This window comes from Trachinotus anak, unplaced genomic scaffold (genome assembly GCF_046630095.1).
Source record: "Trachinotus anak isolate AG129_WGS33_773 ecotype Australia unplaced genomic scaffold, CSIRO_AGI_Tana_v1 ptg000007l, whole genome shotgun sequence".
Taxonomy (NCBI): Eukaryota; Metazoa; Chordata; class Actinopteri; order Carangiformes; family Carangidae; genus Trachinotus; species Trachinotus anak.
Window position 1 is genome coordinate 9,962,518 of NW_027273858.1, and position 288,358 is coordinate 10,250,875.

Consider the following 288,358-nt stretch of genomic DNA (forward strand, 5'->3'; position numbering starts at 1 on the left):
AAATCTTTTCCCACATTTTATTGCACCAGGTCAAAACAGAAAACACGTATTGTCTGGTTACTTCTGAAGGTCTCTTTATGGAAGACTTTTCCACATGTGCATGTGCAGAAACCATTTATTCCCCAACTGTAACTGAGGGGTTGTTGTTGTAACCATGGCAACAAAGGTCCCCTAATCCAAGTAATTACTTCATCGCAAAACATCCTTCTCCAACCTTCACCAAGTTGTTTTTGTGCCTAAACTCAACCTTAACTGTGAAGGAGCAGAAAATGTACATTCCCAATTATACAACAAAAAAAATGTTTTCCAGGACGACTGATAAGCTACTATCAGCCAGGAGCACAGAAGTACAAAAGATGTGCTTGAGGTTTGTCCATCATAGAGTCCGGACAAGTTCATGTTTCAACTGCAATTCTCAAATGTCAATGTCAATGTCGGCCTCAAAAAGTTTTCTGATATCAGCTCCCGTTCTTTCTGCCACCACCCCAATTCAGTGGAGGTGAATGTAATTTCATGTGCGGTGCTCATAGGATTAAAAAACTATCTACTGCTATTTCTCAACAAGTGTCTCTGTTGCTTTGGATGATTCACAGGGACTATTCTTTCCCTTTTCCGTAGTCAGAAATGACAGATAACATTAAAAAAAAGCACTTGATTTAGCTCTTATTTATTGTTTTACTTTACTACTAAGAATATGAATATTAAGAATAAGAAAACAGATGAAAAGTAGCCTCTGCTGCCTGCTGTGCGTCTTTCAGCACTACGGAGGCATGAAAAGTGGCGAGGAGAGAGAGACATGGTGCTTATTTCAGTAATAGCAGTAGTACATTTTATTGCGCTGCTCAGAGGGCATATCATAACCTCTTGTATTGTAAACGCAACAGTGGCTGAAGCTCATGGCAAGTCTAATAGGCCTAAACAGCTATTAATGCTAACGTCGATGTAGTAATAGTAAAATCGTACAAATAACTCCTCTAAAGTGACTGAAGTTTATGAAATTGAGCCGTCACACTTCGATGGTGATGGCAAGAAGAGCATGCGTGCCAGTATCTTCATAAAAATGAATTACTGATGAATCCCCCTCTTGCATGAATCATACATCAATAATAGCCTAATTTTCTGCATGATCCATGATCATGAAGGTACAGAAAAATAGAAATGCATGGCAAAAATAGCATATTGCCAAAAGTTCACAAATCGTGTTTTCAGTGGAGCTCATGTCTTATTAAGAGAAGCCAAGCTCCCCCTGGACCCCCCCTGTAGTTGGCCCCCTGCTTCCCACCTCGCTGCAGTGATGTTGCGACAGTCTGAGTTAATTTTTCAAAGTTACATTCCCTTTAGTAGCAAATTCCCATGTGGTGTTACTGTTCCTCTAGCACGGCTCAGTGAGGTAAACACAGTTCAGGGAAACACAAAAAGTGTTTCAGTGTTAATATGAGTACCTGACTATGTTTGTTAAGGCAGCCTTGAAAAAACAGGGATCTGTCCTTTAAGTTAGAATTTAGGGGTTTTCATTTCAACATAGACAACAAAAATAAAAGATATAAAGTTTGGGAATAAGGGCATAATATTAAACTTAAAAAGATATTTTTCAAAAGACCTTGTTCCCCCAAACTTTATTGCTCATGAATGGTCATGCTGTACCTTGTAGTATCAGAATATGTATCAGGCAGTCCAAAATTTACAGTATATATTCTTCTGAAATTCCAACCTTGAGATAAGTATGCATTTTACAAAAAATAAGACAATTCTGTCAATTTTATTTGTACAGCTCAAAGTCTCACAATCTGTACATCAGAGACATTCTTGCAAAAGAAATGACAGTCACCTGAATTGGGATGGCAACAAAAATGTCAGAGATGCATATCTTACATAAATGAAAAATAACTCAATAATAATAATGTGATTGACCATTTAATATGAATTAAGCGTGTGTGTGTGTGTGTGTGTGTGTCTGTGTGTGTGTGTGTGTTAGGGAAATGTAGAGCCATTACTCATAATCGCTGTCTGTAAGTATTGTGGCTTATTTGTGGGATCATATGTTCATTTATTATTTTTGAAAAAGTTCTCCAACATGTACAACTGTCTCAACTCTCTCTATATTCAATGCAGTCAAGTCTCGCTGAAGGGAAATAGGCCTACAGTAGGCTATGCTAGCGCTAGATATGAGGAGAATGAAATTGTATGAGAAATAGAGGCAATACTCATCTGTCCACAGATTGCAAGGCAGACTGACATTTTGATTTCGTTCCTGCAAGTTTGATGTTAATGATTTGGCTTTGGATGGGGGACCTTCATAGAGTCTGAGCCATATGAGTGCAATTTCCGTCCGGGGGATGAAAGCACATCGATTGCCCTCTGATGGTTTTTATGGGGGGCTGCTTTCATCCAGACTGAGACATTATTGAACTGCGTTCACCATTAATGCAGGACTGATTCTGTGTAACTATATCAGCAGGAGTCCAGCAAACATTCAATATGCTATACTTGTAGCTACTATACCTCTGCAAAAGAACCTCATTGTCTTTGAGCGAATATGCAAATATCAAAGTAAATTGGGATAATTTTATTTTCTTATAATGGAGCAGAAACCTCATATGATCCAGTGAATAAAGACTACAGGAAGTCAGCACGCCAGCCACCCATGGTAGGCATAAAAATGAGCTTTTTATTCTCTGTAATTGATTAATATTGCAATTAGACTTTGCAATCAGCAAACCCTTCTGCATTCACATTAGGGAATTTTAGCCCTGCTGGTGTGCAGTAGGGAGGATGCTGCTGGAAGCCTTTCTGCCTTTATGAATCCCTCTCTCAGTGTCTGCTTGGATTAAGGAATCATCCACAGCTGCTTCTACTGCACTGATGGGGTTTATGCTCGGGTTAAATGCTGAAATGTGTTCAAGTGATTCCCTTATAGTCCCAACCTTACTGAATTGACCCACAAAGACACAGAGGAATGCTACTGTCTAAATAAATACGTCTAGACAAAAGCTTCTCATGAAGCCATCACACACAAGCAGTGAAGCTGCTTTTGTTTCTATTGTTACAGCAGCTACCAAACAGATTTAAACCTGTTGTATTTCTTTGATATTATGTTTGTTTCTGTGAAGAGAAGCTTGGCAACAACATATTTTGTTGTGTTTGAAAATGATGCTTCACAATAAAATATTTAAAATGAAAAAAAAAAAATAATTAAAATGAGACTCACAAGGGAATTATGGCTTTTATAGTCGTTACTGAGCCACATGTGCTTGAGTGCTTGTACAATCATGATGTTCAGGAAAAGACAGTAAAATGTTTCCCTTTATAATTCGCAGCTTTCTGCACGAGAATAAGCCATTTGTAAAGCGTGACTAAATGCATGTCTCTGCTTCTGAAAGCACGAACAAACATACAGTCCATTTAATCAGTCATGGCGAATGGTTGAGTAATTACTTACAGTATGTCCTCAGTAACCTTTCATTTCTCTCTTTAAGCTGAAAATCTCCAGTTTGACCACAGTCTAAACCAGTAATAGGGACACCTGGTGATATTTAGTACCCAACACAAGACTGCAGAGGCTGCATATTTGCCAGGAGGGGAGGCATTGACCTTTGCTCTTTTTACTTAATTTACTGTCAAAATATAAATATGGAACATAGAGGACTCACCTTTGCACTCTAAATTAGCACAGCACGAGCTAAAGGGCAGGGGTGATTTTAGAAGTCATATTGTGTTTGCATTACTGTGGTATAAACATAAAGTCATATGCATGTCATGAGGTCCCATTAAGCACTTCATTACGATATGTGGCTGTATGCAAAATGGGCACAGCTGATCCAGAAGGTGTGACTTTTTCTTAAATAATGACCAGGAAGCAGAAGTCAACACTGTCCACAAACAATGCAGCGCATTATCCCCAGTGGTGTTTCCCCTGTTGATCTGAGAGCTGCTTATCCCTTCCCTCCTGCACCTAACAGTCTGGAGTTAAAGAAGCACGTCTGATTGTTGGTCCAACCTTAACAACACGTTACACAAAAGCCAACACACCCACAGGACACTTGCATCTCATCCAATCCAATTTGCAGTTTTGTTCTTTAGCCTGCTCATGCCGCTCCTCTTGTTTCTCTTTTTCTCTCTCAACTAAGACCCACAATCCCTTCAGATCTCAAGAGGCTTAATCAGTGTCTGTGTCAGACTACTTCACGGCAGCCTTTGGCCACAGCGGATATTATCCATCTTTTCCTTCTAACAAATCTGTCAATCCACTCACGGGAAATGAAACTTCTCCTTTTTGCAGACAAGCAAACTGTTTGTCTGCAGCAACACACTGACAAAAAGGATGAGAAAGCAGAGCAACGTGAATTCAACACTAAACACACGACGAGGAGAGCTGAGGTGATGTGAAAGTGGCACAGGCTTCACGAAAAAGGAATAAAATATTGGTCTCAAATTCACAGTGTATGCAAAGGGGTAACCAACCAAGGGAAAGCTTGCTTTGATTTGAGTCAATTTGCATAAACCCTCCCAACTATGCTTTTAATAAGTGATCTTCACCCAGGGAGTTGCCGGTGCATAACAGATTAGCATATTCCAAACAACATAACCACCGGTTGGTTCAGAAAAAAAAAAAAAAGAAAGAGAGAGAAAGAAAAAAAGAGAAAAAAGTGGTACGAGGGCGAATTGGAGGAATGGGAATGAGGGGAAAACGTACCAAACAGACCTGTTTGTTTTGAATTTCATTTTCAGTAACACAGAAATAAACAGTGGCTGCTGGAGAAATAACCACCCCTTATGACTCCCCTGCTAATTTGCTAATGGCTGGATTGTTTCATAGTGCCCCCTAGTGGTTTGAAAGAGTCCGTTTCTGTGACGCTGGAGGAATTGGATGATCAGAAAAGCACATGCAAATGCAACAGCAGAGTAAGACCAGCTGTTGAGGGCAGAAATTGACTGGGGAGGGGGATATGAGGAAAACATACTGCCGAGATACAATCTGAAATTAAAATGAGATTTTATTCCTGTTAAAAATGACTCCCTGTTGTCTTTAAAACATGTTACAAATGCTGCAATATTTGAATAATACACTGAAAATGTCTGCTGCATGTATGATGTATGAGGGCTGTGTCTTAAAAGGACCTTTGAGGCAGCAGTCTCCGTCTACGTGATCATTTCTTTACACACTAGAGGGGGCTAGATCACTGGGAGCAAGCCACATTAAATACAAGCTGATTATGATTACAAAGAATGCACATTTTCACATCTATAGTAAGACTCCCTCTCTCACTTTCCCTCCCCCTGTCCCCAACCCACACAGAGACAATGTTGTAATTTTCTTTGGTCACACATAACAGATAAACAGCTACATCAGTGTCAGCTGAATCAGATATTATGAGTTGAGTCAGGTTAATCCCCTCCCCATCATATTACCCTTGAGAATGAACTGACTTTGACTGGAGGATGAAATAATGACAAAATAAAAGATATAGTGCACACTTGAGTGCCTGGGATAAGCTGGAAAGTCAGTTAATTTGCAGCAACTTTAATTTGCATGTGTTTGAAAAGACAGAAACTAATTGGTATTAGATAGTTGTGTGTTGATAGAGGAGAACTGTCAGAATATTGGCAGGGACAAGAACACAGGGTCCATTGTTTAATTGCCTTCCAGAGGGAGCAAAATCTCATTAATTGACGTAGCAAACTTTGAGTTCATAATAAAACCCACCTATTTTCAGATTTTGAGTATATAGTTGGCAAAAGATTCAAAGCAAAGATTCAATTCCAGCATGAGAAACTGTAATCATGTTTATTGTGATGTGTTTACTCAGCTCACATTATTATGTGTTGCTGTTTATTTCGCGAATGTGAGTCCTCTGTGCCTGTGAACACACACTCACACACTCACACACCAGTCATGAATTATTCTATACTCACACTCTCGGCAATATCTTATCCCTGAAGTGACTGTTTAATGTGAGCAATATCACAGCTGCGACAATTTTTCAGTTGCATGGCGAATATTTCTCCAGATTTTAAACATTGTCCTTCTCGAACCTAACAGGTCATTTCATTGAGGTTTGTAATTTCTAAAACGCATGTTCAGGTGTCACGTGATCGTCCGACGTGTTGCACACCTCACCTAAATGAAAGTTGCTGCATCAGATTAAGAAAATTTTTCATGCGTGCAACAAATACTGAGAGTGAAGCAGGATGCTGGTGGTAGCTGCATGCATCTGTAAAAAAAATATCTCATTAAGTGTTGCTACACTTGATTTTATGTCCCCTTATTTAGCATTTATAAGAAGTATATAAACATGGCATAAATGATTTATAACACACTTATTTAATGTAGCTGTAAGCAGACTTAAGTTTATCAATGTATTTGTTTACATGGACACCCATGATGAAATGATTGTATAGTAATACAAAGCTGTAATATATAAAATATGTCTTCCGTTGACAAATACTATATGCATAAAATGTCCTCATATCTTCTCACAACTACATTTATAAACCCAAAACAGTGTGACCTGTTCTCACCTGGAGCCTTAAAAACAACTGTATTTTACTGTGTGCACAAATAAAAATGAATGGGAACTTGAAGCATCATACCAGTAAATAGAAAAGCACCAAATAAGGCAGAGGATGAAGATTGTCTCTCAAGGTCTCTATGTACCGTGTGTATCTGATTGTTTTGGTCAGCAGTTTGCTGTGAGCTTCCAAGGCCAAGACCAATTCTGACCAGTTTCCTTGACAACAGAGTGCAACATCTCATCCATTTTCTTATCTGTATCCTTGGTGATTAAGCCTAACTCTTATTAGTGTGATTTATGTGGAAAAAAGATAGGAAAAAAAAAACAACAAACAAACAAAAAAAAAAAAAATCAGTCCCATTTGCTTGCAGTTTGAAGGACAGAGACAATATTGTGTTTCTTTTTTTTTTTTTTCCCACTGACCTTCATTGTGCCTGCTTTGGGGCTACATCCTGGATCTTGTCAGTTGTTTCAAACAGATGCCTGTTGCTGATTTTGATGTATTTACCCCTCCTCCATCCATGTGCTCTAGAAGAGTCTACAGGGCCTGTGCTGGGGGGAGGGTGGATAGAGGGTGAGTGTATGTGTGTGGGTTTGCATGTGTGGAGATGATGTCAGCTTTACAGTGTGAGTAAAGACAGATGTGCTGAAGCCAGACTGTGTCAAGAGCACGGACACAGTCGAGATAAACACTGCACTGTGCTGCACAAAAGACAACTCGGTTTGCATTTACACACACGGTCTCTTTGAAATACACTTCAATTCTTAGTTTAGAGGATCTTAGTGTATTTATGTGATTGACTGAAATTGTGCACGCCGCCATTTCCTTCTGAATTCACTTCAAGAAATAGATGTCAGCAGCTTCGGTGATCAGATTTGATTGACAGCAGTCTGGCAAAAGAAGCAAACCACCCCACAGCTGTCGTCACATTTTAGCTCAAATATCACCACGTTATTTCGTTTTCTTCAGTATCATCACATTTTCATGAACATTTAATAATGAAATAATGAAATAAAGGTTAGTCTGTCTCAGAGGTTTTCAAACTGTAAGGGGCGAGGTGAGACATAGATGCTCTGTGTGGTGAAACCGACAGGTGCGTGTTGGTCTGCTTGTTGATTTGGCCAGCAATTGCATCAAACATGGGCACTCCCTGCAGAAATCATTACTCAGTTAACTTTGAACACAGACATGATACACATATTTTTAGATCAAGTGTGATTTGCACTTTCTAAGGACACTTCTGAGGACACACAACTCTGATGCCCAGCAGAAATAAATGTCAAAAAACCCACTTGGAAATTGTAGAAAAAAGACACTCCAGAACTTAGCCGAAAATCATCACATTTTAAAGTTTTCTTGCTAGTCTATTAGTAGCTAATTCCTCATACGTTTAATGGTGCCAATATGCCACAGTGCAAGTAAATATAGGCTAAAGAAAATGGGGTTGAAGTTGTAGCCCACGGCAAACTAACACTTCCTATACAAGGAGGGTGGGCTGGGGCGTAGTTTTCTCGAATTTGTTTGGAGGGGCGGGGGGTGTGACAGTGACTTTGAAAACTTGGGTTAATGTTGGTCTCAGGGGTCATGACCTTCCTCAGGAGACCAGCTGACTCTTTTCATGTCAGTAGAATTCCTCTGAGTACAAAACATGTTATGATGAGTTACCAGAAGACACTCAGATGCTCTGTACTCTAGAAGAGCCTTATTAGTGAAAGCCAAACAACCCACACAGGCGCTCATATTTCATCCAGTTTTTGGCCTGTCTTGTAAAGAGACGGGCATTGATCTGCAAAGCCCACCCTGATGGCAAAATCCTGATGACTGGCTGAAGAACAAGCAGTAAGAAGATAATTCGATAAGAGGAAATTTTTGAAAAATGTAACCAAGGTCACAGGAGACTTCATATGAGGTTTAGTTTTTTGCAGCGCGGTCATTTCTGGATAAAGACCAGATGTGAATAAACATACAAATATCTCCAGATTACTGGCAAGCTGAATCAACAACAATATGCAAAAAAAAAAAGTGCCTACAAGCATATGTTCATATGCAAGCAAGCGCACATGCTCCTGAAAGCTATCATGGTGAATGACAGCTGATACATTGGGTGTCTTTGAAGGGGGGGCGGGGGGGCATGCAGTGACAATGTGTAACTCCCATTGCTCAGCCAAGTATAAAGAGATTTGATGGAGCATCTGTTTGGAGAGCACAGAAACAACAGGCGGAACAAGAGTGGAAATCTGGACCAGACAGTCTGCACATTGTCATGCGGCTTCAAATTACAACCCGTAATAGAAACAACAATGGAAAATCAACGTTTACACAAACAGAAGACTTATAGAATTAAAATCAACACATCATGCAATATGAATACGCTTCCTTAATACATCTTATATTATTAACAAACACTAAAACGACACGCGACAGCTGTTAAGAATGTGTAGCTCTGTGCGCCGACAAAGGAGGGAGAGGAAGGTAAAGAGATGTGAGCTAATTTGTATCCAGTGGAGCCAAGCTGTCATTCAGTTATAACACGGCCTTCACCTTGTTGTCAACTTAATATGATTGTGAGACGCAGCCAATGACAGAGCATCTGTTTGTGACAGGGAGGAATCAATACTCGGGAGTGAAGCGTCGTTCATCTTGTTACGCAGCGACTTTGAAAATAAAAGCACTGCTTCATCCTGAATGTGGGGAAAAGGGTGATGATACAAGGAAGTGCTCATGTTAGCAGGATCTTGAATTGTGCACTGATATCTTAAATGTGGGTTGGTGCTGGGAAAAGGAGCATTCAAAATGCCATTTTTGATATGTTCATCTGAGCTGATACATCACATAATTACACACGATTATAAGATGTAATCTGAAATTTGGCATCATCTGAGGAGAAGAAATGAGAAAAAAAAAAATTGTGTGCGAATGCCATGTGAAAAAGTTGGAAGTGAGTAAGTGGACTTTGAGTTCCAGTAGCAGAAGAAGAAGTTCCTTTACTTGAGTACAACAATGTAAAAATCCTCCTTTACCAGTAAAAGTCCTGCGTTTATATCTCACCCTAAGGAAAAGTACAGAAAGTATCAAAGTATCAAAAGTTCTGCAGAAAAACGATTCCTATGACTGATATATACATACATGATACTTTTATCATTAATGTGTAGGCAGCATTTTACTATTGTAGCTGGCCCAGGAGGAGTTATTTTTAACTACATTATTTGTGATGTATCTTAGTTTAGTCGAGTTGTTCCAAACCTTCATTAGGGGTCACTGTGAGTTTATTAATGCAGCAGGAGAGTTAGAAAAACAAAGTTCTGCTAACTTTATTTCGATTTTTTTTTCTCTTAGCTTTTGTTATGAAATATTAGAAAATATTTCCTCTTTGGCCTTTGAGCAGTTATTGAAATAAAACCATGTGGGAAACATAGAGGGAAACCTTTGGAACTCTTAACAACTCACAGACATCTGAAATGTGCCAAGTTGACTCTGTTTTTTGTTGTTGATGCTGTTTTTGTGAGGGGTCACTGGTTCAGCCTTTAACAATGCATTTATGATAGATTATAACATTATAAATATTATGAATATTTAAAGTGAAATCTGAATCTGAAAAGTAACTACTGACACAAACTAGCAAATAAATTACGTGGAGTACACATATAAAGTAAAATGGAGATACTCAAGTAAAGTGCAAGTACCTCATTATAGTACTTAGGTACAGCACTTAAATAAATGGACTCAGTTACTCTCCAGTGCTCTCGAGTTGAGGTTGTTTTGTAAGCCTTTATATTCCAGGTCACAAAGCCATAGAGGAGCTCAGAGACATGTAACAACTGCGCAAACCTCATCTGCCGATAAGGACAGGATGATACGGTCAATGGCTCCAGGGCACAAGACAGCTCCAGAAAGCTCCAGGACAAGCAAGAAACATAAAGTGAGGTGGTTATTTTTCTTTCTGGCATCCTGTCAAAATTGATTTTGGACACTTCAGGCTTCGCTTGGTAAACAAATGTGAAAGACTTCTTTGTCAGAAGTGATAAAAAGCTTTTACAACATTCAAACCAATTATATCATCAATACCTCTGAGGGTAATGTGGAAATCCGTCATCCGCAGTGTTCAGGAGAATCATTTTGAGGACACAATGAGAGGATCTGCGGTGACTTTCCAGGGATGTTGACAGATTTTCTGGACGGGAACAGCAGATACATGTCCATTTTAGAGTATGTCCTCGATGACAACAATAAATGTTCTGAGCTCATAAAGTTAGTTTCCAATTCGATGTCCAGGCGTCTTTGCCAATAAGTTCCAGAAAGTGTGTGGAAAGTTTAAAGTTTGTATACGAGATGCCTTGTAAACCTGTCTGAGAGATGACATGGTTGTGCTCCTTGCTCCATTAGCCTCTCCTTCATGGCTCTCCCTCCACGCTCTGTCTTTCAGTGATTTATGTAGGAACGGAAAGATTGTAGTGTTGCACTTTGCGTCCTCTGCATAAGTCACTCCAGTGATCCAAGTATTTAATCTGTCAGTAAAATAAGACGCTAATGCTAATTTCTTTTTTTTAAAAGGCAGAGATCTGCGCAGCATGTTTACAGGATGTCAGTCCGCTTAGTTATGACATCAACCTTGCATCACTGGAATTTGATTCTTGACACATACAGCGTGGTGTGGATGTGTGTGAGTGGTGCAAAACAGCTGTTTGTGAAGCATCTGCATCTTTGTTTCTCCACAAATCCTTTTCCACACAAAGAGATACAAAGGACAATGATATTAATCTTATTGTAAATGTTTGCAAACGTTCAATGGAGTACTCATATCTTAGAGGAACTTCATAAAGGCATCGTGCTAAAAGCGACATGCAGATGTTTTGAGTCCTTGATTGCAGTTCATTTGTAATGATCAGACTGATGCCATAATGGAACATTTCAGATGCCTGCAGTTCTGGACACTAAAGACAGCCCTTAATATGGTTTCATAACAAAATGCTGAAAAACATCTAATTCTGTGACAAAAACCAAAACTTATGATAACAAATGGGCCACTGTTCTCATCACCATCATAAGTTATCACTCCGTAACTGGTATTAAGAACATCTCTGGCAAATAACTGGCCAAAACTATAAAAATAAAACTGCTTTTGTCATTTTTACAAGCCAATATATAAAGTTGAAAAGAGAAGGTCAATAATTCATAAGGCTTTCCAAGTTACATCTTGTTGCCAAACCTCTATGATTCTCACCAGATGGCATGGAATCAGAGTATTACCTCAAGAGAAATTACTTAAGACTCAGTGAATTTCTCATTACTGTGCTGTCTGGCACATCTTCAAGGTCTGTTAGGTTTCTCTTGGAAATTTCAAAGAAATTAAGAATTGTTGAGCACCATTTTAGCTAAACTGTGGTACATTTCTCTGCTGCTACCATCTCCTCCACTGGATATCACCTCTAAAGCCTAGGTTTTGGAAGTAGATGCTGAAATCTTCTCTGAGTTTCTGTCAAAATGATCAACTTTTAGGCAGACCAGAGCGGACCAGGCAGGGTTCAGGATTTAGTTTTTATGAGCACTTTCTGACAAAAGTATGACACATACATTTTTCTCTGGAATAAAGAGAAAAGAACATCTCACTCTCAGATTCTTTCATAGTCTCAGTCTCAACTTTTTCTTTCAGTTTTGGTGAAAATGCGTCTTTTAATGTACATGAGGGCCTGCCTTGTTTATTTCTGCATGAAATGGTGCTTTGTGGTGTTGCTGCAACTAAATACAGCTGCAATCATCACTATATGAAGCTGATTTGTGTCTGTTCAACTACATGTATGAATAATAATTTACAGATTATTTCATTATATGCAGATTATTTATTGGTTTTTGTTTTAAACTTAATTGCTTCTTTTGCACTATATTATAAACAATTCAAAGTATATTGTAAATAGTGATGTTAAGATTTCAGTGATGCCAATAACTGGTCTGTTATTTTTGATTATGAGTAATTATGGGTTTCATGTTTCAACTGTTTAAAAGTATAGTAAATGAAAGTGCACTTTCCATACAACGCTATATTTTCCTCTTGCACCTTTAGGCCAGTTTCCTCAGAGGAGGACATGTCAGTGCAGATCTCAGTCAACAACAGAAACAAAATGAGTTCTGCATACCTCTTGGCTCAAGTGTTCATGGGCTGATGTATTTATCCTGAAGTTCAGTTGTAAAATGTGCCACACTGTAACAGTGGTCTGATGTGCTGCTCATTTGGTTCAAAACTAAATTTGAACTTCGGTGTTTTGTTCATGCTGGGGTTGAAGAAAGGCCGTCAAAATCAGATTCAAACCTTCCTCTCACAACAGATCCGCACTGACACTTCTCCCTTCACAGCGGACACACTGGACACCCCGGGCCATGATTAAATATAAGAGAAAGGCTGTGAAGAAGGCTACATTTTCTTAATGCTGAGCTGCTGTAATTAGCTGCTAAATATTAAAAAAGGAAATTTACATTTCTAATATAGGTGTTCAGTAGGTTATCTGTGCATTTAGCAATTGCATTATGTAAGGTAAAAAAAAAATTAAAAGTAAATGTCAGGTACTGGCTTGCCTCTCCCTCATTCCCTTGTGTTGTGGCTATTTTCCCCTTTCCTCATGCTTCCTGTTTGTCCCCAGTCTGTGTGTGTGTGTGTGTGTGTGTGTGTGTGTGTGCCGCTGGGTGTGGCCTTCCAGACTCCTGCTCCCGCCAAACCACTTGCACACCTGTCTGTAGTCTGAGATCCAGTACCCAGCCATCCCAGCATTCGCTCCCGAGTCCAGCCCAGCTCTTCTCTCAGCTGGCTGTCCCTCTTTGCCAACTATCCTGGCCTCAAGCCTCCATTCCTAAGTTTAAAACTGTCTCAACCCTCTGTGTGAGTTCTACATTTGCGTCCAAAAAAAGTAAGCACTTAAAAGTATAATGTAAGAAGAACTAAATGCATGGGCACATACTATAAAATCAAAGTTAACATCAGTTTAAACCAATCTTCTCCTCCTTTTAAAATTTTGTTATTTGTTATTGAACACTGAACCTGACAGACCTTATCCAAAGATCATCTCTTTTCTGATTGGATGAAAGATGATCCAACCTTGTTATCACTTGCCTTTGCCTGTAGGGCATGTGCCATATAAAAGTAAAAAAAAAAAAAAACCTCACCGAACACATCAGATCCGGGGCCAGGGTAAACAGGCTCAACCAGACACTCTTTTTGCACTTCCATTGTCACCAACCCTGACTTCAAACCTTGTTTTTCGAGCATAAAGAAAATCAGATATACTCAATCAGCACAATCAGTGGTTTATAAATGTGCTCTGTCCCATAAAATAAAAAAATAAAATAAGTACCTTGTAATGTCATGGCATACACAAAATACTGGCCAAATGTCACAAAGGTGCATTTCATAGTATGGCATTCTCACCAGGCACAATAAAACTATATCTTTTCATAGAGCTATAAGTAAATATGACTTTGTGGCAAAGAAATCTGCAGCACAAAAATTACAAGAAGAGTTGAGATAAATATTTGACTACAAATCTGCATTATAAACAGTGCAATAATAAATCCTTTTGCAGTACCCCTTTAAATAAAATAGAGATCCAACAATGTGACACCACAGGACATTTTAGTGGGCTCTACCACCACCCTTGGGTCAAGTGTTTGCACACAATAAATCAACACATAATGGCTAATTTATTTTGAGTATTCATGATCCCCAGAGGACTAAACCTATTAGTATGATGATTCTCTACAAATCCAATGGGATGATTTAGGAAATTCATTGCGCACATTTATGCTAAGAGGATGAACCATGTTGCATTTGGTGACTCCATGTCTTCCTCTGAAACACCATTATTTCATATTGATGGGTGTATTGAACAAGGTCAAACTGAATCTCAGCATCATTCAACAGAGAATTCCACACTGAACTGCAGTTGCACGCCATCCAACAGTCCATATGCTTGTGTTTTAATAAAACACGCCCTGAGCAGCAGTATAAGATCAATATGTTAGGCAAATAGAGACAAACAGTGTTTGTGTTATGTCCTCTATTGTCATTACATCATTATGAATTTATGTAAAGAGCTTTAATTATGCATTAGGCCAAAGCTGGAGGGACCACCTTAAATATTTATTGATTATAAATGTCATATTTCATTATAAACCTGCTTTATTCATGGTTGGTTTACTCTTTGCTTCAGTTAGCATTCCAACATGTTTGCAGTCACACTCTGCTCCTGCAATGCTTTACAGGCTCTATATTAGTGAAGGTTTAAACAGTTTATAATACAGTGATAACAATGGTGGAAAGACTGTAAACAGCTGCACTGCACTACAGCATTTTCTTCATATTACAACAGGGCTTATACTTTCTGGGATTTCAAAGTAGATAATATGCACTTTAAAAATACAGTTTTGTGTCTTCCTATCCCACACTGGTCATATGACAACTCACCATCATTGCATAACCAAACCACAAGATTAAGTAAATGAAATAATGGGCTGTTAGACTGTACCTGGTCATGCTTTATTAGCACCTATTTAGCTCCTTCTCAGCTGAATAGATGCAGGTGCTGTTTGAAGAGAAAGAAAAAATGCTGCACTGAATTCATTTGATTTTCTGTGTTGCATCAAACGAACCACAAACTGGGTAGATGGGAACATCTGTGGAATGGATGGTGCTTGATTTCAACCACAGCTACTGGAGCGATCCCTGGATTTGAACACACAATGCCTTACAAAAAAAAAAAAAAAATCCTCAGAAGAATGTATGACTAATTAGTTATACCCCTCTGTTCTTCTGCACTGTCTTTTGAGCCCGTACATTATCTGTTACTGCAGTATTAGCTTGCCAGTTTAATATGCATGGATTTCTAGGTCAGTCTACATTACATTCTACAAGAAAATGATACCATTTTGTTCCTGAATTCTATCAAATGTGTATGAGAAACTGTGCTGAATTGCACAATGGATCTGTTATGAAAATCGTCCTGGTTCTGTAATTATGAGGATCTTTTTCCTCTAGCTTGGATTTTATCCCCTCTGGAGAAAGATCAATTGTAATCATCTGAACTATCCATAGTAATGAAAGGGTGGATAGAAGGCCTGCTATCAGATACTGTTTTAACAAGCTCTGATAAATGCACCATAACAATCATATCTGGTTATTGATAAGGGCATCACATGATGGCAAACATCTACAGTCCCAGAAAATGCACAATAATTCTGCAGACTTACTGTCTGCAGCTATTACAATACTTCTCATTACAAAACTGACTTATATGTAAGTGTTTCTTCTATAAACTCAAACATACTGTATAAAGAGTCCATCATTAGATGGGGGGATTTTCACTGTGGAATAACATATAACTCAAAAAAGAAAATTGTTTTAAAACATTTTAGATACCCAGGAGAGAATTTGATATGCTCTTTTAACACAGTGCACTGTTTTTGGATCCTGGAGACCCTGAGCTCAACAGCTTAAAAAACAATTAACAATCCTATATCTGTCAAGTTTTATAATACAAGCCTACTTTTCAACTGTAGTAGAGGTGGTGGTGTCGGCGCCATACGATCCAAAAATGTCAGAAACGTATAGCAGGCTGTGTAAAACAATCAGGACCACAACATTTTAGCAGCCAGAGAGACAAATTAAAAAAGGCATGGGCTGCACAAGGTCGATAGTGGAACCTTCCACTGAGCATAAATGCAGCATTCACAACTGGATACGTAGTTTACCATCTATACTGTATGCACAGAGATTTTAGAACTGCAGGCACAGCTGCATTTTCTCAGGATGAAATCTGTCATTTTCTCTCACCTGCAGTCAGAACTCCAGAGAAGTTTTGACTGATATGTGAGTCAGCCCCTGTCATCTCCCATACTGCTCATGTTAATGGGACCATCTTTTTAGACAGAGAAAGAAATGAGGGGAAAAAAGAACAAACATAAAATGCCTATCGATTTTCCAGAATACCTCATTATTTTCTTCGCTAACAGCACTCTGGTGATGTGGTCTGGTGCGACTGCTGGTGCCTTTAACAACAAAGCACATTCACTGAGGAAAATAGAGGGGATAATGACTGGACCCAAAGTGCAATTGTTTGGCTACAAACACCTGATTATGGTGCATGAGCTAGTTTGAGAAATGTGATAGACATTTCGTGGCTCCTCTAACTTCAGCAGTCTGGGAGAAGGCTGAGATGTAACTGTGGGGGCTAAGTCAGTGTGTGTCTGACAGTGAATTCAAACGTCACTGGAGTCTTTATTGACATGTGGGTGAGAGGAGAGTGGTGAATTTCTTTTTCTACAAAGCAAGCAACAATGCAGAATATGAATTACATTACATCATTCTACTAAAAAATGGTTGAGTTTTTTTTTTTGTTGTTGTTCGTTTTCTTGGGGGATGGGGGTAATTCAAGTCATTCAGGATAGATACTGTTCAAGTCTTAATAGTTTGACATGGTTGGTAAAATGTTATTCACTTTCTGGTGAAGTCAGATGAGAAGACAGCACTCCCATATCAGTTGAATAAATATGAGGTTATAGCCAGCAGCTGGTTCATGGGGTGCTGATTGTAAACTGGTGATTACTGAAATGAACAGCAACATTTCACCACATTTAGCTCCAAATAATGTTAAAAGAAGCGGTGTGAATTTCTTACACACTGGCATGTCATACTGGTTATCTTAGATTAGCACAAAGACTGGAAACAGGAGGGAAACAGCTACCCTGGTTCTGTGCAATGGTAACAAAATCTGCTTAGCAGAACACCTAAGGCTCACTAATAAACATGTTATATCTCATTTGTTTAATCTATACAGACGGGTTGTGAGCCGGATAATTTTCTTGGCTGAATCTGAGAGTCCCCGCTGCTTGCCAACCAATCAGAGACATACGAGCAGTATCAATCTTCTCATCTAACTCTACACTAAAAAGAGAATATGAAGATTTCCCAAAATGTCAAATTACTCCTTTAAGTCATTTGAGACACGTCCAAGTCAAGTCTAAGTCATTTGAATTCATATGCTGAATAATGATATATGCAAGATGTGTGTCTGTCATCGTCTTTTTAATTAATTCAGGATTTATGGCAAGTCAAGTCAATTTTACTTATATTGCCTAAAATCACAAATTACAAACGACAAACATGCTCCATTCTTTGACCTGTTCAGATAAGGGACAGAGGAAACTTCAGGAAGACTAACAGAGGACAGATCGCTCTTCCAGGATGAAAATGCATATAATAAATGTCATGTAGAGGAGAAAGAAAAAACTATAGTGACATTATTGGGAAAATAGAGTAAGACTGGGTTGCATGAGCTCCTTTCTACCATGAAGACACGCAAAGAGGACAGACTACACACCCACACAAGGTAATTTTGTGTGCCTCTGTCTATGAATAAATTGTATACGTATTTGACTTAACAATAAAACCTTACCCATTTAGGGCAAGTGTACGCAAAAGGCAAAAACGAGTGGGCACAAGCAGTGTACCACAAAAAAGGAGCAGTTCTCTTATAAACAGTATAAATAATACATTCACAGTTGTATTTATTACCAAAAATGATATACCTAATAATTTCATCTTGCCAGTCATATAAAATGAAGAAGTGTTCTTATGCAGACTTACCAAGTAAACAACAGTAACACAATGTTAACAATCAAATATATGTACTCTAAATATTTTGACGCCACTACCTACATCTACCCTGCGGTCGTGCCTCTCAGTTACCCTACATGGAAAACATTTGTCCTGATCCAGGAGTCAGTGTCAAGTTGTGCTGTTGGGTACGTTTATCCATCTTGGTCACATGTCAACAGCAGTTACCCTAAGAGGAAGGCATGACAACACTACTGTGAACCCCAGGCGATATGGTAAAAGTGTAGGGTTTTACAAGACTTAAAGCTGCTTTTAGGCCACTTAGCTTAGTTACTGAATGATTAAAGAAATGAATGAAAGTTGCACTGGTTTGTATTATAGGATACCGTGAGATGTTGACTTCCCGGTGAGTCAATCCATAGTCCCTCAGGTCTTTAAACACATCATCTCAGGGATGATCAGTTCCACAGTCTCTGGATCACTGCACACCACCGAACGCCAGGCTAAATAAAATTTAAACCAAGCTCGTAATGCTGTTATGTTCGTCTTGTTAGATCTACAAGCCTTAGCACAAAAACGGCTGAAGCCTCTGGACAATACTGTATCAGCAAGTGGGAAACGAGAAGAGGATCAGCAAGATGAAAACTTTACTGAACCCCAGTTATGGAACGCAGTAAAGTGGGATAATAAACTGTAACTTTTTGTATACTTATTTGCTTTGCTACAGCTGAATGTCTGTTTATTTATCTGCACATTTTGGCACTGCATGGCGGTACACTGAGAGCCCCTAACAACTGTTGACAAATTCTTGCTGCGAGCATACTTTGCCAATAAATAGACTGGATTCTTGTAATTTTAGATGAATGTTGTGAGTCCCCTCAAGCTACAGCGTGTGCCTGACAACAATCTCATGATCAATAAACTTTTTCTCTCTATGTTTCTCAAGTCACTGTCGCTTTTCAATGCTATGTGACAACTTGATTTCACCTCTGATGCGTGCCTGCTGGGTGGGGTTCCTTTTCTGTTGTCGCCCCCCTGTTGAGGATCATATGATGCTCTTGTGTTGCTTTGTAATGTTTTGCATATGGCTCCAGGGCGAGGGGCCAAACTCTGTGTTGAATGGTGTTTTTGTTCAACATGGATCATCCCCGAAGAGAGCGTGCACACGGCTGCCTGAAACAAGGCTGTCAAGATGTCTGCAGGGGCCCCACGCCAGCACACCCCACAAGGCAGCTGCTGCCTGCCAGGCGCCCATCTACAAATAATCTACTGTGGGAGGAGGTGTCAGTCTGTTCTGTCAGGGTATACAGTGTATATCCAGTCCTGAGTGACAGGTTCAAAGCTATTACATAAAGAATTAGGTAATAATCATTTGAAAAGTGCTGAGAATGTCTGAAAGTCCTGTTCTGTTACTTTTGTGCATGGATGAATTACTGACCAGTCCCACTGGGCACAGGCCCAGGGGCCCTTGACCCCTTGGGCTGTCGGACAAATGTGGAGCTTGTGTTTGAAGTGACTGTTCGCTTTTCTTGTTGGGAAGTCAATCAAAAGACCGCAAACTGTGTGACTGAAGAGGAGAAAAACTATTCCTGCTGCATCGGCCTGGGCTTCTTGTACTTATATGGTGTCCAAGACATGTCAGCTGAGATTTTCATCACAGGTAATAACACGAGATGATGCGCTGGTAGCATCTGCTTACTAGAAATGTGCGTACTGCATAGACTGTATGTGAAAATACTGTCAGAAATGTTTTGTTCTGTTGTAAAGAAATGTCAGGGAGCATCTGGGGCAAATTTAGGCAAAAATATTTAGCTTTTTGTGTTTTGTAATTGTTATTTTGTAATTGATAGATATTTGGCATCATTGGCGGCCCTCTGCTTTGACGTTACTGCAGGACACAGGGCATCATGATATATCATTTCACAGTGAACAATACTTCTCCTTGCATTACAGAACAGCCAGTCAGATTTTGACAGCCCAGTGATCAGGTGGCATGTCAAACTACATTAAGTGTGACTGTCATAGCCACAGGGTCCATGCCATAAATTCGTAAGTGCTCTGTTCACACTTTTGGCTTTGATATTTTTAGTTCATCTCAATTTCCTGTGACAAATAAAATCTGTTCACTGAAAATAACTACGTAAAATGCTGCATGAAAAACTCCAAGTCATATGGCTTTACCCTTGTTGCAAATTGCTTACAGACAGTCGAGCTGACCGCAATCAGTTTGTATAAACAGCATGAGAATATAGCTCATGCTACCGAGCCAATACAGAGTCTCACAGGCCTGGCTGCCGACACAAGTTATGTAAACGCTAAGGCGACAAGGCAGATCCTGAGAGGTGCCCGCTAGGGACGAGGGCCATCATTGCCAACTCTGACCCTCTGAAGTAAGACACTTCAGAGACGCCCTGACAAGTTGTTCCTTTACTTTAAAGGAAACGGCGAAGGACATAGAACTCTGTCTTTGAGGAAAAGTTATTACTTTTGATGGTAGATTACGCCATCACATCTGGCAGTTATTCGGGAATTGAAACTTTTGAAATGCTGCACTCAATGTTCTATGCAGGTTTTGTCACTTAAAAGAGAAAATGTGCTACAGACCAAAAATCAACCCTTACGAAATGGCAACAGAAGTTAATTTAGTACACAACCTTGCTGTTTGAGCCACATTTCTCAGCTCCAGTGGCATTTCTGTGTGATCATCTTTGCAACTCCACTGTCATAACACATCAGCATTTATCTTTCTGCAAGGTGCCAAGCAAATCTCGAAACACTACTCTTTTGAGTAAACATGGTGGCTTTAGATGAACGTAAACCAACAAACACTTAAACGTTCAGTGGTTGGAAGAAACACCCTGCAGTGTAACATCTTAACATCATCTGTCAGTTTCATTCATTTCCTCTAGACAGGACTTGAAGGGGGTTTCCGTGGGTTCCTGCCAGTGGGTTATAAATTTTAGATCCTGCTGCCAGGAGATTTTTTCTCAGTGCTTTTTTATTTTCCCTGTCTGCTGATTCAAATGATTCTGGGAATGCCTGAGTTTCTCCATGTGAATCTAATTGTAGACAACAGCAGTCTGCATTTTAAAAGTGAAAGAGAAAGAGGAGATCAAAAAGGGAATGGGGCAGTGAACAGGTTAGTCAACAGGTGGAGTGGAAATACCCAACACAACCTGTTTTATAAGTTCAGTAGGTAACTATAGAGACTGAAAAAAGTAAGGACAAAACAGGACTAATAAAAATGGGAAATTAACTTTTCAGCAGCACAGGCATATGTGAATCCCTAAAGAGGCATTAAATGTATATATTACAGGAAGATAAGTGTCCTCTAGGTGTCAATAGGAAAATAATGGGGATTTACAGCTTGTGCATACTCTCTGTGGTAGCTACAGCGTTAATATTTCTGGGAAGCTCCACCTCCACTGCCACCTTTTATGTTAATTTCAGCGTGATCTCTGCGTGGACTGGAGGGAGCCGCCGCGCGTTGTATCTGTTGGCCGCTGCCGCTTCACGTCGATGAGGCTGGAGCTTGAATCACCGTCGGGACTTTTTGGTGAACGGCGTCGCAAACGTGCGCACAATAATGTCGCCGCTGAGGAGGCGCAGCTGAATGTGAAGTAACTGTGGATCCAGCCGGCAATTACAGAAGAGGTGAACGCACCTTGCATCCAGCCATGGGAGGTCAGATCACCAGAAACAGCATCTACGGTAAGGACGGCTGGCATCGCGGAGTCTGCGTTGATTCTTTGCGGTTAATGAATAATATACCAGCCGATATAATCGAGCGGTGCCCATGCAGCCTCCAGCCTGTGTGCATGGAAACTGTAGGCGTCCTGGCTGCCTAAAATAAATGAGAAGTGAAAGTGGCTGCTTTGGCCAAGTTTTTTTTTACCACCTTCTGTAAGTCAGGACTGGCTCTGGATAAAATAGGATATGGACAGGAAGTCGTGTTTTGCCAAATTTGATAATCCCCACAGGATGACACTCCCCAGAGATGCAAGTTTCTCAGTCTTGCTCCACTTCCCTCTGACGCCTGTTTACAATATGAAAGCAACCAAACGGGTCAAACTGAATCAAGCTGACACCCGAGGCTCCACATAACTTTTTTTTTCCGACCTGAGTTGCGCTTGTGGTCAACAGTCGAAAGTGAGCCCACTCAGTATGCTGGCAAACTGTGTCTCAAGTTTATGTCCTTTGATGACTTTATCTTTCTACTCATAGGGCTATCAGGTGGTCATATGTAGGCCTACATGTCTGAAATGCTGGTAGTTAACAGGTGCATTGGACGTTTTTATTTACCCATTCTCACACCTCATTTCATATTATTGTTTCTTGCAATTTTCTGGCCAACTGATAGGCCTACAGTTTGGTGTATTCATTACAAACACAGTTATTGTAAAGCAAGAAACTAAGTCTTTTCCATTGCTATATGGAAAAATAATCAACAATTACAATTAAACTTATTCACTACATTGCGAATGAAACGTGCTGAACACTAGATAACTTTAATACAAAAGTTTCCACATGTTTTAAACAGTGGTGTATTGATTGTAGAGCTGCAACAATCAGTCGATTAGTTGTTTAGTTGATTGCCAGAAAATGTATCAGCAGGAATTTTGATAATCATTCCATCCTTTCAGTCATTTAAAAAAACAAAAACAAAAAAAAAAAACATTTTTGGGTTCCAACTTGTCAAATGTGAAGATTGTCTGCTTTATGTTACTGTAAATTGAATATAATGGGGTGAACAAAACAAGCAGTATTAAGATGTCATTTTGGGCTTCAGGAAATTGTATCAGGCAGCTTGGATTAGGTTCTGACATTTTGTAGACAAAAGATTAATTGATAAGTCAAGAATAATAACCGTCTGATTAATCAATGATGGAAATAATTAGTTGCAGCCCATTGGCAAAGATGTTCATTGATAACTAGATAATTTAATGTTACATGAGCTAATTTTGTTTGGCTGTGAAGCAGACACACACAGTGTGTAATGAAACTTTGGTTTTGAGTTGTTCTGATGATTGTACTTGATATACAGTAAATGACCAGGGCACAGTAAACATTTCTCATTTCCCAGATGGACAGATGGACACGGGCCAATACACAAGGTCCTTTTTCCCATTTCATTATGAGGGACCAGTGGGGAAATAACATTACCAACAATACAGGTGCGCGGCAGGGGTGCTCCTAGAAATTCTTGGCCCTCTGACAACAGCTCAGTCAGGGGCCCGAAAATGTAAATATCTATAATCCCTGTCATGTGTCTGGGCCCCTGTCCAGCTCAAGGGCTCATGAATCATTCAGCTGTCACCTCTCCACATTTGGCAAACCTACATGATTGTGTTGCTGACGTTTAGCCATCACAGTGGGGCCTTGGCAAAGAAGTTCAACCATTTTTCAAGAAAGGTGATTAAAACAAGCAGCAGTGATGATTCTACAGCTGCAATGATTAGTCAATTAATCAATTAGCAGACTGACATAAAATTAATCAGCAGCTATTCTGAAAATTCTTTGCTTCCAGCTCCTCAGAGTTTTTTGGTTTCCTTTGTCCTCGATGACAGAAATCTTTGGGTTCTGGTTCGTTAGTCAGACAAAACGACACATTTGAAGACGTCACCTTGAGCTTCAGGAAATGTTTTTTGTTTTTGTTTTTTTTTTTTACTATTTTCTAGAGAAAAACAACTATCGAGCTATCGTGAAATCATTGAAATAAATGAATCAAAAATTAGTTGGAGCACTAAAATTCCATTCCATTGAGATACACACACACACACACACACACACACACACACACACACACACACACACACACTTACATAGCATTGTTCAGTACTGACAGTGGAGGTAGCTGCTCCCTGGGGAGATTATCAAGCCCTCATGATCTTGTATACAACATCTTCTCTATTCTAGGATATTCTCATAATTCTTAGCATGTCACCAAATTAATCATTAACTGTTGCAGGACTGGTGCATGATGACACTTAAAACCTTAGAAGTGTTTGAGAATAAATGTTTACCTCTTATTGAAACCACACAAAGTATGACATATTTGCAAAAGCTAAAACGCTACACATGCCCTCTGGCTCCTTAGGCTGCTGCCTATGAGTGCTCGTCTCCTTGATACTAACGTCACACCACATTAGGGCGTCTGTTGAGGGGATATAACACAGAGGAGCGTAGGAGGCCAGGTGACACTGGCCAGGGCCACTCTTTGTCTCTGCACTGTTTGTCCTTTCCAATTAATGACAGCAGAGGCAGTCCCATTGTGTGCGGTGGTGCATTAAGTAACATTATCCTTCCTTAAGTTGCTCATCTGACGTTTGTCATGGCACCTCTCTTTTATCATGGCAGGGCTCTGGTCACTGTTTACCCTGACATCTCCGTCAGGTTGCATGACTTTTTAAACACACTCTAGCAGCCACTGTATCATCAGCACTTTTGGCTCTAACCAAGCTGTCATTTACAGTAAATCAAATGTGGTATTTTTATTTATCCATTTATTTACTTATTTGACTTAATTCATGGTTTATACAGCCCTCTGTGTGCTCTGAGGGTTGTAAACCCATCCCAACTTGCCTGGGAGTGAAAATGAAGCTGCTCTTAAAAAAAAAAAAAAAAAAAGTGGAGAATTCAATTTCACAGCAGCAGAAATTGTATTAAAGTTGCGAGAATGAGAGAAGATATTGGATTCTCTTGTTAGATGGTAAAGCAGGAGTGTTGCTACAGTGCCTGCAGAGGCCTGTGAGGTGTTGCTTCTGTTTTCAGACCTCTCAGGAAATACTCTATTCAGGCTCGGGCCTGGTTATTGATGGAGTACAATACAGTCCTGTTTTCTTTTCCTGAAGACATCACGTCTGACATGACATCATGGATGCAATGTGCTTGAAGGATTTGTTATGACTTCATTTAAGACCACTGTTGTGCACAGAGCACAATTCGGCATTGTTCTACAGCGACAAGAGCATGTGAAGATCTTAACAAATACACTGTACTGAGCCCAGAACACTTGGCAGAGCCTCTCTGATTGTGATTTAAAGGGCAAGACGCTGCAGTAATATGTGACAATGCTGCCCAATGGAGATTATGTCTAGTTTAATGCAAATGTCATGTCTTCACCCACAGCTCACACCTCTGTCTCTGCCCTGGACGGTGACCTTATAACAGACCTGGTGTCAGAAGTCATATGATCAGTCATTGCCAATCCTGACAGTCTTAATTGATTTGTCTCCAGGGTACTTTATAAACCTCTTGACCCTCCAAGGTCACTTAGTGGACAGCAAGAATAATGGCTGTATTTCAGCAAAGGCTCATACAGTCTACTGCTCTCGCAGGCAAACACGAGCAGCTTCCACAGTCTTCCAAATTTAGGTGTGAAAATACAGGCAGTTCTCAAGGACAAAGAAGTGTTAATTAGGCCTAAATTATTTATTTGGCTTCCAGGCTTAGCAGATTGGCTAGATTTTATGGTCCTGAAATGCCAGTGTAGAGAGGACAAAAGTACTGTAGGACAGAAAACTATAAAATCACTTGATGAGATGATATTGGTTCAATTCGAAAACAACCCTGCCTTACATTTAATGAGAACACAATGTCTGTGAGAAAATGCCTCCTCCACTAAACCACAGTGACCTTGGCGTTGTGCTTCAAAGAGAAATGTGGAAACAAAAATGGGGAGAGTTGGTCTCAATGAAGGGTAGTGAGTGTGAAATAAGGCTCAAGATGACTTCGAGCAGATTCTTTATCAGTCTAAAACCCAAAGCGACAGATGTGATGTGAAAAAAGATGTTTGGCTCTATTGTTCATTATGGTAAGTGGAAGCAGTTATGATTCACAGGGCTGCATGGGAAAAACTAAAAACTCAGCTACATGTTGAGTCAGATGTTCTCCTCTGGGTCGGCTGTTATTTTGCCACTTCCTCTCACCAACACAGCAACAACAAATATTGTTAAATCTCATTTAGTAGCATATTGTAGATACTAAATGTTTAATTTCTTTTTTTTTTCATTCTAATAAGGCAGGTAGTAGGTAATTGTGATTGATATGTTCTCATTCAAACATGAGTCACAACTGGACGTACGGCAACATGTAACAGCCATTCCTCACTATTATAAGAGTTGCTTTGTTTGCACTTTACATGTTAACTGATCATTTTGTTTTCTTCATCCTCCTCCTGCTTCCTTTACTACTTTCTACTTGCTATTGTACAAATGTGTTCCAGCACAGAATGAAACGAACCACAAATGAAAAACACACCAGTTTAAAATTTGGCAAAATATAGAATAACAAGATGGGTGTTACTGGAAATGACCATTTACTGAAATTAGAGCATTTTGTGTGAACTTCTCATAGGTGTATTGTTCTCCGTAATTGCTTAACCAAGGGAGCAATTCTGTCCTTGTGTTTTTTTTTCCATCCAAGGACATTTTTGCTTGTAATTTACCTTGAACATTGTACGTGTCTACGCAGTAAGTGTGTGGTTTCACTGTTCTACTGTGAGAAGCTGGAAACAGAACGCGTGTTAGATTATTTTAATGTGTTTTTACGTAATTAGATTGTTACAGCAGCAGAGAAGATACACAAGAGGAAATGACATGTGACATGATGTCAGTGTATTATAGCAAACAAAATCTTATCTAGTATTCAAAATTAGAAATTTGGGGATTTTCCGTAAATTGCGTCCCCATTTTTCACTAAGCAACCACTCTCCCTTCTCTGCACAGATTCTCTGAATGGGCCGTTTCCTGCAACATCCCACCGCTGCCACCACAAGCCCAAGCGCTGCCTGCCCATACAGCCATGTGGAGGCTTGTCCTCCATCCCTCTGCTCTTTCACCCCAGCACCAAGGGCTCACAGATCATCATGGACATGTCCCAGAGGACCGTCAAGAGACAGGCCAGCTTCTGTAATGCCATCACCTTCAGCAACAGACCTATCGCTGTGTATGAGCAAGTTCGACTTAAGGTAACAAGATGCAAGATGCTGCTGTAGGTAGTGGACTGTTTTGACCACGAGTTTTCTATCTAATACAGGATAAAAGTAACCCAGTATTGCATTGGTGCCATACTGACCCAAGTTGGTTCAGTTGTAATCCAGCAATTTTTAGTTTGTAATTAAAATCAAAAGAATTCTGAGGGACTGGTGTAAAAAATATTGCGAGAGGATGCCATGCGTAACAAAAATGTTATTTGTACTCACAAAAGAAAACATGAAACCATTTCCTCGTTCTCATTTTGACACGTTTCACTAATCAAAACCAACATCATACTTTACGCATGAGCGATAAGCAATAATAATTTGTGGACCATTATGTTACCACCAGGGATGCACCATGACCAACATTAGTCATCTCATTAGCTTCCATTAATTTCCTGCAAAAATCATTACTTTGTGCACCAATTTGTGCACTAATGCCAAGATACTGTAAGTATGTACAGTAGAGTAGTGAGAAATAAAGTCACTACTCGTGACTGTGATAAAAAGTGAAGTCCTAACTCTCTCTCTTTCGTTCTCTCTCAGTGTGTTTTTGTTTTTCTTCTCCCTCCCTCCCTCTCTCTCTCTCTTCATCCACCCTTCTTTGCTGCCCTGTTTTCATTTTCTCTCTTTTCTCTCTCTGCTCTTGTGTGGGCCAAAGCAGCAGCAGCTTAGAACAAGTTTCCACTTCACCTATCAGGCCATCTATGTCTCGAAAGTGAGAGAGCAGGGCAAGCATTGCCATGTGAGGAATACTGTTATCTTGCAGGGTAAATACAAAGTAAACAGAGGTTCGAAATAAGACAAAAATTGTTTGCAGGTGATAAACATACCAAGGTAGCTAGTTTTAGTGTGCTTAACAACAAATGTGTTGTCTTTAGCCACGCTAGCTGCTTGGCATTGTGGATGGTAATGTTGACCCAGACTGAAACGTCTCAGCAACTATTGGATTGCCTTGAAATTTGGCCCAGACATCATGTGCCCCTCAGGGTGAACTGTAATAAGTTGGGCGAGCCTTAATGTTTCATCAAGCACTATCATCAGTTCAGAATTTTAAACAGTCAAATTCTTTGCTTTATGACCAAATGCCTGCAAAATTAATGACATTTCCATCAGACTCAGCCGTGTTCAGTATGTATGTTCAGTGCTAATTAGCAAATGCTATCAGGCCAACTCTCTAAAATAGAGATACCCAGAGCGCTTCTTTGTACAGCCTCCCAGAGCTGCTAGGGTGATCTTTTTAACTTATAGTTCACACAACAAAGAGAAAACCAAATGTAAAGATTCACCTTCAGCTGATTATCTTCACTGATTAAAAATATGTGCTCTCCAGATTACTAAAAAGCAGTGCTGCTGGAGTGGTGCCCTGCGTCTTGGTTTCACATGTAAAGACCCATCGAGGATCAATCCCGACACCTTGCCCAAGTACGCCTGCCCTGACCTGGTCTCCCAGAGCGGCTTCTGGGCAAAGGCCCTGCCCGAGGAGCTCTCCAATGAGGGAAACATCATCTCCTTCTGGGTGGACAAGAAGGGCCGGGTGTTTTACCGAATCAACGACTCCAGTTCCATGCTGTTCTTCAGCGGGGTCCACGTCTCTGAGCCTCTGTGGGCTCTCATAGACGTCTACGGCCTCACCAGGGGGGTCCAGCTGCTAGGTGAGTAATGCGTTCAGAACCAGGTCCTTTCTGAGAAATGGTAGCTCTTTTTGAATTGCAAACTTAGCACTAGTGTTTGGCTTTTTATTTTTATAGGGGGATTTTTACTATCATGCTTTACCACTGGAAATTGTCTGCATGTCTTTTTTTACTGTGAATGGTTAGAGGTGATGTTACATTCAGCGGACCCTACTTTTCCCACACCCACAAAATAGCTCAATGGAAAAAGATTGTGGGAGATTAGACAGATTGTACAGTTACCACGGTCGTTAGTATCAAAGAAATTTCCCTTGAGGGAGAATTTCAGAATGTCTGAAATCCTTTTAGCAAGTTCTCCGTGCTGTTTAAAGGGTCATTACATCAAAGAAATTAGGAACAAACAGGTCCTCCACAGTCATTAACAGCAGTTTTGCACCACACTGAATAATCTGAAGAACAAGATGCATTTATTTAACACATCATGTGATCAAAACAGCTGTCTCCAATTTTTGACAACAGTACAAAACTATGCAAAATAGATAAATAGGAATCCTTGTGAACGAATACTTATTTATCACAATTTCCAAGACCTGTGCCGCCTCTGTCGAAAAGAATAGAAGCTGTCAGCAAGGTTAATAAAAATAGAAGAGGCTCCCGTATTGTGTAGATAGTGCCATTTAACCTCATTTCTCGCAGCGTGTTTGACAACGTGAAGCGTGCTATCTCATGATGGGCTGTTTGGTATCCAGCGCCAGAGTGCGACTATCTGGGGTTCACTGGCCTCGTGGTGCTGACCAGCACATAGCTCTTGTCGAAGAACAAGAGGAGTGTGTTGGCCATCCCAAGAGGACAGACAAGAAGAGGGATGATGTCAGGTAATGACATGTCTGGGGTGCTCTTTTCCAAGACAATCAAACCAGTGGAATGTCTCACTCTTTGGATCCAAGTCTGAATTTGACTTCATGTGACATGTGTTTGTCCTACAGTCACCCCTAAGATAGTTTCATGTGTTTGAATGAGAGTTATGTTCCGAAACTATGTGGTACAAAACGTGAATCTTTTCATTTTACAATTAAAAACAAGACTTTCTGCAGTTTGTAGTTGTACTTTATGCCTGTGAATGAGGCCAGCAGCTCTAAATCCCACTGTTTCTACTCGGGTTTTCCCACATTGATCACCTTCATCCCCACATTGATGGTTTAAACCTAAAAGCCTCGGCCCTCAGTCAGCTGAAGGATCACTTCGATATCAGCTTTCCTCTATAGCCCGAGAGCGTCACTACTTGAGAGCATGGTATATCTCAAAGGCTCTGTATTGTCTCAGCAGTTGGCTGCAGTTCAGCAGACACTTAGTCTCTGAAATATGGGCGGACACATCAAAGTCTGGTGTTGCAAACTGGCACATGTGCGTATTTTCCTTTAACAGAAGGGTGCATTTTGATTCTTAATGATGCTTACACAATGGTCTGAAATTAATGCTACACCAGCTGATAAATTGAGCCAAATTTCACCTGTTGTGGGCTTGTTATCACACAATCTGTCCAGGTGGGAATTACAGATCTGCTGTGGTTGTTTTTTTACACGAGACAAATGGAGCGTGGAGCTGTGAATAAGCCTTATCGAGTGTAGAGAATGGCTCGGTTAGGTGACCTTGATTTGGCTTTTGTGAAATGTGCACAACAGTAGAACTATAAGAGAAAAGGAGTCGTAATAAACCTGTTGACATAAGTAATATGAATTGCCAAGTCAGTGAGATAATGTGTTTTGCTTTGTTAGGCTTTATGTTTATTAAAGGAGCAGTCCGCCCTTTTACAGAGTGAGATCAGTTTACTTGTCAACAAGAGTATAGCTCAGCCTGTCAAACTGTTGTACAACATCTTCTGTGGCTCTAAAGGGAGCTTTAAAAAAAAAAAAAATCATCTTTTTAGTTCCAATGTTTCTTCGCCATTGGTGCCTACATTGCCCACAATGCACCTCAACTGCCAACAATTTGGATGGAGATTTGGATGTGTTTATGCTAGTTGTGGCTAATGTTTGATGTGTAAAATTGGTGGAGTTCCCCTTAGAAGTCAGAGAAAATATGAGGATAACCATGGTGTCATGAAGGTTGTCGCGACTTGGGCTTGAGACTGCATTAAAGGCTGCATTACAAACTGGAAATGTGGGGTGTGATAGATGTGGGCATTGAGTTGCATTATTGGAAGTGTGGGATCCAGCATTTCCAAAAATCAGGAAATCATGACCTCTGCCTCTTTTGAGTCCCCCAACTTAATAAAAGTAATTGCTATTTCCCATTTGAGCTTTTGTTGAGAAAATAAATATATGTGAATATTGACAGTATATTTGCACTTCCCCTGAACATTGTATCTGTAAGTTGAACCATTCTTGTGTTGCATGACCTCATTCCCCAGCCGACAGCTCAGCCCAACCAGCCTTCACTCTCTTATTTTAAGACCCAAGTTGTGAGCATAACTGTATCTGATCACATCCTTTCTGTGAATAGCTTCCCCGCCTTTAATATTTAATCGATTAATTATAAAAGCGTCCCTGCTCACATGTCAGCACATGTCAGCACACATCAGCGTAACTGTCAGAATGTTTGTGCGAAACGCCACCTGAGTATAAACGTCTACTGAAGACAGTGTTACAGCCACAGTGCATCATTGTTATTCTGACAAAATCTTTTTTGATTGTTTAGCTTGAACTAATGGTTTCTGTGATCCTTTCTAGGGTGAGCCTCTTAAATTCATTCTAAACCCGTAGTGATGTTGCATCATCGTCTTATTTTCTAAAACAGCTGATTTTTGAAGATGGTTTTTTTTTAAAATTTCATTCAGTAGCAATGGTCTGCTATGAAAGCAATGCATTTTAACATTGCCACAGTCGAAAGTTTGGGGTTTTTTTAGCCTGTGGATAAGCCGCATCATACACATGCACCACAGGATTCCTTTGTGTCTGTTTGATCTTTTATAACCTTACATGCTATATTAAGGAATTCATCAAAGCTGCTATTGTTTCACTTGCACTGTCTCTCAATGCAGCCTTTTGCCAAACAGTTTTCCTGCTATCAGGTCTTATTCTGATCTTTTCAAGAGGGGTGTTGTTTCCTCTCTAAGCTATTATCAAGGGAGTGCAGTTCAGCAGCTAGCCACCCATGCAAGGAGTCAAAGGTGAGCCTGAGATCAGTGAGACTGCTTGAAAGCTGAGATGGTGTTGCGTAAGAGAGGAAGCTAAATTAATCTGCTGAAATCAAACTGAGCCTCAGGGGTTGTCCAGACCAACAATGCTGCCTATGCAATTTAAGAAAGATCTGTTACATCACCGCACTTGTCCTACTCATGCAGCTATCAATAAAGACTAAAGTGCCTTGCTTGGGTTTTGTACAGAACGGCCTGTGCTGTTGAGCGTCTGCAGCCGAGACACATTAGCCCTTAGAGGGACTAACAAAAGGTTTCCTCAAGTGTATAATATGTCTCAAGCAGCATAACTGTTTTCAAAGCTCAATTTGTCAGCTGTATTTTCACAAATGTTTCTGTTTACTTACTTTCTTATATTTCTCCGAGCAGTGTTATAAGAAAACTGGCTTTTAATACTATTTTATGGCACAAAACACTATTTCCCAACTGCTATATTTTAAAAATGTCAAGTTTTTTTTTTTTTTTTGATAACTTTTAGAGTTTTATCTAGTTGTATGTTGTAGTAGTTGGAAATCAGGTCACAAATAACTTCCAAGTGTTTCCACTTGTACCATATTTCCCAGGAGTGAAACACATATGGGAATGGTATACCTCTCTGCAGTCAAAAAAGTAATGCTGCCCCCTTTACACATGTATGGCTGCAGTCTTAACAGAATGTGTTTGTTTATGGGACAAATCCCCAGAGACCACACAGCATCCACCGTTTTGTACAGGTATGATGGATTCCTTCCAAGTTAGATAAGCGGAGCGAGTCAAAGGCATCTTTTGATGGATGCAAGATGCTCTACTGGGGGTTTGTTTACTAGAGGTAGATGAGTCACTTAATCACTGACAGAATGGTAGTGATCCGTGAGACCGGCATCAGCTAACATCATCTGCAACCTGTCTCTCTAGTCATTAGAGAAGAATCCAAAATGGCTGCCAGACTGTCAAGAGGCTGCGTACCTCTCAGGTGATTAAGAGGAGGGTGTTGACATCAATCATCTCTGCGCGCGGCATTGCGATGCATTAGGCCTGTAGAGCATCATGGTGGGGAAAACCTCCTGGTGTATGCATTTTATGTTTTCTAACGTTGTGAGAGACATCACTAACATTTCCTGCTCTGGGGAACAGAGGGAACAGTTTTTAAAGAAGCTGCGATACCCGATGGTTTTGAAAACAGTTTGCAAAGTTGTAGACTTTAGCTGTTTCTTGCGTGGCTCTGTGGATTGCAGTGTCACTCCTGACAGTCTACCTCAACAAATGTGGGATGGATGTCAGTGAAACTTTTTACAGACATTCACGGTCTGACTTAACTGAGCCCCTGACTTTTCCTGTAGGGCCATCAAGAGGTGGATATTTTTGTGTTTTAGAGAAATGTCTCGAAACTATTGTATGGATTTCCATGACAACACAAACATTGAGGTTTTATCTATAGAGGCACTGAGGTATATATAGCAATATTGGCACCAAATTTTGTAGAGACATTCATTGTTTGCAGATTATGACTTTGTCATCTCCTGACTTTTCATATAGTGCTACCATGTGGTTATGTGTGAAATGTCTTGTCAGCTTTTTCCACGAAATAAGGTGAAAACATTGCGCATTGCAATATTAAGTTTACTATGCTTTCCTAAGCTGGAACTGATAAATATTTGGCATTTATACTTGAACTTGAACTATTAATCAAACATCAAAATAATTTTATGACTTGTATTATTTTAATAAGCATACTGACATTAGCATTCAGCTCTAAGCACTGCTTTCTCTTAGCACAGCTTCTCAGAGCATGGTTGTAGACTCTTATTTTTGTTTTAAAATCACAGGTGCGCATTTGCATTATTTCTTTTTACTTTGTACATTATTGTTATTATGTGAGCTTCACGTTACTCGAACTAAAACTGAAAGTATTTGTTAGCTGTTAAAGATCGCTCTCCCTTTGACTCATACCGCTGTTGTCAACAGATAAAGAGATAGCGTGGAAATTCTGAAAAGCTTTGTGCTGCCCAAACACGCTGGGTTGTCTGAAGTTGACTGTGCTGTACTTTCCTTTCTTTGTGTCTATTTTTGTCTGTGTTCACTCAGTGCACCTAACGCTCACGCTCACTTGCTACAGATCTCACTTATTGTTTCACTTGTCAACACAGATTATGTGGAGTTTCACAGTGTTTGATTTGTGGATGAAATGGTTTTAAATATAGAGAGGGCAGAGAGGTGCAGTCTGACAAGAGTTGCCCTCGTATACAGTGTAGGGTCAATCTGGTAACAATACTGGTAAAAATGGCTCAGTGAGACACAGTGAAGGACAGAATGTACCCTATAAACCATTGAGTACAAGTAAAACTTTCAATTTAGTTCTATACTCTATCTACATGTGTATATGTTTCTACAGGTCTGCATAAGGGAGCAGAACTAAACTCTTCTGTTAATTGTGATTGATGAAGACACATGATAGGCCTGAAGGGTCTGATTACCCCAAAGTACTGCAAATGGATGTTGTACTATTATGTGAATTTCTGGTCTGCTCCTTACAGCCAAATCTTCCAAAAACAATAAACTGAAAGTTCAGCATGGTAATAACAATATGCAAAGTCATCTGTCAGAAGTCCATTTCCAGCCAAAGGCAAACAGCAGACATTGAGGAAGAAAGGCAAAGGGAGATGCTAAATGTCTCCATATTATAAACATTTAGTAATTTCCTTGAGCTGAATTCTTTTGGCAGAATTAGACCAAAATCATGAATCATGCTATAGCTTCTCACCCTCTTTTTTTTCTCTCTTTCCTTCAACATTCCCACTCTGTGTTCTGATCACACTAATAAATCATATGAAAAGTGGTACTTTTTCAAGGGACTGGACATTTAAACCTGATTATAGTCACATTAAGATTTTGCAAGACTATGGACCCTGTCCCAAGTTCTCCTCTTTTGGAAATTACTGAAGCCTGCAGCTTATGTTCAGGTCAAGAGGACCAGTTAGGCCCATGTTGATACCTTTTTTGGGTAAAAATCGTACGGCAAGAGATAATTGTGGCCCAAGGCTGTGGTAACCTTGTCCATTTTTAAGTTGGTGCATTTTCCCGCTTAGCTTCATGCTTGTGAGTCTTACCAGTGCCATGTTTGCTGTCGAAGCTGTAACTATGCTCTTCAGTATTCATCCAGTCACAGCTTTATGTGCTAAATCTAATCATTTTTGTCTCCGTGTGTTGTACAGTCAAAATCATTCAGAAAAAAATTAAAGATTCCACCGTGCATGCTACCATCATCAGTCATTTTTTTTTTTTTTAAGGTTGGCATTAGTTGACGCTCATCTTCCACAATGCATTATGTAACAGAAATAGATGATTTTGATTCAGAATTTCTGGTGTTGGTTTCCTAATGTTTGAAATCTGCAGCTACAGATGCTTCCTACTGTACATGAATTATTAGATTAGTGGGTATAGTGTGGAATTGGGATGCAGATTTAACGCAGCTTAGCTGAATTCCAATGCAAAGGCTGTTAATCTTAAGCATACAATAGCTGATCTGTGAATGTCCTTGTGTTAGAATTTATTAATGGACTAACTTACTATGATACAAAGCTACAAGATGAGCACATATTTCAAAGATATAAACACATTTTGGAGGCAGAACGTCAGGTGGGAGCTAATACATCTTATGGATATGTGGTGCGTAATAATAAGCCTCCTTTATCTGCAGTACATTGGCTGTAATCAACAGGAGAAAAAGGTTAGATGAAGGCAACCATGGTAACGGTGCCTCTGAGGCTGGTGTGAGTCAACAGTAGAGCAAGACACCAAGACTTGAAAAAGTGAGGAGATTCACAAACTCATTGAAATACTGTCAGAAGTACTGTAAGTGTTTACCATGGCATTTTGTGTAGCATACAAGTGGCAGACAAGCTGGATTCACTGTCTTCAAGACACACGCTGAACCATTATTGTATGTCAGGGTATTACACAGCATTATGGCCACACTCTCCATTTCTTTTATGGTTTATATTTCCTTTCTTAAAGACACAGTGAAATAAAAAACAAGTTTTAACTCTAGGTTCTTGTGTTAATTGTTCATTTATCTCATGTTGAAATATTTTTTTGGTATTTTCACATCAAAATCCATCTTTTGGAATTTGTGAAATTGAAACCGATTTTTGATGAATCACCTTGAACATGTGGGTGCTTGCCTAAAAATATCCGATCAAATGTGATTTGGTGTGACTAGTTAATGTTGGCCATTATGTAAAATCGCACTTGACTGAGCAATCTTAGTAGGAGGTGTGCGTTAATTTCACCTTTATACTCCTCCACCCAATCTATCAAGGCCAGGGAGTTGTATATGTGGAAGCCAATAGTTTTCCACAGCTCTGTATCTCTCTGTAGCTCTGTATCACGTTATTTGCCAAGCCACACCCACTTTTGAGTTGATCTGTTCACACCTGTAGGATTTTATTTAAATCTCTCTCATAAGTAAACCCCACCCACATATTCAGATATGCTGTATGTCACATCACAGAAGATAAAGCTGCTGTTTTTTATTTATTTGGACTCATATGTCTGTCCACATGATGAGAGTAAGTTCAATATTAACTCTCCTTTCAGCTCTGGTTTTGGTCTCTACCAACTACCAATTGGCTCTTTAGCTGCTAAGTGCTTCATTATGTTCACCTGAAAGTAGCTAACTCTGTCTACAGTTTGGTGCTGAGCAAGTAGCATACAGTGTGTTTTTAGAGCTTTTTCATTGTAAACATGTAGCTGCCGTGGCAGAAAATGATGCTGATGAACATTGTAAGAATGAACCAAAACAGTCTGTTAAAAGATGCTATAAAGCTCTGTATAGCAGCAGAGGAGCTGCAGATGAATGATAATTCTCTGTGGGTTTGTGCCTGTACTCCTTACACACACACACACACACACACACACACACACGTATATATATATACACACACACACAGAATCATTTGATCTATTGCTCATATTAAGAATTTGATTGTACTCGCTTTATGTGTAACTCACTTTGCTCATTCCCCTTGGTTTTAATGCTATGACAAGACCAAAGCCTAACCAGGATCCTCATCCCCATTGCAGATGTTATAGTTGATATGTCATGCACATATCTGGCTGAGGATCTTGATTTTCCTTTTATTTCTCCTTTGGACCCTTATTATAACTAAAGTTAAGTCATTCTGTCAGACAGTTTGTTACAATGAAATGAGAGGCCTGGTATAAACTAAAATGTTGGAGGACTGTCCTTTGACCTAACATCTGCCAGCATGTACACATCAGGATTAGGGTCTATGTATTTATGAGAGCTCTGTTTCAAGTGATCTCACTGCTTGGAATTTATTTGATTTGTTGAACCAAAATAAATGCCGCTGGACAGACTATTGTGCCTCAGCTGGGATTTAATCGGCCCAGATGGAATCGAACAGACTTGCAGAGAAATCAAAATAGAAATCATAATGGAGCCTGTCAGGTCTGGATCCTGGGAGCTGGGCTGTACAGGGGGAAGCCTTCGGAGAGGCTAATCACTTTCAGATGAGCAGAGTCTAGTCCCAGTGAAGATGTGACTGTGTACTCTGGGTATTGTATGTGTGTTCTATGTGTGTTAGTGTCCAAATCTCTGTAGTTTTCACAGAGTTTTCATATCGCTTTGACCAAAACAATGAGATGAATCTATAATTGGTGAAATGTGTTTGAGATCAGTATTATCAGCAAAATGGACTTTGAGTATCAAATGTAAAATTACTAGTAAAATGTCCCCTACATGACTGATAATAATTATACACGACAGTATTAGATTGTTAGTGATGCATTAATGTATAAGTAGTGTTTAACTATTGTATAAAGTTACATAGTGTAGTCCAGTGTTTCCCGAGCTTGGAGTTGGGCACCATCCAGAGGGTCACAAGATAAATATGAGGAGTCATGAGAAGATTAACAGAAGAGGAAAAAAGAAACAATAAAAGGTCTGACCCACATCTGTTTTAGTTTTCAGACCTTTCTCAAATCTTCGCTGTTATTTGTGAAATTTACCTCCTCCAGTTGATTAAATTAAACCAACTAACCAAGTTTAGACAGGAAACCTCTTTGGTGGAACTGCTAATAACTCACATTTAGTACTCTACATTTTATTAACAGCAGCAGAGTCCCCAGAAGGTGGTTCAGATGTGTGGCGGGCGTACAAAGAGCTGAACTGTCACACCAGCAGTTAGGCAATAGTACTTTGCTTAAGGTCAAGGAAGCATGGTGGTTTTGGTTAAATTCAAAAACACTGTCTGAAGTCACTGTGAACTTATTCTGTATTAAACCAGATCACAGCTTCTTCTATAACCACCTTAACCAAGCGCTGCCAAAAATTCAATTCAATTCAATTCAGTTTTATTTGTATAGTGCCAAGTCATATAATACATTATCTCAAGGCACTTCACAGGGTAAGGTCAAGACCTTACTTCCCACAAAGAGCAAGCGCTTGGCGTCAGGGGGGAGGAAAAACTCCCTTTTAACAGGAAGAAACCTCCACCAGAACCGGGCTCAGGGTGGGTGGCCGTCTGCCTCGACCGGTTGGGTTTAAGAGGAGAAAAGAGAGAGAGAGAGACCAGAAGCAGCTGGTAATGTTGTTATAAATAATAATGACAGATAACTGTGGTTAACAGTAATGATGAGTAGTGGTATATCTGGATCCCGCTGCTCCAGAAACAGAGATACCTGCAGAATGTGGACTGAGAGAGGGAGAGAGAGGAGATACACAAAACTACGGGAGAGAAAAAAAATACAAAGTTAATGGCATAAAGTAGTCAAGAGAGAGAGAGAGCCCAATGCATCCTGGGAATCCCTCAGCAGACTAGCTCTATAGCAGCATAACTAAGGGATGGTTCAGGTCATAACCAAGCCAGCACTAACACTAAGCTTTATCAAAGAGGACAATTTTGATCCGAAAGGTAGAGAGGGTGTCTGCCTCCCGAACTGGGAGCTGGTTCCACAGGAGAGGAGCCTGAGAGCTGAAGGCTCTGCCCCCCATTCTGCTCTTAGAAACTCTGGGAACCACAAGTAGACCTGCGTTTCAACATAACCATAAAAAGCTTAATAATGCTGTGGTCACTATAAATAGATACCGTACTGCAAGATTGGGTATTTTGGTGGAAAAAAATTGTTAGTTTCTAATACTTTCAGTGTGAGCTTATTTGCAACTTGCCAAATAAGCAAATGAACATTTCCTCATTATATTAATAGAAAACACAATCTGGCCGCAATTGTGTTTCTTGCAAAACATACTTGCAGGTTCAAATGAGTTGTATATAAATGTAATTCCTAGGAGGCAGGGTTATGCAACTGCACTTTGAAAATACTCAGACATGTATTTGTTTAAAAAAGGGTGTTACCTTCAAAGCAGGGCTGTGTGACAGTGTGTGGTGTTGAATGCATGTAGAGACACTTCAGTCAAGTCAAGTTCAGAAGTGGCTTTTAACTGGCCTTGGAAACACTGCGCTTGTGAAATCCCTGAGGTGCTAGGCATCATTTTCACTGCTGCCATTTGTCACCTCAGCATGTCCCATTTTCTTTCCATGATCACGGTCCAAAAACTAAGAAACATCTGGCACTGAACCAGAGACTCAACTTGATCTTTCAAATACTCCACATATGTGGCTCCAATTGCACATGGCATCTCAGATACTCAAACTGTTGGGCTTCTCCTGTGTATCGATATCATAGCACCCTCTAGCCTTTTAGCTCTTGCTGCTTCACACTCATACTTGTGCTGTTATCTTGTCCGGGATACCGCTCCTTAAAAGCTCATCAGTGCAGATTTTCCTCTGGAGCCCGCTCCCTGTTTTTTTTTCTTTGATAAGCAAAGGCTCATCCCTCTCCTTTTTGGGGCAGACACACAACAACCCCCCTCCTCCCCCAACCTACTTTCTCCTGACAGATGACTTCACTCACTCATTCTAGACGGACCCCAGGATAGGCCCCCTAGGCATGCATAGTGAGGGCAAATCCCCAAACACACACATACACACACACACGCACACAACTGGTGCAGCTAACCTTGCATAGAGGTTGTAGCCTTAGTAAAACCCCCAAAAGCCTCCTAATCCTGTTCCACCACGCCAAGGAATAAACCGAACTCTCCTTTGTCTATTCAGTACCATACCATTGTCTGACTGAGAGTTGTACAAGACTAAAAAAGGAATAGGATACATAAAAAATCCTGAGTTGAATTGAATGATTAAGATCAAAACCATAGTGCTATAATACTGGCAGGTCTCTCCGAAATGCATTTTAAGATGAGGTGGGGCCAGGTTGTTTTCTTTCGGCAGTCTATTTTTATTAACAGCTTTTTAAGCGCAGTAAGTTAGTTGTCATTGTGGCATGTTTTCACGGTGAAACAGGATGCCAGCTTCTTGATATCCTCCTTTGCCAATATTAAGTCTCCTTTCCAGAACTGGTTTTTCCGGATTGCGTTAAGGGTTTCTGAACATTGCAACTTGTTTGCAAAGGTAAACCTGAAGAAGTTCCCGTGAATAGTTTTTTGTCTGCAGGTGTAGGTTTTGGCGTGGGTGTGTTCTTACTTCCACAAAGCCAAGAAATTCCTCCCTAATGTTCAGAAAGAGTTGAGTGAGTCTCATTTCTGATTTGTTTTTTTTCTCTCACAGCTGCATTGCTTACTAAAAAGCCAAAGCAAAGCCAAGAGGTCAGCCATTGACCCTTCTGAACAGTGTCAGTCTGGTATGTGTCCTTCTATTTAAATAGAGCTTTTCTCTTGGGATGCAGTCTCTGGAGCTGCTCAAAGACCACTTAATTTTACTAGGGGAGTTTCAGCCATGCAGTTAATCAAGTCTGTATTGTTTACGTGCCGGAAAAAAAGTGATTCAGGCTTTTCCCTGCTATTGAAAAGCTTCAAGGGCTTGAAGTTTGAACATTTGAAAGGAGAATATAATCACCGTTGTTTTCAGTGGATGCGATTGAAAAACCACTAGAGTGTCACCAAATGTTCAAACTCAAAAAAGAATGTTCAATGGCCATTATACATAATTTTCAAACATAATTCAGGACAAAAGACAAAACTGCACCTGCCTGTGTGTGAGTGACACTTTAATGAGTGAGAAGTTTGGAAGATTTTGCTCCTTAAGCAGCTACAAAAAGATAAGAAGATTATTTGCTGTCAAGTCAGTGGTTGTTTGTAATGTAAATGCAATATTTTTTCATACAATTAAATTGTCAGTGTTGGTGGTTTGATTAATTTGCATTGGAGTCACAGTTTCCCCATTACTTTCAGCTCCTTCAACCACACCCTTCATGTTTAGATCACTGTTTTAACTTCTGTGCTCACTTACTGACACAGCCTTGATCACAACCTGCCGTGTTGTGTAGCAGATTCTGCATGTGGATATATTTTATTTAATCAAATAGCAATTTCCATTTTTTTTTTCCCCAAATAAGTTGAGCTCACAATCTTTCCCTGTACCCCCTCTGGCAACTACAGTGGTACCCCCCCCCCCCCCCCCCCCCCCCCCCGGGGGCACTGTGGAATCACTGTTTTGAATGATACGGAAAGTGTGAACAGGTTGAACAGGACTTTCGGAGCCATGTGCCTGCTGTGTGTTTGTTGTGAGAACAGTTCTTTGCATGCACGCACAGGGGTAATTTCAAGCTGTGTGATCTCGTGACTCAACACTTTTTTTCATATTTGTCAGCTGTTCAATGTGTGAAGTTCTATCCCAGGATCCTTTGAGTCCAAACCCAAGAAGAGGTCATCCATATTTATTTGACTCACGTCTTTATCTTTCATGGTTTTGTCGTCTTTTATCCCTTCTATGTCTTTTTTTCCCTGCAAGAGATAGAAACTTCCTTGTAATGTTACTATTCTCCTCACAGCTAGTTTTGACTGCTGTGCCACTCTCAAAAACAGAAACTGTGAACCACAGGAAGCCATAATAGCAAGAATAGAAGTTATCTTGTGTCCTAAAGTCGGCTAACTTTGCCTTCTAGATGATAAGGCTGCTAATAATAAGAGCCTCATACTTGGTTGTGGACACTCTTGACTGAGGAAGTAATTAAGTTCAAGCAGTTTATCAGTGGCTGGCCGGAGATGTGCTGTCTTTGTGTGATAAAGAGGAGCTGGTGAGGTATGCCCTTTCTCTCAAGTGTCCACCCCACCCAATTTGACATCCTCTCCTCCTCTCCATCCACTTCCCATAGGGGAAGCCCAAAGCAGATGGAGGCTAAGAGCCACACAACTCAGCCATCATGTCACTCATCCTTTGGCCTGTCCCTCCCCACTCTCCTCAAATGTCCAATCAGGCTAATTTTAGCCCGTGTTAGAGGGCGGTGTTAAATTTGGCAGTGTGTCCCCTAAGCGTGCCATGATGCAGATCCATTTGTACCGACTGTGTGCATGGAAAGACACGCTCTCTTTCTGTTTTCATTTTTGCAGTGATGTTCCCATGTGGCTTCTATTTTACAGTGAGCAGAATTAGCATAGGAAGAGCTATTTGTGAGGAGGGGGCTACACGGCATGAGCAGACATGTGATACAGTTTTAAGGATGCCTTTCCTTTTCAATGATCGGAAAAAAAGCTGCTTTTAGCATCCAGACACATAACTGAGACTGTTAACAGTGGACAGAGGTAGAATACAGTATATTAAGTCGCTGCTGCTGAGGCAGTGTGTTGTGTAAACACCTACGACTCGTGGCGGCTCATTACAGCTATTTGAAACCCACTGTAAGATAGCCTTTGGGAAAATCCAATCTTTGAATTTAATAGCTTTGGAAAATGTCTGCATTTTCACACCATGGGCTCTCGATTTCAGTAACAGACCATGAAAATGAAGATAAGAGTAATAAGATAAGTAAGAAAATGTGGCTTATTATGAAAGGACTCCAAGCTAAAGACAGAGTGAGAGGCTAAAACACAGCTTAGCTTTATTGTCTTTCAGTGGCTTCATGTACATCTCTTATCTCTTCAGCATTACATAAAGTGTTCTGTAGCCACTGGCCTGCAGCTCCGATATGCCCCCACTTAAAGTCCTGACATGTTTCTGAACATGTAAACACTGACGTATTCGTCCATATTGTTGAACTACGAGCCTCAGTGCAGAGTACATTAGAATGAATAGGTTATAAAGCGGAGAAGCCAGAAGCCACCATTTGTTTACAGTGGCAAGTATGATGAATGAGCAGCGTGCAGACAGTGAATATAAAACAAACCAGTGTTATACATGGGAATAAGTAGAATACTAAGTGGGTGCATGAATTAATTTTGAATCTTTGGACACTTCTTCCCCACTTTCAAATACTGTAAATGGGACTGCATTATTCACTGTCCAAATAAGTTATGATGTTACCCACAGAAAAGAAGAAAAAAGACATTGTGTGTTGATTTAGATTGAAACACCACAAACACGTGATTACATAACATTCCTCTGTTTTTTTCACACAGACAGTGAGATGGTCCCTCTGGACTGCCTGCGTCCTCGTTCTTTTGCAGCCGCCCACCAGGCCTCTATTCAGCGAAACGGCGATGACCCTCGCCTGACCATCAGCCTGTGTGACCTGAGCCTGCAGCAGCAAGAGATGCATCTGGAGGAAGATGATGAGGAAGAGGAGCGGCTACAACCCTTAAGCTCCACCTCCTGCCATGTGCCCCAAAACTCTCAAAACTCACAGCAGTGTTCGCTGCTGCCCAGCCATTTGGACACTGATCTGCACTTCCACTCGGTGCACGGCATCCATGTTACTGCGCTGGACAAGCACACGGTTGCACGGCTGGATCATCGCGGTGACGAGAGGACCCTGGTGTTCACCAGTCGGCCGATGCGATGCTCAGAGACAGTGTTTGTGAAGGTGAAGGCAGGTGTCACACGGCCTGGTTCTCTTTCTTATGGTGTGACGTCCTGCGACCCAGCCGCCCTGAGGCCCAGCGACCTCCCATCCAACCCAGAGTCCCTGGTTGACCGCAAGGAATTCTGGGCCGTGTGTCGGCTGGCGGTGCCACTCCACAGTGGTGATATCTTGGGCTTTGTGGTGAACTCAGATGGGGAGGTCTTGATGAGCCATAATGGGATCAGTGCTGGGATGCAGCTGTGTGTCGATAACTCCAGGCCACTCTGGATGTTCTACGGTCTGCACGGCACCATCACACAACTCAGGATTTTAGGTATGTTCACGTGAATGCTTTTTTACATACAGCATGTTAAGATTATCTGTCAACTCCCTACAAACAGCTTTATAACCTTAAATAAGTTTGAAAATATTTAAAAAAAGGAGAAAGGAAAAAGGACTTTTCTCCGATTTTCTGACTCCGTTATTATTCCCTCAGAAAACAACTCAGAAATTTCTAACTTTCAATCATTTCCAGTCCCATTCTCTTATTCTTATTACCATTCAGATCATTGTGTGACCTTCCTTATGTTCTTGGACATGGTAGTAAAGGAAACCTACAACCAAGCCTAAGACAAAGATTTTAACCTAAGAATTTCTTGCAGTGAGGTGACAGGGACATCTAACCACTAACTCTTCTGTTTGGCAAATTAGATTTAAAACAAACAGTTTCTTATTAACGTTAGTTTCAGCAATAGCTCAAATATTTAATTAAACCATTGTTCCAGGAATTGAACCATGTTCCACAGATCTTTACAGGACGTCATTAGTAACTTTCCATTAACAACTTAATTCAGTCTGTGATCCTTCAATGACCTATGGTGGATGACTTCCCACTCAGCTGAGTCATGAAATAGTTTCCCCCTCCTTTGCTGTCTGGGCTGCTCTCTTGACTTTTTATCAACCCATATATCTCTTGGGAATTTACATTCTACCCCCACAGTTCAGTTTGCACATGAATGATAACTTTGTACCCTCAGTTGAGCAGAATTTCGGCTCAGTTTGATTCCAGCAGGTGATACATTAACTGAAAATATCCTGATATTGATCAAGTGTGATGTTGAGAATCTTGCTCTGTGGATTTGGGACCAGATGCACAATTAAGGTTGAAACACAAACATGCTGAAGACATGCTGTTGACAACGTGTGGGGAAACAGTTTTACTGGTTTGTCTTGCTGTGAAAATCTTGAGATCGTTTTATTGTTTAACTATTCAGGACACGTGATATGTGCCTGCAGTCTTTATAGTATGCTCTGGCCATTTTCACGTAGTTTGGAGAATTTCAAAATACACGGTTTAGGGTAGAAAACTGAGTCTGATATCACCGGTGGAGAGCATTTGACATTCTGCACACATCTTCAGCGAAGAGGTAAATGAGCTTCACTACATTTTGCGCAAATCCAATTTACACTTAAAATATTTATTATGACTCGCTGAGGTTTAAGAGTCCTGCACTTAAAGGATTTCAAATTGTCAATTTTTCTTAAGATTGAGCTGAAGTGTTGCTTGGACATAGCATATTATGATGTGAGTGTGAAATACTGCAGAGTGCAGCAAGCACAAATGTGAGTGCTTTCGATTTGTTTACAGTCGCCACAGCTAAAAACCCTCTTCTTTTCTGGAAAAACATCTCCCTCCAACATTGCATTCTGATTAAGCTGATGATTATTCTGTCAAAGATTATAGCAGGTTATAGTCCTTTTCACAGGAAATTCATAATTAGAGGTGGAGTTTTCTGAGAAACTTCAGATGGTAAAAATTCATTGGAATTTGTTTATTTCTCTAATTCTCTCCTATGATTCATTTCTGGATTACAGTTCCTCCTCTCCTCTCCTCTCTTTCATGTAGTCAGTCAGACCAGGGCTGCGGAGGTTATTTCTGTCTTGCGTGGGCTCCCAGCAGCCAGCATTATGTATCAGGAGGGGGCCCATGATAGCTCCTTATGATGCCCTCCATATGCATTATTAAAATGTAATTGCATGGAGGTTTGAGATGCTGGGTTTTCCACCCACAGCCCGTTCCCTTAACAGTGGTCTTCCAATCGTCTCTGTATGTCCTCTTTTCCTCATGCCCCCCTCCCCCCATCAATTCTTTGGGGTTTGAGCGTTCTTCGACTCATTACCCACTCCAGCTGTGGGGAGTGCAGTTGTGACGTCTCTGCTCACCCACTCGCTGCAGCCACACGCCATGAGTTACCATGGAAACATCTAGCCACTGAGGCAAGTGACAGTTTGTCATGGTGGGGTGTTGTCAAGCCTGTGAAGTGGAACAGATGGAAGTCTGCTACTCTCACGTGGTCATTTTGTCCGTGTTATATTAGAAAGTATGATTTTATCATTTCATCTATGATACTGAGAATCAATAATGGTTCACAGTATAGCCTCATTACAGGCGTCCTGCTCCTGGTTTACATATGTTTCTGCATGTGCTGAGCTGTTATCTTAAAGCTGCTATAATCAATCTTTTTATATTAAAAATTGATCAAATGTGTGTATGTGAAAGGGGTGACTCTTAGAGACAAACCTACAGAGAATTATCAGCAGGCTCAGCAGCTCTACGAAGCGTTCTAGCATCTTTCAGCTGTTTTTATTTTATGGTCTGCAACTTAAAGTTTTGGTTCAGTGTCATCATTGTCACAGTGTTGTTTTCAGCTGCATCAGGCAGCTGTGTTCAGTGAAATAGATAAATCACACTGTCCCTAATAATGGTGGTATAATAAAAAAAAATGAAACCTCTATATTGTAACCCTTCTTAAAATCTTTCCTTTAAAATACATTGTACTTTCTGACAAGTAATTGTTGTATTTACATCACTGCTACAAAGAGCAGTGTGCTTTATTTTTGGCTGATGTCTATTTATAGTGGGTTTTTAGGACGTTGTTGTTGTTTTCAGCCCTTAGAAATGCAAGCAGTCTGAGAGGCAAGACCAAGGGCAGCACTGCACCACATGCTGCTGCAACTTGAGCTCATTTCTTTGACCACATGATAATAACTGAAGACCACAGATGATTATATTAACATTTTTATTAACTCAGATCTTCTCTCACGTGGACAGTAAGACAATGTTCAGAGAGACTTCAGTAAGTCTTTTATCGGTTTAGTACCCGAACAAATAAAAGTAAGGAGGACTAAAATAGGATTTCGAAAAGTGAGGAGGACATGTGCCCCACACCCCCAGGGAAATTAAACTTGTACCCTGCAGAATGTTTAAGCTAGTAGCTAAAGAGCCAGGAGGTGGTGGAGACCAAAAACAGAGTTAAAAGGAGGGTGAATATGAAATTGACTGTATATTTGCCAGGTGGCTGTGTTTGATCTGTAAATAAACAGTTGTTTGCGTCCAACTTCACCATATCAACCTAGAAGGTGATATTATGTCTTTGTTGTGTTTACAGCTGGTTTCTATTAACCACAAGTGGCCAAAAAAAATCAGCTGATGCAGGTGTAAAAACCTGATTCTTTCACACACTAACAGAAAACTAAAAAGCCTGATGGGGTGCGGCAGAATTCTCTAGGTTTGATAAGCAAGTGTTGAAAGTCACCATACACATTCTATACCACAAATAAGTCTCCTGTGCTGCCTGCATAACTAAAGATATTCATATACTCATTCCTGGTGGCCCAGGCAGCAGTAAATTCATAATCCATGGGAAGATGAAAGGTACCCTTGATGAAAGGATACATGAATAGACATGAAGGTTACCCATTCTGCCTTATTAGAGCTGACCGAGACATTTGCTAACAGCCGGGCTGCCACATGGGTCACGTTAAGTAGGTAATGGAGGGGTGTATAAATGCTACTGTATGCATACTGTAGCATATATACAGAATAAATAGATGACTCTGAAAAAAAGTGTGTCTCAGCAAAGTGGTACAGTTACAAATCCCAGCACTAAACTGAAATGCAAACAAAGATTTTTGTATAAGTCCTGTGCTCAACTGTTGATTATCTAGCAGCAAACTGGTTGCTGCATGACTAAAAATCTACTATGGTTTGTTTATGTAGGCTGAAACTGAGACTGCAGTGGTTGAAGTGGTCCAGGGAGAAGGTATCAGAGTACTGAGTGATGGATCAGAGCACGTAGCTAGAGTTATGCAACTAACTGTATACATGTTTGTTCTAACAACAGACCACATAAATGTGTGTTTTTGTTTTTTTTTAACTTACATATTTCATTTTATCTGTGATTTCTCAACATCTGTGGTTCTTTTTTTTACCACTCCACAGTCATTTTAGGGAAGTTTGGATAAAACAATTGTGGGACAGGATGAGAACTACTATTAGATAATTTGACACATAGAAGGATGTGGTGCCAAGTGGCAAAATGGCCAGCCTGACAGTGTTGAAATATTTCTGCCATGGTCAGTTGAAGGACAATGTGTAAACAACAATGCAGTGTGCCTGCCAGGCAAACTAGATCAGAATTTGTCCGTGGAATCAGGGTCAGTATTCTCATCTGTTCGGAGACATGAGCCACCAATATGTGAACTGATGCCAGAGCCGGTGGTGCAGCTCAGGATGGATCATACAGGACAGACAACAGATAGTCTGTGGTAGAGTTTTGAACCCTACCCAGAGGGATCATGGGCTCATGAAGGAGGAGGGAGGAAAGGGTGGGGGGTGCCTGGTGTCTCTGACGAGACTACACCAACTCATAGGCTCTTGACTCACTCACACACACCCACACACAGACACTGTGGACTCACAAGTCATCTGCTTGGTGATAGAACAGATTTAATGTGTGTGTGTTTGTTGGAGAGAGAGTGACTGAGATACTGAGAGAGATGCAACAAGACATGCACTCTCCTCCATTTACTATTTACCAGCTTTGACTAACTTCTCAGAGATGCACAGTGTGACTGATGGAATTATTTGACTCCTTTTACTTTCATATATTATCTAAATCTGTGAATCTTTGGTTTGACCCAGATGTCTCTTCTGTACCATTAGGTTCATCTCTGCACCCAGACCTCCGAGGCCCGTCGGTCCCCGGCTCCCCTTCCTGTACACCCAACACTCCCACAATGCTTTGCAGTGGCAACTCAGAGCCCAACCTCAACACACCCTTGAACATCAACCTCAATTCAAGCCTCAACTCCAACTACCACACAGTCTTTTCTTCCTCCACAGGTTTGTCCATGTGGTCTAATTGATTCCTTTCTCTTTTCTTTCTTAATTCTCAAACTTTCCTTGTAGTGGGAGATAAGCCAAATTTTTATTTTGAGAAAAACCAGTTCAAGTATTTACATATGCATGTATGTGCATGTATTCCCTGTCCAGATTGTTGTGATTTTTTTCGTCTGTGTTTATCACTTTTTTTGTTTATGAAATGGAATAAGATGTAGACATGCAGGAGAGCAAAACAACAGCCAGCAGCACATAAGCACTGGCTAAACAGAACCAAGACATCGATTCATGATAGGCAAGTTAGAAGCAAACATGAAACAAATATTTACCACGGTGATGTGAAGCAGTGATACCCGACATCACTGCACTCCCAAGCTGCAGACAGCATGACAGGAAAACTCCTGGCAGATAATGGCAGTAGAAGGAGCGGGGGTTGCGGCGCAGACACAATTATTTCACCATAAAGTTGTCCTGACGCTTCATGAGTAGAGAAAAACAGTAGGCAGGGTATTGACAGCTTAAATAAAAGGTGCGTTGGACATATGTTGCAGCGAACAGAGCCTGTCAGACTGAGTTGTCTGCCTGAACTACCCTTAGGGTTTCTTCTATTTCTTGGCAATTTTTCATTTTGTTTTCTCTCTCACACTCATTCACACATCCCTAAAGTCCCTATTTTTTCTCATCTCCTCAGGTACAACCCCGAGCTCTCCATTCTCCAGCCACCCAGACTCCCCTACCTTCCCATCCTGCTCGGGCTCATGGAGTGACGAATGCACCATTTGCTACGAGAACGTGGTGGATACAGTCCTCTATGCCTGTGGGCACATGTGTCTCTGCTACACCTGTGGCCTCAAACTCAAGAAGATGGCCAATGCATGCTGCCCCATCTGTAGGAGGACAATCAAAGATATCATCAAGACGTACAGGAGCACGTAGGCTCGTGTTCAACAACGTGTCACATCATCAGGCTCAGCTCAAGGTTGTCAAAGCCATGTAAGACTTTGTAAAGACGGACACGGCACAAGTGAAAGCCCCGCTTGTTTGTGTGTGCAGTCTGGCTCAGGTACTCTTACAGCAGGACTTCAAACTCCATTATTATAACATTTTATCCATGTTATGTCTAATGCACACCATTTGAAAGCTCACACTTTCTCTTTCCTGTGAAGACCAATCAGTGAGATTCATCAGAGACCATCAAGAAATACAGTGTTGATCATCAGAAACAGCAGATTGGACCTTGACCTACTATATTGTCCAGTGACTCTGTAATTTGTGCATCTGTTGAGGAGGAAGAGTAATCTGAAGAGGCATCTGTCCGACTTCCTGCAGAGTGACCCTTCATTCTGCTTGCTATATATACCACTAAGGAACGAGTAGAAAGACAGAGAGAGAAAACTTTGCAGAATTTCTAAAATAAGCCATTTTTGAACGAGTAGAAAATGCTCCTCATGCAATAAAACACAATGAAATGCCTAAACCTAAAGGGTAAAGAAATCCTTAACTCAGTTGTATAATAAATGAAGTGTTTTGTTGGATATTTCATGACCTGCTGTGCTTCTGTGAACTTCAGGCGAGGCGAGATTGTGCGAAGGGTAAAAAAGTGTTGTCGCCATAGAAGGTCACGCTTGCGGTGAAATGAGGATGTAAATCAGTGAAGAGGGAAGCGAGGGAGGAGAGAGGGAACGTTGTAAGTTTGAGGTGCAGACGGTGGAGGAAGGGGCAAATTCGCAGTGTGTCTGCACATCGTGTCAGTGCAAAGATAGTGTTTGCTCACTCAGGCAAACCACATACATACAGAGTTTGTATAAAAGCCTGTAAAATGTGGGACTTGCATGGGTTGCATGTCCTGCTCCTTGGCAGCCATCCCCGCCACCTCTTGCTGCTCAGTAAGCCTGCTGGATGATGCAGTTGGACAAGTCATCTAAATAAACACTGGTGGGCAGTGACATATTTTTTAAATGTTGGAAGGGCACATAAGGATGCAAGAAACCCATTAAACACTAAGTTACAAATGGTTTTGCTTACTTCAGGTTACACACTCCTCTTTCATTATGTACATTAAAGTAAAACATGAATATTTGCATTCACTGATGATGTATTTCAGTGCGCTGTGTCTTCAAGTGGAGAAAAATTCACACGTGTGCAGTTAGTGACAGGGATGTAGCTTGTTATTGTGGGATGTTGTGAGAATTTCATTTGCATATCAGTTTCTGAGTGCTGCTCTCCATCGGTAAAAGCAAACTCCAAGGACATTTTCACTTGACTAATCTCATGCATTATGTACTGCTTTGAGTTGTTAAGAAATACAAGCTATTTTCAGGTGTTATTTTGGCCTTGCTGAAACATTACTCAGTAATCTGTAAAGTGGTAAGTGCTGATTTTTTTTTTTTTTTTTTTTTTTTTTCAACGTGTTGAAGCTCATCTCGCCGCTGTGGAGGGAAAACTAGCAGTTATGTTGTAAAAGGTTTGCGTCACAGTTAAGTTTTCTTGTGTGCCTTTAAAAAGAGAAGTCTGGACACACTTTGGTCTGTTAGGCTCCTCTCTCTAAAAAAAAAAAAAAACAGGAGGAATACTTGGGTTCATATTCATCTTAAAGTTACTATTACATGGTTGTGATGTCTCTGACATGAGCAGGTGTAACCACACAACCTACCTATACAAAGCTGTCATGTTTGACTTTGAAGCAAACATTTCAGTGCGGCTAATATCAGTGTGTGAATTTATTCACTGCCCAAGATGAAATGTTGAAATATCGCATTGTCCCCTCCGTCACTGCATTGCATAATACTGGAATTTTGTTGTGCTTTAGAGACGCCCAGCCTTTACATTTCTACCTTTTTTTGTTTCTCTTCCTGACCAAATATTACCTAGCAGAAATGAAATATTGTGAAACATTTTTGATAGAAAAATGGTATTGATGAGTGTAATATTAACTGTACATTATGAGGTTTATTTATTTTGTCAGTGCTACTATAAAGAATTATCACTGTTTATTTTATATGTATGGCTATAGTGTCCAAAATGTAATAATATTTCATTGTTGCATAGTCAGTTTATTCTCCTGAAAGATTCAGTGGTTGTGACAGCTGATTTTCATTTGAAGGAGCAGTGTTGATGTTTTGGGAAATACACTTATTCACTTTGTGGCAAAGAGTTCGACGAGAAGATCAATACCGCTCCTCAGTGGTGGAATGTAACAAAGTACATTTACTCAAATACAGTACTTAAGTACAGTTTTGGGTGGTTGTGCTTTACTTGAGTATTTCCAAATTATAGTACCTGATGTTATACTTATACCAAACTACATTTCAGAAGGAAACATTGCTTTTTACTACAGTTAGCTGAACACTGTAGTTACAAGTTACTTTGCAAATTAAGATTTTATATACAAAACATATTATTAGCTCATAAAATATGATATATTGTTATAGAAGTAAAGTAGCTAACACACCAGTGCACCAGGAATAGTTAATCTAATAATAACACTGATGGGACACTTTAGTACATTAAAGTACATTTAGTTAATAATACTTATGTACTTTAAGTAAATTTGTGGATGCAGTGGTTTCATTTGTGATGGAGTATTTTAACACTGCATATAATATAAATATATTTTTATAATAACAGTATATCAAATGATAATGTGACAATGTGAAAGGTGTTGCTTATAATGATGAAGGAGTTATCACAGAGTTATCGCCTGAATCTGCCGCTCACTTTAGCTTCACAGATTCATATCATCTTAGTTGTTTTTTTTTTTAATCATTTTTAGTTTTACATTTTACGTTTACGGATTTGGCAGATTCTTTTATCCAAAGCTACAAATAAAGAACAATAATAAAGCTACAGTGCAGTGGGAAACCTTTGTGTAAGTATTAGGTACAACATCTATTTAATAAGTGCTGGGAGATTTTATAAGGAAGTGCTAGTTAGACATGTTCAGGTTTTTAGGAAAGAAGGTGCTCTCGGAAGAGATGAGTTTTCAAAAGATTCAATTTTTAGCTTGTTGTTTAGCTATCCAACCTGCAGCTTCACTGTTTTGGTTCACTCTCACTGCTCTCATCGTGTCATCACAGCAGGCAGCTGCTGTCAGTGAAAATGCTCAGAAAACCCATGGCACACTACCTGCTCAGCACTAAACAGCAGAAACACACAGGAAGCAACAAGCTGAACAGCTAATGGAAAGGGAATATTACATTTGGAAACTCAACTTCAAATGGATAAAGTTGCTGCATTATTGTTTGCTTACTGGTGGATTTTGTTAACTTTGAACAGATTGTAGCTGTATCCCTTGTTTCCATGTCTTCATGGCTAACAACCTGCTAGTTAGAGTCATTCTTTCATATGTGAGAGTGGTATCAATTTATTAACCTAACTCTTGAATAAGCATATTTCCCAAAATGTCAAACATCTACTTTAATGTCATGTACTAAAATATGGTATTAGGAGGGAATGAAATGTGTAAAATTGCTGTTGGTTTCCTATTAGCTGGTAAAATAATGTTTTTCCATCTTGTGCATATTTAAATTCTATCTTGACTTTGTGTTTTAGTGAAGCAGGCGTGCATAGTTCTCCATGTGGTCATAATTCTGACAGCCTGTTTTTTTGAATGTGACCAAATATTTGAAGTCTAAACAAAACAAAACCAGCAAGTAGGTGAAGGTGGGCATTGTGCACTTTGGATAAGAAAATCAGCTCAAAACTTTGGTTTCCTGGACTTGGGATTTCTATTTGACGTAAAAAAATAAATAAATAAATAAAGGAGAAAAAAAAAGTTAAAGTGGTTTCTGAATTTGCTAATTATGTTCAGTTTGTTAAATAAAGTTTAAGTCTGAATCATTGGTTTTAAGCCTGTTATTATGTCTTACTTATTACACACAAAAAAAAAACATTTTAGCCCATGCAGCTTGTTTAGGTATGCAACAGAGCCTAACTGCTTAGATTCAGGCATTTGACTCAGATTGCAACAATAAGTTAGAACTGTCCATCTCCATTTCACAGCTACAGTCTTTATTATGTTTTATGAACAGCAGGAAACTGGCACAGAAGATGGGAAATGAGAGAGCGTTAGTGCCACTACCTTTTCCCAAAACGTACATTATACAAATGTTTGATGATGGATTAATCTCTTACGCAAAAAAAAAAAATTCAAAGTGGACAACAGTTAGAGAACAAAAAGGCAGCCATCTCTCAGATGCCTAACACCCAACACAATCACTCTCCACAGTAGTATACTTGACTAACATCCTGCCGTATACTATATGAATAACAAAGGCAAGGGCTTTTAGTAAACAGCCATAACTCAGAGAGAAACTGTTTAGAGTTGTGGTATGCAGACCTGGCCACAGTGAACATCATCTGTTATTTACTACCCTCATGCCTGGCTCTAATGCAGCACTGTTTTATGCTGCACTCCAATAGGCACCAATACAGCCTATGACGTCCGGACATGAAACAGGCAGCGGTGGCTGCCGTTCATGGCCAAGTGTTCTCAGAGGTGAGAGGGAAATACACAGGCAGTGTCTGTGAAAGTGACATGAATACAGTATATCTCACTGGTGTCTGTGTACACACAGACTTTCCACTCAGACCTCTCAGTGAACCTCACTACTGGCCTCCTGAAGGCTTAAGGGCTTGGTAGACTTGTTTGAGCTGTGTTGCAGTATCTCTATCTAGACAGCTGTTTGGTCAAAAAAACACATCATCTATTAAAGTATCAAATTTGTATTCCAAAAAAGCTCAACACTATTGATTCTGAATTTTAACTGGACATCAGACAGTCTGGGTTTGTGTTTCTTCCTCTGTTGTAGTTACGGCTTTAAGCTATTGGTGTTCAGTGTGATGTAAAATCCTTTCCTCAGTCAGATTTGCAGCGTCGAGGGACAAGCTGTGAGGAGACGTGCAATTATATTTGAAAGTGCAACCTTGTCGATAATCTAGAATATCAATTGAGTAATTTCACCCCTGCATTATCTAATTACAGTATTGATGAAGACAGAGGTGAAGGTGACTGCGATGCTGTGTCCAATCTGCATTGAGATGTTGAGTGCTGCTGCCCTCCAGTGGTCAGAAACAGTAACAACACCTTGTGCATGGTCAGAAAACCCCCCAGCAACAAACCCATCAGCAATGTGATGTTGACCTTACAAAATGTTAAAAGAAAATGTTAAAAAAAAAAAAAAAAAAAAAAAAGAAAAACAAAATGCACAGAAACTTTCAGAAAAGGTTAGACCCTACTATTTTTTATACTTTGTATTAGTCTTTCCTAACTTTTTTCCTTCTCTCTAACAACATAAATCAATTTGGCAAAATACTCAAGGTCTACTTCCTAATGTATTTTTTTTTTTCTTCAGAGCTTTAAATCACATCTGACAGTCTTTAATCATTTTTGCTCAGCTGTAAAACTACTATTTCTAAAGTCAAGGATGAACTTACACTCAATGTAGATTACATTCTCTGTTTTAATGTTCGCATATAACAACTTCTGACTGACACACACAACACCCATATTCGAACTTATGACTCCCGTGGTGTCTTTATCTCACCTGGACATCTGCACTTTTTCATCTTCTTACATCAATGATTACTTATTTGTAAAAGCACAAATAAAGAAACAGCCTATTCTATGAATAAGTACAACAAGCAAGGAAATACACACACAATTAAACACAGCCAGCAGCCAAACATGTTACAGTATAAAGATGATCAATAGGCCCCCATAACTTCGTTTCAAGCCAGTGAGTGCAGTATGAGTGTAGAGATCCCAATAGAGGAAACTGACAGGGGATGGACATATTTCAGATTAAACTCCTATGAACTGTAGATCTTATTACATTTCAGGCACCAAATCCAATATACCAGCAATATGCAGTGTCTGACACTGGAAAACTGCATCAGTGTTTTGATTTGGTGTTTCTCTGATTATAGTTGATGGGGACAACATAATAGGACAACTCCACATTGGTAACTTTAACTTTTGCTTTGTCAGTTGATGCTAAATTAAAAAGCCAAATGTGCAGGTTCTCCCAAAGCAGAAGCTGCCAGAGTTGAACTGCACCTCAACCTGGCTCAGTGCTATGGATAAGAAATGAAAGGGATGTCAGGCAACCAAGTGTGATCTAATTTATTTGCATAACAGCATCCAGCTGGCCAAACACTTCAGTTGTATTTAATATACACAGATACGGTTTATACTAGATATAAACACATCAATATTGAGATGTTTTACTTATTACAAAGCAGAAAGCTTTTAATGCAAGACAACAGAGATGGGAGTAAGTCACACATGTGGAAGTCACAAGCAAGTCTCAAGATTGGATTCAGTAACTCAGTCGTCACTGAAACAAGATGTTGCACTAGATCAGCGTCTCTAAACAAATGCTTCTTCGGACACAAACCCCCGCTCTATTCACGTTCTCAGTCTCAGTCTGCAAAGTGTTAAGAAGCCCAATGAGCGCAGGCACTAAACATAACAAGAAGCACAACTGGATAGTTACCCTGTGTACATGTGAACAAAAAAAAACAATCCAGCCTCAACCATTAGCCCTAGCTAGCTCTGCCATGATGGCAGTAAGCCAGCAAGCCATAGCAACATTTGCCAAACCAATTCACAATATGGGTAACGGCAAGTAAGCTAATGTTATCATGTCTTCTGTAGCCAGTCAGTAATGAAAACAGTCATGTAACATTATGTAGTCATCTACCTAATCCTAATCCTAACCCTAACCCTAAACCCCAAATCCTAGCTACAAAATGACAAATTAGAACAAGGCTACAAATGACCCAGTCTGAATGCGGACAAAGGGCTAGGGTCATAAGGGTAAGGGTTGGTTTGGGTTTACATTCTACAGAGCTACAAATTGACCAGTTACAATAGGGGCTTCAAATCGGCCAATCACAACCCAGCTACAAAATAACCAATCAGAATAAGGCTAGAAATCAACCAGTCAGAATCCAGACAAGGGGCTAGGGTGAGGATTATAAGGGTTAGGGTTGGCCAGTAGTATAACATAATTGTTTAAATATGTTTCTTGTGTGTTTTCTTATGGGTCTACACAGTATGAATGAATGGATGACAGCACCTCCTCACACAATCACTGCATTTATAGAATTCATCATTCATCATCAATGACACAGCGGCCACATGTTATCACACATAGATGATGTAGCTGTGCATTTGTCCAACATCTGAGAGGTAACAATTACATTGCTATAGATTTAAATCCCTGACCCCGCTCCATAAACAGAAATCTGTACCTGTAGAAGTTCTCCCACCGGGTCTCTCGCTTAGCAAAGTCAGTAACAACATTGCTCAAATTCCTCCTCTGCCATTCTATATTGAGAGTGTAGCCAATCCAGCAAATGTTGACCTCCGGCTGCAAGTCAACAATGCTAACATTTGATGAACTTGAAGCATGCTGAGTAAAACCTTTTTATCATCATTCAGAACTAAACTCTTCCTGTTCTCTTCTATACTTACTCTCTTGAGCGCCACTTGTTTGTTTGGGCTTGTTAAACAATATGCTGCAAACTGAATCATCCATTTGAAGAACTCATTTCTTGCTAAAAGTTTGAGAAAAAAAAACAGACATCCATTCAAATTATCAGAAATGACAGGGAGCAAGGTCATTGGTCAGATTAGGATTCCCCTTTAGGCCCTACTTTGTAACGTTTGAGAAGAAATTAACCAAATTAAATAATTGGTAGTGAGAAACAGGCCTAACATGTATTATTAATAAAACATGCCATTTTGGAAAATTTCAATAAGAACAATAAAAATATAAAATGACTCAAAATCCAAGTGTGATGGGCCCCTAACAGCTACTGGGCCCCAGTGTAGCACACTGCTTGTAACAATGGTGCTTGTGCTTTTATAACAAGATTTAATGCTCATATACAAATGATATAAAGTGAACAGCCACCCTAATGAGTTTATGGTCTCAATTGCTAGTTTAAAGTCCTCTTCAGTACAACATGATGGTTATTTTTTTGTCATAGGCCTTTAAGCTGAAAAACACGTTACATCATTGGAAGAACGTCTGGCAGGTGGCTTACACCTGAAGTCTATTGCACTGGCCAACTATATGTGGTCAGTCCCAGTGTAAATGCGGGGACAGCCAACAGGTTTAACAGGGAGGGCTTACAGTGCATGTACACGCACATGCACTAACATGCCTGCACCTACGGACCAGATACCAAAACAAAGAACAAAGAAGCTCAGTTTGCAGCCCATACAGAGGGGCTGTGACTTTCCTTGATGTGTAAGATTGTTTGGCCTGGGCAGTGGTATGTGCCATTCTAGTTATTACAACAAATCTCTATGTCATGTCTAGCATCTCTAGCCATGAATACTAAGTCTTGTATCAGTGTTAGTCAAGCAAGTCTCAAGTCTTCTAATTTGTGGGTATCTAAGTCTGAGCCAAGTCATATGACTCAAGTATCCCACCTCTGCAATACAATTAAGAGGCTGACTTACCAGTGGTTATGGCCTTTGATAGCTTCTCATTATAATGTTTATTATACCCCACTTTAATTTGCAGTTAATTCAGCAGATCCTTACTCCCTTCTCTCATAACTTCCATTAACAGTAGTGGCAACTGCCATACAACATGCCACATGTGGAGCATTGAAAATACTCTTACAACACTGATGAAATTAGGCTAATTTTGTTTTGGTGTAGCTGAAATAATAGATAAGATAATATAAGATGTACCTTTATTGATCCCCTATATAGAAAAAATTCATGTGTGCCAATGTGAAAATACAACTGATTATTTAATCTTTGGTTTTCATATTTCTGTATTTTGTAATGTAGGGTTACTATTTTAAAATTTAAAATGTTTATAATGGCTTTCCTGTCTGTTATTTTGATGACAGACTGTAGAGTAGAGTAGACAGAAAATGAGGATGGCAACAAATGTGCATGAACATACTATATGTATGCTTTTAAGGTGATGTTGTTGAATTTGATATTTATTCTGTGTGATGCATATCATTGTGTGCACAATGACTAACTACATCACAGAAATTGTAGAAAAATGTATGTAAGCAGATTTACAAAAGCTCAAGTGAATGTTGTTGTTATGTAGACTCACAAATGGGTTGAATAAAGCCAAGCATGTAGACTTTAAAATGATATGAAACATAAAACATTAATTTAAATATACTAAAAGTGAACTTTTAGAATTACACTATGATGGTGGTGGTACATGGTAAGCTGAACTAAAGTAAACTAAACTAACACAACTGAACTGAATAGAAAATGACACCCATAGGCTTGCGCAGCTACATCAGACGAGGTTGGGAACCACTATACCAGAGGAGCAAACCTGATATGTGGGCAAACACTAACTATGACTAATGCAAAAGAAAGTACTAAAAATTGTTCAAAAGTGCATTTATTTAATTAATTCTTTTGGCACTTCAGTTATCATCACTGGTCACACAGTTAACATAAAACAAAAGTGAGCATCCCAGGACTACTGCAGCTGAAGAGTTATGTCAAATTTACTGCCCAGCAGAAATTCAAAGTGTTATGATTAATGGAGCAGTTCTTAGAAATGTTTAAGCCATTATGATTTTTTTAAATCAGTAAAAAAAATAATAAAAATAATAATAATGTGATATTTAAGTAATGAATAAATATAATTTTCACTGACATGAGGGAAGTTTAATTTTGGATAATTAGCCTCTTAAGTTAATACAAAAAACATATTAAGGCTATAAGTTTCAGGTGAGATCATCAGGGATTGTTTTCTGATTTAAGGGTAAAAAATACTGTTATTATCAGAGATGCTCACAAATTGTTTCATTAGGACAATATTATACAATTAGATGGATAAAATATTTCACATAAAAGGTGACATACAGTATAAAGAGATATTACAAAAAACATGCAAACACAGAGCACCAAAATGAGACTAACACAAAGCAGCTTTGGCAACAACTGAGATTTTCTGTAAAGAAAGGAGGAGAAAAAGGTTTAATTTCAACAGCTCAAGGCATCGTCAGTATAATGAATCATTTCAAACATGCAGTAAGCTTTAAATGCTTAAAAAGGTTTTAAAAAATACATTATAAACTTACAGAAAAGGGTTCAAGGAGTGGACACAAAATGACATATTATTTCAAGTTAAAGGTAACCACTGAAGAATAGCACTAAATCATTCTTCTGCTTTCTGGTGTTCTCTTTGTCTGTGTCACTATGTCCTAATATATTGCCTCTGATGCAACGTCTCAGGCACTGTATCATGTAGACTCATTTTACCAGATGTCTAATTTCATTTCAAAGTCACAATTTGATCTGGCCGCGCTCATTTTGGCAAAGGTACCGGGTAAGATTTTCAAACATCCTTACAGAACGTCTTTGGGTTAGCCTTTTTCACAAAATAAATGCATCCGTTTGAGTAGTCTTTACACGCATGTTAAGAGTTCTGCCAGCTCCACACATGAGTGCTAGTGCTTTTTCTCGAGGTAATTTGAGGGAACCCATCCTTTCCTTGGTCTGCCATTGTCCAGAACCTTGCAGTACCACCACCCATTGGGGTTTCTTTCCAGGACCTCAAGACTCGTCCCCTCAGGAAATCCCATGGTCTCCTCATCACCATGATAATCTGCTATGGAGACATACACCTCTCTGAGGTTGTTATGAATGATGTGGGGTTTCGGCCTCACTGTTGATACAGGGAGGGCATTCTTCTGTGAGCTGAGGCCAAGGGATTCAGAGCTACCGGTGCCAGATCTGTCTTTATTAGGTAGTGCTATGTTGTTTGACACCAAACTGCGTGGCACAGTGCCGAAGGACGCATTGCGTCGCACTGTGGGGCTGGCACGAGGGTGGTCTGTGGAGTTGAGGGACTCATTTCTCCTGAGAGAGCCAGCAGGTCTGGGGCTATCCCTGATTGGGGCTGATATGAAGACAGATTGAGGTCTGACAACCTGCTGCTGTTTGGTGTTATTCTGTTTCCGTGAACCGAACAAGCCGGTAGGTTTGGAGAGACCACCTGGAGGCTTGGAGGGGATGGGTGGGGTGACCTTCTTTAGATTTTGGTTGATATTGTTCAATGCCTGCACCCGTTGTTCATTCTTCTCCAGGCTGTTGGACTTGCTGAGGCTTCCAGGTTTAGTCGGGGTGCCATCAGATTCTGACCCTGCAATGTCATCTTGTGGCCTGATGGGCTCCAGGTAGTAAGTTGGAGCCCAACCCTCTGAATCTCCCCAGCGGACATACCACCAGCCACTCTCCTGTTTCTCCAGCACTTCTACCTCCACTCCAGCAGGGAAACTGAGCTCAGACTCTTGGACTTTCTCATAGGGATCTGTGGTGCGATACAGGCTGCAGCCTTCCAGGTCAGAGTCTCCCCTGCTGCCTTTAGAATAGATGGAGGAGAGATCGGATGTGCTCTGAGATGAGAAGGAGTCCTCAGAGGAGATGACTGAAGCTGTCTCAGAATCCTCACCTTTAGTTTTTGTGCCGTTCTTCAACTGCCCTGTTGGCCGCAGCTGTCTTCTCAAGGTGCTGATGTCCATCTTTTCAGCACTGGAGGCCTTGGCTAGTTGTGGTTTAGGCCTCACCACTGGCTTTAGTTTAGAGGAAGACTTGGTGGGAGAGGATACTTTGCTTTCCTCTTGGTCTTTTTTAGGTCTGGACAGATCTGGGGTGGACTCAGTGGAGGCAGATTTAGGACTGGATGCCTCCTCAGCTTTAGTTGAAAATGGGCTCCCATTCAAGTCGATCTTTAGTTTGTTCCCTGCAGATCTCCATCCACCTGAAATTGGGTTTGCAGTCTTGCCAATTTCTGACAAGACACTTGTCTTGGAGGAATTTGAGTCCCTGCTGCACTGCCTCTCTGGGGTCTCTTTGAAGGGCCGGAAGCCGTCATTCTCATAGATACACTCTTCCTCTCCCTCCCCCTCTGCCTCGTGGCCATCTTCAAATGACTCACCAATTTTGAAAGAGGCACTGTGGAGTGATGAAGCCGGAGAGGGCTTGGAAGATAGATGAGATCCCTTCTCGGAGGAAGTGTCCTCATTCTTTGTGTCCACCAAGGAACCTTCTCCTCTCAGAAACTCAAACTCAGACTCAAGGTCCAAATCGCCAATGGCAGGAACATCATATTCTGGCTCCTCATAGACTGGCCTACCAGGAGAGACAGGAGACTCTGGAGCTTCAGACCCAGGGCTGCTAGGAGGTGCAGTCTCCACTGAGTCTTGTTTTTTGACAGGTGGAGCTGGAGGTGGAACTTTAGGGCGGCACAGAGTGCTTGTTCTGCGATTCAGATTAGGCTTTTTACGTTTATCAATGTAGGAGCAGGGTGCCCAGCCCTCCTTCTCTCCTATCTGGACATACCACCAACCACCTGAGTTCTTCTCAATGACCTAAAATACAAGTTTAAGAAAGGGTTCAGTCTATATATAAAGACATTTCAGACATGTTTATGATTGATTCAGACTTTCTCTTGGCTAAGTTATTACTTAGCTATGATGAATAAATTGATACATCAAGAGATATATGATTGCTACCCAAGTTTAAGATTGTCTTACCACTGAGGTTTACTTTAAAAAAGAGCACTTACATCTGCTTTCTGTCCTCCACTGAAACTGATACCATCAGATATACAGGACTGGAAATCTGCAATGGTGTAATACTCTGCTTCAACTGTGGGGGGCTCTGGTGGGGAGGGCAACTGAAATCCCTGGGAAGAAATGAAATTGACTATGTTAGACTTATTGTTTGTGGTAGAAAGTAAATAAGTACATTTGGTCAAGAACTGTACTGTACTTAAGACTAGTTCAAGGCAACAAAAAACAACCAAACAAAAAAACACATGATTATCCTACAAAAATCCTACAAAATACCGTTAAGTGGAAACCTTTCTGACTTGTGACTCCCTACAAAAAAGGCAGTGTATGAGTGTCACATGTTTGATGACTAAGAGTTGTTAGCAGTTCCACCAAAGAGACATTTCCCCTCTACACTCCTCAGATGGTTCAAGGCAATGTGAGGTAAAGTTATTTATTATTTCTCTTAAAAGCAAAGATTAGAGAAGAGGCCAAAAGAGCAAATATAACATTTTCTAGCATTTTCTTCTTTTCTACCCCACTAATCATCCTCCCCCTGCAACAGCTAAAGCATGGATCAGTATTCACAATTATTAGAATTTTTACTTAACGGTCTAAATACTTTTTCCTCCACTTCTTAATATTTGCTGCTATTTGTCTGTGTGAAGGAACAGCCACAGAAGTCCTGTGCAGGTCTATTAATCAGAGATAATATCAGTAAAGACAGTATGCTTTTGATTTATTTGTATTATACATTTGTCAGTTTGTTCTTCAAGAACAAAAATAAGGCCTGCACCCTGCCATTTAAAATTGCTCACAAGGGGTATACATTTATCAGCACCCATTTGTAGAGGCTTTTCAAGAATAGAAACATAAATAAATTACTGGTTGGCAAGAAACATGGATAAAATATCAAACGCTCTTACCAAGGTTGCATCTCTTCGAGGAGGAGGTTTTTGCCTGAGAACTGGGGAGCCTGCGAAACAATCACAGACAAATAAAGACAAAAAAAAAAGAACACGATTGGTTACATTTAAGAATTTCAAGTTATGTCAGACACTGAATCATTCACAGTGACACAACTAACCAATTTCCACCCGATGAGGGGCAATGCGGGCTATCGCTGGTGAAGCAGGCTCTGCTTTGCTTCCATCCTGTGGGGAATTAACAGGGCTAGAGTCAGCACAGGGGATTGGCAAGCTGATCTCCTTCCTGGCCACCTGGGGGCTCTCTGGGACACCTTCAGTCTGCACGTCCTTCTCACTCAAGGCTTTCTTGTTAAGCAGGTTACTAATCTCCATGATGTTTCCAATTATCTCCACTGGGCCTGTAACAGTCTTCTTGCGAGGAGAGAAGTCATCCTTCATTTTCTTTAGGTAAGAGGCCGGGGCCCAGCCCTCTTTATCCTGGTACCTGTGAAGTAAGAGAGTTGTAAGAGAAAACTGATCAAAAATACCATCATTTTGTAATGAAAGAAATAACAAATGTCTGAAGCAAGTGAGGCTTGCCTGATAAACCACCAGCCTTCAAGGTTCTTCTGAATCACCTCCACAGTAACGCCTTTCTCAAAAGCAATTTCATCCTTGCCTTGGCTGGAATATGGCTGCACTGTTATGTACTTCTCTTCTGCCAAAGCCAGAGAAGAGAATGACAACAAAGCTAAGAATGTGAGGGCTGTAAAATCTCTGAAAAGAAGATAATCATTGGAAAGAAGAGAAAAAGAGGAAGAAGTGTATATTCTATGATTTTTCTTTGTAGACACATCACTTGTATGATTTATGACTTAGATTTATATGATCATACTGCAGTAGTAACAGATGAAGGTTAACAGAGCAGAGGTGTATTCTTTCTTTAATACAGACAGGAACTGTTCTGCTTTCTGGCAGTTCATTCAGCTGCCAGATGCGCATGTGGATTTGCTCTGTGGGTGTGTGTGCGTGTGTTAAATGTTCTTTGGCACATGAGATTAATCTCTAATGTTTTTTATGAGACGGAGAGAACTTTATAATGCAGTGAATAACAACAGGACATAATCAGTTCCTCTATTAATAAAAAAAACATCATGGAAGTATGTATTTCTCTGAAGTTACACGCATAGCATGTAGTATTTCACATTAGATAGTTTTTTAGAAATATATGATTTATATGACTTGAAGTGTTAGCATCATTATCATGGGCAACATTGTGACAGGATTGTATTATGAGTTACAGTACAATACCCAACACAAATAAGGAGAACTGGGGCACCCTGGTGGCCTAGGATATGTTCACAGTTTTAAAAATAATATTCACGCCCATTCATACATTGAATCGAAAGCACTGTTGGTATTTAATTGTACCTCCTGTTAATGCTGGCCACAATAATATCCCCTCTTAAAGAAATTTCGTTGTCAGTGAGGGAGGTCAAAACTCATTTCCCATGTTCTATTTCTGTGCAAAAATGTATTCCAAACTTTAGCCAAAGCTTCTGAAAGGTTCCAGCAGTCTGAGTTGGACAAATCAAACAGACATCTTACATTACAGTATTTTTCATACAGAATTCCCTCTTTTTGTTACTGTCCCTCCATCCAAGCTGAACGAGCAAACGCTGTCTGTGGAAACACAAAGAGGAAATTTGGAACATGAGTGACTGTAACTTGATTTGACTGCCTCAGACTGCTTTAACCTCATTGCATTTTGTATGAAACTAACACTGCGAATTTTGTCACCCAGCACTTAGACTGAAAACACTTCAAGAAAGGATCTGTGTGCAGTCAGTATGGATAGGACACTTACAACAATCAATTATGCTTTCAATGTGCATATCAGCAGATGGGTGTTGTTTTGACAGACTTGAAAATATTACAGCTTGGGACAAACCTGAAGACCAGCTGAAGGACCACATCTAAAGTTGTTGTTAGTTTTTGCCATTCAGGAAGAGGCATAAACCTTATGACTGGGTAAATACACTATACTACATCCTGAACAACTAGTGAGTGGGAGGTAATCTGGAGGTAAACCAATCTGTGAATCCTGCAAGAGCCCCAATTGTGGCATGTTTTTTTTACTAAAACAAACACTGATTGGAATAGTTAGCAGCTTGCAATATTTACATGCAGTGCAAATTGCACTTTAAAGGCCAAAAAAGGGAGGAAAAAAGCTCAGAGTTTTGGTGAGATCTCCAATGGAGAGATGTGGGCAACACGGCCCATACAGCCTACAGAGGGAACATGAGGGGAGTGAAAACATCAATTTCTGATAAAGCTATACATTTACAGGTATGTCTCCCTTAAGAAACACACATGGTGTCTTTGGTTGCCAATGTCAGTCGCAAATGTCATACATATTTAATCTTCATTAGAACAACTGAAGATTAAAATCTTTACATATGACACATATGACTTTATCTGCCAGCTGTCTACACCAACTGACCCACACTACAAACCCAGTCCTGCATTGTCTGATCCATCATCACACCCAGATCATATTCATAATGGGCTCAACAGTCTGACTGTATGTCCCTGCCTTAAGGCACTGACCATGAAAAGCAACATTCCATCTCCCTCTCCCCTCATTTCCTGCCATCTCTCTACAATCAGCTGTCCAATTAAGGTGCAAAATGCACTTAAAAAACTATGTACTCCTCAAAATGTGATTATATGAAGTGCACCACAATATTAACCATTCTAACATCAATTAATTACTTGCATTTACAAAGGGTATTGACCAGGGCGAACTGCAGCACATGGGGCAAGTTAGTGTCCTAACAGTGTCCTTGGCTTTGTGACAGCAAGCATCTCCTAACTCAGCACATAATAGAGAGCAGAGGCTCCATGCTGATTTATGCATTCCCATGAGGCCAAGGGCAAGAGCAAAGACCTCATTTCCTGTCATTATGGCAATTCCTGTCTAAACACACACGGCAGAAGTCGAAGAGGTGTGTTCAAAAAGGAGAGGAGCACATAAAGGAGCGCTGTACTCTCCACTGTCCTTCAAGCTGGTACACAGGATTCAACATTCTGGTGAGACATTATTCCATTTTCCTTTTCTCCACCCATTTCCAAGGTTGTGTAGGAGCTGAATGGGTGTGGGATAGTAATTCCCTTTATTTGCAAAAACTAAAGTAGGATCCTGGTTAGGGGATATTTCTGTACGCTTTATTTTCCTTTTGCCTCGTTCTTCCGGCCTCTTTGTGTTGGGGCTGGTTTAACGTTTTCCTCTCACCAACCTCCTTCAAACAATATCCAGCAGTGCAATGAAGGGAAACTCTGAATCAGATGTTATGTTAACCACAACATGCATCGCCTGCATCAGTGTTATAAATTATTCTTGTGGAGTCAGCAAAATATCTGTCTCTTTTTTTCTTTTTCTTTTTTTTTAACACAAAGCAGGATTTCAGTCCTGGGGTGGAAACAACTCTCTCTCTACTCCAGAGAGCAGCATCCACTGCCAAGTGCAAAATTTGGGCTGAACTCAATAGCCTATCCTCACTCCTCTGTCAGCAATCCAAATGCATCTCCTGTGAAAAAAAAAAAAAAACTTTGGCCTTGGTCAGAAAAACATGTGTAAGTGTGTGAGAGTGAATGTGATTTTCTTGCTAACCATGTGAGAGATTAATAAGGCTCTTTGTTTATCTGTCAATATTGGTTGCTATCTGCACCACAGCAGGATAAATGTCTGTTTCTTCAACACTTTGGTGGAACACACACTCATTACAAAACTACATACATGCCTCGTTTGCTCATAAAAAAGCAAAATATGGCTCTAAAATGCAGCATAAGGCATTCCAGAGCCTATTATGCAACTACTTTCAGATGAGTGGGTAGTGTGATTCTGAGAAGATTGCTTTTGGCACACAGTGTTTAATTATAATGAAAATGCTTACATGGAGCAATTTTGTAACATAATTTGAGCTTAGCATCAATAATTGGTGTATATAAAGTCGCTGATTTCACCTTTGCTTTCCAAGCTCATTTCATATTAACGTCAGTTAGTGGTTAGTCGTGGCAGATTGTGGCTCATGATAAATGCATTTGCTGGAAGACAACACAGGATGCAAGACTGAGCAAATATGTGCATGTGGAGAGGGACGAGCCCAGCCACATGACCATGTGATAAGAAGCAATAAATAAGACGGAGTGAGAGGAACAATAACAAAGGGAGGGAGGGAGAAGGAGGGAGGGAGGGAGGTGATGCAGCATCTGTCTCAGTTCACCTCGGCTCTGCTGCCTGCTGATGACACCCCCCAACGTCCATCTCCGGTCCAGCCTCTTCAGATGAGCCTTATGTCGCTTAGTAACTGACAGACACACATGGTGACCAGACAAGGACAAACAAACAAACATTGGAGACATGAAGAGCAAGCGCAAATGTTACACAAACACACGGCACACAAATGACATGGGTCCAACCAAAAAGAGCCCCATTATTAGCTACATGGAGGACATAAAAACAAGACCACAAAGCAAAACATGATGGACGGTTAGAGTGGATGGATGGAGGTTACAGAGGAAGTGTTAAACCAAGACATCTTCTCTGTGGCTTGTAATTAGGATGTTGTTAGCATGGTTTTCCCATCCTGTCGTGTTAGAGCATCTGGGACACACATTGCTGCTGCAGGAATGCCATCCAATTAATAGAACAGCTGACGGTGCCGCTGGAAGGAGTAGAGCACAGGTCTGTAACTGGCAGCTCATATCAGCTGCAACGTTTCATTTAGCTGACAGATATGCGAGTGGTATTAATCTTCTCTTTTAACAAATCCTTTAAGTAATGTGTTTATTTTTGTATAAAATATAACCAAAAGAAGGAAGAGGAGGCTCTGTGTTCACTTCCATCAATGGGCAGAGTTGCATGTCAACATGTCTATTTTTTGGCTTCTTGAGAGAAAACTGTCATGAATTTCGTATTCCAGTTTTGGAGAACTATGTGCTTCAATGTGGTGGCACAGACTGCTGAAGACCACCAGACTGACAAAGAGATTCTTTATGAGTTTCATGCCATTCCCATGACTGACTAGTCACATAAACACTAATTACACTGACAGATTGTCCTCCCGAAACCCCCTGGCAGCAAACTCCAGCTATCTTTGACTGAGTAGATAGGAGTGTTGGGTGTGGACGCCTGCATTTAGGTCTCTCTGTGTGTGTGTGTGTGTGTGTGTGTGTGTGTGTGTGTGTGTGTGTGTGTGTGTGTGTGTGTGTGTGTGTGTGTGTGTGTGTGTATTTGTATTCGTGTGTGATACAGTACAGTGTGTTGAAGACTTCTGATAAATATGTTTTCTGTAAATCTAAACTAAGAGAAAGGGGCATTTTAACATATTGCATATATTGCGAACCCCCCCCCCCCCCCCCCCCCCCCGAATCTTTGAGTCATAAGATATACAACACCAAGGGGATCCTGCGTTCCATTGTTATAAAGCACACCAATTGTACAGCAAAAGATGTGCTGGCCAGAGTGCTGGAAAATCTTGATGTTTGTTTGGAAGTGTAATACGCATCTTAATTATTTCCGTGCCTCCAGTTTGTTGGGTTTTCTCTAACACAGTGCTGCATAAATCTTAACAAATATGCTGCAGTGGCTGCACTACCTGTCAAAACTATCAAAATCTGAGTGTGTGACACTAATTGAGCCCTAGTGCCTTGAGATTAAAATGTTTCCTTATACTGAAGAGTGAGACAGCTTGAGCTGCTCTTGGATGGCTTGATAACCGCATCTGACACGGCTGTCAAGATGATCGCATGGTTGGACTCAATCTTCAGTTGCACTTGTCGGTATTACAACCTGACAAATCAAACTCTACATAGGTGTGTTTCCAATCAGGGTTTTGGAGCCCTCTCTGACTCCTGTAAGCACATGAAACTTAACATCTACACTTGTCTACTGTACTGTAACTTTTCAGCAATCCACAATGATAAGCAGACATTGCATGAAATAGCATAATTCATATCAGAGCTCGCTTTAATTAACAATAACCATAATATAAAGAGCACAACTGATGAAATATTCAAATGTGAAATTATCCCTTACTGCTGATGGAAACACATGCCTCTTTCATGAGCTCACTCCACGGAGGTCATATCACTTCATATTGCTCTGGATCTCTACTGTACAGTGCATTACTGTGCAGCACATCACTTCAGTGGTTGTGGTCTGGTCCGTCCTGGCATGCCTCGCTGCTGTTTCACCAGTACTGAATCTCCACTCTGTTCAAGCATGCTTATGATGGCAGGCAGACAGAGAGAGGTGTTCACACCAGCCTGGCGTCAGACGTTAGCGTAGGCCGGCAGCGGTGAAGTAGGAGCAAGTTTGCTCCATTTTGTCACAGATCAAAGACTGAGGATTGAGGGCAGAGGTGGTGTCTGTGTGTGGGTATTTAACAGAGTGTCCATGGTTGTTTTTGTGCGTGTGTATGTGGGTCGGCGGGCAGAGGCAGGAGGGTTAGCAGTGACTTACCTTCCCCAGCTTTGGAGGCGCCCACCTCCAAGTCATCCCGTGTGCCACTGTGGGAGTTGAGATAGGTAGCAGGGACCCAACCCTGCTCCTCTGCAGTGCTCACAAACCACCAACCTGTGGAAACATTCAGAGGCTGAAAATCACCAGGACTGTGAAGGTATACCAAAGTAATCAGGTGCAGAGTGTGCACGATGTAAAGAATTAAAAAGTAATCTGAAGTCTATAAGATCTGTTGATGTTTTACTGATGAGTTTGGATCTGCCTTTCAGCCTCAGAAAGTACACATAATAAACCGACAAAAATGATCACAGATGTCATCTTCTAATCTAACCATGGATCTACTAGTCTGGCTTACATCTCATGTTAAACACATGTATCTGTTTTTATCACTGAGTCCTGATGTGATAAAATATCTCAAATCATACGGTTGATTACAAATGAACATGAACATGGGGAACTTGATTGTGTTGCCAACAGAATCTATAACCGCGATCAGGGCCAGAAACATCAGAGGGAACACCGCCTGGCTGACGCTCAATTCACGACAAAGTGTTGTTCAACCTGCGTTTCATCAGGCTCGGTCATGATTTCAGTGGGCAGGACTTTACTGAAGTACTGCTACAAGCCAAAATATCCATTTCCTGGGTTGCATTTGATTTGATTGGGTTCCTTTGGGTATGACAACATTTCTTTGACAACTGCTTTATGACAAATGCCTCAGCTGGAGAGGAGCACATACAAAGAAATGTCTTACTTTATAATCTGATCCTAATAAAGTGAGTGGAATAAAGGGATCCCTTGTGCTAGATAAGGTGTGCTGTATAAGGCCATGTGGCAAATGTAAAGAACATATGTGCATTAATCATAACATTTTAAACTTACACAAACTGCATGTGTGAGATGGTGTCAGCTCCCTGCAAGAGACCTAAGTGACAAAGCTGGCACAAAAACTGTCCTATATGTGGTATGCCACATGTACGCTATTTGTTGTGGTAATGGGAATACAATATGGCTGACAGCTGTCTGAATAGCCCATAAAGAGGAAAGGAGTGTTCCATCACTCTTTCACAGCTGGTCCAAACCTTCGGTGTACATTTTCCTACAGAAATGGTGTGTTCTTTGTACAAAGAAGCAGAATATAGAACAATAGACGGGAACAGAAACAACTTGTACTACTTTATTAATGCTATGATGAAGGATGAGGCAGAAATGTAGGATTCAAATATGCAAATGGCAGTAAAAAGATTGTAAATGCCTATATTTGACAATTGTGATACATCTGTATTTAGTGAAATATGTTGTAATTGTGTTCTTAATTTACAATTAGATTAAAAGAGGCATTGGAGGTAGACGAGGTGGTATTTTTCATCAGTGTTAAAGACTTTTTTCATGCCATTATGTTGGATCTGCTTCATGCAGAGAGATTTTGAAAAATGACAATAAACAAAGTTCCACCCCTGCTGGATAATGGTATCTTATCTCTCGGCAAAACAAACCAGAGTGGAGATCCAAACCTCTGCCAACACTGAACTATTCCTCAACCTGCTGTTGTAATCAAAGACATCATGATTTTGCTACAATTTATTGATTGCTGCAAGGATGCCCTAAGGATTTGGTATCAGATCACTTCTTCAGGCAGTTTCATGCCGTGATTATGGTAATAAAACCTTAAAAATTTTGTAATGTTTGCAATCCCAAACTGTGATGACTAACATAACTGAATCAAATTGTTCCCTGGTTGAATCTATCCACAAATTTATCTGGGATTTAGAGGAACTAGAGATATCCTGCTGACAGCCTAAATGGCTGACTTTGTCGATGAAGGCAATAACAGAGAAAACATTTCCAGGCCTTTTTTCTAACCTCAAAGTGCAATCTCTGTGATTCATGCGAAGAAAGATTTGTTTAATTGATGAACTTACTAAAGCTACACGGCATAAATTAATCATCAGCTGTATGGTGGGGCTATTTTGCATAGAGCTGGGGTTGGGTTCAGATAGGAGGATGCTGTTAGTATCTGGCTCTGAGCACCATGTTGGCTCAGGCTCAGGGATGAAACAAGCCATGTAATGTGCTCAGTCTTTGCACCAAAGCTGTGGCTTGAACAAAAGCCCATGTTGGTAAATCAGACACCAAGCACCAAGCTACAAAACTAACATTCAGAACCAAAGGATTCAAAACATGAACTTTTTAATCTGTACTAATTTGACATTAATTACACTGACATCCTCATTTTTAAAAAGTTAATTATACCAAAATGTTGCCATACTTCATTATGTCCCTGAAAACATTTAAGCCAGACGTGTCATGTTTAATGACCATCAAAGAACACCATCAACTACATTACTGCTACGTGAAATTAAATTGACCATTATAGAGAGGTCGCTTTGACATGAATGGAAAGACCTGCATCAACTCAAAAAAGAAAAAAAAATCCTTACATTGGAAATTCCCATTTTCACATGTGTCAGCTGGGAGGGGTTAATATCATTTTCACCTCAGCAAACTGACACTTATAGAAATGTAAGCAAATATAAGAAAAAGGTGTAGGAATGTAATTTAGTTGAGAGCCTTTGGCTGCAAGTCTAAATATACATACACAGCAAAGACGCACTGTCACTAGAAAAGGCCTGAGTAAATATATGCTGTTATTGATGGCTTGGGCTGCCTTGCCTGTATTTTTCAACCATCCTCCCATATGGCAGGTGCTTAGGCTGAGTTCGCTGAACCTCAGAAGAAGCAATAAAAGTACTTATAAAAACCCACACACATTACACAAGTGCTCATTTCCTGGTCATTGCAGGTTTCTGTCAGACAAGTTGCAATTATGTGAAATGTAGAAAAAGAAAAGCACTTGTGAATGTGAGACCTGCTTCATGCCTTTCATCGCATGCATTAATTCACAGAGTAATTCAATTTTGAAAAAAAAAAACCAAAAAAACAAACAGCTCGATAATGCATCTATATGGGCAACACAAAATGACAATGTGGTGGACTTTAACTAATACAATCAACATGAAATTATGTTTAGGGCCTCAAGATTCCCACCTATTATTTTCACATACTGTTCTTTATGTAGTGGAATATTTCTACATGAGGGCTGGGAGGGGAATGTGATTTTTAATTTTTTGGATAATTTCAACTTCATATTTGACAGCGTTATCATTTGCACATTTATAATGATAATACAGACCTTCAGCTGAGGTCATTACAAAAGAAACAGCTGTTTTGTGGCTCTCCTGCTGCCAAGACAGCAAGTTTACAGAATTGCATAATGCCTAACATTTTGATGAATCACATCAGTAAGGTTTCATGGTTTTTCTGACATTAGTTCATCTTCATTTTACCACTGTATGATTACAAGGGCTTCATCCTACTGTTGCGTATTAAAATCTCTCTAGTTAGACATGAGGGATTGACTGTAACATCACAAACAAAGAAATCCAGTAGTGGAAAAGTCGCAGTAAAGCTCCTGTGAGGTGAGTGAATGAAGTTGTGGATTCAGCGGCTGAAATGAGAAATGGCACATAATGGAAATAAGATTAGGGGAGGAACGTGTTCTCTCCTCCTTGCTTCCCGATGGCAGGGATTAGCTGTACAGATGTGTGAGGAGCGAAGGTGAAGGAAGCATACCTTATGTCTGGAAATATGTGTGCACTTGAGCACATGCGTATCTGTGCATTTGTTTGATTCTTCCCACAGCAGAGAGCGTAGACATAGAATGCAAAATCACACCTGTAACTTTACTCTCAACATGTCTCCCTGCCTCATCCACGTAAGGAAAAGTAAAAAATCTTGGAAAGTTGCTGCTGAGTTTCAACCACAGAGGAAAAAAAGAACACAGCCAAATGCTGACTGGCAATACACTTTGCTAAACATTATTCAATATTACGATTATAGCTACTTAGTCAACATCCTGAGTAAATCAAAAAGATTTTAAAAGTTTAGTTTTGTAACCCCCACAGTTTCAGGGTTAGTGGTTGCATAAGACAATAGCTAAACTCACAAGCCTCTGTTGGAGATGTCATATAACACCATCACACTGAAGGATCATGACTACAGACATCAACCTCAAATGTTACAGCCTTGGAAAGGAAGAAGCCAAATGGTTTGTCTTGACAACATCAATGTATTGCACTACAAGGACATCATGAAAAACTGGATGTTTTAGGCAGAGCAGAGCAAGTTGTAACTAAGTTTATTCCTCAGTAGCCTGACGTGAGGCATGAAACTCTGGTAAAATCGAGCCAAAATGATGATGTCAGCCTAATTTAGGCACCATGAAATATACAGATCCAGATTTAAAGCAAATGTTTGACACTCTGGGAAATACACTTATTTGCTTTCTGCCGGAAAGATAGATGTGAAGTTGCTAATGTAACATATTATCTAATATCTGCCCATTACATATCAGGATACAGCCAGCAGTCGGTTAAGTCAGCCTAGAGCAAAGACTGGAAACAGTGGAAAACAGCTAGCCTGCTCTATCAAACACTAAAAAAAATCTGCCAAACATGTCATACAATTCTTTGAACTAACTATGAGCAGTCCCTCTCATAAACCAGTTGCTTGTAAAATGTAGAAAAATCAATGATGGTTATGTAAGCTGAATGTTTTGCAGCAATGTGGAAATGCATGATGGGAAAAAAAAGCTACTGAGATAGATATTTCTGCAAAAAGAAGAATATAAGACATGTGAACAGATGGTCTCTCCAGACTTTCATGGTGCTCTCCTCATAGTCTCACTTAACCTACAATTGCAGACACAGTAGACAGACATATAGTGCAAGCGAGCAACATCTCTAAGCTCTATCTGCCTCATACGGTATCTGCCATCTGGAAACTCTATCAGCTTTAAGAGCCGTGCTTCATTTTTACTGTAATCAACAACAGATCCTCAGCTGCAACAAGAGACGAGATTTATGCCATTTTGGGTCTCTCCTAAGGTGTCTGTATAACCTATAAAACAAAACTGCAATCTGCGTATGTAATCAATCAAGTATGATACGTAAGAAACTGCATATATATATCACAGTGATTGCAATGCTCCTTTATGTTCTACTCATCCCTATAAATTTATCATTGAGACATAAACCTGAAACGGTACTGACATTCTAAGTCAACATTGTTTTGAGCTTTGCGGTAACTGTGATACTCACAAAAGATTTCTACATATCTAGCATAAATATGAGAACCACAGATTCAGCAGCACAAAGAGGCTTTTTTTCACGACCTGAAATGATGAGGAATGCAGTGGCTCAGCAGTCCTGCAGATATCTGACACCACTGTTGAGTAGAGCAGGAGAAAACCCCATTCATTTCCAGCTTCTGTATTTATTAACAGTAGATCCAGAATCAAAGCACAAGGGGGAAGGTATCCAGCCCAATGCACACACTTCCAGTTTTCATAAAACACTGGGTTTCAATTACCTGGGAGGCGCTGGTACGAGGGGGAGGAGGCGAAAACTGCACAAAACGACTTTCAAGAGCTAATGTTGACCTAAGGAACGACCTTCAGCCCCCCCACCCCCCACCTCTGAAAGGATCCCCTCATGGTCTGAACGAAGCTATAGCCCACAGCTTGTGCGCTTTCTAGGCTCCACTGATTTGGAGACACAGCAGTCCTTGAGTGTCTGAAAGCCCCCCCCCCCGGTAGCTGGTTTAGCTCAATGGTCAATTCTTGAGTGAGAAAGAGGCACCTTTTTGACTCCACAGACTGATTTCTGTACACTATTATTCATGCTATTTGTGCTTTTAAATCCTGCTATTGCCCCTGTTCTTCATCAAGTGTGTGTCAAGATGAAAGAAAATGAAGCAGAAGTCTGCAGTATCTTGAAAGCCAGTTACACAGCTCCCATCTGAGTTTCCATATCTAAAAATACAGGATAAGGTTAATTTCTTGAGATGGTCATTAGGACTTCCTATGGTGAGCTGAAAGAATGTGGAGGACAGGGATTACTGTGAGTGGATAATGTGTCTTCCATCTGCTCTGAGACATTTAACACTTGGCAAGTTTTCTGTATCATGTCTTTGGTGGTTCACTGACAAGAATTATAGGATTTTTCCTCTTTTACACACGGAAACATGTTCGTGCTGAAACTGCACATACCAAATCGAGGAACTGAAGCTCTGAGCACCAGCAGCACTAGAGGTTCAGCACAAACCTTTGCTTATAACCATCCGGCATACCAGAGATAGAAAAACTGGAACAGCCAGTATACATGATGCTGTCCCATCTGAAGGAACTGCTGATGCTAAAACCTGCACAGAAACTGCAGCTTTCTTAGTATTATGGCAACTCTCCTATTAGTGTTTTTATATAAGTACAGAAAAAAAAGTCAGCTGTCATTGTAATGAATTTGTGCAAGACTTTTTTTTTTTTTTTTTTTTTGTCTGTACAAGGTCTACAGCCATGCTAGCAGCTCTGCTAGGCCACATCCAGGCACAGTGGTGCTTTGAGCTGAGGGATCACCACACTGACTTATCCTGAAAGGGAACATGAATGTCTGTACCAAATTCCATGGCAATCCATCAAAAGTTGTTGAGAAATTTAAGTGTGGACCAAAGCAGCTTGACCAACTAACAAACAGACCAAAATAGCCATCCCTAGAGCTGTGCTGCTAGCGTGAGTTAAAACAATAAAAATAAGTAGATATATCTGAGTGTCCAAAAAATAAACTGACTGAACTCTAGTAGTTATCTGGATCTGGGTTTGTTGCCATTACAATTACTGTCTGAATAACCTGTTAGAGAGTAACAGTAAGTCTGTGCTCTTGGATGACTCAAAGATTCCCTGAACATATAGCTCCTGCTGAGCTCTGAGATCATCTTGCCTACAGCCTGAAGATGGAGAGACATCATTGTATTTGTACATTTTTTCCATATGAAGCATGGCATGATGGATGCACATCATGCCATGCTTCAGTGCTGAGGGCCAGACCTGCTTGATCTGCCAGGATTTAACTCAGGCAGCGTGTACGGGCTTTGAGCCAGGCAGGATGCCCTTGTTACCTTCCAGCCTCTCTATTACCTAGATTTGTCAGGCTTACAATCAATAGTGTTCATGAAGAAATAAGAAATAAGGACAGTTTTACGCAGATAACTCTATTGTCTTGATAAGTGACCATTAAAGCTCTTCCCTGCTTTAGTAAGCTGGGTGGAGCAGTAGAGATACAATATATACTCTACATGGGTGGTGCCAGGGGGGTCTTGGGGTGAGGTGGAAGGACTGATGGATGTAAGTGGGCCTCTCCAAAACAGACAGGCATTCTTGGTGTTCATCTGGCAAACTGTAATTAATAGAAACTGATCTAGACTGGAATGGAGAAATGTTAAACCCTGACTGGTCCACAGAGAGAGATTTTCTACACTGGACTGGGCATAACATGTCTAACACTGCCCTTGAGGTGTAAGCAAGCCGGCTAGAGTAAGTGCAACATTTCCAGAAGCGACTGCAAATTATTTTTTCCCTTCCTATACACTACTCTATTAAAGGACAACATTTAAACCACTGAAGGCAGAGCATTTGAACTGAATAACGAGGTTACTAGCTTAGCTTTGGCTAACATCTCTCCAATATAGTGTAAACTGAGGAGGCATCCTGGAGGATCCATTAAGCCATTATAATGAACCAACCTCTCTGAACCACTAACTTTGGCAGGAAATGGCTTTTTCCATTTTCTCTTTGAGTTTCTCCCTGCACTACTCTCTCCTCCCGAGCCAGCATCCCCCCCTGGCAAACTCTTATAAAATAGACAAATAAAATAGCGGCAGAAGGGGGTGAGGACAGAATTGATCATTAGAAAACTTTTAATTACCAGCACAGTTTGGGACAATTGCTAGTTTAGAATAAGCATTTACTTTCATGTTACTTTTCATAGTAACTTCTGTGTTTCAAGAGTATTGTTCCAGGGAAACTGAATGCTACAGCAAAACATCGAGCAGTCACTGATCTACCCCATTGATTTCCCAAATACTACACCTATTTCAAACCCACCAAACCAGCAATCAATATAAACTACTGTACCAACTCAAACAAAGGACACAACACAAACTGTATCGTCAGCCAGCGCAACGGAAAATACTGCCTTGGCTCAGGAGAGCAGGCTGGAAAAGTGGAGAAAGCTGAGCTCACTTATAGGTCTGACCTAGATTCACTGCCCTGTCATAGGCATATATTATCTAATCCAAGGTAAGGAGAAGTCGATAACTGCACTGGGCACCAGTCAAAGACACAGTCTGTGGTACAGTAGTGTTAACGGCAGGACTTCTGTTGAAGGGCTAGGGTGAATGTCAGAAATAATAAGGAGCTGCAGTTTTCCATTTCTAGATCTGCCACCGTAACAATCTCATACACTCACACCTTCTGAAAAAAAATCTCAAACAAAACCAGTCAGATACACGATGCTGAAAAAAAAAAATTTGGTGGTAATATGATAGATATTTTCCACTCTTCTGAAGACCCATGCTGGTTTAAATGTGCATGGCTTCAAAGGGAAATATGTGACTATAGCTTGAGGCTCAATAAAAATCATATCATAACAAAAGTAACAGACACCTTTTACTACCTCTAACTCAGCGTATTTGCCACTTAACTTCATAACACACAGATCAATCTGTCAGAAACCATTAAAGGGTTTGTACTTATCCTGCAAGGGAATGGATGCTAAGTCAAATGAGCTCTGAAATCTTCTTAGCACACACCTGGTCTTGTTAGTATTGGCAAAGGGATGTGGAGTGATGTCAACCAGCCAAATGGAGCAGCTTTAGCCGACTTCCATTGCAGGAGGTGTTGAGATTTCAGTTAAATGCTGCCGTGCTGCTGGAAACAGTCTCCATAGCAAGATGTAGGGGTGGATGTATTTACTTCAGATCTCTGAGAAAGTGTCCGTTAGTGTATAATAAAACTGTCAAATAGCCTTAGGATGTGTTTTAAAAAGCCTGGAGTCTACTGTTTTACTCTCTAGAAACTCATGAGAAATCCAACCAAACCAGAGATGAATGAATGAGCTGAACCGATGGCGGCAACAACACATCAACATGCATCAGAGAAAAGGATGAAACAAAACAATACTAACATGAAACCTAAGCTAGAGTAATAACATGGAAGTCTGGAAATCATAAATCACATTCTGCAGGGATCATCAGCATGCGGACCAACCAATATAACTTTGCACCGTGGTCAGCTGAAATACAAAAGTGAAGGGGCCTCTACTTAAAAGCACAGGACCATGCAGTTGAAGTTAATGGAGGAAAGCTCTCATATAAGGCCCCCGGTAAAAGGACTTCAAGGTGTTGGAATATCCGCCTCACTGTGGCTCCCCATTGGGTTGAAATCCTACTGGAGCAGGGAGTGAAAACAAATACATGAACCCAAAGGCAGGACACGAGACACTTCAAAGGGATCCAATCTACAGACTCTGTTCCTTAAGGCCAGGGTGGCATGGTGTTTCATTCACACCCATCATGAAACCCAAGTCCAATTGCCTTCCTGGTCACAGTTTCTTCCTCCATCTCTCTTTCCCCATCCTCCCTCTGAAGAACACATGAGTCCCATTACTGTTTTACTGTCTCGGCACACCATTAAAGCAGAATGTCAGACCCTGTTACCAGGCCTATACCTCTCCACTCATTCTTGTGCTTCATATGACAAATTCCCTTTAAAATAAAGGTGATTCAGGCAGGTGCTTAGACCTGGGTGTTGAAAGTTTTTGCATATTTACCCAAGACACATGATTTGGTACTAATGATATTAATGACAAATAATATGCAACTACAGTAGAGGCACCTTTTCTGGTGTCCTCGTGTCATAAAATCTACAATAGTATCTAACCAGTTTTCATTTTAAGAAATTTAAAACATAGGTATTATATATTTTTTTCAGTTAATTCATATACATATGCTGGAAAAATAAAGATGGCCTTTTGTATCTTCTTCAACCCACAATAGATTCAAGAAGTATTACAGCATGTTCCAAGAATAAGATGAAGTTAAGCTTAACACATACTGATCATTAAGCACTCATTATAGTCAAGCTGAATCACATATACCCTAAACACGATTTTGGCCCTGTCTGCTAAGTCTTTCCAGAGGTTAAACAGCTGACTAAGGACTCTGCAGCTGCTGTTTGTAAATCCGGCATGTCTTGCCGGCTTTCCATTAAAATGAGGTGGAATAATTAATACGAGTCTGGAAGACATTCCTCTTGCTAGAGGCAACATTCTGGCCTCCAGCCTAAACCAACAGTGGGGAAAAAACAGGGCTGACTGCAGGCCAAAGTGAGCCTCCAGATGGGGATAAGTATCAGCTAGCAAGCTGTGGACAAAGGGGGTGAGAGGGTTGAGATAGGGAAAAGGGCAGAATGTTTGAGGAACTATGGACTGACTCATGGGAGTGTCTGTTTGTGTCTGACATATGCAAAACATGCATGCTGCCTATATCTGCTCAACATGTCTTTGTTGTATTTGTTTTGATTACTCACCACTCTCACTCTTTTCAATGACGTCGACCACCTCGCCCGCTTGAAGGCTGATTTCTGCCGGCTCTTGCTTCTCGTAACTGGCCACCACCACATACTGTTCCAGGAGCATGGGGTCCGAAGCATCCAGACCTGGGGTTGATGGGAAAAAACATGCTGTCAGCCAGCTGCCAGCCATAGGTCCGCGAGAACGACTGTTGGGCACTCGTTGTGCCATAGGCCACTTTGTCTGTAGAGCTTAGCCAATCACAATATTCACAGGGTTCAGTGCATCTTCCTGAGAGTCTAGCCATAGAGCTGCATCCCCCTCCAGCCCAACATCCAGGGCAATGGAGAAGCTGAAAGTCTAGGAAAAGAATCCCCCTCCAAAAGGTGAAGAATTAAGAAGTCAACTGCAGAAACTCCATTCTGTGTTACAGAGGGGGCCTCATCCTTAATGTCCACCAAAGCTGAGACCGGGTCAGTAGATGCAAGTAGACACATTAACACAGTGGAAAGAGGAGCAGCAAGGAGAAAGCAGAAGGAGCTGTGGTAGTGATAGAAAAGTGAGTTAAAGCCAGCTGAGGACAGGACAGTAGAGTGGGAGAAAGAAATGGTTTCCCTTGGAAAATAAACCATCTGCTAAAAAGCCTCCTTCTCCTCAGTTGGGGCTGGAGCTGGAGGAAGGGTAGGGGGTTGCGTACGCCAATCATAAGAGTCGGCACTAGAGGCCTTAAATAGAACCAGATGAAGGGGCTGGAGCTGTGCTCAGAGGGATGGCCCTCTGTCTCCATGAAACACTAGAGCTCTGACTACAGCGTGTGGCCCAGCCAATGGAAATCTTCCTTTCTCTACTTCGCTCAGTTAACCATATAAGCACCAGCAGTGACTTAGTTTTTTCACGGTTTGTGCTTGCATCAAAACTCAATCACATCCAGTACCTAACCAGTTTGGATCACTCCCACTAACTCCAAGAATAACTTCTTAAGACAAAAATATGTTTTCATCTGTAAAGAGGTGCAAAGAACATACACTGGCCGAAACATCCACAAAATTTTTTTCCCTCAACGTGAGTAAAGCAACATTAACTGAGCCTGGCTGCAGCCTAAGTCTTGAAAAATCCTTAAAACAAGCATAGCTAAATCAACTAAAGCAGATCTAACAAGCGTCAGCTGGAATCCAGACCTCACTCCAGCTTACATTCAGTTCACACATTAACAAGAGCGTCTTCTGACCACTGAGTTCAAAGCTCCTCACAGAAGGAAGCTGCTGTCTGCAAACACTTAAGATTATATCTGTTTATCCTCATTATGTTGCTACAACAGATACACAATGTACTTTTATGGTGTGTTTGAATGACAGAAAGATATCCACAAACACAGTAAGAATCACAATGTCTGTTTATGGTCACACTGCTCCCACACTGGTTTTACTAACTGCCATCCGTTACTGCAGTTTGTGAGAAGAACAATTAAATATGTGAGTGTGACTCACATAATCAACAAATATTTATAACATGTGGTAAAATCTGCTTCTGCAAAGAGGAAGTCAGCTTTCTCCTGAGGATGGAAAATAAGAACAAGTCAGTCCAAGAGAGGGAAGGTCTGAGGCTTAGATAAAGAATGATTAAGACAACTTGGATTAAGCTGCCATTTCTCCAAAGAGCAGACCTGGCAACAGTCCTCCAGACTAGAGATTAGCATTTCTCTAAATCAGGATAATATTTTGCATTCAATTCTGGAACTAAATCTAAAACGTCAAGGGGACAATAAGTTATGAAGATGAACTCAGCACCATTAGCATCTCAAATGCTAAGACTGCCAAAGAGTCTGACACTAGTTTACTGTGGTTGGGTCGTGGTTTATGAAGCGTCACGTTATTTCTGCAAGATGTTTTGTCAAACCACAAAGTTGGGTGCAGAAACACTAGAACGAGCATATTAAAATTCTGGGTATTGCCTTCTTGGTCTTTAAAGTATAATATGACAGCAATAACTTAAGTTACTGCAAACAGTGATATTTCTTTTGACATTATGGTTTGAAATGTGTGGTTGAGTGGTTTGTTTTAACTCACAGATCAATTAACTTTGATCACTAATAATGTGGGATTAATAAGGACACAAGATGACTGACTCAAACATTGTTTAGCTGTTACGTTCACAGAATGTTTGGCAGTTAAAAAAATTATTAATTCATATTTTCAATTTTACTTTTATTTACAGCATGACTGCTTTTATGCAAGTTTTACACCATATTATGTGTTCAAAGCTATCAGATATCACAAATTTTAAAGGCTGCAGGGACGATTGAGGTATGGGACAAAGTGGGTGAATCTGAGGGTGTGTAAATCAAATTCCCAGCCATCACCTATGGTCTCGGCTTGTCTAGATTTACAGATTTATTAGTATGCAGCACATTTCCTGTGTGCATTTTAAATGAGCTACTCTTTACTTTTTCATGATCAGTAAATTTCCCTACATTCAACTGACCATCTACAACAAACAGAAAACCAGTGGATTTATTCTGTAAATTTGCTTAATGCTGAATTCAAAATTGTAACAAAATAACGAACTGTCAGGAACCAAACTTCAAATGAATACGATATCTTGGACATTGTCTTATCAAAAAAGGAACGACAGCGATATATTTTCAACACAGATGGAAGTAAAACTCAGCAGATCATGATCTCAAAACCATGATCTATGTTAAATGGTGTTTAGAAAACACACAGTTAACTACTCTGTGAATGAACAGTAAATCCGAGACCTGAGGTGAGTGAGTAAAGACTCTGTCAGCAAAGTCAATAGGCCTGAAAAACAAAAGCTAATATTTCAGCCTCATTCAGGAAATGAAATGTTTTGCAACAGCAGGAAAACAGAGCCAGAACAAGGAGAACATGTGTGAGAAAAATGGTATAACAGCCTTGGGCAGGACAGGTCTAATTTCAAATGTGATATATGTAAAGAGAGCGGTGACAATTGTTTGGCTCTTGACAAACAGTTTAATCCAGTTTAAAGGCTCCTATATAAATAACATTTAATAATGCATTAGACCTATATGTGACTACTACTGTGCTAGAGAAAATTAGCTATATATGCTATTGTGTACAAATCAAGGTTTCAATGAAATGCATCAATCCAAAAAAGTTACAGTACATCAATCACTCTCTGCAAAAGATCATTTGACATGGTATGGAAGAGTTATAGAGGGTGATTTCCAACCTACTTCTGGGGGTACGTGCAAAGACTGTGAGCTCAGCTAATTTGAAGACATATGAATTACGATTTCATTAAAAACAAATAGAGTAAATGGCCACATACAGTCAGTTAAAACAAAAAGTGCATGAAAACTGTTAGCAAGCAAGCGGAGAAGTTGAAATCGTCAGCTTAGGTGGACATTAAGAATGAGGCCCCCTCTGTAACACAACTATAAGCTAAATGTAATGGATGAATGGCTGTATCGCTAAAAGTTATGGCTAGTAGAAATCGTTATTTAAAGCTGGTGGATAAAAGGTTGAAATAGCCACAAGAAATTGATTAATTGCTTAAACATGCAAATGTACGGTTCAGATAGCAAAAAAGTAATTGCTAAATGGTTAAAATGGATAAAAGCAATAGTTAATTTGTTAGCTAAAAGTAGTAGCTAAATGTTTGAAATAGCTAAAAGCAATGAACAAATGGTTGAAAAGTGCAAAAAAAGGTGAAAAGGTTGAAAAGTGTGACCTCAAGTGGCAACTGTGCGAATGCAAACTCAACTTTAACATTCAGTGAACAGTCAGTTCAAATGTATAAACCAGATGTGATTTTTTCTTTTTTTAATTTATGGCCTTCAAAAACTGTGAAAATATTATTTTTTATATTGGTCATGGTCAATGGTGTCAGTGAAGGAGCACTTGAGTTCATCTATTAGGGCTGTGAGGTACATCAAAAAAGGCTGGGAACCGTCACAGAGTGTGCCTGAGCTTACATATGTGTTTATATGGGCATCATAGAGTATGTGTGTGCACAATGTAAATCTAAAGCATTTATGAAAAAGAAAAGTTTTTTTTTTCCAGCTTGCCATCAGATAGCCCTATTAGCCACTCTCTGTGTTTATATCTCTCCTCACTCAGATTTATACATGTGCTTCCTGCTCCCACCCTTGCACTCCCAGGCGTCCGAACTCCATCCAACCCCCACCCCCACCCCCACTCACCCATCATCAGCTCCATCCAAAGATGATGACAGTTGGGAACTTTGCAATAATTCATCACCAAGAGGAGGAAACTAGGGAGTGTAGTCTACCCATTTATACCAAGGAATGGGAATTTTTCTTCGTGAGAGACTTTTCAGGATCAAGCTTTTTGGTTGATAGCATAGTTGGCACTGGCCTCTGTGTCTTAGTGCCATATTTTGAACCCTGGGGTAACTTTATGAGAGCAGAACTGGGTTGAGAGGAGTAAAATTTGGCAAAGTGCAATGCCTTTGTTTGGCTCATCAGCAGCAGATGTGCAGTTGGATTAGAAGGGGACACAGGACTGCTGTTCAATGTAGTACAGATGTACTCATGTCATTGAATCAGTATGTGGCCCTAAGGGAGAAGGGGCAGACCACAAACAAATAGTGCAAAAACCTTCCTCAAAATCGTCTTACAGTAAGACAGCCTTCACAAACTGTTGAACTGTTTCATTATCTTCACTTGATCTGCTTATCCTTTCAGTATTTTAGCTCTCTTTTTTTCAAATATGTAAAGTTACTCTGTGGAGTTTCTTCTTTGTAAACAAATGACTTTCACTGTTCCTCACTAAAACACATTGTGTGCCTCCTTCCTTGTAAAACAATAGCACAGCCAATGTTTTGAAGAATTTGAAATCTACATTGTTTACATCCATGTTTGCCTCCATGCAGTCTTCCTGCTTGCCTTTGCCAGTGCATTGCTACATTTGTTGGAACATTGCCATCAATAGCGGTCAATCAATGGAATACATTAAACCTCTGAAGGACTGTGTATCATGTAACCTGTGTGTAAGAAGGTACGAAACTCCACAGGGTACCTTTAGCTTCAGTAGTTAGCGTTGCGCTAGATGTTGATCATACGAGGGGTTTCCGAAAAGTGTCAGATCAGAGGCAAACTGCTAACTTAACAAGGGAAATCAAACCAGCCCTCCATTTGATCAAGCTTTTCAGCAGAAACTCTGACGTCTCCAACACTTGACAACTAGCATGAAGGAAAACCAAGTGCATCAAAGAACAACATGACTTTACTGACATTCTATGCAAAATTACAAAACTATAAATTTAAAAAAAGATATATTCATGACCTCATTCATTAGAGAACATTTTCTGGCTTGTGAGCATGAAACTTAAGTGCTGCCTCTAGGGTATGAGTCCACTTTGACAAATGGCCACTTATCAGAAACAGAGCAGCCTGTATTAGATCTGCTGTATGCAGTAGAGGGGTGGGGTGTGGGGGCTTCAACCCCACCAAACTGTTCTATTCTGCATGAAATGAACAGCAATATTTATCACTTTTAACGTGTGAATGCCCAGTAAAACAAACAAACAAAATAAAAGCAATATGTGATTTAAACCCACATAATCAATCTTTCAGGTACTGTGAGTGCACTGTGAGTCTAGAAAGGGGTGAATCTGTAAAAGCTCAGTATTCAATAGCTGTTCATTGAGAAATAGGCTGCTGAAACAGTGTAGGGTTGTTAAAGTGATTTGGACGTGCTCATTTGCCTTAATGATTTCCTATGCCAGTTTAAAATCTTATCCATCTGCAAATACAAACAAACACACAGTCCTCTCGACCCACCCACCATCTAACTCATGAACAGATTAACCCTTTTCCTCCCAACAAGCATACATCCACACATGCATACCCACATACAGTATGGTAGACGCCCACATAGACACAACCTCATGCACACATGCACACCCTACAGGCCCCCGGAGACCTGCAGCTCAAATAAAGACAGCAAGTCTGCACATATAAACACACTCCCTCAGTCCGTGTGCAACACTGAAATGGTTTCCACTTGCCACGTAAACCTTCTCTCCTCTCCAGCTGCTTTTCACATGCACTACACCCCCGAGCGCTCCGTTTCTTTTTCTCTCCTGCTCAATTTCTGACTGTCTTCTGCTCATCTCACTTTCTTTTTGAATGCAGATTATCACTACTGCTGCGAGGGTGATAGGAAGCGCCTGAACCTCAACATCCTGAAAAGCAGCTGATCCTAAAATCAGACTGTTTTCATTTATAGATGGAACAGTTCCCCTTGTCTTTCTCTCCCGTGTATAGAAAAAGTATTAAAATAATTACCAAGTATTTCATCACCATAGTATCTTGTCAAAACATGTTTCCTTTAGGGTTTGGCCATGACAGCATCAGTCACAGTGATTTATGCTGACAAGCTCAGTATCAGCAGTCACCCCTGACAACTCCATTATATGTTAGATATCTTTCCTTGAACCTTACATTGATAGTAGCATGGCTATGATGCTGAGTCAATAATGTAGACTGCTTCAACCTCAGACTGAAGAGCTCTTGAAGTGGGAGTCATAGAAAATGACTGTGCCAGAATCGTACTGAATACAGATGAGAGATGAAATCCCTAAGTATATAACACTGCTCCCCTTTAAAACACTTCTCTTCAGTGGTCCCTATCATCTTATATCAGCCCGAATAAAAAAAAGACAAATGAGCAATGGAGTGCAGTGAAGACAATGAAGAGTTACGAGACAAAGAAGGACAAACAATCATGATGCAAATTAAAACAATGACGAAATCGTCATGAAGACAAAGATGATAATGAGACCAGAGATGAGTGATCATGTGTGTAAAGCTAAGATGTTCCTCTGATTTCTTCTGCTCTCCAGGTAAACAGAGTTCCTACTCGAACCTCTTACGGTATGCAGTTTTGTGGTGAAGGGCAACATTCTCCTGTTTAGGGCAGGGGCTCAGTAAACTCTTATGGGAGACCTGCACCATGTAATTATGGAAACCATAAGCTGCAGCTACAGCACAAATTCACCACACACTCACTGCACTTTATCTGCGGTCCTGCTTTAAAAGAGAAAGATCAATCTTTCAGCTGCGTTAACCGCTAATGTCCAGTATGGGGAGTATGGTGAAAGTTTAGAGATTAAGTATGGAGGGCTTGTTCACTATGTGCTCCGTGTTGACTCTGAATAGTAAATTATCATGAGCACCCGACAAGGTATATCTTAGCAACTCCATAGCTGATAACATATTTAATATCAAATCAAACCCTTCAGAATAAAACAGCCGAAACTGTGTATGCAAACAGAAGCCACTATATGACAAAATTTCCAGGCAGCCGATATGAATATAACTGGAAACCAATTTAATATCTTGCACAGACTGAATGTAGGCTACTCCACACACACACACACACACACACACACACACACACACACACACACACAGACACACACAGACACACACACACACAGCTGAAATAAGACAATTTTTCCATTTGACAATGCAGCTGGAATTCCCTGTTACGTAAAGCCTCAATACCATGGAACACATAACAAAATTAGGTTGGGGTCTTATTTCGTTTGGTGGCAACTCTGGCACAGCTTTTCCTCAGAGTGGATCGCCCACAGAAAATGAACTTGCAGCTCATTTGCTAAGACTTTCATTGCCCAGCTATGCCATACATAACTGTGGCAGATTGCAGGAAGGATGGCCACAGCAACGTTGCATCTGATTGCAGCACTAACATGTAATTTAGTAATGCATGTGGGTATTCTGAGACTGCATGCATGCCAGTGCACACACAAACACACACACACAAATACGCAACACTTGCCCAGCTGTTCACTAAACTCCTCTCATAGTTTTCCTGCCGCCTACTACGCCTGTATCCCCATGCTCAGCTGAGTCACTTGCACTCACTCACACACATACACACACCAAACATAAATCCAACAGCCAACCCTGGCAGTGTAAATACAGAGCACAGAGGCACAAACAGGTGGTCTCTCTCACCTAACACTGTGTTTCTTAAACATTTCATCATAATACAGAAGTGTCAGATCGCCAAGCGCCAGTACTCCACCGATTCAGCGTTACACTCCTTTAGGATTGTTGGGGTCAGGATGGTTTAAAATTAATCTGACAATTCTGTTCTCATTTAATTGATTAATTGTGTAGTTTATCATTTTTTTCTCACAGCCCATGGTGACATCTTCATATTGCTTGTGTTGTCAGAACAACAGCCAGAAAGATATTCAATTTACTGTCATATGTGCCAAAGACAAGCAGCAAATTTGTGAAGCTGGAACCGGAGAATATTTGGCATTTTGCTGAAAATAAGAGAATAATAATCATTTATTGACTGAATTGATTGATCAAAATAGCTGCCAATAGTCAAATACTGTAGTTGTTAATTTTCTGTCAATTGACTAAAAGATTGATAGACTAATCCTTGCTGCTCTATTACAAACACTCTTCTTCCTTGTCAAAACCTGGTGCCTTCACAACCCACAATGCAACTTGACCTCCGAAGCCTCCGTCAGAAGTCCGGGTGTGTTATGTTATTAGAAGCTGTAGCCCCGAGCTGCTAGCCTCAAGCAGAGGTGGTGAGCAGGTTACAGAGGTTAGATAAACTCCACACCACAAGATTTTTTTAATTTTCAAATTGGTAGTCTTTAGAGAGAGAGAGAGAGAGAGAGAGAGAGAGAGAGAGAGAGAGAGAGAGAGAGAGAGAGAGAGAGACCAGAAAATCATAATATAATTCAAGTAAGTAGTAAGTACAATAAAGACACAATACACATGAATAGAGCATAGAATGACTTTCACAGAGTCAACTGGCCAAGGTAAAAAGATTTGAGATCCTTACCTGATTTACGTTTGCCAGAGCCTCCACAGTCTCTGGAAAGGAAGCAACACCAGAGAAGCATGGTCAGTGTGAGTGTGAATGAAAGCGTGGTAAGAGCATTAATACCACTTGATCAATCCGGTAACTGGTTACAGTTGAATCTCTGCCCGGGACTATCCAACTGCAGTTTGGCACACAAGTACCAGCCAAACCCTCGCTGAGAATGCATGCAGAACTTGACCCACTACCAGAGGGAGGGAGACAGGGTGGGACACATACTGTACGGGCATGTGGAGGACTATAGTAAGTGTGTCAAGGACAGTAAGAAAGCAAATCATCAGATCTTTTAGCAAATATGCTGCCATGGTGGACATGGTGTATACAAGGGCGATGCAGCTGCCTCTGTTTAACAGAACAGCATTTATTTACTTGACAACAGTATCACATCCCCTTGATAAGTCCCATTCATACTTAGATGTGAAAGAGTCTTTCAGTTCCAAAGCCTGGACTGTAGCAAAACACTAAATGGATGAGTGTTAGTGTCAATGAACCCGCTCTGTGCTCTGATGCTCATCAGGGTCACTATGTGCACATTTACTGTACACGTCTGTGCACTTGTGCTGCTGCTGAAAACACTGACCTTCATGTGAAAAATAAGGGGAAATATAGGTTTATTCCTTACAAATATGCACAACTGAAAGAAAGCATTGAAATGGAGCAAGTTTCCACTGCTGTTCAGACAGAGCATATATACAGAGCTTATTTTAGTTTGACAGAAATTTGTCCTTTAGAAGCAAACAAAACAAACGATAAACACAGGACAAATACATTTAAATTCATAATTCTTTAAAGTGTTGTCAGTTCAATTTGAGTGCTCATGCTTCATGTGCTGTAATGCAGGTACATAATGATGATACTTCACATAATTATTTAATCCAGTTGACAAGAATTTGTGATACAATGGAAATGCACAAACTTTTCAAGCAGACCAGTGTGTCTATGCCTCTGTATGCGTACATATAGTTTGTAGCTTGGTGCACCTTTTAGGAAGCAGTGGGTGACTGCTTGCGGTCATTAAAATAACTGAGCTTCAGGAAGAGCACACCGAGGAGACGCTGAGGTTTGATGCAGATGGGAACAGACACCTGGCTCCCTGGAGGGGCCAGCAGCAGCACTGGAGCCACGGCCAGTAATGGATATGAGTACATGTTTGGATAAATCTTGTCCAACATTTGCTAGGCTACAGCCTGTTCATCAACTCTATGTTTCATTGATTCCAGGTAACAAGAACAGGATAATTTTAACAATTTCTGGAATAAATTACTTTACAAAGAAGTAGTACAAAGCAGCTGTCTCTGGTTTTGCTTTTAGAGGACAATAACAAATACAAAACCAAGGTACGGTAAGTAAAGCAACACTTCTTGCTTAATGAAAACATTTTTTACCAATAACTGTATCCCTCTGTTACTTAAGATAAAGTCATTTTTGGCACAAAGCTTCTCTGTTTCCAGATGCTGGAACAAACATGAGACAGATCAGTTATGAGACATTTCCAATCAAACACATAATAGCTTACAGCTCAGTTCAGCTTCATTAAAAACATAAATTATATACGAACTTTGATGTAAAACAACAAATTTCAACCGTGAATACACTATTAAATTGGATGACACAGTAAAAACAATGTTTATATTGGATCTTCAAGCAATGTTCATACTGTGGAAAAACAACTGCAAACTGGCTGAGATATGAATTTCATAACTTTCTATATGATGTGATGGGCAGAAAACAAAACAATGTTAAACATTTATGCTGAGCCAACATAAATAGGGTTGCAGTTTATTAAAAAAGAAGCATAATCTAAGCAGACGACGTAGATCACTTGAGACAGCTTTAGGAGAGGAACTGTTATGGGTATTTAAATCAAAACAACACACACTTCATATGCAGTGGGTTCCTTTTCAGGATGGAAAAGTGAGCAAGGTGAGCAGTGGAAGCATTTCTTTAGGTAATGCTAGCATAAACTTGCAGATAAGTTATAGCATGTTTACGGCGATGTTTTCAGGTAGTTTACATCAAGAGGCGAATTCATCGTCTTAGATGTTAAACATTTCTGAAGTATTATATGATGAATTATGTGTTTATTTGGCCAAAGTCTGGTGGGGCGGAGATGAAACTGAGGGAAGCACTATAGAGAGTTGGGAAGAAATGATGGGGATAAAGTAGATGCTTGACCAGCCCTGCAAGCTTATGACCCATATCTCAGAGCGGGAATAATATTCTTCCCAAGAGGAGACTGAGCACACAGCTCTGGCTCTGCGCACTTTCCTCCATTCACCAGTAAAATCGAATAGAACCGCAAAAATGCATCCAAACACTGTTCACTGTTTAATAATTGTGTTTTCAGGGGTTAATTCTACAGTTTAGTTGAGAGTCACAGAAGTTACATGAGAGTCTTTACAACTCATACAGGTCCGGTGTCATGAGGTACACGCCCATGCCAGGAGATGCACGTACAGTACATGCGTGCATAGACTGCATGGGCTGAACACATCATTAAAAATCCAAGCCCGAGAGAGTCCATCCTAAGCTCGAGCTGAGAATAACCATCTGCTAACACATAACTGCGCCACACTCTTTGTAGGTGGGCCTATTAGAAGAGGAATGTGTGAGATATTAGTCCTTTACTCACATTTCTCAGCCAAGCCAGAGGACTGAAGTGTCTGCCCTGCTCCATGTATACATTATACAGACTCCCCTGCCTGACCTCAGATTAACCTCTGCAGGAGTAACCTCCAACTCAGGGGTCAGTGGGTCGACGTTACTGAACAGGAAATCATTATAATAGAGCAAAGGTCTGGTTTGCATGCAGAATGGCTGCAGCAGAAGCTTTTGTGTGAATATCCTTCAGAAAGGTAATGACGCTGCTTATTCAAATTCTCACAGAAACACACCCCAGCACAGTAAACTCATGCATACTGGTCCAAATCTCCAGCAAAGTTTGGTCATGATTACACAATGATGTCAGAGGAAAACTATGCTACTCTGACCATGTATCAACCACAAATAACTTAACAACTTCCCTTGTAGTGAAACACTAATGTAGAATTAAGCTTAAGGCTGTAAAGAAGACTTTAAAGCAACTATATTGTCTCTCATATAATTTAAAATGCATAGATGTGCAGATGTATGAATCACTTTGTGTTTACACATTAACAATGTGGAGGACTCACTTCCCATTTGGGGACAAAAAACAGGTTCCCACAGGGTCAATCATTAAATCCTGCATATGATTCTGTGGTTTCAATAAAAGCTACAGAGTTGTGTGCAACTTGTTTTCATCACTGATGATGCCGTTGTTTTTTCTTCTTTTTCTTTAGCTGCAGAGCCTTTTTTCATCTTGGATCCTTAATGCCAATATCACAATCTTGTTTCAAATTCTTGTTTGCTTAATTCAGCTTGTTCTCAACAAGTGGTGCAGTTAACAAGGAATCCAATAATGAGATATAAAGGCATATAAAAGTAAGTACCTTTAATTTATAATTATATTATATATTATATATATTATAATTTATACTCTTTTAACCAAAACTATGGTGTACAAGAAATGCTGCTTGTACAGCTTTGATTTGACCTGACATCATTAGTCTGAGTGAATTTGGAGTTCAAATATAATACAGAAAATAACAAAAATAAAACACATATATCAGATACAAAACCAGATCATCATCACCACAGCTTACCAATTTAATGAGAGGTTTTTCCAGATTTTACAATTTTTACATATATTATTATATTTCACTATAGCAGATCATTCAGTTCAGTAGTTGATTCACTGACTCCAACGGCTGCCTTGGGGTCTTTATGCATGTCTCTGCCCAGTATTATTCTCTGTTGCACTCAACAGTGTAACATCACCTACTGCAGGCTGTAATAGTACCCCCTCTACTATTACCATGACTGACACATCTCCTTGCCCACTTCTCATATGAGTGATGGATTGCTTTGCTTTAAAAAGACACGTTTTGGCATCTAAGCTCATTCTGAATCATTCTCTCTTTAGTTCTCTCACAGTACAGCGCTGGTCAGATGACATGCTGTTGACAGCTGTATTGTAAATTTTCTAATTTGTTTCAGGTCCTCTTATAATACTATACGCACACTGCTAAATTTGTTTGATGTTTTCTGACAACAGCACTTGAAGCTTGCATAGTGCAACGTTTACACTTTTGTAACATTTTTGAAAATGAAATTTCCCCACAAACAGAGGGGAACTAGTTGCCTTATATGGTCATTTTAAGAGTGTTAGTTATGCAAATGATCAAATCACCGGAACCTCTTCGTGAACAGGTAGCATTCATCAGGCTGAAAAAAGTGATTTACGATGAGTTTGTGCAAAAAACTAAGAAAGGTTTAGGATGGGAATATAAAAATGTAAATTAACTGGATGTATGTACACAAAGTGCAGTCCAAGAAGGACTCATAGTTTCAGGAGAGGTACATTTTCCTCTGTGGGTGAAGGTTTTACACATTGATTTTTTTTTGTATGTTGAGTCAGTTTTCTCCCCGCTGGGTCCCATATGCTCAGATTCTGAAGTCTAGATTTAGAGCTTATGTCTGTTATACTGCAGCACAACTGAACTAACCACGCAGCAAAACTTCAGAGTAAGGGACTGAAAAGTAGGGCCGAAATACACGAGGAGGCCCATCAACATGTCAACAAAACATAAATATAAATCTAAATATAATATGAATAAATAAAAATGAGCTGGTTTGGGGTAACTTTGATTTGACTATGAAATGTGAAATATTATTTATAATGAAGACGATAGATATATGCATTAGTTTATTGGAATTATTCATACTCATATCATTGCCCTTGACCCAGTTGCTGGCCTCAGAGCTGGAGATGGTCTCCAGGCACTGCGCTGTGGCTGCACACAGCTCCTAAACACTTAGGATGGATAAAATGCAGAGGACAAATTTCCCCATGAGGATTAATAAAGCTGAACTTACTTCTCAGCACTCTAAAAATATAGTACAAAGCAAAGTCACATTGTAGATAGGGCAGTAAGAGATGCATTCTAGTGACTAAGCAAAAACATGGGCCAGTATTATCTCAGTAAAACACCTTGAAGTCAACTGATGTCAAAGCCACAAACAAAATTGCCTTACCTTGTTGCAAACAACCCAAAATCTGCATAATTGTCACCACTAACACTGCAGTGTTGACAGAATGAGTAAAACCTTTTCATTTTATTTTATATCTGGCCAGCAGCATTCATATATCATACAGGGAATCTAAACTCTACAATTAAATATGCTCCTCATGTACTCGATCATAAATAATATAATAACAGAATTCAAGGTGCTGATCAGGACCTGTTGATGTATGATGATAGTGTATAAAAGTATATAAAAAACATTATCTTAATTCTATTATAATGTCTATTTTTCATAATTTGTTTTAAAGTTTATTGTGAAATATCCAATAGCTTTCAACCTTCATACCTCTGAAACTACTTCAAAAGAGGACATAATCGTTTGTATGAACTGCTCAACAGTCAAAAAGATTTAAAACCACTCACAGCAACATGTTATTTAAACTGCATATTTGTACAATTTCAGTTGATGACTTCAAACAGTGAGATGTCCGACAAATATTTAGTTACCTCCTTTTGATAAAGACGTTTCATCATTTGAGGGATCACAAGAAAAGACACGTTTCACTACCTCCTACCTAAGAGCTTCCCACATAGCTGCAGAGCAGTGCAGTTTTATATACAGTACCTTTCTTGTAAAAAAGCAAACAATAGAAATCTATTCATCAAAATCAATCTGATAAAGACAATCAAGACATTAAAAAGAGAGCTAATGACTGCTTGCATGCGCTTTGTGCACGTCTGTCTACATTATTATGATAAACAACAAATCGGCCATTTGTGGTTTCTGTGAAAAAGTGCACAAACACACAACTTCTGCCTCATATTAATGTGATGTGGTCTTTCATTCACCAATTCAAGAGAAATGTCTTACACCTCTCAAGCCTTTCGCATGGCTCCCTCTTGTGATGGGCCAACATCACGTCCATTTATTTTTGAATATTTTTTATAAATGTGTGCAATAACATCTTTTGACCATTAGATGTCAGTAGCAGATGAAGGCTTGGCAAACACGATAGTGGCTGACAACTGATCAGTAACATCAGTAAAATAGATCTGGATCAGCTTTCATGTCAGAGAAAATGTCGTTTTCATGTGGCTGGCCCTAATAATTAATCACTGTAATAGAGCAAATGTGATGAAATAGTTCTCCAATTTAGCAGAAACACAACTTTGTGATTGTAAACAGTCATTTCCTCAAACCATTTTAAACAGTTTAACGGTAAATGTTTCTCCACCTTACCTCACAATGTGTAATTTTATGCATCAAAGGATTACTTTTTCTGTGTTTAGGAGGTTGTGAGATGAAATAACGCTGTAAAAGTCATTTTGAAATGGTCCAGATCACACGGTAGTGAACTGAGCACTTGGGTGGCTTGGCTTTTAGACCTCACCATATCAATTTAAGCTGCACTGGACTGTCTACGAGTCTGGAGGAGGATCTCACTTTGAAGTGGGATTAGTATGTATGGGTATTGAGGGTTAAAGGTGGTGGTCCTGGTGGTTGTGGAGAGACCACTCAAGAGGATACTCCACCACATTTTTTCTCCTTCAGTGCGTTGGGAAGTGTACGATCAACATTTGATGAGTTTCAATTCATATTTTAGGGAGAAAAATACTATAAGAGACGCATAAATCAAACGGAAAGAACAGAATTTCAACAAAATTGGCAGCCAGTCTGTAATTACTCCCACTCTGACTTTGAACTGAGTATGACAAATGACTAGTCTGAGAGCCTCATCTGCTCTGAGACATGAACTCAGCCGCACTCTCATGACACCACTGATCCTTATGCATTCGTTCTGGGATCAGGTGTCACCTCCCAGAAATCATTATTAATAAAACACAGTGCCTCTCAACCAGTATCAATCGATCATGACTGAGACACAGCAGAGCCCCTGGATTAAGATGGGTCAGCGTGGATGGGTTGAAGGGCGTCTCTCCCAGCTGCTGTAGCCTGTGTTTACAACCCACCAGAGGGCAATGTTTGGTATCTAACGGTTCATATAACAGAGATTACACTAATGCTCAGTCTAGGATTTCTGAAGCATACAGTGATAGTTACTCACTCTGTAGGAGGGTTGAGGTCCTCTGACTTGGTCTCAAAGAACTTCAGGACTTCCTCACTTTGGGAAATGTGGGAGGGAAGCTTCATCAGAGCCTGTGGGAGAGCGAGGGAGAAAGCTACTGTTTGCAACAAAAACACATTCAAAAGGCTGGATGTGAGTTTCTTTTAAAGCGCTATTGGTTGGTTTAAATGGCAATGAGCAACCACTTTTTAACACTTAGTCACTGCACAGTCAATTGCATTAGTAGACTAGGCGGAGATGGGGAGGGTCTGGAGGGGAAGGAAGAAGGCTCTGAGCTAAGAGTGAGGGCTAAAACAAAGGAAAACACACAGAGGTGATATACTAAAATGACTGCCTGGCTCAGCTGCATAGACATTTCACCCTACTTAAATACATTATTATATAAACAATATGAAGAAGAACTCTAGTTCTGGTGTCTTTAAGCTTCTTGCCTTAACAGCAAATGTCATTCAGTTCTTCTAGATGAAAACTGCTGCCACACTTGGCAACGCACCTGCCCCACATTCCCTTCTCTGACCTAATGAATGTAAGAGGGTCAGGTAGCCATCTGCACTCCCTGCTACACTTCAAGCCTGCTGATTCATTCTTATTCTTTGGATTCTGTTTTACCCCTGTGTGCCCCCATTTCCCTTGTTTCCTTTATAGGCTGCCTATTTACATTGGTGACAGGAAATGACCAGCGCAGATAGAGCAGTTGCTTTCCTGTTGAGGCTGGTGGAGGAGATAAATGTTGAGACTTGCCTTGAAAATACTGCAGCAAATGTTCAGGGAGTAGAGCAGCGAGATGCATAAAGTGCTCTTCCAACCACATACACACCAAAAATATGTGGTCAAAAGTGCTAAAAGTGCTCATATAATGGATTCAAATTTGTGAGAAAAGTACAGTTCTGAGGACATTATGAGACATGCAGCCTTTCTCTTACCTTGCAGTAATTATCCAGGTGCTTCAGTCTTCTCACGGCTACGTCTCTGATGTGACTTCGGCGAAACAAGACTTTACCTGAGGAAAAACAGAGCACTGTCAGTTGTACATACGGTACATCTCTAAAAGGTTAAAAATAGAATAATTAAAATGTAATTTACTCCCTCAAAACCCACATCTTTTAAGTTTTTTTATTTATCTGTTTTCTTTTGACCCTTTTATTTGGTCCTTTTGTCCTTTTTTCTTTGTGTGTTAGTCTCTGTGTTTACCTTTTTGTACCGGTTTTCCCTCACCTATCTGCCTATACACCGTATTTGCATGTACTTCTATGTGCACATATATAGCACTATGTGCTATATATATCAATTGGTCGCATTGAAAGACACATAATGTTTAGACTACAGAGGATGTATCTTTACCAAATAATGAATTCACATGTTGTCAATGTGAAATCCATCAGTAGAAAGTAAGTATGTTTCCCTTAGTTTGACATGAAATACTAACGAAAAACTAGCATACACTGAATACATGTTAAATGTTTAATGATGCAGGAGAGATTCTAAAAACAGGAAAAACCCCAAAGGGCTTTCAAATCCATAAATAAATGAAAAACCTTTCCCCTCTGTTAATCCTCACTTTATGACTCTTAGGAGACTGACTACTAATATCAGTGTCTAAATGCACAAAATCCACTAACAGTAAAATAGTGCAGAAACCAAAACAGCACTGGCCAGACTACAGCAGTACAGCTCGTCTAACAAAGGATCTCTTCACTGCTCTCCTCTGCCCACAGTAACTTTATCAGATTAGACAAATCCCTCTTTGCTAGCCTCCTCCTGACATGGCAGACCACAAATTGATTTGGCCTGGGTGGAGTATGGCCACGTGGTAGGCCATGCTCTGGAGTACATAGGAGTACTAACAAACATCAGCTGGGCATGAAAATCTCTGAAGGTCTCTCTTTTGCTCTCTTCGTTAAATCTAAAATTGATGTGATAATGATATCAGAGTGTCGTGCATGGTATGCCACATTGTGTTTATCACCTGGCAAAAAAGGAATAATCCTCTTTTTGGGGTCCTTCTGTCCTCCTTCAATTGGGAATTTGTCGAGGATTCGCATCTACAAAAGTGAAGGGGAAAGTGAAAAGTGACAAAAGCATGAATTGTGCAGCAAAAGTCAAAACATGCCTTTTTGATTGTCACAAAAAAGATAGAAGTCAATATAAATGGCAAGCAATCATTATCCTCCAACTGTTCTTCTAACTGCTGTCTTTCATCTACCACAAGTCTATCAGATAAAAGTTGAAAGTGGAGGAATCTGGGATGAGAATAGAAACAAAAGAAAAGGGGGTTGTAAATCCTGGAACAGTCGACCTCCTTGTTACAGTGCATGAGTTCAGCTCAGGGTGTAATTACATCTGGTCTGAAAAGCTACTGTGTCATGAAGCTGCCTCACTTTGATCACTAAGGCAGCAGACAAGGTTACATCACACACACTTATCTGGAAAAAAAAAAGAAAAAAGAAAAAAGAAAAGCAAGTTGCACTTAAGTATCTTAAAAAGCCATCAGAGGAGCTTAATTAACACTTTGATGTTAACATTTGACACATCTGTCCATTTACAGGATCTATTGAGAGATACAGTCCAGGGCTTAATAGACAGAGGAAATAGATATAAAGCAAGCTGTGTCAAGTCTTTTATAATGGCAGCATGCAACTATTTCCTTCAAGTGTAGCAGTTTATAACTGCCTCAGCATGCACTTACTTATATATGTGTGCTTTTGTCCTGTGCTGTATATTAGGTATGAGCATGTTTTGCTGAGTTCTGAAAAAAACATGCAATGCAAATGTGTTAAGTATGTGTCTGTATTCAATCAAAGACAAGAGTTTCTAGTTTCCTCTTTGAATAAATTACAGCAATACAAAAAAGGCACGTGAGAGCATCCTACAGTAACAGCATGCTCATAGATGCAGCACTGCCTTCATTCGTTCTGCTTTGCCTTGTTCCAGATGTGCTCTGCTAAACAGCAAAGACTGCGAGCGTCAAGCTGAAGCACACTCAACTGGGAGGAGCAGACCAGGAGACTAGCCCCAGTCTAGACTGAGCCAAAAAGAACCAGGTGGACAAACAGAATCGAGCTTAGAGGGTAAAGTTGGATCCACTGTGTCTGGGCCTGTAGGAGTTGTTTGTAGGAACTCTCCAGTAAGAGGTGGTTTGGTTTCTCTTCTTGTGGTTCTTTCTTTTCTGCACTCATTTGCTGCCTCCCCCCCCCCCCCCCACCCCCCACCCCCCCCCCCGGTCCTCTGAAATGCAGAAAGCTAACGAGACATGATTCCTTTTGAGGAGAACAGCCATCATTATTCTGTTTTAAGGGTAAAGTAAAATGGCTGAGTTTAAAGAGCAGCTGTGGTTAACCACACCTGCACACAAACATATCATGGTAAGATTTCTGCTCTTACTAAAATCAGAGTTTTACGCTGCTTAAACTTAAAAGGTAAGACATCAAATATATACAATATAGGGGTGTTGAGATATACAGTAAAATTGAATATTTATATTGTGTTAATGTACATGTAATGTAACTGTTGTTTTTGTGTGCTTTTGTACAGTTATGGTAACAGACTCTCTCTCTCCACCTCCCTGCAATTGTATTTTGAGTGTAATTCAAAAGAGACAAAACACAAAATAAACAAAGTTTAAAATGCTTTTTTTTTCATTTCCTTAATTTTTTACACATATTGCGATAATATCGGTATTGTGAATTTTCTAGGCCATGATAATCATGTTGTCGTGACAGCCCTAATACAAACCAGACTGCTTTTCTTTAGAATACTGTGAAAATATGACAGTTTTTGCTATAGCACATTGGCAACTGTATTGTTTGTCTGACACACCAAGCTGCACATTCATCATGTTATCAGCCTCCCAGCTGGACACAGCCAGATCCACCCTCTAAGATGGGAATATTCACTCAACATCTTCAGAAACCGCCTTGACTGACAGAGAGACCTCTGGTCCAGCAGCCATGCTGACATCACCCCTGGCGACCTGCCTGGATACACTCACAGCTCCAGCAGACAGGTGTGAAAGCTGCTGTTTCTACAGCAACAGCCCAACAACTTGGAGCTAAATTCTGACGGAAAACATTTCTCACATTTCACATATATATGCTGTTTTTACTCTGTGCCGCTCTCCTAAACTCTGCACAGGATTAAGCTGCAGTGTCAGCCAACTGTTCCCACTGGGAAAATGAATGTGTCCATGTAGCAACAGGTGCTATGACGTAATCACATTCCCCTGTCTCTTTCTACACACACTGGATAATCAGGGTTGTGAATAAATGCCTGAGAAAGAGAGTGCAATAAACACTCAGTCATCACACATATCTCTATTTTGGCATTATGACATGGTGGACATGAATTATGGTGACAAGAGAAACCAAAGCAGCTTCTGTAAGCTGTAATGATAATCATCTGAAGCATTTAAACTAAATTGCACTCGCAGGAGTGAGGAGGGAGGAACAGACAAAGAGACACTGCACTGTGCGACAGACAAAGAAACTGTTTGGAGAGGAATCTCAGACAGGGGGAGTTTGGAGGAATGTTTGAGTGGGAAAACAATCTGATTCCATCCCTGGGTTTTGTTTTGACATCTACTTGACAGTTGTTTACTGCAGAGAGATTATAGCGAAACAGCCCACTTGGTCAGATACTTACTTTACTTGGAGAGAATCACATTTTATTGTGCATGTTGGTACAGAAGCTGCATTGTCATCATTATCGGAAAAGTCACATAAACGCACATTTTGTGCCTTATCTGCTCCGAAACTGAAAAGTGTTCAAGTCTTTGGACTGTTCATCTCTGCAACCCCTGGGCTCAATTGACTATCATCAGTTTATTCATTATTCATCTATATGTTAAAAAAAACAGCTGTATAAAGCCTTTTGTGGCTCCAGAGGGAGCTGCACTGATACTGATATATGTTTTAAAGGTCCCATATTGTGTTAAGTGAGATTTCCATGTCCTTTTTGGTTATAAAGCAGGTCTAGATGCTATTCTAATACTGTATAGATATCAAAGTGCTCAGTCAATGGAGAAACGCACACAGCCCATATGTGCCTTAGAATGAGCGGTAAGGACTTCTGTAACTTCGTGATGTCACAGAGAAACAGTCATCACCCACAGCTAAGCCCCTGGCCCACCTCGATCCACCATCCAACCTTGCAGGATTTGGTTTCTCTGAGTGTTTACCTGAAATCTGCTATGTTTTTATACCATCACTCAGCAAATAGTCAGCCAATCAGAAGAGAGGCTCAGAGCCTCCTTTCTGATGGCTCACCAACCGGTTGATGCTAGAGCTCCAGAGAGAGGCCTGAGAAAGGAGAGAGATGTTTTTGGTACTTAAAACCACAATATACATATATCTTCTTATGGATATCAAAACTTCAAATAAAACACAGGAGAAATGTAAAGTATGAGATGAGATATGAATTAGTCGATCGAAAGAAAAGTAATCTACAACTATTTTGATTATTGATTATCCAATTTTCAAGCAAAAATGCCAAACATTTGTTGATTTCAGGTTCTAAAATGTGAGAATTCACCACTTCTTTGGTCTATATGATACTGAATTTAATATTTTGGGGTTTTTGTAGGTCAAACAAAACAACCTTTATCGATGTCACCTTGTTCTCCAAGATATTTTGATGGGCAATTTTCTGTGTTCTTATGTTTCATTGAGAATATAATCAGATTAATCAGTAATGAAAATAACTGTTAGCTGCCAACAGTCTGACAATGTTATACTGAAGCAGTGCAATGCTAAATCGATGGCGTGAAATAATCTTTAACTTCAGTCTACTCTCAGCCATGTGTTTTTCTTGCAAAGGATCTCATGTTCAACAACAGTTTTTTGAGAAAAATATCTTTGTTAAAGGCCCATCTTATATCAGGAATGTAGGCTAGACAAATTACAATGTGGACAGGGTAGAGCTGATCTTGGTCCAATTCCCCAATCCAAAAATATTGACTACAGGATTTTTGGAGAGGTTTCTGTCCAAAAGGAAACCAGGCCAGCTTGCACACTCCTCAATCCCCCTGTGGAATGCTATGGCCCATGTGCTCTGTCCGCTGTGGTTAAAGGGTGTGGAGGGGGAGGCCTCTCTCTGATGGTAAACTCTGTTTGAGACACTGACCAATTCTGCTCACATCAAACGTGTGCAGGTCAAAAATATTTCCCTTTGACACCAGAAACAGTGTTCGATGGAACTCAGGCTCAGCAGTATTCAGCATGAAAACAAATGTGTCAAGAAATCAATGTGCTTAACTCTGCACATGCATTAAAAAAGAGCACACCTCACTTCAAGTCAGCAGAAAAGACCAAGAGAGAAGGAATCAGATAAAAAGGAGAAGGAATCCTGATAATTTATGATAATTGCTTCCCGGTGGAGCAGTTATGAGATATGTTTAGTGCACTGGAGAGGCTTGAAGCATTAGCAGTGAGTGCACTTTTGGACATCCACTTGGCAATGAAAATGGTTTCATCTTTAAAAGTCAAATAGCAAGGTGGCCTATTGTTGACGAAGAGTTTAACATGAGCGGCTGTACATTGCTGACTGATGTTCGATATGAACGACTGGCCACTGCTTAAAAGGCGTTTCTTGTTTTGTGACCTTATTTAGCATTCTATTCTGAATTAATGGTTATCAGATGAGATCATGGTCACATTTGTCAGGCCAAGGGTGTAAAATGCAATTTTCTTTCTCTGTCAGCCCCTAGTGAACATTAAAAACGCAACTGTGCTACAAAAACATAGAGCTGTACTGAGTTTGGAAAAACACACACTAAAGCCTCAGTTACTGCCTGGAAAACAGACAAATGGTTTAAAACATATGTTAGACAAGTGGGACTATAAGTAATGTTGCATCATTGCAAAACAATATTGGAAGCTAAAGAAGAGGCAGTGAAACAACAGTCTTATCTAAACTCACAACAGAAAGCATCTTCCTTTCAGCCTTTAAATACAAAACTCCAAAACTGTTCATGACCCAACCCCCAACTCTTTCCTGACCACAACTTCCTCCTTATTTCATTGAGTGCATTCGGGAATTGGTCCTTGCATTGCCTAAACAACATCCTCCCACTGTGGGAAGCTTACAGCAAATCCCACTCTCTGAATTGATTTCCACAAAAATATTTCTCAAGCACATGTTTACCTGTTCTTGTCTTATCTAGTAGTGAGAAGATGCCTTTGTCGTTTTTGCACACCTGCTCAATCCAATACTACTCATACATTTTCTGCAGCTGTCAGCGTGCTTCACTCCAGACACTCCATCTTTCACCTATATGACTTTGTTCATGTATGGACAAATAAAACACACTGTCCACGCCCGTTTTGTTTAGACAGCTGCAGACTGTGGTTCTTCGTGGATTACCATGGCCGAACAAGCACACCCCGGCAGCAGGGATCTATGGACAAGACTAATGTTTACAGAGACAGGAGAGAAGCGAGAGAAGTTTCCATCAAACAGACCAGGGCAGATTTTTCCTGGCTATCCTGGCAAGAGACCTGAGAACAAAGGGTTTCCTCTGTTGCCTTCAACATGTCCAGCCCACCAGAGCCGCAGTGCTGTAAAGTGCAGTCTGGCTGAGGGGGTTATCAGAGAAGAGCCAGAGACAGTCTTTTACAAGAAAATGCTTGATAAGGTATACACTCATTTAGGTTTAAACTCCTCACTGTTGTTTAAACAACAGTGAGGAGCCTAATCAGGCTGCTCAAATGTCTGGATCTGCTATTCCTGTAACAAATAAGCTATAGAATAGACAGTTAACCTCTGAGTGGTTAAAATGTAAACTTGAGTCACTGTCACAAATGTAGAAATTTCACTGAAGGCTATTGGATGCCTTAAAAATTCCTGAGGCATATCTTTACCGCATGCTGTATTCTGCATTCTGACTGAGCTGATGTTTTCTTCCTGCATCTGCTGACTGGATTTCCCCCATTTCCCTATTTACAAGCTGGCTGCAGCAGTCTTAAATGAGACCATTCACGAAGCTGCCTTCCAGCAGCTGAACAGAAAGACCAAAGGGTCAAACTGACCTCACAGAGTTTCATGTGAAGAAGATATTTTCAGGCCATACTTAACATACAATTTAAAGCTTTTTGGCAACCGTGAATTAAAGCTGTGAAAGTGTTGTTGTTATTTTGCCTGTGTAATGTACCTGTAGGTCAAAGAATTTGCTGTATCTCCTGTAGATGACATGGGAAGTGGAGTCGGAGTAAGTGACGTTGATGAGGTACACCTAGTGAGAGAAGCACAAACAAAAGGGGCTCATTAGGAACAACGTTACTTTCTCAAAGACACCACGGCACCATTTTAGCTTGACCTGTCCTAATGACACAAAGTGCATTCCCTCCTGACTGAACGTCAAAAGGTCAACAAGGGTCAAATAAACTCATTAAGTTCATCTGTTTCAGCCACACACTGGAAAGCCATCAGGGGTCAACAGCAAGGCCAATAGATTTCAAGTATTTTGTCATTTATTATAACTATTCATAATGAATAGTAAGTGTACTTTGAGCGCAGCTGATTCAATTTGAGTGGTTGAAAAAAAAAAAATACGCCTGAATTAATTTTTAATACAACAGGTTAAACAACAGGAAGGTGTAAGGCTCTGGTAAAGTTGCATTTTGTATTTTACTTTTACAAGGTCCACCTGAGTCCTCTGTCTGAAGAAATACATGATGCTCCCATTATGTCAACAACTTCCAGCACTGTCTATCTATAACAAGGAATAATGACAGGGAAGAAGTGTTTACCCACACAGAAGCTGTAATGGGAATTTCACTTCCTTGGCAGACATCAGTCATTTACAGAACAAAACCCTCTGTCCATAAGTTTTCCCAAAATAAATTCTCCATTTGCCTCGACAATAAAGGGCCAACAAACAATTTTGCATGTCCCGAGGTTCGGAAACAGATGGCTGCACCTCATGCATTTCCATCTTAATGCATGGCACGCAGTATTTAGAAAAGCAGTATTTACACATATGGTGGCAATCTGCAAGGACTTCAGTTACTAGTTGGAAATGCAGTCTTCATTCTGCATACAGTTTATTACAGAAAGAGTATGCAGCGAGGCGGAACAAAGTTCTCCAGCAGCTTGCTAATTAGATACAGACAGCATGACCAAACACTCAGAATGTAGACAACAGCGTGGCTCAGAGTGAGGGTGTGTGAGGTCACGATTCATCCCAAAAAGAACCATGAACCACATTTGTGTTTGAACATGACAATATAACTTATTCAAAAGGAAAAAAAAATGTTAGCACATTGTTATGAGTTAATTAATGTTTAATCTTTTAGTAACATTTCAAGTCAGAAATTCACTGTGATGGACTCAAAAGAATTATACAGTTAACAGTGGATTAAAAACAAGGAAACACCACAGATAATTGCACATTTATGACTCTGTGTGGGCGTAGATTTCCATGAATGGTGATCATATACAGCTGACAGATTTAAGTCTGCATTTAACAATGGTGTTCCCGCAGTCAACAGCACAAACTGAAGACTAACCACTGAATCTCATCTCTTTTGAAATTATCTCCCCGTGACAATGTGTGTTAACAAGGATTAGTTGCCATGCACCCTCTGGCTTCAATGCCATGAGTCCCTGGGAGGAAGTCACACTTGAACAGTGAGGACAAAAGACAAAGGGTTGCTTCTTTCCTCTCTGAAACCGGATAAGCATTTTCAGTTGCTTAGATCATAGATAATGAGATTTTATTTTTTTCTTCCTCTTCCCTTGTGGAAACTTCCCAGTCAGCTGTCACCTCCGGCTTCCATCCCAAGGGAAAGTCTATACCCTGTGTTCAGTGGCCTCTGGGAGTCCCAAGCAGCAGGAGACGGATGATGCAATTGATCCCAATCCTCAGGTTGATTAATCCAATTGGACCTGATGGACTGATTGATTTTTGCAGTACCGCTAAAACATGTCTTGTGGCTCATCAAATCTAATTACTTAGGTCAGTAAGATCATGACAAAACCAGACTATGCAGTCATACAAGCCTACAGCTCTGTGATGTACTTGGGCACAGTGATACTGTGTGCTAAATGCCAACGTGCTCACAATGACACTGCTAACATGCAAAGTGCTGATCAAAAATTAGATATTTTTATGCTTTAAATATTCATGGTCCCAACCCCAGAGGATGAATCCTATTGACTTGACATGACCAGATACCTTTGTTTCTCAGACAACAAATGGTCAGAGATTAAGAACACAGAACCCCATACAGGGTTACTCCCGTTTGCTCACAAAACATCCATTACTTATCAGCCAGAAAACATGACTACCTTTTCTCGGAAAAGCTATAGTGATGCAAGGCCAACCTGAGTTAGCAGCTGTCCCCGAGTCATACACTTAAACGCTAAGCAACGCTAAGTCTGACAAACAATCATGTGATTAGTAATAGTCGCTGACAAACTGTTGCTCTTCCCCCATCTGATAAGATATTTGCTTCTAGATGTTTTATTACAGAAAGTGTTTGAAATCAATGACCAAAATAGTCATATATTGCATCATTGTGTTACTTATGGATGGAATTATAGTAAAAATTAATTATTCCCCTTTTTGCCGGAACACAGCTGTTAATGCAATGTTGGCTATGTAATAGCAAAACGGACAAGTAGCTCTGTTAACAGTTTGGACCAAACAGCTGTACGATCCAACCATCATCACTGTGTTGATAAAAAAATATGCACTGTTAAAATTACAAAAGAAAAACATACACGTGAAAATAATATCAACATAAAGAGTACGTTTTGTCATACAGAGAAAAAGGGTGAGGCACATCCTGTTTGTACAGATATTCCAGTAATTTTATCTAATGACTTATTGTCATGATTTGTCAGCCTTTGACTGACAGGTTAACACAACTTTAACCATAGCAAAGAAAGAAAGTACATCCATATTATCTTTAAAAATACTAAGCTCCTCAACAGTGTGAAATTGGCTCAGTAACTGTGTTTTGTGCAGATGTTAATGATGACTATAGGTTAATTTACCTAAATCCCAGTACTTTGAATGATAATTAATCTTCAATATATAATTAAATGCCTGACTTAGATGTGTTGATGAGAAAATTCTTGTATTCATTTCACTGCAGAAATTGAAGGGAGAGAATCATCAGAGCCAGGGCTGCCTTGCTGTTGAGAGCTCTTCTTGTAGCTGTTTATCTCTATAAAGATTTTAATGGCCACAAGATCATCCTCCTCTGAGAGGATGTGAGAAAGAATGGCAGTCAAACAAAGCCTCTCCCCAAAAACAGATCTTATTTATGTTAACAAAATCTGTCTGCTGCCAATATTTCAGGCTTCAGCTCTTTTCCTCCTGAGATTAAAGACATGTTCTGGTATCGTCACTGTTGCCATTTCCCCATGCTACTGGAGATCCCTGAAAACTGTGGAGGGGCTGATGGATCTCAAGACATCTTCCTTCTGCTGGTCATTAAAAGCTCCCCTGTTAACTACGAGCGTCAAGAGGTGCTGTGCAAAACCTGGGGTAAAGAGAGGTTATACCATGGTATGTGAATTCAAAGGATCTTCATCTTAGGAAAGATGGGTGTTGGTTTTGAGAAGGAGAAACTAAACAAATTACTCAAACTGGAGCAACAGCAGTAAAACGACACTCTCAAGTGGGACTTCAGCGATTCCTTTCAAAACCTCACCTTGAAACAGACTGAATGGATGGTAAGAAACTGTCTGCGTGTTCACTTCCTGCTAAATGGTGATGATGACGTGTTTGCCAACACAGACAACATGGTTGACTATCTCCAAAGTCTCAAAGACAATGATGGAAGCAAGCACCTCTTTACTGGCTTTCTAATGGGTGGGGGTCCCATTAGAGATTCATGGAGGAAGTATTATGTTCCAGTTGAGATGTACAAGTCAGACTCTCTACTGCAGTGGTGGGGGCTTCCTCCTGTCTGCCTACACAGCTTTGGTCAAACACAAGTTGTCCCAGTCCATTCCTCTTATTCCCATCGATGATGTTTACATGGGGATGTGTCTGGCCAAAGCTAAACTCCAGCCTCGTCATCATATGGGTGTAATGACGTTAGGATGGAAAATTCCCTCCATCAAATTAGATTAGTATGACCCTTGCTTTTTTTAAAGAAGTGTTACTGGTACACAGATTCTTTTCATTTGAGATGTACGTTGTATGACAAAGAATACATGAACCCAACCTGAAATGTGTCACGTCAAAGTAATTGCTTTAGGAGATCCAAACTTTAACTTTAACAGGTGGTAAAAGAGCTTTGTTGATTGCACTTGATTTTAGGTTGTGAGAGCATGGCCTTCTGAATTCTTCCAGTCCATTTTTTTTTTTTTAATCTCCATATCATTTTTGTGTGTAAACAGTCTGCAAGGGTGTAGGTGTGGTTTTTTCTCTTTGGTGGGGACATTTTTTGTCAGGTGGCCAAAATAATATGCACACTCGTTCTTTGTCTATCTTCTCTGATTCATACCTGTGCACACATTAAGAGCCTGACTCTTTAGAAACAACTAAATATGTTTGCTGATGTAGCTTGAAACTGGACTTGATATTAATAGACATCTTTCAATGATAGATTTTCAAGAAAATAAACGTATAAACCCCCGTGGGTGGTGTGCTCTTCCGTTTGAGCAAACTATCTGGTGTGAGCCATTTTCAAATCTCACCTGAGATTATGTGCCTCTTGAGCTTATGTAAAGATCTTAAACTAGGACATCAGAGCTCTCCTGATTGCCTGCAGCTCACCAGTCAGTGTCTGTGTTGCAGGATTTTCAGAATAAAATGACACCTGACATTTTCAAACAAATCACTTGGACCAGCTGTGGTTAATTTACTTTATAAATATAATTCATGTCTTAATGACACATGGGAAAGATCTGTGCTGTCGGTCAACTCGTAGAAAGGAGGAGGGAGGCATCAAATAGTAAACATTTCTCTAATTTTAAAGAAGATAAATGTTTGGATTGATTAGCAAAGATTCCTATTAGCTGAGCTCGGCTATTACAATGGCAAAAGCCAGATGTTAGAAGACATTTCTCTCCAGTGTAAAAGGGCCTTAATTCACCTTGGGACGAATTTTCACCTCACAAATGACCTAATCCTAAACCACTAATTCAAATATATTAATTGATGTTATTTTGTCCATTGAAGATGTTTTCAATTCTGTGAAACTTGAAAACTTCAAATAATATAAATACTTCACATTCACCACCGCTCATCACCAAATTCACCACTGCTACTGCCGGGCTGCAGCGTAATGCAGTTTGAAGTTGAGGTTTGCCAGATCACAGTCGAGTATCCCCATATCCCAGTCTTTCATTCTTTATCATAATAACCAAAATTTTGCAAAATGCAGAGGGTAGTTAAAATGGCAAGATCGTCTGAGTTTGGTAAAAAAAAAAAAAATATTGGTAGGGACAATTCAACAATACCTTGACATTGGTAGGGACATGTCCCTACTATCCATACGCAAATGTAAGCACATGACAGTCAGTCAGAAAGACATTGGCACTGAAGCAGTGAGTGACACAACCCTTTGACCTGGTAAATGGAAGTTTCTGTACAGCACCTGATGACGGTCACAGACAGCATCAGTGTAAGAATATGTGTGTGTGACTTTTCCTGTAATGTTTAAGGAATGGAGTGAGGGAGAGTATTTGTTGTGTATAATAATGCTGTCAGCTTGATGTTGCTGGTAATCTGCAATACTTTCTCACAATCTCAACAAGATTTAAAGCCTAACTGAAATGAAATTACAGGGTGGGTTTTTTTTTTTTTCTGATACAGCATACACATGTGATGTAAACACATGTACTGGAATTTCCTGCAACAGCATTTTCACAAGTATCTGCAATTATCACTTTAGTCCATTTAGATGCTATATACAAGTCATTCGGGTTCATCCTCTGGAGACCACCAATTTCACGGCAAATCCATGCAACCTTTGGATATTTCACTCTGGACCACAGCGGTGGTCGCGCTACAACTGCAATACACAGGGTATGCAGCGTGAAGCTTACATTTGTAAAACTTAGAGCTACTTCCACGACAGGATATGAGACGCACTGAATAAAGAGACAACTTACATAGTGTTTGGAGGGATTCCTTCTCTTCTGCACATCCACAACATTAACGTCCAGGACCGTACGAAGCTGCATCTTGACCAAATAGAAGTTGCACAAGGAACTACTACAAAGAGCACAAAAGAAGATGTTTACCCATGAAAACGATATTGGGCATCAAACACCATAAGGTAACTCCCTTGTGAGGACACTAAGGAAAGGCCAAAAGTTTGGAAGAAGCGGTGTTTTCAGGGGGGGGTCCTCCGTGCTCAAGCCTCGGGTGCATCCGTGAGGTGATGGTGTCTGGCGGTCTGGGAGCTTCTGGACTCCTAATGCAACATGACAACGCAGTAAAACTGGTGTTTTGTCAGCCTTCTCCTCCCTCCAGAGGGGCTGGACTGGACAGCCGCAACAAAGTAAGGAAGAGGGGCAGTGCAAGTGTATATGTAGGGGGCGGCCCCGCCTCTGCTGGCCGGACACCACTGCACGGAAACCTCTGTGGAAATGGAGTTAGACAGTTTGGGGTCTGTGTCTTGTTTCTCACGGGTAACATTGCACTAAACTCCGAAGGTGAAATCCACATTTTGGAAAGCCCACATGTCGAAAGGCGGATTTTCTTAGCGTAAAAGGTGGATAGAAAACAGAATAGTATTGCTGCCTTCAAGTGTTCCTTCTACTACCCGCTATTGGTGTAAAATAAATAAATAATTTAAAAAAAAATTTTTTTTTAAACACCGTTTTTGGGAGGTAGATTTGATTTAAAACCTAGGTGCATAGCAGCGGAAAAGCACAAGTAGAGATGCAAAATTGTCCGAGGTTTTTGACCGGCTACATCTTTGTAACATTGAACTCTTAAAAGCCCACTGTATGGAGATGTTGTATTTATAACTTCAAGAAAACAGCTTGCATGCCTAAACACGCAACAACAAAATGCGTGACAGCTGCACATGCTGTATACTTAGCTGACCATCACGTTAAATATCACGTATACCGTCCACTCTGACGCTGCTTTCAAAGGAGCACGGAGATTTCCGACAGCCCTCAAACTTACACGGTGGAGGAGCCTGAACATGGAGGTGAAGCAGTGAATAACATTTAGTTAATCTTGCCACACGGGGGCACTGACAACACAAACCTTAACTCTTCTCCTTCACCTACAATGTGAGCAAAAGGTGCATTTTATGGTTTGCTCTGTGTTCTCTGTAGTAGCCTGTTGTATTTAAGTAAGCCAACAACTCTTGGGTTCTTTGCTTGAGTATTTCCTGCCTACACTTCTACTCCACTTTATTACAAAAGAGAAATATTGTAATTCTTACTTCACTACATTTATTTGACAGGTACAGTTTTAGATTCAGATTTTTGACACAGTATGTGATCTGCTCATATAATGTGATAATTTGTTACCCCCTCTCTCCTCTCTCCTCGGTTTCTTTCCCATCAACCCAACCAGTCAAGGCAGATGGCTGCTCACCCCAAATCTGGGTCTGTTGGAGGCTTCTGCCTGTTAAAAGAAGAGTTTTCCCTCTCCACTGTCACCAAGTGCTTGCTCATTGTGGGAACTGTTATGTTTCTCTTTATAATATTCTAAGGTCTTGACATTATCCTGCAAAGTGCCTTGAGATTATGTATGTTTTAATTTGGTCCCATACAAATTAAATCCACTGTTCATTGACCTCCACTGGCTACCCATGCCCACCCAAATCAAATTCAGGTCACTCTCGCTTTTGCCTACAGAGTAACTTATGAGTCTGCACTCATCTGATTGGACTCAAGCATACAGACTTATGCTCTATCTCTGCCACTGTGTTCTTCAAAGGAATGTCATCTGGCATTGCCATCCCTGCACACTTGCATTTCAGACTGTTCTCATCTGCGGTTCCTCAATGGTGGAACAAGCTACCAAATGCCATCAGAGCAGGGGCGACCCATTTCTATCTTCAGTAATCCTTCTGAAGATGCATCTCTTCTAATACCCAAGGATGCTACCTAGCACTCACTGTGCCCTTTCAGTGCACTTCTTCACCTGATGTTCTTGCACTTCGTCTTACTGAATAGCTTTAGTACTTAGTATTTAAAAGTCCTTTACTGCACTGAAGCTTTAGTGTTGCCCCTCCCTTGTAACAAGCTTTGAATAAAAGCATCTTCTAAAAGCATCTTCCAAATGAGTAAATGTAAATGTAAGTGTAACTGCTCGAACAGCAGACAGCAGACAGACACAGTTAGCAACCAGATATTTCCCACAGGGGTTGTTGAGTTAGTGAAGACCATAATAGAGCTAAAAAGAGATTGAATATTGGATGAACTGTTGTTAAAAGGACAAAAACACAAATCTGAATGAATTTTTTTTTTCCTGTCTGCTCGGTGTGTTGGTGATAACACAGCATGTCACTGTTGGTTTACAGGTATTTGCTCTGCCCCCAAGTTGCAAACCAATTAAAGGTAGAGTAAGCAAATGTAATCTAATAAACTTCCTGTGAAATTTAGTGAATATCTCCTCATGGTCTGCTAGCTGTCCATGCTGTGTGTGTGTCCATAGTGTTACCCAAATGAACAAAATACTAGTTAACCAAAACTAACTATGCTACACAAGAAAATTATATAAATAAATTAATGACTAACAAAAGTAATTAAAGTAAACCAAACTCAGAAGAAATTAATAAATAATAGAAAAACCAGGAAACAACCTAGTAAATACCTCCTACAGGTACACTGGTCAACCGATGTGGTGGCCTCCTAGACACCGTCCAACTAGGGTGGAGAGACCTCTGAGAGTTGAAAGGCATGAAGATGGATGCAGAGGTTGCTCTGTTTCTGCTTGACAGGTGGGCAACATGAGCTTCGCTATGTCTGAGTAGGTCAGTTTTGTGTTGGTCTGTTTGCGACAGCTAATCCCAACTGGTTACTTAGCAAGTAGGTACCAGTGTCACATTTCTTTCCCACAGACTTTCGACTTACTGTCTCGTTTGTGATTATCGCTGTCTAGAATTTGTGCGCTGGTTATGAGAAAACCATCTCTCTGCATGTTATCTTTGCAGTAGAAACTGCAGTGACCGTTTGCTGTTTCGTTGTTTGCTCTGTTTCATGTGATTTGTTCTTGCAAAAGTTTTATAGCCTCAAAGACCTATAAAACAGTTGATTTCTTTAGTTGGATCTATAATCCAAAATTCTACGCCAAGTAACACTACCTTCCTTGCTAGCTTAACTACAAATCTCTGGTCTTCGATTCTGTCACTGCAGTTTTGTAAAAACAATCTAAACAACTACTTCTCTCTAGATTTCACTCTGCCGTGTTTATGATGCTGTGTTTGTGAGCTTGAGAGTATACACCACCGTGTATTTGTTGTGCTGTATCAACAAATATCAACAGTCTTACAGCAGTTAGCACTGCCTACTATATCTGTAATACTACTTCAAAGAATTTTGTCATAGGTTAAACCTGATGTTGACTGTATTTTTCCATGTCTGAACAAACTTATGATCAGGTCACTGTGCGTGATAAGAATTTTTCGAATCAACAAAAAGAGTCTGATAACATGGCAAACAAAATGGCATCAGACAATGCACACAAACATCCAATGACATCCAAGAACAAAATAGCTGTAATAATGAAGTAATATCCATCAAGGTTATGTTATTGTACTTTAAGTAGTATTTGCTTTGGCCTCATTTATTTCAGCCTATATTGTGATACACCTGTTTTTGACAATTACAATGAGATTGTTGAGGAGATCAATAGCGGGAAAATAAAGGAAAAAAATGACCTCTGTTCCCTCATTTTTTTTAAAGCTCAAATGTCCTTTGTTGTACTGTTATATTTGCACATATAGTGAGTAAATATCTTTTAGCACACATTGACAAAATTTGTTCACAGACACCTGCCAAAGGATGCAAAACTGTCTCTGTGGTAGTATTGCCTTTTTGCCTTTTTGCTAGGGACCCCCAGGAGCCCCTTCAAGGACCCCTGGGAAAACCAGTGCTCTAGGTCCACATGTCACACAGATTCATAGACTCACAAGGTGAACAAAAAAAACAAAAAAACAACAACAACCCTGCTGTCATGGCTGATAATAAGAGACCAAGTTCCTTAAATGTATAAAGTACAGCACATTGAGTGAATCTCATAGTTACATACTATCACTGATAACTGCTCAGTTACTGTGAAGAAACTGAACTCGTTAGTAGCCTAAATAATATGACTCCTTAAAACACAATGTGTGTCTAAATGGTACTAAAACGTGAAAAAAAATCCAAAAAAAAACTTCTACCATTTTTCCCCCTCCTCATGACATGTAGCATGCGTGGTAGCGGCGAGGGGCTGGGCCGCTGAGCAGAGCACGTCCTGCAGAAATCCAGGAAACAGATGCCGTCAACCAACCGCGTCAAGCTGACTACTGAAAAACCAGCCGACAGCGGAAACAGCAATGTTTAGTGTCCGACGTAAAAGCATCGATCCTGTTTATTTTTTTTTATGTATTTAGGTTTTCTTTCAGTTATTTTGCATTTGGGCCATATAACGATGAGACATGCCTTGGGGCTGCGTTTTCATTCAGTTAAACAAAATGCAAAATGACAGAACATTGCGGTTGCTCGAAGCTGTTATTTACTTTCTCAGTTAAAACTCTCAGAATAGCACAAATAACCCTTAATAACACGCAATTCATCTCCCTGTTTCGGTGAGATGTGTTTCTCTTTTTCTCTTTTCCAATTTCAGTGGCTTAAAAGTCTCTTGCGCGACGGTTCATCAGTAAACGGTTTTATTTTGAAAGTTGTGGTGGCGGAAGTTGAACGAGTTACGTCGTTTAGCTTGACGCTGGTCCGCTAACTTCTGCGCGGCCAGCCAAACGAAGCATGAGGTGTTTTGACTGTCCGTTTTTCTTCGGTGGCGTTAAATAACCAACATGTCGTGTCGTGTGTGATGATATGGTTGGTATTGCTGTTTTGTTTCGTACCAGTCGTTCAAAGCGGAAACGACGGCGAACTCTTTTCTGTATCCTCCACCTCCTCGACCAGCGTCCTGTGAGCACCGCTAGCTATGATGTGACTGAGTAACTGCCGACGAGGGGAGTTATAATTGGCATTATCATAGCTGAATGGCTACAACACTAGCTTGTCTGCCTTTATTTAAAGCGTGAATGCTGTTATTTCGATAGACATTTGAGCTTCGGGAGGAACCGCTATATTTTTCGTGGCGGAAATAACCGGAGAGACCGCATCCACAGCGCTGCAGCTCATATCCGAGAGAAAGATGTCCTTCTTCAATTTTCGGAAGATATTCAAGTTGGGGCCCGATAAGAAGAAGAAGCAGTATGAACATGTACACAGAGACGTTAACCCGGAGGAAATTTGGGAGATTATTGGGGAACTGGGCGATGGGGCGTTTGGCAAAGTGTACAAGGTAATGTATTACATCCGCCTCGGGGTTTTCTAGCCCATTTCTTAAGACAGTCGCTTCCACTGTGTTTCATGTTGTTGCATGTAAGTGATAAGATAGGACGTTAAAATGACAGCAGCGGTCTTCATTCACGCCACATCCTCTAGGCCACTAGCCTGTCAGTTATGTAAATTTTCGTTTCGGATGCAAGCTGTGACAGTTCACTCATACTATTGACAGCACCTTAACTAACCCATCCTGCCTACTTAGCTAAGTCTTCCTGTTGAGGGAGTGAAAACAAACGGGAGCTAGGGCTGTGTTTAGTCACAGCTTAAACCCATCACGTAACTGTGTCAGGGGCATTTCCCCTTTTGGAGGTTTTAAGGTAGGCCCTGTGACAATGTAAGGGTATAAATATGACTTTGCCATGTCATTGAGTTGCACTTGGCCTCAGTCAAACTGGTGTAGGTGTGGTTCACTACCACAGAATAATCATGGCCCCAGAAAATGCCAATCTGGATCGTTGAGGGTTTCTCTGAGAAATCTCAGACACACAGTTAAATAAGAACTCATGAGAGCAGGTACTGTTAAAAAAACAAACTTGTCATTCCCAGACATGTAGAATTGGCCGTTTATCAATAAAAGACTTTGTTGATAAAAGACAAGAGAAAGTTAATACCACACAGTGTAACAGGTGTGTATGTAGATTTAGTGTATTCTTTACTTTTCATGCTCAGTGTACTTGTTGAGAGTTTGTCACTTAGGCTTGATGGTCTGTTTGTTTCACTAAGACATAGTGTGCATTAAAAATTAGCTGGACACAACACTCATGACACTAGTACAGTATGTTGCAATGTAATGAAATAGCCTCAAAACAAATGCTACGGTTATGAAGCTCTTAAGATGCAGATTTTGCTGGTTAAGTCAGATAGCCAGAGAGGGGTTATTTCCTCCTTCTGAGGCTGTATTTTACTGTGTAGGATTGCTCTACATTGCAAACTGTTCATGGTTTTGTGTCCACCACCTCGAATCTCTTCTGACTAATGTTACTCTCAAGGCTATCTTTGTGGAGTTTGTCTGGGAAGAAAAGAACAATTTGAAATAGTTAGCAAAATGAGAAGCATTCAGCTTTTTTAATATACATGTATTTGTTTTTTGAACATTATTTTGTTCATTGAACAACCTTCAAAAAGGATTGAAGTATATAATACAAACTTAACAAACAATTATCAGATGAGAAATGTGGGTATTTTAGTCATTTAGCGGAAATTAGTTTCACAGGAAGCTTAATCTCTTTATTAATTTAAGACTGCTTGATTTCACTGATCCCTGTTGAACGTATTTCTCTCTCTCTGTGTGACTTATGTGTTCCCTTCCTGGATCTCTTGCGGTCAGATAATGCAGTTAATGGCTGAGAAATCTTAATTTGTCTGTTTCCAAGTCTTATGAGCTGATTAACTAACTGTGGTGGAAGCCAGAGAACTTTCACATGCTCTCAGGCTAAAGGTGTAGATAAATATACACTTTGCAAATACTGACCCCTTGTTCCCACACACATCGGAGTTGAGAAGAGTTGCCTTCATCAGGTCACATTACTATCAACACACGCTATGCATTTCATCAGTTATTTCACAGGCTTTTGATGTTTGCCTCATTTGGGCGTGGTGACAAAGTGTGAATCAGCTGTGAAAGAGAGTGAAAAGTGAAGAGTCCAGACCTCTCACACACGGGTGCAGTACAATCATCACAGGTTGTACTGGGCCTTTTTAAGTAGCAAAGAGGTGTGTCATTGACATTCGTCAGGAGCAAACACAAAATCATTACATAACCATGTTTACGCAGCCAGCCAGTTCACATTGTTACACTACTGTACTATCTTATACTATGAGAGACACAAGTTGAGTCGTCCTGCCATGTGGTCATGAGATTTATCATCATTATAGTCTATACACTATCAAACAGGTCGAATTATTTGCTAGTCTTGAAAGGTTATTTAGCAACATGCAGGATTTACTTGGTTATTTTTAAAGAACAAATTGTTTTAATCTAATTTAAATATTATTATGACACTCACAAACTCTCTCATTTCATCCCTCAAAACAGACCAGCATGTAGAGTTAAGAAAAGCGTAAAATATGATGTACTTAATGACCAAAAGCCAGAAACACTACTTGAATAACTCAGTGATGGGCAAATTATCTCTGGGCTCTCCATCATGAAGCTAATACTGAATGTGCATATGTATTAGTGATGGCCTGTGCTAGACAGGCGTTGGCCAGTACAAAGGAAAAGAGACAGGGAGTGTGTCAGGTCAGAACTGTGTAAATATAGGATCTGACACACTCTGCAGTAGTTGCTCCTAACAACTCCCTCCCATTTCTTTTTCCTTAACTCCCTGAGATTGTGTCTGTATCCATAAACACTAAGTCCAAAGCTGGCCTTAAAATAACTTCTCATCTACTTGTTTGACGGGGTGTGGGCGTGGTCATTTTTTTAATTTGTTTTTTGAGTGCAGCCCAATCGGGAGTAAATATTTTGAGGCATGTGTTATTGATAAAAATTCATAAGCCATTTCCCTAATCAGAAACCTCTTAAATCATAGATTTATTTGGTGTAATCTTTAAAAACTGCTACTCTGACTTCACATTTCATCTTCTTACAGCAGGTGTTTCAAAGTGAAAGGAAACAAAGAAAAGGGTAGAAAAAAAAGGAGGAGGAAGTAAGCAGGTTTCACAAGATGAGTTTTTGGTAGAGTAGGCTAAAGGACGATAGTTTTTTGTATTGTAAATATTTTTGACTTCAGATGGGTGCTGCGTTTTTGTTCCTCCAGTAATTCTGCTTTTCAGTATATAACAGCATGTTGTCATAAATGCTCAAAGAGACTGCCTTCAGCTACACAAGCCATAAAACTTTCCTCTGTTTATTGTTCTAGCTCCACAATGTCTTTTGTCTTAAATGAAATTGTTAATGTTGATGGATGTTCTTCCACAGTAGCTACCCTACAGTACCAGCAATACCATAAATATATCAGCTCACACACTCATTTGCTACAGTCTTTAGCTTTGTTCTGTGTCCTTAAAATTTATTTATCTTGTGTTCTAAGAATATACAATACTAATAATTTTCTATTTTTGTGTTTTCAATGTTGCTCCTAGGCTCAGAACAAGCAGAATGGGACCCTTGCCGCTGCCAAGGTTATTGACACAAAGACAGAGGATGAATTGGAGGATTACATGGTGGAGATTGACATTCTGGCCTCTTGCAACCACCATCACATTGTCAAATTGCTGGATGCCTTTTATTTTGAAGACAAACTTTGGGTAAGTAAGCGAGCACCTGACTGAGAGAACTGTTTTGTGTGTGTGTGTGTGTGTGTGTGTGTGTGTGTGTGTGTGTGTGTGTGTGTGTGTGTGTGTGTGTGTGTTGCTGTTGATTTGAAGCCAAGGAGACAAAGAGGCAGTGAACTAGTCGCATATGAGGACACAAATTCATAACAAGCCATTATTTGTTATGCCGTTTCTCAAAGAACTTACATCGTTCGATTAAAGGATAACAGCTCTGTATTCTTCCCTGTCACTTTCAATTGAAGAGTTTAAAACCAAGCATTTGACACATTTAGAGGCTGGTATGAGGCTTGGAGTGCATGCTCTGCCACAGGATTGCCTGACCTCCTGGATGTCACAGGTCATATTCTAGAAAAAATGCATATTATCATCATCTCATGTTAAGAATCAAATTATTTTAATAAGTGAAGCAGTAGGTTAAAGAATTTTCTGATAACAATTGGAACCTATGACTTCCATTTTTTTTTACTTTACTCTTGTTCTTCCACAAGTGGTCAGCAGTAACTATAGTCTCTTTATTGTGAAAAAAGAGTCAAATTCTCTGAACCCATTTTCGAATGAGTCCTGTGTCTGCGTCCTTATCAAGCTATTTTACTGTGAGCAGAGAATTAAGTCACAGTGCAGTTTTCATACATGTTCAGTAGATCTCACTCTGTGTGCAGTAAGAGGCCCCACAGCAATTAGGTCCTGGCAGGTGGTGTCATGTGACCATCCCTTGTGGACTGGCCGCATCTATGGGAAGATAATGGAGTGGTTTTGGTGGCTGGAGAAAGTGCCTGTGAATAATTCAAAGCTTCATGCAGGTCGTCCCTTCCAGCCCCCATGTTTAAGCAGCATGATGAATGTGTCACTGCCTCTGCTTTGCATGTGTTGGGCATTGAGTTAATGTGTGATATGTTACTTTTTTCTACTAAAGATTAATCAAGGAAAATATTTTGCTTAAAAAAAAAAGAAAGATTTATTTTTCCATGTATGACGTCAATTTAAGCTGAGAGTACTAACACCTATCAGAGTCACAGTTATGCACAACGGGAATAACCACTTAGTTTCTTCCCATTGTTTGAGTCCCTGAATAGAGGGTGGTGCTCGGTTGTAGCTCTGATTGATTTTTTTCTATTATCTGATACTACGAACTGTCAAGTAGCTGGCAAAGCCAATATAGATGAAGTGATGGTCGAGTACATTACATCAGCTATTAGAGCTGAGGTCAGAGGCTGGGCAGTTTTACATCTCAGTAACAGTAATAGGGAACAGTGTCATGCTTATCTAATGCACTGTGGCTTCTTATAGTAAACTTAAATGTCTCTTTGTATTATTATACAGCAGTTTAAACTTTCAGTTTTAAGTGGCATACTATATAACCTTACATTTGACAAATGTATGATGATATCACTGGCCTGCTTCTTCAGAATATTCCTTCTTGAATGTTACTTTAGTACAGATAATGTGTTTAGATACAGTATGAGTGGATAGAACAATTGTTTGTGGCAGTAATTTAACTATCTGTACTCAAAAAATGAAATTGTCTCGACTGAATATGACATGTTGTCTTTAAGGACAGTGTTGGCTTAAGTCTTTATCTCCTAGAAATACTGTAACGGTTACCAAAATGAGGAAATGATTTTTCATCAGAATCTATGATGAAATATCCTGGATGTGAGTCATATGTAGATATTCAAAAAAAGCATTTACACTGTAAAGAATATAAATGTACAAGAAACCATGAGGAGAGCCTCCCAGTCACTTTCTCTTGCTTGTACCTAGAATCTGTTTTGATCCAACAAACATAAAGATTGTACTGAAGTGAAAAAGAGAAGATATAAGGGTGGTCAGTATGGATGTTTAGCATCTGATTGATTGGCTTCTTGGAATGGCTCCACAACTTAATCAATAAAATAGAACAGGAATGCTGATGTCTGTCCTATAAAGGTCACGTTGTTCACCTACTGTGGATAACAGCTCCTCTTTTAAGCAAATAATGTGCTATAGATGTAGTGAAATCAGGGCTTAATTCTATTACAGTCTATATTACTTATTGTTCCACTTTTTTGTTTTATCGTTGCAGATTCTGATTGAGTTCTGCGCAGGTGGTGCAGTGGATGCCATCATGCTGGGTAAGTCCCTCATTCATTGAAGGAAACAGAAAAACACTATAAAGTTCTGGTGCTTTTTCTCTACTCCAGTCTCAAATGCCAACTCTTTTTATTCCACCCAGAAGCCTCTGTGGGATTTTTTTCCCTTTCCCCAGTTGGAGACAACGTTCCAACTGTGTAATTATTGTAGCTCAGATTCCAAGGAGTGGTTAGTCCACTTCTAATGCCTGCAGTTTCTCTCTTATTTTGAAGCTTAAAGAAACACCTCTCCACTCTTTCTTACATGTGAATTACCGTGACAAAGAGGTTACCAATTAATTCACTCCACTGTTGGATGTAGATGCATTCTGCTCTGTGGTCTGACTCACCTAAAACAAATATCTTCCCCCAGATTTGTCAAGTCATATATGCTGTCTGGTTTAAGGGTGCTATTGAATATGATCCAACCATGACATTTGATGTTAATTTATTCAAATGGCCCGGTGTGTGTTTGTAACAGTGCATCACAAAAATCACAATAACAACATATGATCTGGAAAAAATGCAGCTTATGAATTATCCATGTGCATGTTTATCCACAGAACTGGAGAGGCCCCTGACCGAACCCCAGATCCGTGTGGTGTGTAAGCAGACCTTGGACGCCTTGTCTTACCTCCATGAGAACAAGGTCATCCACAGAGACTTGAAAGCCGGGAACATTCTCCTCTCCTTGGATGGAGATGTGAAACTGGGTAAAAATAATTTTTTGCTGCTGCGTTTGCCATCATAATATTTCACTACAAGTGAAGGATTATTTAGCAAGGAAAGATCACTTATGTTCCAGCTCAGGACACGTAAAGATACTTACTTAAGCATACTCCACAGAACACTAGATGAGTCATTTTGTGATTTCTCTCTCAGATGAATGTCCTTGGTGACCACTCAGAACCCTCCTGCAGGGCCAACACTAATAGGCTTAAAAAGCTAATTACTTAAGTCAGTTGTGAATCCCTTTGCCATCAGTGCAGTGGCAGCCAGCTGAGCAAAGTGATTTTGGGGATAATGTTGACAAGTGCACAGTTTAAAAAGTTACCAAATTAAGTGATATGTTTTCTGTCACCCTAAAGCAGAGAACTGTATTTTTTATACAACATTTATGTATTGGAGTTGGTGATGCGCTGAATTGGTTACATAATATTTAAGAAGTTAAAGTATTCATGTTGCTGCTGTAGCATCCATAGCTGCTGACTCCCTGATGATTCATGTTCTGTAGGCAGAGGGTCATGACGGAGCCTGGCAAACAATAATTATCAAGCAGTCACCAGGGACTTAATGATAGATCTCTCTTTCCCTGTAACGTGTACACACTGTAAGTGATGCGAGAAAAAGAGAGCATGCTGAAATAGTTGCACAGGTAATAGAGGTGCTGGCAGTGATGGTGTACTCTAAGAGCATTACGAAATGGAGATTGAGGCTTTTCTGCCCATTTATGGGGTCCGTATTTGTAAAGCTGAAAGCAGGTTAGTTAAGAAAGAATTTGGCTATAACTGTTTGCTCTAGTAGAAATGTTCTCAATGTTATTCTAGGTCTTCTGTTCTAATGGATTCTCAGTGTCATTATACAATTTAATTTCTCTCATGAAAAGAATCATAATTAATTTCTACTTTCAGCTGACTTTGGGGTGTCTGCTAAAAATACCAAGACATTACAGAGAAGAGATTCTTTCATCGGCACTCCATATTGGTGAGTCATTCAGCCTGGAGTCATTCAGCCCAGCATTCACCCCTGTCCATCATTTCATTGTCTTACTGTGTCCCACAGTTTGGGGTGATGAATTTTCTATGCAGTTTCACAAAACCTGTCATAGAATGTGTGATAACAGAAAGCAATTTAGATGCACTTGAGTGTTAGAAGACCTCAGCTTTAAATATTGTGTTGGCTTCCAATCTTTTGAATTCCAGTCCAAAATGCACATACTATTTTCATTTCTTTGAAATGTAAAGAAAATGTATCTTTAGGAATCAGAAAGATATCAGGCAACATGTCTAAAAACACTTATTCACTTTAATTTGCCGTCCCAAATTAATGCTTAATGCTGACTTCTGATTTTGCAGGATGGCCCCAGAGGTGGTAATGTGCGAAACGTCCAAGGACCGTCCGTACGACTACAAGGCCGATATCTGGTCCCTCGGGGTAACCCTGATAGAGCTGGCGCAAATTGAGCCACCCAACCACGAGATGAATCCCATGAGAGTGCTGCTGAAAATAGCCAAGTCCGAGCCTCCTACACTCATGCACCCCTCTCGCTGGTGAGATGATGCACTGGTGATTACTAGAGAGGTGGCACTGGAATGTTTCCGGATTGGAGATAAGGATATGTTGACTGTTAAATGTGTGAAAGTGTGGTAAATTGTTAATGCTTAACTGAATAGCCACAGGGGGAAGAATGGTATTAATTTGGTTCCACAAAGCAGGGCCCAGGGACACTTACTGTGTTATGTGTCCAACAACTGATTCCTTGTTATTTATTCTTGAAAGGTCGCCAGAATTCAATGACTTTCTGCGGAAAGCACTTGATAAGAATGTGGACAATAGGTGGAGCACAGCACAGCTTCTACAGGTGAGCTGCCTTGTTTCATTCACACCCTACTGTTATCTCTCAGTATGCAACCACCTACACAGCCTAGAATATAACCCGAAGAAAGAATACACACTAATGCAAAGAATCTGAATGTGTCATATTTTAAAGCAGCAATTAAAATTCAGAGGTCCAGTTGTAAATGGCTTCTCTAATAATAATTATATGTTCTTATATCATTTCAAAGAAAATAAAGGCTTTAATAAGTACATGACAGAGAAATGTGTATCTTAAAATAAAGTGCTTAATTTAAAAAAATTAAATAAAAAGTGTAGCTTGACTTTTCCATTTTTCCTCTGTTTTTGTTAACTCCATTTCAGTCTTGTTAACTCAATTTCATATTTTAAAAGTCTCAACCATTTTCATAGTAAACAATTTCAACGCACCTTTACAACTGAACAGCTTTAATACCTCCTTTTCTCTTTCTTTCCCTCTTACATCCCACTTTCCCCACTTATTTCTCTGACATTGTCTATCATCTCATCTCTCCTGTGTATGTATCTCAACACTGACTCGAGTTGCAATGATTGCCTGAGTAGCATCACATGACCAGTGCTGTAAAGACTAGAAAAGCTGCGCTGGTTAAAACAGAAACAATTTAATTATTCTCAGGTTATAGGTATACTGGGGTTTAGCTTTTAGTCACCTTTGATTTAAAGGGTGTTATTTTCAGTTTTTCCTCTTTGTGCTTGTGTTTGATTGAGTCTGACAGTTTGTGAAGGACAAAGATCTCTAATTCATTTTGATGTCTTGTGTCCCTGTCCATCTGTGTAGCATCCCTTTGTCACCAGTGTAACTGATAGCAAACCTCTCAGAGAGCTCATAGCCGAGGCCAAAGCTGAAGTCACAGAGGAGATTGAGGACAGCAAAGAGGAGGAGGAGGAAGACGAGCCTGATACACCTCTGGTATGTACTTTATTAGTATATGTGTATACAGTAACAAGCATAATAGCACCCAACCAAATATTTTTTTTAATGATGTATGAGCTCGAACAGTTATTGTTAATATCTTTGTGAAATACAATGCTGTGACCTTTTCTATGACTTAGTGATGACATATTTTGATTATCATATTTTTCTTACTGTTGACTCAGGCTGTTCCTGGGCACAAGCGAGCACCATCAGATGCCAGTGTGGCCAGCTCAGAGGATGACAAAGTCCCACCAACTCCCTCCACACTGGAATCTGTTACAGAAAAGGCGGAGGCAGAGCCTGCTGAGGACCGGACCAGTGATAAGCTCTCTGATGAAGGACTTGGAACAAGTGAAGTTGATAAGAATGAGGAGGAGAAACTCAATGAGGTGTCTGAAGTCAGTAATGAAGACCTGGCCTCTGGGATAATAGAGCCCACAAAGGACTTTGTCTCACAAGATCCCACAGAGGCTAAACCAGAAGATAGTCAAGGTGAAGAGATTCCTGCTGAGCCTGTAGTATCACAGCCAGAAGAACCTGTAGATACCCAGCTTGTTACAGATGGTCATGAAACCAAGGAGGAACAGAAGGAGACACCAGAAGAGAAAATGGAGGATGAACCTAATCAAATAACAGAAGAAGAAAGAAAGCCTGAGGATGTGAAAGAAGAGGAAGAAAAAGAAGCAGGTACAGAAGAATCCAGTGAACCACAAGAGCAACCTGAAGATACACCAGAGGACCCAGAATCTGTATCAGGAGAAGTAGCACAGGCAGAAGAAGAAAACAAAGAAAGAGGTGAGGAGATGCCTCAACACAAAGTGACAGAGGACAGAATAGAAGACACAGTTAATAGCACAGATGTAAATGTAGACACAGAGAAAATAGAATCAAATGTAATGGACACAAACATGAATGGAGACACAGACAAAAAGTCAACTGTGGACGAGTCCTCCACTAACATCTTGTTGGAGAAGGAGACCATAGAAAGTCAGATAGAGGAAAAGCCTGAGGATCAGGCAGAGGCAGAGCAGCCTGAACAAGAGAATCGGATCAGAAAGGAGGCTGAACTGGAGAAACAGGCACCAACTGAATCCACAAATGGAGTCAGTGATGAAGTCAAAGACACCTCTGAGGATTCAGAAAAAGTGGTGCCATCTGAAGACATCCCTGCAAAGGAAGATGAGGAGAAAGCTACCCTTGCCGATGAGAGCACTTCTCAAGATGCGGTCTCTGTCCCGGAGAGTGAAACAGATTCTGAAACCAAGATGGAGCAAGGAAGCCCTGCTGTGATCAAGCCAGATGTGGAGAAGGACTCTGACTCTGGAAGCAGCTCTGCTGCTGATAGCAATAGCCTTGACCTCAATCTATCCATCTCTAGCTTCCTGTCCAAGAGCAAAGAAGGGGGCTCTATTTCTATGCAGGTAACATGATCTGTGCCTCACTTGCAACCTCAGTTGTTAAATTATCAACACTATCTTAATAATTCTTCATCTTAATCTTTATAATGATAATAATTTCTGCTTCCACAACATCCTTGTCTGATTTGTAGGAGTCAAAACGTCAGAAGAAGACTCTAAAGAAGACACGCAAGTTTATGGTGGATGGTGTGGAGGTCAGTGTGACGACATCAAAGATAGTGACAGATAACGACACCAAGAGTGAGGAGATGAGGTTCCTGAGGTATGTCTGTACCCAATCTGCTTGCCATACTGTTGCTCTAAATATGGGACACGACCTATTAAACATGCCTGCCTGAAATAGTTCTCGTTCATTTCACAGCTCCCACAGCTTTTTACAAATGCCAGATGGGTTATCTCCCATGATGAATTCTGCATTATGTTACTGTCATCTCCCATGTTGCCTTTTAAAGAAATGAAACGTGCTGTTCTGACTGTTTATACAAGTGCTGTCTGACTATTTATCGTGGGGTTCCTGACCTTAAAGGTAGAGTAAGCAGTGTTGTCCACAATGTTGGACTCCATGGGTGGATGTGTATGACTTGTCCATGGGGAAATGGGGACACCGGTACCTGCTTGCTAACTAACCAGTTGAGATTAGCTATAACAAACATTAGAAAACAGAACAAAACAGACCAACACAAACTGACCTACTGGCTTTCTTAAACATGGCCAAGCTAATGTTACCCTCCTGCCAAGGAGAAACAGAGCAGTCTCTGCATCCGTCTACATGCCTTTCAACTCTCGGAGGTCCCTCCACCATAGTTTGACGGTGTGAACTAGGCTGCCACATCAGACGGCTGGCGTCCCATCAAAACATCTATAAATTTTTATAAGTTTTTACCGGTCATGTCAGTCTCTGACCCGGCCCTGTCTGTGTGCCTGTCAATTGGGGTGCGGGCCAGTCACAGGAGGCAAGTCCAGGTCTGAATCTCTGAATTCAGTCCAACTGCACAGTCCCCACTGTTAGAAAGCCAGAATCCTCAAAGCAATAGAAGAATGTTATAATGAATCTTTTTATTACATATTAGAAAAAACTATGCATCAATAAAATCCTCTCAGAAATTAAAAATAAAAGTTTTGTGTGGAAAAAATAACAAACTATTGAATTTGAGATGAGTAAATATGGTGACATTGCACTGTTGGTGTGGTTTCAGGCGGCAGGAGTTGAGAGAGCTGCGCCTCCTGCAGAAAGAGGAGCAGAGGGCCCAGCAGCAGCTGAGCAACAAGCTGCAGCAGCAGAGAGAGCAGATCTACCGGCGCTTTGAACAGGAAACTACTGTGAGTCAATTTGTTCATACCACAGTGGTGTGATGTTTTTTTGACTTGGCAACTCCTAAGAAACAAGCCGCTTTATCTCAAAGTTCATCTAAATCTAACGGAGTGACTTGCACGAAGCTAAACACTTGTCTATATCACTGATAATTTAGTATTTCCACTGTGAAGCTCAGTACTTAAATCAGTGTAGGTCACAATATTAAAAACTAAAAGTTTGTCTTATATCCAGGTTAAAATTACACCAAATACAGTTAATTTCCCCCCTCTCTCCTAAGTAATAAAGCCCTGAAACAAATTTTAGGTTGTATAAGTGTGTTCATCTTGTGATATTGTAAACACTTCCAGTCATCTTGTCAGTGTCTGTTGATTCTGTCTGTGCAGGCTAAGAAACGTCAATATGACCAAGAAGTGGAAAATCTTGAGAAGAAGCAGAAGCAGACCATTGAGCGACTGGAACAGGATCACACCAGCCGGCTCCGAGACGAAGCCAAACGCATCAAATCGGATCAAGACAAAGAGCTATCCAAGTTCCAGAACATGCTGAAGAACCGCAAGAAAGAGGTATGGTCCTGCAAGACTGTTTCTGCATGGAAGTGCCTTCAATGGGCTGATCAGCTCTTAACAGCGGGAGCCCTTGCATGTCATAAATACAAGCTGTTTAATAGTGCATGTGTTTAACAAGTTAGCCGGTAGCTTACTTGGCTGTGTCATATTAATCCTATAGGAGTGGTGTCTCTTGCTGTTCTGCCTGCTACTGTATGTGTGCAAATGATGGCAACAGGCAGACTGTGCCATCGTTCTCGTAGATGCTTCAAGCTTCATGTTGTATCCATTATTCATCTGCCCCTAGGCTTCTGGTTGCGTCTGTAGCAATACTGCGCTACTGTGCTATTTGTTATTTTTAGACAACCATTTAATAAGGTTCAGACTAAGGCTAAGCTCATCATGATGATGTACTGGGCTTATTATACATACATGCTAAATCTTTATTAGTCTTTTCTGACTCTTTCTCTGCATCCTTAAATGCATTGTTGGTTTTTTGGGTGTGCTGGCAGTTTGTGTTTTTCGCTTTATTCTGCTTTTTTATGGCAGTTGTACCGTTAAGCATCAATTGTGCATTATGATGCCCTCGGTGGTGGTCGTGCTTGTGCTGCTCTCAATTTGCTTTGTGGGCCACTAAGAGTATACTTCAAGTGTACTGAAAAATATGACGTTATTGCAGGTTGGCTTAAAGTGGTTGTCGTTGTATAGCAGCAAAAATATAAGCTATTGCCTACTGATAAAATGTATATTTTTGTACTTTTTCATTTTTGCAATGTTGTACTCTTAATTGAAAATGTCCTGTTACTGTGTATTTTAACTAACCATGTCTCTTGTATGAGTGTGTGGGGTGGCTTTGGTCTTGTGACGGCCAATTGTTGAAGATTTTTCCAAGTGGTGTTGGGCTTATTTGGTGAAATAATAAAAGCCTTACATCAGAGTAACTGATATGGAATAGTCTTTAATAGAACTGCAACATTTAATCAATGAATTAATCAACAGGTTTTTTTGATAATCGGTTCAATGTTTCAATAACTTCTCAAGCAAAAATGTTAAATGCAAGATTGTTCCAGCTTCTCAAATGTAAGGATTTGCTGCATTTCTTTGTCTTGTGATAGTAAAGTTATTATCTTTGGGTTCTGGACTGTTGATCGGACAAAAAACCCAACGTGAAGATGCTACATTGAGCTTTAGGAAATTATGATGGCAATTGTCTGTTTTTTTTTGTTTTTTGTTTTTTTTTTTCACTGACCAAAGATTTAATTGATTAATTGAGAAAATTATTGACAGTCACATTGATAATGAAAATAATTACTAATTGCAGTCTTAGTCTTGAATAAGTAGTGATATTTAAGCATTTTATGATTAATATTTAATTTTAACAGCATTCAGTTATAAAGTGAGAGCTTGGGAGCTGTTAAATATCCAAGGTCGTAGTTATGATGATGATGATTCCAACTCAGTTACTCTGGTTTCTTAATTTCAATTTCAAGACTCAAAATAATCATCCTGATGGCTGTGGGAAACAAAATAGTACAAGGAGAGCGGTTTTTTAGACTAACATCTTCTGCCAAATAGCAGTCAAATCTTTCTTTTGACTTTGTCTTGACATGACTCTAACTTGTACAGTTCAAACTGACAGTTGTGACATGCTCTGAAAAGCTACTAATCAAAGACTGACTGACTAATCACATTGATCAGTTGGTGGCTGGACGCAGTATCTCTCCTCTCAAAGTGGGCCGTGCATGTCTTCTACTCTTGTTGGCCAGCTTTGTTAGATTTTCAGGATATACATCTACCAGTTTCTGCACATACACTGTAGGTCAAACAGGAAGTCGGACAGTCACCCAAACACATGAGAAAAGAGCTCATGAAACGCTTAAAGGAGGACCTATCGCTCCTTAAGACTGCAGAGGTAAACTATCACCTTCTGTCTCTAACTCTGTGAAAGAGTAAGAGGTTACTTTTTCATCTCTCTTTCTCTTTTTTCTTCTCTCCTCATCGCCTGATTCATTCAGTTAAGGTTTTCATATGCACACAAACACAAAAAATTGCTGTGTCTGTAATCGCTCCTTATTTTCCAACTGGTGCACTGTAATACCTGTCCGACGTTTTAATTGAGTGTGTGAATTTTAGGTATGGCTGAGCAACACAACAGTACAAATAAGTCGTTCTCAGCCATCCAAGATTTTACCATACTGTTTACAGTGAGAGTTAGCTTTCCCTTTAATATATGTGGTGGTATTAAGCCATTATGGGCAAAGACATAAATCAATGAGCACAACAGCTTCATGGCCATAACAGATTGACAGAATTGTAGCGTCAGTGTGATGAAGTACTTTGATCTGTTGTGTATTTAATTCACTCCTATCAGGTTATTTTGTTTGCAAGCGGTTTCTCAAATGAGTTTCCAGAAAATGCAATACATCATGATAAACTCTCGGCCTCCCATATATTGCACCTGTAGAGTCTAATGTAATCCATTACAACTGTTGTGTTGACACTGTCATAGAAGTGTTAATTCTATTAAATGTTATAGCATTGAGGTCATAGGTCATAGTGGTGATGTTGCACTGGACTGCATCCCACAGTGCAAACCTCTGCATCTGAGATTACACCTGCGATAATTACAGTTAGTTACATGTGTCAGTGGTGATGCAGCTGATAATAATAATGATGAAGTGTCTGCTCTCAATTTGCAACTAACCACAGAGAACCCTAGAGTGTTAATCACGCAGGAAACGGTGAATTAATGAACGAGGGAGCAATTGCAGACACAGCTGTTGTTTCCTCAGAAGACATCTGCACTAAAAGCTTTTTCCAGACTTTGTTTTCCTGTGCATCTTTTATGAATTAGATGTATGTCATGTGGACAAAGGCCTTCTTTTCTATAAAAGGTAACTCTCTGATTATTAACACTCCATGAGCCAGTAGCATGGAAAGTAACAAAATTGCCGTTTTTGCAAGCTGGATTAAACTGAAATGCTGGATTTATGAGAAGAGTATTAATAACTAATGAATGAATAACAAATGACTTGCTCCTAACATTTATGCAGAACTGTGCCGCGTGCCTTAAACTCACTGATATTCCCAAAGTGGAAAGGGCCATCTCTTACATAACTTAGGAAGAATCAGTGTGTGTGTGTGTGTGTTGGTGTCTGTGTGTGAGAGTGAGAGATCCTCAGCCTGCTGTGTGCTGTCTGTGCCTGATCAGGGCGAGTGCGCTGTGTGCTCTCCTCCGCAGGCAGTGGCCCAGGTTATGATACAGTCTTTTCAGTTGTCCTCATGCGCACTCTTCAACGCTCAGATGCAGGATGTAAGTCCCCCCACCCCAACTCCCGTCCTGCTTCTCACCATCTCTGGCCCATACTTAGATGTGTGCAAAATTTAGTGACAGGGTAGTTTTTGATGGTTCAGTTTCACTTTAAGAATGACACATGTAAGCATGGGCGTTTTTTATTTTATTTTATTTTTTATATTTTATATTTTTTGAGTGTTGTTATCACTGTGTTTGTGCAGTGGTTCTCTCTCCCTCTTCCTCTCCTGCTCAGTATTTTTCCTCCACCAATTCACAAATGTTCTGCATCTAGTCTGTGTATTATATATGGTTTTATTCATATTTGCATTAAACTAGATTGAGTCTGGGAGTGAACATGTACGGTGCTCTGTCCCAGAGATGTTGTAGTTGTTGATCCCTTTCTGTCTGGATCCATGTTTGTCTCTTGTCAGCCAAGGTCCATATACCCACTGACTGCCCAGGATGGATGTAAAAGTCACTGTTATTGTGCGTAATTTGGTTATGGTATGGATTCAGTAGTATAATGATAATGCTACCTAGGTTTACTACTGATGAAGTGAATTCTGTGTGATTATAGGATCAGTTATGCCTAATCATAGTTAAGTAATAGCAGCACATAACCTACAATTTGCCACCAGCTAGGTATTAGAAATCTATGGTTAAAGATAGAAAAGAAAATTGGTTGTTATGTAAGGAGTTAGTGTAGTTAGTGAATGTAGGCTGGGCTCTGGACAATGTGAATGTCACTATAGATGTTGTCTTACATAAAACTGTGAATCTGAATCTCTACTGAACTGTTAACTTTTCTTTCTTTCTCTCTTCACCTCCATTGTGGATCGTTGCCATCCATGATCTCTGAGTGTCTCTTCTACTGATTCCAGTTGATGATGTGACATCTTAGTGCTCTGTGTTGTGCTGAACTTGAAGTTGATGACTTGACTAGGCATTGTGACATTTTATTCTGCCTCCTCTCTCTGCTCTTGGCTGTCCCTCTGTGTGATCCCTATGGCTTCCTCTGGCTGTTTCTCACTGCTCCCCTTCTCTGTGGCTCCTCAGGAGCAGGAGTTCCTACAGAAGCAGCAGCAAGACCTGGACGGAGCTCTAAAGAAAATCATCCAGCAGCATAAACTGGAGATCGCCACTATTGAGAGAGACTGCCTCAACCACAAGCAGCAGCTGATGAGAGGTAGAAGCTTGAGAAAGCACTACTTTTACTACTTAACTACACTACTTAACATTACAGCTTACTGTTTTTCAAAGCATACCTTTTTTTTTAAAATTTACTGCTTAAGCTACAACCTTCTATTTATTTTAGTATGCGGTGCAAATCAGATCATAGACACTTGAAACTTGCTCGAGATATGCAACCTTTCCCAGTGAATATCACATTTGTCAACTGATTTGAGGTTGCGTTCATGTTCTGGTGAGAAACATGGTAACACTTCTGGTTCTGATGTCTTTAGCTTGAAGGCGCCAAATCAGCAGACTGTTATCAGTCCATTCTTAGACTATGTTATCATGAAATGTGACAAGAAAAGAGGTGACATGATGTGATGATTACCTCCCAAGCAATCAACTCAACTTAAGCATCTAAGTTTCAAGTCTCTGAAAGTTCATTCTCATAATGAGAGACCATGAAACCAACTGCAGCCAGAAAGGAAAAAAAAAATTACCTTTTTTAAAACTTTGACTCACGCTCTGTATATCAGCGACATGTCAAGTCAAGTCAAATTTTATTTATATAGCGCCAAATCACAACAGAAGTTATCTCAAGGCAATTTCCAAATGGAGGAGGTCTAGACCTTCTTTTTAAAGTAGCGGCCAGGAAAAACTTCCTTTAAGAGGCAGAAACCTCAGGAAGAACCGGGATCAAGGAGGGCAGCCATCTGCCTCAACCAGTTGGGTTTGAGACACCTTTTTTTTCGCAGTGGAGCAGTGTGTAAATACTGACTTTGACATCCAGACAGATGAGAATACATACGTGCTGTTTGGGAGGACATGTTACAGCTTGTCCAACTTTCTGACGGTGTTGCCTGTTTGTTTTTGTTGTCACCAGCATGCATGTACATGTCTGATAACTCACACTTGCGAAGCCTCTCGTGATGTTTTTGTGTGTCTGCACATATGTGTTTTGTAGCTCGAGAGGCAGCCATGTGGGAGTTGGAGGAGCGCCACCTGCAGGAGAAGCACCAGCAGCTGAAGCAGCAGCTGAAAGACCAGTACTTCCTGCAGAGACACCAGCTGCTGAAGAGGCATGAGAAGGTAAGAGCTCCGAGCGAGATCTGCACTGGGAAATGTACGGTGTTGTGTAAGCAACCCTGCTAAACTCAAAGCTGTGTGCATCTGTGTATTTTCTAGGAGATGGAGCAGATGCAGCGCTACAACCAGCGGCTGATAGAGGAGATGAAGAACAAACAGACTCAGGAGAGGGTTCGTCTGCCCAAGATCCAACGCAGCGAGGCCAAGACCCGCATGGCCATGTTCAAGAAGAGTCTCCGCATCAATGCCACAGTATCTGTCACCCCAGAGCAAGAGAGAGAACGGATAAAACAGGTACAGACACTGAGTGTGGACTCCTGCTGCTGCTGTTTTACAGTTTGTACTTGTCACAGTGAAGGAGTAGTGACTGAACATTCATGGTCTACTTTTAGCAACACTATGTCACTCTGGCATACAGTCACACCTAGGATCTGCCCAATACAAACAGTGGTCTGGATCTCAAACCGGTAACTTTCCAGTTACCATTTCACAAGTTTCCCTGGCTCTGTCATCCTCATGGTGGTTTCAGTCCAGTTTAGTTCAGATAAAACCAGCGTAGCAAAAAGAGGCAGTTAAAAACTTGATTAAAAAAGGCCATTGCCTGACACTTTGAAGTGTGCATACAAAACAGAGATACTGAAAATATTTTTTTGATTAGTCATTGTTTGAAATGGATCGCTCCATGGCCATGTCCCTCACTTGTCCTTCCGCATAATCACCACTCTATCATTCTACCACGCGTGCTTGCGCTGCCCATAGTTTGAGCAGAACACTTATCAAAATACGACCTTTCTGCCAAAAAGACAGATCGCGTAATAGTTCTGTGTGGTACTGTGGTATATAGAGTTTGAGGGATGTGCCATTAACAGTTGTCTGTTGTATTTTGTGTGTGTGGTCCAGTTTGCTTCTCAGGAAGAAAAGAGGCAGAAGAACGAGAGGCTCCATCAACACCAGAAACACGAGAACCAGATGAGAGATCTGCAGCTGCAGTGTGACTCAAACATCAGGGAGCTGCAGCAGCTACAGGTGGAGCTACAACACACACACACACACACACACACACATTTTTTATGTGTTTTTGTTTTGGCCAACATTTTGTGGATGCAATAGGAGAACAAGCTGCAATACCTAGATTATAAAGAGTGGACTGTTATTACAGAAGGATAATGAGAAAAACACTTGAGCAAACAACTTCTGATGAAGACCTAAAGACCCAATGCTGATTTTTTTTTTTTTTTGTTTATAAAAATCGAAATAAATAACAACAAAGAGACATACGTGTATTCCAGTATATTCATTTATCCAGGACATTGACCCTGTGTTTTCCCACATCTCTTTTCAGAATGAGAAATGCCACCTTCTGATTGAACATGAGACCCAAAAGCTGAAGGAGCTGGATGAGGAGCACAGCCAAGAGATAAAGGAGTGGAGAGAGAAGCTCAGACCCAGGAAGAAGGTAGATTTAATATCCTTAACTTAAGAATTTATGTCTCTTACAAACTTTCTCTGCACTCCTACTATCTTCAGTATCAAGCCCCTGCAACTCAAATTTTTTTTGTCATGTAACTGTCAAGGCCTTGACTCAGTTGTTTGTATCTGCTGCCCCCTGCAGGCATTAGAGGAGGAGTTCACACGGAAGCTCCAGGAGCAGGAGGTCTTCTTCAAGATGAGTGGTGAATCCGAATGCCTTAACCCCACCACCCAGAGTCGAGTGTCCAAATTTTACCCCATCCCAAACCTGCACAACTCTGGTTTATAGCCTCATGTGTGTCTGTGCTGTAAAACACACTCCTTGGTGGAGCGACATTTCTCTGACCGTTACTGATAAACATGAAAATGTCTTCACCGCTTCGATTCCACCATAAGTGAGCATCACGTGCCTACACACGCATTTAATCTGTTTTTCTCAGCTTGACGAGAAATTGTCCGATGGATAATATGCACTTTTTTGAGCATGTTCAAAATTTAAAAGTCTGCAGTTGGTAGCTAAGGCCAATCATGCTTATCAGATTATTGTAAGCACAGCCTGCTACAGTATGAATGATCTCCAGTGCCTCATATATTACTTTTTCTGCATTTAGGCACTTCCCTGTGTTTTCTACAGCTCGCAGTAAATACAGTGCCCCCTGAATGTGTTGCACTTAAATAGCTGGTTATCATTTCCACCCATAACCAAAAGATGTAGAGATTATTTCATCATTTCACATGAGGTGGTGAGTAAACCAACTCTGAGATCTTGTTTTCAAAGGGAGATGCACTGATGAGTCAGTGGACTCTGTTATGGCTGTGTAGTCTTACGTGCGCACTGTCTGTTGTTGCCATGAGAGTCAAAAATAGCGCCATGTTGGGATCATAAGGCTGTGAGTTACAATGAAAAGGAATGTACTGTGTTGTAAATGAGTGAAATGTTACATGTCTGTACCTAAATATGAAGTTTAATCCAATCCAGTGCTTACCATGAGGTTTTTACAGTTTAGAGAAATGAATGAACAAAAATATAATTATTGCTTTAGCACATCATTTCATATCAGTGCTGTACTCTCAAACACACATTTGTCTGTTTAGTTCAACATAGGTGACCTGTTTCTTCCTGGATAATGATGAAATCCTTTTTTTATGTATATAAAAGAAATTACTTTACCTTCTGGGGGTTATATTGAGCAGTGTAGTGAGGTGTGAACACAAATGGTTACTAAAGGAATGTAAAGCTGTTGATTTGCACTGTTTTGCCACATGAGCTGAAGGAAAAAATATGCAGTTGTAAACTGTCAATGTATTCTTGATAGCGAGTCATCTTTGTCTCACCCAAGCCTATTCAAACTCCAAACTGACTGATTTTTTTGGGAAATTTTTTGCCTGCTTTTTTTTTTTTTCTTTTCTTTTCTTTTTTTTTTAAAATATAATTTTACCTTGTTTTTCAAATATGCCCTTAGTATTTTATGACCACAACTAGTTTTCTAAACACATACACCTGGTATATTGATCCTCTGATCGCTCTTTATGGTGAGCTTTTGCTCTTGTTCATAACGGCGTTGTATGAGAGATAAAATGCTGTATCTGTAACTGTATGAATTTCAATGTGTGAGGGGACATCTTTTGCTGTATTTTACAAGTATTAATGGTTCATAAAAAGAGACCTATTTCAAGATAAAGATCCTTATTAGTTTATTTTGCCACTGCATATCGTCAATGCATGTTAATTTCTGTAAGCTGACATTAGCATTGACCAGTGTTTTGTCATGAATGCTGGATTTTTATTGGGGTTATTGGAGACTGTGTCTTGTGAATTACACCATACACCCCATAGATTTCAAATATTTTTTTATTTTGTTAAGTTACAGCATTTTAATGTGTCGCTGTCATTCTATCACAATGGATATTCTTAGTATATGCATTTTTGATGTCAGATCAAATGTATTTAAAGTGTCTTTACAAATGGACATTTTTTTTTTGTTGTAAATAAAATATTGACTGTTTATTTGACATTTTAACTGTATTGAAACACCTTTCAGATCAGTTAAGTCATACAGATATCAAAACTCACAAGTCCAAAAATAGATTTATTTGTGTGTCTTTCAAATGTAATGATCAAATGTCAAGAAGTTCAATCATATCAAACATAATCTGGGAACATTTTATAATTTAATCTTTCCAACAAACAAAAGAAAATAAAATTTCAGTGTGCTCTCATACAAAAATATACAATCCAATCAGTCATCTCGAAGAGATTATGAGTCCTTGTCTTTCAACCATGTGAACAATATGATTTTTTTTTTTTTTTTTTAAACAAACCTTTCGAGTACATCAACCCAGACCAACCCACCCACCCTACCCGTACTGCACAAATGGCCCTCACTCTGACTGGGACTGTCAGCTTCTGATGATGATGCATAGCTTTATAAATTTAAAAATGTAAGTCATACGGGGTGAATAGATAACTGCCAGGGGTCTTAAAGGCTGGAGTTTGGCTTGACTTATGTGGATAATATGAAAATATTGTAGTCTTTTATCTTGATACAACATTCAACACTTATATAGTCCTCAATACAATATAATCCTTAAAAGACAATGAATAGAATAAAAAGTACACCAGACGCTCAAGTCACTCAAGCAGTGAAAAAAGATGCAAAGTGCAATTAAACTATCAGCAACTGCAAGTTATCGCTTAAAAATAGATATTCTCTTAAAGCTGCCCCCAGAAAAATGTTTGAACACAAGCTTCTAACTAAATAAAGTAAACATTGTACACCCACATGTCAAAAAATGAAGTCTGTGTCACCACAGCACTGACCAGCAGCTAAATCCATACCTCTACTAAAGCTGTTTTAAAGAGACTGACGCATTTTTTCGCTGCTTTTATTTTCTCAAATTGTTCTCTGACGTTTCTACAAATGGCAAAAATAAGGAGCATTATTGACTACTTGCATTGCTACAGTTGAACATCTAAAAAAAAAAAAAAAAAGATTAGTAAAATGGAAATGAAATCTGACATGATCCAGTAGTATGTTAGCACTTTAGCCACCGTTGACCTGACGGCGATGCCGCTGACGATGACCAGCCACTTTATTACCTGTCGTGGATGAAAAAAGCAGTGTAGTGATGAGTTGTTGCATGTATGTTACACTGGATAGGTTTTACGTGGTCTGAAAACATTTTGATGATTTTTTACCTGTATCCCTCTTCTGCACTCTGTGTGGAATCTGGACAGTGTATGCCCCTGGTAATCCTGCTAAACCTGGTTGTCCAGGATCACCTGTAAACAAACAAAAACTCTCAGACTGCTTGTCTCAGTCACTCATTACTCAAGCATTACTCCAGAAAATCAGCACTATTTAAATGTACCCTTCTCTCCTCTGGGTCCTGGGTACCCTCTTTCTCCCTTCGGTCCAGGGCCTCCTGGAGGGCCGGGGATGGTGCCATGGGCTGCGCAAGAGCAAAAGCAAAAGCACAGATTCAGTCGTGATGAAGTAACATTTTCCAGCTACACTTACATAAGTCTGGACCATTTTCCATTGCTGTAATATTTAACCCGATACAGTATGTGGAAAGTCATAACTCTCTATCCTTACTTCTGAAGAATTCCATGAGGTCAGCTGTGACATTGCCGTAGGACCCGATGACACGGCTGTAACCAGGTGGTCCAGGAGGGCCAGGTGGACCAGGGGGACCTTGAATCGCTCTTACATTCGTCCTCGAAGGACCCTCAACCAGATAGCCTTGTAGCAGGCCTTGATCTGCAGGAGGGTTGTTAGAAAACAATACTTTCATCATCGTTGGCGACAGGTGGAAGAAATATTCAGATCCTTTTGGTAAGTCAGGTGTTTTCAAATTCTGACACAGTGGGCCCACCTTCAGACAAATTGAGCCCAAGCCCCATAAAACCACTTAGAAATCAGAAAAAAAAGATGCTCCTCATATCTACAGAACTTAAAGCTTGGCAGCTGTAATTGACTCACTCTTGATGTAGTCTGTAACTTTCAAGGCAACACTGGAGTAGTCCAGTGTCTCAGTGAGCTTGCTGATATCGATTTCCCTGCGCCCCGAGCCATGGCGGGAGTCACCCTGCGAGTAACTCTGGCTCTGCGTGTAGCTTTGGATGTAACCCGGCTCGCCACGTTCTCCTTTCTGACCCCTTGGTCCCGGAGGTCCTGGAGGTCCAGTGATGAAACTACGGACACTGTCACCTGAAAAATAAAGTTCACCTGTAATATCTGGAATCATCTGTGCGGTTAGGTTTTATACATATGTACTGTATAGACAGCAAGCATGGGACTTATGCACACAGCAGAAGCAGTTTTATGAAGGATAAAGGGGGGGTCACGTCTTGTCTGTTATGAGATGTTGGGAGCTTACTTGTCAGATAATCCTGAACTTCAGAACGAATGGCGTCCCGAGGGAAGTTTCCACTGATGGAAACTGATCGAGTGAAAGTGCCCGGTGGACCCTGTGGACCTGGAGGACCAGGAGGGCCAGGAAGACCTCTGAACCCAGAACCTGAGAAAGATTCAATTCAAAGTTATTGCCATTCCAATTTGTACAAGTGCAGAAACCAGGCCTGCTCGACATCGTCCAGCTATGGTGGAGAGAGCTTGACAGGTGGATAACATTAGCTTTGCTTTGTTTCAATAGGTCAGTTTTGTGTTGGTTTGCTTTGTCCCACCTGCTATAATGTGTGTGACCAGTACAAGTGTGACATTTCTGTGTTATTCGGCTTACTGTCTAGTTTGCCAAGAAATGTTGCTGGTGTGATGTTAGCTATAGTAGCAGGAGAGTTGTGAGTATCGCCGTCTGCAACTTGTGTGCTGGATATGAGAACCCATCTCTCTGCTTGTTATCTTTGCAGCAGCAGCAACTGTAGCAACAGTTTGCTGTCTCATTGTTTGATCTGTATTGTACTGTCCATACAACAGTTTGATAGCCTGAAAGATCTAAAAACACAAGTTTGCTAGCACAGTGCTTTTATTTAGTAAGTAACATTACCTTCCTTGCTAGTTTAGCTACAAACCTACAGTCCTCTATTCTGTCTCAGTAGTTTTGTAAAAACAATCTAAATAATTAACTCTAATATTTACGCTGCTGTGTTTATGGTGCTGTGTTTGTATGTGTGTCATTTGTTTGAGGATGTTTCATATTATTGTTGTTTTGCTTCAGCTATGAGGAAGACGCTCTGGTGGCCACCACTGTGTCTGCTTTGGCAATGTGCGTCCATGAATTTGGGGGTGCTGAGCTTCTGACGGAGCACTGAAGGGAGGGGTGTATTTGTTCTGCTTTCTCCAGCTCTGCTTACTCTACTTTTAACAGTGACAGATGGCAGACTGTAAAAAATAAACAACCATAAAAACAACCACAGAGTTTAATTAACAATTAAATGTAGGCTTGAATGCACATTAAAGAGGAACTTAACACCCCCTGAAAATCATGTTTTTGCTCATGTTCAGTGGTTCAGCTTCTCACCTAGTAGTGATGTATAAGTGTACTCAGGGGTGTGTCAGTGCACTGTGACATCACTGTTGGGGGTGGGATTAGGAGATATTTTCTTTTAATATACTGTACTAATATGAGGAAGTTAGACTTGAAGCCATTTTTGTAGTGTCTACTGAATTATATTTGTTCTCAAGATTGTATTGTAATTTTTTTTTGAAGAATTAGAAATTTAATTAATGGGTAGATGTATTAAGTTCAAATGAGAAGGACTTTGGGATTAGTTTTTTGACTTATTTGTTAATGTTAAGAGATGGCGGTGATTTGAAACTTTTGAAAGATTACCTACTTAACATGAAGGAGACTGTGTTTGGCAAGGAATTTTATAATGTTATATTCTGTATTTGTAGTCACTGATCTTTCTCTTGCAATTTTTTTATCAGCTAATAGTGATATAGTGTTAGATTATTATATGATATTTTGTATGAAACAATTAATTGTATATAAGGAAACAATAAGTAGCCTCAGATATCAAAACCATTTACCACACAAAAACATATAACTTAGAAATACATGCAAACACACTGCCTTTGGTTTATGTTTACAAGAAATGTATTTTGCTATGTATGCATAAATCTCCCAGGGAGGTGGTTATGATGAGATTTGACTTCTTTTTTCATCTTCTAAGTATAAATAATGCTATCATTTCATTTGCGGTACTACAGATAATATTAGTCTTTCTAAATATAATGTATTTGTTTTATTTCTGAACTACAGTATACTGTACACAGTGTAATAATACTGATTCTGTTTCAGTGGTTCTTACATGAAATGGTGCAAACACTAAATGCAAAGAGCATATTTAACCTGATGGTTTCCTTTGTTGTCAAATTCAACATAGGCATCCATTCACTTGAAATGTGAATCTAGGACATTGCATTAGTTGTTATTGTATTATTGAGTATTATCAGTGATTTTTTATTTGTTAGACATAATTTTGGGTAAAATGACCACAGCTTGCCAGTAAAAAACGTGTGTATTCAGAGCAGTCAGTGCACCTCTGTTTATACAATACATTATGTTCAGTCTGTCTGTCACACTCACCCTGCAGGTACCGCTGAATCTCCTCCAAGCTGTAGCCACGACCTCCTGCCCCATACACGGTGGCAGTGGAGACTCCCGGAGGCCCCTGAGGGCCAGGAGGGCCAGGTAGCCCTGGGACACCTGGAGGACCAGGGGGACCATGTTGTATGGCAGAGCTGATCCATGAGCGGAAGTCTGAATCTGGGTAAGTGGATGAGGATACAATGGAGATGGTGAATGATTGAATGAGTTGGTTAAATTTTCATTATTCTCAGAGAGTGATGATGTTTAATTAATGAGCAAAACAACAAAACGAGTAGATTTAAATCTAGTTTAAATTCTGGTTCATTTATCACTCTGCAGGTGAAACAAGGTCAGTGTCTGTCAATGGGCAAAGCTAATAAAATGATCTTACTTCTTATAAGTGCAGAATAATCAATTGTAGCCGTACTGAAGCCAGTGCCTCCTGCACCAGGAGGCCCAGGAGGACCAGGTGGCCCGGGTGGACCTCTAGCAATCCCTCTGTCTGAAAATGACAAGAAATGCAGTGCAATGTTTGATTGTTTGGTTAAACCCAGGTACCAGTTCCAGGGTTACTGTTTTCTGTTAGTGCAAGCTGTGCTTACCATTCATGATTTTGAAGACATATGTTGCTATCTGCTCTACAGTGTAACTGCTTACAACTGCGTTTGATGTTCCTGGTGGTCCATATTCTCCTAGTCCTGACAAATATCTCCTCACATCGTCTCCTAGACAGATCACAGCAGATACATAGTTTAGCCTGGTGCATCCCCTGAAAGTCCTCTAGTGTGTCTTCACAGTCACATACGATGATGCTGAAGAGGGAACAGACACCTGTAAGATGTGCATAAGATGTCAGATTTATCTGATACTATATGTTTTGTACTTACTCTGAAGCACAGCAATAATATCACTGACTGAGTTGAATCCAGAACCAGGTCCAGGAGGACCAGCTGGTCCTGGAGCACCAATGATGAGGCCTGAGCCTGAACCTGAAATTGCACAACACAGGTAAAGGTGGTTCCATTCTCTAGATAGACCTAATTCACACACCACCATTTAGTAATATGAATTCAGGGGAACACAGACTTACTTCTTAGATAGGCAATGATACGGGCAGCAATGTCCTCTATGGAGCCTGAGAAGGTTCCAGGGATACCTGGAGGCCCAGGTGGCCCTGGAGGTCCGGGGATACCAGCCTGTCTGCTTCTACCTGCATTAATCAAATTAAGCATGTTAATACTCTGTCCCCCTGACAGCCTGTGACCTTGTGACCTTGCCTCAGAACAACTCTTACTTAGATAGTCAGTGATGTACTGGCGCATCTCACTAGAAGAAGCAAAGGAGCCCGGCTGGCCTTGGGGGCCAGGAGGACCTGGAGGACCAGGAGGGCCAGAAGTGACTGAGATGGAGCCTGAGGAAAAAAATGATGGTAAAGACCCTGAAGAGAACATGTGGTGCCAAACTTTAAAGCCACTGTGAACTATTGTAAAGAGAACTTAGGACAATAATTGTGTTTCTCTCTACCTCTTGAAGAGCCAGGAATACCAGGAGCTCCGGTGTCCCCTTGGAAATGAGAAACAACAACAAAAGCATTTTCAGGCAGATACAGCATTTGCTCTGAAAACAGACAATAAAACATTGACAACATTCGCAGATTTCAGTGTGATGTTAGGTTTACCTTTGATTCCTTGTGGTCCTGGAAGTCCAGGTGGCCCTGGTGGACCTGGTGGTCCAGGAATAATGTGTCCACCAGCATAAGTCGACACTGTAAGAAATAGATATACAGTATCTGTATATCACATTGCTCCACAAACATCCTTTACACTCAGCGCCCTTCAATTTAAATTTTATTGATTATTTCTGATTTGTATTAGTTGGAAAAGGGCTGACCTCCTGGGGAGCCGGGCACACCTGGCTGTCCTGTTTCACCTGAGACACAAATAAACAGTAACAATTATTGGTGCTGGAAAGGTCTATTCACAGGGAGGCTCAGAACTATTAGTCTCAATAGTTAGTACAAATATTACAGTGAAAAAGTGATTTAAATAGGATCCACAAAAAAGGTACAAAGAAAATCACCTTGGTAGCCCCTTGGTCCAGGAGAACCTAAAATAATGATAGAGAGGTCATGATAAAGTGCTTATACAACTAAAGGAGGTTGTTTAAAATGAAAAAAAGAGGTCAGATCGCTTTACAAAATCTGATCACCTGTTGAGCCTTTAGGCCCAGCAGGCCCAGGTGGTCCTGGTGGTCCAGTGTAAAATGTTCCTGTAGGAAGAGCAGTGTTGAATTAGTGGTGTCACTGTTCTGTAAGGTTTTCTGTTACTGTTACTTAAATGTGCAACCCATACAAGGCAGAACACAAATCTATATTTTGGATCATACCAGAGCTGGATACAAAGCCAGACTCTCCTTTGTCTCCTTTAGGTCCTGGTCTTCCATAACCTAAAAGGTAAAAATGATTATTTAAGTTTCCCTTGAAGAATGGATGAACTTCACAAAATACCAGCCACACTGTATGATCCACTTGCCTTTTTATCCATATTTGAAACAGTATACTTTTTGAACTGAAATACTTGCCTGGTTGACCTGGAGGCCCAGGTGGTCCTGGAGGTCCTTGTCTTGAATCTCCTAATGAAAATGTTTTGTTTTGAAAAAAAAAAAAAAGTCAGTAACACAATTTGACGAATATTGGAAGAAGACACTGCAGGAGCAGAAGGTGGTCATTCTCAGATGGCGTCAAACGAAATTCTACAAAATAATTAAGGATGGCCTTTTTAATGATTATTGTTGTTGTTTTTTAACTTGCTCTCATTCATTCATGTATTCATATATAGAGAGCCGGGGCAGATGTATTTCATTGCATTTGAATGTACAACTGTACTTTTAATATGAACGTGACTGAAAAAAAAAAAAAAACTTGAACTTGAACTTAATGCTGCAACAAAGTATGTTGTGTCCTATTTACCTGGACGTCCAGGAGGCCCAGGTGGACCAGGTGGGCCGGGTAGGCCATGTAGTGCTGAGCCTCCACGAGAACTAAAGTGACCTAAAGTGAAAACAAAAACACATAATTTTAGTCAACGAACAATACTTTGGTCTGAGGAAAAAGATAAACCAGGGTAAATAACAATAAATTACAATTTTTCCCTTGTAGAACTTACATTAGCCTTTGCTGAACAGCAGCCAGTTTGGGCACAAGTGAAAATTTCAGGATACTATGGTAAATGGTAAACTGTAGCACGAGGAGGGAAGAATGTGTAGACAGCAAACAAACTGAGAAATGTCAGTTAAAGTAATATCTAAAGTTTGCTAACATTAGCTCACATTCGCCACCATAAACTTCTGGGACTAGTTTGACAAATATATTTTAGACAGGCCTGTTTGTCTGTTTTAAACTATGTGAAAAATACTCTGCTATGAGTATTAATTCATTAATTCATTCAACTTTGTTTAACATGATTTCCCACATAAAAAGTGAAAAAAAACCCTGCCCGCTACTGCTGCTTGTGCAATGTTGACAGGTGAAAGAGCAGTGCTGGCAAGATGGTGAGCAAAGAAAACATCGGAGAGACTCAGCCACATGTTTGAGCCTCAGTCTGACTCACACTCATTTTTTGGAGGAGTGAGGAGTTTGTTCTGCACGAAAATTGGAAACTAGAAGTTGTATCAGAACGTTAAGCATATGTGTTCATGATAAGTCCAAGCAGCAATCTCCGATGCTGAAAAATGAAGCCAACATGGAAGTGCCAAAAGGTGCACTTCTTCGAATGGCCACTTGAGGCTGGCTCCAAAAGTGAGTCAATCCTCATGGACTCCCAGGTTAAAATGCCCAGTTTTACAGCAGAAATAAACATGTTCACAGCCTGGTACAAAAAATGGTTTTGGTCTCTATAGCTAATTTCCCTCTTCATGACAACTGTATTGGGGGGTATATTATTTATATAACTCATCTTTTCAAATTCCAGAAGGCAAATAATTTCTGCTGGAGTGAGCGGAGCTGAGGGGTGTACTCAGCCTCCATGGCAATCTAATCCTAGTTTAGATAGTCAAGAATTGCACAGCTTCGTGCAATGGATGGGTTTAGATAGCTATCTGAAGTCATCCATGGGCTGTAGCATTATTGCTGAACTAATTTTATTGCTTATAAATTCAACTTGTAATAAATTTAACTTAATTTGCAAGATCAAGATTGTGTTGTTCAATTACCTCTTAAAACTGACATAGTCTTGCTTTGAGTGCAGATAATATTACACGACTGGTGTGACAAGTTATTTTTCACCTATAAACACTGTATGTCTTAAAGCAAACCATCAAAAAATACTTACTGTCAGTTGAGGTTGAACTTATAGTTTCAGTCGTTCTCACTGATATTCCTGCTTCTCCCTGTTCTCCCTTATATCCCCTTTCACCTTTAGGACCTGTGAGGACAAACAAAACAGAGCATCTGTTAGACTCTGAGGGCTACATAGCCAATCTAGAAAGCTTCCTATGGGAGAAAAAAAACATAATGACCTACCAGGCTGGCCAGGCAGACCAGCAGGGCCAATGGGACCTGAGGATGGAAATCAACACAACGGATAATGAATTGAAACAAATACATAAGTAAGCATTGTGGCTACTGTCATGGCACTATCATTCAGGGCTAAGGTGCAAGATATGCACAATGCCACGGACATAATCTGGCTACTTTTTGGGATGTCAAGGGTCAGACCTGACAATCCGGGAGGTCCTGCAGGGCCGGGAGGACCAGCGGGCCCAGGTGGTCCTGGGATGCCAACAGATGTGGAACCAGCTGGAAAATAAAACTGATGCTCAGATATCCTCGAACTATAGTCTAATCAATAACGTGTGTTAAAGTCTCATTTTTATCATGTTGAGTTACCTGCATTGATGATTCTTCCTGCTTCACCAGTGTCACCTAAGAACATACAGGCAAATGCTATGTCAGATACAGAGTTTTACAATGAATAGTATAAAACACTATTTTAGAAAGCTGCAGAAGGCCCACAAGACTGGAAATGAAGTTGACAGCAGCTGTACCTTTGGCGCCAGGTTGTCCTGGATTCCCTGGTATCCCTAAAAGCAAGATAAAAGTACATTTTTAGTGTTGAGAGAATTAAAAGCAAAGAGTGTAGAACAAGCTGTTGGTGAGAACTGCTACTCCACAAAAATTTTATAAAACTACAATGTGTGTTGTATTAATAATAGAGTCATACCTGGTGGTCCTTGAAGCCCAGGTGCTCCTACAGAGGGGTGGGTGTGAGTGGAAGGTGTGGAGGGGGAATATATCACATCATGTTATCCACTGCTGATATTGTATACATAGCCAAATATCATGTTTCATAAGAGCAACTAAATGTTCACTTTACCTGGAATTCCAGCATCACCGGGAGGCCCAGCAGGACCCCTGAGTCCAGGAGGCCCGGCAGGCCCTTGGTCACCTGAGGGCCAAAAATAAAATCAATGTTTTTAGCCTGACCCTAATTCATTACCCTCATTCAGTATCACATCCTAGTGCATATTCAAATAATACAGAACAGATATTAACAATATTCAAATCTGTAATGCTTATGTAGTGACTAATTTACCTCTTGATCCTTTTGCACCATCATGTCCAGACAATCCTGATGACAGAAAGAGAAAAAATATATATATTATATTGGGTGTTGAGGGGTGGTGCGGACTCCTCTCTGGTGCCCCCTCCTGGTAAATCTCATTACTGCCCACTTGAACTCAGTTGCAATGATTTCACAGAACATAAGAATTTCAGAGGCGACTTTGGGAAATTACCACTTCTAGCCATGAAACAGTCTGACACATAACTGTGGTGGTTTGTAAAATGCAAACTACCACAGTCATATTTACCAAATGTCAAACTGTTGTCATACAGAAGCATCATACAATAATCTGAGAGTCTGAGAATCAATCATCTGAGTCTGGAGGTCCTCTGACTCACCCGTTGCCCCTTGGGATCCTTTCTCTCCAGCTGGCCCAGGAGGACCTGGTAAACCAGTATCACCTGAGGAGTGGATCGGCTGTATTAGAAAACTCATGGACTGTACAAGGTATATAATGTGCCAATTTAACTTCTACAGATATAGAGTTCATTTACAAAGGTGTACTGACCTTGCAGACCTCTAAGACCTTTGTCACCAGTTTCACCTAAAATAAACAATTAAATTAAACTGTGGTTAGAAACACTGACCACACAACTCCTAACAAAACCTGATGTAGTTACAACAAACCTTTAAGTCCTTGAAATCCAGTAAGCCCTCTGTCACCTGAAAAGTGAGAAGACAGAGTAATATGAGTAATATTATAATATTTCAAATAAAGTAAGCAAACTGTGCAATTCACTTTTTTTAGCAAATGAACAATGTTCATGTAACTTACCTTTAGGCCCAGGTAACCCTGACTCGCCACGGAAACCCTGAGGTCCCGGTTGTCCTGTAGCAAAACAGTTCATGTAAAATGTCAGGGATTGAGTCAAGGCACTGCGAACAGTGTTTTATAGTTGGTGCTGGTAAATTCAATAACATTCATCTCAGGAATCACTGTGATGGTCTACATGAAAGATAACAGGGAGGAACTGACCTGGTGGCCCAGAAAGCCCAGGAGCTCCAGCCGCGCCTGGAGCAAAGAGGAATAATTTTTAGAGTTAAGAACAAACACTGTATAACAAGGACATTATTATAACAGCCTTTGGACATCTTGATAATCTCACTAAAATACACAGTGCTAATGTGAAACTAACACTGGAATGAATAATTAACAGACAGTAGTTTAGAAACTGGGAATACTCTTATGTGTAAAGGTTTTACAAGTTTTTTCAAGTAAAACTTACAAATGAGTAATTGTCAGAGAAAACTGCATTGAACACACCCCACGTGTTCAAAGTCACTGATATGGTGTTTTCTTAGAAGCAGAAGCAGCTTGAATTTTATAAAAAAATATATTTTATTTTTCATCATTTGGTGCATTTTAGTCTTGAATACCGTACATCTCCACATCATGGTACAGATCTTGTTTGGTTTTATTTAATATTGATGCGAATGAGGCTGCATTTGTAACTGACTGACAAATGCTGCCACCTGGTGCTGTTTGTGAGACAGATGCTCCTTTTTAAATAATTTTGTGTGTCATTTATTTAAACATGAAAACAAAAGGGACAAGGATTTATGTTCAGTGATCTCACCTTTTGGTCCTATTGGCCCAGGAGGTCCCACAGACCCAGGAACCCCAGGATCTCCCGGAGCACCTACATAAACCAAACACATGAGTTCCTCAAGTGATGCATTGTTTCTATAATAATGAGCACAAAACTCTGCTGCTGCTGTTAATCTGAGACATACCTCTGTCACCTTTCACTGCAAAGCCTGCAGGTCCTGGCTCACCTCTGGGGCCAACTTGACCCTCACGACCCCTAATACCTGGTGGCCCCTCCAGCCCATGTTCACCTGATCACACATTTTACATACAGATACACTCACTTGAAATAAACTAAACCATTTACTTGCATCATGTAATTTGACAGGAAGTGATATCTGTACCTTGGCTTCCTTTCTGTCCTTTAGGACCCTCAGGGCCTGGATGTCCAATCACACCTGGAGGACATGAGGGCAAAGGCCGCAGTAAGAAAAATGACAACATGATACCACAAAATAAATCTACAAAAATGTAAAACACTGGTTTGGAACTGAGGTAAGTGTTAGTCATCATTGCTCACCTGGAATTCCAGGGAAACCAGTATCACCTGTGACAAGTGACACACACATTTAAATATGATGAAAGACCACAAATAAACATCCAACAACAGAACAACAGAAAAAGAGCCGAAAAATCTGAAAAAAGAATTTCTTGTAGTAAGTGTTTTTGCTTGCCAACCTTTAGATCCAGGTTCACCTGAAAACAATAAATAAAATAAATATAAATGTATATAAATTAAACACCACTTTCTAAATTTTGGCAAGAAATAATATTTTAATATTTCACCTTTAGGTCCAGGCATCCCTCTCTCTCCCTGCACTGAGGATGTTAGAAAATCTGAAACAGAAAACAACAGTTCAGTGAACATGAATGTTGTGTGTGAGTGTGTGTTTGTGTAAGTGTATTGATGTAGTCACTAAGTGCAGTACCTCTGAATGTCTTTGACTGCGTTTCAGTTCTGATCATGCGCTGGATCATCATCTGAAAAGAAGAACTCTCGGTGTGTCCTGAGCCTCCACCTCCAGCCGATCCCGTGCTGTTAGTGTGAGTAGTACCTCCACCACCCACATTGGAGTAGATATCATTGGAAGAACCTGACATCTGACGAGCACTGGTGGCTGAAGACTTAGCCTTCAGGTCAGCCACTTCAGCCTTCAGCTTTCTCACATCCTCAGCTGAGAAAAGGGCATTGACATTTGTTATGAAATACATAGACAGAGTCCACATTTAGTCAGTGATAGTAAAACATTCTCAATCTGTAATTTGACGAACATACTGTATAGAATAAAGTGTATATGTACATATAATACAGTGGTTTCCACAGACTATGCCTATCTTATTTTACAGCTTAAATGTAAATAAAATATGGATACTGCTTATCCATATTTTATTGTAAAGTACCTTGTGTGGACTGTTATTATTATTATTATTATTATTATTGTTGTTGTTGAGCAGAAAGAGATAATGAATTAACTGACAGAACTGACAGATAAATACTCCGGAGCTGTTTTGACAACTGATTAACTGTTTAAGTTATTTTTGTAATAACTTGACTTCCTTTCCTGTAAGGCATTCTCCACATGGCTATCTACTATGTTTAAACATAGTTTGGGTCTTGTGAACTCCCCCTGCACTACAAATGCCACTAGGCTGCAGGTCAACCCCACTCTGTTATCCCCACCACCTAAAAATACCCCAGTGTCTGAGACTACATAGTCTACCTATTCTTAGTCTTGTTTAGGCTTTAAGGAATTGGAGAGGCTTAGGTGTCCTTCACTTAAAAATTAGGAGCATTCTTCAGCATGAAAAACTGGACCAGCTGGATGATTATGACCTTTTTAAAATGCATAGAAACTCAAGGGGAGGCAGCGTGGCTGTTTACACAAGAGCTTTTTTTACCTTCACCGTCACAGTTGAAACATGTTTCGAATTTTCCTGTCTTCCTGTCTGATCTTTAGGAAAGTGACATTAATGATACTGCTAAATCCCTGATGTTGACTTAGCTCTTGACCACTTTCATAAATCAATGTCAGCGATGAACATCCCCCCTTTAAAAAACATAGGGTGCAGAATAGGTGAAGTCCCTGGTTCTCAGATGAAAGCTCAACCTTGCTGAAAGAGAGAACTGAAGCCTGGGCTCTTGCCAGGTGTACGGGCAAGCCCAGTCACTGGCTTACTTTCAGGTGCCTTAGAAACAAATGCACAGCCGCAATAAGGAAAGCTAAAGCTAATTATTTGCTTTTAACTCCCAATTTATATTCAAAGCCATTAAAATTCTGAAAACAATTTCAACTTCGGATAATAAGAAAGACCATTCAAGAGCATTTGATACAGTTGATGATGCATCTTAAACAGAAACTTAACTAAATTGGTTTTGATGGAGGTGCCGATAATTGTTTTCAAAGTTATGTCATGGACAGACAGCACTGTGTCCCACAAGGCTTATTCCTAGGACCTGATCTGTTTACTCTGCAAGCGAGATTGTTTCTGTTGCAACTGGTTGTAATATTCATCTTCGCAGAAAACCCCTTGGTAAGGGAATTTTTTTTAATTTGTTTTTTATCGGTTTTAGATTATGGTGACACCTTGTACAGGCTTGTTTCAGCTCCAACTCAAAAGCCCCCTTGATGCTGTCAATTGTTCTGCCTAATGACAGGTTTACACTTTATGCCCCACAAGTTCATACTGAGCTTGGAAGAGCTGCTCTGGCTTCTGCAACATGGAACTCACTACAAAACACTTCAATTCAATGGTACCCCTTGGTCATTTTAAAGCCATAATCTCTAACCTTTTAACTTTTGTTTGTACCTGCTTTAGTTGATTTTGTTTTTAGCATTATTTACACTGACAGATGAACGCTGTGTACTGTTTGACAATAATACAAAGCTAAACCTGAAGACAGTAAATATAGCTACTGTATGTACTGTAACTGGATCAGATGACTTTACCATATGTGCTAATCAGTCAGTAACTTCTCAACAGGTTTTGATGTGCATACATTTACATTCAATCAGAGGCTGCAAATGTTATCCCATCTTCTTTTTCTGTCACATTCTATCAGGATAATCTCATATCAACAACTCTCCTGTAGCAAGAAAACAAAGTGAAGTCTCTGATGTCATCAAGCAACAATTTCTGGAGCTGCTCCACTGACAATGAATGCCAGACCGACTTTATGGCAGTGGGACAGTACCCAGAGATCAAATTTCCAGGGAGAGGAGTACATTTACAGCTCTTAGCAGCACTGTGAAATAATGCTCACTAGCCTGTAAAAGCTGAAACACACATTTTATTGGTTCAAAAACAGTCTCTCCCAGGCGCTTCATTGCAGAGCAGCTCCAGAGAGAATCTCATGACTCCTAAGGTTTTATCTTTGGGGACATTTTTATTTTTCCCTTGTAAATCTCTTGTGTTATGTAAGTGAAACTCACCCAGTGCGATGAGGCCAAACAGGAGTCCCAGCAGGAGAAGGGAGAGGAGGAGAAGACCCAGCAGCCATTTCCACCAGGAGCAACAAGAATCAGAGCAGCAGCAAAATCCTCCACCTCCGAAGATGCCGCTGTCCCTGTGAATCTCTGAAGACAGAGTAAAGAACAAACTCCTCACTTTCAAACACTAAAATATTCATCATCATATACAAATCAACATATCGGCAATCAAAAATACCTGCATAGGTGGCTTTGTCTTTCATTACAACTCCAGATGATCCATCTGATGAAGGAATAAATAAACATCACCAATTTATCTTCATAATCAAGGTAATCTCCTTGTTCTTAGAGATGTTTTTGTGACCACTCACAGTAAGAGTTGCCTGACTCTGTCTTCAGTGGGGCTGTCTCACTGTAGCTTGAAATTAGCTTCTCTTTCTTTATTGAATCTCCTGATAGCGAACCTGTATAATTAGAAATGCCTTCATAAGTGAGACAAACAAACACTATTAAAATATAAGAGACAATACCTATGGTAAAGTACAACACAAAAAGTGCTTTAACCCACAACAACAAGGAGAGAATAGAAATAAAAATAAAAGTAAATATGTGATTAAGCAAATTGACCGAATTGACAATTGCAGGAAAATTAGCTCTCAACAACTTTGATAACTAATTAATCATTTAAGTCCTTTTTTAAGCATCAGCTTCTCAGATGTGGATATTTGCTAGTAACTCAGTTTTTTATGATAATATACTAAGCATCTTTGGGTTTTTAACTATTGGTCTGACAACAACAAAAAAAAACATATATATAAATATGTAAAATTGAGCTTCAAGGAATAATGATGGGAATTTTTCCATAATTTTCTGGCATTTTATTGACTAAACAATCAATCAGTTATTCCAAAAAAAAAAAATCGTCAGATGTATTGATAGTGAAAATAATTGTTGTTTGCAGCTTTGCAGTACTCCTGTGATGGATAAAATTACCTTGCAAAGGGGTTTCTGTGTGTTTATATGTTGAAATAAAGCAAATGTAGAAGCAATTTGATAAAACACTTTATAACAATGAGCTCAATATAAACTAAAAGTCTTAAAGGCAGATGTTGACAGTCTTTCTACAAGACCAGGGCCACAAGACAGAGGTTACAGGACCATATGTTGTTGGTATTCTAACTCAGTGGTGCAAATTTCCAACACATTTGCAACCAATCAGATTATGAAGATCCAAATGATATGACACGTTTGGAGCCCCTAGGGGTCTGGAACCCTCAGCCAGCTGCCATCTTTGACCAATTAGCAATCCAGCCTTGGTTCATGGGAATTTTGGGAACCACAATTGGGTCCAGAAAAAGTTAAGAAACCCTGTTAAAGTGAAAGAAAATTCATTGTTTCTCCAGAAGGGAGACATGAATATCTGACTCACCTCCTCCTAAATGAACACCGCTGCTGCTGGTGAACTGCTTCCCGCTGTCTTTAGCCAAAATGAGCGTCTCTGTCCTGGCTGGAACGTTCTCCTTGTCAGAGATCAAGAACTTATAGTCTTTCTTATATGCTTCATCAGTTTGGGATCTAGTGGCTGACAATAACAAGAAAGACAGGAATTATTATAATCTTTAGAATCTGATAATGATTTTGTCAGTGATAACTTCTTTTCAGATAAGAGCGTATTTCAACTGTGGACTTACTTGTAGAGACTCCAGTGCTGATGACACCAACACTATTTGACACGTTCTTCTGAACCCCATAACCTGTAACATGCACACAGATAAAGACTCATGTAAGGCAGCTTTTCTTTTGTATATTTACTGAGTACAAAATATTTGATAGTGTCAAAATATTGTGGAAACTGTCAGAAAACTTGCTGCCGTACCTCCCAGGTTAGCATTTACGTTGGCTCCACTGGTGGTGAGCACACTGCCAGAGGTGGGTGCCAGATTATTCTGAAAGCCATAAACTGTAAACAGAGATGCACAATTTGATTTTATTAAATAACATGAATCTAAAATAATGCACATATAAATTATTCACAAAACAAGAAAAAAAGCTAAACAAAAAACATGGTTTCGTTCTCACACTGGACATGACAAAAAGACAAAAAATAAAATAAATCAAACTATAAAAAGTTAATGCAACACAAATAAGGTGCACTACATTAAATTGTGAAATGGCACAGGATTAAAACACTGTAAGTGAATATAAGTTATTTACAAATTCTTCATTAAGTCTATAAATGTTGCAAGATAGTAAAAATTGTGACTTCTAATTATTATTTTTTGTCTGGGAAAAAAAGTCCAACTTCCAAAGATATTCAGTTTACAGTGATGAAACAGGGAAAACCATACAGTCCTCATATTTTAGAAGCTGGACCTGCACCATTTTGTCTAGCAAGGAGATATAAATTATACAGAGCTGTAAAAACAAGCAATGATGATTTATATTTTTTTCTATTTATTGATTGATTTTTTGGTTAATTTCAACCCCATTGGAAATTGTATCTAAGACTTACGAATATGGATCTTTAGGACTGACATTATGAGCTTTATGATAACCCTCAGTGTAAGAAAACTATCACTTTTGTTATTTTTGAAAAAAAAAACACAGTCAGAACTGAAGAGTCTACATTTAGGTGTGGTGGTCATAATCTGTTGTTTTCATAGAAGAGATACACAGACACAGGTGCTTTATATATTCTAACATCCAAGGGCCACTGGTCTCACCTGACAAGGACGAGGGTGTGGCAGGGGTGATTGGCACGGTTCCTCCTGACATGTTGTTGCTGACCTGGTACGTGTAGCTGCTGGTGTTGCCAGTGACCACCGTGGTGGCGGCGGAGGGCAGCGTGGAGGTGGACCAAGAGAAAGATGGAAGTGTAGCGTCCAGTGTGTCGTACTGGCCTGATCTCATGGTGTCATACTGGCCTGATCTCATGGTGTCATACTGGCCTGATCTCATGGTGTCATACTGGCCTGATCTCACACTGGTATCGTACTGTCCTGATTTCAGAGTGACATCATACTGGCCAGATTTTACACCAGTATCAAACTGTCCTGACTTCAGAGTGACATCATACTGGCCAGATTTTACACCAGTATCAAACTGTCCTGATTTCAGACTGGTTTCATATTGGCCTGATTTCACACCAGTGTCATATTGGGTTGATATCAGAGTGACATCATACTGGCCTGATTTTACGCCAGTATCAATCTGCCCAGATGCCAGACTTGTATCATACAGGCCTGATGCATCAATGGTGTTGAATCCAGTTGATTTCACACCAGGGCCAAATGAAGTTGAAACTGCAGGGAAAAAAAGACACAGACAAAAATCAAGACATAAAAAAAAAAATCTGTCATCTGTCAAAAACACAAGAGGGCACCCAACATCATTTCACACAGTTTTCAAAGTGTTTCAAGGAATCAAACGCGACAGATCTCCTTGCTCAATTTATTAAACATTAACCAAAATTAAAATTGTATCCTCTATTAAATATATTTATGTTTATTGATGTAATTTTATATTATTTTATACTTCATAACACATCAGTATTTTCCTCATGTTGTCCAAACTGAGCAAAGACATAACTGTATGTATGATTTTAATTGACAAAATATTTGTGATCCAGATCAATAAGAAGTGTTGTTAAACGTCTACAAAACATCACAAAAGATTTATCTGCCATGAGAAGTACAAACTGAGACCATGTTGAGCCATAAATCTTTGGGAGGACGGGAGACAGAGTGTCTGTGCATGTGACTCTGGTGAGGGTATATACCCGACTGTGTGGCCACAGAGACGGTCTTGGTTGCCACGCTGGCCTTTTTAGGGACAGGCAGGGTGATGGAGGTGTTGGAGGAGCGAGTGGGGCTGACGCTGCTGGAACGTCCCTTCAGCAGCTTCTTCACGTCGTCCAGCTCCGTCCCTGCAGAACCACAGAGGCACAAACAAATGTGATACTGCCGTATGTCTGAGAAATTCATTTTAGTATATGAGTTTAATCTAAAAGAATCTGAATACACTTACTCAAGTGCTGTACTTCAGTAAAACTTTAAAACTAGGTACTTCTAATTTCTAATTTCATGCTATTGCTACTCATTTATTCGACAGATTTGACACGTTTTAAGGGTGAATGACAAACTGTATGAAATTGATTTTAACAAAAATGGGGAATGTGAGCAGCAAATACCAACAAAATGTTCCTTCCTTATAAATTTTGAACAGATTGTTAAAGAAAATTATCTTCATTTTGATTATTTACAGTCCATATAGCATACATCGCTCTTGTTCTAGGTGGCTTTCTGTCTGAGTACAACTGATATTTATATTAAAATCAGCATAAAACATTAAATAACAATTTAACAACAGTACTTGAGTAAAAGTGCGTCATTACATTTCACTTTTGGTTTTTACACTGTTGGGTTTTACTTCAGTAATGAGAACTAAGAAGTTTTTCCACCACTGCTGAAAGAGAACAGAAAACTGCAACACTGTAATCTGAGACCACGCTGAGGTGGGGTTAAGGTGGCACAGAATGACTAACCATTAAAAAATGTGGATTAAATAACAGCAGTTATACACTTTAATCAGCAGGGGGAGCAATCAGCGTCTGTAAAAGTCTGACTCTCCATTGTTAAGCTCCAAACTTAAGGTGCTGTAAACAGTGACTCATGTGTGCCATTGTTGCCGCCACAGTTCTGCCCCTTCACTTTTTCCCCACGTGAGCAAACCACAATGCAAACAAACCCCGTTCAAATCTCAGCCTTTTCTTTGCCTGATGTATACCTTCTGTCTGGGGAGCTGCACATGTGTTACTAATTGAAATTTCATGGCTGTAAACGTACATGTGGGAAGTGGGAGAGAAGGAATGTCCTAGGCATGATATACTGAATACTTGCACAGTGCTCTAAAGTGACCCTGCAGTAAAAATCTGTCACTATCCACCAAGCGGTTCTCTGAATGAACAATCTCAAATAAAGATGCTTTGTTGCTTTCTGAGGAATTGCATAACCGACAGCGAATGGATCCAAGTGGTCTTACATCTGCAGGCGGTTGGAGAGGCACTTTGTAATCTGGCTCTGATCTCGCTCTCTGGAAAAAAATCACACCACACAATGGACAAAGGAATCCTGAGTTAATCAAATATAAGCCAAGACAATTCAAGAGAGTCAGATGGTGCAGAAATAATGAGGAGAGGGAGTGGCAGAAACTTATATTGAATACCTCTGCTTTCGCTTCTCCCTCTTGTGGTGCTGGAGCCTGAAAAGAAAAAAAGAAAAAAAAAACAACTTGAAAACACACAGACATATCTTGAGGATAAAGCTGGAAAAATACTGTGCAGCCATGAAGTATATAAATCTATACAGCTGTCACTCTCACTTACAGTAGTTTCCATAATCTTTGCGTGTAAATTCTGGGGAGGAATTACCACTAGAACTTCCTAGAAGAAAAAACACAATAGTTCAGCAGAAATAAAAACAGCACCCTGGTGCCCAACAGTTTCCTTCTCTTTATTAAGCCTCTGTTTCAGTGCCCCTGATGCCAACTGTGCTGCGCCTGTGTTATTAACAGGATCTCACCGTCATAACCCCCTGAGCGGCTTGATATGTTCTTCCTCTCCCGGAAAGCTGGCGACAGGCCTCCTGATGAGCCAGCAGTCTGCGCTCTCCTGGCACCACTCGACGAGCTGGACCTGACCTTTGACACCGAGCTTACGAAATAACTGCCTCCGCCTCCTCCTCTTCCTCCTCCTCCACTTCCGAACCCCTCAATGTCCATGAAGCTCCCCCCTCCATCGCCTCCCCCTGAAGAGTCTCCTCCTAGGTAAACTCCTGAGGAAGAGCTGTAGCTGCTGGTGTTCACACCTACAGAGGCTGGAGGGATGATACATCAAAGTTAATTTAGGATTGCCAGTAACTGTGTCATCTCTTCAGCATGAACACACAAACAGTAATATGCCTGACTCACATGAAAGTCCCCTGGATGCAAGAGTAGAATGTAGCGAAGTACTTTTACTCAAGTACAAAGCTGGGTTACTTGTACTTCACATGAGTATTTTGTGATCAGTGGTGGTGGAAGTACTGTGAGGCGGCATTTAGGTAATAGTACCAATACCACACTAAAAATACTCTGTTGCAAATAAAAGTCCTGCATTAAAAATGGTACTTCGGTATAAACTGTACTTTAAGAATCAAAAGTAAGAGTACTTGACCCCTGGGACAGATTATCATATCTGACATTATAGGATTGTTAAAACTGATGCATTGATGTGGAAGCAGCATATGACTGTAGTAGCTGCTTTTTTATATACAATTTCTTTTTGTTTTGTCGAGTGGTTCCCAACCTAGGAGTCCAGCCCCGCCAAAGGGTCTCAAGATGAATCGGGTCATTTTTACTTTTTGGACTTTTGTCTAATCTTAGTTTTTGTGAAATATTTGCCAATTTGAACCTTGAACAGTTACTTACATGAAAGCATGTGAATGGATAACAACTGTCCACAACTTGTAGACATCTGAAGTTATACTCTTTGTATTTATATTGCATTTTATAAGCTCATATATACATGTTTTATGAAGTCTAGTCTTACCTTACAGTCTTACTTTTATAAGTATAAAGTAGCAGAAAATGGAAATACTTAAGTAAAGTACAAGAACCTTAAAACTTTACTTAAGGACAGTACTCAGGTAAATATACTTACTTTTCACCACTGCCATTTAATGCGACTTTATACTACATTTCAGAGGGAAATATTGCACTTTTTACTGTACTACATTTATCTAACAGCTGTAGTTATTTTACCGAGATTTTTCATACCTAACATATGATGAGAATATTATACATTAACTAACCAACAAGTAGTTCAAATTTGTGGTAAAGCTAATTCTATAAATTTCCCGGGAAGATCTGCAACTTAAGTACAGATTGCAGAAAGGGTATAAACCCTGTTCTGAGAGTTATGTACGTTTAATTAGTTGTGTCAGGTTTTTAAACAGTCATGGATTTGCGGAGGTATTCTTGTTGGTTTATTATTGGAAACTCTACTCTCCATAAACAGTATGATGGACTGCATGCTTAGCTGCTGAAAGTTTCATGTTTGCATGTTCAGCTGACTGGCTGTGCAGTGCCTACAGGACTTTCATCTGCAGCAGGCTACGCTAGCAGTTCACTGGAATTCATTAACTGGGCGTGTACCAATCCAATGCTGTGTATCGTTTATAATCAGTGACAAATGACCTAGTGCTTCCCAGGAAAATTCAGATGAATTTAAGTCACACATCTAGTACTAGTACTACTACCAAACTGTAAAAATGCTCCATTACAAGTACATAGTGAGAAATGCCTATAAGAGCTCAAAGAGACATCTTCAGATGTTTTGTTTTGTCTGAATGACTGACAGTCCAAACCTCAACATTTTTCAGTTTACTGCCATTTCATTTCAGGGAAAACCAAAAACTGTCATATTTAAAGAGCTGGGATCATGAAATTTTTTGCATGAAAAATTACTTAAATGACCACCTAATTAAGCTGAAGAAAATTGTATATATTGTTAAGGAAGTTCCACCTCTGCAAAGTAAATTATCTCCACCTCAATCAGCTTCCACTTTCATGAGTAATAAAAGTGTATAGTATATTATTGTGTAACACTCACATTGTCCATTTTTCTGCATTGTAGTGCTTTTACTTTTGATTCTTCAAGAGTATTTGGTTCATAACATGTACTTTTACTTCAGCAACTTTTTCAATTAGGGACTTTTACCTGGCAGGTCTGAAAAACTGTAAGCTAGGGGACACAAACCCAGACATCAAAAGTACTTTTAGTTTCTTTCTTTCCACTGGGGGTTAAAAATGTATCTTATGTATGTATTCTAAATCTCATCCAAAGACAAAGGCACAACTTCCTAATTTTGGCTCATGAGCGGAAATTTGCTCTCACATGAAGAGAAATAAGTTCCACTGCTGTTCTGGGTTAAGACATTCTTCTCCAGGCCCAGCCCTCCAGCACCGCTGGACATATTCCTGTGATTTGATCCGCTGGTTCCCTCTAGCAACGAGAAGACACACAGCAAAACAAGGAGAAGCTGTTACTCATCGGGTGCTTCCTTCAGAGACGCTCGGCTATAATTATTGTATTATGATTTTAGTTTACTGTCAATAATTAAAGTGAGCAGGACTGGAGATAAGAGACACTTACTTGGTGGTAGAGAAGCCAGTCTGGTTGTCGTGGTTACAGTTTCTTTCACAACTGATGAAAAGACAGGAAATTATCACTCTGCATACACCGTGCAATTTGAGTTTGAGTCCTGCATGTCATTCAAACTTCTGTATGTTAATCCCAGTTGGCAGGTCCTGACTGAACTGTTGAGTGACTAGCATGGTGATGATTTTTACACTTCCAGAGCTGAATTAATGTGACTGTGATTGATAGACAGTGTTAATAATGCTTTATATATCAGTTATAAGCCATTAATGAGAACAACCATTGTCGGGTTGTAAATCCTCCTCCAACAGGTTGGTTGCTTTGTCTTTGTAGCTCTTTAGTTCATCAGGGAAACCCTCAAATTACCTGTTAACAGCTTATAAACATTTGTGATGAATGACAATATAGTAAAATAGTTGTAAAATAAAAAAACATGTTTTCATAGGAGGCGTTAAAGTTGTTGACAAATGCTACACATTAACAAACACTTCAAAAAAACTTCAAAATGTCCTTCTACCTGCGTACAGCTACATTATAGTGAGTTATAAAGCATTTTATAAATGTTTACACTGCTTATAAATGCTAAATTAGAAGACTTAAATTACATGTTACTTCCCTTATTAATGGCCCATGTTAACAAGCTTTTAATAAATATAATAAATGATCACTTGACGATTAATGATATTTCACAGCTACAATTTTTATAGTCTAAAAGTTGTTCTTATTAGTGGCTTATAAATGATAAATGAAGCATTAGTAAATGATTTTGTGTTAAACTTCTGAGTGCTAAACGTGTGTTTGTTTAGTCTGTAAAAAATAGTTCAAGTTTATTTGGAAAATGTATAAACAATATACAATAATAAAAAAAATCACATTAACAAATCACATTAAAAACTCGGAATGTGCAAAACAAAATAAACTACATTATCAAAACAACAAGTATGTCTGACATGTCAGTCTTTTCTGGCGGTGTCGCAGTTTTGATTCTTCTTAGCACAAGACACACTTCCTGCAATTTCCCAGAGCTTTCAGCCAGATCTGGAGGCCTTCATCTGCGGACAGAGTTTTCTCGGTTGTCATGGAGATGGTTTTGTTGGTATCATGAAACTTAAATGTGGAACAACGCCTAAACCATCTCCATGAATGCTCTGGAAGACTTCCAGTAAGTGGATCTTTGTGGTAAGATTTTTTCTGTAGCATTACTGTTGCTAAGGTCAATAAGAAACCTTAAAGCGCAACTCAGTTTTTCACTTTTTTTGGAATTAACCCTTGACATTTGTGTTGTTGACAACTTTAACAGAGAAAAACAGCAAGCCTCTCGTCTCATGATGCACATAATTGGTTGAACGCTGTCTGAAATAGTACCATTCAGGGGGAAATTAATGAGATGAAAGGTTGTGTAAATCCAGTCATTAATCATGAACTGGACAGATAATTAAGATTTATTTGACGCTCTCCCTCCACTAAGAGGAGTCTTGTGCTCCAGCAGCAAGCTGTTAAGGTTTCCTGGATTCAGTTATAGATAATGTAAATTCCATTTCAATTTCATTCTGCCTCAACGCTCCTGTCTTCCACCTCCTCCTTCCTTTTAGGGACTTCTGCGTGTTGCAGGGCCAAGGCTAAACACTAACACTGATCATGCTTTGGCTGCCGATGCTCTGTGACTTTGGAAGAAGGAAGGAAAAGCCAAATCAGTGCATAAAAAGCACCTTAAAACTTTGTTTATTGTGCCCAAACCACGTCATCTTGTCTGTCTCTCGTTTTTTCTCTCTTTATTGTCTCTTGTCTGTAAAGCACTTTGTACCCTCTGGTTGGAAAAGTGCTACATAAATAAAGCAAACTAACTTTCTTTTAGTATAAAACAAGAGGACAGGATGGCTGATTATATGTTTCTCTCGGTTAGCATCAAGCATATAATCAGGCGTTCCTTGACCTCTCCATCCTTCTCCCTGCGTGTCAAAAGTTGTTAGCTGTCTGTTTATATTCAGTTATGACTACTGGAGGAAAACCCGGAGGATGACTTACTCCCTGAGAAATGGGACCTGAGAGCAGTGAAGGCATGCCGTGATGTTAGTGATAGAAAGCCCCCAAGAAAGACAGACAGAAGCGTCACCACAGAAAAGGATGCTATGGAATCTAAAAGTGTTTGAGCTCTTTAAACACAGATTTCCTCTACACCAGTCTGCCATTAAGCTTTCCAATGAGAAATCATATTTCTATATCTCCTGCCACAATGAGGTCTGTGGGATCGGACATTGTTTTTGGGAGAGACAAAACGCTTTGAGCACCATAAATGAAAGTCATCTCCAAGTATCTGTGGACATCTACAGTTAAAAGTGTTGTTTTGTGAATTGGGTGAACTGGCCCTTTAACTCTTGCTCTTATAGTGGCTTTGGTTATTGCTAGTTTGAAAACCTCATAAATAAATTCAGAAATCTCACCCCTTTCTCCTGACAAGCCTCCCGAGAAGTCCATCTGTCCTGTTAACTCGTCCATCCCATCTTATCTGGTGAGATGATGATAAAACGTTGACCATGGTCGTGCATGTATACTGCGCCAACTGTTGTTAAAAGTCAGCTTATGCGCTGGCTCGTGGTTAAAATCGCATTTCAACAAACATTTGATGGGAAAAGGGCAAAAATGTCAGAAGTGATGTCAAGACTGATTCGGGTTAAAGACCAAACCGCTTTTATCTGATGTTTACAGCATCAGTTTGAAGTTTTATGCCCCTGGAGACAGGAAAATGTAATCAAATCAGTCTCATGACTTTAAAAACCACAATCTAATACTTCAGTAGAACAACCTGCTTTTAATCATCTCGATAAAGAAGCTTCTGCAGCAGGCCTGATCACATTCAGACCTCTGTACAGTATTTAAAAACTTTCCAGAGGCATTTAAATCTCATGTGAACAGTCAATAGCACAAGAAAGGCCTTAATAACTATAAAGCATCATCTATGGATTTCAATAGGCTTTGTATTTACTTTGGGTCTTTGAGGACCAAACTAACAAAGGAACAAAAGACGCCAGTGGATCACTGCACAGCTCTGAAAGACCATCCACTCACCACACCCTGCCAGCCAAAGATATTTAACTGCACGTGCTTCATGTACAGCACATTTTAATGCACTTTTTAAACTAAAAAACTAAAAAAAAGCTGATATAAGAAAACATAAACACTCTCAAAGATGACATTTTTTCACTTCACTTATAACCTTGGATGCTGAAATCACAATTTCCAGTCTATAAAATGCAACAATCATTAAAGTGTTCCAGTTTCTTCATATTTCCCAGTAAATCCACTGCTTGAACACACAAAGCCCACTGCTAGAGTCTGTGACTTATCTTGACAGCAATGTCACATAAAGTAGCTAAAGCTAGGCCAGGTCCTTGAATATATTTAGAGGGATGTAAATAGCACAGCAAAAATACCTGTAAAACTATCCTGAGATCGCTGTAACAGACTATAGATAACACCAGAAGAAAAATGATCCCAAAACCCCCCCCTACTGAGTTTTACAGACAAGCTCAGAAGTTGCCCACTTGTAATGTGTTATAGGTATTGTCTAGAGTTTGGTGGACTTTGCACACATCCATCCTATTAAGCCAACAAATAGAGCTTGACAGCCCATCACCAAACTCCCAGAGCGCAGTTGTTAGTGCTGAGATGCACCAGCCAAGTGGGAAGAAACACCAGCAACATCCAGCATAAACAACTTTCAAGCTAAATAAATAAGCCAATACATAAATAAAGTTTCCAGGCTATTCCAAAGCACTACAATCCGTACCTTTAGCCAGCTCGGAAAACAATCAAGCAAATCCCCGATTCCTCTGAAGACCCACCGACCGATCACGTCCACGGGAGGAATCACGCGTTTAAGAGGACGCGCAGTGGTGGGATGTTCTTCTTAAAGCCCTCCGTCCTTTTGTGCCTTTTCGCTCAACTTTCCCAGGCAAGTCAAAACAGAGATTTGGGCACTGGTCCCAGCCACACCCATTAGCGCTGGAGCTTGGCAAGCAGGTGTAGTAGACGGCACGGAAAGCTGAATTTGAAAAAGAAGAAGAAGAAGAAAAAAAAAAAAAAAACAGCGCCTGAGGGAATCAATTATCTTGTCAGAGACAGATAGTCGACTGTGTAAAAGTAAAGTGATGAGCTCCTCCTTCACCACCACCACCTCCTGCTGCTGCTGCTGCTGCTGCTGCTTTAATCACCACTTTTCCAAACTGGCAAACTTTTGGAAGGGGGTGGTAAAGGAGTGTTTTGGGAGGTGGGATAGTTTCTTTTTGTTCTTTTTTTTCTTCTTCTTCTTTTAGGATTGTAGGAGTGGAACTATTTCAGGATCTGCTGATCTGTTGTGTGCAGTAAATCCGTCCTGTTGCAGCTGGGGCACATCTGGTGCACACATTGGTAGAAAGTAGAAACGGAACATTTAGCCTATATGGTTTCAGCCTCAGTGTTATTACATAAGCAAACAGTATTTTGCTGCATATCCAGCAGCCTGCAAGTCTCATACACTTGACAAAGTAACTTTAACTGACTGTGATCTTTGCACAAAAGGCTGTTCAGCATGTTTGTGCAGCTGTTGAAGGATCCCTCTCTGTTTTTCCTGTATACTACTGAGATAGGAATTATGATTATGATTAACTTTACAAGATGCAGAATCAGACTGTTTCCATCACAAACGTGCTCCCATATGAGAGAATATAAGAGCTGTTTTTAACTGTATGATCATAATAAAAGTTCCCCATCCATTCATTTGCATTTATGCAATTTGAGACAAATTAGATGCTTTATTTCTCCACTGGCAGCCGCAAGCGCCAGTAGGATCCCTCACCCACCACACCCTGTGTAGACATCCACCCACCCTGCATGACTCACAGTGAGCATGACTCCAATCTGCTCAAATGATGGAAAACAAATGGCCCCAAGGATAGCGAAACAGAGGAGGAGCTGCTGAACTCACATCTATGTGCAAGATTGAATAATGCCAAACCTAACGGAAAGGGGCTGGTTTAAAACACCACATGCCTGCAGGGTGAAAAAAACAAAAAGGAGTTAACCGACTTGTGCAGCGTCTTTGGATAAAACACACTCCTGTTTGTGTTGAGTAGAACAGCTTTCCAGATAAAGGGTCAGTACTTCTCTGGAACAAGGGAGCAGCAGACTCAAGAGTGACCAAATTAGGTGTATACAGCAAGCTCAAACAGGGGGTACTTAAATAGCAAAGGACTTAATCATTTGAGGTTTGTCAAGATAATGTGAGATTTACACATTAATGAGTCACTGTGAAAGCGACTCTTGACAGTCAAGTGTTGTGAAGAATCAGGTGGACCACACAACTGATGGAATAGAGGCTATATTGTTTTGCCACATACCTGTGGGCTATATAGGAATCCCTTCACTTACATAGCTTCATCATAGTGTCTCCTGAAATCTCCTGCATGCATATTTCTGTCCAATCAGGCAACATTTGTTTTTTGTTAACTATGAAAGACAAATTAGAGGAAAACCCCACAGAGTAGCTGGACTTTGAACGGTCATGTTTGATGTTTTTACAGTGTTAAAGCTGAGGTTCACCTTTTCATGGATGTCACGCTTTGTTGTAAGTTAAGCTGCTAAACCTCGTAAATCTCTTCTCAGAAAAAATAAAATAAATTCCAGGAGGGCAGTTTGCCAGACAAAGGGTGGGGGCAGCCTCATACCTCACTGGTATCTGTGTATTTATATACCTGGGTATTTGGCTTTTCAGTGATGGAAAGTGATAAAGGCAAATTTTAAAAGGCAGTGTACTGACTCTATATTAAAAGAGTCAAGTACAAACTTCAAAGCTCCATAAAGATTTGCATAGTGATATGATTTTTCTTTTCATTGTCTGGCTTACAGTTTACCAGTTTAATTATTTGAACTTAGTCCATTCTGACAATGAATTACTTTAACAAGAAAAAACATCAAACATTTCTCTATTACAGCTTCTAAACTATGAGGGTTTGCTGCTTTTCTTTGTTTTAACAACTGCAAACTCATCTTTAGGTTTCTGGTTTTCTCATTACCCCATTAAATGTGTTATTTCTGAAAGGAATGTAAGTTTTGATTTAAGTGGTCAACACGCAGTATTTCATAATTACTTTACTCTTTGACCCTGAAAGAAAACACGTCTCTCATCCAGGGGGATATTGAGAAATGATGCGCAAGAACAGTAACAGTCATCCAACCAGCACAATAATCAGCGGGCTACAGGTCAAACTGCCATTTCCAAAGCACTTTATGTTTCACATTTTGATATGTCACGCTGTGAAAAAGGCCGACTACAACCAGCACTGAGAAACAATATTAACTACGGCAGGACCTTTATTTTGCTGTCATTTAGAAACCATGTTATGTAAACCTGGAAGATAAGGAAGCGCATGAAAACGAGACACTGTTACCACATAAAAGGGAACGCTCCAAAATAGAGATATAGATAAGATGTAGTATCAACTGGAAAACAAAATAACCTACTAACACAAAACACTCTCACTCACAAAATTGAGTGACACCACTGCAGTCAGCCACATCTCCAAGATTCTGTTGTTTATAATACTGAATTTAACACACCCAGTGCCTCTTCCTCACAACATGTTCATCAACTACATGAGATAACCATATTACATTAAAGGCTACAATAGTGTGTTACCACTGAGCCATAGTGTATGTGCATCTTGAGAGGAATTAATAGCCTGCGCACTCATGACCTGAGGCTGTATGAGTGCCCACCATCCACACCTGCATCTGAGGAAATCTGATACCCTCATTCGCAGACTCACATAGTCTCTAGATTCAATAAACCCAAACCACGTACGATGCTGAGGAACAAGCACAGCCTTTCATGTCAACTATTTATAAGTTCAAAAAAACACAAAAACAGCCTCCTCATCTCAGCTCAACTCATCTCAACCCTCAGCCCTGCAAAATTCATCCATATAAAATGTAAAAAAAAAAAAAAATTCCCCTATACCCTGGGGTGTGTAATATCAGACTGCCAAGTATTGGTGTTCAAGCCTAGGCAGGATCACGTTTTAATTCACACCTTTTTCCTCGCAGCCACAAAAAGACATAGTTAAAAAAAAAAAAAAAAAGTAGAATATTGGCACAAGTCTCAAAACAATCTTAACCTAACAATGAACGCATTGCTCAGTAAGAGTCCTTTAATAGAGGTGAATCAACTCTAGCTGAATCACAATATGACTCGACCCTAGTAACGAGGGTAACCAAGTAACACTCCTTCAACACTGGACATGTTCACAAGCCCACAAAAAAGTCACTTCTACTTGTTTACTTCCTTTGAGTGCTAAATTTTGTGAAACAGCACAGCTGGATCAGTGTTTCTCCTCTTAATCCCAGTGGAACCAGTGGTGGACAGTAACAAAGTACATTTACTTGAGTACTGTACTTAAGTATATTTTTCTAGTATCTGTACTTTACCTGAGCATTATTTTTTGGAAACCACTACACTTAAAAGACAAATATTGTACTTTTGTCTCGACTACATTTCTATGAAGTACTTCTTACTGTGAAGCAGAGCTTTTAGTCAGTGGAATGAATTCTCTTTTGTTTTGAAAAATGCGACAGACCGTATGCTGTGTTGCTCATGGGAGAAACATCACAGCCAATTCCTACACTGTCAGTCATGTTTGAACAGCTCAGATTGGACTTGGCAGTGTCCTAATGATGGCTACGTTGGATAAAGATGAGGCAGAAAAAGAGATGGCCTTATCTTGAGAGTGATGTTTGAAAATGAAGAAATAAAGAAAGACTCCTTTTGTTTTAAACGTTTGTTGTTTACCCCAAACGAACTCCATCACTATCAAAACGACGATGGCTCCTTTTGTTGATTTAATTGTGTTTTTATGGCCATCTCGACGGGCTTTGTATCATATTCTACAGGTTCTACAGTCAGTCAGTTCATTCAGTAGGTTGTTTCTGAGTCACTGTGTTCTGTGAGTACACTGTGGAACAATGTGTTGACATAAAAAATGTACTTTTGATTACTTAAGTATTTTTAACAACAAGTACTCCAGTACTTTAACTCTCGTAAAAATCTGGCTGAACAATTTTCATTTGTATTGTAATATTTGACCAGAAGTATCCACTTTGACTCAGGTAATGGAGCTGTGTACTTTGTTCACCTCTGACTAGAACAATCCCCTCTGAGACTGCTCTGTTCTCTAAAAATGATTTATGTAATTCTTATTTTGATCTAATAAGATATATAGCCTAATCATTTTACTAAGTTGCATTGTTATAAGCAAATTATTTGTACCTGTGGTTCTTGAACCTTTGAAATATGTTCAGAAGAAATAGTTCCATCACTAAATTAATTTTGTATGCTTAACTCCACTAAAACACTAAATAAAAGATCATGATTGAGTGATTACGTTTTAGATACGAGGAATTACATGAAAATATTTAGTTTTAAGTTGTTGTTATGTGCTGTAACCGATCCAGCTGAAACAACTACTGTTCCCAGCATCCCTTTCGGGTGACGCGTCATTTACTTCTGTCCAATCGTTGCTTTTGGAGGTAAAAAAATACGGAAAAACTGAAAAATCTCGCATTTCATTCACAGTTTTATATTTTTGACAGTGTTTTGTGGGGGGAAAAAAGCTGGTTCACTGGTAAATGCGTTTTTCATTCGTGGTAGTTTTGGTATTTCGAAGGTGTTTGCTGAGAAGTTATGTGACCGCTGTGGCTAATACTCGACAATAAGTGAACTTCGTAACTTCAACGATGGAGATCACCCCCAAAGCAACGAAAGTAAAATCGGTGTATTCTTCACCTTGTCATTCAGTGGAGTCAAGTCCCTGTGAATACAAAGAGGAAAAGGTAAGTGAAGTACTTATATGTACCCGTGTTAAGCCTGATAGGTACCTGGAAGTTCATGTCAGGGTCTCTGCAGGTCTAAAAAGGCTCTTTAAACCACAGATCCCCCTGAAGGCATTAAAGTCTTACATTTCATGTACCGGTTCCCTGAACGTCGGTCTCTGGGCCTGTGCAACATAGACCTTTTCAGTAATCTATGGGTCCAGGTAACATTAATTATCAATTATTTTACTAAAAGTTATTGATATTTACAGCACTAAAGTAATTTGGCACAAATGTCAATAAATTAAATGAATTACTTAATAAATAATTGTAGACCTTAATGTTTGCTTGCAGTCATTCTTTGACTGGTATGGCCATAAACGAAGTATTGAGTTACATTCTGTGTAGAAACTGTGACTATAGCCGTATATAACATCCCATAAAACATCTGGACACCATGTACGTATCACGGCTGAGTTTGTGTATACTCTTACATTCATTATCATCATCTGTTTGTACACTGTGTGTCCTGTATTTCATCATTGTCATCTCCACAGCCTCATCAAAAGCTGAGTTCCTCACTGAAGGAGAGGCTGAAGAGATCAAGGCGGTCCTTCACCTCACCCCTCTCCGTGGCCAAACGACTTTGTGTCGATGACTTGGAGGAGGGTGGCCAACAAGTTTCAGCAGATTCCCGGGAGAACGTTATTAGTCCTCCACTTATCACTCACAATGTTGATGTAAACAGAAATGATGTGTGGTCAGGGAGTGAAAGGTTTTCTGAACCCATTCCCAAACCAACACATCTTTCTCCAAAAGACTTAACACAACAACAGGACCAACTCAGGAAGGAGGTTAAGGACAAAATTGAGACTCTGCGCAGACTCAAGATGGTTAAAATGTACCGAAGCAAGGTATCAGCTACATTTAAATTGTCTGGGTTGCTTCTAACATAAAAATAATGGCATTTATTTTGTTTAATAGACTGAAAGTAGTCATTTTATATGTCTGTCTCTCTCTCCCTAGAATGATTTAACACAGCTCCAGACCTTGATTGACAAGTGGCGGAGTTGTGCTCAGGCTGCGCTGTGTGAGCTCCAGTCAGATGTCCTGGTAGAGGAACGAAGGGCCAGTCTGTCTGAGCTTATTGACCTCTTTGGTCTGGATGACGGCATCCTGCACTTTGACCGAACAGAGGAGGACTTCACTACCTAATAATATGTTCTGAAACACACAATATTTGCATCATCAGTATACAAAAATACTACTGAGGAACAATCACATTTCAAATATCCAGAGTCATTTAATTTTTTATATGTTGCTGCTACAATTTTTATTCACAGCTTGAGTTGTAAATTTCATGTTCAGTTTACTTGTTAAGAGAAGTGTAAATAAAACCCTGTTAAGTGTTGAAGAGAAGGCTTTGCTCAGTTGTGTTTCAGCTGATCTAGTGAAGGAAAGTTCTTCATCCTCAGACGCTCAAGTTCGGCCCAGAGGAAAGCCAGATCTTCCGCCTGTGCTCTGGCAAGGTCCTCCAAGTTCTTCTTCTGAACGATTTCCTGGTGGCGCTCCTCTGTTTTAGCTTCCTGGTTTTCCTCTGAAGCTAAACACCCAACAAGCAACATTATCAATCAGGGAGGCTCTAAAATCTTCATTTGTAATGTGTTTAATTAGCTGAAATTAATGTTTTATTACCTATTGCTTCATAAATGTGTCTCCTCTCTGCCACAGTCACCTGCACATTAGGTAGTTGCTGGTCTAAAATTGTGCTCTTCTCAGCTTTCATTGCTGCCTGCCTCTTAAGCTGTTCAATTTTTTTTATGCGATGCTGGATACTCTGTTGATGAGTCTGAAAATAGAGCATAATATGCATATTAACTTAAAAGGTGTGCAAAACCTGATTGATGAGATCATATTGTTACATTTCTGTTACCTTTTCCTGGAAAGCTATTGTTTTCTCCAGAATGGAAACTTGCTTGGACACGCGACTGTCTTGATTTGTCTTGTTGAGATACTGAAAGAAAAGGGAATAATTGACATTTATAAGCCAGAGTTAAAAAAAAAAAAAAGAAAGAAAGAAACACAAGGAGCAACAGCATGAAATGTCTCTACAATGTTTTCTCTCAGGTTACTGTACTCTAGCTCTTTTGATGAAAGATCCCACAACAATCGCAGCAAAATGCTTAATTGTAAAATGTTCAGGATGGATTTGTTTATATTCAAAGCTTTTCTCTCCAATGGTTTCTATGGCCTAAACAATGACAGGAAGCTGCATGCCACGCCACAGCAGACACTACCTGAGGAAACTGGCATGCAGGCACGGAAACATGTTTTGTGTGTGCCATGCTCATCGACTTGTTGAAAATATGATGATGGGTGACTCACCTTTATATAATATTTCATTGCTCAACCATAGAGTTTGTGTTATTGTTTAAATAGCATTTAATCACAAAATATATTGTGTTTTTAATGTGTATGAAGAGGTTAATGGACTACAACCAGGACCAAAGTATTTTCCTGTCGGCTTTTGTGGTCCATTTGATTGAACTGCCTCTTCACACCCTGGACCTAAACGTGCAGCACAAAAGCTTTTCTGATTCCTACAATTTTGAATCGTTGCATAAGCATTACTGATGTGTTATAGGCATAAACAAAGCAAAGAAAGTTTACATATAGTTTTTAAACCAGTCTTTACCTATTACATTTAAGTTTTAAAAGATGCAAAAAAAAAAAAAAAAAAGGAAGGGGTGTGGAGCTTGTGTGAACACGGTGTGTCTGATAACAAAAGCTCATCCATCTGTACTCAGGGATGGTAACAATTTTCTTCTTGCAAAACACCTTATGCTGCCAAAGCCAAAATATCTGCCTTGATATCACTGACTGAGGTTTGGCCAGAAATGCTAACAGGATTAGTGTTTCACCCCAACAGCAGAGGATTCCTTTCCATTCGAGACAGATGCTGAATATTTCAAAAACTTTGACGTATAATTACAATATCAAAAATATGTACAGGGTAAAATCTATTCACTGTGCAGTAGCATTGTTGCTCAGAAAGTGTTTAGTGCTTGTTTCCACATTGAGGCCAAGTCAGCATTTGATTGAGGATAAAAGCTGCCCAGGTCCCTGAGAAAAGCTTAAAATACACTCACATCTTGTTGTTCCTCAGAGAGACGTAACATCTGGATGTCCCTCGCCTTGTTGTTGAGGTCTTCCATCTGCATCTTCATCATCTTGTGCTCCCACTCCAGCTGGATGATGCCCTTACGGAAGTCTTTGCACTCCACCATGGAGGCTATCTTCTGCTCTCCAAGCATCTGATCATAAACATTATCATCATCTGACAGACGCACACATTTTCAAAACCAATGTATTTGACCACCACTTGAAATTGGCTCATTTGGGCACCGTTTATCAAAAAGAAAATAATTTGTTAGCTTTGTATTTAGATTGTAATTTAATAAGTAAGTACGATGTGTATACGCCTGAATGCCCTTTGTGTCTTCTTGCATATAGAGCCATCATAGGAATATACAGCATATCCTAGTTTTCAAGAGTCTCTGTTTTGTAATAAGTAAAGGCTGACCCTGATGGTCCTGTTGAGGTCCTCCACCACACTCCTGTGGAGAAGTACAGAGTCAGTGTAGTCAGCTGTCAGGTCTGTGGTAGAGATCTCCACCTGGCCCTGTTTGAGCAGGACCTGGACCATGATATCTGTCAGGAAATGGTTCTTCTGCTTATGTAGACTAGAAGAAAGCAGGAGAACAAAAAATACCAGTGGATCATTCTTTCAAAGAAATACAATAAAAAATTGATGCTATCTACCTTTTACTATATCACCTTTATAATTTAGCTTTTTTTTAGCATCTGCTTATGGTCAAAGGATACAGGGTATGAGACAATTTGAAGAACAAATGTAAGATCAAGTGTCATTGTCTCAGGTTGCCCCTACTGGATTTTTATTCAGAATGAATAACAACACCACAATAATACCTTTCAAGTTCATCAGAGAGATTTTTAATTTCCTGTTGAACAGCCTTATCCTCATCTCTCCTCTTCTGCAGGAATGCCTGCATCTCAGCAAGAGTCAAAGCTTTTACTTTTACCTGTACGACAGTGAATCACAAATAAAAACACAGATATATTATGCCAACTGCATATTTGTAGTGTGAAATGCAACCCTATGTTTTTTTGTTGGATTATTTATTGTATTTCCAATCTTTAAACTGTGTTCTTATATTACCTTTTGCTCACTCTCTACTTTTGTTCTGCGGACAAGACAAAACCTCTCCCAGATGGATGGGTTCAAGCCTTCTGGTATATTTTCTGGAGCATCCAGCTCCTCCATGGCCTTAAGCATTTTGCCAAGTGCATCGGGAGCCAGAGAACCACACAGACGCTGCTCTTTAAACGGGTTAGAGTTGTTGTCGGTCTGAGTCCTCATCTTTTGAACCCTGAAGCATTCAAAACTGATAACAGTGCAGCTCTGCCTGCAGGCTTTCTATATATGAAGCTATGAGTCAGCACAAATGCATTCACGTTTGCAATTACGTTGTCAGTATTACAAACCTTGGTCTACGCTTGAACAGCTTATACAAGTGATCAACTATGTGGGTTGGTACATCAAAGAACTCCTTCCTGAATTCTTTGTCAAGAACCTTTGGAGAAATGGATTTTATTACATTATGTGCACAGACATTTACAACCAAAATGATTTCAGTATTTTCCTAGCTGGCTCACTTTGTCCTCAGCTATGATGCTGTCATAGGTCTCATGAAACAATTCTACTTCTTCTTCATGTCTCTTCACCTCCTCCCCAATTTCATCCTGTCAGAAAAATACATCAATACAATGAGAGCAGCACATACGGGAAATAGTGACTGGCAGTAATAAAGCCTAACAAATGAGGACATGTTAGCTCTTGAAAAACACGCCTCAGTGATGGGAGGATGCTATACTTGAATTTGGACGAACACAACATGAGCTTCATACAGGTATCTCACGAATAACAGAATCTGAAGCTGGCGGTCATAAATTCCTTCAGCATTACTGTGTAAAAGTTTTCTGACCTTGTATGCCAACGCTTTTTCATGTTTGAGCTTGAGCTCTAGCTCTCGATTTCTCATCTCCTCTTCTATGATTACTGAATAAACAAGATAAGTGATCTTGAGCTCTTCCTGTAAAATGAATCAAAAACAACATAAAACAGGAATGTTTTAAAGATGTCACATACACAAGGTATCGTTTCTCATAATTAACTCAAAGAGGGAAACAGTGAGAAGATGGGACCATTAATCCTGCGTGGGGAAAATAAGGGAAAAGGAAACAAAAGGAAGTAACAATGATTCAGACGTATCGTAAGTGCTATATATATCTGTCCATGTGTCACATACATGATCTGCGGGTGTGTTTGTGTGTGTGTTGAGTCACCTGGTGTATAGCCATTTCACATTTTATTTTCTTCTCAATCAGCTTTGTCAAAGTTTCATCAAACCTTGTAGTTGCATCTTTGGTGGATGCCTGAAGTTTTTTCACTTCAGTTTCCAGTAACTGCAATTACAGTGTTCACAGATGATTTCCATTGATCACTGATAAGAAGTTATCATTTTTCTTTATATAGTAAAGATATAGATTATAGTAAAACAGAAATGTGAATGGATCTACTATAATACCTTTCTGTATTTCTCTTTCTCCTCACTCAGGTCTTTGGTTTTCTTCTCATACACTTTGTAGACCTTTTTCTCCTCCTCATTCCAGTGAATGTCAGGTTTGTTCAAAACAAACTCAGGCGGAGGTATTTCCTGTGGAGTAAATTCAAAAGAAACTATGTGCCCTTCATGCTGATCTAACTGGCACTGCCTAGAAAAGAATTCAAGTTAAAAAAAAAAAAAAAAACTAGGACAACATTTGCCTAATAGGAAGAATTAATGTTTTCCCATTACTTGCTTCATTTTAGCTGCAAGAAGATGTATCATTTTATATGCATCATAAGAAATTACTGCAGGAAGTAAGGGTGGGTTTTTCTTCTGTTTTTTTTTTCTCTTTCTCTTTCAGACATTCAAAATTTTTTGGGTCTTGTTTTAGTTAGTTTGTAATCATATATGGGAAAAAAAAATCATTGAATCTTCTAATTTGAGAGGCTTAAACCAGAACGATTGTCACTTTTGCTTGACTAAACTTAAATGACCAAAACAATTAATCAATTATCAAAAAAGCTGCAGATTCATTTTTGTCAATTGACTAATTGATTAATTGACTTATCATTGTAGCTCTAATATACATTTAGTATTTCATTTGTGTACTTCAAGTTATTTCTAAATTAATTGATCATACAAGTGAGTAGATAATATATCTCAGGAACCAATATGTCTGGCATAGCATATTATGTATATGTAGTATATTATTTTATATGAAGTAATATATCTGGAATGAATCCATTGCATGATTAATGCTTTAACAAAAACTAAAATATTTTTACCCACCATTTTCAAGATGTCCTCTTTTTTGACCTCAAGCACTCCATCCATCATATCATTGAGAGCCCTTTCTCTGCAATTATCCCCCTGCAATAGAAAGACAAAAACCTTATCAGTATGACGAAACTGAGCACATACAGTCAGTTGTATATTCTATGAATCACTAAGTAACAAGAGATTAATATATGTCTTTTCTTATCTTTCTTTTCCTACTGCAGTTAATAATAAGCTTAGATGCAGTAATTGTATATGGAAGTATTTGAGGAATTTAGCAACAAACAAAAGTTGAAAAACATTTATTGTGGCAGCAAACCTTGGCAGCCAGACGTCTTTGCTCTTCCAACTTCTTCCTCTCCTCCTCTTTTTTCTGCTCTGGGGTGAGGTACTTTTCTGCTTTTATCTAGAATGGAACAAAGACACATATCTCTTTGGAAAACTGTGAGAAGTAATGACAAACATGCACCATTTCCCATTCTGGTAAAAAAAAAAAGTATTTCAACATGTTTGCTTTGTTTGTAGAACTTTATGTGAACTTTGTCAACTGTTTAGATGTTTCAGGAGGAGTTGAGTAACCTCAGAGTCGTCAACAGTGAGCAGCCTCTCTGGCCACTCGCTGTTGGTCAGGCTGGGCTCCCACAGCTTCTCCTTCATGTCCAGCTCCACCATGATCTCCCTGATGCGTCTGTTCCTGTCCCTCACACGGTTTAGCTCCTGCATCTTCTGTCTGTGCAAAGCCTCAAATTCTGTGTTGAAAGCTGTCTTGATGCAATAAATCAGATCCTGCATTTTGGGTTGAGTAAAAATATATTAAGACCAACCAGTCAGTCAGTTTTTATAAATCTTTTTATCTGTGTTCTATGTGTTTTAATGTGTTCTTTATTTCACTTCTTTATTTGAGTGTGCGTGTGTTTAGTGTGTGTGTTTAAACTGTATGTTTTGGGCACTATTAAGTCATTATTAAACTTGTGTTGAGATATAACAGTTTTTGGAACAGGTTCCCACCTGTAGTAGAATTATCTGGTTGATCCTCTGTTCTGTGGTTTTCAGGCTGAACTGATCATAGATATAAGGATTTGAGTATCCTAACCCAGCGGAGAAACTTCCTGTTACAGCAACACTCTCTGCCATGTGGTCTTCCTCCCCCTGCTCTTCCTTCTTCGTGCTGGTTGGGTTGGAACTTTTCTTTAGGCTGCTCTGCTGTAAAATGTGGAGAAAAATACTTTGAATGAGAGGGCTGAAATAAACGTTGAGGACTGAACCTGTGGCCGTATGATTATAAACTTTATCCCAAGAATATTGCAGTGAAGAGGACTATCGTAACACTTGCTTTTGGCCACACAGTCATAAATCTAGAGAGATTTCAACACTGTGGATTGGCACATATTCAAGCAGTGTTGCAGCAGTGAAAGTTCAGATGAAAGTATGAAATTATTTTCCTGCAGTAAACTCCTTTTGACTTGACTGGTTTTGCCATAAAATGTATTTCCAGAGAGTAAACAACCAGCACACTGAAGAGGTTGTATTGTCACAGCTTTTAGAAAATGTAAAACTTTTGATAAGTCCTTTTCTGTGAGTTTGCATGATGCATTTCTGTTTTACATTAAAACATGCCTATCATCTAATCCATTCTAACTCATCACATGTGCTTTTCTATGTGGTGTTGATCAGAATCTAAACCAGACTGTTCAGGCCTGAGCATTGCTTACGGTGCAGGCAGCCTTTTCAAACTTCCTGTTACTCTGAACCCTGCGAAGTTCCTCCACCTCTTTCTCTGTTCGCTGTTTCAGAGGGTAGTTCTTCACCTCATGTTCAGAGTGAAATGCCTGTGGTAGAAAGTATTCAAAAGCTGTTATATATGGATTACAGCATACTCTGATCATTAATAATGTAAAACTTGTTTGGCATTTAAATGTTTTTGTTCCTGATCTTACCTTAATGGCCCTTCCATTGACCTTCATTGAATCCCAGCACTCTCTCTTTAGGACATCACGGAGGTAAAATTTTGCTAAAATCTTCCACTCAATTTCTTCTCTCACCTACAATGTGACTGCATTAAGAATCACTACCATCATGACCTCAAAGCAAAGTTTATTAATTCACTGGATTTATGTTCATGTGTGTACCTTACCCTAGTAACCTCCTGCTCCACCATGGCCTCTAGTCTCCTTTGCTCTTCAACATTGAGGTTGAACTCATGTTGTTTCAGACGCTCGATATCTGAGAGGTTCTCATTTTCCTGCATCATTTCCTGGACCTGACAATTAAAATAAAGACTTTTTTGTAATTGTGCACCCAGCCTTAATATTGAGTACCTTAGCTACATTGTTAAAATATTATCACAAATGTAAATTGTTTGTTGTTGTTGTATTTTTCATGATGTGTTTCACTGTGTTTTATGTGCTAGAAACCAATAAAAGTGAAAAAAAAAAAACGTTCTATAGACAGACTGAGCCCATTGGATAAGCATGGCTTCAAAAGTTTGTTTATATATATTTTATATAAAATAATTAATTTATTCATGTATCTTTTATCAAAATTACACATGCCCTTAGTTTTTAGCTCTATGACGAACAGTTTTTTGTGTTTTTTCATCTAATTTCTTGTGTCTATGTGTGCGGCTGCCGGTAGCGTGCTGCTATATATAATTACAGGGATAAGTCTTATTGAATTGAAAAGGGCTTACCAAACATACTGTATTTAATGACACAGTATTTGTGCTTACATGCACTGTGGGATATTGTTTTGTCAGCAAGTTTTGTGTCTGTTGTGATATGTGTAATAAAACTTACTTACAGCATCACGCAACTCTTTGATTGTTTTCCTCCAGTTTTTCTTTATCTCAGAATATTGCTCAGTCTCTTCTTTTAGAACCTGTTCAATATGTACAGATTGAAAACATGTGAGAGATTTTGACTGACCTACAGAGTACCAGTTGGTGTCAAACTGTCCTTATGTCAACTTTGCAGCACCCACTCAAGCCACAGCAAGTACGCCAACATGACTTGGAAGCAAACGGCATTTCTAATGATCAATTAGAAAACACCGCAAAAAAAAAAACTAAATTATAAGCTATCCAACACATCATCACTCAACATGATGCAGCTTGACTTAAAATGAGATCCTCACAGAACATGTGAGTCAGATTAGAAAGCATGTTGTAGCATAAAGATGGCAAAGGGTGGAAAATGGCTCTGTCCATATCCCATGTGTGATTTTGAATGAGGTGTGAAACCCATAACTCAAAGACTGCCACACCTTCAGTATCAATTTATTGTTATCAAGAAGTTTTGTCAGATGAAAAAATATTGAACACTTTTATTATCAATGCTTATCTGCTTTATTGCACTCAACCACTTGCTAATTGGTTGATTTTCTCACATTAAAACATTAAAAGTCAGAATAAATCAAGCTGTTGTGTGCCAAAAGTAACATAGCTGCTCTCTGAACAAGATATCATACACAGGTGCAAAGGGTAGTTATGTGATCCTCCATCTACAACATTGTAGAGACACAAGAGAAGTACCTAAACATAGTTACCATTATCCCCATGGTACACCACCACAAATATCACAGCTTGTTAGTCACTGACCGCGTCCCGCCTGCTTTCCAGCCAGGTGGGGTGTGAAGATGGAGAAGACAGCAGGTTGGTATATCTCTCATCCTGCTCTGTCACATCCACAGTCTCTGCTCCACCGCTGACCTACAGAGTGTTAACAACACTCATTTGGTTCAGTAATGTACTAGACCTTTAATTTAATTTAACATTTAATATCTACTACATTGTGTAATATTACCAGATTTATACCACAGTGCCTTGAATAAGAACAAATAGCTGATCGAGCTCAAAAACAAACGGTTTCCTACAAACAATTCATATTTACCATTATATTCTTCAAAGTTACTGTGATGCCTGATGCTTTTATCACATACAACAGCTACATAACTGTCCAGTTCAGATGGACCACCTTGTCATTATAAGTCTGTAAAACAATGTTTAAGTTACAACAGTTTGAGAGAGTGATTTAATTATATGATCACTTTGGAGATTGTAGTTTGAGGTGCTGTTGAACTGTGTTGAATTATACTGAGAGGAGTACCTAATATTTTTACCTTCATATTTATAGCAATGAGGGAATGCTACTTCCACAACACCTTTAAGTATAACTGGAACATTTAATTGAACACTATAACTTTCATAAAGGTAGAATCTACTGTAGATCTTTTGTATTAGACTGCTTTAGATTAAGGTAGGTATACCTAAAAAACCAAGTGAATCTTCTGCAATTGCAGTGTGCTGTTTGGTGTGGTCAGTGTTTCAATAGCCACAAAACAGTAATGCAGTTTATAGTAGTACAAATTTACAACTAGAACAAAATACAATAGATTATTGTTTACCTCATTTTCCTCTGGTTTTTCAGTGCCACCACAGGACCCTTGGCTCCACTTAGGGAGGTCAATGAGGACAAGGTTTTCTGTCTTGAATGTGTTCTTCAAGAAACGAGCCATAGACCTGCTATGCTGAGTAGCTTTGTTCACTTCAGCGTCCATACCTTTAATTCTGTATGAAGCCATGGAAAACACATAACATCACATAAAAAGAGAGCGGATTTATGAAGATACTATGAACTATGAATGATCACTTTACACTATGTGACAAAGTGTCTACACAAGTGTAGACAAAGAGTAAAATTACCTTAAGGGATGAGGTTGGCAATATTCTACATTTTTATTATCGTCAGCAACTCCCATGAAAAGTATAAAACAGACGGACCAACAGTGTGTTAGTCCGTATCTCTGTAATTTCCAATTTCTCTACCCTGTCTGTGCTACTCAGCCCCAAGTCCATTTGTCCCCACTGAAGACAAAAGTCTTCGAAGCATTTAAAAAAATCACAATAATTAAAGTTTTTTCCTAATGCAGCTGAGTGTGGTGACAAACACTACTCAAACAGGAATAAACAGAGTATTTGCTGGAGACCTCACCTGGATGGTGTATATGGGACTGACTCAAAATAAACTACAGTGCTTTTGTTGATCATAATAAAGGAAATTGTCGTCCAGTGAAATGGTGTGACTCACTGATGTGTCTCTGATAGTTTTTAGACAGCAATGGAGCGCTATTACTCAGAGTAATAAGCTATATCAGCCTTCTTGGATGTTTGGTTTTGGTCTTTTAATGGGAATTGTTGGCAATAAAAAAAATACACCAGACCTGTCTTTTAAATTCCCATATTATCATCTGTTTACGCAGCCAATGGATTAGAGACAGATGAACCAACGATAGATGAAAAAAAGTCCTGGAACAGTACAAAATTTGATTTAACATAACAAAAGTGATAAAAGCTAACGAAAGAGAAGAAAAGATATTTGAATTACAAAATAAAAGCGGGCAGGAGCAAACACAGGAGGCAGATGTGGAGTGTGAGTGGGATGTGATTCAGTGGGGAGATTCTGTTGTGAAGTTTATTGGATCTTTCCTGTAGATTATGGCCATGATCGCCCTGGACTCTCCACTTCACTTGTGTTTATTTACTATAGTCACTCACTGCCAGCAGTATGAGAGGAAAAGTACTTTTTGATGTACACAATATCTGCGTGAGAGTGACATCACTACTGTGAGCAACAGTTCCCTCTACTGTTCACAACTGTGCATTATGTAAGCGTGACAGACTTGCTGCCTTACCTGAGATTAGTGCACACTAGAGAGCCATCTTTAAAGCCAGCAGTGAGGAGTGTTTGGCTGTCTGCGGAGAAGGTCAGATTACGAATTCCACCAAGGCGGCATGAATGACACTGTAGCTCACTGTATCGCTCCTATAGGTGCAGCAACAAAATCGTAATAATACACACTACAGATAGTGAAAATATGATTCAAATGGTCACAAGAGTAAGCTCCTACCATGGAGGCAGTTTCTCTAATGCATAGCAGGCCATCTCGGCCTATAGAACCCAGCCATAAATGATGTGGAGACAGTACGAGACAGGCAGGGCCCAGTGGATGACCCTTCACCTCCTCCTTCACCTCCAGCTGGACCACCTGTTGACTGGAGAGACTATCTGTGTCCTGAGAGGAAGATTTGAGAATGATAGTGTCATATTTCTAGTTTAAACAGATTAGGAACACATAAACTAACTTGGGATACTGTTTATATGAAAATTAATGTTGTAAAAGATAGATTCAGTGAGATGATGACAGAGGATCATCAGTTTATTAGGCAACATCAAACCTGGGGAAGCTGAAATCTCTGAAGAGTTTTCCTTCTGTGGCAGTAAGCAAAGACCTCACTGATTCCCAGAACACAGGATTTAAGTGGATGAGGCACTTCATATCCACACACTTTGAGGATGTGAGTAGACAGACAACCATGTTGGTCTACACAGTCAGGACCTGCAGGTCAGCAGAGACACATCATAAATGTAATAAGAAGCAAACTAATAAATAAGTGATTAGAAAATTAAATTTCTGTAACTATCACATTGACAACATGTTAACGTTACGTTAGTCATTCTTTAGTTATTTAACCTGTGTGTTCTCTCAGAAGTGTTGCCACACCCTAGACTTAATCTTTGCACTCATAGTCTCTCTTGTTCAACATATGCTGCTGTATAAACAAAGGGTGTGTTTTTGTAAACCGCTTAGTCATTGTGCTGTCTTTTTAACAGCGTTAATGATAACATCCCTAAACATTTGGATAAAAATGTCTTGTTAAGTACTATTAATCGGTGATGCGCATGTGTCTGAATATGCTTCTTTTGAAACTGAACCGAAGTCCACTGTCAAAGTATTGCCTTGGATAAATGATGAGATTTCAAGCCTTAAAACAACAAAAAGGAAAGACAAGTGGAAGTCTAAGGAGCTCACGGATTTATTTAACTTATGTAACCTTGACTTACTGGCCATGAGTCAACTTGTAAACCTCTCCTCAACTAGACAAGATAACTCATCAGCTGCAAAAGAAATTCTTATGTTCTACGTGTTTCGACGTCATTCCACCCATGTCTGCATTGGACCTCCCTTACTGCTGTCTGAATTCATTGACCGCTTTAGGTCAGTATCACCACATGATCTTATGAATAATGTGGTGCTTATGAGACCCTCATCTTGTCTCTCTGACTCATCCCTAGCAGACTGTTCAGAGAGGTAATGGGAGCCACTGGCCCTAATCTGTTCTCTTTTGTTAATAGCTCTCTCTCCAAACAATGTGCCAAATAATTTTAAGATGGCTTCTGTTCAAACAGTGCTAATGTAAAAAAAACCCATTTCTGATGAATTTCCAAAAGCATAAGTAGTGAATCAGTCTACTGAATCAGTGTTGTACCTGCAAGGTCCTTTGCAGGCAGAGAGAGCAGTGTGAGCAGGCTGCCTTCATGTTTTTTGCCCTCCTGTCCAGTGCACAGTGCAAGAACTTTCACCTGTTCACAGTCTCTGATGCACTGAGTGGAAAGTGATAAAATGCGTCCAGGAACAACTAGAAAAGAAAACCAAATGACAAAAGGATGCAGGTAAGCTTGAGTGTTCTATCTTTAAATATCAAAAATAAAATTAACAACTACATTGTTCTTTTCAAGATAAAGTGTTGCAGTAATAACTTATTGGTAATAGTTTTCTATATATCTAGATATCAATTCTATTTGTAAAGATCACCTACCTGTGTATCCTATGACTGAAAACTTCTTTGATGGTTTTGCATCTAGTACGTAGATATGTGAATCCGAGGCACCAGTGAGAAGGTAGTGACCCTCTTGATCAAAACTGTAAAAGCACACACACATACACACGTACACGTACACAAACATACAATATATGAGCGCACAATAAGAAAGCATGAAACCATTAAATGTGACATTTTAATTACTTGTTCTGTCCAGAAATGGAAGGGCATCTATCCTCTCAAGGTTTTATGGGTTGAGAGAACTCGTGCCTCTTTGACTTTGTAAATGTGTGATGAGATACTCTGTCACAAGTAGTGTTAAACTGAAACTCTGTGTTATCACGGGAATGGAGGATACTTGCACTAGGTGATCCACAGGAGTGTGGTAGAGCTGAACCTGGTGCACCAGGCGAGGCTGCTGCTCCCTGTTCAGGTCAACGAAGAGGATATTTCCTGAAGTTGTTCCGACAGCTGCATATTGTGCAATAGGACAGCAGGCCAGAGTTGTCACCTAAACAAACACAGATTAGAAGTTTATATCTGTTCTGATGCATTCAGTTAGAAGTCTGTTTCACATGCTTACAGGACAAGTGCATTAATGTGGCTCAACTGATGTGTTCTGAATGTTCATATGTAGTGAATCTGACCTCAGCTTCAAGAGACAGGGAACTGAGGCAAATGCCATCTACGGACCACAGCTGCAGTTCTCCAGAATCCCTCACCGACTGTGGCCAGCGGTAAAAACACAAACATCATCACTCACTTAAGGGACATTGACCTAATTTACACATGCCATCACGGGATACTATAATTCTTGAGCAACACAAATGTTTTACCACACAAATGTTCTTGTCAGTGTGTGACAAAGCTGCTGCCACAAAGTTTCCATAGAGGACATCCAAGACCTTCACAATCTTGTCTGACAGGGTTGGGTTCAATACATAGATCTGCCCCTGAAGAACAAGAAGCCTGTCATGTTTTCAGATTTTGTTTTCAATATATCTTTTCTCTCAAGTAGTCATTGGATGGAATATCATGTGTTTTTATGTATGATAGACCACACTATGGTATATTTGAATACTTACTGTATCAGAAGATAGAAGTAATGTTTCATAGTCAGGGGAGAACTTCACAGTTGTGACAGGTTGTTGTAGCTGCCATGTTTGTGTGATGTCAGTCTGAGTCCCTTTAATTTGCAGACAGCGCACCACGCCGTCCTGTGAAACATAAGCATTGCAGAGTACTTTTAAAATGGAGGAACTGAGAATTCCTGATGCCTGAGATAGCAAATAAGACCACCAGTTTGAATCTTGAAGATGTCATATTCAGTGGACTCGTACCTTCCCTGCAGCAATCAAACCATTCTTGTTGAGAGTTAAACCTTGAAAGCTGATCTGTCTGAGACCAGGAATGGCATCAAGATCTAAACAAAAATGAAACACAAAGGTTAAAGAATAGAAATACTCCCAATCACTTTTTATCTATCTACCAAGTCCCAGAGTCCCACTTTGTGTATTTGCTTACTTGTGGGGTTGAAGAGGACTAAGACAGAGAGACCCTCTGGGTCAATGAGGAGTAGAAATCCTTCTGCACAGCCCACATAGAGCTCTGATGTGGCTGTCCAGCAGATGGCAGTAGGAGTTAATCTGGCTTTGGTGCAGAGTTTAGTCTGTGTAAACACAGGTGGTGTGGGTAACAGTTTACATTTTGTATTTGTTTGTATATTTGATATCAAAATTGTTTTAAATGGATAAATTGATTAATAGATCTAAAAATCAAAGCTGCATCATGAAAACAAACATATTACTTGGTGAAAGTGTATTCATTAAGTTAATATTGATATTTAAGTGACAGTGGGAAAATACCACAATGCTTTCTGCCTTGTCTCCCTTGAGCCCTGAGATGGCTGATGGAGGCATTTCTGGACCATAATAGGGCAGTTTGTCACTGACAGTATGGGAGGTGGGCACCAATCCCCCAGCAAGGGAACCATCAGTTGCTGGAACCTCTATCACACTGTAACACAACAAATATGACATACACAAACATAATATTGCTTGAACCTGTGTTATCTAGGTTCTGCATATGTTATTCAGTTCCCACTGCATTTACTTCTTATTGAACATAAAAGATAAAGATGGGCAGTGTAGTTTCAATTATAACAGAAATTTAGGTTTTAACTACATACTGGTACTGCCAAGTCTGCTTTACCGTGGTTTCAGGACATGAAAGCTGGCACTCTTCTCAATGCTCCAGACAGTGATGGATGTAGTGCCCAAAGCACAAAGCTGGAGCCAATTCTGAGGGTTGAACACCAAAGAAATGACATCCTGCCCAGCTTGTGGTTGGGTACAAATTGGCTCAGCATTTTCCCAGTTCCTGCATCACACAGTCACAGTTACAGTAACAGAGCTGCTCAGCCTAAATAAACATAACTGAAAAAATATCACACAGTATAAGGTAGTGTCCTGCTTTCATTGGCTTACCACACTGTTAAGGTGTGGTCTGGTAGAGAGGAACAACAGCCCAAATAAGGACCACCATCACTTAACGTCAGAGATGTGTAGTCCAGTTGTGCTGTTCCTTGAAAAGGAATCAATATTTAGGATTTGTGTGAGAGAAAATACATGTAGGAGGCATGCATGCAAACAAACATTTATAACACGATACATCTTGCTGGAAAATAGATACAAATCATAGATACAAACAACACCTAGCAGTTGGAATATTATGGCAATTGCATAGATTTAGATGATAATGGCAGGTGGATGAATCCCCCAAGTATCAATACTACCAGAACAGAATCTTGTTTTGAGTATGTACACTTGTGTCAACAGAATCAATCACATGTTAGATAACATCCTGGGCACAGGAACAGTGCTGCAGTATTTGCATCTCTGCTGCTGTTGTGTGCATGAATGCAGTGATGACCTCTTTAGTTCAAAGAATTTACATAATGAGTATTTGTTATTTACCACTGCCAGTGACCATAACATGCATGTGGATAAAAGTGTAACATGGAATAGTAAAAATAAATGCCTCATGTTTGGCAACTAATTGGGCGATAATTAAAATGCATTTAAAGTGAGCCTATCAATAATGCATTCACCTCATAATTCTTGACACATTGCTCTCCCTTACATAATAGCACATTAGCTGCTTTTTAATTTCACCTCTCCTCTCCCTACAATTGTGCTTGTCATTATCTGAAGGCTAATTGATACAAAATATGAACTATATGAACATATATCTATACTTAGCTACATATATATTTACATAACTTATTATTAAAAATACATTGACAAATCATTGCTGCTTTAGCATTTTAATTAACTGACTCTTTGCTATGAGTATGCTTACCTATGTCATTCCACCAATGAAGACCTCTGTTTATTGGTCAGTTGAAATTCAGCAATATGAACAGTTGTTGTGACTGGCTATTCATTCAAAATTCACATAGAAAACTATCTTTAAGCTTAAGTAGGTCTCATAACCACATTTTATAAGCTGGGAGTAGATATCAACTTACCTTTCAGTTCATTCTTCAACTGAAGCTGAGGGAAAATGTACACAAATATAGATGGGGACAACTTTTGCTCAGAAAAAGCAAAAATCCCACTGTTGCCATTGGCTGTCAATGCACCAATGCCTTCACCAGGGCCCTGAAGAACACTCTGCAATTTTGTCTCCAGGTTCAGGAAACAGACATGATTCCCACAGGAGTAACATAGTGTTTTATTGTCCACAAACTCGATATTCTTGTTTGTAAAACCTTGCACCCACCTGGAGAGAGTAACACAAAAAAGCCAAACATCAGCTAGGTAGCTAATTGCTATAGACACCTGTGATAAAAACGGTACGTAAACGGTGTATACACGTTGTTCGGAGGTAAAAATAGATAGCTGCATTTGTAGAGGCTACATACCTGACTTCTAAACTTCCAATGTTGTCCATTTTGAGATAATACTAAAACGACATACAGTAAAATTAAACTTTTTTTCACAAGCTCAACAGACAATAAACGGGGAAGTTATTGTGTAACCGTGGCAACCAGAAAAAACCACTCTTGCATGCCATTGGCTGATAATTTATCTGACACGCCCACACAGGAAGTGTATTGCAAAATAAAATAAGTTCGCCATAGCTTACACCGTTGGACAGTTCTCTCTCTTTTCTATTGTTTACTATCTTACTTTGTTCGTGCCAAGACTTTTTTTTCACATTGATTTCATCCACCACCTGAAGTGCAAACATGTCTACTGAAAAGTGTTTCGCCAAAGGTAAGACGTACAGCGATCACTGTGCCATCTGAAGAGTCATCTGCAGGCCGCTACGAGGTTGAAGTTGTTATCGGTTCGACATTTAAGGGGAAATGTTTAGTTAAATTTATTAACTTCAAACAAACTGTCAAGTGCATATCAGAGGTCCGTACGTGTTCACTTTCTTATGCACTAAATGCACTGTTTTACATTATAACCCGAGAAAACTGAACCTGACATGTTTTTTTATCAGGAACATCAGCGATATTTTTTGCAAAGTCATTGTGATTTTGCATTACATGACCTCGTCAGACCGGTTCGTAAAGCAATGGATAACATGTGAGCGTATTGCAAATAGTTCAAAAATGGAACATCAAAATTGTGCTCAAGTGCAGTACTTGTTTAAATGGTCTTACCTCCCATCACAGCTGTTTAAATTGGAAAACTGTAAAAACTGTCACAGCCATGACAGAGGGAGACACACCATGTTAACGTCAAACAAGGGTTGTTTATTAAAGAATCAAAGCAATAAAATCATAATTCCTAACCAAAAAAACCCAACTCATGGAGGGTGACAATCAGTAAGTCAGTGTGAAGTGTATGTTGTGTGAGTGGACATGGTTGTAGGTGTTGTAAGGTGCATAAAACAAACAAATGAATGACAGAAGACCTGGAGCAGCTCCCAACACCACTGGAGATGCCTACAAAGAGAGGGGGAGAGAAAGAGAGAGACATGAGTAACAGGAAGTGTCTTTTATAGGCTGGTGAACACTGGGCCCGGGTGTCACCAGGAAGCACTAACGACCAGAGGTGTATAATACCATCACCGACCATAGGGGTCGCCACAAAACCCATAATAAAGCCAGCAAATATAAATCAGCATGCTCTCCTAGTAGCACTTTGTCATGCATGGAATTACTGAATTACTTTTTTCTTCTTTCAGGAAGCACTGCACCTGGTCCAGTCCCCAAAGGCCACATCAGGATTTACAGTATGAGATTCTGCCCCTTTGCACAGAGAACCAGATTAGTGCTGATTGCCAAAGGAATCAAGTAAAGAAACATTTTATTATACTTTATTTTCAATCACAGCATCACTAATACAGAGACATTAAAGTCCTGTACTCTGCGCATTTGATTGAAATTTGCAGAACCTGTTTTTGTGTTTCAGACATGAAACCATCAACATCAACTTGAAAGATAAACCTGACTGGTTCATTGAGAAGAATCCACTCGGTCTTGTCCCAACACTGGAGACGCCTGCTGGTGAGGTGATATATGAGTCCCCCATCACCTGCGAATACTTGGATGAAGTTTACCCTGAGAAGAAGCTGCTTCCTTCCTCTCCTTTTGGTAAAGCTCAGCAGAGGATGATGCTGGAACATTTTTCCAAGGTATATTTTCTGAAAACCTGCATCTAAATCTTAGGATTTTCTGCATATATCTACTGTAACAATCACCAAATAATCAGATTAATGCCACTGTTCTCTACAGGTTGTACCGTATTTCTACAAGATCTCAACAGGGAGAAACAATGGCGAGGATGTCTCAGGACTAGAAGCTGAACTGAAAGAGAAGTTTGCCAAATTGAATGAGGCAGGTTGTCAAGTGCTCTTGTTTCTTTACTAAACATGTGATGTGGTAGCTTGTTGTCCGTAGGCATGAGTCCGATTTAAATTGTCTACTAATTTTCATAAACAGTCAAAGATTATTAGTGAAGTGAGATCATCCCTGTGTCCCTTTATCCAACTGTCATTAATATAATGTTTATCCTACAGGACCTGGTGAATAAGAAGACCAAGTTCTTCGGTGGTGACTCCATCACGATGATCGACTACATGATGTGGCCATTTTTTGAGAGGCTGGATGTCTTTGAATTGAAACAGTAAGTAATAATCTCCCAGGACATTTAAAATAAATATATTTTATTTATGGAAGCATTTAAAGACCCCTCACCTTATAGTGGAGCAAAAAGTACAAATAGTCGGTACAGTACAAAAGTAAGACATGGAAGTCAAGTCCTCTTTGTCATCTTTCCTTCATGAAACCCAGTGCGTCAGATTTTATGTGACTGTACATGTGTTGTAGTTGAGTCTTAGGTAAATGATTCACTGCCCTCTGTCTTTTCAGCTGCCTTGACGACACACCTGAGCTGAAGAAGTGGACAGAGTGCATGTCAGAGGACCCGACTGTCAAAGCCACCAGGCACAGTGTGGACACCTACAAGGGCTTTTACAAGACTTACATTGCGGGAAAACCCAACTACGACTATGGCCTGTAGAAAACACTGACCAGAACCTTAAACCGTCCTTTTGATTTTGTGATTTTGGTTATGGCTGTTGTGGACTCGTGTGTTTTTCAAACTTTGATGTAATAGGAAATATGCTTCAGTGACATATCATGATGAGTTTACATTTCGGGGACCTATTTGAGGAAAATGTGTTTTTAATTGGACATTTTCCGACTTATTTTGCTATGGGGAAAGTATCAAATCATTATAACGGGAATGAGGTACAGTAATTGTATGACTCAAGTTGTTTTCAACAATCCATCTCAAATTGTGGCACTTTTTCTAATAAATTGTGGATGTAATGACTCTGACCTGAATCAAAATTTCCTGTCTGTGTTACAATAAACAAATCAAACATTTCTCATGCCATGCTACACAGGGTGGTCCCCTTTAATAAACTGAAGTGCTATCAAAGATTTGGAAATGTAACAGGCAAAATGAAGTTTTGCTTTCTAATAAGCAATAAAAAAATGACTACTTACATTGAACAACACTAAACTCAATAGCTGCCGGACTCACAACAGTAGGAAAACCAAAATACTGCTATGTTTGGTAAATTATTACTATTTATACTCGTGTAATATGAGGTATTTCTGTTAAAATGGAGACATGTATTTATTTATCCCTCATGTAGATAATTTGTGGCTGCTTTTTTTTTTTTTTTTTTTTTTAGAGCCAGTGGGATATATACTATACTGAACACTTCTCCTGGTTATACTTCTAAAACAAGCAATGGTTTTTAAGTTTCAGAACAGTCCTACTGAATGATTTCTTTACGCTGGAAATGGCCAGCGCTCACAACCTTTCATCTAGGCTGTGGTGTAAACCTCCGTTTGATAAGTGAGGTGTGTACTCTTGTAGGAGCACAGGTGCGTTCCTCAGCATCTCCTGAAAATGCCTGACTGTTGCAGCATAAAGCTCTGTCTGCAGCACCAGAGACCTGAACAGATTGATGGGCTCTGCTTTGCGAATTATCTTAGGAACATGGACTTCTTCTGGCACTTTACTGTTCCCAATGAGAACATGATGAAGCCTCTTCTCCTGTAGGCTCCTCTGCAAGAAGCTGAGCACATCCCGAAGCCTGTGCTCCATACTCTCAACGCCCCACACAGAAGGTCTTTTACTCAGCAACAAGTGCAACAGAGCCGTCTTCAAGTGGTAGTTCGTGAGGGCACTCTTTCCTGTGAGCCCTGTCTGCTTTCTGTGTAGGAAGGTGACAATCTGAAGACAGTGTAAATGACAGGAATTTTGTGGTAGGCGTTTAGTGAAATGTTTCAACAAATTCCTCTCGTAGACAGCAAAAGAGAGGGGCCAGTGTGGGTCTGGGGAGCTGTCACAATCTGACGGGAAGTGTGAGACGAAATAAGCATCCGTATCCTCCAGCTGAACCACTGGTATGATGTTCAGTACGATGACTTTCCCAGAGCGGAATCGGATCTTCAGAGCACCGGCAGCATCCAAGTTGCGAAAAGTGACCTCAAAGTCGTATTTGTGAGAGATGCGTCCCCACGCTTTGGTTACAGAGATCTGAAACCACTTCATGACTTGATCTTTGGCCAAGAAAGGTGTGTTCTTGGAGCAAAGCAGTTCATCAGGACTGTGGTCCACTTTGATGGCTTCATTCTTGCTATGCAAGAGACAAAGCATGTCCTCTCCCAGATTAGCAGAGCCACAGAGACAGCCGTCCTCGCTCTCCCCAAACCTTGTCACCTTTATCTTACCACAGCCCTGCATGTCTGGAGACATGTCACTGTTGGGGCTGCACCACAGATGGAACTGGAAGGAGTAAGGATCTGGAGGTGAGAAAGGCACTATAAGGTCGCACATTAGAGGCTTGCACACCTTCCAGCACTCAAACATGCTTCCAATCCCAACAAAGTCCCCAACTTCCATGTCTGCCTCCCTGTCGCACATACTCCTGAGTGATTCCAGTAAATCATCGGCAAAACCCTCAGCAAACTCCCTCACCCTCCAGTTTTCATGGGCTAAAGTGTAGGTACATTTGTCACAGAAGTTGCTCAGGACATTTTTATCTAGCACCATTGTCTTGGGGGTGATGGATCCACTCTCTGAAAATATGTCCTCATCCTCAGCTGGCCGGATTTCTGTGTCACCAAGATCCACCCTGCACATCTCGATAGTGAAGAATATGATGAAAGACACGGCGCTCCAAAAGTACCAACTATAACCTCCCTCCGGGGTGGCTTCTTCCGGCTTTGAGTCCAGCTGTGAGAGCTCTCTCTCCAGCTTGGCCTGCTCCATTTCAAGCCTCTCCTCATGCTCCCGCATGCGAGCCATCAGCTCTTCATCCTGGTCTGGGAGCGTGGTGTTCTCATGAGGAAAGAGCAAGGGATGGTTTAGTATGGCAGCGGCCACCACCACACACACACGTGCAATGGCCCCCTGCATCTTCGGCTAGTTTCTAACGTGCATATTTAAGCACTTCGCAGACGCTCAGGCAGCTGCAGCTCAGATCCTGAAACAAAAAAATAAATGGTGGTTTTAGTGAAAAGACAAGTGGATTTAAGACAAAAATGAGCAATGGACTGAATGAAATATTTGAAAATCATAAACCAGTTCATTTTGTAACGCACTCCACCCATCAGGGGGAGGAACAGATTGTTCCTCTAAATATAGAGGCAGTGGGCTGAGTGACGCACTCGTCCAGTATCAGACTGTGCAACATGGGAGGAAGGAAGATTGCGCCCTTTAGAAGAGTGTCGCTCTCCTGTGATAACCCTATTTAGTTACCAACATTGTTCCTGTTAGCATTTACATCCTGTTAACATCTTATCCAAAACAAGACGAATGTAACCTTTCTTTCTGGAAAACATCCAAATCAAGTTTGTAAACAATGAAATTCAGATTCTAAGTGAAACAATGTGGAAAAAAACTCACATTGACATTTTCTTTCCTGGACATCATCAGATAACTGACAAGTAACGCAATATACTGCACAGAAGAGGAAATTACATAAGTGTCTTGCTCAGGCCTCTGGTGCAACTGAAAGTGCACTTTTAAAAAGCCCCGGTGAGGATGGGCTGAATGACAAACTGTCATCATTGTGATGTTTAAAATAGAGGTATGCGATGAGCTTAAAATGGGACTTCCTCTGACAAATGAGAGACACAAGAAAGAGGAAGTGCAAATGCATCATGATCTCACTTTAACATCATGAGGTTAATAAGTGTTCTCAGTCAGACTTGAGCTTTAAAATGACAGCAGTAATTGCGGTGCAGTAACGCACCACGAGGGCAGGGAAGCTTCCCATGACTTACTCACTGGGATATTTTCCAACAATTACATGGCTCAGACCATCCAAACAAACATCAAGCCAAGAGGCCTGTGTTACACCGTATCCTGTTCATTTTTAGTTATTTAAGATCAGATTTAAGATCAGATTGTGACAGAACATGAAGACTTCGTTCAACATTAACTTTTCCCAAAAAGAGATTTCAGTTTACAGCTGCAAGGCTCTCAGAAGTCCTAAGACCCTTTACAGCGAGACTATCAAACACTTGAAATAAGAAATAACTCCTGTTACAGAAAAAGAACTGAATTAATAGCAATAAAACATACACTTGCTCGGCCTAAACTGGACTGATATGACCAGTAACTTATGTTTAATGTCAGTGCCACAACTCTACTTCCCCATATTTGGTATTTGTAAGCAGATACACAGTCATTTTTAGAGCAAATATATTTATAATAATTTGGGGGCTCCAGCTTCTCAGACCTAAAAATGCTGTGTGAAAGCGTAACATACATTTTTTTTCCCACAATTTTAATACGTTTTATAGCCAAAATGATTACTTGATTGAGGAAAATAATCAATAGATTAATTGATAAAGAAAATAACAATTAGTTGCAGCAATTTCATAAGATAACCACACATTTTGTAACAGCTGTCAGATGTCATGCGTTGGAGAAAAGAATATGGTATTTTCAGCTAGAATAAAGTGGAGTGGCTTGAAATAGAAATATAGTACAAGTAGTGTACTTTAGAATTAAAAAAAATTTTTCCACCAACGTTGCACCCACTGCACCCATCAGGCTGAGGGTGTTTTGGAAAAACGGAGTAAATGTGACAGGGCTGGTAAAGCGATGCAGTTCGGACTCAGCTCCTCCTCAGTTTTCTTAGCAACAAAACAGCGACCTCCACCTCCTCACGGAAATGCGGCGGCGCACAAACACTATTCCAGACACATGAGTCACTTTACAGCCTGCTGCCTAACAAGCTGTGCCCCAGAGGATTGTGCACGAAGCTTCAAATAATAAAAAATAAATAAAGAGCAACTTAAGTGTTCCTGAAAATGTAAGCATCGGCAGCATTGCACAATTTGTGGCAACATGATTGCACGTTCAGCGGCTTGGACTCGCTCCTCGTCGAGCTACACGTCAACTGAGAGGTGAATGCAGAGGATATTGGAAGAAGTTGATAAACCTACCTGCGCACTGCTCCCTGCGTTAACTTCACGGTGATAAACTTCACGTGGCGGGCTCTCCGGTGACAGCAGCCTCATCATCGGACCCGTGCGAACAACGAGGGAACAGTTTCAGAGCTTTTTTTTTTTTTTTTACTCGTTTCCTGACTGTGCGCTCCACCCATGGCGACAGAGACCGCCCAGCATCCTCCGCTCAGCCGGAGCAGGGACTGTGGCCTAAGGTTTCTTCAGTGTCGAAGTAATTCGGTGATAGTTGTCAGAACATCCGACAGTCTAGCAAACAGGAGCTGTTAGTGACTAATTCGTCACACTTTATCTTTTAAATTGGAAACAAACGCAAGCTAAAGAAATGGGGCTCAAGGTGTTGACTATAATTATGAGATCTTTTCTTGTAATTGTGAGATGGCAATATAGTATTTTAAGATTTTAATTTTTTTTGATTTATTTATATTGACTGGTGTATTTGCAGTGCCCTGCAGAAGTATCCACCCCCCTTGGTATTATTTCTATTTTGTTGCCTTACAACCTGGGATTTAAATGGATTTTAAATTTGAGTTTAAGTAATGGACCTACACAAAATACTCCTGATTAATGAAGTTGAATGGGGAAAAAAAAACTTGTTTTAAACAATGGTACTGAAAAATGGTGCATGCATACCCATTCAAGACCCCCCCCCCCCCCCCCCCCCCCCCCCCCCCCCCCCCCCCCCGCCAAGAGAGGGTCGTCCACCAAAACTCATGGACTGGTCAAGGAGGGCATTAATCAGAGAAACAACCAAGAGGCCAGAGATAACCCTGAAGGAGCTGGGCAGCTCCATAGGACCACTATAAGCTGCATATTGCACAGAGCTGGGCTTCATGGAAGAGTGGCCAGGAAAAAGCCATTGCCTAAAGGAAAGAAATGACCCTTTGAAATTTGCCAGAAGGCATATTGGAGACTCCCCAAACATGTGGAAGAAGGTGCTGTGGTCAGATGAGACTTAATTGAACTTTTTGGCCATCAAGGAAAACGCTATGTCTGGCACACACCCAACACCTCTCATCATGCCGAGAACACCATCCCCACAGTGAAGCATGGTGGTGGCTGCATCATGCTGTGGGGATGTTTTTCATCGGCAGGGACTGGGAAACTGGTCAGAATTGAAGGATGGATGGTGCAAAACATAGAGAAATTCTTGAGGGAAACCTGTTTGAGTCTTCCAGAGATTTGAGACTGGGATGGAGGTTCACATTCCTGCAGGACAATGACCCTAAACATACTGCTAAAGCAACACTCCCGTGGTTTAAGGAGAAACACGGAATGGTCCTGTCAAAGCCAAGACCTCAATCCAAGTGAGAATCTCTGGTATGATTTAAAGATTTCTGTACACAAGCGGCGCCCATCCAACTTGAAGGAGCTAGAGTAGTTTTGCCATGAAGAATGGACAAAAATTCCAGTGGCTAGACATGCCAAGCCTGGGGAGACGTAACCGAAGAGACTTGCCGCTGTAATTGCTGCAAAACGTGGCTCTACAAAGTATTGACTTTGGGGGGGGTGAATAGTTATGCACGCTCACGTTTTCAGTTTTTTGTCTTATTTCTTGTTTGTTTCACAAAAGAAAATATAAATACATTTTGCATTTTCAAAGGGGTAGTTATGTTGTGTAAATGAAAAGATATCACCCCTCCAAAATTCCTTTTAAATTCCAGGTTTTAAGGCAACAACATAGAATACTGTCTGGGAGTACAGTACAATGAAGCTGCAATGTATTCAATGTATTACAATGAAGAGATGGTGGTAGGTGTGGGAGATGGTCAACAAGGGCCAAATAGCAAATTTCTGCCCTGGGACCTCCAAAAAGGTTAAGCTTGTCATGCCATTGGCTGTGAGTACTTGGAATTCTATCTTTGTGAGGACCACTTTGAGTTATAGACCTTATGGAGTGAAGACATTTTGTCCTCTCAACATGAAAGGACACTATGAGATTTAAGATTTGGTTTTAGAGTTCAGCTTAGAAATGGGATTGAAAAGTAAGGGAGGGCCTGACTATGATTATGAGCATCATCACAAAGACAGAAGTAGCTGCAAGTGTGTCGGCATCCACAAGGTAGCGCTTTATGCTTGAGCAAAGCCAGACAAAAGCAAAGCAAAAGAGGACAGGGCACACTGGAGGCACAGACTGAGAGCAACTCATTCCTAAGAACAGGTTTTTCGGGTAAAAACGATAACAATAATCAAAGCTTTGACTTTGGAAACAGAAATCTACTGACTTACAGGCATAAACACATTAACATTGTCTCACACATTGTCAGACACTGTTACAGTACCGCTTAAAATCTTATGTGGATAATAACCTCAAAACTATTCATTCACTTGTCTAATTTCAAATTGATAAAATACAAAAGTGCCAGTGATGACTAATAGTCTACATTTCTCATGAAATGAAATGTTACAATTTTGTTTGGCAGTCTAACATGTAAAACCCCTCTGGCGAGACTATAAGTATGTTACGAAATGTCACATTTCGTCATTTCAGTGCAGGGATGACAAGCTCACAGAGCACAGAGATACTCTTTCTGCAGATTCTGTGGGACTGGTTAAGAGAATGGGAGAGCCTCCTCAGATCACCATTTTTTCCAGTTTTGTTCTCTCTCACTGTTTATGTGGGCTGCTGCTTTCCTTATTTTTGTCTGGATCTTCTCTGCTCCAGAATGGCACTTGTGTCTCGCTACAAGATCCAGCCTCAAAGCAAAGTGACATGGGCAGCGGCTCGGAGGTGTTTGTGCAAGATTATCCGCAACCATGTCTGTTTTATTTTCCCCCTCTCTGTTGGTTACTGGTACTTGAAGCCTGTGGTCTCTCCCCCTGTGGCACCTGCAGTGCTGGTTGTTGTAAAGGATGTACTGGCTTGCCTCCTCCTGTTCGACATGCAGTACTTTTTTTGGCATCTGCTGCATCACAAACTGTACTGGCTCTACCGTGTCTTCCACAAGGAGCACCACTTCTACACGGCCACCTTCTCCCTAGCGACAGAGGACACAAGTGTCTGGGAGATGCTGAGCCTCAGTTTCTTTGCAACACTGAACCCCGTGCTCCTCGACTGCCATCCACTCAGCGAGATGCTCTTCTTCATCACTAACATTTACCTGTCTGTGGAGGCTCACTCGGGCTATGACTTTCCCTGGTCTCCACACAGGTTGGTGCCCTTCGGCCTCTACGGAGGCGCTCAGCATCATGATCTTCACCACCTCAAATTCCAAGTGAACTATGCGCCATACTTCACGCACTGGGACAGAATTTTTGGCACACTGCACACAGAAAAAAATTAAGAAATACTGAGACTTTAAAGAGGATGTGATCATCAGAGTATGTGGATATTTTTCTTCTGCAAGACTGACGAAGACTGACTTTGATTTAACTTTGTTTTGATCTAAATACGTACAGTATGTGTGATATATAGATGCCAAAAAAAGCTAACATTTTTAAAGTCATACTCTACCCAAAATCTTTTGAGTATGAAACACAGCCACTGTTGTGCTTTGTGTTCAAAAATAGGTTTTGGTTTAGAAAAAAAGGTCTGTCTTAATAAAGTTTATATTCTTGATTACAGCAACCAATAACTGTTTCAGTGTTAAGACAGACTTGAAGAAATGTGAACTTTAAAGTTGGCTGTAAAAAGTTTGCTTGTTCAAGACAAACCGAAGTTCTGTCACCATTGTTGAAGAATGAGACAAAACTCATGTATTTACTTGTTTTTGTGACACATGTAATATTGTATCTGCCAGAAAACTAAGCCAACTATAGCATGCGTTCTCCATTTAAAAAAAACTGTTTCAAAGTATTGCATAAACCTACTAAACATCTAATCCATTCATCATAATATTAATTTCTGTTTGCTCTAACTATACATTTGCAATAGAATGTCAAATAGTGATATGATGTGATATTGATCTTTTTTGTAATTATCCTCCAGTTTGCTGGATTTATTAAAATGATGCTGCACAAAAAATGTATCTTTCAAATATCAATTCCTCCATCCCTGTATCTGTGGCCATTATGAATACACAGAGATGTTTAAAGGGGTTTTGGGATTGGGCCATTATCAAGTAACTCCTGACAACGGCCAAATCCCAATTTGATAACACAGAAAAACCTGTCCGCATGACTTGCTGTTGGAACACTCCCTAATATATTACAGCTGAACTGATACTTATGTAATAATTTTCCTGGCAAACCCTTTTTAATTGAGGGTATTTTGAAATATTACGCCCTATCTTCTGTTTGAAGAAGGTCAAATCCAAACTTGTTTCCCATCTTTATGACATATGATTGCACTAAGATTTTCATTAGTCCTGATTATCTTACATCTTCCAGAATTATTATCACAGTCATTAAAAAGAAAACTGACTTTTTGTCTCTTAAAGTCTTTCTGTTCACACATCAGTTTTTACTTATTGTCGTCACCATAATTGAAAGCAACAGCTACTGTGAGACTGATTTCTTTAAAAAATAAAAAAATACTCTTTATTCGCATTATCCATAACATCAATTACATTATTAAAGATTGTACATTAATTCATACATTCCACTCATCTTTTTTCAAACAAGTAATTTCTTTATTACTTCATCACAAAAACCGCCCTCCCACCCCCCACCCCCACCGTGTATATTAAACAAATACATGTAAAACAGAATTGAACAGACAATCATAAGGAGATAGACACAGATGATGATTTGGAGTTCCAAGTTGCACAAATAACAACACTAATGTGTCTGATATGATGCTGATATACTCAATAAAATCGTGTCTGGACGCCATTACAAGTTGCTTACATGATTTTTTTGTAAAGAAACATTACCCAATGTTAAAAGTTGGTGCCAATGTGGTAATAAAGAGAAATGAAAGTAGACGGGCTAATGAGCAGACCTGAAATAACTGGCTGAAAGTGATGGACTTCCTTCCTCAAGGATTTATGGGTCAGGAAACACAAATCAACAACACATCTTAACACTTGTTGCACAAGCTGCTGCACAAGTGTTAAGATGTTTTTTGTTTCCCAGGTTTACAAAAGGCACTTTTTTTTTGGATCAGTTTACTCAATCCCAACTTGTTCATCATTATTTTACAGAATTGGAACTTGAATTGAGCAACAAAACCACTATAAATAAAAGGGAAATTTCATATGGCAATACTGATGATTATGTCACTACTTAATAAAGTCAGAACTGCACTACATCTATTTAATAGGTGATCTGTGTTTTTCAGCTCACTTAAACAATTTGATACACATCTAAACTTTTTTCACTGCTTCCAATACAGTTTGCATTCCTCGCAAACGCACAAGCAACCTGTTGCCTCCATCAACAACCCAGAACACCAGTTATTCATTAATCATTGTAGTTTCGCTCCAGCTCGACATGAAACTATTCAATTTAGCTGCCATGGAAGTGAATATGAGAGAAGCTTTCAAACGCAACCTTTTCCTCCTCTTCCGACACAATTACTTTCCTGTAAGAAACTCATCCACATTTTAAATGGGTCACAAAATAAGGATTTCTATTCCTTGATTCATCTTTTTCACAACTTTCATATATTTTCTTTAATCTCACTTCAGGTTTTATGCTTATTTCAGGCCATTTGCAATGCAGTTTGGCTTAGGCTGTTGATGAAGCAATGCAGCTCAGTCTTTCTGCGTGCACGTCAACTCATTGACACAATATGACTTTCCCTACAGTTTGCATTCTCCATCTCTTTTAATCTTTCCCTCTCTTAATACTACTTCAACTAATTCGTTATACAAATTAAAGTCAGCCAGGCAGTTTAGCCTCAGCAATCCTGGGACACACCATCCTCAGGTTCTCCTCTTCATCTCTGGAGACTTACAGTACATCATGCCTCCCTGTCCTCCACCTTGATTACATTTGCTCAATTTATCACGTCACACCATAGCTAATAGGACAGTGGACATGTTTCATTCTAATGACTCCTGGTTATAATTTTTTTTAAATGTATATATTGTGATTTACAATAACTTGTTTTTGATTTAAAGTTTCTTAATTAGAGGAGTTTATCGATGTACCAGTGTACAAATGTAGTAATTCTTTGTTTTTGGTTTATTTTGTTTGTTTGTTTTTTGTCATTTCTGCCCCAAAAATAAATAAAACTGACTCCAGCAGTATCAATATGCTGTAATGTTGTATTTTATCTCACCATCCCATAGTGTCTGAGGAAATATCATGACATAATTTTATAAAACTGTATATTTGTAACATTATGTAATAATACAATTGTTAGCAACAAGCTTACTGTTGTTTCTGAATACAGGATAGGTTTTGCATAATCCTGTATATTGGTTGCACTGTCATTACTGAATGGGAGTACTTATTGCATATGTACATGACTACTCATTCAGGTGAAAGATGGGTTATGTATAATGTCAGTATGCTATAAAGTACTAAGGGAATAGAGATAATCTAAATTATAATACAATAATCAAAATGTTTCAACTTTTCTCACTAGCAGTAAGCAGTGTGTGGAAAAGTCACATTTTATAGCTTTAACCTACTTTACAGCAGACAATATTCAATGAACAGCACCCTCATCCATTGCAATTACATGTCACCACTCTGTTGTTGTCAAAAAGAAAATGGCATGGGCTCTTGAAAAAATTTGGACTTTGAGTAACACTTGTTCTGTACTAAATTATGAATATAATTTATAAGCTTAATGATTTCCCCTCACCTAAAATATCCCACATTTTGGTCTGTTTGGTCTGGTTTCAAACTGTAATTTCCGTCAGATTTCTCATTTACATGACTATTTTTAAACCCACTGTGTTCTGTGTGATGTTCACTTTTAAACAAATTCAAAATACTGTTTGAATATGTTAGATAAATTTGTTTAAACACAGGCAAACATACAGGTATTCAGTTTTACTTAACACACTTACATAGATATTTCTTCACTGGATTTCAAAGTCACATCAGGTATGGTATGGATGTTGGCTTATTTGGTCATACTTGGGAAAAAAACCTACTGCAGACAACACATCACAGATGTAACACAGGTTCTCACGCCCATTCTCTGATGAGAGTGGTGACGATGAGGTTAACAATAATCGACACCATTGGCAAAGTGTTCTCAGCTAATCACACCCCATAGTGAAGCTCTGACTGCAATGCATACAAAACAGGCGTGACTTCATTATCAAAGTTAACAGAGGAGAAGATGAAAATGATTACTCCATGTCATTCCCCTATAATTACCCTTGCACATCATAGTAGTCCCACAACATATAGCCTTAAATTGTGCTTTTATACAATTTAAAAATGGTAAACACTTATAAAAGACACTTCAAATCTTAAATCAGGATTTACAGGTAAATCCTGTCGTTCAAGTGTTGCTCACTGTTTATCTCTCAATATCCTTGTCACCTGCTCTACTTTGTTCAATTTGTTACTATCTTTTAGGATTTGGATCAATCTTTTGGAGCCATTCATGCCCTCCTTCTCCACCCATTTCATGAGTAGTTGGAGTGTCTGCTCCTGACTATCACCTGGGTGGTCCAGTTTACAAGCGTCAATAGTAGTTTGTAACATCCCACTACGCATCGCTACATCCTGCATATCCTTCCATCCGAGCACTTCTGCAATGTCAGGCAGGTGAGGCTGGAAATCTGAAATTAAAAGATAAGAAAAATTTAAAACTCTTTACAAAACTCTTTACAAATAAAATTGTCTCTGTTAGAGAAAAAAAATCACCATTTCCTCCCCACAGCTGATTCAGATGTACTGTCCAGTTCAGCAGCCTCAGAGTCCACTGTAACTAGTTTATATTTTGACTGTTTTACTCCTGTACATCTCTCTGAGCTTGCTTCAACAGTTGATTAACTGATTAACTTATCTTTATCAACTGGTTATGTACCGCAGGCTTTTAAAGTTGCAGTAATTAAACCTCTACTTAAAAAGCCTACTCTTGATCCAGATGTTTTAGCCAATTATAGACCTATATCCAACCTCCCCTTTATTTCCAAAATCCTTGAGACGGTCGTTGCAAACCAGTTGTGTGATTATTTGCGCAGAAATGGTTTGTTTGAAGATTTCCAGTCAGGTTTTTGAGTCCATCATAGCACAGAAACAGCTCTGGTTAAGGTTACCAATGATCTCCTCATAGCTTCAGACAACAGACTTGTCTCTATACTTGTCCTACTAGATCTTAGTGCTGCATTTGACACCATCGATCATAAGATTTTATTACAGAGACTAGAACATATGGTCGGCATTAAAGGAACCGCACTAAGCTGGTTTAAGTCATATTTGTCAGATAGAGTCGAGTTTGTTCATGTTAATAATGACTCCTCTATCATCACAAAAGTCAGTCATGGAGTTCCACAAGGTTCTGTGCTAGGACCAATACTCTTCAGTCTATATATGCGTCCTCTAGGAAACATTATTAGGAGGCACCAGATAAATTTCCATTGTTACGCAGATGACACCCAGTTGTACTTATCCATGAAGCTAGGTGAGACTAACCAGGTAGCCAAGCTTCAGGCGTGTCTTAAGGACATAAGAACCTGGATGACCAGTAATTTCTTACTCTTAAATTCAGACAAAACTGAAGTTATTGTAATTGGCCCAAAACACCTCAGAGATACACTATGTGATAATATACTGACTCTGGATGACATTACCTTGGCCTCCAGTACTACAGTCAGAAACCTTGGTGTCATTTTTGACCAGGACTTGTCCTTTACTTCACATATAAAGCCAGTCTCCAGGACAGCCTTCTTCTACCTGCGCAGCATTGCAAATATCAGACCCATTCTGTGTGTAAAGGATGCTGAAAAACTAGTTCATGCATTTGTTACCTCAAGACTGGACTACTGTAACTCTTTATTGTCAGGATGTCCCAAAAATTCAGTAAAAAGCCTCCAATTGATCCAAAATGCGGCAGCACGAGTACTGACAGCAACTAGGAAACGAGATCACATCTCTCCTGTGTTAGCTTCTCTGCATTGGCTCCCTGTAAACTCCAGGATAGAATTTAAAATCCTCCTCCTCACCTACAAAGCCATTCATGGTCAGGCACCATCGTACCTTGGAGAGCTTATAGTTCCCTATTTTCCCAATAGGACACTTCGCTCTCTAAATGCAGGTCAACTTGTGGTTCCCAGAGTTTGTAAGAGTAGAATGGGGGGCAGAGCCTTCAGCTATCAGGCTCCTCTCCTGTGGAACCAGCTCCCAGTGTGGGTTCGGGAGGCAGACACCCTCTCTACCTTTAAGATCAGGCTTAAAACTGTCTTGTTTAGTAAAGCTTATAGTTAGGGCTGGCTCGGGTATTTCCTGACCCATCCCTTAGTTATGCTGCTATAGAGCTAGACTGCTGGGGGATTCCCATGATTCACTGGGCTCTCTCTCTCTCTCTCTCTCTCTCTCTCTCTCTATTTCTGTCTCTCTCCCTCTCTCTATCTCGATGACTTCATGCCATTAACTTTGTTTTTTTTTCTCTCCCGTAGTTTGTGCTTCTCCTCTCTCTCCCTCTCTCTGTCCTCATTCTGCAGGTATCTCTGCCTTGGGAGCAGCAGGATCCAGATCCACCACTACTCATCTTTACTATTAACCACTGTTACCTGTCATTATTATTGATAACACCATTACCTACACAGCTGTTCCTGGTCTCTCTCTATCTCTTCTCTCCTCTCTCCTCCCCCCACCCCCTCTTTTTTATCTTCTCCTAAACCCAACCAGTCGAGGCAGACGGCCGCCCACCCTGAGCCCGGTTCTGTTGGAGTTTTCTTCCTGTTAAAAGGGAGTTTTTCCTCCCCCCTGTCGCCAAGCGCTTGCTCTTTGTGGGAACTGTTGGGTTTTTCTCTGTAACAAAGTAAGGTCTTGACCTTACCCTGTAAAGTGCCTTGAGATAATGTATATTATGATTTGGCGCTATACAAATAAAAGTGAATTGAATTGAATTGAACTTTACTCATCTTGTTGGGGCATTTTGATTTGAACGGGTAAAAAAAAAAAAAGAGCAGATTCAATGAGTTATGTTTAAAGTGAAAGGCAAAGTGTCATTAAAAAGACAATCAGTCACAGTCACTATATCAATCTGGCCTGATTCCAAACTGTTCTATTTTACAGCATAGACAGAAAAACAAACAAGCCAATCAGAACTTTGTGGGCAGGTTAAAGAACGGGGATGTCATCTTCTTGTGCCAGAGCCACAAAAATAATCAGTTATACATGTAAATTAACACCATTGTACCTTCACCAACCAAAGCTGCAGGAAATATAGTCAGAATCTGCCCTTCTGTTCCTGAGTAACAGCACTGAATAATGGCATTAAGTGTTTTTGCAACACATTATGATGTCACAGTGAAATTGACCTTTGACCATTTGGATAAAAAACATCATCACTTCATCATTTTATCCTATTAGAAATTAAATTAAATTAAATTAAATTGTGTCAGAATTAGGTCACAGTGACCTTGACCTTTGACCACCAGGATCTAATCAGTTCATCTGTGAGTCAAAGTTAATGTTTGTGCCTATTTGAAGAAATTCCTTGAAGGTGATACTGGGATATCATATTAATGAGAATGGGACAGATGGACAGACAATCTGAATGTCTCTGGCAACAGCTGTAACTAGATGGAGACATTAAATAATAATGATCTAATATTGCATGAATTAAAAAACAAGTTCAGATTTTTTTCTTACCAGTAAGAGGCTGCAACTCCTGACAAGAAAAAGGAGAAGAACTGTTAATATTTCAACGCCACGGTGATAAAATAACAAACTGCTCCATAAAGCTTTACAAATATGTCACACCACAAAAATACTGACACAGAGTAAACACACTAACAAGAACACTAAAGGTTCAGAAAACTAACCTGTACATCCTACAGAAAGAGGCAGCTATGCCAACGTTAGAGGAGAGACAGGAAGTGTTTATCATACATGTATATATCTGTGCGTGACAAAAGAGGCTAGATAAAATGACAGAAAACCTGACAGCTACAGATAGACCAAAAGAGATCACACTGAAGAATAACTCACCACATCAGGTTCCCTGCTGCTTCCAGGCAAGGTCTCACCTCTCCTGTCTTATGGGACAAATGATCACAAGAAAAAAAAGATACACAAACATTTGATGAAGATGAAAAAAACAGAGATTCTGAATGTGAACTGAACCGTCAGCATTATGCACATACTTTACTAATGTATTGAGAAACACATGGTGTTCTGGTGCCCTCTGCTGGTTACATATATGTGTTGTGTAGCAGCAGACATACTCACTTGATTTTCTCCTTTGCCAGTATATTACAGCTACAACTGCTAGTGCAACGGCTAGTAGAGTGCCTACTATTGTCCCAACTATTGTCGCGACAGGTGGACCTGAAACACAGAGATTACATTTTTATCACAAACAAAATTACACCATTTCTGTTTCTATTGTGCAAATTGAAGCCTTTATGATTTAACCATACCGTCCTTTTTGGGATTGCAGACTGTGTCATTTGTGGATGTACAAGCTACTTTGACGTCGTCAGGACGACACCTTGAACAAAAAAGAAAAACAAGTATGGGTGAGTGAACAGTGGCTTCTTTAAAAAAAAATGTCTGTGTTTCGTTACAAGATAAGAAATTATTTTAAAGAAGCCATACATACATCTTCAAGTTTACAGATAAGCTTTAAAGAGATTAGATTTAAAGTAGCAGAACTTACTTTTTACAAGGTTGGCAGAGTAGGCAACTTTCTTTACCACTGCTGCAAAAATGATCCTTTTTACATCGACATTTAGCGTCCTGGGCAGCGCTACAGGGTGCGTCCTCCTCTAGATTAGCTAAATGATAGCGCAACCACAGAACTGACATTAGAGGGAACAGTATTTTTCTTAAAAACAAAAAGTGACATATTGTGGTACAGTCTACATTTCCACAGTGACAATGAAGCAGAATCTTTAACACTACGGTTTTATTAACTTGCCATTATTTAGTCTATTTTGACATTTACTCTGAGTACTGAATTCTCATTGATAAACTGCGATAAAGCTCTTGATTATTTTTCAAATCTGTATATTTCTCTGTGTGGAACTAATTGGGATTAGGGTTAAAATGTAACAATTAAATTCATTATCAGTTAATTAATTGTTAAATTGTCTTATACTCTAATAATCTTTCACTTTAACTGGAGATATGTGCAAATTTGAATTATATTGTCATAGGTTCCATCATTAATGTTTTCAGTAACACCTGTGCTTTTCTTACTGTGACAAGTCAAAATGTCTGCCGTGAAAAGGATTTATTGCACCACAGCCTAGTCTGAATTTTTACCAATACTTTGTTTTTGGTATAGGTGACAATCAAAATGGTGAAGTCTCTGTACCATTTTCGTGGTCACATGATGTGCAAGGCACACAAGACATCTGGGAATTCGGGTGACTGTTGAACTTGCCAGGTTCACAGGGCTCACATTTTCCATCATCTGGTTTCTTATCACAGTGATTCACCAGCTGCTGGCCTACAGTATGGGGACACATGAGCCAGAGAAAGAAGAAAATATTTTTGATTAGTTTAGGTGAGCCGATAATATGCACACCCACACGCGCATGCAAACATATTCTGAAAGAAAATAAAAACTAAGTTTAAAAATTGCACATATTTATCAACATCTTGTTAAAAACATTTAATGTTATTTTTCTGCAGCAGCTCAAGTTTTTTTGTGATAGGGCAACAACACAAAAGCTATCATTAACCACCACAAAATATCATAAATTGACTTGATTGCTGCCAGTAAGGTTTAGCTAAAAAGTAAAGATTCTAGGTCATATAATGTAAAGAAATATGTCCCAGGCAACTGTCCAGGCCTCATGAGTACCCAAAAGTATACTTTGGTTATTTCACTGACTTCATAACTGTAAGGTAATATACACTAATGTGCAATAAAAACTGAAATGGTCAGGGCATCCTTCCTGCATTTGTAACTTTGGTTGAGGCCCTGTCATGTTAAAGGGCCATTTACCTGTTTTGTTTTCTTAAATATTTCAGTTTATATTATTCTTAAGTATTATTACAAAATGTACTTGAAGTATCCAAGTAAAAGAACCTGTTGTGCAGTAAAATGTCATTTGTGACTGATCATTACATCTCACATTATTACATTGTTGATAGTCTTGCATCAATGCGTTGCTCAAGGTGGAGCTACTGTACTTTTAACTACTTTAGAAACCTGCAAAGGGCCACCAGATTAATCTGAGGGTTTATGAGATGATTAATGGGAGAGGAAACAAGGCTCTGAACACTAATCTGGTTTCAGTTTGTAGACTTTTCTCTAATCTTTAACTTTTTTCTGTGTGGGATAGTATTCTCCATCATTGCACTTACCAGCAGCACACAGACAGCAGGTCTTCCCGTCATGTTGGTAGTGGCCATCCTGGCACACATCCTGCCTCCTGTTGCGGAGTAGTCTTTTAATTGGATGCTGAGTGTCGTTCCCAAAAGTTAGGACTGAGGCTGAAGAATACACCCTGACGATAAGAAGAAAAAAAAAAAACAGAAAGCGAAAGTGAGTGTCAGTATGCTATATTACCTAGGTGCCCTGCTCCTGGATAGCCCCGGAGTCTCCCAGCGAAAAGTCCCGGGAAGCCGCTCTTTAACGGGTTTGAGGCGATCACCCAGACGCACATTAGCAAAACCAACCGACTGGTCTTCACCCCCATGTCTCCTCTCTTGAAGAAGTAAAACACGCTTCTTGAAAACACTTCCAATAAATATAAATACCACCATTATCGTGGCTTGTCGGCAGCTCCTCTTCGCCTCCTTCTGCTGCGCCCACCGGCAGCGGGCTCATAGCGGCCCCCCGCGGCCGGAGGACCGCCGGGGAGGATGCTCGGCGAGAGCCGCACCATAGGAGGGTGACGGTGCCGCAACAGTTGGCTAACACCTCACCAAACGAAACCCGAGGTTGACAAAGGTGTGATTTAATCTTCCTAGAAAGTGTTTCCCAACTATTTATTTATGTTTTTTTTTAGAGAAAAGACCCTTGAAAGATGGGCTAGTTTTGCTAATGTACCTTTCAGAGAAGCCGTTGAAGAGCGACCCGCAGCCGGGACTCTTCCCCGGGAGTTTCCGGGACTCTCCGCGGCGTTGGAGGTAGTCAAAATACGGTGAACTCATTTCTATAAAACATCGCTTATCTCCGTCTGCTGCTTGTCGCCTAATCCCACCGACGTCCATCTTTAACCCTGGTTTACATTTGCAAACCGACTCTCACACGATTTGCTAACTGGCACCAAACAAACTAGCTAGCTCCCCAACTAGCCACCTGTGATTGTAAACAGCGTTAAAATGAAACCACCCGTACAAAGTCATCCCCGATTAGCTCCCAGACATGTGTGAGATATTTAACTGTACTTACTGTGCCACAGAGAGGAATAAAATAAAGATGGCACACCCCGCAGTGAGCCTGCAGGATCCCATGGTTCACCCCAGCTTCCTTCATGTGCTGAGCAGACTGAGCCTGTCCCTCTCACGGCGGGGATTTTAGAGGGTTTAACTCAGTTTCAGTTTCAGTTTCGTCACCTGTAAACAAAATGTATAACCAAAACGTTAGGGGATGGTCAACCCATATTTTTGTTATTTTGTAAATATACACAAAAAAAAAAAAAAAAAAAAAAACACACGCACAGAAATAATCCTCTCAGTGGTATAAAGCAGGATTTTAGAAACACTGAGGTCTCCATATTGTATTTATTCAGTAAGCAGTTCATAAACCTAATGTGATCCAGCATGGGAGAAATACTGACGCCATTATTTTGTTGGCCTACATTTTAAACATTTTATATATACAGTTAATATACTGATATCATCTTAGTAGGCTACCCCCTAACTGCAGAGTGTGAGATAACCCCCCAAAAATGCTGCTAAAATACAATAAAAGTCTTGATTTGTTCAGCAAAACAGTCACACAATCAAAGATGTTCAATTTTCAGATATGTATGGTAAATTTTATTACCATCATTTTATCTCTCTTTACATTGTTTATGTACATATTGCTCCATTTGCTTTTTGAAAACAAGAGTAAATGCCACTAGGTGGTGTTATTGCTCTTTGGTGTGATGGTTACTGCAAACATGGGGGTCCATCAATAGAGTTAGATTATCTCCTGGTGTAGTCTTCCACAGAGTCAAACTTTTGTTGTAAGGAAATCAATACAAATTGCAGTTTTTTAAAAACCAGCATGCATGGCTGTAAAAAAAAACTGAAAGTCTGGATTCCACAGAGTGCTACACAGACATGGTAAACTGTGATAACTGCAACCCAAACCACAAATTACAAGAAAGAAACTAGCCAACAATTATTAAACACACATGGATGAACTATGCTTCTGACATATCATTTTTAAACAATGACCATGCTTTAAAATGTGCAGTTTCCAGTCTCTGTCTTTTTCCGTTTCTGAACAGGAAACCGACCAAATAAAAAAACAAGGAAGGTGATGCAGGTAAGCAAAAAACACTACACAGCTGGATAGTTGCCTCCCTGATGCCATATGCAGAGAAGACATTTCTGCAGAACGAAAGTACACTTCCATAATACTGTATGAATCAATATAATTTTAAACTTAGTCTCTTGATTTCCAAAGTTCTTGCAGAGTGAATTAATGAAGCTCTTAATGTGCTATACAAGCCATTTCTGTAGCAGGAAATCCTTTCTGTCTGAGCCACTAACTTTAGAAATTAATGCCCCAACCCCACCCCGCAAAAACACCATATTTGTTTGATCTCCGCCAAGTGTAGTTAACAGCAAATTTATCTTTTAACAAAAGTGAGGGGAAAAAAAGTGTTTGGCTGGGGAATAAAAACTTAACTTGAAGGAGAACTCCCCTGAGATTTGGTTGTTTTTGCAAGTGTATTAAATTTCAGCCCTCTGTAGTCCCAGTGAGTCCCAGTGTCGGATTTGTACCAGTCTGCTGCCTGTTTATGTGGCCCACTTATAGAGCAAAATGAACACACACACACACACAAACAGAGGTGTTGAAAAATCATGAATTCATATTTTTAGCCATGTAAGTCTACATCTGCTACTTTGGTCCAGAGTGAAGTATCTATAGCTATTAACAACGATTGGATGGATTGCCATGACATTTTGGATTGATTTCCATTAAAGGACCAGTGTGTAGGATTAATCAGGATCTACTGGCAGAAAAGGAATGTAATATTCATAATTATGTTTTCCTTAGTGTGCAATCACCTGAAACTAAGAATTGCTGTGTTTACATTATCTTAGAATGAACCCCTCATATCCACACAGTGAGTGGGTCCTCTTCCACGGAGTCCGCCATGTTGTACCGCCGTGTTCCTACAGTAGCCTAGAACAGACAAACCAAACACTGGCTCGAGGGTGGACCTTTTTATGTTTTTACTCTACCTGAAGGCCACCGTAGTTCTCTTACACACTTGGAAAGGGAGGGTTGAGGTGAGGGGTATTCAGCTGGTTGGAATCTGCAACCTCACAGCTAGATGCCACTAAATCCTACACTGTGGTTCTTAAAATTCCGTGCAGAGATTCTTGCTTCCCCTGAGGTCAAATTTCTACTTTTTCTACATTTCTGAACAAATCCCAAAGATGTGCAAAAGTAGTGACATGTCTGTCAGACTCGGCTGTACGTTGTGTTTTGTGCTGATTAGCAAAGTTAAGCATGCTAACACGCTAAACTAAGATAGCGGACATGCTAAACATCCCACCTGCAAAACATAAGCATGTTTAGCGTTGTCATTGTGCGCATGTTAGCAAGTAGCATTCAGCTTAAAGCACCAGTGTAGTGTGGCATTTATTTAGACCTTTAGCCTTTAGGGAGTGTTTCCATAAACTGTCAGAATTTAAACTGTTAATATAGATGGCACAGTCAAACCTGAAAAGCAAGTACACTTAGGACTGGATCAAAGACAAAACAATGCATTTTCTTTTGGGGCGTTAGGTTGGGCTTTTATGGAAGCCAAATGTTTAACTCTTTAGAAAATGGGTCACTACATATTAAGAGCAGAAACACCCTCCTATATGGACATCATATGGGTCAAAGGAAGTAGAAGTAGGAAGTAAACTATGGATGTGGTCATCTAGCCACAACCACATGTATTTTGGTGCCTCATTCTCCAAAGCTTAATATAATAATAGCATATAAAACCACTACCAATAGGCCGCTATGAGAACACTCTCCTCAATTCTGCTGTATGGAAATGAAACCAAATAGCAGAAAAACCACAACCAGAGAAGTGCAGCGTGTAGATTTCAGCTCTGTGGAAAGACATTATCATCCGTGGCCAATGTGTTCTGCCTCCCATCGCCCCCAGGTCATATGCAGAATAAAGCAGAGTAATAGCTCCACTGAGATGGAGGGAGGGAAAAATAAAATAGAATAAGACAATGTTTTTTGTTGTTAGGAGGAAGCTGCTGGAAGGGACCATGTTGCAGAGCCTCCCCGGGGACAGAAGAGGAGGGAGGAGATGAGACGGTGGAAGCAGCAGGTAATAGCTCTTCCCTTTGGGTAAAAGAAGCACCAAAAAGGAAGAGCGAAGACTTCAGTGGTTGTCTGTATGCTCAAGTTCATTAATGCTGTGTGTTTCATAGATTAGTTAACTATAGTCACGATGCACTGTGTCTTTTTTTGGAAATTGGGTCACAACAGTGTTAACTCAAAACTCAAAATAACAAGCAAAGCAACAAATTATTCCAGAAATGTTATTGCATACATGTCAGTGTCACATTTTGTGTCAACTGAAATATTTCCCCTAAAGTACACTATGCATTTGTTAATTTAAAATTTCACGCATGTTGTGGAAGAGTGCTTCCTATTTCATATTTACTTCCTTGAGGTTGAGCTTCATCTTTAACTTGAACTGTAGCACTTCTTTTACAGAGCCAAAGCTTTTAGGCCTACAGGTAGTAATCATAATCCATGAATACACGGGGAGTGAACATGAAAACTATATTTCCAGAGGGATTGGCTTTGCTCTTTCAATTCAGAATAGCTATACAGCTGTGACTTTGACATTTGAATATAACAACCATGACAGTTTTCACTTTTTCTGTCTTGAAGTGAATATTTGAAACATTCACCTTGAAAAGAACCGGAGGGATGAGATTCACAGGTTTGTTACTCAGTGCACATGTTCAGATGCTGAAACGCCAGTATTGGTCAACAATCATTTGGACAGGGATTTTTTTTAATTTATTTTGGATGTATTCAATGCATTAACAGTGAAAGACTAAATACGTAGTGTGGGGTAAAAGCATTTGCTGTTAACTGCTTTTCTGACTTGTAAGCTGTGTCCAGTGTAGGAGAAACTGGGACTGTGGGGACAAACCTGATGCTTCTTCACACACAGAACAGGAAGAGAGTCATGCTGCTCTTCAACTACAGGAAATAACCTCTGTGCTGATGACGCAGGTCTCAGGGGAAAGCTCAGCAAGTTCTGTAGATCTGAAGCATACTGTACACTCTGTGACTGCATGAAGAGCAGGGCTGTGCAAGGCTGTGCAACATGTTGCAGCACGGACACACACACACACACACTCACATACGCAGTGACACAGTTCTTTGAGGCCTGTTTTGTGGCATACATGAAAAAGTAAGGATTGCATTCATCACTTAATCGTCAAAAACAACTACAATATTTCCCTGTCTTTCTCGCCCTCTGCACCAGCTTACACACATGCAGATGAAAAGGCATTAAATCTGTAAAGCTGCCACTAGACGATATGTCTGCGCAGAGAGATTTCCCCCCTGCAACACGTCCAGCAGTCTGCCTAATTAGAGCCGAGTGTATCTGTGGGCAAAGGAGTCTGCGTCTGCACATGGAATGGGGATTTGGCCGTGAGCATTCATTCACTGGGCTGTCTGGTGGGCAAGACAATGGAGAGAAGTGCAGATTGGATGTCTTGTTCCAAACTGTGTTGAGCGCTTTTCTCCGGCGCAGAGGAAAGACTAGAATAATGCTGGTTGAATATCCCATGGAGATGGATTTATTGGGACTATTGGTATTGGAGAAATCCAGTTAGAGACTTAATCAAAAGAGAGCACGAACAGGGAAAGACTGAACTGAGCCTTTAGGCCAGGCCAAACTGATTCCAGTCTTGCCTGTCCTGTCCTTTACCTGTCCTCTCTGTCCTTAGAGTGGGTCCACTCCTGTCATTTGTCCTTTGTCTAAACCATTATAGGAAGGACACTCTCCCACTCTGTCCTCAAGGACAACCCCTCCCTCATGAGTCATGAGTCCACTCTCATTTAGAATATGTGAGTGTTTTATGTCTGTGGTCCTCCTAGTCCCTATACCTTGCATAAACTGTAGCTGTGATCTACACATAATTTTAGTGAGCATACAGCTTTACCAAGGCTGCACAATCCTTTCAATTTGTTGTTTTAAAAACAGAAAATGTTTATGGTTCTGATTTCTGAATTTCTTATTTTTCATGTAACAGTTCATAAAGTGTTCTGAAATAAGTGAATATGTTCACAATTGCCTCTATTCAGAATACATGCTTCAAGGAAATGAATCCACTTCTCTGAGAACGTCGCAACAGTATACATGAAACTTTTCTCATTCACCCACACATAAAATACACATAAATGTGTAATCAAACACACACAACTGAGACTGCATGAACACACAAAGCTCTCACCTCCCACCCACCAGCCTGGAATATATCAACCTTTTCATCTCATGTCACCTTTTCTTCTAACTTTATGCATCATGCTCAAATGCCGACAGACACACACCGCACTGCACAAATGCCCATTATAAGCTGGTTGTAAGTACACACAGAATCCTACATTCATACAGACACACAAGCGGCTGCAGATATCTCAGAGGGACTTCAGAGAATTCAGGGAGTGGAGAGTCATTTGGTTAAAGAGGACCAAACTACAGGAAATGAGAATCATTGACCCTCCCTTGTGAGCAAATTTACAATCTGTGCCTGAAATCAGTTGAGAAAGAAAACAGAGAAAGTTAACTGGAGAAGGAAATGTTTGAGCATCTATAAATAGCAGGCCCACGTTTGAAATGATTCTGAAAGGCATGCAGTCATTTATTATTCAGCTCATATTGCTCCATGTTTATCTCATAGAATGAGTAAAAGAAACTTGTAAACTTGAAACATCTGTTTTGGACTCTATTTATTTTTCTTATGATAGCGTATTTAAAACCATTGGTAGGTTACACTGTGTATTTATGGAAGTACAAAGACATGAAAAGTCTTTTAGGCTTATAAACTCAGATTTAGAAGTGGTGGGTTTTAGTGCAGCATGAATTTTTGAGAGAACACAAATTTACACAATGTACTGCACCAACAGCATGAGAACAAACAAAGGGACAAAGAAATGAAGCTTTAAACTAGTAGATTAAATATAGCATTTGCCAAAAAGGTTCTGTATCTCTGTGAAGCATAAATCACTTCAGCTTCTCAAATGCAATACCAAGCAATCTAATTGTCTTTGATCAGCACCTATAAGCCATCTGCTTTGTGCACAGTTTGACTATCCTCAGACAAAGGGGATTTGAAAACGCCTCTTTAATACTCTATGTACCATAATTTAAGATCTTTAGCACAACCAACAGTGACGATGGGAGGCTGCGTTTGAATACAAGGCATTAACGAAAACAAACAGTATATTGTGAGCATGAAGAGAAGAAGCCTTTTGCATTGAAGAGGTGCACGGGGCCTCATTCATAATTCAGAGGCGTCGCAGCGATATGAGAGAGGAGGACGCATCTGTCTGCATTACGCCAGCGTTGCCTCTGCGTTGCATCACCCTCCCGGGTGGTTCGTTTTTCGAGAGTTTAATACGCTCCCTATCAGTTGCGCTCTGGCTGTGGTCTAATTTCAGCCTCAGATAAGAGCCTTTATTTGTCACCCAGCTCCTTTGCCCTATCACAAAGCCTAGAAGTGCTTTCTCAGTCTGAAATCTTTGAAGGAGTGCTGACTAGAACAGCTGCTGTTTGTCTATACGTTACTTGTGACTGTTCAGTGTGCAGCATCACAAGTGAGGATATTATGAACCCTCAATGCTAACTCGAAACCCATCCCCCACACACACACACACACACACACACACACACACACACACACACACACGTATAGCTGTCTCCCCACACAAAGAGAGGCGCATGTGCCTACACACACACACACACAGCTGGCTGCTGGTCTGTCTGACCTAGTTTATTTCTGTAGGCTGCTCTAATGGAGGGAGCGAGTGTGGTGTATTATCTGACTGCATCTGATTTGCATTTCTGCCCTGTCACTGGCAGATGGCACCAGAGGTCGAGAGCAGAGCTTTTTGGAGGCCCTCTCACACACATCACACACTGCACACACTCACTCACACTCACACACACACACACACAAACATACACAGAAGCTTCACACTCAAAGTAGAAATACTTACATTATCAAAAAGCTGACTTATTATTTACCAAATGATCTTCATGTCAACTAAAAAGAAGTATTTTGTATGTCCTAAGGACATGCAGTTGTGTGCTTACAAACACACACACGTACACATTCTGTGCATACAGTACCATACTCACTTGCATGCTTGCAGAGGGGTGGAGAGCATGGCATCCTGAACTGTACTGAACCCTGAACTGAGGGTGTAAACCAAACCCTCTGGTCTTGCACTATTCATGCTTAATAGGAAGGAAGTGATGAATCACACTCACTTATTTGTGGTAGTGGTGAGTGTTCAAGTACAGAGGTACAGGGCCTCTTTTTCTCACTCTCTCTCTCTCTCTCTCTCTGTCACAGACATACACACATATACATGCACACACTCTCGAGAAATCACAGAGGAAGTGAACACACATAAAACCTCAGCACTTTTGTCATTTTGTATCTGATGGAAGTCTCTGCCATGGTTGAAATCATACAGAAAGAACGTGATATTCGCTTTATTGTGACACAGAAACGGTGTCTTTACGTCTGCGACGCTGCATCGGGACATGCAAGGCATCACAGAGATGAGACCTGATACTGTGCACCTTCTCTCTGCATGCTGTCTTTTATTAAATCTGATCAAATCTGGTTTTGTGCGCTGCAGAGAACATACATGACTTGCACTGCAGCTCACATAAGCATCATCCCACCCAACTGGGAGAACAAGTGTTTCACCTACTGTAGATGTATGCGAACGCACTTTTATTATTTAAATACGCCAGCGGTTTTTAACATCTCATGTGATGTGTGACCCATATAAATGAAAATTTGCACTTTTATAGAGATGATGTTGTGCACAGTGGAGAATGTAGGTATCCAAGCACACACATATAGTATTTGCAGAAATGCACGCACAAGCCATCAGTTTTTATTTGGAGACAGGAAACAGGGTGTGCTCTCGTCTCTTTCTCTCTTTACCTCTTTCTCTCTCTCTCTTTCACACACACACACACACGCAGACACACACGTAACCGTTATTCAAGGGTGTGGGGACATTTTCCATGCGGTTTGAGTGGTTAAGCTTTGCAATTGTAAAGTGTGAAAAAAAAAATCTGCCAGATCTGCTCTACGTAAAGACACAAATGGCTGAAGTGAGAGAGTAAAAGGGGGGTGAGACCAATTAGTTGGAGGCTCATTGAAGTGTTGGATTTAAAAAAAAACACGGCTTGGTCACACCAGAGAATAATTTTTCCAAGAGGCTGACTGATACATGATGACATTGTTATAATTTTATTCTCTGAGTTCAAAATTAAGTTCAGACAGAATGCTACTTGTGCTTGAAACTCTCCCCCTTCCTTCTCCCTCTGTCTTTTGCTTTCACAATTTTCTTTGACATGGCCATCTCTTCTCTGACTCATCCTTCAGGTCTCAAGTGTATTGTGGCGAACCGCTGTCAATTTCGCTCCACTTTATATCCCTTTTCTCTCCTGTATCTCGCTTTCTCCCTCTTTCCATTTCTGTTTGCACTGCGTCTATTTCTCTTTAGCAAAGGTTACGTTCTGGTTCAATGTAGATAGCTTTCAATAATGCATTTACAATTAAACATGAATGAGCTACATTTTTTAAAAGAAAATATTGTAAATTATACAGAGTAATTCAATCTTGGGAGCAGAAATAGTTCAATATTTGGACAGATATGCAAGAAATACCCAACTGGGGCAGGAGCTGACTTCTTTCTTCATTCAGTGCGGCCTTCTGAGGCCCTTATAATATAGGCAATTGTGTGGTTGGCGCTCTGCTTAAAAGAGACTGAGCAAAACTCTGTGTGTTACCTCATTGTGCCGCAGCTCCTTTAATACAGGTAATACAGGTCCAACAAGAAACCAGAGCAGCAGGGGAACTTCTCCATGTGATCCTCTGAACAAAAATCTTTAGATAAATCATATGTGCATGCGTGACCTTTATTTTGCTGTAACTCTTGACAGCATCACAGCAGTGTCATCCTCACTTTATGTGGTATATGTGACACTGTAGGGGACGGCCACATTGTGTGCTGTCTCTTCACACCAGCAATTGTGTCACTTTTACCTCAAAACCTGTTAGCTACGCAACAGTTTGGGCTTTTTGTGTCTTGCTTAATAGCCTGAAATGGATGCAAGTGGAACTGACATAAGCCTGTGTGTTTATCTGTTATTGTCTGTGGCTGTGAGCATGTGCTATGGGTGTCCTCTGCGTGTGTGTGTCTGCTCGTATGTGTTTTTGGAGGCTGTGGGTGGGTACAGTCAATGAGCATGCCATGGATGTGGATAATATGTGTGTGTGTGTGTGTGTGTGTGTGTGTGTGTGTGTGTGTGTGTGTGCTCACTGTGTGTTCTCATTCGATGGCTGCATGCTATCAGTGTTTGTTTGGGGTTAAAAGCCCCTGTCTCTGAGGGTGTTAGCGGGGGTCATCTAAACCGGATCTGCAGCAGAATCGCTTGAGAGGCAGAAGCATAATCTGTAGCTGGCTTTGTGCTCCCAGATTAAAGTGATGATGTTTTAAACCTTTCTCACGGCCACAATATGCCTCTGCTTCCCTCCCTGCTACTCAGTATGTGTGTGACAGCAGATCCACACAGCCGGGTTCAAGAAAAGGACACCTTCCTCGCTATTTATGAAACGGGGAGCTTTAGAACATTATCTGAGACGACGCATGCATGTTCTATTCATCTATTAATTTGCCATCAGCGTGGTGTAGCTATAGCCTATCTTCTCCAGCGTTTGAGGGGAAACAGCTGCTAATCCTAATCCCCCGTCTCCCCCCACGGGATTCTGTCAAATCACAGGCCCTTTAAAAAGCTCTGGCTGGCTGGTTCCAGGGCCGGTTGAGTGGCTGGCTGACTGGCAGGCTCTAAATGAGCGGACGGACCACGCTTACCCACTCCCGTGACTGACATCCACTAGGCCCCCAGAAAGTATGTCACTTGTTTGTACAAGTATGTACATACACACACCAGAAATTTCCATTGCACACTGCTCCTCTAGAGGAATCATCCAATACAGTGAGAAAAGCTTTACCCATAAACATTTGCAGACAAGAAGTTTATGTCAGAAGGTTTAAATAGATGCATACCATACTGCGAAATAGATAAGAAAAAGTCACCTTTTGGTTTACACACCCAGCCCAAAAATGTTTGTTGCTGTAAACAATGTTCTGAAAAACAGCTTTCAATATTCTTATCCAAAAAAAAGCTGACATACTATCTGGGCAACTGTGGCTCTGGTGGTCCACTGGTTGGTGGTTGTTTATTACCAGCAACAGCTTGTTGGCTCCATTAAAAGGTAAAAAAAAATCACTATCTTGATGTTACTGTGTGGATGCCAGGAAATAGTCAGGCATACCCCCCCACCCCCAACCCCGTGATAGAGCAACAGCAATCAGCGTCACACGCTTTTGAGAAAAGAATTAACACATTCTTCCTCTTACAAATGAAAAGTTGAACTTGAAAAAACAATAAAACCGTCATTGCTCAATTCAGTGCACTCAGGGGTCATTACTTGGTGCGGTATGACCGGTATGGGGTGACCATATTTTCAAACCCCTGTGCAGGGACCGTTAAGTGTACAGCATGTTCATGTATGTGCTTATACAAGCACCAGGCGATTTTATCGGGATGCAGGACAATTATATCAGCACTTAGCGCATCTTCCAAGCACACCATTCTAAACATGGACACCATGAATGTTGCACTTCTCAAACCCCTAATGGTGGAAAACACAAGTCCTCAAACCTTAACTGCCATATACGTCGTTTGTCCTTACTCTCGGATACGACGTATAGAAGCATACTAGTGACAGGTGTACCAGACTTTCATCATCATGGTTACAATAATAAACACAAGGATAAGGGTGTGGAATGGTCATGGATAAAATGCAACTGCTGCGTCACAATTCAGGGGCCATATCCTTCAGAGCACGTGGTCTACGATAGATTGCGAAAGTGGAACCGGACCTACGGAGGATTTGGGCTTACCAGCTGTGCCCGCCCTTACCATTGCTTCACAAACTTCCACTCCTCTTGCCTAGCAACCATGACAACACATATTTTTTATTTTTTATTTTTGTATTTACAAAAACTTGAGGCTTTAAGGGCCTTGGTTTTTTAACAGTTGTACCATTATATGACAAGAGAGCCTAGGGATTGCAAAGTCTAATCCCCAAGCTCTCTGTCGGCATTGCTTGCTTCCATATTACCGGCACACATTACTACCTTTCATTACCGGTGCACTATGAATCTTGGATTCGGTTGGGCCACGTCGGACCCACCCATTGGAGCCTTCGTTGCCCAGGAAAAGAAGGCTGCATTTCTTGCCTGCATTTGAAGGAGCCTTCGAAAAGGGACAGCCTAGCCAAAGGATGCAGCACCTAAATTGCGACACAGCTAACATTACCTGTTTTACACAGGAAACAAATGGTTGTCTCCCGTGCAAAAGCCCATCCCTCCACTCCAACCGTCCATCCTTCAGGTCTCAAACATGGATCTTGTCTCTCTATATACTACATCACATGACTTCCTCCTTTGCTGCCACCATTACTACGGCTGCTAGAGGTTGCCTAACAATAAAATGTAACTACGGGTTTTTTACTGGATCGTCTCAGAAAACAATGTATAAAACATAATGGAAACATAATTCTTTCATTTGAAGAACATTACAGTTTCCTAGTCACTCCACACAGTTTTGGTCTCTTCAGTCACATATTTTATGTAGCTACATCATGATTTATATCACGTTTTGTTTTTATTGGTACTTGTACATCTCTTTAATTTTTTAAAATTTATTTTATGTGCATTTTCAGTTTTAATAGTTGGATGGATTCACACTTACAGGCTAATTTTAAATCACTGGAATGGTGCAACGCTATGTGTTGTAGATCAGTCTTTGGAGTCATCACTGACAGTGATCAACTGAGAGTCACTGTGTTATAAACAAATAAAACGAACCTTTTCAAAATTACCAGTGTGTCAGGATTTTGGAGCCTTTATTCTGACTCCATCCTCCACAAGCTCTTAAAATGTACAGTATACTGTATGCTTTTTTTTTGATGCATCACATGAACTATAAAACCCTGAAGCAGTTTCTCTTCTCTGAAACTCTGAAAGTCTGCAGTACCGTTTCTAACTTTCACTCCCAAGCACAAACACTAATATCGGCTTGTCCATCAGCCGTTCTCACATCAGTCATTTCAGATAATGACTCTCAGCTGGGAGAGACAGAGAGTGGAGGGACGTGGAGGCTGAGCAAAGAGTATCAGCCGACACGCTTGCGCTTGCGTCCCTCCCTTATTCTTGAGTCTATAAGGATGAGATGGGGATGAAGAGTGCACGGGTAACTATCAGTTATCAGCGTGAGGATTAGGGACTGTCATCAGCAGCCATATGCCTCATATTACCCTCCTGATGACACTAGATGGATAGAGGGAAGAGAATGAGGAGGAGGAAGCTCGGGGGAAGGATTACGCCCGCTCTAAGATTTCAGGGTAAAAGTCAGGTAGACAACAGAGCCTGTTAAAGTAAAGCCTGATGAATGTATGGAGTCTGGCATATGAACGAACACTCTTATATGCACACAAATTCACAAAGATACACATTAAGCCCTGCAGCAGAAGCACTTTTCACTACTGGGTTCCTGTCACAGAAAGCCAAGTTAAACACAATGCAAGTTCCTGTTGTAAAAATGTGTGTGTGTGTGTGTGTATGTGTGTGTGTGTATGCAGTGCTAGTTGTATATATATGGAGCCCTATGGTAAAGCTGACATGCTTCTTTCCATGTTTTTTGCCTCTGGCCATGCATGTTGACTATTATTTAGTACAATGGACAAATATGTGCTCTTCATTGATCACACAGAGAGAATAAGTCCTTGTGTGTGTGTGTATGTGTGTGCGCGTGCGTGCGCTGAGAGAGGGGAGGGGTCAGTGGCAACAGCAATACAGTAACTGTTTCCATGTGCTTCTCTTATTCATGAAGACACACATAAACACACACAGACTGACAAGCATGCTGGCATATCCATGTCAACAAAAACTCACACACACAGAAACAGAAACAGAGCTCATGTGACTCATTAGGTGACTCAAGTCTTGACAGTAAAAATAACATCTGAAAACATTTACCGTATATTCATTAACAGTTGGTCCAACTCATGACGAGAAGCGCTTTAATGGATTTCCATCAAATGCACCTTGCCAGCTAAACTAAGGCTGCTCCATACGTTTGTGCAGTTACGCGTTTCCAAACATCTTCTTCTTCTTCTTCTTCTCCTTCTTCTTCCTAATTCCACTTCCTCATTCACCATAGTTCCTGTGTGCTATTTTGGTGCATTCACACAAAACGAGAGACCACATAGAGGATTTGCTGAAAGTAGGACCAAGTTCACAGCAGAGAAAAGAATAACTTATTTGATATTTTGAGAGCTACAATGTTGCACAAAGTAAGAGAGTGATAATAAGGAACAACTGATGTATTCTGATTGAGGTTTTACTCAGATTTGTGCTGTTTGGATAGTTTGTTGGATGATTTTTTTTAATGTGATCCAGAATGAGTTTTGCGCTGCTTTTGACCATAAGGTATTCTTTAAGTTTGACTTAAAGATTCTTGCATAAAAACAGAAAAAGTCTTTAATTAAAATTACAATATAAGTTTAATAAGATGCTGATGAAAGCCATAATATTTGTCTTAATCTCCTTCAAAGAAAAGCTAGATGGGATTTCAGCTTTAATGTAGTGGATTCAATTTTTAAAAAATTCTGCGAGAAAGTGTTTCTATAACTCTGGACATCGTTGGTTTTCATGTTCGTGTGCTACTGGATTATACTCAAAGCGAATGCGTAGGTAATCAGGGTAACTTATGTTGTCTTTATCCGATTCATAGTCATTTGTGTTCTTAATATAATGTTTGCGTGACATCTCATGACCAAAATACTTCCATATCAGCATCATTACACTGGCATGCTCCAAGACTGATTGAGCGTGTTTGCTAGTTTTCCTCATCAGCCACCACAGCAGACCACCATGAAGAGGAGTGGAGAGGCAGAGGCACTTAGCATGTAAAAAGACCATATGTGTGAGCATGAGTGTGGGCACAGAGAAATGATATGCCTGTGGTCCTGCCTGGGCTTATGTGAGTCTGTGGGAGGCAGAGTATGACTTTGTTCATACTGTAGTATATTTGTGTGAGTGCCATGGTCTACACGTGTGGGTGTTTGCACTTTTTCCACAGGCTGTCACTCGTGCTGCTGCTGCTGAGTCTTTGGTAAGTTACAGCGCCTGTGTGATTGCGTGCACGTCTGTGTGTGTGTGTGTGTGTGTGTGTGTGTTTCTCTGTGTGTGTTTAAGCTTTTGTTTAATTTCTACTTCCTGTTTTATTCTTGGCCTAATCCAAACGCAACACAGCTGTGCAGTCAGCCAGAGAAAGAGGGCTTGGGGGATGGGTTGCCAGGTCCTGGTGAGTGCAGCCATGCTCTACAACTGCTACCAACAGATGGAAGGGAAATGGGGTTACCAGCTTGGGCTTATCCTCGCTTTGTAGGCCAGACTGACCCCCCTCCCCATTGTACACACACACACACACACACACATTCCCCCACCCCCTCATTTGGTCATAACACTAGGCTTAAATCTCTATATTTTGGTGTTAGCTTTTTTTTTTTTTTCCACAGTAGTTAGATGCATGGTCTATGGAAGACCATAGGTGCCACTACCTCACCATCACATAACTTTGACTTGAATGAGTAAATTCTTTGAAATACAATCTCATAATTCTGAATTGGCATCTCATGTTTTTAACCTTGTGAGTTATAATTATTTCACAGTGGGCTGCAGTGACTTTCACAGGGCCGAAGAACCAGCTACAGAATCTAAGGGTTTGGGTATGATGTTATCCTTGCATCATATCCTACGATCATCCTTGCAAAAGGAGTTATTAAAAGCTGCTCCACAATACAACTTAACTCCTCATAGTAACACATGTTGACCAAAGTGATAAGTAAAACAACTTATACTGATTTGAGCTGATAAATCACAGCATAACTTGCTCGTTTACTTGCTGCCTCTTAGATGGGCTATTTGAAGGTTTTCTCTGCCCTCCAAACATAGTTTCTTGATGAGAACGGGTGGATCATTGTCTTTACAAGGGGTTATAATGTGCCCTGTGAGCAGGGCTGCATCTGCGGGGCGGAGTGGAGGCTACATTGAGCCCTTGTCGAAAAGTGACAAGACAGGCTAGGCCTAGCTGGGCAAGGTGCTGACTTTGGTAGACGAAAAGTCGTCAAGAGACAAGAGTTAACACTGGTGTTGTTAAGGGCAGCCCCAGCCTTGTCAACAGGACACAGCCAAACCCACGAAAATGACAGGAATTACAGATGCGACGTCTAGACGTCAACTAGCTTCCAGAGACAACAGCCTACTGTGAGGGCAGTAACTTACAAGATGAACGGGCAATATCAGATCCTTTATAGGACAGAATACTGTTCTGAGACGTACGAAAAGACATCGCTTCCACTTCCATATTGTTCTTGATGTCTGTTTTTGATCAAGTACTGCTTACCTTGCTTATCCTGATGGCATGCTAATTCATAACTTTGACTTACCATCTTATTATATTTAGGCTACCTGTGAAATCTCAAAGTTTGTGACATCTCTCAAAAATGTTAACTTAGCAAGTCAAAAACATTGACTTTACATCTCATAACCTCTTCTTTCTTCTTACTTACAAGTTTGACTATCAAAAAAATGTGACCTATCTCATGTTTACTTCTATTTTTTTCTAAATAATTCAAAATTATTATCTACTATCTTATATTTTTTTTCATAATTTTTACTTACCATTAATACTTCAATACATAAATAACTTTATGTCTACTTGGTCCATAATGGACTGACCAATACAAGGCTTACTGTGAGAAGTGGACCAACTAGTTGTAAACATAACATCAATCCACTTTCATATCATATTGCATCTTTATCTGGCTGTATGTATATGACTCGCATAATGGAGGAAAATTCAGTTCCAAACATACAAAGCAAACATTCCTCCAGATCATCTCAAGAAAGGTGTTGATGCAGAAAAATCCAATGCACAAATCTTTTTGAAGAGCCAGTGCTCAAAACGTACAAATGAAGCTGTATATTGATCAGATTAATATTTCAGATGCTGCGTCTGCTGCTGTGTCTGTGTTTGTGTATGTGACGAGGAGGGCAATCGAAAGCAAAGATGTGGACTCTCTGGCTCAAGCTCTACTGAAGTCAGCCCTCTTCGTTCTCTTCAGTCTCGCCTGCCTATGGAGAGCTGAGGCATCTCTCTCTGGTCTTTCTCAACCTAGCACAGCACATTCATTATTAATCAACCAGAGTCTCTCCCTCTTCTCCGCTCAGCCAATTACAGTCGGGCCCCTGCGACTGCTGCCTGTCTCATTTGACGCTGCACTGGTTGGCTTTGATGTCTCTATCAACACAAAAGAACCGGGGACTGAGTCTTAATAGAGCAGAAGGGGATTATGTGACTGCCTGCCTTTGGGGGTGGAACATTTTTTTTTTTTTTTTTAAATATATATGTTTAATTCATACTTTCTTTTATTATCAGGAGACTTTGGGCCAAGCTTTAGCCAGGGTCTTGTCACTCTGTGCTCTCCTATCACAGTGACATGGTCGTTAATCCTGTTACTCTTTCATTTGGGAAGTCACACAAGCCTGCAAGCAGAGCAGGCTCGACTACCCAGGGCCTCGCACTCCTCCCTCCTGGGCTGGTAGCCTTTCCTTCCTCTGCTCATTTCATGTGAAGAACGCCTTGATGAACCAGCAGCAGCCACTCTGCATGCAACACTGATGGTTTGGTATGAGGTCAGGCTGCTTCTGACTCGCAAATGTTAATGTTTTTAAATCAGGTCAGTTTCCTTTGAAATCAATTCAGGAACATGGAAATGTACTGTTACTTGGCAGAAATATCAAAACAAAAATGCTTCATCTGATCTCCGAAGAAACCATCAATGTGAAAGATCAGTTGTGTGAACTTCAATTATCAGTCAAGTTTGAATGAAAGCAAAATGTTGCTGTACCTCTTCCAAAGGCTAAATGTGCTTGATAATCAAAAGATTTATAAGCTTTTTCTCAGTCACAGCCATTGATGTAGACACTGGGCTCGCTAGTTGAGTTACTATTATTTGTTTGAAGTGGGCTATTCGCCCTTAGTTGAACCTTTAATAATAATCCTTCCATCACTTCCCTACCTCAGGTCCCACCCGCTATTTGCAGTGCTGACCTTTAAAGCAGGAAGTTACTGTTAACACAGCTCCAGCAGCTGCGACGACAACCTGCTTTACAGCATTTTTCTCATCAAGTGCAGCTCTTGTGCACACTTTCCTTCCCGACTCGCTGCACATGCTCCACCTCGCACATACTCGAGTTTAGATTATGGGGTCTGGCACTTAAAGTGATGACTTCAGTTGACGGCAACGGAGTCAAGCGAAAGACTGAGCTGGCCTCGCTGTTTGATGACAACTGCACATTACAAATTTTCATTCTGCATGATTTTCATTGACTGCGAACAGCGAAGGGAGAATATTACATAAACCTCTGATGTAATTTTCTGAGCATGACTCAAAGCACTGGGGAACCCCACGCAGAAGACACATCTCAAAGCTGGTTTCTTTAAGAAAAGACAACATTGCATACATTTATTAGGGATGGACGCCAATTCCAATACATGCAAATCACCACTGTCCTTTAAATGTAGTGTTGACATTATTGCAAACACTTGTCTCCCTGCTGTTTTGTGTATTATATTTTTATTATCTTAGGATAAAAAAAACATTAACAATTACATGGGATGCCTTGTTCTGCATAATTTAACGTATACACAGTGGGAACAGGAATGGCAATGCTTTAGACATCATCACAGCCTCTTCATAACCCCACCCACCCCCAACCCACTGCCCGCATGCAGTTTGCACTGCACAAAGGCCAAAAGTCACGTGAGACAGCCTGCAAAGAGCACAAGAAGCATTCACAGTAAAGGAGGATAGGAACAAGGATAGGATGGAGGGGAGGGAGGGAGGGAGAGTAAAAGATGAGAGGAGAAGGGGGGGGGGAGGAAAAGAGAGGGAGTGAAACAAAGTGACTGCAGCACTGGCCTTGGTTTAGACAGGAGAAGGAGCAGCATAGTCCTAGTATATCATTCTAACTTCTCCCACACTTCAACTCCCGTCTCCTGATTGTGGTACTCTTTCCATTGTCTTTGACACAAAAAAGTTTGTTTATATATGCATGTATATATGTATATACATATACGTATGTATATATATATAAACACATTTTTATAGCTACAGCACCTTTTCCCATGGGGCAACAGTGTCAATACCTCGCACATGGTACATGGCCGTGCCAAAGAAAAAAAGAAAAATAAAAAAACAATATATTGGTCAGGATATTTATCTTTTTTTCCCTAAAATTGGCATTTGACATGATGATATTCTATTGCCGTCTGGGGGAGGGAAGGGACAAAGGTTCTTCTTTTGAGTTTATATTCAAGTTTTCTCCTTTTTTTCTGGTGTATAATTTCTTCTTTTCCTGTTTAAAAAGAGTTCACACTTTTGTGATTTGCGTGTGCTGCTCTTCATCAAAAGGTTCATTTTCCGGATCAGAGTCAGTGGTGTCAGAGTATCGATAATGGTCTGGCTCATTGTCGCTAACGTCCGGGGTGACGGATGTCGAAGTGCTTGCCTCAGAATTCGAAGGCTCCTCCACGGCTTTCGTAAAATACAACTTCACCTGGGAATGGGAATTAAAGACAACTGACTTCAGTCTGTGAACTGAAAATATTCATAAACAAACCTTATCATTGCTCTGTTAACTGAATCCTGCCAGCTTCTGTCACTGCTTACCTTGAAGTTTGGCGAGAAGTAGCGGTTAGCTTTGTCTTTGTTGGCCTTGTCCAAGTCGTTCTTAGTGAGCGTCAGGATGAGGTAGTCCCTGTCGCTGTCCCTGCAGCTGTCCCTGCTCTCGGCGCGCTGTGGCTGCGTCGGTAGCTGTGGCTGTGGCTGTGGCTGTGACTGCAGCTGCCCCTGGCCCGGTCCGGGTCCCCCCTGCTGGCTCTCCGCGTTGTTCACCGCCCCGTTCTCCATCTTTTCCCCGCTCTCCTCTGGTCCAGGGATGAAGAAGGTGTTCACCCAGAAGTGAAACATTTTGTCCTGGGGGGCAGAGATGACGAGAGAGGAGATGAGCAACTAGGGTTTTGATTTAATTTGAGGGCTCATATTTTCCTTGTTGTAAAATAAAAATAAATAAATAAATAAAAACTGCTCACAAATTAATTTAAAGAAAGAAAAAGGCTCACATTCCTAAAACATCCAGCTGTATTAGATCATTCCTGAGTCTTTAGCCACTGTAGTTTTTAAGCAAACATAACTCAAAATAGGGCCTTTGACCATTTTTAGCCACTGATTAATGCAGTTGTTGCGTTAGTGAGAGTTTACAGCAGGAGGGAGGTGACTGTGGGATTGAGTGCTCTCGCTCATGGTTCTGAAGAACATGCCAACAAGTCTGACACAGTGGGACACTGATGTGTTTTTATCATTTTTGGACAACAAAAGCAGACTTTGGTACATTTTTAGGTTTTGGTCTTTTCATGGGATTCATGGATAAAAACAACAACAAACTGTGAAGAAATGCTTAGGCCCACGTCTGCTTATTGTTCTTCGACGTAGCAGGCGTCATGATGATCAACATCAGAGATAAGCTCTTAATGACCGACAAGGACCGAGCAAATGAAGCTACAACGAAAACTAACCTTCTTCATCATCTTATTTTGTTTATGAAAGAACTCCACTTTGATGTCTCCACAAACTGGCAGCGGCTGGGGGAATTCGAAAAACATGTGCTTGTCCTCACGCCGCGTGTGAGCGGGGTGCGACGTGTGAATCTTCACTTTCAGCTGGTACACCACAAACTGGGGATCTGCAAAAAAACAAAAAAGTTGACGTTGCACAGGGAGGGGGAGGGTGGGGTGAGATTATGAGATTTGTGAGGAGATGAGAAAGAAAACACAAGGAGAAGAGGAGTGAGTGACAGAGGAGCGGGGAGTGAATCAAGGGAGCAAGACAGGATACCAGTGTTATTACATGACAAAAGAAACACAGCACCCCCAAACATTTTACAAAACATTACATTAAAATTAAAGAGGAGAAAGGGGAAAAGTTACAGAACACAAAATGTAACACCCAAAGAGACCCAGAACCAGAGACACAGGACCCTATTCTGATACAGTCACGGTTTGGTCTTGGACCAGCGCAACACGTTGCATATAGAAGAATTTTAACCCTTCCTTCTTCCTGTCAGGGTGGGGGTGGTGTTGGAGATGACTTCATATGCCTCTAAGCTAGTCGTATCCTGCTAGGCAATATGTCTACCTCAGACTGCTCCTGCCTGGTGGATCTCTGGGGCCATATGAAAGCAAATGAGTGAAATAATAATAATGGATGAAAGGCTCATTTACCCCAATGCCAATTCCCTTTCTTGAAGCCCTGAGGGGTCGGCTCGGTCCTGTTTTTAACGGTACTGTCCCCTTAGAGAGAAAGAAGGAGATTATCACAAGCAGGGCCTAGCTGGCCTGTCAGGGGCTTGACAGCACAGCAGGCACAAACACAAGAGCTCTACACCAATATTTACAGATATTTGCATCTACATAGCTTTTCTTAAAAACAACATACAATACGTGGCTTAAAGTGGAGGTGTGCACCTTATACATCTGATATGTTGTGAGATACACAAATGGGAGGGAAGAAGGGGGGGGGGGGGGGGGCATTTGAGACTGATGAAAATCTCAAGACCATTAAACACTGGATTCAGCAAGCAGAAATGTGTGATGTTGAGTTATTTGTAACAGTTTAATTGAGCTAGCTTCTCCTCTTATTGCTGCATTGAGCTAAACCCTGAGGCTGGAAAAAGGGTGATGTGTGTGTACATGTATTAAGACATCAAACTCAGAATAGGGCCTTTTTAAAAGGGAGAGTTAGGAGGAAAGAGAAGGATCAATACAGTCAGAGCTGCTCAGCACAGTCAGGTGTTAGGGTGAAAAAGCCACAGAAACGAAAGAAGAGGAGGCGTTTTTTTTTTTTTGACTGATAGTTAAAAATGGACAAAAAAAAAAAAAAAAAAAAAGCACAACATTGTGTGACTCAGACACAATTGAGCAGAAAAAAGGACTGTTTGACACCTTCGCCTCCAGAGGCCGTAACAGAGCACTATTAAACTACTAAAAATAGTTTTCTATATACAGTAAAATACACAGCACTAACATGTTGAGAAGATATGGACATGGACAGTGGAAATACACTTCTGCTGAAAGACTAAAGGTGAAAAGGTGTCATTATCTGCTTAGACATTTTACTCAAGGTCTCACAGACATGTCAGTGGTATTTCAGAGGATGTGGAAAGCTCAGTCAGTATTGATGTTGTTAAAGTTTTGGTTTCGGCACGCTTTTCAAATACAGCTTTTTCTCAGACTGACTGCTTTGTGTCTGTGTCACTCTGCCACCGTACACAGGGGACAACAAGTGCCACTGTTTGCATACACACAATTTTACAACAATGTCATACCACTCATGCTCCGAGCAAACATGCAGTGATGTGTAAATACTCATGAACTACAGTAAATTATTAACCCTCAAGTGCTCTGCTATTGTATGTGAAATTAAAAATCACTGACCAAAACAGTGAAGTCCTCTGCCGACTTTTAATTACTTCCTGGTTACGTGTAAATAAAGCACAGGGCTTATGTAGCTGCTACAGAACGATCCAGTGTGAGTGTAGAGTTAAAGTGTGCATATTGTAATTCCTCTCAAAAAAGTAGAAATGAATAAATGATCACAGACTCCTCCTGAGGCAGCTCACTAAATTCAAAAACAATGGCTAAAATGGCTAAAGAGTTAAGACATTCACATGATTTAAAAAAAAAAAAAAAAACAAAAAAAACACACACACACACACACACACACAGAGACACACACACACACACACACACACACACACACACACACCAAATGCCACCAATTTGTTTCCATGTACTATTCTTTGGTGAGAAATGCCACAGAAAAAAACAAAAAAAAAAAACAAAAAAAAACATCCTATGACCCTAATAACATTTGAAAATTCCATTATAGCAAACACCAGGGATTTGATTTTGGCAGAGAATAAGTTGGCCATGTTGTAAGCAGCAACAAGAGGACCTGATCAATAAGAAGCTGCTCTTTTTAGTCAAAAGGTCCAAAAATAATGCAGCAAATTCAGCCACACTTGATTTGGTTTTAAAACTGCAGCAGAGGACGACTCAACTATACCATAGGTGACCTGCTCTGTTCTATGGTGCTAAACTGCAGCGTGGGTGAGCCCTACAGTGCACAACACATCCAAGGCTCTTGTTCCGTTTGAACAGCGGCGTGCATGCCTACGCCCTAGTTTGGAGTTATAGTTGAACATAAGTGTGACTCACTGCAGGTGCCCCCACTGAACATAGGGAGAGTCTCGAACACCATTTTGTGGAAGAGGAGCGCCACCGGCTTGTACTCTAGCTGGTTCTTCAGTAGGTAGCTGTAGTAGTAGACGTAGCGGCGCTGGCTCGGGATCGTTACTCCCTGCAACAACAGGAGCAATGGTTAGAAATCCTGAAATGAGGTTCTCTTTTTTTCCTGTGTGTGCTCAACTGTTTGCAACTAAAGCTGCAACTGGAAATTAATAGACAGCTGTTTTGGTAACGAGATAATTGGCTGAGTCACTTTCCAAACCAAAATATCACCAGCGACCAGATTCTTAAAAGTGAGGATTTTCTGCTTTTAATATATTTGGACTCTGGTCCAGCAATGTAATAAGACATTTTCACAATCTTCCTAAATTAAATACCACATTTAATCAAGAAAATAATCAGCAGACTAACGTACAATGCAAGTAATCTGTTGCAGCCCTGTTTGCAACAGTTGATCTGGGCTGATGAGGAGCTGCTGTGTTGCGACGTGTGGTCTCTGACGATCGACTCACCTTCTTGTCCCTTGTCCTGACTTCACCGTAAAAGTCAAGCGCTTCTTGGGCCTCGAGGAATTTGCGGCGATGGAGGAGATAGGCGCAGATCATGACTCCAGTGCGGCCCTTCCCGGCCTTACAGTGGATGGCCGCCACGTGATTGTCATCCTCACTGAGCCACTGGTCCAGGTCTTCACAAAACGGCTTAATTAGCTCCAGCTGAGGAGGGTTGTGGTCTTCGAAGGGGTACTGTGCAACTGATGCGTGACGGGATGCAGGCCCACGCAGAGTTGTAACGAGAGAGGGGAGGATTGCGGACAGGAACACAGCGGCAGACAGCGGAGAGGAGACGAGACAGGGAGGAAGACACAGTGGACATTTTGTGAGATTTTCACGACACCGTGTCAGCGGGCTTTTAGGTCTGGCTTGTTTTTTTTTTTGTTTTTTTTTTTTTTTGAAGAGGGAGAGCATCTATAGAACATATAAAGCAGCCTACCTCTGCAGTTAAATTTGGCAGCATCGTAGTGTCTTTCTGCGCAGCTGAAATGGAAAAGAACAGAATCCAGTTAGCGATCAAACAGAGGAAGTTAGTGAGTAAACAAAGAGCAGCTCAGGTACGAGCAACATCTGGAGTACTTACAGGTTGTAGATTTTGTAATGGTTTTTATGTTTTGAATCCAAAAACCTGTTTCCAGCGGGGGGAAAGCAGACAGATAAAATATATTTATTACATCATTAAACAAATTAAAACAGCCAGTGACAAATAAATAAGCACAAATATTCTGTAATAAAAATGTCTTTCTCTTCTGCTTTTTTATGATCACAAAGCAGAAGCAGAGGCAACGCAACTCACCGTACTACATCGTCTATATTGTTTCTGTACACGCCTTCGAGTCTCTCTGCAGGAAAGCCCATGGCAATGATGTTTGGGTAGATATCTGTGCAGAGTCAAGGAAATGTACACAGTGCATGCCTGTGGAAAACAAGCTTTTACAGAAAAGTAAGTGCTATGACTGAGGCGCCCAGCACCACACATTTAATGGCAAATTCTGACAGCTGTTTTTTAAAGAAATAAAAATCTGTTCATTTAAGTCTTTAGCCGTTAGAGCACAATTACAAGAATGCAGAGATGAGCGGCAGAGCATGTGTCAGCCAATGTCAATATGAGGGCGTCATAGTTATGGATAGATAGGAGGTTTGCTGGTCTGTGTGTGTGTGTGTGTGTGTGTGTGTGTGTGTGTGCGTGTGTGTGCTCGTGTGTTGTGACAGATGGCCTTGACAGTGAGAAGCAGGCAGAGAGGACAGGAGTAACAGCGCTCCTGCTTGAGCCAGGCCCACATGTGGGTGCACGAGGAGAGTCTCCGCTCCCTGACCTGCATGTATTTTTAGAGCCCAAAGTTATATTGGGATGATCGCAAATGTTCGGCTTATCTCTCTTTCGAGCTCAGCCGGACCAATTTGAATATCTAAGAGTTTGAATGCAGGCAACATGAAGATGCACAGGTAGGAAAAAAAAAAAAAAATGTCATCAAACAAGAATCCTTTGTGTCCTGACTTGCAGGTTGCAGGTGCAACAGGAGGTAGTTGTGCTTCTGTAATATTCAGCGATGGACAAGACACAAGTAGAACCACACACACACACACACACACACACACACACACACACACACACCACTCTGAGTTCAGCTTCTGCTTGCACCACCTTGCGCATGCTGCTCCTCGTCTGCGTTTCAAGTTGCCTTACATCATCAAACGTGGCTCCACAATTCAGAGCAGGATAGTGATGGAAAATGTCACGGCCAATTATATGCCAACATACATTCAACCTTAAAAAGGCACAAATCAGTGTCATGTTGCAGCGAAAGGAATAATTGAGTTGGCATGCATGTCTCTGAGGCTTGCCTGCAACGCCTACCTGTAACTGAAGTCTGCTTGTCGCCATAAGCTGTGGGATTTCACACTTTAACCACCGACTAAAGGGCAACCTTTTCTTACACTTCCTGTGCTACGGTATCAAAAATAGAAAAGCTGAATATTTCAAATTAGATGCGTCTTTTTGAACAGACCTTATTTTTCCAGAGTCAAATCACTTTTTAACTGGTCAGAAAAATTTGACACACACGTCTGACAACTCTGGTGAGAAAGTGCAGCTGGCTCTACGCAATCTCCATTTTTGCTTGTGTGCACACATACAAGTACCTGCACATGTGAAAAAACACACAAGTAAAAAGCCTTTATCGTGGTACACACACAGCTCATTGTTCAATCAGCAGACCTGCTGGTAAAGAAAAAATGTTGGACTCCAGAACAAGCAGTCGAGGTTAACTGTACGACAACGGACACATATACAAAGATTAATGCAATTCCAAACATTTCTGGATGGCGGTTTTCAATAAAGCCCTGTGAGAGGAATTCAATAAGTGCCTTATTGCAGCTTCGTGCAGCCGAGGTATGCTCAACACAGGACTTGATGCATGAATTCAACAAAGCCCAATTGCAAATCTATCATATTATTTGCCACGCTACCTTCCCAGTAGCTCACACCACAGTAGCCTATATGTACATACTGTGCCATAATCCCTTCCATTAATGCCTCAAAGACCTAATTAGGAGCAAAATACAGGTTTTCTATGCTATTTAATGGGTTACTCTAACCCTTGGACCTACTGGCAAAGTGATCCCAGTCAGACTATTCTAAGTGTTTTGAAAAAGCTCCAGAGCTCCCAGGAGAGCCTGAGCCCAGGGCATGGGGGGCTTGGTCTCTGCAGCTGGGAGGAAACGCACATGCGGGACCCCCGACGGAAGCTCCAAGTGGGAGGGGGGAGAAAAAGAAAAAAGAAAAAGGAAAAAAAAAAAAAAAAAAAAGGAAAAAATTTGCCGTTTCAGGCACGCCTTTTCTTTAAAGCCAGCCCTGCCTCAGCTCTATGCATATGCCAAATCCACAACTGAGAACTAGAGAGGGGGGAAAAGGGAGAGTGGGAACCAGCAAGCGCTGAGCGAGGAGGGGGTGGGGAGGACAGGAAAGGAGGAGAGCAGAGGAAAGGGGGCAAGCAGAGGGAGGGAGAATTAGAGTGGGAGTAGTAAAGAAAAAGAGCAAAGGAGAGGTGGTGGGTTGAGAGGGTAAGAGAGGGAGAGAGCACTCAGACAGCAACGCTGATACAAGATCACTGGCAACTCTATTTTAAGGGCAATTCCCAGAACTGTGATACTGCATTACATAACGGCAGAGAGCCCATATTGTTTTTAGACGCCATGCCAACAATGATAAAAAGGATAGTTCGAAAGGGCCCACATCTGAGCAAGAGGAGACTTCAAGCCAAAGAAAGGTGCCACTTTTGAGTGTTGTTCCCCCCTTAAACCTGCACACCGCAGTCCTGCCTCTGACAGACATCACACAGGCTTCACCACATTACAACACCAGATGAAGAACATCTGATCAAACGTTTAGATGCACACATTTCAGCATCTGCAGTCACACAAACATCACAGCTGACACTTCAGGCCTAATCCCATTCAATATGCTTCTATCTCTAGTGGTGGTGTTAAATCAAGGCAACTCACTCAACTTCACATTTCCATTCTTTGAGAAAAGAAAAAAACATGCTCAGCAATGTTATCATTGATGCCACAATCACCAGAGCAAATCCAGTCCATAAGTACAGGCCAGTTACATTTTTTACATGCTGTACAGACCTGCAACTTAGAGTAGTTTGCGCTATGGATTTATCTGCCGCATACTTTCTCTTGAATAGTTAATCATCTGCCATAGACTGTCATAAAATTGTGAAAAATGCTTATCACAATTTTTCAAATGTCTTGTTTTGTCCAACCAACAGCCCCAAACCCCAAAGATGTTCAATTTACTCAGAGGACTAAGAAATCCAGCCACTTTTCAGATTTGAGGATCTGGAGGCAGAGGATGTTTGCACTGAAAAAAACACAGAAAGGTAACAAACAAACAATGGACTGTAAAAGATTTATCTTGCAGATGTATCTGTGTGGACTGATTAGCCTCTAAATCGACTACTTTGTTTCAGCTCTAAAACCAGAAATATCACCCACAGGCTGAAAAGGCGGTTTGACATCCTGAAACAAAGTCAAGTGCACATCGTTTGCAACCATGACCCATGTCACAGAAAAGAGTTTGTATTTAGTTGGCCACAGTAAACCACATCACCTGCTAATCTAGTTTAGCCCAAGCCAAATAAGTAAAAGTACCAACTTTAGTACCAGCGATGCAGCACCAGGGAACCAGGTCAACTATTATCAGTGGTAATAAATGAGAAATGAGTCCTGCAGAAAGGCCTGAAATAGCAATACTTAAATCTGGAAATGATCCTATCTCCATAAATGGAAAGGAGAACGTTAATTTGATTTTTCAAAGATTTGTTGGAAATCCATCAATGTGTACTCACCCATAGAGGACACAGGAGGTGAGGCAAGGTGAGAGTAAGCTTACACAATTTTGCCATCATAAACCAGAGACCTACCCTATAATGAAGTGACACATACTCTAGACAGATGTGTCTACATAAAAAATATTAAATAGAAAGACATTTCAAGATAAATACAGATAAGATCTCCCTGCATCCAATCACCAACTGATTAAAAAAAAAAAAGAAAAAAAAAAGAAAATGAAAAAAAAAAAGGAATTAATGCCACTAACAATTTCACAAGCCCAAACTAGGTCCACTGTTGGATTAAATGTCCCGTCTTTTTTTTTTTTTCCTTTTTAAACACACACTTCTGTCCAGTTGAACGAGCTTTTCCTGCTACTATATGACTGTGACATTTATGCCTGCTGGTTTGACAGATCCACCATCTTTCAAACATGCTGGGTGACAGCAAAGCTGCGCTGTCTGACCAACTAGCCAGGGAGCTAAGTAGCAGCTAACTGCCTCTCATCTCTGCTTCCACTTCTTCTAACCATTAATGCAACTACTACACGTTAGTGGTGAGTGTCCGGTGTGCCGTGAAAATAAGGAACACAAGGAAGGATACATGTTAAGTCCAAGTCGAACCCATCCTCTTGATATCTCCTTTTGTTCCGGCTGACCATTTCTTTTATAATCGCGGCCATTGTAGCAGGTGACAGGAGTCTATATAGGGTAAATGATGAAAACAGGTTTTTCTAGTATAGGCTGTCCGGTCGTGTTTGTCGCAGTCAGTGGGTCTGCTCTCTGAATTTTGCAGTTCCTCGTAGAGACGTGCTAGCCCGCAGAGCTAGCGGTGGCTGCGGGTCGGATTAGACAGGCTTCCTCTGGATCATAAAGACGGGCCTCGCTCTGCTCCTCCGTGCAGGCCCGACTTTCCCAATCCTGCAATTCGTCTTGCAAACACCCCCGAATTAAATACATGCAGTTGTCCTCAGATAAACCTCTAGATGCCAGACACGATCCAAGCCGACTGCTCGGTCGTAGTTGCCGCCGCGATTGACAGCGAGATGGACGAGAGGACTCACCGGTTCCCGAAATCTGAATCCAGACGGAGCTAGCTCGCTAGCTAAGCAGCTAGCTAGCACAGCTAGCTAGCAACAATGGCTAATGCTGCCTCTTCGATCCAAAATCCTCCTAGCGATTCAACATTGTCATCATTTGATTGCCAAGAACACATCTGAAAAAAGTGACAGGCTCCACCGTAATTGTATATGAAATATACAAAGCTCAGGAATTGGCAGAGACTGGTTTGACAGCTCGGTCCCGGGGAATCATCTTCTTTTCTCGGTCCTGTCGCTCCAGCTGAACTCTCAGGCTCCCATCATGGCCTCCACCGAGGGAAAAAAAGAAGGTAGAGCAGGCTGGGATTTTAGAACAAATATCAGTCCGCCTTCACTATATAGTTCCACGGCTGAATTAAAACCAGCAGATGTAGTATCAAACAGTGGTGTATTATCAATCAATATCAGGTGTCGATTAACGGCATCTCACAGATACAGTTGATTTCACCATAAAAAGCGCAACAATCGAGTTACTTCTTGCTTCTGGCGGAAGGATAAAGTGAGTCCGCCCGCTACGCTCCCTTCTGTCAAAGTGATCACGTGTGTCTGTAATTAGGGAAGTTTCCAACATAATGTCACTTTTCGCGGTTTAAACTGTCATTTCTGGCTGTCGCAGATATATCCTTGTAACATGTCAATCCGTAACACGTTTAGTGTATTTACAGTGAAAAATGAGTATTGTCTGGCGTTAAAGCCAAACCTAAAGTCAATCCTAAATTATACCAACGCTGTTAATTGCATGGGCAATGTTATTGTTTTCACTGACCAGCAGCTTTACACACTAAAATCAAAGATACACCCATAGATTAAATTTCCATGATGACATTTTCAATAATTATAGTTATAATGATAATAGTGCTTTCACAATCACACAAAAATGATAGTGATACAAAATATTTTGTAGATGAGGGTTCAACCAAAACTGAATTTGAAGGATTTTACTGGGTTTAGATAACTGAAAAAAAGTCAATTAATCAATAAGTTGATCCACAGAAAGTGAACTGGTAATTTAGTGACTAATTAATTCTTCATCCTTTGCTTTTTTCACAATCCACCGCTTCCAGCTGCTGAAATTTAATTTTTTTGTTTGTTTTCTTATTCGTTTATAATAATAAAATGAAGCCAGCTAAGTGAAGATGTCACTTTAGTTTCTGGGTAATCGTGATGGCAATTTTCCTTATTTTCTGACATGTTTTAGACTAAACAGTCAAGTGATGAATCGAGAAACAGACTGGCAAACTAGTCCATAAAAAATAATTGTGAGTTTTTGGATGCATTTCCACCACACCAAAAGGTACTATATGGGACTATGTTCTGCCTTTCAGAAAATGGTTCTGAAGACATATTATTGTTATTTCCAAACAGAACCAGCTACACAACAAGAAGGGCTTCACATCCATGATCTTCACACCCATAATGCAAAAAAAAAAAAAAAAAAAAGTGAGGACACAATCTCTCCTAATGAACTCTATTTAAATATGAGCCCACATCTGGAACCAACAAAGCCCAAATTAACTCACATTCATGCAGGATGACTGCTGTGCAAACCATTTCAGATAAAATCTGTGATAACTCATTGACATTTTCATATTTAAATTAGCAGCCTTGCACATCAGCCTTCATGCCATCGGAGATGTGACTTGTGTGCCTGTACAGGTAGTACATCACATTTTGGGGTGCTAAAATCAGGTTAGCCTATATTTAAGAATATTAGGCCTGTAGGACACAAGAGATTTATACGTGGCTGTCCTGGTCATTTCTGAGTGACGTGACATATTGGACGTACAGTAGTTGGAGATTTTATAAAGCACTGAGGGTGCAGTTCAGCAGATTTAAATGGGGTTACCTGGAACATCGCAGATTAAATGATCTGATCCCACGTAAGGCTAATTAGGAATCTGCTTCTTACAGGGGAGACTGGTTCTCCTCATAGAAGCACACTCATCTCATAGCAATGTAAGCTCTTAAAGCTTAATGACTGGCAAAATTAATCAGTCCTTCAAGTTCACTCGACCATCTCTTAAGTGTAATTTGAAAGCGCCTCAGGATCTCCTTAATCTGTTATAAAAGATCTAGCCGGCAAATCCAGTCCAGAGTCAAACCCTGTGATTTCCAATGCAAACAAATGTGCATGAGATTTTAGACCATTTTAAAGAACATCACCACTGTTGACTGCTGCTAGTCCAAGTCCACCCCCCATTAAACAGAAAATGTGAATATTTTAGGAACGGTTAGAAATGCAGGCTTATCTTTGGGCCTGGAATCAGTGAGTGAAGCTATAATGATTAGTGGAGTTATCAAGCCTACCTCCTGTCAGAGTGACACAGTGACTGTGCCCTTTTACATGCAGTTTCTCATGCAGTTGTTTATATGTTTTCCTTTACCAGTTCTTACCAGCAGATAGCAGCATTGCACCATTGGCACTGCAGCCCCAGAGTGCCACACTGCCCTGTTGACTTCAAACAAGGTTTAAGTTTGAGGTTGACGGGACAGTGTGGCACCTTGGGGTGGTGAGTGTGCACCTTGTACAGACAGATGGTAATAAGATATGTCGCACAACCAGTGGCACACAGACAATATCAGAACAAAGATATCACAGAAACGATAACACACTGAAATCCATTTCTTTAAAGAATATCTGCTTTAGATTACAGTACACGATATCTCAGAGTTTCATAATAACAAATAATTTCCTTTATTACTTCATTTTACATACCCATTTTCATCTTCCTAAAACTGCGGGTCTTTATTACATGAATGCACATGCCCACTTTATAACATCACACAAATCTCTGATGCATTTCAGGCAAACGCTGACAGAGAAGATATTTAAACAATTTGTCTTTAACTAATGTTGACATTTGAGAGAAAGGCACTTTCACATTATTTAAAAAATCTATGTTGTATTTCACAATAATATGAAACATTAACATGATGAATTAATTAACATCCATACATGTGAAACAAACAGGCACCGTAGGTAGTGATAAAACTGCACGTGATTTTCAGTGAGGTCATACAAGTAACTTGACATAACTGCCTTAAAATGCTACAAAAAGTGAAATCTACATGTTTTGTGTCATACATCCTTCAGATATTACATGTAAATATCAAAAAATGATTTCCCTGTCTTGGGATGTGCTTCTAAATGTAAAATATAAAAATTTTAAAAATAATCTCAAGTTACCTTTAATTTATTAAAATACATAGCTTAAGTTAATATGCATATACACAATGGATTTATAAATCACATAGTTGTATAGGAATGTAAAAATGTAATGCTTTAATTGCTTAAGTCATTTTGATTTGGTGAAAACAAAACACCCACCCCTGCCAGAATTTCTCATTATTTAAAGCAATCTAAAGTCCTCAGCCTAAATGACCTTCTTTTGTATAAGATAAGAGAAGAATCTACTTAAAATACTCTTGGAGGGATGGATGTAATGTATATTTAACCCCCTTTAAGAACTAACTACATGATTTTATCGTATACTGCTGACTGGAGATCTGAGTGTTGTGTTGATCACTCGTCCTTTTGAAGAGAGCTGTAGTAATCGACCAACACCTTCCAGGCCTTGGGGGCCATGAAACCATCAGGAGGGTTCTCTTTACTCCGAGCCAAGTTCCTCATTTTGGTTCCAGAGATGAACTCAAACTCAGCATGTCTAAGAGACAGGGAAGTATAGAATGAGTGGGTCAGATAGTGAGGAGAAGTCATTAGAAGTGTTATGGAGTCTTCCAAAATTACAATATTTACAAATTATACAGTATGATGAGGCCATAATTACAACTACAGAGAAATGCCAAATAGTAGATACATACAGAAACACACTGAATCTAGAATGAGCCTTGTGATTCACACTGTATGAATTTTCGGAGCTGTTTTTAAGATTTATACTACAGTATAATCTTCTTGCAGTGTCAACAGGATAGGACACAAGGTCATAGATGGTTTAGATTCATGTTCTCGTTTTAAATATTTAAGCCTACAAATGTTTGTAGGAGGATGTTATGTGATGCTACATCGGAATTTCACAGCAAGTCTAATAAAATGTGGGGACAATTACACCTTAAATAAAATAGCAGCACTTAAAATCTACTGAACTTTGGCCCTTTCATTTGCTCCAGTCTTTGTGCACGTTGTGCTCACAGAAGACATCAATCCCAATACATTCAAGCTTCCACATTACAAATCTACAAATCTTTCTTCACTCACCGCTCTGGGTCATAAAAGTCCATAGCCTTTTTAGTCTTGTTGTAGGCGGCTACCCTGAAGGGGATGATCTCTACAGAGGTGAGGCCTGGTGCCATGGTGAGGACCTTGCCTCCGTGGGTGGGTTCATACAGGTCCTGTTTAGTCTCTGGGTGAGGCATGCCCGCTGGGTCCCGGCCAACAATGTAAAAGTTTGCTCCGGCAATCATTCTGGCTCTACAATGCCACTGCACCTGTTGAGAAATTGGAGGACACACAGATTAATATTCAATCACACACACATATGATGGGTTACTGACTGTAACCTCTGACTTGACAATAAGCTACTGCAACACTGTTCCTCACCTCTGTGGGTCCGGCATACATCATAGGTGAGGGGAAGATGGCAACAATGGTGTTTGCTGGGTCCAGTATGCCCTCCTCCAAGACAGCAGCATGCTGCTTCATCCGCCAGTCCAGAGGCACGTCGTCATCTTTGGTCCAGCCGCCAAGTGGGTGCAGTAGGAGGACTGGATTCTTGTAGCCTCGCTCCAGCAGACGCCGCTTGGTGTCGTGCATCAGCAAGGCGTGACCATTGTGGACTGGGTTACGCAGCTGGAATGCAAATACGGCATCTGAGGAGGACAACGTGGAGGAGCACTAAATAAAGTTCACATAACAAGCGTGTTTGTGGCATTAGCAGCAGTATTACAGTATTTGAGTTGTTGAACTTATTAATTTGTGCAATCCAAAGTGTGTGGCAGATATTGTGCATTTTAACAGCTGTCACAGCAAACATGCTCATCATGCCTTTTACACAACTCAAATGGACTTTGTTCCATAAATTTGGGGAGAATCTTTTTCTGTGGTTTGTGTTAAAGGAGAAGTCAAAACCTATGATAAAAAAAAAACCAACAATGACTTGATTTCACTAACATGTATTTGTCTGTGTAGCCAAAGCAATCCGTTCTGTGCACATCAAATCATGCTCGCATTGGTACAAAAACTCAGACTAGCACCACAGAGCAGCAAAGAATACAGAAAAACAAAAAATGACCAAAGTACATGCTGTATTGTGGTGCAGATATATAAAGGACATAATCTTGAGCACAGCATTCATATCAAAGTGAATGAGTGAGAGCAATAATAATAAAAGGTGATCACATGTCATTGTTCATTACTTATCAGACAGATACCGCTATGTATGTCTGCACTGATCACTGAACACAAATCACAATCATTGCCATGCAGCTTTAAATTTACCATTTTATTTTTTCATCTGGTCCTTTGTCAAGCTTTTCTGAAAGACAAATGGTGCACTGCTAAATTCATTGGTTTCAGTTTATGTTCATTTACTTTTTCCCTCACTGCGATGGATATTTTGTTTAAGGAATGGTATTAATCAGAAGAGTCACATCAGTAGCTACTTAGAACAAATCATATGCAATTTTGTGTTCCCTAATTGTTACTGTAGTTTTGTGAGTCATTTAGATTTTCTAACCTGCTTTCATGTCTTTGAACCTCTGCTTGAGCTCCTGTGGAGTAAGGCGGTACTGGTCAAGTCCATCGTTCCATTTGATTCGCTCCAGCACCTCCAAGTCGCCACCCACCAACCAATCACCTCCCTCCATAACCATCTGCACAAGGTGATAATCATAGAATACCCGTAAGGCAGTTTTTAACTGACTCAAATATTTAACTATAATTGCAGTTAATATTCACTATTCACTATTTGAACTTTAATTATGAAATATTCAAATATTTCTGGGGGTTGATTTATATCCTGTTTCACACTAAATTGTTAAGTAGAAATTCAATATTGACACAGTCACAATCAACAATGGTGTATGTGCTAAGATCTTGCTGCCTGCAGTGCAATTACGTAGCAGACACTGAAATTAAAAAAGTGTGTGTTGAAGACATCAGACGAAAGCCTTATTACCTTAATATAAGGATGCTGTGGACAAGTGGTGCCCCACTGTCTGGCACAGCGTTCCTCCTTGCGGTGTACATAGAACTCTGGGTTCCTGAGAATAGCCACTCGGGAACCCTGGTACTCCAGAGCTACAGCTGCACAGCCATCCAGCTCCTGCTTGACCTCATTGCTAACAGCCAGGACAATGGGAACAGACAGGTTGATGGCCCCACCTGAAACATAGGAGGGTGCAGTGATCTCAACCATTGAACCAAGGCAAATATTACTTCAAAAATGTTATTTACACTAAGGAAAGGATCATATCAAAGTCATCACAACCCATGATAAAGAGAGTTGATTCTGAAACAGGAGTACTTGTACTCCAAGGGATACTAATGCAGCCGCCAGATAGTACGTTGTAAAATTGTTGAGAGGCACAATTCATTTGAAAAACTACAAACTGCGATTTACTTAAAAAATATCTATACACATATCGAGTCAACTGTAATACTTGAATACCACATATTGCATTGAAATTAGTGTTAAAATCAGTCAGCAAAAAGTTAAAAGTAATGAATAAACAGTTCAAATAGTTAATAAAAGTAAAGGTAATAGAAAAAATAATAAAACTAATGGACAAATAGTTAGCTACATTTTTTAGCACTTTGTTTCAGCACTAATGGCTGGGACAAAGGGAGCAGCTTCTGTTGGACATTTCTACTCCAAGTGGTAGTTGTACAAATGCAAAATTGACCAAACCCAACAAAATTTTGACAGTTCTATTGTGTTAAACAATATTGAACAAAATTAAATGAACAGATTTGAAACATGACGGGTCGGGTGGGTGAAGGGTATCTGAGTGGTTTGTTTTTGTCTTTGGAACGTCAACATCAATAGCAGGAAGTCATTTAAATGTGGTATGTTTGTTTGTACGTAGTCGTGTGTGCTCTACCATTTCAATGGTTAAGACATGACATGACATGAAAATTACTGAATCATTCATACTTTCATTTATTCATATACATTTTTGCCTTATTTCAAAACAAAATGGATAATGTTTTTTTTTTAAATACTTTGACAAAAATACTTAAATTGACAGGGAACTTGGGTTGATGCTGCTTTATAAGATAGTGAAGTGTAGAGATGACGTCCTGGCAGTTAAGAGTAAATGTGACGGTGCAGTCATCTCTTACCATCCAGCAGGTTGCCAAAGTGTAAGACCTGGAGGAACTCTCTTTCTCTCATGAAGCCCTTCAGAGGGCTGGCCCAGCCCTCTGCCAAAACCTGCACCCACTGTAGATCCAACTGTGGACAAAGAATAATTACTCATTATCAACAGCCAGAAAAGAAGATGGTACTAAAGTTAAACAGCATTTAACATACAGTTCCCACCTCAGGAGATCCATGAATTTAACAGCATTGATGGTATTCATTGTAAATGCTGATACACTAATCAACAAGTCTGCAATTATACTATAATCAAAGACTCAGTGAATTGTGGTAGTAAGAATACTGGAAGATTGGAACAGTCACAGTAAATCAACTGCTTTCTTTTAAACTCACATACTGGCTCTAATTTTTGACCTCCAGTGCCTCATTGTGCTGTATTTGAATGAGACACTGCTGCTGCCGTATTTCTGATCAGTATATTAATTTCCTCACTAAACCATAGCGAGATGTTTTGAGATCACATGTTGTACACGCAGCTTTGGATGAATAAAAGACAAGTTCAACGTATGTTCAACATAATTTCTTACAGCCTATATACTATATCTTGACTTGATTGACTGATTGATTGATTGCTAATGGTCATCATTTGTATTATTGTCATACTATCATTATACATTAACTGCCATAAATTATTTCACTAGAGGTATTAGGGTGGCATATTGCTCTAAATTCCTGAAAAAATAAAATGCTTATTAAAAACACAAACATCCTTCTTTTGGCCGAAATCTTCATTCGCCTCCAGAGAAATGACCTGAATAGTGATTTGATAAGACAAACCTATTAGTGTGCGTGTCGGTGGTTCTGCTCTATGCCTGGTTGGGTTTTATGTCTTTATTAGTACCCAGGGAAGTCAGAGCAGTCTTTAGTACACAGGGTCCAAACAGTGGAGAATATTTATCGGCTCATCATGAGAAGCTCGCTGCCATGTCCAGTATTGACCCTCTTGTCCATTTGCTGTGTGATAAAAAGAAGGCTATATACTGAAGCAGTGGGTTACCTTGGTGATGCTGATGGTGGGAAGTGTGTTTGCGTCAGCCACAGCAAGAGTCAGCTTGTTCTCAGGAACAAAGAGTTCATTCACCTCCTCCATGATCTCGCCTGGTACAATATTCTACATACAAGCAGAAAAAGGGAAAATGATGAATGATTTCTTGACAGATCATGTGATGTGACAAAGACAAGCAGCAAAACTTCACATTTGAGAAGCTGGAACGGGAAAATGTTTAGCATTTTTGCTTTAAAAAATAACTTAAATGGTTAATCGATTATCAAAATGGCTGCTGATTAACTTTCTTTTGACTGACTAATCAACTAATTCAATTGTTGCAGCTCTATGGTAAAGTATTGACTTACAGTGGGTGTGTGTTTGGTCTTTTTTTTATGCAATTTGTGTGCCTCTATTGTAAATGGTCAAGAAAATTAACTGTCAAATGTTAAATATAATTTTATGGAAGGTATACTTTTTCCAGTACTGTGTGTAATGTGTGGCCTTAAAAGACAGACAGACAGACAGACAGACAGACAGACAGACAGACAGTGGCATTGCTTTATTTCACTCAAATCCTTGTCATATCGGTGCCTGCTAAATTACTGGAACTGAATTTGAGCAGATGAAAAAGGTGCCATACTTAAGCAAATCCGCACTGCAGTAATGTTTTTGGGATGTGGTAATATTACCACTTCCCATATAACAAGAAGAACAAGCACTAACCATTTCCTTTTATGATGTAATTCACATCAGTTACAATTACATTTAAAATCCGTCATTTACTCCCACTACTTCATGTGAAGTTTCCAAATAATGAATCAGCCACAACTCAGTGAAGAGGGCAGAAATGTGGCAATGATTCAACTTCATGGATGCGCACTATGACATAGCCTGCCACACAGCTTGCCTCAGGACTTTTAGTAACGTTTATGGCTGTAAATACATGTTCAGAAATGATTCAAGTACTAGTTACATTCTCTTCCGATCCTTCAGCGTGACTTGAGCGCTACAATCACAATCCTCAATTTCCTCTCTCAACAGCTGCTTTAAATATATTTGCTGTATTTATCAATTCCAGGCAACCGCAGGCTAACTTTAGAAAATATTTTCACAAAATTATTTAAAAGTAAATTACCTGTGCCTTAGTGACAGGGCTGGAAAAAGCTTACATGGTTTAACATTTACTTTATCAGCAACTTTTACTTCTGCAAAGCTTCAGCCTTGGTAGCAGAAGCAAATTTATTATCCTTCAAATTTATTTGTATTGCTTGTATGTAGATCTATGAGTAGTACTTTCATTTAATAAGACATAGGCTTTGGTCATATTTGTCTTTCCAGTTTGACTTTTGCAATCAGGCATATAAGCATTAATCCAGTTGTGTGGAAACACTGGGCGCTGTAATGTAAACTTTCTGTCTGTGACTCAGCAAACAAATCTGCAGCAATGATGTGATATTGTCATGTCGATGCGGAACAGAATCTCAAAGGAGTGTTTCCAGCATCTGGAGGGATCCATGCTCTGAAGAACTGAGGCCGTTCTGAGACCGTTCCTTATAAAGTGCTCAATGTGGGTATGTGGCAGTTACTTTTTGTCAACTGAATCGTTATACTTGCTGCAGTGACCTACTATCCTCACTGTGATCAAGAGTGTCATCTGCTTCGAACAACCAAACACCATCTCACTGTTGCCCTGATGTTCTCTGGCTCGGGCATGTTCTTACAAACCACTCCTCTTTCTTGGGAAAGTTTTCAGGTCTGGACTGGACAAAGATCATCATGATCATATTCATGTTTGATATCTAGAATCGTTTGGTTTTAGGAAGCCATGTGACATAAGATGCTTGTTAATATGGGGATATATTATTCTCTGTGCTGACAAACTAATAGGTACTAGCATTTGATACTTACATCATCTACACAATGGTCCCTTGACCCAAAGTTGAAGCCTGTATGTGCATGTGTCGTGTACATCGTCATTGCTTTACAAATTATTTTATTCGTGTTTGAAATGTAAATTGTTTGTGACAACATGTGCAGCACAGTTAATCACTTGTTCAACCATCTTCCAAAGAGAAACACTGAACTCTCGTCTGTCACACCCACCTGGTCCTTGAGCAGCTCCAGAACTTGTTGGAGGCATTCGTTCACCGAGAGCTCTCCAGTTTTCAGTACAAGCTCTGGCACCTCAGGACGCTCATAATCTGAATCAATCCCGGTGAAACCTGACAACAAATGTAAAACCATAAAAATCAGTATCATTGAAACCATGACCTGTGGTTGTAGAAGGGGTTTGGCATTACTTGAATTACTTATAGCGTGATTAATTTAGACCTTTAATCTCTCCAGCACGAGCCTTCTTGTAAAGTCCTTTTACATCTCTGCTCTCGCACACCTCAAGAGGAGCATGGACGAACACCTCGAAAAATGGCAGCCCAGCACTTGCATGGATCTTCCTCGCCTCAACACGATCCTGTGGAAATAAACCCAAACATTTAAAGTGTTTCAAGCGTTCCGGTGTATTTTAGACTTTTGATATTTTTGACTTTGGATGTCTTGCACCCACTGTCATCAGATAATGGTTTTCTGGCCATTTAAATGAACAGATATGCACCATCACATGAAAGAATAATGATTTCTGACCTTGGCGAAAGGAGAGATGAAACTGGTGATGCAAACAAGCCCAGCATCTGCAAACAGTTTGGCCACCTCAGCAACCCGACGGATGTTTTCCTCACGGTCTTCAGCGGAGAAGCCCAGATTCTTGTTCAGGCCATGGCGAATGTTGTCTCCGTCCAGTGAGTAGCAAGGGATAGCATGGGACACGAGATACTCTTCCAGGGCAAAACTGATGGTAGTCTTCCCAGCACCAGACAAACCTAGTGGGAAAATGTAATAAGACAATGGGTTGAATGAGGCACTGTGTTTAAAATAGTCCATATCAGTTTAAACCTTATCCAATGTATGGTTCCTGTGAGGCAAACGAATGAGCCACCTCATGACCAATAGGTGGATATCATACAAAAATATAAAGATTTACCGGTGAGCCAGATGGTACAACCTCTGAAGCCTCCTCTGGTGCCCACAACCTGCCCTCTCTTGCTCCGGCTGACATGGTGGGCCTGGTACACCACATTGGTTGACCTGTTGAGATCCTGAAATAGAAGATCACCGGCTCAGACAGAGGCAAACTGAAGTGATTGTGGGGAAATACTTATGATACAGATAGCTTGATGTAGAAAACAGGCAAACGGTAATGGAGTAGTTTGGATAAGCCACCTTACAGTGCTATATCTAAATGTGTTCGGCTCAGATCAGTTATGCAACACACAAATCCCACCTCCTCTTTGTCTGTTCTGTTCAGTTTCCTTAGTCTGGTAACATATGTAGGCTAAATGTTAGCAAGGACCTGAGAAATATATGTAGAGACAGAGGCTTCAGATTTGACTTAACAGGAATTATTGCTGGGTCATGCCAATTAACATGTCATGCCACTTAACAGAGAAATTAGACCTTAGAAATTAGACCACTGATTCTACATGCCCTGCCCAAAGTGACTATGTGGACCAGGCTGTGGATAAATGGGGCTGTATTGACTTCAAGAGGGGAGGGGTAGAGGAGGGAGGGAGAGGACTGACTGGACAATGTGTCCAGTGTGCTGCCTGCAGCCCTGCGATGATGTGGCAGTGCTCGTGCCCACACGTTTGCCCTCTGCACTGACTCTCCCTTTTTCCTTACATCCATCCCATGGCTTCAATTTTTGCATATTCATCCCCCCTCCTCCTTCTCTCAATCACTATCACCTTTGCCTACAACCTGTCTTCCACGCCTCCACCCAGTGTTAGAACATGCTAGGCTCTGCTATTTGATCTCACAGAGTTTCATTTTACATCCGATAGTGTTACAAAAGATTCACAGTTTTTTAACCAAAGTGTGAAATTTGATGCTGCAGAAGGATGTAAATGTACACTACTGGCCTGACCCTGATTTGAAGGTCGTTGATTTACCTTGCACACACAACAAGTAAACAGTACAAACTATACTTAACATGCCGTAATGACGAGTATTAGCTTCTCCAAATGACACGTATCCTAAAGTTTGTGCACGTACACACCCACATTATGTTGGTGAGCTATAGACAAACAGCACTATTCTCTCAAACACAGGAGACACCTTCTCTCCTTCCATCACACTCCCACCGTCAGCACACTGCTCTGAAGTTATCCTCCCTCTCTTCCTTTCAGCAGTGCTGGGAACATGATGTATTTTTTGGCACTTCAAAACTGTGAGTTTACTTAGGGGAAAACTTGAAGTCCAAAACCCCCTTTTGCAGACATGCCTTTATCCAAAAAACATTACTTCACTTCCTATTATGAATCTTATTTCATTTTAATCATTCTTTCTTTTCATTTCAACTGTTCTTATATCTATCAGCCTTTTGAGAGGCACTTCCAGCTGACTTCCTGTGTAAAAAAATGTGCTATAAACTCTTATTATTGTTAATTTGGAAGACTTTATGTAAACCCTCTCTCTTGCTCCCAGTTCAGCCTACATCCGCTTTCTCAGGAACTCCCTGTGGATATAAGAATGATAAGAAAGCGTTGTGAAATTTCTCAACAAAACACATACATGCAGTAATGGAAACTGTCAAGGCATTTTGTCAAAATGACTCTAACATTTTGGGTAATTAAACAACTCACACAACAGTATGCATTAAATTACAGCTGATTTCTTGGGCTGCGACGTATGATTATTTATATCATACGTAATCATGCATATATAAAATGTCAGAGGTACATATTCATATTGATCCTTGTCCAATCAACATTCAAGGATGTTCGATTAATAATGGTATAAAAAAGACACTTCTGATTTCTTAGGGAGTCTGTCAACACCCTTCAAGACATTTTCAACAAACAATAATGATCTCAGGTCTAACATATGTTCTCCACCCTGAGTATCTGCTCGTCCCATAAGACAGAAGGTACAGAAGTATCAACCTAAGCAGGCACAACCAGTTCAAAACACCAGCACACGCCACAACCTAGACCATAATGCGAATATGGATGCGTGTATTCTTCTTGCTGTTCATGCAGTATTAGTGAAATATGTGTCCATTCTCTTATGCTGATGATGCAGATGGACACATGTAATTGATGAAATGGATTTGGATGAAATGATTGTTTTTTTTTTTTTTTTAATCCTTTTATCCTTTTTTATCCTTGGCAAATTTCCAACTGGAACAATAAAGTCTATCCTATCCCATCCTTCTTGCTGCTCTCATTTTTAGGATAACTCCATGTGTGCTCTCCAAGTTTGCAGCATTCCTGTGCGGCATCAGACTGCCATCTCACAGTGGTTTCTTTCTCCCCCACCTCGAAAGACACTCTATGTTATGAATGGACCAAACAGACATAGGTACGTTACTACAACAACCAGCCTATTCAGAGTCCAGACATGTAACCACCACACCTGGGGGGGGGGGGGGGGGGGCACTGAATAGGTACAAACGTGAAGAAAACGAGCTTTAAAGCAACCATCCAGGGTTACCTAAAAGTCAACTACTGTGATTACTGCGCTGCTTTCTTTCCTATGTGATCGAACCAGACCTCAGTGGAAAGAGTTTCGTCAACAACGTGGAAATATGGAGTTACCCGTGTGTAATTACTGTATATTAAGAAGACACTTAAGTTGACACATACTTAGGAGGAGTTTTAACCATACCTCAGGCGCTCAAACGCACTTCCCTTCACTTTTGACACATCTTTCTTCCCCCCGCTATCTCCACATCTACTTACCGTTCGTAGCTTTTTCACTCCGGACATTTCGCCCACGCTGAACGCCGCTGACTGACCGGGCTTCACTCGCACTCAAACGGGCCTTGGTGGCGAAGACGTCTGCCTCTTGCTCGACTCGTAACCCTGCAAACTTTTGGCTACGGTGATCGGTGAAGACGACGGGCTTTTAAAAGGGACTGCCAAGACACGTAGCATTCCGCTGGCCCAGCCTCAAGCCCTCCTCCTCCGACATCCATTAATCTGCATAATTTGCCGGATAGCAGCCAATACTCAAGCATAACGACACGGCGGGGGCCGGGCACCGTAACCGACAGCACAGCCGTACGGCATGATTTTCCTCTTCCAGCGGTATTAAACTAACACCAGTACTTTCACCGAGCAGTGCCGGGGTAGCCTCTGTCACAGGCTGGATAATGTTACACCAGCTCGGGTTACAGTTAAATCTTAAGTGAGGCTGTGGTGACTCTGATTTTGACGGAACCGTTAATAACTCATATTTGCTAGCCCCGGGTCGTTAGGTTTCCGTTAACGGTCGCTTTTAAGCTAACAGTTCTACCGAGGCAAAATGGCAGAAAGTTTTAACGGTACAGTTTTCTGCCCGGAAACATTTCCCACTTAATGTAGTCAGAGTTACGAAGTTAAAGAAATAACTGAGCTGGTTACTGTTAAAAAGTGCTGTGAGTACTCGGTAGTAACGATTAGAAGACAAAGTGAGCAGTTAAAGGTCCTACAGGTACGTTTCATCGTCCTTTTACAGTTATCCACATTAGGAATGAACTAATGCGTCTTTGTGAAGTCACAATTAGCCTCAGCAATAAAAGTGGTCACTACAGATCCACACCAACACAATCACGAAGTAAATTACTGCCCAAAGGGTAACACTTATTGATAAGTTATGCATATTGTTTTATGGTGAGTAAATCATTCACTCTAGGCTGTAGAAGTTAGCCGTTCATAAGGATAACTTTTGGTCAAGTGCTCATCTTTTCGTAGTCAGGCAGTTACACATGTTAACTAATGGGTTTCTCACTTTCTAATATAAATATATAAATACACATATATAAATGTGAGTAATTCATTAATAAAGGCTTTTAATCTATCTTGTCTGCAGTTGTAAAGGTTTAATAAACGGATAAGTTACTAAATCTATTTTGGACAACCTGGAAAGGTAAAAGTTGTTTTTATTGGTACTAATCCGCAAAGAATTAGTATATGTCTGACCACTGATAAAGCCTTTAGTTACAAATACATCTGTATGAAGGGTGCCCTGTCAGAAAGTGGTACTAAAAAGATTATGAGACAGTATAATTTAGCAGGAATTGACTGAAGGACAACTATGAAGCATGGTGTGTCCTTAATGCAGAGCCATTAAGCTGCAAAAACAAGTAAATTTGAGCAAAAAAAAAAAAAAAGCAATAAAAATTTAAAATTTAAAGAAATTCAGGAGGCTGTTAAGGACAATTACAAACCTAGATGATGTTAAAATCATACAGGGATATGAATAACCAGGTTTGTTATATTATATATAATATCCTGAATAAAAGCAGGTTAAGGGACATAACAGGAACTGGTGTTCTTGTAAAGGTGTAAAGGTGCTGTGCTTTTGACATGACATAGGCGAGAGAGTGAGTTATATTGCATAAAATTGAATTAAACCAAAATGTCATTGATTTCAGAGTAGTCAGTGGATGTTTGGCCTGGGGCATCAGAAACAGCTGCCAAATATATTTTACTAAAAAGGTCATATGACTTGTGAGGCATGTATAATGTAACACCACCAATTTTCTTGACATACATACTGACCACACAGTCTTTGATCCAGCAGCCACAAATGGTAACAAACTTGACTTCAGGAAATGCTTTGAGTGCTTCGTAGAAAAAACAGGAAAACAGCACAGTGATGAATACATATAAATAAAATTCATATGCAGAACATGTGCACACTGCAAAAATAAATTCTTTAATTTCTGCTCTAAGTTTGCAAAACAAGCAATATAACACTAGTAATACTCTGATGGCACAGATGAATTTGACATTGTATTAGGAACACAAGGTTTCACTCTATTTTGCAAATCAAACACAATAAAGCCATTACAATATCTCCTTTTCCAGAATCCACCCTGTCAGCCTAAACCTGAGTAGGCTGCTTGAATAACTGACACTCAGTCTCAAAGTCACAACCATTGAGCAACTCTTTGTAGTGCTCTTTGACGTCTCGATAGAGCGGCATGGAGGCCTGCTGGTTAGTTAAACCTGGGAAAGTCACAGGCTTCTCATTGAGCAGCGGCTGCAGTCTCAGGTTGCCTCCCCCACAGTCGTACAGAACCAGGAGTAAGTTAGCTGCATAGGGCAACATGTGGCTGGTGCGGAAGGAGCGCTCGGTTTGTGTGGCATAGTTGGTTGAAGTCAGGGCATCGCTGTCCTTGAAGAAGCCCAGCAGGGTGAGCAGTGGCAGGATGGTCTCTGCATGGCCAATCTGGACTGTCACAGCCTCACTCACCTGCTGGCCCGACCTGAGATACAGCATATACAACATCAGTCACATGTCCAATACAGAATGAGCTCTGTTTGAAAAATGTCAAGAAGTATTGAAGCAAATTATCCAGACAGTTTAGTTGCCACTGCAAGATGCAAGTCTGGAAAACATCTACTTAAGAGTCAGCTGAGCCTGAAACCTTGCAGACACCCACCAACCTAAAACAGATAGTAGTGCTAAAACAATTATTCAAATAAATGATTTATTAATCGCCATTAAGTTAACTATTTCTTATTGTCAACAAATTCCATGAAAAGACAAAAACCAACATTCATCTTATGTTATACTAAGCTGTTTATTCCTTATGTGCGAGCATGCACTAATGAAGCATAATTGAGGCCTTGTTCCATAGATGTTCATTGTTGACCACACTGCTAAAAGTACATTAGTTAGCCACTTTGCTGCACTGGCTGACATGTTCCTTCATTACGATGAACAATTGCGTTGTAGTTTATCTTTTGTCAATCTCACATACACCTTTCAACTGCACACAAAATGTGTATTTATCCACAGCTGAAAATAGTCCCCAACAAACACTCAGCAAGTTTTACATCTTTTGTAGAATGAATGGTCTTGGGACTGAGAGTCAAAAGACTGGGTAAGGATCTTGGAAAATATTGAGAGACGCCCTAATGCATTGTTGGTTTTGGTCTTTTCATGGGATTGATAAAAATTTTAATATCATGGAACAACATTTCACTTTTATGTACCCAAGACCATTTTAAGTTTTACTCACTGGATCTCGTTGGCTGCTTTGTCAAGTCGACTGAACACATCATGGAAAAGAATGCAGCTTGACTTACTGTTAATATCATAACCATAGCTTCTTTTCCAGAATTGCTTGAGGTCATTTGCATACTCCATAACCTGATGAAGCAGATAGTACAGTAAGAGTTGCTAGTCTGGATTTGAAGTGGGCTTTGTGTAAAGACTAAAAAAGATAGCAATCTGTCAGTCTTTCATTATGCAAGCAAAAATTTCAGGCTACCTGAGTGTTAGGGCAGGGAGTAACATAAGACACAAAACCCTCTTTGTAACATGGATAATACCAAACAGTTTCTCAGGGAATGAATACTGGGCAAAAACAGAGAATGTCTTATTTAAGACTTGGAAGGAGCAGGTTAATTTGCAGCCCCCTATTCAGCGTTGACTTTTAAATTCAGGTTTTAAAAAACTATATAAACAAATAGATGTCACCAATGACACCTTAGTGGGGTCACCAAAGTGGTCCTCACATGATTCGAGGATCTAAGCCTGATGGTGCCAGGTACTTCTGACATGATTGTATAGATCTGTTATTTTGCTATACAGTTTTTTCCGCTCCTTAAATCTTGTCGTTCTTTCTTTCTGTTCCTATCTAGGTTTTTGTTTTTTTCAGCTGTGCTATTGATAAATTTAAGAAACGTTTAAGGAAATAATTGTACACCTTGCGATTAAAAAAATCCTGTGAATAAATTAAGCTGACATAATATAAAAGGAAACGACAAAAAAGACAAAAACATAAATTAATTGCGTAAAGGTGTCGTAAGACATGAACATTTTTGCATTGTGAAATTTAGGGCAGTTTTGTGGAGGAACCATGGACATCTTATTTGTCCATGCTGTGATAAATGATTAACAATGAATGAATTTACTGAAAACAGGCAGTTCAGGTTACTGACCCACAGTAATCTCCTTCAACCCTTGTGATGGACTGTTAGCGTCATGCTTTCAAAGCTGAATGGCCAGACAGTTGACTATACTGCAAAATTAATACACAAACATTAAATAGCTGAGGCCCATACCTGTGCATCGACCTCATCAAAGAGCCGACACCAGGGGGAGTTCACAGTCTTGATGGCAAACTCATAAGCACACAAATAAAAAGCAGCTTCAGCCATATCTGAAGGAGAAAAGGTTGCAATAAAATGTTAATAAGTAGCGAAATCAGATAGGACAGTCTTGCCTTTAAAACAAACACAGAGAGAGAGCACTGGGAAATGGCCCAGTTTGACCTAAAACCTAAACACCATGGTGTACTGCACTGAGTGAACGCTGACTAAAGTTCAATAAATTACTATATTGGTGCAGGAGCTTTGATATTTTTTAAAGTAGAAAACAGCTCCACCTACTGTGCAGAAAATCACTGAAATACTATACGGCCAATGAGATGAATGAATCAATTTCATTGCTAATGCTTGATTTTACTGGCCCCTTAATTTTCTGTTAAGAACTGATATTTAACTGTAAATTCATATGGGAAAGCTGGAGAGGATTATATAATGTGGTATTAATACTAGGAAAATGTACACAGCATTCAATTGGTACAATTTCAATTAATTATGTTCAGTTAACTGTAAATGTAACCTTGGCAGTCTTTCGGTAAGTGCACAGCAGATCAGCTGAATACGCAAAACTGTGATATTTGTTTACAGGGAAGCATACAGTTCAATATCAAGGGGAGATAACGTTTTCATTAAATGGGACATTTTTTTAGGAAATATCTATAAACTCAATACATCAGACTAAATACTCAATAAGTTTGTCACTATTGACACACCTCCTGTGGTCAAATGTAACTAAGTTCTCCATTTACTCAATACTGTACTTAAGTTCAGTTTTGATACTTAAACTTTGTGTGAGCGTTTCCATTTTATACTTTCTGCTTCTACTCCACCACACCTATTCAACAGGTGTAGTTAACTGTAGTTCTGCTCACATAAAGTTGTGTTTCATCAAATTACCACCAACCTACTGACATACAAAGCAAAGGTAATATACCAGTGTAGGAGTACTGTTGGGCCTCTATGCAAATTATAGAGAAGCTCCTATCCATAGTATGGTGTGCTGTTTCCACTGTACTTGATTGAAGCTTGAAGGAAACTGGGGGCCAACAGCAAACGTTTGTCCAGAGCCCCGCAACGCATGTGAGTGCATTTACTTAAAAAAGATTTTGAATACAGGACTTACTTGTAAATTAGTGTTTTATAATGCTGTAACTTGTATTTTATATAAATAAAGGAACGGAGGAATCTTCCACCACTGACCATCTGTGATGTTTTTATATGGGACTTTCAGACGGTCTGCGATCTTCTCCTGGACCCTGATCATCTCTGGTCCCTGCTTGAACTTGTCCACCTCTGACAAAGCTGAGGGGTTGTTATCGACTTCCTGCACAAACTTGGTGCACTTGTCAAAAAACCTCATCAGAGCATCGTTCACTGCGTGGTCAAACTCCTTATCTGGGTGGAGAAAGAGGAACCGGTTATTGCAAATACATCTAAGTGGTGAACAGTGATAGCGTAGTTATCATGGTCATACCTTTAATAGCCCACAGCTCTGTCAGTCCTGCCTTAAAGGACAGTGTGCTGTTGACACACCTGTGCTTTGAGCTGGTTATGAATTTTATTACTTCACCTCGGAGGTTCTCCTCTGAAATCAGGGAGGGGAACAGCTTCGACAGCCTGACGGCCAGATGCTTGTGGTCGTCCACTCCTTTCTGGACGAGTCGGCCGTCCATGTCCTCAGTGTACCACATCGTCCACTGGCTCTGGATTTCACGCAGCCAGCTCTCTTCGCTGGAGGCGCTGCCCTTGACGAGCTCGTAAAGTTTCTGCATCTTCTTGACGTTTTTGGTCGTCGGGTATCTTGTGCCGTGTCTTATTATGGCACTCAGATGAATTTGGCGACATTGTGCAGACGGGGGCTGTAAAATAGATCTGTTTACAGCAAGTATGTCGCCTATGAGATACGGGTTCACTTCCTCATACCTCCCTTTCGTGCTGAAGTATTTAGCGATCGCTGGTATATCTGGATTGTCCTCAGGACTCACATCGTGACGAAAACAACAGGAAAAGCCAATTATGGTAGTGAGATGAGCAATAATGATTCTCAGTAATATGGTCGGCATGATGTAGCCAAATGGCTTGTTATGAATGGCCGTGAAAACCTACCGGACCCAAAACGGAGTGACGTCGTCCATGTGGGACTGTCCAACCAACCCGTTACACAGAGCCCACACCGGTGACAGTGTATAACAAAGTGACATGGCCTATAATGGACTTTGAACATTGACTAAGGCTGGATTACCAAAGTGGGCAACTGCCCAGCCTCAGATTGACTCCATATCCTTGTGGCCGTGGTCCTGAACTCACTGGCAAAAGTGAATAGTTTTCAACTGGCATTTCGACCCCCGAATAATTTCTATTCGTTTGCCATAGCTATGGAAGAAAAACACATCTAGTAAGTAAACAAAAGCACATTTAGTCATATTTTAATTTGAAAATGTTGATTACATTAAGTGGCAAAGCAGCAAGGGGATCAATATAAAACATCTGTATTTAGAATAATTAAGGCATAACATTTAAGATTTTCAGGATAGGAGCAGGGCCTATTATTTATTCCATTTTGCAAATGAAAGAGAATAAAATGCACCCTATCTACCTAAACCTCAGTAGGCTGCTTGAACAACTGACACTCAGTCTCAAAGTCACAGCCATGGAGCAGCTCTCTGTAGTGCTCTCTGACGTCTTCATAGAGCGGCATGGAGGCCTGCTGGTCACTTAATCCTGGGAAAGTCACAGGCTTCTCGTTGAGCAGCGGCTGCAGTCTCAGGTTGCCTCCCCCACAGTCGTACAGAACCAGGAGTAAGTTAGCTGCATAGGGCAACATGTGGCTGGTGCGGAAGGAGCGCTCGGTTTGTGTGGCGAAGTTGGTTGAAGTCAGGGCATCGCTGTCCTTGAAGAAGCCCAGCAGGGTGAGCAGTGGCAGGATGGTGTCTGCATGGCCAATCTGGACTGTCACAGCCTCACTCACCTGCTGGCCCGACCTGAGATATACAGGACAGTGGGGTTCAGAATTTAACATAGCTTCTGCTGTAATTGAGCGAAAATGTGTTTTATAAGTATTAAGTGTAAGAGAAGACTAAATCTAATACGAATCTAATACATGCAATTTGTACAAGTTGGTATGTGTGTACGTTTTAAATCTCCATACATGTAACTAAGGGATAGGACACAAACTAAGATGGAGGGACAATCAGATAAAACCAGTGATGTTGCAAATTATATTATCTATTACACTGAAGGTCTTCAGCAGTGTAACCTATGTTTGTATGGACTGCAGTCTATTAAACATGACTTACTTGATATCGCTGGCTGCCTTGTTCAGTCGGTTGAACACATCATGAAAGAGAATGCAGCTCGACTTGCTGTTAATATCATAACCGTATCCTCTTTTCCAGAATTCCCTCAGGTCACTTGTATACTCCATAACCTGTTGATGCAGATAGTTCACTGTTCACTGTTCAACATTTCAGCAGGCTACCTGAGTTTTAACTCAGTCCGTTATTCAAGGCACAAAACATTCTTTCCTATGTGAATAATGCCTACTTCCACCCATAGGGACAAGTAATGGGATATCTAGATGATTTGGTGCTATTTGTTTGCTTTGTCCTCTTTGTTTTGGATTCAATAGTTGGTTTAGTTCCTGTACTCTCCATACTTTGTGCTCCTGGTTGACCCAAATGTCCATCTGATCAGCTGAAGTGTCTCTCTGGGTAACTCAAGTGCCACTTTGTTGTGACCTTATGGCAAAATATCCTAACCTAAATATAACCTTCACACTACCCCTGTGGACGATAGAGGCGCTGCTTCTTTTTACACTCTGCATCTGCGTTTCATTTTCCCTCTGTAAAGTCCTTGGAGACTTGCTTTGTAATAAGTCAACAAACAATATTTGCTTATGTAAAGAAATATCCTGTTCTTGTGACAGTGGAATAGATCATAAATTTGCTAGTACAGACATTTTTGTATTTTGAAATTTAGGGCTTTTTCAGAAATGGCTAATACAGGTGTAAATAATAAATGAATGGTAGCTGAATTCTGTTTGGCTGCTTCAGTTTCAGATTCTTTGTATTGTGCATTCTGGGTGTCTGTCACGCTGTCATGTCTCACTGGGACACTTGAATAGAACTGAGTCATCATTAATGTTATTTGTAATTTCTGTACCTTTTCTGCTATGACAAGAATGTGTGTCTGACTGTTCAGGAATCCCATTTGTTCTCACTGTAATAAACAACCCCATAACATTTTCCAACCCACAGATATCTCCTGTCTTAATGTAATAAGCCTGATGAACTCTATAGCCATGAAGTGAAGCATTTGATGCCATTGCCACATTAACTGTATGTACTGTTGACGACTGAAGTTCTTTTACCTTTGCATCGTCATCATCAAAGAGCTGACACCATGGAGAGTTCACTGCCTTAATGGCAAATTCATAAGCACACACGTGAAATGCAGTTTCAGTCATGTCTGCAGGAGATATGTTGGGATAAAATGTTTAGTGGTGAAGTTACAGGAACTGCAGACATTTAAAAAAGCTGAGATGCCAGAAAAGTGACATGCTCTTGAAATAAACTAGGAAGCACTTACAGAGGGCATCCTTCCACTACAAACACCAAAAGTATTTTACTCTAGTAACCCTGCAGTTGCTCAGAAAGTTTTATCTTGATCTTAAAACTGAAGCACCTATGTAAGCATTGCTTGCTCAATTACTGTGCCTCTTTGAAGCCTGTATTAAACTAATTCAGTGCCATAAATGACAAGGTTCACTATAAACTGGTGCTCAGGCCTCACTACTTCCAAATCAGACAACAGCTCCACCCAGTGTCAGGTATGATCACTGGGAGGTTCTGCATGCCATCTGCCTCAACACTGAATACTTTACAATTCCTACATATAATTTGATGTATAATAGCTGATATATAATATATATAAATATAATATGCACTGACTCTCTGGTCTGTTTCAGACTGTTTGTTTACTATATTTGGATTAAAGGAAAACACACTCAAGAATCTGGGACTGCCCATTCATACAGGGACCTGTAATAGACCAGGGACAGTATAGTCATGAGCAGTCAATTAAGAAACCCAGTGTATGCAATCATTGAAAACATGGATTCTTGGGACTTTTCATAAAGGTTAAATCTTTAGAGTACATGCAGACAACACATGCAACAGCCTCAAAAGGTTATCTTAGTGCATATAATACCATGTGTGATGAGACTGTATGGAACCCTAAGACGATCTGCGATCTTCTCCTGGACCCTCCTCATCTCTGGTCCCTGTTTGAACTTGTCAACCTCTACCACAGCTGAGGGGTTGTTGTCAACTTCCTGCACAAATCTGGTGCATTTGTCAAAAAACCTCATCAGAGAATCGTTCACTGCGTGGTCAAACTCCTTATCTGGGTGAAAAAAAGGAAAAGGTTATACTGAAAATCCATCTAAGTCATAAATCCATACAGTAACAATATCATCATCATGGTCATACCTTTAATAGCCCACAGCTCTGTCAGTCCTGCCTTAAAGGCCAACGTGCTGTTGACACACCTGTGCTTTGAGCTGGTTATGAATTTGATGAGTCCACCTCGAAGCTTCTCCTCTGAAATCAGGGAGGGGAACAGCTTCGACAGCCTGACGGCCAGATGCTTGAGGTCATCCACTCCTTTCTGGACGAGTCGGCCGTCCATGTCCTCAGTGTACCACATCGTCCACTGGGTCTGGACTTCACGCAGCCAGCTCTCTTCACCTGAGGCATTGCGCAGGACGATGTTGTAGAGCTGCTGAATCTCCTTGATGTGTTTGGTCGTCGGGTATCTTGTGCCGTGTCTTATTATGGCACTCAGATGAATTTCTTGACATTGTGCAGATGGAGGCTGTAAAATGGATCTGTTTACAGCAAGTATGTCGTCTATGAGATATGGGTTCACTTCTTCATACCTCCCTTTCGTGTTGAAATATTTGGCGATTGCTGGTATATCCGAATCATCCTCAAGCGTTACATAAGTAAGTAAACAGCATGAGATAATAAAGAAATAAAAGTTAGTGAATTTCCAAAGAAAAGTCAGCATGATTAATCCAGGAGGAGGCTTAAAAATCAGCTGTCCACAAAACTTTTCCAAACCTCAAACATCTGTGTGAGAGCATCAAAAATTGGACTGGGCAGAGTCCGTTCCTATTTGTTTACCCCAATTTCATCACAGCATATCTTAACCTCAAAAGTAAACCAGATATTTCAAGCTACCATCATCCAGCTTCTTCCAGTATTGTAAATGTTGATTCATTCTTTGCAATGAAAAATGGGTAACAAAGTTCCACAAAAAAACAAGTTTTATAGTAGTTTAATATCTTACAGTGGCACCGTGAAGTTGTTTTATATGAAGACTGTGTTGTTGGAAAGAAATCTCTTTGTTTAATCTACTCTATTGCTCTGACCACCACTTTCTGGTTTGAAAACAGTGTTGTATTCAATTACCCATGACAGCTCCAGGAGTTCCACCTCAACAGCTTTCAGCTCAATGTAGCAATGACAAAAGATTCACCACAGAACTAGAAGTTCGACAGTAATTTATGTCCGTATGCAGAATATTGTGCAATGTTACTTAGACCCTACCATAAGGCACTTGTATTAACATGAATTTAGGTAGATGCAAAGTCCACAAGTGAAAAACCCATTTTGACATCATGTAGGTCTATAACAAAATTCCTATATCTGGCCAACTTTCCTCAGCCAATTATATTATTAATAATATATACATATTACAAGTTATTAGTATATGTAATATCACAAGAATAAACATATTTCAGTTTGAGTTTCGAGTATATTTTTCTCATTTTATTGTTAACATTTTTAGATAATATCTGATTGTTCACCAGCGTCTCATCTAGGTCTACCAGCTACTGTAATGAATAAATTATAACTTTTTTATCTGTCATTTGATATTCCAGATTTCAGTGTTGGTTTAGTCTGCACAGGAAAATCTGCAGACTCTACTGGCCCTTACAGGAGGTCCCATTCAGTGACCTTAACAAACAACAGAAAAACAAAAGTAAATTCTGAAGTGAAAGTGAAAGGAAGCAAGGATTGGGATGATGTCATCTGTTTTCCAAGAGCCAATCAAAAACATGCTGCACTTTAGACAGGGAGGTGACAAAATAAAGAGAATTGCAGTAGTCCAGTTAGGAGGAGATGCAGGCATGGTTGGCCCTTATGAGAGACCAGGGCCCCATTTACACTCTTCATTATAAGTGTGTCTCTGGATGGATTATTATCCATTTCTATTGCTTCTTGGTTGCATTACACTTAAATTACTTTTATGACTTGTCAGGGTCTGGAACAAGGATTTCTGTTTCATAATGTTAGTTAGAGAATAATCTGTGCTGTGCAGGTCTTTGTGGCATGATGTGTTTTACATTGAAACAAGGCTATTTCAAATTAAACTGATTACACCCTGAGAGATAAATCAAATGGATCCATTGTTGATCCTTGAAGGAGTCACATATCAGTTCAGGCTGATAAGGATGTTAAGTTGCCTACAGAGACAGTGAATGCTCTGTCAGACTAAACAGAAGAAAATGTACTCAGTGCATATTCAAGATATGCCGTCCCAGTTATCTTATCTGTTTAAGGAGTATATATCGATCGGTAGCACCAAAAAACAGAATTAGTGTAAGTGTTGTTTCAGTGGAGTTATGTTTGTAAACACCAGACTGCAATTTCAACACAGAAATGATTTATTGTGCAACATCCAGGACTCATATGACTATGATCGTCCACCCCCATCACTGCTCTACTCAAGTCAAAAATAATTATTCACTAGCATTATCAGCAGTGGAATTGCAGCAAGATGATTTGATCATGCGTGAAGCAGTCCATTCACAAAAATCTGATATAATTTATAATAATGGAACACTGTCAATTGTACTGGACACCAGTTTGATGATTCTGTGATTATTTTGTTTTGTTTTTTTTTCTCCGTCATGATATTGTTAAAATATTTTAAGGAATGTTGCAATATTGATTTCAACCACATCGCTTTCCTAACAACTAGATTGCCGATTATTTCTCCTCCTAAACTTTGGAAAAGCCTTTCAACAAAAACAGTTACGTTTCATGTTATTTTTGTGATGTGATTATCTAATTAGCTAAATAATCAGCACATTGAGACTTTGTTTTGCTGTAATATATCCTTGTATTATTTTTGTGTCATTAGAAGTATATTTTCAAAGTATAGTTTATTTTTTAAAAGATCAAAATAAAAAACACCCTTCTCCAACAGATGGCTTCAGATGAGTGAGTTGGGTTTGGCGTGTTGGTCTCCAATGCTGCATTTTCTGCGTAGCTGTCACTGTTGCTGCATTTAAGTGCTCCCCCGATGCTCCAAATTGAGTGCTTAAACTGTGTGTTGTTTTGCAGAATTTTGTTAAATACTTCATTAAATCCATTGTAGCGTTTGCTTTGTTTTGAACTCGAGTGTGTTACTGCGACCCGTCACACCTTATAACGTTGTTTGGTCGTACGGGCGCTGTAAATGTCATTATTTTGACCGACATTTGTGATGGCTCTTGAAGGCATCACAGGTGACGGTATGAAGGGAACTCCCGCTTCTCCAGTCACAAACGCCGGACAGACCCACGGAGCGATCTGTGCCACATTGCGGAGAGAACCACTACCATTAGAGGAGAGGTCCTTTAACATTTCGACAGAAAGGTAATCACATCTTTATTACTGTTTTGTCGAAAGCAGACTTAGCCGTTCGCTAAGCCCCCCTTCTCAGCCATATGTGTGATCGGCTAGTTAACATAGTGACTCCAAGTCGTGGCAAGACAACTGTTAGTTAATGTTTAACACAAACTCTGGGATAAACATCTGTGTCGTACCACACGTTGAGCTGTGTTGCTCAGCTCAGCACTAAATTTGACCGTTTCTAAACGTTGTGTTTACAGCCAAACGTCAGCTAACTAACCCTGCTCACTGGCCTTGTGTTGGTAACATTTTACCAGTCGACGACAAAACATCTCCCGTTATCGTTAATCCCGATTCTGCGTGATGGGCGGAGAAGCTACACTTGGGAAGCTAATGTCCGCGATGTGTTAAAGACGACACGGAGCTGGTTAATATTTAATTTAATTAAAGAAATAAACATTTTGCAGCACTAAAATCCACAGTCATGTAGCTAACCGTTACCCCAAATCTCCCTACGAATACAGGAGCCCAGTGTGGGCTGTATTGTAGCTAGTGAGCTAGCTAGCTAAATACTGAAGACGCTAGCTTGGTTATCTATTTTTAGGTTTTCAGACTATAAGCTCTTAAGCCACTCTATACAGCGGCTGCCGAGGTCTTAATGTGAATGAACAGGGCCGTTTTAGCACATAAAGCAAACTGTGTCAGCCATTATTTGGTCTCAGGTGTGCCTGCAAACGTTACAGTGGCAGTGGATCGCCGTAAATAATCTCGACTGATTTTCTCTGTAAATATGAAACCAGAGTTGTAACGGCAGTCGTGTCTCTGCTCTTTCCTCTTGGCAGGGTCACATTAAAGATCTGTTTTGCCTGCACTGATTCCCAAAAAGTCTTACAGACACGTCCTTTCTCCTTGTGGGGAAAGAGGGGGCAAACTCGATCACAGATGTGTTTGAACAGTTGTGTCGTTGGAAAAAAACACACGCCCGCCCTGTTAGCAGGACATGCTGTGTGTGGCAGCTAACCCAAGATCCACTAAGGCCACAGTAAGAGACAAATAGTAAAACCAACAGAGAAGGTGATCGAAATAAGCAGGGAGGTGTCTGTGTGAGGAAACTGGTGAGAAAGCAGCTTTTCTCAGTCATAAACAGTGTGAATGCAGTCTGTGTAAAGGCTGCATAATGTTTAAGTAAGTCAATGGGATGTATTGTTGTCACTGCATCCAGCCCAGTTGCTGAGAAAACCTCACTGCCAAAGCAAAGCATGTCAGACTATCAACAAGCAAACGGGCACATCTGACAAGCAAGGCACTGGAAACAATGAGTTTTCTGTAGGCACAGCAGCTATGATTCGGCCTTGGAAAACTGTCTCAGCTGACAACTAAACTTACTGACTTAACAGTATCCAGTATCATCAACTTCCTCTGGACTGGAAAAAGCACTTTCTTGCCACTGTTGTGTTTAGAGAGTAGGCAAACTCTATTTTGTGAGTGATATTCATAGGATTTTCTGTATTGCACTGAAAAAATGTGTTTTTCCAACTGGAACACAGACTCCTGCTTCTCTGTGAAAGCTGTTACTTCCATAGGCTGCAGTTCTGTCAGTAACATTAGAGCAAGGTGTAAATGTTATGAATGAAACTCGCATAGCTCTACTAGATATGACCGATTAATTAGGCAGAGCATCAGATGTTAGGGATATTTGCACTTATCTGTAGGTCATGTTAGTATCAGTTTCTACAAATATCTGACTTTTTTGCCTGATTTTGAAGAAAAGATGAAAACAGAGAGCCTTAGGAATTTAGGAACAATATGGAAGATGGAGATATTAACTGGACATCATGAGGGAGACAGATGAGACTCATTCAGAAACTCAGAGATGAGGAGAGGAGAGAGAGAGAGAGAGAGAGAGTGAGAGAGTGAGAGAGTGAGAGAGTATCATAGGAGAGCAGATGCATCATAGGAGAGCAGATGCAGTGACACAACATGGGAAGGGTGCACACTCTACAGATCTGTAGTTAAATGTGGCCTGTCTACCTAAAGACATACTGAGAGTGGTAACTGTGCATACTTGTGGTGTTTATAAATTGGAAGTAAAAGTCTTGAGGTATTTTGATGAAGTGATCACTTCTCTACTGCCTGAGCACAACAGACTTGAGCAATACACTGTTACACCTAACAATTAGCAATAGTTTGCTAATATTTAGATGAAAACATAAGCTCAGAAAGTGTTATAACTATTATAATCATCAACTTAACAAAATTTTTAAAGACTAGACCAAGCACTGTCATTAAAATGATTTTATTAGAAACCCTGTTGAGTAAAACTAGGTAAAAATGTGCCAAAGCTGTGTCCCTGTCCATCCAGTTGAGACCTAATTCACTGACAATAAAGGTGAAGGCATATAAACATACACACATTTATTGTCAACTTTATTAGGTACATCTGTACTTAATCTAATGCAATCCAAGCCATCCAGTAGTGCCATTACATCTATCTTTACAAACTTTATAATTGTGACTTTGTTGGAAATTGAAGCTAAATGGACCAAACAATATACATGTCACTGCCAAACTTTGTTTGCATTACCTGCCAATGTTTGCTTGTTTGACAAGGCCTGAAGAAGATCTCAATGAGCTCAAACCACTGCTCCAATTTGTTGTTGCTGTTGATACAGTGTGTCCATCATTTTATTTTTAAATAGGTGCCTTAGAAGGCTAATGAAAAATTACTGTTTGTGTCTTAATACATTCTAAAATTGATATACATAAGACCATGCTTTTCAGACTTTTCTAAAACAATTACGCCTTTGCAAATGCATGTATCTGCTCCTCTCCAGTGAATTTGAGCCTCAATACTCAAACCACAGCTTAGGTATAATGCTATTACCTGATGGCTTCGGCCTGTTTGTTGTTCTGGAGTATGGCATCATTTGATTTCATCATAGGCTTGCCTCCAGAGAAACAATATGTAATGGCTTTAATCTCGTTTCTGCCATAATTAGAAACACATGAAGTTTAACTGCCACTCACATGATGTCCCAGTTTCCTGTGGCTTACAACTGCTTTTTGGAAATCTAGGCTAGTAGCACTAGTGCTTTGATGTAGCCTATTTTGCATATTTCAGAGAAGAAATTATGTCACAATATGAAATTAAATTTTAATAATCCTTGTGGGACAGAAGGGAAGTGTTTAAGTAGTCTAATGTCATCTCACTTGGCTGGTCTTTGAATAAATGGGAGGGCCACACAGCTTTAGTGAGTTTGGCGCAATTTGACTAGAAATAATGTGCATGTGGGGTTTTATATTAGACTATAAGATGCAAGTACATGACAAATGTAGTGGCAAATGCATGTGGACAAGGGTGAGGAGTGGGAGGATTGGTAAGGAATTTTAAGTAGTACAAGCTGCCTGTGTGAAAGCCAGTTTCTTTTCTTTTTTTGTGCTATTGTCTAGGCTGCTTACACCTGAGCTGGGTATCCCCATGTCCTGACTTGTTTTGAGTAACTCGGACTTCCTCCTGCCTTCTACACATATGTTAATGAAGTTTATTTGGGTGTTTGGTTTATTTAAAATGAGAGTATTTTCATTTTCAGGTATGCCAGTGTGATAATTTTAAGCAGTAAACCAGACGCCCAAGTAGCCTAATTTCTGTAAATCTGTACCTGTCCTAATTTTAGCACATTTTGGCCTATTTTAAATGCAAAATGCAACATGATACTACACTGAGGATAGATGGTGTAACTTTGGCCTGTGGCAGGAAAGTTTGCAGCTGTTCCTTAAGGAAAACCACTCATCAATAAACACAATTATGTAGGTACAAAGTATGATGTGAAAGAGAGACTACCTAATAGAGCAGGGCTAAAAAGTCTTGTGAGAGATGGTTTCTTTACTATCCTTTACTTGCTGGTTCCACAGCAACTTAAAACTCCACCCCAGTGTTGCTGCATCAATCTGTAGTTATAGTATCTTGTTTCTTCTTTGTTTCTCTTGTAATCATTTGAAAAGGTTGTCAATCGGGAGATAATTACATTAATTTACTATGAATGTCTGTAAAACCTCTTTTTTTTTTTTTTTTTTTTAAGAAATTGCAGTTCCTGGCTACATTTAAATAAGCTTTATGACCATGCATTCCTGTACACGATAATGTACAGTATGATAACTCTCTCTGTGGTTATGGGTGTTGTCACTTCACTAACCCTTTTAAAGCCTGGTTTAAGCTTCATATTTAAGAATGCAGCACAGTGTGCACAGTTCAGATATCATGACTGAAACAAAAAAAAAAGACTGGAAACATTGACGGTACCTGAAAGTCACATTTGTAATATTACACACTGTCTATTGCAGTTGTGTAAATTACATCCAGGAACAGATTAACTTCTAGCTCAGTGTTTTTTTCCCCTTCCCCTGTAAGTGTACAGTGGAGTTTTAAAATCCTTGGACATGATCATCAAATGGGTACAATGGATGACATCTTGATATGAAAATTGTGTAATATAACATGGCAGCTTCCAAATTTCCAAAAGAGCTTAATTCATCAGGAAGTTATCAGGTAATGTTATGTGTCCTAAATTGTCTGTTTTGAGTTTAAGTCCAAGAAAATCAAAGCATGTATTGATATGCTATCATGAGTGTCTCTAACTTCGTCCTAGTTACAGGAATTCAGTGATCATTCAACAGTGCTGTTTGTAAGAGACGTGATTTTCTAGTTTTATCCACTGTAAAAACACTTGCATGTTTCTGCCCAAACATGCAAAGTCATTGCCGGTCTGTTAAGCTGCCTCTCTCGTTGACACAGACCTTTTGCAGTTCAGATAGTTGATGGATAAAAAGATTGGCCAAATGCTGTGCTGAACACTAATTACTCCCAGTTGAAAACAAGTCCCCCGTGGGCTATTCTAGATATTATTTCTGATGTGCCTGTACCATAAATGATTGAGCAGGGTCTAGTCAAGTTGTTTGCTGGTCCACTGGGGCTGTGAGGGCCTGGCTTCCTCATCAGTGACTCATAAAGCCACGTGAGATTTTTCTTATTAGCAGATAGCACCTACCAGTACACTAGTTGTTGTGCTGTTCAGCTCAGCTCCTCTGAGTCTTCTGGAAGAGCCATCCATGCTTACGGTCTGTCTCATCTCTACCTTTGGCCAAATACCTTGCTCTGTTAATTAACAGACTGGTTGGACATAATTGTTCTGAGAGAGCAGAACAATTCATGAAGCTCATTTTGAAGCAGACTGACTTTTTTAATCTCCTATTGGGGAAACAGCAGTCGTCTTAATTATCTTACATAATTAGAGGTGTGGTGTGTAGTAGTAGGCGTGGGTTATATAATGCACATTTTGAAGCTTCTGTTGTCAGCTGTTCTAGATCCATTGACCTTTTTTCCAATACTGTTTAGACATTTCTTGTAAATAGAATGATTTTTATCTAATACGGGTTTACATACAATGCTTTCCAAAGAAGCTTGGTATTGTCTGGAGGAACTGTTCTGTTGGAACTGATTTATGCTTGCTGTGGGCACGTTTATCAACATGCCAGATATATTGATTGGTTGCTATGAGTCATTGTTCCCTGAGGTGATGAGTAATCTGTTGCTATTTCTTGACAATAGAAAACTAAACCTGCAAGCAGCGTCTGAAGTGTAGTGTAGAAATGTAAAATTGATGCTTGTGCTTCTAATTTAAGGTAATCTTATACTGTAACACCCATCTGCATTGGTTTTAATATTGATTTGGTCTTGCTGAGAGCTCCAAGGCCATTTGGAATTAAGAAATTTACAGATGCATTGACCCTTATTGTTCATTATACAGGAATTCAATCATACAGCCAATCCTTGGCACAAAAAACTGAAACTATGTCCACTGATAGTAAGCGATAAAATGTTTGTTAGGTGATTTTACCCTTTAATTTTTAAAACACTACACATTTTAAGCATTTTGTCATCCTATGTGTTCACGAAAGGCAAACACTGTTGAATCATTTAATCTGTTCCTCACAAATAAATCAATGACGATGGAATATGCACTGCTAACTGATGAGCATCTTTTGTAAGTTTTGTAAAGTGTAGGACTGATTTTTTTTTCCCCCAAGGTTTGTATGCCTCCACCTCAGCAATAGCCGGGACAGGAGGCATTATGTTTTCAGGTTGTCTGTATGTCCCATTCTCGTGAGCTCAATATCGCAGTATTGCCTTAAGGGAATTTCTTCAAATTTGGCACATAGATTCACTTGGACTCAAGGATGAACTGATTAGAATTTAGTGTTCCAAGGACAAGGTCACTGGGACCTCACAAAACATGATTTTGACCATAACTCACAAATTCATACACTAATTATATTGCAATTTGACACAAATATCTAATAGGATGAAATTATGAAGTAATGACATTTTGATGGAGGAGGCATACAACCGCAAGCGGTAATTCTAGTTCTTATCATGAATGTTTTCTGGTCAGTGACTTACAGTTTGTTAAAGCATCATATTTGATAATGCTTGGTGTAAGTATATTAACTCTCTCTAACTATAGAGCTGAACTAGTGTGTAATCCATAACATACACAGTTAATTTTTAACCATGATATCTTTCACTTTAACCATGCTGGCCCAGTTGTGTAAATATTGGCCTCGCGTTGCCTGCCTGTGGGGTGTTTGTGTTCCAGGTGTAAAGGGATACAAGTGAGAGCGTGTTGTTCCCCCATTGTTAGTCTCACAAGATAAAAAACCTGTAAAGGGATGCTGCTCTTTGAAAAAACCTTGTACAAAGAAAAGGACAACACCCGTAGGACACAAATTAGGGATATGGCAAACAAAGCATGCTTTTAAAATGCTTTGTTTGCCATATTCCCGTTTTTTGAGGTGGAATATTTTTGTTTGGCTTTTATGTGACTGACATTGTTTGCAGGTTGTGTAAGGTTGTATCTGTTGTAACTATCCAAAGATTTGACCACTCTGTGTAAATGTATCTTACAGAGATAACCCGGTTAAATGCAACATGAGCTGTCAAATATGAGAACTATCAGTGAAATCATGTACAGGACTGGTGTGTTGGCCCTTATGAATGAAGCAATTTTGTTTTCAGTGTTTTCTTTTTTTGTTGTAGGTTCAGTTGCTTGGCAGAAGCACAAGCAGAAGGGTTTATGAATTGGCCTATAAATCTATTAATTTGAAAGTTGACCTAATTAGACTCGGAGTAACAAACATAGCTCAACAACAATGGATAATCGTGTACTCGTGTAGTTATTTTGTCAATTATTTGATTAATCATTTAGTTCAAGAAATGTCAAATAATGAGGATGAAAAATTTTATCCAGGCTCACTGTGATGTCTTCAAATTTTTTTACCCTCCAAAGCCCAGTTTACTGTTATGACAAAGAAAATCAGAAAATCCACATTTGAGAAGCTGAGAATTTGGTTCTTGCTTGTGAAGTTAATGAAACTTTAGTTGCTTGTTGAATCTTCAGGGTGGTTGACAGTAACAGTCATATCCTGTCAACCATGGTTGCTACAAACAAACATAGTGAGTGACTCATTGTGCCATCTTCACTATTTTTGTTCCGTTGTTTTATTTGCAGTTTTTTGATTTGCTACATCTTCCTGGTTAACCATGTTTTTAGGCTTGTGTACCCAATATCTTTGCAACTGTCCAAGTCCTTTTGAGTTTCTCTTGAGGTCCTGTTTCCAGCAGTGTGTATGTATGTTTAAAGGATCACTGAATTACATTTTTCATCTAGTCATACCTCAAAGCTCTCCTAGCTGCCTCCTTCAGTTGCCTACAAATGAGCTTAGTTTTAAATGATGATGACACTGTCCTGCACTTGTCATGGATTCCATGGTGGAAACACTGGTGGTTGCAGATTTGGTTCAGCAACCAGCTCAGGCACAGACATGCTGTTCAAAAGTCCTAATTATGACAATGTCCTGACCCGAGTGTTCAGCGATTGTCACTGTTACCTAAGAGACAAGTTGTATTTTGTCAGAAATTTGCTACATATTCCAGTTGATGTAGTAATGTAGTGGTAAAGCTAATAGTATCCACCAGGTTGATGCATCTGTGTATACAGAATGAAAGGAGTACTGGAAAATTGTACTCAAGTAAAGGTACTGTTACTTCAAAGAAAATATTCTCGAGTAGAAGTAAGATTATATATGTAAAAATGTACTCAGATAAAGGTATGATATAAGTAAGTTAAAATATACCCTGAGTAAATGTTACTGCAGGCTCTTTCTGTGCATTAAATGTGTGGCTTCTGCTATGCTGTAGCTGCTGATTTGACTCTACATTTTGAATCATACCTTCATTATGTGACTTTTGTTCTTACTCTATAACAATTGCGATTTTAAATGTAGTGAAGTAAAATGCTTGACTTTAAAAATACAGATGTAAGGGTGAAATTACTGATTAAAAAAAGAATACCCCATAAAGTACAAGTTAACGAAAACAACTTTGTTACAGTAATGACAGTAAATGTAATTGGTTACTTACACCCCTGTGTATGCATGCATGTCTTGTGTGTTGAGCCTCTGTACGCTATACCTATGCTCGCATCCCAGAAATATTCATAACTCTGTACTTTTGCCAGTTTGACAAAGACCTTCCTTTTTATCAAGAGAAGTTGTGAGTGTTCATTTTGTGAGTGCCAAAAGACAACAGAATGAAAGGAACACCAGGAAAAATGTGCAGCAATAAAGATAGAGTGTAGCAAAAGTACGATCAGTAGGCGCTGGTTCCTGATCATGCAGGCAGGGAGGAGGATGAAGGAAGAGGTGGAACTAAAGACAGAGAGTGGTGACAGGTCAGAAAAACAATTTTCCTCCCCTCTGAGATCACTGGTGTTGCAGTTGTCTAGCACAGGTGCCCTTTCATTATGAAACTCAAATTCATTCAGGCATTTCTAAGAGCTCAAAAGTAGAAATGAAACGGTTTCTGTAGAGGGAAAAAAACTAAAGTTGCTTAGAAATCATACAAATGGTACATCTCACCTTCTATTTACATTAGTAAATATTTAGTAACTGCATGTCTAGATGAAACTTGTAGCAGTGGCATTCTTCTGGAAATTTCTATACCCGGTATGAACTGACATTTTACTTCTCTGAAAGGCCGTTCAAAGCCATTGTGAATGAGTCATTTAGTCCCTCTTGGAAGGTGTGTTTATGTTGGTGTCAGCTTGACATATTGTTGCTCTTGGGTGGGATATTTTTCTGGTGATGTCACATGCATTGCCTTGTGCTAAACAACCACCCCACCCCCCTCCTCTCCCCTCAGCCCCATCAAACTGTCGGGGGGGGGGGCGGATTAACCACTTGAGGGAGAAGTTGCAGTAATGTTTATTTGACTAGGATACAGTCCCAATTTCAGTTTTACGTCTGTGAACACAGCTAATTTAGCTGTATTGCTCCCATGACTGTTGTCATTTTTAGTTTGTTAGAATACTATTTTATATTAGTTTTCAAACCTGTGGTGGCAGTTCTGCTTGATTAGAGTAGTAGAGGAAATTATTACACAAAACGCATCAATACCAAAACTCCCGCCCATGAAGTTTCAACTAATTTGCATCTTGAGACTGCTGCTTCACCAAGATGCTTCTATAGGTCTGTGCTACTTTCATAGTGATGTTTCTGTCGCGATTGGTGTTCGTTTCATTCAGGCCATGCTGTTGCATTTATAGCTGTGTAATAATACATTATTTACTTTAGAATGGAAGAAGCATTCTTACATGTTAAATATAGTGAAAAATCACAATCAACTTTTCAGAGCTCAAGTTGATATCTTCAAATGTCGTGTTTTTTTTAATTTAAAAGTCCAAAACCCAAAGGCATTCACTGGAGTATTATATATTTTTAAAAGAGAAATGGCAATCCTGCCATTTGAGAAGCTGGAACCTGAGATTGCATTTTGCTTGAAAAATGACAATTAGTGTGTAATTAATTAATTGATTGGCCAATTGTTTCAGCTGTGGAGCAATGAGTAATCAGCGTTAACTGGTCACCAAGCCAGTGCTTTACTCATCAAACTGAACTCCACGTACTAAAGCAGGCAGTCTCATCAAATCTTGCTAGCCAAGTCCTGTAGTGGCAAAGGTCTGGCAGTTGTGCACTTGCTGCTGGCCATGAAGTTTTGTAAGAAAACAGGCAAAAAAAAATGAGCTTGTGATTAGGAGGTTGCCGCTTCAGTTTCTGACTGACAGGACCAACCTGGATGATACAGTGACTAAGGCCCTGAATCACCTGAGAAGAAAAGGTACTTGTCCGACCGCGATGGAAATCAAAAACGTATACATGTTTAGACTGGCTACACTGGAAGGTGGAGTGAAAAACTGACTGTAATAGAGAGGGGGAGAAGTGATATCGTTCAGAACTTATTAGACCTTATTATCCAACCAGCACTTCTGAAGCTATATGTACTGGCAGCTTTAGTGTTTGTCATCCATCATCTCCACCCCTGAAGTGCCCTTTAGGAAGCCCCATAAAGTGATACTCCACCCAAAACCCTAATGCTCGCCGTACTCAAAACAGAACAGAGAAACGTGACTACCTATTGAGCAGGGAGTTGCTGAAGAAGAGACATGCTCAGCAAACCTACACTAGGTAAATAATGATTTTAAGCTAAGCTAAATGCTGTTAAAATGATGTATGTAAACCAGTTGCCTCAGTTCATACAGTCTATACAGTAATGCTAAAAGTGCAATTGACATTAGTGCTGAATGAAGTAAACTCAAGAGGTAGGGCTTGTTTTTCTGTGCTGCACTGAAAATCATTCAAGTCAATTTTTCATTATTTGAAGCAAGAAAAAATTAGCTTTACTTTGAATGTGTGAGCAGCATTAGAGAGTAAAATAAAGGTAAACCTTGTCGAATCTAGCTTCCAGTGAATGGTCTCTGCATCAAGTCAGTTTCCTTTTGATATTGATGTGTGGGGACAACCAGTTTCCTGATTTATCTCTTCATAGTTTGTCATTCTAAAAACCTTCAAAGATCCAATTTCCATGATCTTCTGTGTTTGTGTGTGATGTTGGGTCTGTGCTGTATCTCTTAGTTTCAAAAAAGGAAAAAAAAAGCCATTTCCCTCAACACATCTGCAGTTAAATTAACAATATCAGTGCAGTAAGTAAGAGCTGGCCTACAATAAGTAAACAGATGACAATAGAACTCCCTACTCAGTAAATATACACCTCAGTACTGAAAGGAAAAGCTTTCTGTGCTTGAACAGTGTGGCATGTAACAATCGTGTCCTCTGGTGTTGTCATATTCACTTTCAAAGGCTTTCAATCCTTTGTTTAGAGAGAAGTGTTTTCAGTGGGTTTTTTTTTTTCTATCTTTATCTTGTATCAAAATTCACAACATCATAGGCTGAAGAATTTCCAGACTTTCCTCTGTTTCTGTAGTTCCCTGGCACTCAGACAATATTGTCCTAAAGTTATGTTTATCAGATTTCCATCAGTTTTTCTTCTGGCAGAAACATTTTATCAAAGGCTGCTCTTTGGTCATCAGGTGTTGGTTAACCTCTGCACACAAAGATTTGCTTGGGAGAAGTGTGACTTTTCCACAACCTCGGGATCTATGTGTTCCTGCAGAGGCAAGTTACAGCCAGTGAACACAAGCTCAGTGCATTCATGTGTACTCCAGGTACACATGTGTATTGAGTATTATTTCCATGCTTGAATAAGACAACAACAACCAACATCATCACACTCTTTTTCCGTTATTCCTCTCCCAAAATGGATATGCATATTCTCATTCTCACAAAACTCAGCCACAGTAATTTGCAAATTGATAGCACCCTCATATTCAGTATTCCTGTGGAGTTCCCTGTATTCAAATACCTGGGTAAATAAAGGTTAGTTTATTGGTTTCAGGATTAGTTTGTTTTTCCCACTGGCAGTTCAGTTGAGTGAGATTATTTCTTCACTGAGCACGCTGTAAGCTGATTCGTTGACCAAAGGTCCTCAGCACACAGCTGACTCAGTGACAGATAATCTTTGATCTGTCTCAACTGCACACTGTTAACAGATTGATGTAAGTGCTCTTTGTCTCTATTACTCTTTATCTCCACTAAATCCCATTCTCCTTTGCACTCTTCACACCATGTGAAGACAGACATCTGGGTTGCCACGTAGCAGAGGAGTCTCATGCTGTGCCAGTTGCACGCCATCATATGCTTATTTTTACACTTCCTCTTTAGTGTTTGTATGTTATATAGGAATCCTGGGGTTATTGGGTCAGAGTGTTCTCTAGGCCTCAGCAGGAATAAATCTGATGCCAGGTGTTGTTGTAGATGACCCATCTTATAGCCCATTTTATTTGGCCCTGTTTTGGTGGCCTAAATGAACAGGCCTCTGAGCAGAGCCGAGGTGAGATCAGGTACTGATGTGCAGTGAGTTGTCCTGCCAACCAGCCTGCCTGCCAGTGTATTTAGCTGCTATTGGCCTAAGCTGAGCTGGCTGTGCTGGGGCCTGGCCGTCGGCTTTACAGGGGTGGGGCTGCTTCAGTGCACAGCACTGACCTTCGCTCTGATTTATCGGTTCCTCCTTTTAGTCTGTTTCCTGCTATCTTTCTCCTTTCCTCTTGTCCATGCAGTAGATTAGAACTTGCGTCCAGCTGTACCTCACACTCCCCCACACATAAGCAGGGCCACCCTGTGTCTCCCACCAACATCGTGGTCTATAAACAAATGCAGGATATGCAGCAGATGTGAGTTTCTTCGTCTTGTTGTTGCAAAGCTCTGGCGGTTGCCTAAAGCCTGGATGAGAAATGTTTGAGATTTTTTTTTTTTAACCAAAAATGGTAAAGTTTAAAATGTAAGTCAGTGTTTTTATTTACTACATTTATGGAGTAGGGGCAACTAGATTTTCATAGATTTTTTTTGTTTGTCTTGAGTGATAAATAGGTTAAGTAACCTAAATTACATGGTCAGTTGACTTGGCAGGCTACTCCATCAAATTGTGGAAATTAAGATTTATCTGTGTCTGACCCTGTCTGTTCTGCTTATCAAATGAATTATCATGGCTTCACTGTACATGCTTCCTTTTCTCTTGCCATCTATCACGTTCTCTTTCATTCAGTTCACCTTGGATGTGATTTTAACCAGAAACCAGTTCATGTGGGTAGTAGTACCACATGACTTGAGAAGTACCACTGCGTACACAAAAGGTTTCCCTGCAGTGAGGATCAAAGAGGGGAATACCTGCTGATCAATTGAGTCCTAGTACTGTTGTTATTACAGTTGGAAACACTTTAGAATGATGTGAATTATTCATATGATGTTTAATGTCTGTGAAATGGTTAAGTGGTTTCATCTGTGATTTTTCATAAGTTTAGAGCTGCTCTCTTGGTCAGTCATAGTGTGTATATATATTTCCTGGCCAGGCATCCAGTCCAGGACTACACCCACTAGAGTTTGGTTGTCATCCCTAGTATTATGAATCATGCAATTGTTTAATGGGTGGAGAATGTGGAAATTGATGCTATTGCTCCATTCTTGTTCACAGCGTTTTTTTTTCTCCATTAACAGGAGTGCAGTGTGTGGGGGGGTGGGAGCTGAGGACGTGAAGACTCACTGGTTTACCTGCTATTGGTAAACCAGGAAATCAGGACCTAATCCTGAGTGACCCTGCTGCCTACTTTCTCTATATCATTTCTAGAGGAGGCTGGGGTCCTCTGGGTGCAAGAAACACCATGTGCCAAAACTGGAGAGGACTTATTACTGCCCGATAAGACTGCCAAACCTCTTGCGAACCTTCCCCTCTTGTCTGAGGACCATCATAATCCTCTGAATTGCCCCTGGCAAAGATGAAGAAGGTGGCAGGATGGTCAGCAGAGGACGTCTCTGATTGGCTGAGCAAAGAGGGGATGCCAGAGTACATGGAAGCCCTCCGTCAGATGGATGGCCCTGCCATACTCAGGCTCACCAAGGCAGATTTCCAGAATCCTCCCCTCTCGTTGGTGTCGTCAGACAGTGGGCAGCAGATGATGGAGCGACTGGAGACGTTGCGGATAGAGAACCATATGGAAGCTCACAAAAATGGTCACGCAAACGGGCATGCTGGTGGGCTACCTAATGGGACAAGTAAGCCCCAGAGGAATGGCACACTGGGGAGAAAGGACTCCAGCATGGAGATGGTGCACATCCCCATTCCTACAATGGAAGCAACGCGCTCCTCGTTTCCTACCGAGTGGAGAAAGACAGGCATAGCGTTTTTCTATGCGGTGGTGTGCTTTGTTACCACCACTGTAGTCATTTCAGTGGTCCATGAGAGAGTACCGCCAAAAGAGCATACTCCACCACTGCCTGATAAGTTCTTCGACCTGTTTGACAGGGTGGAGTGGGCTTTCTCCATCTGTGAGATTAATGGCATGTTGTTGGTTGGGCTGTGGCTGATACAATGGATTCTACTCAAGCACAGGTACACACATAAAGCTCTTAATGTATGGTGTACAAAAAAAAAATCACATTTGGGTTCTAATTGGAATCCCACCTAAATGAAAATGTAATGTTAATTTTCTTTTTCTTTTTTCCAGATCAATTATTGGCAGGCGGTTCTTTTTCATTGTGGGCACACTCTATCTGTACCGGTGTATTACAATGTACATCACCACTCTGCCTGTTCCTGGGATGCACTTTAAATGCTCTCCAAAGGTATAATACATACACTTACTTCTCTCAGCACTATAAAAGTTTTGTCTTACTAAATGTGCTTTTGGAACAAATGTGCTGAATGGGCAAATTCTGCAAAAATGAAACCTCTTTTGTTAGCTGAAAGCCTCTGAGTGCTCTTCACTGACCACTGACTGTAAGATGTTAGATGTGTTTAAAGAGAGGCCCCTCAAGTTGTATCACTTTTTTGTAGTTCCTCTTTAAATAGTGTTGCAAGCACTATAAAAGCATCACCATTTCACTATGTATTAGTTTAGTGATATATATATCATTTATATTGACTTAAAGTCACTGTGTGCAGATCTCATTGTTCTGTTTTTAATAGAGACATTAGTCAATCCCGGTGAAAATAGATGATAAAAATAGAAGCAGTCTGTGTGTTTTCTATGCATCATTTAGCTCATGCACGTGCTAGAACATAAAATTCAAACACTCATCAAAACATTGCTCTGTATGACAACCAGTGGTAAAAACCTTTGTCTTATAGAGTTGAGGAAAGTTAAAAAAAAAAAAAAAAGTTCAGGCAACTTCAATAACTTTTACCGATAAAACTGTTTAAATTGGGCGGGGGAAACGGAGAAAAGGTTATGGGAAGTTGTCATGTTAAAAACAAACCAACTCTGAGTGTGGGAGACCGGTAATGAATTGCAGCCTTTGCTGAAGTCAAGCGTATTGTGGAAGAATGCTGCACTGCTTCCTTATGTGGTATCAATTGTAGACACTAACACGGGTTGTTATTGTTATTTTTCCTGAGGAAGTCATAGTAAGAAAGAATACTATAAATATAGTTGAAATATTTTTATGTGTATTTTGTTATGCTAGTTTTTATTTCAACAGTACTAATACTAATAATTTATTAGAAAAGAATGTATCTGATGGTTTAATAGTTATACTATATTTTTTAGGTAAAGCATCAGGATACCTGTAATCTCTGTAGCTGCTCATGAAATGAGATCACTGTGCAACATTTGTAGCAGAGACCATTTGAGGTGTGAGAAGAAAACAAAATTAAATAAATAGAAGAGGAAACAATGCACATGTGATGTAAGATTATCTCAAAAGCAATGAAGAAGTCATTTAGGTGTGGCATTGCAGCTGATTCCAGACTTAACTTGAAAACTTGATAGCAGCTGTCCTCACCCATGAGGAAAGGACAGTTCCATCTGAATTAATTAATATTGTTCTGCTGTGTTCTCCTTTTTCTCCTTCACATCCTACTTTTTACTTTTCTGTAGCAGGTACTGTTAAAATCATCGGTTATCACACTGGTTATTAATCTGAAGATGATATAATGCATGATTGTGTTTCTTTCAGCTTCTCGGGAACTGGGAGGCACAGATGAGGAGAATAATGAAGATGATTGCTGGTGGGGGCCTATCTATCACAGGTTCCCACACCATGTGTGGAGATTATTTGTACAGTGGCCACACTGTCATGTTAACACTAACGTACCTCTTCATCAAGGAGTGTAAGTTCCACTGTGTCTTTACTAATGTTTAGTAAGAATGTACAGGAAGGTTATACCTTTAAGTTTTTCACCTTCTCAAACTCTGGCATAATCATTTTGACTACCCCTTCAGCCATGATCTAGTTCACACCTCCATCAGATCTCACTCTCAGCTACATCTGTGAACTGTCATTGTTCATTTTTGCAAGATCTCCAAATTTAATAAATTTGGATTCTTAAATTGGAATTTAGGCATACTTACTAATATATATATCTATACACACACACACACACACACACACACACACACACACTCACTCACTACATTTCATAAGTTGAGATTCTAGGTTGACAGGTTTGCACCACAATTTCTCAGCCATCTGTGTGTCGCTGATAACACTGACTTTCGCAACACTTCTCTAAATTCTCAGAAATGGAGCAACAATTGAAGTGTACTGTAAATGTTAAAATGTTCACTTACACATCTGCTTACATGTTCGTGTGATAAGACATTGCTGTTTCAGAACCACATTTTTCTGTTCCTCAGCAGGCATTTCTGTAACCTAACTTTTGGTTTGCACACGCAGGTGGTTGAAGACAAAAGTCCAAGGGTCAGAAATTGTTGCATTTTTACTGCTTTTATTATTATTATTATTATTATTATTATTATTATTACATTTCTCATGGAAGCTTTGAGTAGAGTTCTGTCCTCTGCTACATCACAGTCCTGCAACGCTTTTCCTCTACGTTTGTGTTTACAGACCTGATTGATGCAGCAGTGACATCTAGTGGTGAAAAGGAACAGCTTGGTTCATACTCATGCAAAAGAGCCACAGCGCCCCCTCTCAACCCTAGAGGCCAAATATAGTGGCTTCTCACAAACTAGCTCACATTCACTGCCCTGATGGCCCATTTAGCTGTTAAAGAGAATTCAGCCTCTTCTCGAGGGTCATTGGTGTTGAGTACTTGGTATAATTATTTTTAATGTTTGTTGGCAGATTCCCCCAAACGGTTCTTGTATTACCACTGGTTTTGCTGGATCTTAAGTGCTGTGGGAATATTCTGCATCCTTCTGGCCCATGACCACTACACTGTGGATGTGGTGGTGGCATATTTTATCACGACACGCCTCTTCTGGTGGTACCACACTATGGCCAACCAGCAGGTAAGATAAGCATACTGCACAAGTCATGTTACCTTGTTGAATTTTGAATTAAAGTAATAATAAGTATAAAGGTTTATTCAGTACATTTTGCCCTCTGGTCCTTATTGTTTTTATCCTGTAATGAACAAACTGTGCCCTGTATTTTAGTTCCTAAGTTCCATAGAGTATATACACAGAGAATGGTCAAGGTGGGAATCCATATGCTTTTTTAGTTAACTGGAGCACAAGTTGGAAAGCTGAAGCTCTTAAAACATTAAAGAATATAGTGTATCTTGTATGCATGGTTGGCTTACATGACAATATATAATTTGATAAAATAGAAATGTATCAACTGTCATAGACTTCATCATATGTTGTATACTCAGGCAGCTATCCCTTTTAAAGGAATAGTTCAAAATTTACTTATTCACTTCGTAGCCATAGCTTAAAGACTGGAAATAGTCTGACACATCATACCTGTGTCATTTTACACTGTGTTTTTTGAAGTATTAATTTTAATTCACATAATTGGACAAAGAAATACATTTCTGTCTGGTTATTTTAGCTAAAAATTGTTTCTCAAGTACAAGATAGTAGCTGATTTCTGCTTGTCCCCTGCTGTCTACGTTTTCATCTGTGTGTAAAAGATTACATGTGAAAGACTTCAGGAACAGAGAGTACAGCTGACACAATGTGCAATGACAGTAGTCCTTGAATAATTTTAAGTAATTTGTTTAAAATAGCTTAAAAAAATCAACTGTTAAGAAATGTGTATAAGATATTCAGTGGCCGCACTAATAGCACTTGTGTCTTTTGTTTGTCTCAGTCATTGAAGGAGACGTCACAGAGTAACCCGTTCTCGCGGGTGTGGTGGTACAGACTGTTTCAGTACTTTGAAGAGAATGTCAACGGTATGGTCCCTCGAAACTATCAGCTGCCATTTTCATGGCGAACGTTGCAGTGGAATCGTGGTGTAAAGTACAGCAGACTGGACATCCAGTGACTCCTCTCATGGAGGCAGGCGAGGACCGTGACTTCCACAAGTGCTGTTTCTTACCCATGAAAGATGGCACTGTTTAATGTAGCGCTGTCCTTTCACATCTAGTAACAGACACATCCCTGTCCAAATGGGTAAATGGGTAGCACTGTGACCCACCTAGTATGTTTTTTTTTTTTTCTTGTGTGTTTCTATGTATATTTCTTTGTGTTGTCTTTCTCTTCTGGTAGTATTTGTCAATACATAGCACTAATTTATATTTGTTTTTATGTCTTTTCCTCTTCATGGGCCACACAACAGTTTCTGCTTTTGTAGCAGATCTATGAAGCATTTCAACAAACAAGTTTTTGGCCATAAGGACTCAAATACTTTTTCTTCTTCTCAGCACAAAACCATAGTTAATGTCTTCATCTTCTTACAAGATTTTTTGGGGCTGATAGTGTCAATCAAATGCTTATTTGATAACCAAAATGCCATAATACCATCTTTCGTTTTGATAGCAAATTACTTTTTGTAAAACTGTCCTTGCTAAAATGAGTCAAAGGTGCAAAAAATAATTTTTCTAAGTATGTCAAACTTTATTTTTCAAAAAAACGAATGATGTCCAACAAAAGATTTTAGATTTTTACCTTTTTCAAGATGGATAACTGAGAGCATAAGAATCTAATGTGGTATAACATTACTCCAGTGCCTTTCTTAGCTTGATTGTAAAACATTTCAAGTACTATGTGTCTTGTATCTCGCTGCCGCGGGTGTGATCACGCCACGGTTCAAGGTGGTACTTAGTTAACAGTCTTGTTCCCATGAATGTAAAAACAACTACGCCAGCCTTACCAGAAGATTGGTCTTCCCAAAATTAAGTGCAGTGAGTGAAATATCCCGTTTTATTTATTGATGCTTTATGATGTCAGTTTGTGCTTAGTTGGTTAATGCTGTTCTAACAGAAAAAAAATGACTGTTATTGTATTTTTATGTCTGTAACATTTCATTTTTACCAACCAGTCTTTAACCAGCACCAGACATGTTCAAAGCCCAGTCAGTGACAGCGCCATGTCTGCTAATTTTGTTTTCCACCCCAACATTATCTGCTAAACATCACTGCCTGATTGGAAAATGTATAGGAAAACTCTCCGAGGTGCACTTTGTTCTGGACCTGGACATGTCTTGTGCATCATTGCTGCAACTCTTGCTCAGGAGATAATGAGCCCCAAACTTGTTCCCCACATTGAGTCCCATTTCGAAAATCAGAATTATCCTCACTGCTGTCTTCTCTTGTAACCTCTTTAGTGATGAGATGTGGAGGAAAATGTTTAATGTGACACTTGTGCTGAGTTTAGGGAATGTCAAAGTTGTCAAAACAGAAGCTTCAGGCAAAGTTTCTGAGCATGTCTGTAATGAATCTGTATGTGCTTTGTATAGTTTGTCTTGTACTAAATCAAGCTGCTACCTTTCAGTTTAAAGACTGTATCTTTTAAATTATAAGTGCGACGCCAAAACGATCTTTTTTCTAGAAGTAGCAAACAGTCAATGTGGAACTTAAATGTGGGGAACAAAGTGAAGCATGATGTGCAGAGCTGGTAATATATTCGGCCATATGTGTACAAACATTTATTTCCATGAATGTGAAAATGTGTCCTTATTTATGATCCTAATCATGTACATGTTGACGTTTTCACCTTTCTTTGTGTAACTATGAATGAATGGCAAAGACTGGATATTACACAACTTAATCTATAGGGAAAAGATTTAACTCATTATGTGAAATTTCAGATCAAACCGATTAGATTTGTTGAAAGAAAAACTGCACTAAGCTTTAGATTATACATAGTCCAAATAAATAATGATCACGTGATTTTTTTCAACATTGTTAAAGGGAGGAGGTGAGAAAACATTGTTTTCAATGTGAACCTAGGAAGCCAATACAACTATTAATGTTTGAGACAAAATTTGACCCCCTCCTTCCTGTAGCATTGTCCAATCATTTCACTTTTAAAGAGAAATGTTTCTTTGTTTTTATGAGCACAGTTGGTTCGTCATGTACGGCCATATTTGGTTTCAGATAATATTTTTAGTAATGGTTGTAACATGGCACTCTAGTGATGTTTGAGTTCTTTGATAAGGATGACGATTTGAGTTAATGTTTGTCTTCTAGTTTGCCAATCAAGTTGAAATATTTTGTTCTCTCCAAGAAATAAAAGTTGTTTTTTTCTGTATGTTCCTCTGTAAACTTCTCATCCATGTTCTTGTTTTTTGTGCATATACCACATGTTTGTAAGATATGATAAAGGATTCCTTGGGATGCTTTTAAATAAACCATTTTATTATAATGTATTTGATTTACTATCACTCTCTTTCTTCATCAGTTAAGCACAAGTTGCAGGTTGGGGCAGCGCATTGTGCTAGAAGACGACATCATGGCAGTTCCATTAACAGCCAGCAGATGGACACAGAGTTGCTTAAATAAGACCAGTGCAGTGAAGGGTGGTCTCTCCCCCTAAAATGTGTTTTTGGTTCCATTATGTATTTGTGCACTCCACCTACAACAAGTATGTTGGACATAGTTTAGTTTTCTGCATTCGCTCTGCTCACTGTGGGCCTCTTATTAACCCTCTGAACATATTTTGCTCACGTTTCAAACTTTAGTCTTCTTGTAACCTCTCTTCTTATCCCTCCAGTTGTTAAGTCAGCCAGTTAATAAACTGCTGAGCACGAGATTTCTGAAGGAACACCACATACACACCCTTACGTTTAGCCCTATATAGCCCCACTGACAATCTTTTTAATACAAACTTAATAATAATGATTTATGTTTTAATAACACTATATCAAATGACAATGTGAAAAGGGTCTTTTTTAGTGATGAACTTAGAGAGAATCACCACCTGAATCTGCAGCTCCCCTCGGCTAGAATTTTTTTCAACAAGTTTTGGCTTGTTGTTCAGCTGTCCTGTCTGGAATTTTATTTTGGTTCACTCGCACTGCTCTCATAGTGTTGCTTTCGGTCACAGCAGGTTTCAGCCAAAAAGCTCTATAACCCGTGTATATTACCTGCTCAGCACCAGACGACAGTCACAGTAGATGAATAGAGATATTTCTATCAGGAGACCTAAGACAAACTGGACTTGCTGTACATTCACCAGGTGGCTAGAGACACAACTCCAGGTGAATGTTAATGTTGATCTGTAACTGCTGGATGTTACAGAGGCACAGTTTACACTTGCTGTGTAAACAAGCAAGTTTGCTAACTAGATCACCGCCTCAGCTGAGATGAGCCTTTGACGATGATAAGTGACATATCAATATTGTGTTCACAACTTGTTTCCATTGCCCTCAAGTGGACACAAAATTCATTATTGGTTTAAAGTATTTGTCTGCACTTCAATTTTGAATATTAATTTCTAAACATGGAACAATTAAAGTTAGGGAAAAAGTATTTAACACTCAAAAACTGCTTCATTAGGACTGTTTAACTGTTTATTTTGATCAGAATTGATTGACAGTGGCCGAGCAACATGAACAAACAACCCCACATCACAATTCTATTCAAACCTTGCAGAAACTGAATGGTGCTCAGGAATGTCAAGTTTTTTCCGACTGATTCCTAGCCAGTGAGAAGAGTACGGACAAATGTGAAATACAGAAAATCTCTTGTGAAACAACTAACACCGTCCGAACTTCATCAGAAAAGTTAGTGTTCATGCTCGACCCTGTAACTCACAGCAGTAAGTTCGCTACCAATTTTCACACAAGAAATGAAATTTTCTTTGAAGTCCGAATAAACATCTCCACATTTTGTCTTGCAAATCATCAAGTGACTGCTCCGGTGCCACCTCTTGTGGATTCTTGCCACAACAGCTTCTAAGGATTCGAGAGGTCCCAGTTAAACTACATTACATCATGACCTCAGTTGCTGATCATCATCTGTGATCAAGTCGAGTAAGATGGTCCTCTGCAAAAATTTGGCCAATTCTGGAAGCACAAATGTTCTTGCGTCTCAGGCATTCAAATTACATGGGCTTAGTTGGTGTTTTATGATGATGATGGCCATGCTAGCTTCCTCAGGAACACTGAGGTCGATCTGCTTCTCTTTCCAGCTGAAGTTTGTACTGAAGTTAGTGTGCTAATCAGTTAGCCTTGGCCCATCTTGTCACTTTCCGATAGTGACTCATTGTAACCTCCAATTTGCCCTGAAGACATAGCACTGCTCAGAGGGTATATTTTAATCTCTTGTGCTGTAAACTCAACAATGGCAGACGCCCTTGTCAGCGAAAACAGCTTGTTTTACCTGTTTCTACAAGATTTTGAATTTCATAGGTTTTCGCTACCCACCATTTGCTCCTTTACCAAGTGCTGAACAAAGGACTTGGCTCTGGAGTGAACTTCCCTCGTGGCCTGTTAAAAATGATGTCCACCTGCCAGGCACAAACGGCCTGTCGTTTGTTGGGGCGGCATTGCCTTTTCTTCTCTCTTCTTTTAGTCTGATGTCCATAATTGAGTGGATAAGGCGATGGTCTGTCCAGCATCCATCTGTATTAGTCATTGCCCTCTTTAGATGTACATTGCGCCTGTCTCCTGACCTGAACAATGATATATTCAATCAGATTATGTTGCTAGGGGTTTGGGTATACCTCTGGAGTTTCCTGCCGTTGCCTGCTAAAAGAGCAAGAGGTCCTGATAATTCCTTGGCTGAAAACGGACATATATTTATTTTGAGCTGGCTCTTAAGCCCGCTAGAGAATTTACTGGCACCCTGAGGAGACAGTGCTGGCCAGTCAAGCCAAACTCCCACACACTACTACTGTACACAGTCAAATGAGGGAGAGTGAGGAGTGAGCTGTGCTCTAAACATCTTCTAGTTTGAGCTGACTTCATTAAATAGGCCAGAGCGATGCTCTCAAGATAGTTCACAGCATAATTTGTCAGAAAATATTTTCATTATGCAGGTGCGAGTCTGTACTGTGTACAGGAAACAGGCTGTTCTTAATTACTGTCACTTGATCTGACATTTAATTTGAGAGTTTGGGGTAGTAAAATGTTTTGTGTCGCACTGTTCTTCCATTCAGGTAGTTTCAGTAATTACATATTTTTTTGAATAGTGTGATAGCATGTGAAAACACAGCCTCTGCTCTGTCGTTGTCCTCTCTGTGGCAGCCTGTTTTCCAATCTGGACACTCTCTACGCTCTGCTGTCCACCGTCACTCTTTTCTCTAAAGAAGAACATTTCGACTGACGATGCCTCAATATGTGAAAATGCAAACTTACATGACTGCATCACAACACACGGTTTAGTACTATAGAGTAACCTACCCTCCCATGACTTTGAAGCCAAGAGAAACAATGTTCTGATTCATGGGATCACAAGAAAATTCTATTCTATTCTCAGCACTGCTGCAGTCTTTGACCGTAATACCATACTTAGTCTGTGAAGATAATGTTGTTGGAGTGCAAATGGAGTTTTGTCTATTAATGGATGGCTCAGAAAGTGGGTGGTTTGACGAAGAAGGATATTGGTAATAAAACTGCCCCAGTGTACACAATCATGTTCTACACTGTA

At 40.1% G+C, this 288,358-nt stretch overlaps 15 protein-coding genes, 1 long non-coding RNA gene and 1 pseudogene across 27 annotated transcripts; 8 read left to right on the forward strand and 9 right to left on the reverse strand.

The window, feature by feature from the left end:
• Positions 1-21,477: 21,477 nt before the first annotated feature.
• Positions 21,478-53,730, forward strand: LOC139622792 (E3 ubiquitin-protein ligase NEURL1-like). Its single transcript, XM_071480392.1, has 6 exons — positions 21,478-21,820; positions 26,836-27,077; positions 28,420-28,741; positions 43,330-44,046; positions 48,718-48,897; positions 49,586-53,730. The coding sequence occupies exons 1-6, from the start codon at positions 21,787-21,789 to the stop codon at positions 49,828-49,830; spliced, it is 1,740 nt and encodes a 579-aa protein (XP_071336493.1). The 5' UTR covers positions 21,478-21,786; the 3' UTR covers positions 49,831-53,730.
• A 5,545-nt stretch (positions 53,731-59,275) lies between these two features.
• LOC139622790 (SH3 and PX domain-containing protein 2A-like) lies at positions 59,276-110,970 on the reverse strand. 2 transcript variants are annotated; one of them, XM_071480390.1, is made up of 14 exons: positions 110,493-110,970; positions 104,569-104,649; positions 98,392-98,467; positions 97,349-97,425; positions 96,405-96,496; positions 89,195-89,226; positions 80,369-80,497; positions 69,889-70,002; positions 67,649-67,732; positions 63,963-64,080; positions 63,542-63,867; positions 63,381-63,430; positions 62,469-62,588; positions 59,276-62,271 (listed from the first exon to the last, which is right to left on the reverse strand). In XM_071480390.1, the coding sequence occupies exons 1-14, from the start codon at positions 110,562-110,564 to the stop codon at positions 60,349-60,351; spliced, it is 3,294 nt and encodes a 1,097-aa protein (XP_071336491.1). In that variant the 5' UTR covers positions 110,565-110,970; the 3' UTR covers positions 59,276-60,348. The 2 variants fall into 2 exon arrangements, with proteins under 2 accessions (XP_071336491.1, XP_071336492.1); XM_071480391.1 differs by lacking the exon at positions 67,649-67,732.
• Positions 104,709-108,622, forward strand: LOC139622465 (N-acetyllactosaminide beta-1,3-N-acetylglucosaminyltransferase 3-like; annotated as a pseudogene).
• Positions 110,971-115,243: 4,273 nt separating the features above from the next.
• slka (STE20-like kinase a) lies at positions 115,244-137,418 on the forward strand. Of its 3 annotated transcripts, none has more exons than XM_071480398.1 (19): positions 115,244-115,863; positions 118,995-119,159; positions 121,249-121,297; positions 121,858-122,007; positions 122,926-122,998; positions 123,370-123,564; positions 123,794-123,875; positions 124,668-124,799; positions 124,988-126,226; positions 126,355-126,485; positions 127,420-127,543; positions 127,922-128,101; positions 129,903-129,995; positions 132,435-132,564; positions 133,516-133,640; positions 133,737-133,931; positions 134,538-134,663; positions 134,980-135,093; positions 135,250-137,418. In XM_071480398.1, the coding sequence occupies exons 1-19, from the start codon at positions 115,714-115,716 to the stop codon at positions 135,394-135,396; spliced, it is 3,600 nt and encodes a 1,199-aa protein (XP_071336499.1). In that variant the 5' UTR covers positions 115,244-115,713; the 3' UTR covers positions 135,397-137,418. The 3 variants fall into 3 exon arrangements, with proteins under 3 accessions (XP_071336499.1, XP_071336500.1, XP_071336501.1); XM_071480399.1 differs by lacking the exon at positions 129,903-129,995 and adding an exon at positions 131,325-131,396; XM_071480400.1 differs by lacking the exon at positions 129,903-129,995 and having other exon boundaries at positions 115,245-115,863.
• col17a1b (collagen, type XVII, alpha 1b) lies at positions 137,177-164,726 on the reverse strand. Of its 2 annotated transcripts, XM_071480393.1 has the most exons (56): positions 164,287-164,726; positions 162,941-163,005; positions 160,494-160,544; positions 160,236-160,343; positions 157,882-158,175; positions 157,686-157,742; positions 157,526-157,561; positions 157,343-157,393; positions 156,081-156,227; positions 155,026-155,604; positions 154,179-154,262; positions 153,994-154,056; positions 153,732-153,884; positions 152,674-152,766; positions 152,541-152,585; positions 152,306-152,449; positions 149,804-150,049; positions 149,661-149,711; positions 149,553-149,570; positions 149,395-149,421; positions 149,219-149,272; positions 149,021-149,125; positions 148,864-148,926; positions 148,263-148,298; positions 148,062-148,115; positions 147,914-147,949; positions 147,795-147,830; positions 147,625-147,687; positions 147,257-147,292; positions 147,038-147,109; positions 146,885-146,911; positions 146,709-146,744; positions 146,551-146,586; positions 146,380-146,460; positions 146,185-146,220; positions 145,994-146,086; positions 144,634-144,714; positions 144,246-144,296; positions 144,051-144,110; positions 143,874-143,933; positions 143,745-143,771; positions 143,556-143,594; positions 143,344-143,430; positions 143,190-143,228; positions 142,960-143,076; positions 142,756-142,875; positions 142,553-142,654; positions 142,268-142,390; positions 142,057-142,167; positions 141,663-141,842; positions 139,491-139,631; positions 139,094-139,321; positions 138,707-138,871; positions 138,480-138,560; positions 138,307-138,390; positions 137,177-138,207 (listed from the first exon to the last, which is right to left on the reverse strand). In XM_071480393.1, exons 2-56 carry the CDS (start codon positions 162,993-162,995, stop codon positions 138,152-138,154), a joined length of 5,118 nt encoding a protein of 1,705 aa, XP_071336494.1. In that variant the 5' UTR covers positions 162,996-163,005; positions 164,287-164,726; the 3' UTR covers positions 137,177-138,151. The 2 variants fall into 2 exon arrangements, with proteins under 2 accessions (XP_071336494.1, XP_071336495.1); XM_071480394.1 differs by lacking the exon at positions 162,941-163,005 and having other exon boundaries at positions 164,287-164,725.
• Positions 164,727-169,033: 4,307 nt separating this feature from the next.
• sfr1 (SWI5-dependent homologous recombination repair protein 1) lies at positions 169,034-170,759 on the forward strand. The gene is made up of 3 exons (XM_071480403.1): positions 169,034-169,361; positions 169,898-170,254; positions 170,367-170,759. Exons 1-3 carry the CDS (start codon positions 169,266-169,268, stop codon positions 170,553-170,555), a joined length of 642 nt encoding a protein of 213 aa, XP_071336504.1. The 5' UTR covers positions 169,034-169,265; the 3' UTR covers positions 170,556-170,759.
• Positions 170,760-170,767: 8 nt separating this feature from the next.
• Positions 170,768-187,552, reverse strand: cfap43 (cilia and flagella associated protein 43). Of its 2 annotated transcripts, none has more exons than XM_071480397.1 (38): positions 187,390-187,552; positions 186,994-187,247; positions 185,951-186,047; positions 185,676-185,843; positions 185,330-185,480; positions 184,989-185,133; positions 184,805-184,887; positions 184,550-184,681; positions 184,301-184,417; positions 184,112-184,189; positions 183,827-183,975; positions 183,462-183,565; positions 183,132-183,281; positions 182,040-182,200; positions 181,712-181,876; positions 181,496-181,626; positions 180,209-180,371; positions 179,403-179,513; positions 178,607-178,684; positions 177,942-178,067; positions 177,745-177,849; positions 177,520-177,636; positions 176,816-177,007; positions 176,387-176,593; positions 176,127-176,213; positions 175,820-175,900; positions 175,010-175,138; positions 174,768-174,887; positions 174,407-174,514; positions 174,078-174,164; positions 173,907-173,995; positions 173,581-173,791; positions 173,331-173,443; positions 172,924-173,083; positions 172,490-172,654; positions 171,274-171,354; positions 171,036-171,189; positions 170,768-170,943 (listed from the first exon to the last, which is right to left on the reverse strand). In XM_071480397.1, exons 1-38 carry the CDS (start codon positions 187,416-187,418, stop codon positions 170,768-170,770), a joined length of 4,974 nt encoding a protein of 1,657 aa, XP_071336498.1. In that variant the 5' UTR covers positions 187,419-187,552. The 2 variants fall into 2 exon arrangements, with proteins under 2 accessions (XP_071336498.1, XP_071336497.1); XM_071480396.1 differs by having other exon boundaries at positions 176,816-177,010.
• A 19-nt stretch (positions 187,553-187,571) lies between these two features.
• On the forward strand, positions 187,572-190,388 carry LOC139622797 (glutathione S-transferase omega-1-like). The gene is made up of 6 exons (XM_071480402.1): positions 187,572-187,744; positions 188,667-188,775; positions 188,894-189,116; positions 189,217-189,318; positions 189,501-189,607; positions 189,853-190,388. The coding sequence occupies exons 1-6, from the start codon at positions 187,717-187,719 to the stop codon at positions 190,001-190,003; spliced, it is 720 nt and encodes a 239-aa protein (XP_071336503.1). The 5' UTR covers positions 187,572-187,716; the 3' UTR covers positions 190,004-190,388.
• itprip (inositol 1,4,5-trisphosphate receptor interacting protein) lies at positions 188,212-195,111 on the reverse strand. The gene is made up of 3 exons (XM_071480401.1): positions 194,461-195,111; positions 188,651-192,488; positions 188,212-188,424 (listed from the first exon to the last, which is right to left on the reverse strand). The coding sequence occupies exon 2, from the start codon at positions 192,419-192,421 to the stop codon at positions 190,808-190,810; it is 1,614 nt and encodes a 537-aa protein (XP_071336502.1). The 5' UTR covers positions 192,422-192,488; positions 194,461-195,111; the 3' UTR covers positions 188,212-188,424; positions 188,651-190,807.
• A 58-nt stretch (positions 195,112-195,169) lies between these two features.
• On the forward strand, positions 195,170-199,236 carry LOC139622801 (cholesterol 25-hydroxylase-like protein). The gene has a single exon (XM_071480408.1). The coding sequence runs from the start codon at positions 196,941-196,943 to the stop codon at positions 197,763-197,765; it is 825 nt and encodes a 274-aa protein (XP_071336509.1). The 5' UTR covers positions 195,170-196,940; the 3' UTR covers positions 197,766-199,236.
• Positions 199,237-201,319: 2,083 nt separating this feature from the next.
• fas (Fas cell surface death receptor) lies at positions 201,320-209,008 on the reverse strand. Of its 4 annotated transcripts, none has more exons than XM_071480406.1 (9): positions 208,853-209,008; positions 207,820-207,962; positions 206,822-206,956; positions 206,162-206,279; positions 205,923-205,993; positions 205,732-205,830; positions 205,492-205,538; positions 205,153-205,171; positions 201,320-202,112 (listed from the first exon to the last, which is right to left on the reverse strand). In XM_071480406.1, the coding sequence occupies exons 1-9, from the start codon at positions 208,912-208,914 to the stop codon at positions 201,841-201,843; spliced, it is 966 nt and encodes a 321-aa protein (XP_071336507.1). In that variant the 5' UTR covers positions 208,915-209,008; the 3' UTR covers positions 201,320-201,840. The 4 variants fall into 4 exon arrangements, with proteins under 4 accessions (XP_071336507.1, XP_071336506.1, XP_071336505.1 ...); XM_071480405.1 differs by lacking the exon at positions 208,853-209,008 and adding an exon at positions 208,508-208,791 and having other exon boundaries at positions 206,891-206,956; XM_071480404.1 differs by lacking the exon at positions 208,853-209,008 and adding an exon at positions 208,508-208,772.
• Positions 208,300-215,565, forward strand: LOC139622802 (uncharacterized). Of its 3 annotated transcripts, XR_011691376.1 has the most exons (6): positions 208,300-208,408; positions 208,515-208,587; positions 209,901-209,938; positions 211,878-211,961; positions 212,534-212,585; positions 212,761-215,565. It is a non-coding gene; the product is annotated as an uncharacterized lncRNA (long non-coding RNA). The 3 variants fall into 3 exon arrangements; XR_011691375.1 differs by having other exon boundaries at positions 211,878-215,565; XR_011691377.1 differs by having other exon boundaries at positions 208,322-208,408; positions 208,494-208,587; positions 211,878-215,565.
• Positions 215,566-226,544: 10,979 nt separating this feature from the next.
• LOC139622805 (phosphatidylinositol 3,4,5-trisphosphate 3-phosphatase and dual-specificity protein phosphatase PTEN) lies at positions 226,545-237,681 on the reverse strand. Of its 2 annotated transcripts, XM_071480411.1 has the most exons (10): positions 236,912-237,673; positions 232,764-232,848; positions 232,551-232,595; positions 232,407-232,450; positions 231,929-232,167; positions 231,387-231,528; positions 229,392-229,460; positions 228,687-228,853; positions 227,782-228,087; positions 226,545-227,668 (listed from the first exon to the last, which is right to left on the reverse strand). In XM_071480411.1, exons 1-10 carry the CDS (start codon positions 236,988-236,990, stop codon positions 227,483-227,485), a joined length of 1,362 nt encoding a protein of 453 aa, XP_071336512.1. In that variant the 5' UTR covers positions 236,991-237,673; the 3' UTR covers positions 226,545-227,482. The 2 variants fall into 2 exon arrangements, with proteins under 2 accessions (XP_071336512.1, XP_071336513.1); XM_071480412.1 differs by lacking the exon at positions 229,392-229,460 and having other exon boundaries at positions 236,912-237,681.
• Positions 237,682-240,015: 2,334 nt separating this feature from the next.
• Positions 240,016-251,897, reverse strand: LOC139622803 (bifunctional 3'-phosphoadenosine 5'-phosphosulfate synthase 2-like). Its single transcript, XM_071480409.1, has 12 exons — positions 251,528-251,897; positions 248,770-248,884; positions 248,373-248,608; positions 248,064-248,202; positions 247,836-247,954; positions 245,742-245,855; positions 244,708-244,819; positions 243,542-243,747; positions 243,101-243,236; positions 241,966-242,234; positions 241,624-241,853; positions 240,016-241,072 (listed from the first exon to the last, which is right to left on the reverse strand). The coding sequence occupies exons 1-12, from the start codon at positions 251,552-251,554 to the stop codon at positions 240,931-240,933; spliced, it is 1,845 nt and encodes a 614-aa protein (XP_071336510.1). The 5' UTR covers positions 251,555-251,897; the 3' UTR covers positions 240,016-240,930.
• Positions 251,898-253,466: 1,569 nt separating this feature from the next.
• Positions 253,467-258,062, reverse strand: LOC139622804 (multiple inositol polyphosphate phosphatase 1-like). Its single transcript, XM_071480410.1, has 5 exons — positions 257,364-258,062; positions 257,090-257,284; positions 255,848-255,945; positions 254,800-254,930; positions 253,467-254,040 (listed from the first exon to the last, which is right to left on the reverse strand). Exons 1-5 carry the CDS (start codon positions 257,950-257,952, stop codon positions 253,656-253,658), a joined length of 1,398 nt encoding a protein of 465 aa, XP_071336511.1. The 5' UTR covers positions 257,953-258,062; the 3' UTR covers positions 253,467-253,655.
• A 237-nt stretch (positions 258,063-258,299) lies between these two features.
• On the reverse strand, positions 258,300-262,049 carry LOC139622806 (multiple inositol polyphosphate phosphatase 1-like). The gene is made up of 5 exons (XM_071480413.1): positions 261,379-262,049; positions 261,098-261,292; positions 260,259-260,356; positions 259,186-259,316; positions 258,300-258,870 (listed from the first exon to the last, which is right to left on the reverse strand). The coding sequence occupies exons 1-5, from the start codon at positions 261,956-261,958 to the stop codon at positions 258,486-258,488; spliced, it is 1,389 nt and encodes a 462-aa protein (XP_071336514.1). The 5' UTR covers positions 261,959-262,049; the 3' UTR covers positions 258,300-258,485.
• Positions 262,050-264,474: 2,425 nt separating this feature from the next.
• Positions 264,475-285,135, forward strand: LOC139622809 (phosphatidylcholine:ceramide cholinephosphotransferase 1-like). Its single transcript, XM_071480414.1, has 6 exons — positions 264,475-264,597; positions 278,074-278,965; positions 279,081-279,198; positions 280,531-280,684; positions 281,662-281,828; positions 282,634-285,135. Exons 2-6 carry the CDS (start codon positions 278,352-278,354, stop codon positions 282,808-282,810), a joined length of 1,230 nt encoding a protein of 409 aa, XP_071336515.1. The 5' UTR covers positions 264,475-264,597; positions 278,074-278,351; the 3' UTR covers positions 282,811-285,135.
• Positions 285,136-288,358: the final 3,223 nt, after the last annotated feature.

Coding starts and splice junctions, on each gene's coding strand:
- sfr1 (XM_071480403.1), top strand. CDS start 169,266: ATGGAGATCACCCCCAAAGCAACGAAAGTAAAATCGGTGTATTCTTCA. Junction 169,362..169,897: donor GTGAATACAAAGAGGAAAAG/GTAAGTGAAGTA, acceptor TCATCTCCACAG/CCTCATCAAAAGCTGAGTTC. Junction 170,255..170,366: donor TTAAAATGTACCGAAGCAAG/GTATCAGCTACA, acceptor CTCTCTCCCTAG/AATGATTTAACACAGCTCCA.
- cfap43 (XM_071480396.1), bottom strand. CDS start 187,418: ATGGACAACATTGGAAGTTTAGAAGTCAG. Junction 183,566..183,826: donor ACTCCTGTGGATCACCTAGT/GCAAGTATCCTC, acceptor GTGCTTTTACAG/TTTTGATCAAGAGGGTCACT. Junction 176,214..176,386: donor TCACTGTTGACGACTCTGAG/GTTACTCAACTC, acceptor GTTCCATTCTAG/ATAAAAGCAGAAAAGTACCT.
- fas (XM_071480404.1), bottom strand. CDS start 208,671: ATGGACGTCGGTGGGATTAGGCGACAAGCAGCAGACGGAGATAAGCGA. Junction 207,963..208,507: donor TTCAACGGCTTCTCTGAAAG/GTACATTAGCAA, acceptor TCTTATCGTCAG/GGTGTATTCTTCAGCCTCAG. Junction 205,831..205,922: donor CTGCAATCCCAAAAAGGACG/GTATGGTTAAAT, acceptor TCTGTGTTTCAG/GTCCACCTGTCGCGACAATA.
- LOC139622801 (XM_071480408.1), top strand. CDS start 196,941: ATGTTACGAAATGTCACATTTCGTCATTTCAGTGCAGGGATGACAAGC.
- LOC139622805 (XM_071480411.1), bottom strand. CDS start 236,990: ATGGCCGCGATTATAAAAGAAATGGTCAGCCGGAACAAAAGGAGATAT. Junction 232,596..232,763: donor AATATAGACGATGTAGTACG/GTGAGTTGCGTT, acceptor CGCTGGAAACAG/GTTTTTGGATTCAAAACATA. Junction 232,451..232,550: donor CATTACAAAATCTACAACCT/GTAAGTACTCCA, acceptor TTTCCATTTCAG/CTGCGCAGAAAGACACTACG.
- LOC139622804 (XM_071480410.1), bottom strand. CDS start 257,952: ATGCCGACCATATTACTGAGAATCATTATTGCTCATCTCACTACCATA. Junction 257,285..257,363: donor AGAGCTGTGGGCTATTAAAG/GTATGACCATGA, acceptor TTCTCCACCCAG/ATAAGGAGTTTGACCACGCA. Junction 254,041..254,799: donor AAAGCAGCCAACGAGATCCA/GTGAGTAAAACT, acceptor GCTGTATCTCAG/GTCGGGCCAGCAGGTGAGTG.
- LOC139622809 (XM_071480414.1), top strand. CDS start 278,352: ATGAAGAAGGTGGCAGGATGGTCAGCAGAGGACGTCTCTGATTGGCTG. Junction 278,966..279,080: donor TGGATTCTACTCAAGCACAG/GTACACACATAA, acceptor TCTTTTTTCCAG/ATCAATTATTGGCAGGCGGT. Junction 279,199..280,530: donor ACTTTAAATGCTCTCCAAAG/GTATAATACATA, acceptor TGTTTCTTTCAG/CTTCTCGGGAACTGGGAGGC.
- col17a1b (XM_071480393.1), bottom strand. CDS start 162,995: ATGGACGAGTTAACAGGACAGATGGACTTCTCGGGAGGCTTGTCAGGA. Junction 147,831..147,913: donor TGGATTTCAAGGACTTAAAG/GTTTGTTGTAAC, acceptor TGTTTATTTTAG/GTGAAACTGGTGACAAAGGT. Junction 144,111..144,245: donor TGGGCCTCCAGGTCAACCAG/GCAAGTATTTCA, acceptor TTTACCTTTTAG/GTTATGGAAGACCAGGACCT.
- LOC139622803 (XM_071480409.1), bottom strand. CDS start 251,554: ATGTCCGGAGTGAAAAAGCTACGAACG. Junction 248,609..248,769: donor TTGTACCATCTGGCTCACCG/GTAAATCTTTAT, acceptor TTTTCCCACTAG/GTTTGTCTGGTGCTGGGAAG. Junction 244,820..245,741: donor CCACCATCAGCATCACCAAG/GTAACCCACTGC, acceptor CTTTGTCCACAG/TTGGATCTACAGTGGGTGCA.
- LOC139622792 (XM_071480392.1), top strand. CDS start 21,787: ATGGGAGGTCAGATCACCAGAAACAGCATCTACG. Junction 21,821..26,835: donor CACCAGAAACAGCATCTACG/GTAAGGACGGCT, acceptor TTCTCTGCACAG/ATTCTCTGAATGGGCCGTTT. Junction 48,898..49,585: donor AGTCTTTTCTTCCTCCACAG/GTTTGTCCATGT, acceptor TCATCTCCTCAG/GTACAACCCCGAGCTCTCCA.
- slka (XM_071480398.1), top strand. CDS start 115,714: ATGTCCTTCTTCAATTTTCGGAAGATATTCAAGTTGGGGCCCGATAAG. Junction 115,864..118,994: donor CGTTTGGCAAAGTGTACAAG/GTAATGTATTAC, acceptor TGTTGCTCCTAG/GCTCAGAACAAGCAGAATGG. Junction 135,094..135,249: donor AGCTCAGACCCAGGAAGAAG/GTAGATTTAATA, acceptor TGCCCCCTGCAG/GCATTAGAGGAGGAGTTCAC.
- LOC139622806 (XM_071480413.1), bottom strand. CDS start 261,958: ATGCTGACTTTTCTTTGGAAATTCACTAACTTTTATTTCTTTATTATC. Junction 260,357..261,097: donor ATACAGTCTCATCACACATG/GTATTATATGCA, acceptor TATCTCCTGCAG/ACATGACTGAAACTGCATTT. Junction 258,871..259,185: donor AAGGCAGCCAGCGATATCAA/GTAAGTCATGTT, acceptor TGTATATCTCAG/GTCGGGCCAGCAGGTGAGTG.
- LOC139622797 (XM_071480402.1), top strand. CDS start 187,717: ATGTCTACTGAAAAGTGTTTCGCCAAAG. Junction 187,745..188,666: donor TGAAAAGTGTTTCGCCAAAG/GTAAGACGTACA, acceptor TTCTTCTTTCAG/GAAGCACTGCACCTGGTCCA. Junction 189,608..189,852: donor GATGTCTTTGAATTGAAACA/GTAAGTAATAAT, acceptor CTGTCTTTTCAG/CTGCCTTGACGACACACCTG.
- LOC139622790 (XM_071480390.1), bottom strand. CDS start 110,564: ATGCAGCTTCGTACGGTCCTGGACGTTAATGTTGTGGATGTGCAGAAG. Junction 97,426..98,391: donor GATTATTCCTTTTTTGCCAG/GTGATAAACACA, acceptor GTTTTTCCTCAG/GTAAAGTCTTGTTTCGCCGA. Junction 63,431..63,541: donor CCCTCATCGGGTGGAAATTG/GTTAGTTGTGTC, acceptor ATTGTTTCGCAG/GCTCCCCAGTTCTCAGGCAA.
- itprip (XM_071480401.1), bottom strand. CDS start 192,421: ATGCAGGGGGCCATTGCACGTGTGTGTGTGGTGGTGGCCGCTGCCATA.